At 42.6% G+C, this 243,793-nt stretch overlaps 13 protein-coding genes and 1 long non-coding RNA gene across 23 annotated transcripts; 5 read left to right on the top strand and 9 right to left on the bottom strand.

Moving 5' to 3' along the window:
- Positions 1-262: 262 nt before the first annotated feature.
- On the bottom strand, positions 263-3,442 carry LOC147337645 (SH2 domain-containing protein 1A-like). The gene is made up of 3 exons (XM_086307577.1): positions 3,026-3,442; positions 2,670-2,733; positions 263-975 (listed from the first exon to the last, which is right to left on the bottom strand). Exons 1-3 carry the CDS (start codon positions 3,160-3,162, stop codon positions 712-714), a joined length of 465 nt encoding a protein of 154 aa, XP_086163703.1. The 5' UTR covers positions 3,163-3,442; the 3' UTR covers positions 263-711.
- Positions 3,443-6,240: 2,798 nt separating this feature from the next.
- LOC147337644 (type-2 angiotensin II receptor-like) lies at positions 6,241-9,877 on the bottom strand. Its single transcript, XM_086307549.1, has 2 exons — positions 9,615-9,877; positions 6,241-9,118 (listed from the first exon to the last, which is right to left on the bottom strand). The coding sequence occupies exon 2, from the start codon at positions 9,053-9,055 to the stop codon at positions 7,718-7,720; it is 1,338 nt and encodes a 445-aa protein (XP_086163675.1). The 5' UTR covers positions 9,056-9,118; positions 9,615-9,877; the 3' UTR covers positions 6,241-7,717.
- Positions 9,878-17,079: 7,202 nt separating this feature from the next.
- apool (apolipoprotein O-like) lies at positions 17,080-25,326 on the bottom strand. 3 transcript variants are annotated; one of them, XM_086307528.1, is made up of 10 exons: positions 25,225-25,326; positions 24,488-24,586; positions 24,283-24,408; positions 23,706-23,760; positions 22,266-22,364; positions 20,772-20,863; positions 20,562-20,672; positions 19,967-20,189; positions 19,612-19,827; positions 17,080-17,747 (listed from the first exon to the last, which is right to left on the bottom strand). In XM_086307528.1, exons 1-10 carry the CDS (start codon positions 25,234-25,236, stop codon positions 17,659-17,661), a joined length of 1,122 nt encoding a protein of 373 aa, XP_086163654.1. In that variant the 5' UTR covers positions 25,237-25,326; the 3' UTR covers positions 17,080-17,658. The 3 variants fall into 3 exon arrangements, with proteins under 3 accessions (XP_086163654.1, XP_086163661.1, XP_086163664.1); XM_086307535.1 differs by having other exon boundaries at positions 19,612-19,824; XM_086307538.1 differs by lacking the exon at positions 25,225-25,326 and adding an exon at positions 24,880-25,068.
- Positions 25,327-26,572: 1,246 nt separating this feature from the next.
- Positions 26,573-92,742, bottom strand: LOC147337642 (connector enhancer of kinase suppressor of ras 2). 5 transcript variants are annotated; one of them, XM_086307489.1, is made up of 25 exons: positions 92,283-92,742; positions 78,592-78,755; positions 71,512-71,714; positions 71,199-71,286; positions 69,979-70,020; positions 65,574-65,693; positions 63,501-63,560; positions 63,299-63,367; positions 59,321-59,467; positions 52,627-52,754; positions 52,298-52,509; positions 50,242-50,328; positions 49,225-49,433; positions 44,148-44,185; positions 43,997-44,039; positions 42,252-42,300; positions 41,765-41,937; positions 39,038-39,111; positions 38,830-38,901; positions 34,884-34,954; positions 34,676-34,776; positions 33,390-34,143; positions 30,427-30,689; positions 29,319-29,524; positions 26,573-28,268 (listed from the first exon to the last, which is right to left on the bottom strand). In XM_086307489.1, the coding sequence occupies exons 1-25, from the start codon at positions 92,344-92,346 to the stop codon at positions 28,163-28,165; spliced, it is 3,543 nt and encodes a 1,180-aa protein (XP_086163615.1). In that variant the 5' UTR covers positions 92,347-92,742; the 3' UTR covers positions 26,573-28,162. The 5 variants fall into 5 exon arrangements, with proteins under 5 accessions (XP_086163615.1, XP_086163591.1, XP_086163587.1 ...); XM_086307465.1 differs by lacking the exon at positions 26,573-28,268 and having other exon boundaries at positions 28,441-29,524; positions 33,399-34,143; XM_086307461.1 differs by lacking the exon at positions 26,573-28,268 and having other exon boundaries at positions 28,441-29,524; positions 92,283-92,741.
- Positions 92,743-94,252: 1,510 nt separating this feature from the next.
- On the top strand, positions 94,253-102,187 carry hdx (highly divergent homeobox). 2 transcript variants are annotated; one of them, XM_086307500.1, is made up of 11 exons: positions 94,253-94,532; positions 97,053-97,214; positions 97,335-97,481; positions 97,749-98,906; positions 98,985-99,041; positions 99,149-99,295; positions 99,940-100,138; positions 100,228-100,307; positions 101,255-101,347; positions 101,512-101,634; positions 101,717-102,187. In XM_086307500.1, exons 2-11 carry the CDS (start codon positions 97,149-97,151, stop codon positions 101,975-101,977), a joined length of 2,331 nt encoding a protein of 776 aa, XP_086163626.1. In that variant the 5' UTR covers positions 94,253-94,532; positions 97,053-97,148; the 3' UTR covers positions 101,978-102,187. The 2 variants fall into 2 exon arrangements, with proteins under 2 accessions (XP_086163626.1, XP_086163634.1); XM_086307508.1 differs by lacking the exon at positions 94,253-94,532 and having other exon boundaries at positions 94,544-97,214.
- A 1,120-nt stretch (positions 102,188-103,307) lies between these two features.
- LOC147337640 (ribosomal protein S6 kinase alpha-6) lies at positions 103,308-124,367 on the top strand. The gene is made up of 22 exons (XM_086307519.1): positions 103,308-103,768; positions 106,616-106,675; positions 106,779-106,895; positions 106,982-107,063; positions 107,174-107,254; positions 111,164-111,243; positions 111,991-112,097; positions 113,207-113,244; positions 113,957-114,099; positions 114,219-114,289; positions 114,408-114,496; positions 114,665-114,729; positions 115,169-115,271; positions 115,434-115,558; positions 116,386-116,508; positions 117,249-117,338; positions 117,423-117,581; positions 117,660-117,821; positions 117,909-117,985; positions 118,094-118,211; positions 118,467-118,607; positions 123,121-124,367. Exons 1-22 carry the CDS (start codon positions 103,742-103,744, stop codon positions 123,244-123,246), a joined length of 2,184 nt encoding a protein of 727 aa, XP_086163645.1. The 5' UTR covers positions 103,308-103,741; the 3' UTR covers positions 123,247-124,367.
- A 6,345-nt stretch (positions 124,368-130,712) lies between these two features.
- Positions 130,713-134,079, bottom strand: LOC147337639 (POU domain, class 3, transcription factor 4-like). Its single transcript, XM_086307451.1, has one exon. It carries the CDS (start codon positions 134,068-134,070, stop codon positions 132,985-132,987), a length of 1,086 nt encoding a protein of 361 aa, XP_086163577.1. The 5' UTR covers positions 134,071-134,079; the 3' UTR covers positions 130,713-132,984.
- A 46,148-nt stretch (positions 134,080-180,227) lies between these two features.
- On the top strand, positions 180,228-182,560 carry LOC147337638 (uncharacterized). Its single transcript, XM_086307442.1, has 3 exons — positions 180,228-181,502; positions 181,581-181,656; positions 182,059-182,560. Exon 1 carries the CDS (start codon positions 180,264-180,266, stop codon positions 181,287-181,289), a length of 1,026 nt encoding a protein of 341 aa, XP_086163568.1. The 5' UTR covers positions 180,228-180,263; the 3' UTR covers positions 181,290-181,502; positions 181,581-181,656; positions 182,059-182,560.
- A 13,950-nt stretch (positions 182,561-196,510) lies between these two features.
- Positions 196,511-203,511, bottom strand: LOC147337637 (transmembrane protein 182-like). The gene is made up of 5 exons (XM_086262814.1): positions 203,197-203,511; positions 200,365-200,488; positions 199,743-199,841; positions 197,398-197,535; positions 196,511-197,081 (listed from the first exon to the last, which is right to left on the bottom strand). Exons 1-5 carry the CDS (start codon positions 203,368-203,370, stop codon positions 196,861-196,863), a joined length of 756 nt encoding a protein of 251 aa, XP_086118940.1. The 5' UTR covers positions 203,371-203,511; the 3' UTR covers positions 196,511-196,860.
- Positions 203,512-203,814: 303 nt separating this feature from the next.
- Positions 203,815-215,711, bottom strand: LOC147337636 (sodium/hydrogen exchanger 2-like). Of its 3 annotated transcripts, none has more exons than XM_086307401.1 (14): positions 215,607-215,711; positions 210,450-210,708; positions 209,938-210,160; positions 208,113-208,353; positions 207,787-208,037; positions 207,470-207,687; positions 207,188-207,384; positions 207,013-207,102; positions 206,629-206,699; positions 206,311-206,448; positions 206,112-206,208; positions 205,867-205,992; positions 205,369-205,432; positions 203,815-204,251 (listed from the first exon to the last, which is right to left on the bottom strand). In XM_086307401.1, the coding sequence occupies exons 2-14, from the start codon at positions 210,694-210,696 to the stop codon at positions 204,067-204,069; spliced, it is 2,148 nt and encodes a 715-aa protein (XP_086163527.1). In that variant the 5' UTR covers positions 210,697-210,708; positions 215,607-215,711; the 3' UTR covers positions 203,815-204,066. The 3 variants fall into 3 exon arrangements, with proteins under 3 accessions (XP_086163527.1, XP_086163515.1, XP_086163522.1); XM_086307389.1 differs by having other exon boundaries at positions 215,596-215,682; XM_086307396.1 differs by having other exon boundaries at positions 205,867-205,989; positions 215,596-215,682.
- Positions 214,230-222,392, top strand: LOC147337634 (uncharacterized). The gene is made up of 3 exons (XR_015131146.1): positions 214,230-214,359; positions 216,890-216,964; positions 221,533-222,392. It is a non-coding gene; the product is annotated as an uncharacterized LOC147337634 (long non-coding RNA).
- On the bottom strand, positions 216,471-218,936 carry LOC147337635 (uncharacterized). Its single transcript, XM_086307408.1, has 2 exons — positions 218,370-218,936; positions 216,471-217,419 (listed from the first exon to the last, which is right to left on the bottom strand). Exons 1-2 carry the CDS (start codon positions 218,536-218,538, stop codon positions 216,749-216,751), a joined length of 840 nt encoding a protein of 279 aa, XP_086163534.1. The 5' UTR covers positions 218,539-218,936; the 3' UTR covers positions 216,471-216,748.
- On the bottom strand, positions 219,838-232,676 carry sh3bgrl (SH3 domain binding glutamate-rich protein like). Its single transcript, XM_086307429.1, has 4 exons — positions 232,401-232,676; positions 224,007-224,192; positions 221,116-221,196; positions 219,838-220,735 (listed from the first exon to the last, which is right to left on the bottom strand). The coding sequence occupies exons 1-4, from the start codon at positions 232,443-232,445 to the stop codon at positions 220,697-220,699; spliced, it is 351 nt and encodes a 116-aa protein (XP_086163555.1). The 5' UTR covers positions 232,446-232,676; the 3' UTR covers positions 219,838-220,696.
- A 901-nt stretch (positions 232,677-233,577) lies between these two features.
- On the top strand, positions 233,578-237,116 carry LOC147337632 (uncharacterized). The gene is made up of 6 exons (XM_086307417.1): positions 233,578-233,778; positions 234,735-234,767; positions 234,945-234,974; positions 235,625-235,672; positions 235,765-235,884; positions 236,001-237,116. Exons 1-6 carry the CDS (start codon positions 233,593-233,595, stop codon positions 236,046-236,048), a joined length of 465 nt encoding a protein of 154 aa, XP_086163543.1. The 5' UTR covers positions 233,578-233,592; the 3' UTR covers positions 236,049-237,116.
- The last annotated feature ends 6,677 nt before the right edge of the window (positions 237,117-243,793 follow it).

Genomic DNA, 243,793 nt, shown 5'->3' with positions numbered 1-243,793 from the left:
CGGTGAAAAGATGGAGGGTCCGGTTGCTAGGAGACCGCTGCACTGAAGAATTGTCTGCGCTGAATGGATGCTCTCCTCTTTCAGCTCCGCTTTCTCTCTCATTTTTTTTTTCATCATGTAATGCCAATCAGACGAGTGAATGATGGACCCACACACACGCATGCACACACACCAGTAGTCAGCATTCTCTCTGTGGAAATCAGCACTCCAATATGTCAAATTGAATTTTTTTCTCTCGTCCCCCCCCCCCTTTCCCCTCAGCATTATGTCAAACGCAGGCTCGGGTGTGTACGGCTGTGTGTGCATGACCTTATTTAAAAGAGTTTATTTCAGCCAATATCATTTATTTTCTTTGCCGCTCACACAACTCTATTGCATTAAGAAAACAGAGCACAATATTTGTTGTCAGCTTATGTATGCGGTAATGGATATTAATGGTTCTGCAGCTGAATCTTTTACATCCCAGAAAGTTAAGAGGGGAGGAGAGAGGGGGGGTTGCACTTTCTGTGCTGCATATGCAAAAAAAAAAAAGTAGAAGGAGGCTGAGATCTGAGTCACTGCTGGAGCCTAAATGAGCTCAATGTAGCAAATAGGGGGGGGGAATGACATTTACTTGATGCACATTATGCAAAAAACGCAAACAGCAGGAATGGTGCCCTGGCAGTATTTCTGCTTAGAAATGAGGTCAGTGGTGCAGCTTAGGGTTCGCCCCTAACCAAAAGCTTGTCGCACCTCCTTCTTGTTCCTGTTTTTCTGTCCCTGTGCAGCATGTGGCATCCGCTGCTGGAAGTAAGGGTTCGGGCTGCTCTCCGTCGTCGACGGGCTATTACAGGGCTCCTCTGTGTGTGTCTGCGCCCGTCTCTGAGCGGTGACAGGGTAAAGCAGAGGCATGGCAATTCCTTGTCCAGGCTTCTGGAAAGCTGCTATCAAATTCTTGATTTGCCGGAAATATCGTTTCTGCACACCAGGAGTGGTCTGAAACATGAGAGAGAGAGAGAGAAGAAGTAGAAGTGCAGAGAATTCAGCGCATTTCCCCATCTCCACATCAAAACCCCAGTGGGGAGATGAAGAGGATGGGACAGAGCCGCCTTGAAATGAGCTCTCGCAGATTTTACCTTATAAAAAGACATCAGATACGCTGCCAGTGGAGGCAGTAATACAAGTGCGTCTCGGGGATGGACTGGGGATGGTGTCAATTATACATTTTTTGCATATCTGGATTCAGTAATCCAAAGTAAAAGGACAGATAAATAAATAAGACGAGGCAGAAGAGATAAAATATATATAAGAGCTGTAAAAAAAACAAAAAAAAAACACGTGCTGTGGAAGGGAGGGAAACATACTGATGATATACTCAAGGAGTTTAAAAGCTACACTGGGAATATACGGGATGCAATTACCTATGAAAACATCCTCTCCTGTGGGTATTTTAGATAGTTTTTAAGTCAATAAAAAGCATTATTTTAGGATTAATGCACCACAAGATGCTTTAACAGTCCAGTAATCTCAAGAGCCTTATTTGTAACAGAGAAGCACTGAAATAAAACTTAGAAAACACACACAAATATCTTTTAAAGAAATGATGATAGCTTAGTAAAGTCATTTTTCTCTCTCACAGGGAGCTTTGCATCATTTCTAATTGAAAACGTTCTCATCTTTCTCTTTTTCTATTCTTTCCACCCCCTCCCTGCACTTGTTTGTTTGCCCACAGCTGTCACTCCAGCGTTTAATATTCCTAAACCACTACAGCGCTATAATTTTGTCAAGTAAGGCCTTTAAAAAAAATACATTATGTGTTTTCATTCGGCCCCATCAATCAAACTGCAAATAAATAAATAAGTACAACGGTGAAAACGGTTTTCTTTCGATATGTTTTTTTTTTAAGAAAAAAACATATCATTTAATCAAATGTGGGGAGCTCTCCCGCCCAGCACAGCACTTTGGATGTTTCCTGTCTCCGGCCACAAGTGTTACCTCTGCTCCCGAGAATATTTCATTAGAGTGATTGATATTGCGCATGAATAATGGAAACTGTTATCGAGCTTGTAGGGAAATTCTTGTAATTCAAGCCTCCACACCGAAACCCAAACATGCACACACACGCACACCGCTCTCCTTCAATCCCTCAATCCATCCCCATCTGCTCGCCTGACGGCATCAGTGAGAATGAGCGAGGTTAAAATGTCGCTACGAGAGCGTCGCGCTCAGTCGGAGATAGACGCGGCCTTCAGATGTCTCTATACATTCCCAATCCCGGGGTGTTCGCCACCCCTCGGCGCTCAATTACACATCCCATCAGAAATGCTGTCAAATGCAATATCCCCCCCCCCCCCCCGTCTCTGGAGTATATGCTGATGCTGTGGCATCTTCAAAATTTGAGGTGGGGGTTGGTGGGAGATGGATTTCACTGGGTGTTATTGCTAAAGCAGAAGCGTACCCATTTCTCAGTGCTGTCACTCCTCAAAAAAACGAAACACATGTTTGTGCCTCCGCAGCTTGTTGAATTACAACCAGCACCAAAACTACTTCTAAACCAATAAGCGAGGCAGATGTGTGCAGCTGCTTCTGCGAACTTTTCTGGGGAGGGGATGGAGTGAAAAGAGGCACAGCACAGACTAAAGAGCGAGTCGCAGGATGAAAAAAGAAATCTTAATAGTAAAATGTCTTACCTCTGCTGCCCATGAGCCTGCATCATCTCTGTGGATTCTATATGTGTAGACGTAGCCTTGGCATCTGCATACAAACAGAAACATGGGTTTGTATTTCAGTGTTTCTTCTTACTGTCACTATCACTTCTCCTTTTGGGAATCTTTATTTGATGCTTATTAAGAGACCACAGTTACTTATTACTCAGCCGGTTGCCGTATTGCCTTTGCGCTTGCATTTCTCTCTAAACGTGAGGGGATCGATAATCTCTATAACTGCACAAAATAGGATTTTGTATGTGTTGATGTGATTATGAGGTCTCAGCCTAGAGAAGTAGAACAAAAGCAGATGTTGCACTTTTTTCTTTGATTGTACTCACAGCACACACAGGCAGTAGACACCCTCCACGGTGTCACTGTTGCGGACTAGGTAGCACCCGTCTCGGCCGTCCTGGCCCAGCCGCCTTTCTCCCTCGTCCTTGCCGATGGGTCCGTGATAGACGGGCAGGTTTTCCATCACAGTTATTCCCCCAGATGCTCTTTTTCTTCTGCTCCCAAAGTGTCTCTTTCCCCACTTTACCTTTTTTCCCCTCTTTACTACAGGAAAGCTTTTTCTTGCCTTTGCTGCATATGCTCTGGACTGGGAGCACAGGTAAGGCAAGCTGTCTAGCCTCTCCTTCGATCCCCGCTTCTCACCGGTTCAAATATCTGCTCAGGGAGCCTGAGCTTTGGCGTACGAGCTCTCTGATTTCTCCACACTTGTTTACCTACAGTGATAGCAGCTCTCTCACTAACCTCTAACCTTTCTGGGTTGGCTCTTACAGTCTTCCTCTTTCTTTATACCACGCACACATGTGAGCACGCACACACACGCACAAGTGTGGGTTTGTCTATCTCTCAGGAAATGATTCTATTTTTTCTTTCTTTTTTGACAGGAAATAACATAAAAGATTCTAACAGAACATTTCCACAACAGAAGAAAGCACAACAGAGGGATAAAGTGAAGCAATCTCGCCCTTTTTCACATAGGAAAAACGTATGCTGTGATGATGCACTAACGCGCACTGTTTCCAGTCTCAATTTGGTTTCTTGTCAGCAGAAGTTTGCTCAGACTCTATGGCTCTGAAACAACTTCTATGAATTGTGTGGCACAATATGTAGGCAGTCATGGAAGTTGTGCTCAGATCCTTAATTATACATGCTTGTTAAAAAAAAAACATGTAGAATATATCAGAATGATTTAAAATTCCTAATTAAGTTTTTAAAAACAGTTTGAAAAATAATAAATGAAATCAATAATACGCAACAAAATTGATTTAACAAATGAAAATAGCACAGCTGTTCTTTTAAAAGTTTCAAGCTTGTTTTTACACATTTAGACGATTTATTAAAAATGGCAACAACTATTTTAATTTCTCAAATCTTTGCTGTTTTTAGTGTAATTGTGAAATTTGTTGGAATGTCAGATAAATTTGTCAACATAACTGATGCCTAGTTACATTGTGTATACACTCACCAGCCACTTTATTAAGTACACCTGCTCATTTAGGGATTTTAAGCATGAAGAATATGTCAAGACAACCTCTAAAATTTAAACACTTCAAAATGGGAAAGAAAGTTGATTTAAATGACTTTGCATGTGGGGTGATTGTTGGTGTCAGAGGCTGATCTGAGCGTTTCTGCTGATCTAAGATGGGCTACCACAGCATAAGACCACAGCTTCCATTACCTTATCTGATGAGTCTCTATTTCTGCTGCAGCATTCAGACAGTAGGGTAAGAATTTGGCATAAACTACATGACGCAAAGACTCCATCCTGCCTTGTATCAGTGGTTTAGGCTGCTGGTGGTGTAATGGTGTGGGAAGTATTTTCTTTGGCACACTTTGGCCCCCTCAGTACCACCTGAGCATCATTTCAACACCTCAGCCGACTTCAGTGTTGTTGCTGACCATGTCCATCTGTTTGTGACCACAGTGCACCCAAGCAGGATAACATCTCACAAAAATTAAAGGTTTCTTGATTATGACAGTGAGCTCAGATCTGCATCACAGCGGTCCACCAACAAATCTCCAGTAACTGTGTGATGTCAAGCCAATATGGACCAAAATCTCTGAGAAATGTTTCCAGCACCTCGTTGAATTAAGGCAGTTTTAAAGGAAAAAGTGGTCCAACGTGGTACTAACAAAGGATACCTGATAAAGAGGCCAGTGACTATATTACTGCAAAAAGTGGAACTATAAAGTAGTTCAAAATAATAACTACATACAGCTCACAGCAGTGAACTGCAGCTATTCTCACTTATTTTCACTAGTTTGTTTTATAAATGTTTTTAAATGCATATCCAAGTTTCCTGAGACCAGGAGCTGTAACCTCCTCAGAATATTTCTTTTTAACTGCCACCTCAACTTGCTCAAGATTCAAATGACAATATTTCAAGATTAGATTCGCTGTGACGTTTTTTTCCAAAAAGCCTTCCACCTACAAGTTTATGTGACATGTGTTAAAACCTCAGCTCATTTCGGCGTTGACAGTTTTAATAAAGGGGCAGATTCGTCCTATTTTCCCACCACTGGCCTGCCTCCCTTTGATGCGTGGCAAAAAAAAATCTCAGCAATTCTTATTATTTCTCTACTTTAACTTGTAATGGAACACATAAAGAGGAGACAAGAAAAGAAAGAAAAGTCTAATTTGCACTTGGGTGCTCAGCTGAATTAAACTGATATGTCAGAGGAAGACATTTTAAAGCAGATAAAGGAAGGGAGAAAAAAAACCCGAAGCAATGTGCTTCTCGGTATTTCTCAGCATGCATTTTCTCATCACATGTCCACACATCTCCTCAGCCACATATCTCTTAGTCTGTCTTCTGCTTAAACGTGTGTTCAAAGACACTCCCACCTGCTCTGTAGAAGAGCGAGGAATCAGCTAATGAAGCTGCGCGTACAACAAACTCATCCAGCAATCTGTCCCATCAGTAGGAAAGTTCTGTTGTGTCAAATTAAGAGTCTGGTGATTAAAATATTCAATGTTTACTGCGGTGACATTACCACAGGAAACGTCAATTTGCTGATAGCACGGCGTCTGGTACTCTGAGCTCATCTGTCATGTTCAGATGTAGGCTTTTTTATTTGCAGGACTGAATGCTGTTCTTGACCGCATGGTGTCCTTCACATCACCAAAAAGCTTCTGCAAGAAAAAACCCTTCAGAAAGGTTACCCATGTGACTCTGGCATTCAGCGTATTCTCCAAGTGGGTGGCTCTCTTTAATGCGGCTTTTGTCGCGGGTGTCTGTTTTTATACATTCAGAAGTGTAGCCTACATGAGTCATCAGTCTGTGTCAGAGCCATTTTTCCCTCGGCTCAGAAAGATCATGAGCAGTGGGACTTTGGGCCTTTGACTGGGTTAGCAGCCAATGGCATCTCTTTCAATGATTCTGCAGCATTTTAGCGCCACCCAGTGGCAAAAAGCAGGAAATATTCATGTATTTCAAGTAGACTGAAGAAGTTTTCCTCACTTTATTTATTAGCAGCCCCCCCCCAAAAAAACCCATTCAAGATAGAAAAGAAGAATTTACCATTTATTCATAATAAAGCCTTTCAGTGATTATTAATTTAGCTTTCCTGCTTGTAAAAATTCCTTGCAACCACCAGTCTGGAACAAAATTACTCCATGTTGTATTGGCTCTCAGCTCACAGAGAGACAGCCCAGGGTCAATGCAGAATGCAGCAAATCTATACTGGACACAAATAGCAGGCAGAGATATATCATTGATCAGCTGCAGGCTCCCTCAACCAACACAAGCGGCTGGACTGGAATGCATCATAAGGATATTAGTATAAGATTATGATATCTGGCCTTGATATGTGTGGAATTTGTGTGAGGTTTTCTGGAAGGGGAGACTGGATGTCCATCTGCCAGGCTGACAGTAATCTCAGCTCTCATATTCCCAGGTGGGGAAAGCTCGGAGTCACAGCTGTTAGAGGGTAAGACGGGGGAAAAGGAACATTTGAAATCTCTAGTAAATTGATCGGGTTTCACAAAACGGAAGGCATAGTCATTTTGGAGAACTGTATCAAGCAAAGGAAGTGGCATATGGAAAGTGGTTTTTGCTTTATTTCTTTTCCCAATACATACAGATAAATGTCAAGTACACATGATACTTTGGTCCCCCCAAAAGAGGAAAAGTAGATCCTTTTGTGAAATTAATGTATTTGTTTTTAGCTTGTTTTCCTTTACAAAAAACAAAAAACAATTTAATATAAAATATTATTATACAATGAGATATTTCCTTTTAGAAAAATATAGGATATAACATTTGTATAAGAACAAACCACACTTAAAAAGCATACTATTAAATTAATGCTAGCTAGTGAGATGTCTAGAGCTAGCATAGGCTAACGCTAAATTATCAACTAGACTTTTAAATAATGTGGTCTGATTACCCAACATAGAAACACAGCAACACAATGTAGTTTCTTATATTTCATAGTAATTTGGGCTAGAGGAACATAAAAACTAAAGCAATGCTTAAAAGTCTTAAATTAGCATAGATGTAGCTTGCACTGCTTATAGCTAACAGATTTTTTTTTATTCTGCGAGGCTATAAAACAAGCTGTGAATAAATCATCTTTATATACAGCAACTATGGACAGAGATATGATCATTTGTTTAGATTTGTGTTTATATCCAGATGGTGAATTCACATGCAGTATTTGTTATGTTTTAGCTTTGTTTGTAGTTTCTAGCAACTCCAGGGGGAATATCTTCTTCATTAGCTGCTAATTGTGCCACTCTGTTCAGTTGCTAGGCATAAACTGTGTCTGTCAGCTGTTTGGTTCTTATCAGGCACTGTACATTAAGTTTTGACAATGTTGTTTTTCCAAAATGATTCCCGCTGCAGCCAGAAATGACATCATGTGAGTGACTCACAAGAGATGCTTGATGACTGTCCAAATCAAGTGTGGAAAAAATGTTTTATCTACAGTTATTTTTTTGTAAAGCAGAAATGACCTCTGCTAGAATTTGACTTAGTTTTAGTAACAGCTCTGTCTCACACAGCCACGCTCATTGGTGTTCAGCAGTTATCACTGAGGGGATGAGAAAGTCTCCTTGCTGGAGTCAGGGCTGGGAATTGGGGCAGGTACGCAGAGCCAGAGGGCTCCACAATCGCCAAGTCTTTGAGGTCACTGAGTTTTCGAGAGAAGGAGCTCAGCCTGGTGCTGAAGGAGCCCCTCTTCTGGCTGTGTTCTTCCCCTCGGGCCTTTAAACAAGCACACAGGCCCTTGCATAAGCCTCCTAGACGGCCACGGAAATGGTTCCCAATGAAGCAGTAGAGCACAGGGTTGATGGCCGAGTTGGAGAAACCCAGGCAGAGTGTGAGAGGGGTGAGGTTTTGGATGCTCCAGCTTACCCAGCAGCTGTCCAACCAGCCTTCACTATAGAGCACATCCAAAAAGGTCACGCAGTGGAAGGGGAACCAGCAGAGGAAAAATGCCAGAACCACTGCAGCTACTGTCCACAATACCCTTTCAAGCCCCCTACCCTCCAGGGGTCTGGCCCCACTTAACCTGGGATTCACAGAAGGGGTGGGGGGTCTCTCCGGTTTACTATAGCCCTCGTGGGACTGTAGTGATTTAAAGGATGACATGCTGTGTGGGTGAGACAGATTCTGCATTCTTACCAACCCCGTATCAACCAACAAATGTCTACCAATAGCACAATAGCAACAAGAGATGACAAGGAGTGGTAGAAGAAAGGCCAGAACAATCTTTATCCAGGCCAGGGTCCGATACCAGGTATGATCAGGATATAAAATTGCACAGGCCTCCACACCAAGCACATCCAGGTAGTAGGTCTCCCTCAGAGCTAAGGTAGGGCCTGAGCAAGCACATGCCAGAATCCACACAAGGATGCAGATGAACCGGGCGCGCTTGGCGTCTCGTGCACTTTGGGAACGGAGTGGATGCACAATGGCCAGGTAGCGGTCTATGCTCATGCATGTGATAAAGAAGATAGACGCGTAGAGGTTGAGGTTGTGGAGAGCGCCGCAGATTTTGCAGGCTACTCGACCGAAGGGCCAGTTGTAGCCCTGGGAGTAGTAGACGGCCCACAGCGGGAGCGACAACAGGAACAGCAGGTCGGACACGCAGAGGTTCAGCATGAAGGTGTTAGCTACTGTTCTCCTTGAGGCACTACCATGTGCCAGGACGCACACTGCCAAGGTGTTGGCTATGGTTCCCAGCACACAGATCACACTGTAGACGGTGGGGATGACTGTGGTCATGGGCACAGGAGGCCAGTCCGAGCAGAGGGGAGCAGAGGGAGTCGGGGAGGTGTTCACAAAAAGCTCCGTCGTCGAATAGAGGGAAGAGGTGGAGTTGAAAAGGGAGAGGTCATTTGGGATTGCCATCATGGAACTGGATGTACCGTTGCCTCACACAGTTTAACTTCCCTCCTTTGAGTTTTCCAAGGTCAGCTGGAAATAATGCAAAACAAGAGCGCATTTAAAATTCAGCTGCCTTTTATGGACAAAGTTTCTCTACACAGGCATCTTTATTTGGTGCGAGCCTTTATTAGGTGTCTTACTTGATATCTAATCAAAGCAAAAATACATTACGCCATACTTGATACACTGTAATCCAGTGGCTGTAATCCAGTTTTATTGGAATACTGTAAAAAAACATCTTTCTCCAATTAAAGATTACATTTTTGAAACAATCATGAATTAATTTGAAAAAGTTTTAAAAGTGTTAAAAAGACTAAAAACTAATCTTGCAACAGTGTACAAGTGAAAGCACTACTAACTGCATAAATAAATCAAATTCAAAGCAAGCCATCATTCGTACATGGAAAATGATCTCATCAACTACGCTGATTCCAATAAAAAATGATTCTGACGGTTGAAGTTGTGATAGAAAACAGACAGAAAACTCTCGCTCTTAGACTAGTAAAGCCATTTATGATTTCTTTACCTGATGTAATTGAGCGTCCAGTCCAAACAGTCTAGCTCTTTTTCAAAGCTTCTTTTGGCTAAAATCCATGTCTTGACAATTTCTCCTCGACCCCTTTAAAAGAAATCTGCACAGCTGAAGACCCCGGACTGTATCATGCTCATGAGTTGGACCGCCTGTGTGTGTGTGGAGCAAACAACCTCCAGACTCTGAGAAACCAGATGACGTTGGGGGTCTTATAGGCCCCGGGAGTCTCTTGACGATTGCACAACAGGGAAGTTGCTGTACGTCACACACCTTCATCACTACCAAGGGGCTGGACTGTAACTGGACATAAGCCAGCCTGCACAGAAGGAGAAGAACAGAAAGACATAAACTTGCTCTGTTTCTTTTTTTCCCTGTATCCTTTCTTTATCCCTCCCCGCCCTCCCTCCAGGAACTTCCACCAGAAACTAACAAAATCAAATCAAGATGTATGTTGTAGTAAAACTTTGTCTCCAGTGACTGCAGCCACAAGGCAGCGTGTCATACCTGACCGTAATAAATAGGACGCTGGTGTGTTCTGTATTTCAAACTTACAGCTCTAACTGCCCCCGACGGGGCCTCTGACCCCAGAAAGAGAGGCTCTGTTAATTAGCAGAGCCTCGCACTTTGTGTCATATTGGTCCTGCTGGCGGTCAGATAAGCCATGGGAAATATTTACTCCATTTGAGCGGAAGTCAAACCAGCTCCTGGGCCAGAGAGAAAAAAGGGAGGGGGGAGAGAAGATGGATGTGGAGGAAGATCAGCAGGAACTGCGGGGAGTGAAGAAGAAGATGCGAAGGCAGAAGGGAGAGAAAGACAAGGGAAGGGAAGGAGAGAAAGCGGAGATTCCCTCCAGTGGTTTTTTATTAAGGCCTCTGGTGAAAGTTAATGAGGGATGCGTGCAAAGCTCCGACACTGATTACATCACAGCTCCTTTGATCAGCACGTTTGCACCTATGCTGCACTACGTGTAGATGCGGGTGCACTCAGCCCGGCGTGCGTTCATCGACGCCAGCGCACTTGGATCTGTTTACATGTGCGCGCACTCTGCTCCATTGAGCATCTATCAGGACGTGATGTTTTCTAATGGCTGCGGGAAAGCTGACAGCGAAGATGAAGGATGAAGGCGAGACAGAAAGCAGAAGATTTTGAAGGCCGCAAAATGAGGAGGTTCGCCGTGGCGTGCTTGCAGGATATGAACTGGGAACGTGCTGCAAAGCGCAAAATTATTAAAATGCGATAGCTTTTGCTTCTCCAGAACGGAAACTTTGTCATGTACTGGCATGCTGGGTATGCACAGTTGTTCTCATACTCAGACATGTCATATTTTCATGAGGACCCTCGCAGATAATAACACATTCCTCAGCTCCATTAGATGAACCTTAAAAACCACGTTTTACATGACATACGACCCTTTAAGGCATCCTGTCCTAAAGGTCACTAAAGCTTTAAATCAACAGTCCTCTCAGAGACAGGAATGCAAACACACACACACAGAGATCGACAGAAGCCAAGCCTTAGTCATGACATGCAACAACTAAAAACAGAAATTTATGCTTTCACGCTGGCCAACAGAAATACCAGATGACAGAGAAAGCAGAGCTATGTCTGTGCCTCACCAGTTCCACCATAACAGAGTGATGAACCTCTCCTTACGTCTCATCAGAAGATATTGTTCTTTTTACTCTACTAGACTTAGTTTTAGCTAAAACAACTACACAGAAACTCTTTGCCATATGTATGCAGAGTTTCATTGATAGGTGCTCTTACTAAACAGTGACAGCCAATATCCTTAATGTGGTCGTCTCAAACCATAGCTGTGGCTGTGGGCACAGGAACCCCACCCACCTGCTTTTCAAACCTAATATTTGTGACAGGCAAAGAAGGGTGGTGTTAAAGGGGGAGGATGCAATTGCACTTTAATGTAAGCTTAAATATGGCTATATAATATGGCTCCAGACTCAGGACATAATTCCCCTGTAATTACATGGAATTTCAATTATTTTAGTTATAATTACAAAGTCATTTACATATAAACACACTAGACTAAGGCGACAAGTCTGGCTTATAGAGGAAACAAAGTCACTACTATACAGTTAGTACTGATTAACTTCCTGGTAATTTAGGGGAAAAACAATCTTGCACTGTGTGCTGTGCTTTTGTTGTGCAGGCTGTAGTACGGAGTGACTTAACCATCTTTATTTTTTCACATCATTATTTAACATTTATTACACTGATGGGCATGCTATACTTAAAATTACTTACAGTAAAATGGGTGTCTAGGCCCAGAAGTACAGCATACCTAAGATAAGAAGAACTTTATTTATCCCGAGGGAAATTCTTTTGTCGTACACAGAGACAGAGCAACAGAGGAATAAGATATACAATATATACAATAAAAATATTAGTACACAGTAATATACAGTAGGATAATGCAAAATATGATATCCAATAACTCTAATGAAGTAACAATATAACTATATCCTGAAAAATAAATAGCTTAGCTATCAGTGCAGGTGATTATATAAGATGGAAAAATATTGTTTCTTTCACCACTAAATTACCAGGATTACACAGTATTTACAAGTATTTTCACACTACTTAAATTTACTGCAAGTATAATTAATTTCTCTTAACATCAAAGCAACAGAAAACAGCTGTTTTACAGTAAGCCATGTCATCGCACGTCCATCCATCCATTCACTTCCACGTATCCTTTTCAGGGTCGCCAGCGCCCCGCTATCCCAGCTGTCTTAGGGCGAGAGGCGGGGTTCACCCTGAACAGGTCGCCAGTCTGTCGCAGGGCTAACACATAGACAGAGGCAACCATTCTAATCTAACCAAGCTAATTTAGTCTGGTGCATTTTAACGTTCTGCTATTAGGCCTCCGCGGCCAGTGTGATTATACTGTTGCAGCTTTATAAACACAAATAAGCTTAAAAAGTTATTTGAACCTTCACAGTTATCAAGATAATTGCATTTTGTACAGTTATTATGACGGACCTGGTTTGATCTCTGTTGTGCTTTAGCGCTAAACAGATTGAAAACACTGTGAGGCTGTAAGTAGGTTAAGAGGAATTTCAATTTTAATTCTGGTGGAAGGCCTGTGCGGCGGATTGTGAGCAAGACGACGAGATGGAGGATGATGGAAGTGAAGCGAGAGGAAAAGGAAGGTCGCCCTGAAGGTAACAGGAAGGACAGAGGGTGCTCGACAAGTGCTACAAAACTGACAGTGGAGCTTTTTTATGTCACTGGAATCATAAATATTAAAATAAAAATGAGGAAAATAGTCTTAAGCTTTATACTCCAAGCAGACTGCAGGATGTTGGGAAATGAGTTTAAATATGAGATTTCAAACAATAAACAATGACCTTTGTAGATAGTTGTGTGCGGTTGTCGGCTCAATTAATTGACAAAAAATATTTAAAAACCAGAAGATATGTGAGAAATATGGCTCAAGAAGTGATGGTGGCTCACAGACACTGAGTAGTTCTGTGCTACACCCCTGACCGCTACACCGCTGAAAAATGTTCAAAAATCAAAATAATTGTCTTGCTCAATCACACACACACACACACACACACACACACACACACACACACACACACACACACACAGAATGTTTTCTTTGACCTTTGTCAACAATTGGAAAGGCAATCACACAACATCCTATCTGCAGACAATCAATTAAAGCGGCTCACGGTGAATTCACTCTTCAAGGCGGTGATTGCACGTTAAAACGAGGCAGCGTCTGCTGCACGCTCAAAAATCCCCAAATCATGCATTCACTCGGGCTGAGTGAGACCGAGCATGTATGGGAGAGCGGGAGGCTGTGTGTGTCTGCACAGTCAGGCACCAGATAAGGAGAGCAACGGAGCAGAGGGCATCAAACCTCGGCTCACCTCGCAAACTACTGCTGGACATCACTCTCCCAGCTAATTATTTTCTTTCACAGTTCATTTTAGCCTGGATTAAAAGCACGACATTTAATTCATTATTATTATTATTATCATCATTATTATTCCACTGGCGTAGTTTGCCAGGTTTTTTCTGCTTTCTGTTTCCTTGGCGCTCATTAAATAAAATGCTATTAACAGCTGTAAAGAAAAAGGAAAAAAAAAACTACAGCTGATATCAGCAGCCTGAAAAATGTGCCAAACTCTGCTAAAACCAGTTTGTTGCTCTTCAGCGGGCTAAATTGCTACCATCTGATTTAATCCCACACTTGCAGGAAAAACATGTACTGCGAACACATGCTGGCTTGCATAATCAGAAGAGGAAGTTGTGCTTCAGTAAACATGCACAGCTTCCATTACTCTTGTGTTTATGGTTTTTTGCTGATAAATGTGATATGTGTTTATTTGCTGGTGGTGGAGGCGGTGGGGAGGTGTCCCTTGCTGAACAGACCCTGAGAAGATAACCACCACAAACCATAACCCCCATAAAGTCCTCTGTGGAAAATCCAGCTCATGGGGGTGAAAGGTGAGAGGTCAGGGTTGCAGTCCCCCCCCCATTTCCTCTCTGCTGGTCAAAAAATCAGATCTGAGCGCACTCTGGCCTACATGCCAGAGTCCAGTCTTCTTATTAATTCTCAAAACATGGCTGTAGCCGCTGTTCGTGTGGGATGCTGTGAGGAAAGGGGACCCTATATGTGAAGGGGACCCTTGAGGGAAGCCAGATGAAGCTATACTTAGTCACATCTGTGTGTGTGTGTGTGTGTGTGTGTGTGTGTGTGTGTGTGTGTGCGCGCGTGCGTGCGCTGGGGGGCACAGCTTATTGCAACAAGATGTCCATCCTTCCCTAACAAGCTGTGAGAAGAAAGGATTTCTCTGATTTACACGATTCCCAACTCTTTCTGGTCACTTCTATTTTGAACTGAATCAATATGTTCCATATGGGTTTTTTATTATTATTGATGCTGCTGGTCGCTAGTTGTTCCTGGAGGAACTGTCAGACTTATTTTATTTATATATTTAAAAAAAAAAATACAGACTCCCTCCAGTCAGTAAGTCTCTGGCTCCCGTGACTCAAAGCAGCAGCACAAGCTGTTGCTTTGATGCCACACGAAGCCAGGTTCCCGTATGTGCGCCCTTCTCCATATATTCCAGAAAGAAAAACGTGCAAGTACGGACTCGCACTACATACACACAGGCAGAGAGGATCCCAAGGGTCGTGACTCTGGACAGACTCGTGCAGAGTTTATGAGGTCCGGGGGTCCAGCTCCAGTTCCTCTAAGGGGCCGTAAGAGCCTATAAAGATGTGAACAGATACCTCAGCCCCTCTTTACAAATACAGAAATAAGCAAAAAGATGTGGCACCGGGAATGCTGTTTTTTTTGTGTATGTGTGTGTAAACGTGACACAGGTGATTTAAAGCAGCCTACAACAGCCGGTGTGGCTTATCTGCTGTAACTGCAGTTACTGGATTTCTAACAAAGGGAGGAAAGGAAAAGGGGGCAACAAAAAAGCTGTATCTCAGCCGGACAAGCAAAACCATCCACTAATGGAGAACTGGGAGTATTCTGCCTGGGAGTAAATGTAACATAAGATTAAACATAAAAATGTGCACCAACAATACCAATATCATCTCCAACAATACCAAGACCAGAGGAAACAACTGTTTGCAGGACTGGAAACGAAGAGACAGGGTTGAACCTAAATGTGCTAAATCAGGGCTTAAATGATCGATAATAGCAATAAATGTAAATGACAACTGAAATATCCAAAAGTAGAATAATAACATGAAAAAAAGAGAGATCTTATGACTTTGCAGTGGTAGCCTTAGTTATCCAGCTCTTTGCAGCTTTTTCTAATTACAGTAAAGCCTATGGCAGACCAAATAAATCAATAATTAAAAACATACAGTACCTCAGGGTGCTTCAGTGCCCGAACAATAAAAACACTAAAGTGCATATAAAACAGTTAATGGTGAAAACAAAGGTGTCAGCCACACAGGGAGAGCACACAAAGCATCGTGATCGGAGCGCGGGGGGGTCAGCCTGCAGTCTGCACAGCTGCTAGCCAGGAGCCTATTTATTCATTTGTGATTTCGCACCTGATTGGCTGCTGGCTCCTGCTCGGCTGTTAATATTCTTGAGCTAAACACACACACGCAAGCACACAAACAAAAATCACTTTTCAGAGAACACAAGGCATTAATGCACGCTTGCTGTTCAAACTGCTCGGCATAATCATTCCCATGAATAATAATTGCTCGGGTGCTGTGCTTACATTATGATTTTATTGCAACTTTGAAAACACCATTGAAACTTTTGGTTTCTGTAAAGCATCGATCAGTAGAGATGAGCTTTTAGATTATATGACCCAGTGTCTGACTTGTTACAACTTGATTTGATTCAATGGCTGACATGTGGCTGTTAGGAGCCACACAGGTCTGTTACTGTAAATTATAGGACACGTAAACACCAAAACATTAAAAATGTAAATGTGGTTCTGGAGGAAAAGTCAGGGCTCATTATCTCTTCTTAGTGGGTGTGAAAGAATTGCAGTACATTTCATGCATGTCAACGTGCTGATTGTTATCAGGAACCCAAATAACTTGCGTGATATTTACACATGTGGAAAATGTGAAGGTGTGATGACAGTTTTGTTCTAGTCAAAACATGTTTACTCTGCTGAACGAGCAGAAGTGTTAGTCGAAACCGTCCCCTCTCACATGGCCGTCCCTCCCTGAGCCTGGTGCTGCTGGAGGTCTCTCCTGTTTAATGGGAGTTTTTCCTTCCCACTGTTGCCAAGTGCTTGCTTATGGGAAGTCATCTGATCGTTGGGGTTTTCTATTATTGTAGGGCAGGGGTGGGGGAACTCCAGGCCTCAGGGGCCAGTGTCCTGCAGGTTTTAGATGTGTCCTTGATCCAACACAGCTGATCTAAATGGCTAAATTACCTCAACATGTCTTGAAGTTCTCCAGAGGCCTGCTAATGAACTAATCGTCAGATTCAGGTGTGTTGACCCAGGGTGAGATCTAAAACCTGCAGGACACCGGCCCTTGAGGCCTGGAGTTCCTCACCCCTGACTTTTAAATATAAATCTAAGAGTACTCAATCTTCATAATGTTTTTGATATATGGATTATAATTAATTATTTCTACAAACTGTAACAAAGCTTATTATGAAAATCCGTTGATACAGATTTGCACGTACTAAATGTGCCCTTCAATGTAAGATACTTTGAACAGAGCTGCGAGTGTGCACCATATGGGTTTTTGCACAAGTTGTTGTTTCTCATGGACTAATTGCAGCATGAAGACTCACTATGTGAAGCGTCTTCCTATGGAAAGGGGCCACTTTAATGGTCTCCCTTCAAAGATAACTCTGGTTCACGCGGCTCAGATGATTCCTCATGTTTAGCTGCTCATTATGTGACAACTCGGGGTCTGAGTGAAGATCTGTTGATGCTACATGCTGGAAGTGCTGTAATCAGTAGCAGACATGACCCAACATGAATTCATGAAAAATATAGATTTATTTGAGTTCCATAATTAACAAGTGAGGACAATTTCCTGTGTTAGCGAGTGAAACGGTACTAGTCCATCTTGTAATCACCACGAGTACATGTGCAGATTTTTCAGTTCACCAACACACTGGGCTAAATTACAATAAATAAAAGCACGCTGCATCCATGACTGTGAAAGCTGGAGCACAAAAAGCCAGTATTTGTTAAATGACACAGAAAATTTCACAATCTGCCATTTGGGGTATAAAAGCTTGTAAATAGTAGTGGGTGGGTTTTTTTTGTTTTTTATTCCAGTTTTCTGTCCCACGCAAACTGATTCAGTTATGTGTGCCCAGATTCACTGCCTCGCTGCTGCAATGCAAATGTACTGGGATGTTTTCTGTGGAAACAGCTGATGTGGGCAGACGAAATGAGAATGGAAATGTTGATTAAAGTCTTTCTAACTGCGATTGCTTGCAAAATGGCCTATTTACAACGCATAATGATACAGAGCGTTTGTCAATTAGAGTGAGATATGAGATGGCAGTGTGTGTGGGAATGAGGCTTCTCCTGTGGCTGGCTGCAGTCTCTCAGCTTCGTGTGCTGTACAGGTCTTCATCCTCAGGGCTGGACTGGCCGAAATCCATGAGAGAAGGGTCTGGTTTGAAACTGGAGCCCTCTGCAGGGCAGCAAGAGAAATGCAAAGCACATCAATAGAGTTAGATTTGTAGAATTAACTTTTATTAACAGATGAAAACATTAAGAGTTGCCGGGTGAAAGTCACAGGTTTCTGTCGATCTTTATGTTCAGCGCAACAACCAAACGTGCAGAAAAACGTGATGTTTCCTCCTAAAATTGCCTGAATTCCATGATTGATTTGGATGCGTTGGTTCTTAAAAAGTACAAATAAATCAAAACTCTGTGTTTAGTCATTTGGTTTACATAGTAATCCTTTGAGCACTGCGGTACAAAGATTTGGAAAATCTTATGAACAAACTGAGTGTTTAACAAAATCAAACAGTTAGAGTGACCTTGCACTTTTTCCGCACTTGGTTCATGGAAAGAACCAAGAAGAAAAGGGATGGGAGACACAGTGTCGACATAAACTGCTACTTTTACCAGCTAAATGGAAACACTGAGTTAAAATCTAGCAGAAATACTGAAAAGTATAATGTGGTATAGTTTGGCACAGCCTGTGTTACTATTTGCAACTCATGTTAAAGAATTTATACGCAGAGACAAAGCAGAGATCGCTGCGTACATACATTCTGTCAGTTTTAGGGCAGTTTCACCCACATGTCAGCACCCAGTCAACCTACTGGGACGGCAACCTCCTTTAAACATTTACAAGGAGCTCCAGTTGCTGCTTTGTGGAAGAAGATCTGCAGCAACATGGAACGGGAAATGTATTTTCTTGAAGGAAAAAAAACATCCCAAACACATCCTCTTACTGTGATCTCACTGTAGAAAACTGTATTATGCAATATGATATCACTTCTTGGTAAAACTATCTTTCGGTTCAACTTAAAGCCAGGCTGAGCAGACTGCAACTAAAGCCCTGCGATTCTTTTTAAAATGCATATTCCACACACCGAGTGCTGTGAGATGTTACATCACATTCCTCTCTTTTCTTTCACATCACACAGTTTGTGCAGAGTGAGTCAATCCTCAGTATGTCAAACTGCTAAACAGATGTACCGAAAAGATAAGTAAGCTGTGCTGAAGGATGAGATGTGAAGAGTTAAACTGAAAACTAATACAGATTTATATCACGTTAGGAAGTAAACCTGAACGTACTACAGCGACAACAGAATCCAAGTCCCAGGTAGCAGTGATAATCATACTAATAACAACAACTATGTAGAACACAAGACCCACAACGTTTAGGTCCCCACATTTAGGTAACCACATCATTCTTAGAAGAGGTCGAATGTGCGAGTAACAGGAAGTGAAGGCTCACTATGTTTGTCTGTGGGCTTAAAAAGAAAAAAAAACATTTGTTTGTGCTGGTCTACTGTAAACACCCAAACAAGAGCAAAGGTACATGTGCAGAAAGTGTTAAAGTACAACCAGTAACGGTTTTGTGTTGGATAGGTGTTGGTGTGAGTGTGGCGACTGGTGTCTCATTAAAAGCAGCAACTCCTCCATGCTATCTGACTCGACTAATTGACATTTCAGGGTAGAGGAAATGTAAAAGGTTAGCAGCACACATTAAGTGTAGAGTAAGAGCAGCGGAGTGATGATTAAAGCATAGGTCCTCTGTTTAGGTTATCATTTCTTCTTATTTTACTTGCCTACTGGTGTTGGCCAGAGGGGCCGATGGCGCGATATGGCAGCCTCGCTTCTGTCAGTCTGCCCCAGGGCAGCTGTGGCTACAACTGTAGCTGCCTCCACCAGTGTATGAATGTGAGAGTGAATGAATAGTGGCATTGTAAAGCGCTTTGGGTGCCTTGAAAAGCGCTATATAAATCCAATCCATTATTATTATTATTATTTATTTACTTATCAACCTTTCGCTCTTTGACATGAACTATTTTTGGTACCTGTGGCCTCACTGGAAGCCTCTGGAGTAGATGTTTCTTCAGAGGAAGATGCCGACTCGACTGGAACGGCCTTTATTGTTTCCGGTCCTGAGCTTGCAGGCTCGGATGGGCTTGTGTCCGTGGATACATCCCTGGAGGCTTGTTTTCTATCCGAGGCTTCTTCGCTTTCAACAGGGGCCAGCAGCTCCTCTGGGGAAGGCGCGGACACTTTTTCTACTGGCGGAGAATTTGCCAACAGAGCCGGAAAGAGCGGGAATTAAACCACCACTGTTGATATAAGTCTCTGTGTGATTGTGTGTGAAATGAAGAGACGGAGACAGAGAAACAAGACGACAGGGATCAATACTGATAATACCTGTGCTGGTCTCTGTGGGGGCCTGGTTGGGGGATATTTCTGTGGCTGTTACGGATGACTCTTCTTCTGTTATGACAGCAACAATGGGCTCATCAGAGATAGGATCAGCTGATTTCACCTCTGTGTCTGAGATTGTAGAGCTCTGGGCTGAGGTGTCTGTAGTGGAGCTGGGCTGTGAGGTTTCTTCAGCCGCTGGAGGCTCTAGATTTGCCGCTATAGCTGACTAAAAAAAAAACAATAAAAAATCGACTTTAATGGTGCGTAATTAAAATGTACAATTTTCTTGAATATTTAAGTAATAAAATTTTAGATTTAAACTCTCACAAAATATGCCTGAATCACATGTGAGGCACAAAGAATAAAACTCCACTAACAGTTATGAAAGGCAATGTGTAGGAAAGGAAATGGAATATAACCCATTTACCACACAAAAGGGATTTTTTCTCTGTCAGTAAGCAACACATGTAGAGAAGGGAAAGGCACCGAGTGGAAAGCAAGTTACACGAGCTGAACTGCTGTTTAGGTTTTAGTCACACAGTAAAACAGCTTTATAAGTCTTTCTGCTTAAAAACAGTTCGCTTAAAAGTCTGTTAACCTGTGGCTGTGAAGCAGCAGTCTCTTTGGCAACCGGCTCTGCGGAGGCGAGCAGTGAAGACGCTGCAGCACGGCTCCACTGCCCTGCAGCGTAAACCTTCTTTCCCGTCACCTTGGGAGGACAAAAGACAACGCTCGAATTAAACTAGGAAAATATTAACATTTATACTGCGAATTAACAAGATATCCGTGCTTGAGGAAGCAGCGTTACCTTTAACACTGCCACTGCTTGTGCAGGGTAGCACACTGATGCTCCTGCGCTCATCAGGCCCAGCGGGACCGCTAACCTCTTGAAACGAGAGCCTGAAATAAAACATTTTGCAAAGCAGGGCAGGGCAGCGATCAATACAAGTGGGCAGAGGTTAAGTCCTGGAGGCCAGCTACTGAACTGCTATATCCAGAAAGGTCATGCTCACATAGTGTGTTGCAGCACATTTTGGCCAACACAATGCCCAGGTTAACTTAAAGACATTAACATTTTCATGCACTTTAATGACTCTTTGGTAATAGGAAGTAAGAGTGAGGAAGACAATGTAATGAGAAAAGTGAAACTTCCTCAGAAACTTCTTGTTTCTTGTGGTAAACTTTGGGCAATCGATGATGAGATGATGAGGGGTACTTCAGCTTCACTGGCTGTGGTGTCTAAACCCTGATAATCACAGTGTTATCTCGTACATGAAAAGGTCACGCTAAGATTAAATACACATAAATAAATCTGGAGCGTATGTGCATTTTAAAACACAAAACAAAAAAGGGGGTAAAACAGATGTTCTTGTTAACAAACAATGCATATCTCTGTGCAAGTTCACATGCATTGTGAGAAGTGTAGAAAATATCTAAAATGTTCATCCCATGAATACATTAAGCAGAAGTTGTAATACTTTATTTCCTGTGTGGCTGAAATGAAACTTTCTTCTGAGACAGTCTGAGAGCGTAAAACTAATTCGTATCTTTCTGAAATGACTTTATATGTTTTTTTTCTATGTTCTGCAAAACAAAGAAAAATATTAAATGGTCTAAGAAAGAACGTAAAGTGCTGTGATCCTCACAAGCAGAGCTGGGGTCGCACCTTAACAATCTGGGACTGTTAAAACACACAGCCCAGAGGTCAGAGGTCAGAGCCTGCCAAAGTGTCAAGCCCACTGGACGATAAGTGTAAGAAGTTTCCTTAATAAATGCAGTTTGTAGAAGAAATACACTGTTGTTGTGACGCAGCGACAGAACAGGAGTCGAGTTTTGCTGATGAGTTTCAAAACATTGTATGTGACCATTTAGTGGCACACTGATGTGTCAGCAGCAATGCATGTTTATTGAGACATATTCAACAAATTGCACTTGTTTTTCAGGATTTTCATCTTTAATTTTTCTAGACTGATTCCTAAAAAAGGGAATTGTTTTGATGTCTTGTGAGTTACTTATTCATTAATGTATATTTAAGCTTACTAAACTTGCACTATGTGCAGTTCTTGCGTATGCTACATTTGTTATAGTCGTATGCAATGCTTTTACTGGGTCACATGGGGCTGGAGCCTATCCCACCTGTAATATGGCACAATGGAAAGGTGACCTGTCTATTGCAGGGCTAACACAGAGAGACAACCGTTCACACTTAGACCAACACTCTTTCAAACATTTTCTTTATTTAATATGAGAAACTGATTAAAACGTTTCTTGCAGGCCTAAACTGTTTGTCAGTTCAAGTTACCTTTCCGTGCCAAGAACATGCCAAGCAGGCCAGCCACGGTGATGGTGCCAAATCTGGGTAGAAAACCAGGAGGAGGGTCCTTCAGGTAATAGTATAAATCTGAGGAGCAGATAACAGAAATCAAGATGCTGACAAAAATACATTCAGCTTCCTTTAAAGAAAAGGTGTGAACTGTATCACTAATATTGGGACTACCATTAAACTGTAACAAAAAAAAAATAACTTTAAATAGATCACTCTCATCCTCTAATGTCTTACTGTGGGTAAGACTGAAGTACTGAATACATCACAAATTAAATATGTTTCTAAAGGTGCTATTTACATGAAAATCTGACCAGATGTGTGAAATAACCCTTCCAATCCACAAATGCCACAATATCAAACCAAAGATGCTCATAAATTAAGTTATGTGTAATAATGAGAAATCACACAGGGAGAAAGTATTGTATACACAGTATCAAACTTCACTGTTGGTATGCCGTTTTGGGGGTGATATGCAGCGCCTCTAGTGCTGCTTGACTCTCAGACAACTCTTCTGATAATTCTTTTCACTCCTCTGTCTGAAATCTTGCAGGAGGCATCTGGTCATGGTCGGTTTATGGTAACATGATGTTCTTTGGGGGCGATTGTGGCTCAAGAGTTGGGAGTTCGCCTTGTAATCGGAAGGTTGCCGGTTCGAGCCCCGGCTTGGACAGCCTTGGTCGTTGTGTCCTTGGGCAAGACACTTCACCCGTTGCCTACTGGTGGTGGTCAGAGGGCCCGGTGGCGCCAGTGTCCGGCAGCCTCGCCTCTGTCAGTGCGCCCCAGGGTGGCTGTGGCTACAATGTAGCTTGCCATCACCAGTGTGTGAATGTGTGTGTGAATGGGTGGATGACTGGATATGTAAAGCGCTTTGGGGTCCTTAGGGACTAGTAAAGCGCTATATAAATACAGGCCATTTACCATTTACCATTCTTTCCACTTTGTTCACTGGAATCTTCACTAGTTTAGAAATTCTTCGGTATGTTTTGCAACGGCCTTGAGAGAGCTAATTGGTTTTACACCTTAGTAATGAGACCCCTTCTTATAGGCCATCAGTTGCTGAAGAACCAGCTAATATAAATTTGCACTTTGCACAAGTGGCAGGACTGATTTAAGCTACTGTCATGACTTTCCACGACTTTTTGCACCTCCCTTTTCATGCGTTTGATACTTTTCCCTGTGTCATTTCTCGCTATTACACATAATTTATGGACATCTGTGGTTTGATTTCTTTGCATGTGTGAAATGGATGGGTTGTTACAGACACCTGGTGAGAATTTCACCTCAATAGCACCCCTTGAAATATATTTACTTAGTAAATGTGTGACATGTTGAAAACTTTAAATGTCTTATTATTATTGAAATTTGATATTTAGGTGCAATGTAACTAAGACTGTTGTTTGCCTGTTGTTTACTCACCTTCTCCAGCATGATAAAGATCAATACTTCCCCTTTTCACAGAGATACAGGCACCCTGCAGGGAACAGAAGACTAAACTGAAACCACTAGAAAAGTTCATCAAGAACATGCCTGTTTAAGCAACACTGAAACAGATACATGTGAGTCAGTGCTAACTGCTCACCCCCACCCAACAACCTGTGTTTCACAGAATCAAACTGTCAAATCTTCTTGCAGCAAACTTCATGCAGTTTAACTGAAGTTAAACTGCATGAAGTTTCCTGTCTAACTCCTAAACCTGCAAGAATCCTTCCTGCACCGAGCACTTGCAGCATGTGGGATCGTGCTCTGTAAACCACAATGAGCAGCAAAAAGATAGCGGTGTCAACTAAATTCGCAGGTGCAAGATAAGAGTTCTCTGGTGCATTTTAGCTGTCATATGTTTAAATATAAATGCGTTTCCACCACCTGCTCGTGTTAAAAGTGCAGAAGAGGATGTGAAAGCATGAACTACATCAGTGCTTGACGGTGAATGTGAATGAGATTTTTTCCTACATGCAGCTTTACATGTACACAAAGGGGGAAAAAACTTGAATACCTTTACAGCGTGCACAAATGGTAGTACTGTCTCTCTGGCTGTAGTCACTCCACCCTCGATGACCCCTGGACTCTCTGGGACAAACTTACTCTGAGCAGACTGCAACACCGGGTTGTAGATATTGAGCTGGGGAAAGGGAGGTAGAGAGTTGGTGCGTTATTATGGCTATGAATGGCAATATCCCATACAAATCATGAATACACACCTTTTCTCGAGTAACCAGCCCATCAGCGGGCGCTTCATTCACAGAGTACACACGGAGGGAGGCTATTCCCAGCACAGTCGGGACGGCCACCATTACCACCTGGCAGGAGGGGGAACGTACACTGTAGTTTTAGTCAGTGTGTCAACACCACATCACTATCACAGCTTACTTCGTGGACTTTCAGTGGAAGAATTATTATATATATATTTTATATTATTAATTACAACAATACCACCATATATTTCAAAGCATCGCTTTTCCAGTCTTTCAAATATTTATTTATACTGCATTAATGAACTTCTAAGTATACATCCTGAGCTTATTCCCTTTGTTTTGTGTGTACAAACTGTTTCGAACTAGTTAAGCTAACTGACGTTAAGCGTTACTCTTACCGACAGTGTTTGTGTTGTAGCTTAATGCGGCTCTAGAAAGCTAACAAAGGCAGGGCTGACAGCTATTAAGGTTAAACAGCTGTTACACACTTTTAAAGATGCAACCTCTGCTAAAACCTTCCTCCGTGTATTCTTTTTAGGAGTCATTCAGCGAAGCTAGCACAGCACACATAGCTAGCAAAGATATTTCGTGCAGAGTAACAACGCCTGAGATGTGACAACCAGAACAAGTAAACATTAGCAGCTGCGGGGCACTTGACGCCAACATACAGTCTACACTTTCATTGAAAAGTCATTGTAATAAAAGCTAAAAACTTTGCTGAAGACAAAATGACATGCATTCACCTTGGCCGCCATGACAGCGCTCTCCCCCTTCTTCTGTTGGTTACAGCTTCGTTCTAGCCCAAAAAACCCCGCGGTCGGCTACTGCCACCTAATGGGCTGAAGTGGGAATTGCAGCTCGGCTGTGCTATCCTACTCGTCAAGTAAGTCCACATGTTGCTCACCCACTGAGCGGACAGTTGACCCTTGCCTTTGTACATTTGCATCAAAATAAAAATAAACTCCTACTCGCAGTTTCACATGTAAATGAGTTGTTATTTACGTTGCTGAGACATTGCCAGCATCGACCCTGAGGGGGCCTCATGTTCCAGCACCACAGGATTTCTCCACATTTAGTTTAGTTTTAATGAAGTGAATATGTATAAGGAAATTTACATTACTACTTAACTTTGTGCACAAGAGCTTTAAGATGTGTTCAGTCAGAAATCAACCTACACACACAAAGTTCTGCACCAGAACAGCACAGGTGCACATGTTGCACTGGATTTGATGAAACAGTATCAGTCTAGGAATTAATTTTTGGGTTGCCGGTGAAGCCACTAGATATCTGAGTTAAGGTTTGCAACATTGTTTACAAATGGAAATACATCAGGAATAGCTGCTGATTATGTATTGCATTTCAACAGCATCCTTCTTTTGCTCTCCATCTGGACTATTTACCTGCAGGCAACCAAAGCCTGCTCAAACCTGTTTTGTTAGTACTGAGAGTACAAGCAGACTACTAATGGAAGCTTCCAGTATCAATAAACCTTCTCTATATTTATATGCCAAAACTGTTTAGGCATATAGTAAGGCCCCAACAAATGGTAAATGGCCTGTATTTGTATAGTGCTTTACTAGTCCCTAAGGACCCCAAAGCGCTTTACACATCCAGTCATCCACCCATTCACACACACGTGATTGCAAGCTACATTGTAGCCACAGCCACCCTGGGGCGCACTGACAGAGGTGAGGCTGCCGGAAACTGGTAGGTAACGGGTGAAGTGTCTTGCCCAAGGACACAACAACCGAGACTGTCCAAGCCAGGGCTCGAACCGGCAACCTTCCGATTACAAGGTGAACTCCCAACTCTTGAGCCACAATCGCCCGGCAAGGCTATAGATCCCCAAGAGATGAATCCAGAATAAAGATTGTCTTTAAAAGAGTGCAGAGAGTGAAGCCAAGTGACAGCCTGGAAACAAAGCTTTTGCCCACCACATTGTAAACTGAAAAAGATATGATGGATAGATGGATGGCACGAGTTGCACAGCATGCTGTAGGGCTTCCTGCCCTTAACTTGAAACTGTTATTAACTAGAAGACACAGCAAAACTCTTCCAATAAATCAGAGGAAAGGCACACATTAACCGGCCATAGTGCAGAGGATTCAGTTTATTGAAGTCAAAGTTTAACAACTTAGGTTTACAATCTGTATTTTCTGTAATATATATTCATATATATGAAACCAAAAAAGGCTACTTTAGGAAGAATAAATGTAATTTTCTTTCTTTTTTAATATCGTCTTTAGTCATTTTAATGTACAGAATAACAGTAAGCTAATATTATCCTTGAAAAAGAGCAATATGTTCCTTTTTTTTAATGTCGCAGTGCAACTTACATCTTACACACCTGTGCAATGTACCATGAGGTGTACACCCCTGAAAGAACACACAGTGGAATCTCCCTTTTCGGCCTGTTTCTGCAGGTTTACACACACAAAAAGATTCGGGAGGAATAACACAGTCGGTGCCTACAAATGAAAACTCTCAGAACTCCTTTAATCTACAGTATGTCAGAGCAGCGGTTGGAGAAAGAAGACCAACACTACAGATGACAAACAGAGAGAGGTCTGCAGACTAAAACTGTATTGTAACTCTTCTACAGCTGCGCGTGTGTGTCTGTGTGTGTGTGTGTGTGTGTGCGTGCCTGTGTGTGGAAATAGTCAGTCCTTTCGTTGCCAAAGAGAGGATTGGGAGGCACAGGGAAAGTGCTTGCATCATTGAGTTTCTTTGTGTTACTCTCAAATTAATCATTAAAAAACAAACTAGCAAAAAAAACAAAAATAAAGAAATAACAGGCAAATAACATGAGCTATATCTCTGGGACACGTTTGATATTTCACTACAGTGTGACATGATGAAAACTCATGAAGAAGAACAACAGTAAAATATGAAGACTAAGTACAGACAGTGCTGGATGCAGCAGGTGCTACACGTGTCTCTCGGAGTCCTCGACGCTGGGGGGCACCGTTGAGTCCTTGGCCTGATATTGCAGATGAAATGATTCATCCCGGTTTCACAGACATTACAGACCGTTTAGTGCAGAGGTTATGACTGCCCAGTATCAACCATATGCTTAGAGGGAATGTCAAATTAGCTTTCACTTTGGAAGCAACTGCAGTGATGTCACTTGGAGTGAGGTGTCAGAAGCTTCTTTAGGATGCAGGTCGGTCTTCTATGTGAGCCAAACATCAAATTATAACCTGCTGCTTGGATGCTAAAGGAGAAGGAAAAACCTCCCTTAACTCTCATGGTACAGTACGTGTCTCTAAACACTGCAGAATGAAAAACAAAGACTTGAAAGCTACGAGCACATAAAGAAAAAGTCATCCTTCGATGGTACTTTTGCATCTATCATGCGCTACGAGTCTAATTACCTTGCAATTGTGAGAAGGAACAAAAAAAGGAACACAAATGATCCACAGTATTTTACCCTGTCCATTCAAATCAGTCCCAGGCCTTTGTCTCAAGCAACGCACCACCCAGAGAATGGTCAGCCATGATGTAAACCAGTAAAGACCATCAGCGACAGCTGTCGGTCGCATCCTATTTGTTCGACTGCTAAACACCCTGCATCTACAGAGTGAAGAGGGGGACACTGCAGAACCTTGGCATAGAATACATCATACTTTACATTATTTCTATGACACAAAACGTAAATAGATTTTATATAGTCTTCTATGTTTAAATATATTTGTAGACTGTACACAAATCTTTAGAAAATGAGACGGCAAATGCTTTTACCTGATATTTGAACAGCAATGGTAATGAGGCCGATGACACGTAGACCCTGTGATGCAGCCGATGAGATATAGAGATATAGAAAGTGCATTCGTTGTAGTGAGTGACTGAAAAAGAACTCTCTAAGCTCTTGCATTCACGGTTTAAGGAAAAAAAACTACGAAAGAAACCAAAAAAAAGTAATAATAATAAACTTGTTTTGCACCCGCACAAATACATACTCTCTGTCTTCCCTCCGCTACCTCTAGAAGCCTATCACAGTGGTAGTGGAACGCAAACATTTACATCAGTATACACATATACACAAGTCTTTGAGGACTAGAGAAAGAAGTCGCTAAGAAAAGAGAAGGTGATGGAGAGAAACGAGAGGAAGAGAAGATGCCAACAGAACTGCACTCGTTCAGAGGAGCCTCCTTCAGCACATGAATCCGGCCAGCGCAAAGGGGTTCTCGCTGATAAACCGACATTGCTGGCTACCTCTCACAGTTTCACACTTTACTTTCCCCGCACTGTGCCGTGAGATCAGCCTGAAATAACAGTGAGGTCCCTGTAACTCAAAAAGATACGCAAGAGGAAAAAAAACACAGAGAGAAAGGGGGAGAACTGGTGGCTCTGGGTGCAAAGTTCATCAGTACAAAAGTACAGTGTTGTGGTGAAAAGGGTTTTCCTCTGTATTGCTGCTACATAGCTCCCCCTTACCCCTAAAATAAAGCAGAAAAAAAAGCAAAAGCAAAACCTAGAGAATATAAAAGAAAAAATTTGTGTTAAAAAGTCTGTTTTTTCCCCCCGTTTTGCTTGACAAGCGTGTGGCGTTTATGCTGAGATCCATAGACAAAGGAAGATTAATGCTTTCTGTTCAGGCATGCAATTGGCACCCTGTGGGGTCCTCGGGATTATCAAAAGTTCATACACGCAGGTCTCAGACTGTTCCCTCTATGATATTTACACATCTTACAATGTGTGTGTGTGTGTGTGTGTGCATGCTCAGAGTCGTGACCAGGACAGAGGGTTAGCTAATGTAAAGCTCCGTGTTGCTGCGCGCGTGTGTGTGTTTGCGTGTGCGTGTCAGTTCAGCCTTCGCTTCTCGTCTCTTTCTCACACGTGGGTCTCGATGAAGGAGTGCGTGTGGGTCATGAGAGGTGCGGCCAGCGGGGAGAGGTCATCCTGGCCGTTGGTGCCGGGGCTGAGCTGGCAGATGTCTGAGTAGAGCTCGCTGTGCCACTGCTTCCATTCTCTGAAGGTTTGGGAGCACAGGCCAGGGTCCTCCAGGAGGGAACAGATCACTGCTAGCTCCGACTCTTTGGCCTGTAGGAGAAAAGCGTTACCGCATTAAATCCTCACGTTGTTTTTTTGTGTAAAAAAATCCAACAACAACCTGGTAACACTTATAATACACCCTGTGATAAAGGATGTAGTTCCCCTGTAATTAACTCATTCACTGCCAGCCATTGGCAGTGAATGAGTTAAACCCATTGACTCATTCACTGCAATTGACGGCTATAGACGTCAATGGCAGTGAATGAGTTAAATGGAAATTCAATGTATTTCAGTTGAAACTATAATGTAATTGTTGTATATTTATCTGTAAATATGGACTAGAATAAACGTAATATAAATGATAGAATAAAGGGGTAACATGTCAGCCAAGAAAATTGTACTTACACTGTAATTTTAAGTATAGTGTAAGTATGTAATTCTATGGTAATTTTACAGAAAAACATTATTTCCCGATCTTGCATCGTAAGTATGCTGTACTTTTCGGAGTGTGGGCCGTTGAAGCTTCTCGGATGAGAGGTGAAACGTCTTCAAGCAACTTAAAGAAGTCCAGATGCTTTTCTTTCCAAGCTACTTAGACTACGACGACCTGGATGATTGAGAACCTTCACAGACTTTTAACAGGCGCCATCTTATTTTGGGTCTATCTTTATTTAAAATTCATCAAGTTGTTGTGCATCAATTAATAAATAAAGACGTTAAAAAATAACGATGTGAAAAGGCAAGATTAATCCATTCCATAATACGCCAGGAAAGGTACAGCATACTTGTGATGTAAGGAGGGGAAGTATTGTTTGTTTTTCAGCAACATTTCCATGAAATGACACACTAAGGGGACACGTGACTAAGGGAGTTATGGGTTTACGGGTATTAGAAAGTTTTAAAACATGTTAAATCTTTGTTCCGTTTGTGACAGAAGTTGTTAATGATACCTTCAAGGTGCTACGGAGGGCTCGGACCCGGTGCAGCCTGTCGTTGAGCAGGGGGTCCCTGGCTCTCTGGATGAAACAGCGTCGAAGCTCCTGCCTGCTACATGGTCTAGGGTCTCCTAAAGCTGTCACGTTGGCTTGCTCCAGGGCCCGATAGAGCTGCTCTAGCCCATCCAGCGGCTCGGGCTCGCGGCACTCTGAAACTCGCCGCTCCCGTCCCTCCGACACCCTCCTCTCTCTGCTCTCCACTCTCAGCTCCCGCAGATCTAACGAGACGAGCGGTGAGAGACAGACCGATCACGTACAACTGACAGTTAGAAAAAAACCTAGCAAACAAAGTTGCATGTCATCCCACGCTCCTCAGAGATATTCTTGTTTTCTTTGGGGGGGTTTTCAGAAGTTAACTGAAATGTTTTTGTCCCATGTCTAGATTTGGATGCCTTTATACTAATGTGACACTGTTTTGTCTTTACAAAATAAATAAACGGTGAAGTAAAGAGAATTAGTTAACTCCGATCACTGGCACAAGTAATACTAAGAGCAGTATAAATAGTTTCACATGTGTCACACAGCAGGAAAGAGTCTATTTAGATGCATTCATAAAACCGGGAAGTCTCAGTGGTTTAGGCAAGAGCTGCCTGGACACAATGAGCAGATTGCCGCACATGTGACGCCCACCTGCTAGCACGTACTGGAATATTAGCTGTGTTATTCGCATATTGGTGCAAAAGGTATTCGTATGAGGGAGTTCCTGCAAAATTTCAAGACTGCAGTGCATCTGCAAAAACAGCTTAAGGAAAAACTATTACTTTCAGCTGCTCCCTTATTCATGAGGGGTCACAACAGCTGGTAGCTGCATGTGTCTGATTTAGCAGATTTTTACACCAGATGCCCTCCTGATGCAACCCCAAAGGGATTTGTGTCTCCTTTTGGGATCAAACTGGGAATTTTCACTGTTATGGAAGCTCTTTTGTTAGCTCTACCTCCTTAATACAAATAAAACTTATAGTAGTACCCTTTTTGGAGAGTGAACCTTTTGTTTGGTTACAGTGGATTTATGCATTCATGTTAAACCTTGGCTGAAGGCATCTGTATGTCATTGCTGCAAACCCTTTTAAATAACCTAACATGCACCTTCCTACAAATCTAACTACACATGGCATCGCCACAGGCCGCACTGGTATGAATATTGACAACAGAGTGGAAGGCTTGTGTACAGTTTGGGCCACAAGTTTACAAACACTCGTCATGGGCATGAATACCGTGGTCATTTAGGGCTTTTAATGATTTCTTTGTACTGTTTTATTTTCCAGCATCCATCTTTGATGACTATAAAAAAAACAAGAACTTGTGCACGAGTTTGAATTTATTTAGGATTTTCTCTGATCCACACAGGCTCAAGCTTATACATACACACATTTAAATCTCTCAGTAAATGTGTTTCAACTCCATATCACAGCAAAATGTGAAAGACGCGCCGGTCCACCGTTTCCATTTCACATTTTCGTCTCCAAAGCGTGAAATGTACGTGCATGCAGAAGTAGAAGTAAGTTGCAAAAGTTTTATGTTTAGATGAAACAAATATTTTACTATTTGGCAACAATTCACTTTAAACCAGTTGGTATATGGCTGAAAAGAAACGAAACAATGATCCTGAAAACACTTTAAAACTGGTTTGGAATAGATAAAGCAGACCAACATTTAGCATCTGAAACGGTCTTCCCCGAACTCAACACTATTGGAAATTTGTGGAGAATGCGTCAATGCCAAGTCCGTGCCTGGAAACCAACCAATTTAAATGAACCTAGTGCCAAAGAGAGGGGTCAACTATCCATCCAGGATTATGCCAGAAGCTCGTCGATGGCTCCCAAAACATCTGCAACTCGGTGAGGGACATTTACCCAAATATTAGTGAGAGGTGTACATATTTATTTGACCCTACAGATGTTGCTGTACAATCATTTGATCCTGGAAAAAGAAGAGTTTAAAGAAATCATTTAAAGTCCAAAACCATGAGATTCATGCCCATGATAGGTGTATATACACTTAGAACCACTGCAGACTATGTTCTGGGCTCTACATAGATTCAAAGCAGAAGTTTAAATTAAGTTTTAAAGTTTAAAAGATTTTTTGTTTGTTTAGTAGAAATGGGAATATTAGAGAAATATTATTATCTAATATTTACAGAATTTCTTTACATTTTTGTATCTGACAATGATCACATCATCATCATCGTTTATTTATATAGCACTTTAAAAACACACCTGGTAGACCAAAGTGCTGTACAATACTAATATTCACATAGTAATAAAACCAGACATAGCAATAAAATAAAATAAATAAATAAATAAAAATGACACATGACAGCTTATATTAATTTCATAGTTGACTGTATTGAACACTGTTAGAAAACTGGGCTTTTTTTAAAGCCTGAAAAGTCAGTGATTGCATACTAATCAGTAAATTAATCTGAGCCAGACATATTAATTTCCCTCTGGGATCAATAAAGTTATTCTTATTCTTCTTATTGTTAATGACTGAGCTGATATTTACTACATATTTTGACCTGGGCTCTACATAGATATGGGTGGGAGGATAGTTATATACAAAACAACACTGTAAACTTGATCAATTTTACATCATTTTGTGTCTCAATTCCTGTAAAATACTCAGAAGTTATGCACTACTTAAAGTTCCTTACAATATAGTTATTTCTTTATCATCATTACTTCTTTATTTCCTGTGAATAGTTGCTATAAATAGCTGAATTGTTACCCGATTACTTTAGATAAATATGACTGTATTATTCAGAAAACATAAAGTGAAATTACATTTAATTCTAGTCTTAGTCGTGGGCTGTGTTATAAAGAGCTTTTTTTTTTTTTACTTTAACTTAAATACATGACATTAATATTTTGTCTAATGTATACAACACTAGGAAAATATTAACCCTGTAACTTTCTTACCCTCCTCACCCTCAAGCATATCTGCAGCCTGCTCTTCTGCCTCCTCGTCTTCACTCCTCTCCTCCATGTGAGCAGAGGTGTGCAGCAGCTTTCCTGGCATCGGGTCCCTGTTCCTGGGGAGACTCTGGCTCCGCTGCTTGTGGGAGCGCCTGTGTGTGTGGCTGTGTGTGTACGGCCCCCGCTCCAGAGGGAAGGGCCCGTCCCGTTCTCTGTCCCTCTCTGCGGCGTGGTGTCTCCGTACGGGCAGCGTGGCCTGCCTGCGTCTCTCTGGGGACATGCCCTGTCTGCCCAGCCCTCCGTAGAACCCCATTTCTCCAGCCATGCTCCCCATTAAGCCGCCATACTCACTCTCCCCCGGTGCTGTCTGGAGGAAGTGCAGCCCTGCGCTGGTCAGAGGGGTCTCAATGAGGTCCTGCCAGGAGCGTCGTTCACGATGGGAAGAGCGGCAGCCGGATGAGTGGGTACTGGTGCTGCCTGTGCCAGTTCCCATGCCCATGCTGTCTCCACGCTGGTCCTCAGCAGAGGAGTGGGAGTGTGTGGACTCGCTGGAGAAATGCCGACCATGCTTAGGCTCCGGGAAGGGGCTAGAAGAATTAACCTGCGGAGGGAGAGGGGAGGTGGAAGAGACCATCTGTGGAGGAATGGGGGAGGTGGAGGCACTCATTGGTGGGGGGAGTGGGGATGGAGTGGAGCGCATGAGGCTCATGGAGCTCACTGAGCGGGGCAACTGGTCATAACTGTGGAGGAGGTTAGCCTGAACGGATCAAGAGTAAGAGAAGTGAGCAGGGATAGATGAAAGTGGTGAAGAGTGAAAGGTGAGCACAGATACAAGGAAACAGTGACCCGCAAGACGAGGAGGAGGAGGTGTGCAAGGGTGGAGAGAGGACAGGAGAAGGAAAGAAAGAGAGCAAAAGATGAGAATAAAAAAGCAATGAGATGGCTGAAGAGTAATCTACGAATGACTGACATGAGCATTGTGTGGCTCAGCTGAGATATTAATGACACCAGTGCCACTGGATTTTAATTCTCTGAGTAACATCAGAGCAGTGATGTAATGAGCATGTGCATGTCGCCACCTAGAGGTCAGACTAAGTACAAGTTCTGGCAGCAGAACACAGAGAAGTGATGGTCTTGGCTGCTTACAGAAGCCGTTAGGCTCACACTCTGATGTTTTATTAATGCCGAGCTCTGGTCTACGCAGATCGGAAAACTGTGGGGCTTTTAAGAATCAAATATTCTATCAGAATGAAACATTGCAAAGGAGTGTAGTTGAGTGTGTTACTTACCGATGGTGTGCGATGGTAAGTATCACAGAATGATGAAGGTCCCTCCTGTTTGAGTGTCATCGAGCCGTCAACGTCGTCTTGATCGCTCTCACTCCAATAGTCTGACGTGACGATAAATACACATGCACATACAAAATTGTGCTAGTTATACACACACACACACACAAAGTTTGAGGGAATCCTTTCTTGTCTAGCCCATCCACCTCACCTTCATCAGGGCGAGGCACCTTATCATCTGGTGTGTATCCAATAGCAGCTAGACCCAGCCGGTTCATCCACCTACAGGAAACAAGTGAAGCAAAGCATCAAAGGATAGATGAGAATAAGTCTAGACAAGATGATGAGAAGGAAGGATGGGTTATACTTGGTAAATGGTAGGTGATGAATAAAAAAACTTTCACTCTAAATAATTTAAGTTGTTTCTCTTAACAGCTGATGTCTAACTGACTCTATCCCCCCCAAAGAGAGGAGAAAGGCTTTGAGATAATTAATGAGATGGAGGCAGAAATAGAGAAAGACAAGAGAGAAAAACAGCCATTCTCTCTGAAGAGTGAGTCTCCGATGCTGTCTGCCTCCACGCTCCTGTCTGTCTCCAAACAGATCCCACCTTGTCCCGTGTCTCTCTACAGTCACCTAATAATAAAGTTGTGACTAAGAATAGTCTCCGACTTTGACAGGTTTCCTGTTCTTGCAAACTACAGTAAATAGGGCCTCCAACAGGAAATGACACACGCATTACATTTTTAAATTAAAAACAAAAAAACCCCTCATGAACAAAAAAGCAGCAACCCCTGCAGTTACTGGAGTGGCCACTTGGGGCATACTTCAAATTCAAATTCAAATTTTATTTGTCACACACACACAACCATACACAGTATGACATGGGGGTGAAATGCTTGTAGCTGTACAATGCCCGACCATTAAATGAGAGAAGAAAAGTTTTACAATATTTACAAGTTACAGTTTACTACAAAAATTTACAAATTAACTTAGGAATTTACAGTAAAGAATGTGCAAATAGCAGAAGAGATTATAAAGATAAGGATTATAAATTATAGGATTATAGGAAATGTGTGGTGGTGCGTGTGGTGACGTGTGTGAGAGTCCAGTCTTATAGTGACGTGTTTGGGAGAGTCCAGTCCTACACCTGGTTCAGGGCCCGAATAGCCTGGGGGAAGAAGCTCCTCCTCATTCTCTCTGTTTTGGCCTTAAGGGAGCGGAAGCGCTTCCCAGACCTCAACAGTGAGAAGAGTCCATTGTTGGGATGGGAGAGGTCCATCATAATCTTCCTAGCTTTGGTCTTGCACCGCTTGGTGTAGACGGACAGCAGGTCAGGGAGCTCTGATTGAATGATGCGTTCTGCCGAGCGCACCACCCTTTGCAGATCTCGTCTGTCCTGCTTGGTGCTGTTCCCAAACCAGGTGCCGTCAGGACACTCTCGATGGTGCAGGAGTAAAAGTTCTTGAGCACCTTCAGTGGCAGATGGAAGTCTCTAAGTCTTCTGAGGAAGAAGAGACGCTGACGGGCTTTCTTAACCAGGGTGTTGATGTGACAGGACCATGACAAGTCCCAAGTGATGTGGACACCCAAATATCGGAAACTGTCCACTCTCTCTACTGGCGTGCCACTGATGATGAGGGGTTTGTAATTCCTCGCCTGCTTTGTAGTCAAGTCCACGATCAGCTCCTTAGTCTTGCTGACGTTTAGGAGGAGGTTATTCTCCTGGCACCAGGTCTCCAGGTTCCTAATCTCCTCCAGGTAGGCCGTCTCGATGTTGTCGGAGATCAGGCCCACAACAGCAGTGTCGTCAGCAAACTTGACAATGGAGGTGGTGTCTGATGTGGCTACACAGTCATAAGTGTACAGTGAGTACAGCAGGGGGCTTAAAACACAGCCCTGAGGCACTCCAGTGCTGAGTGAGATGGAGGGGGAGACTTGTTTTCCCACCCTCACTGATTGGGGTCTGTCTGTGAGGAAGTTGAGGATCCACTGACACAGTGATGAGCTGAGTCCTAGATCCGTCAACTTGGTGAAAAGCTTAGAGGGAATTATTGTGTTGAATGCTGAACTGTAGTCCACGAACAGCATCCTAACATAATTCCCTCTGCCAGTGTCCAGGTGACTCAGGGATGTGTGGAGCAGGTGACATATGGCATCGTCTGTGGAACGATTAGTCCGGTAAGCAAACTGAAATGAGTCGATGGTGGCAGGAAGTGAAGAAGTGATGTGATCTCTCATCAGTCTTTCAAAACACTTCATCACAATTGAAGTCAGTGCTACTGGACGGTAGTCATTGTGGCAAGCGGGCTGTTGTTTCTTTGGAACAGGGACAATGATGGACTGTTTGAAGCACGTGGGAACCATTGCTTGGGCCAGGGAGAGGTTGAAGATCTCCGTGAACACCGGCGCTAGTTGATCAGCACAGCCGTTTGTTGTTTTAATTGCTGCGGCGTCGAAGCGAGCATAAAACGTGTTCAGCTCATCAGCCAGTGAAGCATCTGCATTCATCATTGAAGAAGCTGGTCGTTTATAGTCTGTTATAGTCCGCAGTCCTTTCCACAGGCTCCTAGAGTCACACTGTCGTAGCTGTGACTCTAGTTTTTCCCCGTAGCTCCGCTTTGCCTTTCGGACCGCGCTGCGCACGTTGTAGGACGCAGCCTTCAAAGGTACTTACTTACTTCAAAGGTAAATAAATATCCATACACTTTTATTTTCAATATTTACAGAAAAAATGACCTAAAGTTATTGATTTTGCTGCTAGGTGTCACTGTAGCAAGGTCACTGAACTGGACCTGTGCTTTTTAATTTTATGACAAATAATGGCTTTATACATGGTTAACTGCGCTAATAGCATGTTCAATCGCCATTTAAAAAAATGTGTTTTATGTGTTTTTGTGTGTATAAATGAAATCCTAGTTTATTTGTTTTTATAGCACAGTTGTACAGTATGTTAAGACTGATTAGCAAGTATCTGTCGGAGCAAAGCACCCATTCAGTCTGCAGATGCTAACCGACTTGCTAGCGTTAGCCGATAGCTTAATGCTCTCATGTAAATGTGGTGATTTCTATCTAAATTAAAAACAAAAATAGACCAAAACACAAGGTATCACCAGCAAAAATGCTAAACTTTAAAGCATTTTAAACAAGCCTTCTTTAACCAGTTGTTGAAGTCATGTTAATTATGCATTTGTGTTTTGTATTTTTGTTTTTCTGCTAATAGCTCATATAGCTATTACCGCGTATTAATCCTTATATAAAAATAGTTCCTCACAATCCAATATTTTCCTCTTCTTTGATAAAAAAAAATGTAGCGCCAAGCTTTATTCTGTGCTTTTTAATAACACATTTACCACCAACCATTTGTTATGATACGCACTATGTTCAAAGCTTTGGAATAAGTTTCACAAACCATTCAGATATTATTGAGGAACAATGTCTCTATTGATGTGGTTTTATCTTGGCTAGTTTTCAGTGTTTAATCCCGAGTAGGTGTTGATACTGGAATGAATGGTTGTCTGCCACTGGGTTAGCCCTGTGATAGACTGGCCTCTCATCCAGCAACCCTGAATTCGATTTGCGGTTAAGACGGATACATGGATGAATTCCACAGGGAAACAGAAACCTTTTAGGACTTTGTGAACCACCACGAAGAATCAGGATCTAAATTTAGCTTCACTGTAAGTGCTGAAAAATGCTAACACCCACCTTTTCACACATAATGCCCAAGAAAATGCGTGAAACAACACTTTCACACAGGAACACTCCAGATGAAGTATGGAAGTCAAATATAGCTGATTAATTACTCTCTTCCAATTATCTCCCCATGTCATTGAGGAGAGGTGTGGATAATTAGAGCTCATCAGATAGCACTCCTGCAAATATATCTCTACAATCTATCTCTTGTAAGCACACACAACACACACACACACACAAACAAGAGCATTTAACAAAGGAGGGCCAAGTTCATGCCTTATTCATGCTTAGAGTTGTGTTGGTGAGTTGTTCCCTGTGTAAACTTGATTTACTCCATTAAAATATTCATTAAAGGACACGTGACGTCCCCTGTCTCTGACGTTGGTCCATATTTAAAGAAACAAACCCAAAACACCACCCCACACACGCTCAGAAACTTGTATATATTCACAGTAACTCACCTGTTCATTTCCTCAAGACAATCTGTGGCGAAGAAGAAGCTCTTGATTTTCGGATGACAGGCTTTGAAGGCACTGCAGTCAGTCAGGGAGAAGAAGGACTGATTAGTGTTTTTGCGTGTGCACAGTGGGTTTGTGCGTGCTCACGTTGTGTGGGTGAGCGCACATGTGCTTGATTAGTAATTTTTGGCGACATGTGAGAGACACTCACAATTTCCGTCTGCACTCTATGGCTCGGTCTATTCTGAACTCAGGGAGGCTGATGAAGCCCTCAGCCTTCTCATCCTGCAGGCAGAGACAGATGGAGAGTGGTGGTACAGCATCAACACACAGAACAAAATGTCATGCATACCAATTTTATTTGGGATACTAAGACTCTAGTCAAGCATATGAAAATAACATATGTTGTTTACATTGGCTGGGATAAAGTCCTTTTCCCACTTAACATTAAAAAGACAAGCTATGACTATCATAGCCAGAACATGGAGATAAAATCTTCTGCATAAACAAACTCATCCACTGTTAATTTCGTCTCAATGAGATTTTGGTTTCAAAATATTTCACATATACACTAACTGGTCAATTTATTAGGTACACAACCACATTGCAGCAACTCTGTTCATTTAGGCATGTAGGCATGGTCAAGACAGCCTGCTGAAGTTCATTTAAGTGACTCATTTAAACTGATTTAGGTGACTTTGACCATGGCATGGTCGTTGGTGCAAAACTGCTAATCTACTGGGATTTTCCCCTTACAGCTGTCTTTAGGGTTTAAGGAGTCTGAAAAAGCGAAAACATGTCAAAAGTGGAAGACTAGCCAGACTACTTTGAGCTGATAGGAAGGCAACAGTAAGCAGCAGAAGACCAGACCCGGCGCCACTCCTGTCAGCTAACAACAGGTAAATGAGGCTGCAATTCACACAGGCTAATCAAAATTGGGCAACAGACGATTGGAAAGAATTTGCCTGGTCTCCTGAGTCTCGATTTCTGCTGCTACAGATAACAGTGTCATAATTTGGCATAAACAACATGAAAGCATGGATCCATCCTGCCTCGTCTCATCTGTTGGTAGTGGTGTAGAGGAGGATTTCTTGGTACACTTTGGGCCCCTTCGTACCAAGAGAGCATTGTTTAAACACCACAGCCTACCCGCGTATTGTTCATGTCCATCCCTTTATAACCACAATGTCCCCATCTTCTGATGGATAATGAGATCAACCGAATGATCTTAAACTGGTTTCTTAAACGTGACTATTAAATGGCCTCCACATTCACCAGATATCGTTCACAGACAACTGTGTGTTGCTGTCATGTCAATACGGACCAAAATCAGCGAGAAATTGTTTCAGTACTTTGCTGTAAAACATTAAATTAATTTTTTGTTTACATTTTTTTTGTAATGAAAATTTTCAATTGAAAAAAGTATTATTTTATTTTAATTGACTAAATTATGCATTTCCTAGTTGCAGTCCAATTATAAGACACGGCGACAGAGATGTAGAAATGATATTAGCCTTTTTTTCTTGATTTTATGAGAAGATTTCATTACAGGAACAGTATGGGGTTCCATTTGTATTAAAATTATGGTCACATGCACACTTTCTATGTCAAATGAAAAGGTTCATGTCAACTCTGAACTGTACTCCAGCACGGACAGGCAGACCGTCGACATCTGTCACCTCACAAATCACCTGACAAGTCATCTTTGTGTCGGTGTACTTCTGGTTCTGCATGTTGTCTTTATGTGTCACCTGGCTTCTTGTTTTTACTAGTATCCTCATTATTACTTTGGCTGGTTCTATAGCCAAAACTACACAACACAGCTGTCACGGCGGGGTGCGCCGATGTGTGTGGAAACAGGACCCAAAAGCAGATGATGACGAGTAGTTGAAAGTTTGAGCAGAAAAGTGATCCTTTATTAGATGACGGCAGAAGTAAACCAGGAAACCAAAGTAAACTGACAAAACACTAAGAAACAAAACACTAAACGGTACTGAGACCAAAACCTAAACTATGACTGTGATGGAAAATAACCAGCAAATACTATGACTAAGACTAATGATGAATAACAGATGAAAATCATAACTAAGACCGAGGTCAAAATAAACAGAACCAGGCTAGAACTAGGGCAGAATAAACAGACGACCCGACAATGGCATGCAGAAAACAAAGGGCTTAAATACAGACATGAGGTGAATCAGGGGAAGTGGAAACATATGGGGAAACAGCTGACAGCCATAAACCTAATGACACGACCAGGAGAGAAAAGCTAAATACAATTAACAGAGAACACATGACATTGTCAGAATAAAACAGGAAATACTAAAACTAAACATGACAACACAACTTAACAGACCTAATACGTGATGAATAAATACCAAACCCCAAAACATAGAAAACCCAGGAACAATAACCAATAACTGCCTAAACTAAAGGCAAAATAGGAAATAACACAAAAACTAATAACATATCAAAAAATACAAAGAAAAACTCAGAGTGCTGGGTCAGAGTCCCAGCCTGTGACAACAGCCAAATGAAAGCAAGTAAGATGATGTTTTGTCAAATGTTTGTCTGAAACAGACAGAGGAGATGTAAACCTGATTTCAGCAGAACCTCATAAATAAGAAAGAAAAGCCTCAAAACTGAAGAGAAAATCATTAACATTAATATCCTGTAGCACTCATTGCTATATGCTATTAATAATGCCTCATATGGTGTTTTTGTTTTTTATTCAAAAATCTAATTTGGTCTCTAATTTGAAAGAGAGCCATTATAGTCATTTGAAATATAATAATGTATCTGTATCAGACACTGTATTACACTTCATATGTGGACTGGTGAAGTTTTGTGTTGAAACTGTGACAACTAGCTAGTGTTCATTAGTTCTGGCAACAATAAGCACAGCGAAATTGCTGTGTTTTTGAATGTAATGCCTTACGTTTTGGTTGGTGTACCAGTAGAGACAAGACTCTTTGAGGATAAACCAGTACTTCCTCCATTTTTGGGTGAAGTAGCCTTTAGCGTCCTTCTTTTTCCATAGCCAGCCTTCACAGTCACCGTGGCCGAGATCCTTACAGGAGATTCTCCTTCGACTGGCACTAGTGAGGGAACCTAGCGAGGGAGAAGAAAGACCAAGAATCCTGAAGGTCTGACAGTGAAAATAAGTACTCTGTGTGTGCTAACATGTAATCAGTATTTGAAGTTGCTAATGCTAACAAATGAAATTCAAATGTTAGGAGTCTATTCTTTATCTCTGGGAGAATTTTAATCCCTGTCATTATCTCACAGCGATGAGTGATCATGTCTGGAGTTTAGACACATTTTCAGGGTAAATCACGGGGGCCTCAAGTGCTCCCATGCATGCAGCACTGCAGTGTGTTACTGTGAAGATCCTACACTGGAAAATAAAACAGAAAAGTACCTACCTTTACTTCTCTTTTTGGTTTTCGTTCTTAGGGAGGTGTAATGGAAAGACTAGATGGGGGAAAAAAGAAAGATATTAGAGAGAAAGTCTTGGTTGTTTAATGGATGTACCACACAGCTAAGCGGCTAGCTCACACCGCAATGTTTAGCTGATTTTTTTCAAATTTTCATCAGGCACACTCCAAAGAGGATTACAGGCACAGGGCACAAGGCTAAACCTACCAGAGAGCAGGAAGTGACCTACAATCAGTAATAACCTGTGTGCCAAAGAGGTCAGGACTGCTCTTCTTTTAGACTTTTAGTAAATTAATAAAATACAAGTCTAACTCCAAAAAAGTTGGGATCTTGTATAAAATGTCAAAGTGGATTGGAGTGATTTGCAAGTCTCATAAAGGTATGTTTTAATCACCACAGAACATAGGAAACATATCAAATGTTTAAATTGAGCTATTTTGCTATCTAATGAAAAGTCTAAGGAGCTTGGAAAGAAAAGCGTCTGGATTTCTTTAAGTCGCTTGAAGACGTTTCACCTCTCATCCAAGAAGCTTCTTCGGTTCTAGGGTCAAATGGTGGAGAGTCCCAGATTTAAGCCATGTGGGAGTGTCCCCTCCTCAAGAGGGACAATGGATGCCCTAATGATCCTCTACCTAATCACATGAGCCAAGGTGTGAAAACGGGTGTAGGTCACAAGCAGCCAAGGTTTCGGGTGAGCTCATTGTGAAACCTAACCCCACCCTATCATGTGATATCCTGAGGTCAGATGGCCCAGGATGTGAGTGGGCGTTAAGGCGTCTGGGGAAGGATCTCAGAACTGGATTATAGATGGCAGACAGTTGGTGTCGTAAGCCACCGCCTCTGTTCAAAGATGGTCGCTCACAGTGGACATAAATTGATTCTTTCAGTCCCTTTTGGATGTCAGTAGCTGTAAACCATGATTTGCATAGAGTAAAATGCAATTGTTTTATATATCTGTGCATTCCATCACCCGAGTCCAAGTTTGACACCAGTGGCTAGACTACCGCCTTGAGAATAAATTAGTTTTTTTTTGCTCTTTTGGTTTTGATCCTTGGATGTTTGTACAGCTGGCCAGAAGGCTGTGGCCCAAACTCTGAAGCTCAGAAGAGTTGGACTTTATCCATGCAGACCTTTGTCTGCACTCTCAGTCAAGCTCAGTCATGTATAGGTGTTTAAGGTCAGCCTGCTGCACCCAAATGATTTTTCCACAAGAGTTTTCTATATAAAAAACTGTAGATCAAAGAAGCTAATGCGTGTTTAGGTGATAGCATTAGTACTAACACAAATGAACAAGCCTAGCAGCTATTTGTTTGTCTGTTTACAGTCAAACAAGGTTAGTCACTGTACACGACAACTCATGTTGCTTTAGAGAAAAGACTGGGGCTAATGACTAAAGCAGCTCCCTGTGCCACAGTAGCCTAAAAATGGAAACCAATTCAACTTACCCGACTGTTATCTTTTTATTCAATTAAAGAAGTGCTAAATTGATTTAATCTCAGAAATCTCTCCTGCTCCTGTCTGGCTGTATGTTCAGCGATTAAGACATAATTGATCTCCGTGTAACAGCGAGATGCGGTTGCTAGGAGATTGTTGATGTAACTGTCACTTCATTAAAATGGTGCCAGAGTCAGAATCAGTATACTGAAGGCAGTGCTGCTTGAAAAATCCCATCATAATAAAGCATGTTAAGAAAATATAAAGCCAGTCCCCTTAGCACTGTTTTCCCCCTCACCTTCCTCATGGAGGCGGCTCCCGAGCTTCCTGAGCCCGAGTACCTGCAAGAAGGCACAGAGCTGAAAGTCAGCACAAATGACTCTCACAACCTCTTCCACCAATCACAAGCAAGCGGTGAAACCGCCAAGCAACCACGGACACAAACTCACCTGTCTGTTGTGTCTGCCCTCAGTGTGTCTGCACCTCTCTGAAAAATAAATAAAAATCATTAAATAACCTCTGAAACCTTCCATAATTCTGCACGCATATTTACACTGCACTGTATAAATGAATGAATAACAGCTAAAATGAAAACACCACAGTTATAAGACTCTATAACGTGAGGATCACAGCAAAGCTGAGGATCAAGACTCATCAGCGCTGCACTGCCTTTTTTTACTGAATTGTTTTATGTTGCAGTCAAGTCTGCAGGGAAACTATTTGTGGCTAACTGCAGTGTTACGAGAATTGCTCCCAATTATAACACCACAAACATAATGACCTGAAGGGGGAGAGTGTCCCAGTAATATAACAGATATATGCTCCTGAAAAGTGACATTTTGCATTATAAACCACTTTGTTGTAACCACTTTAAATATGTTTTGATCCTAAAAAATGTATACTCCCAGGCCACTAAAGTAGGATTTTGATTTTTTTTACTTAAGCAATGGGTTTGGGTCATAAGTATTTGGACAGTAATGCTAATTTTGTAATTTTGCTTCATGCACCACTGCAGAGGATTTTTAATGAAAATACCAAACAATTATTAAAGTGCAGACTTTGCCAGGCCTTTACTGCAGTTGTTGCCACTTTTCTCTTTGGCTGTCATTGATTGACTTGGTCATTGAAGGATGTCACATTTCTTGACCTTGTGAATCTCTTGGCTTTGCAGCACGCTCGCTATTTGCACCGTGAAGTGCTGCCTGATCAGTTTTGCAGCACTCGACTGAATATGAGGAGAGAGTGTGCAGCCCTGCGCACTTCACAATTCACCCCGTTGTTTCTATGAGACGTCACATCATCAATAAACACTAGTCTGGGTCACTGGTGTCCATACATGGCCATGACATAATATTGACTCCACCATGTTAGATGGAGGATGTGGTCAAACTCTTTTAGATGTTCTCTTAGATGTGTAATCAGTGGTTTTCACCTTGGTGTTAAACCCTCCGTATTTCTATTCATGAATGCATCTCTTGATTGTAGACTTTGGCAATGACACACCTTCCTCCTCAAGAGGTTTCTTGACTTGGTTAGAGGTTGTGAAGCCAACCAAGTAAAGAAACCTCCAGTCTTTAGTTGTCTCCTGTGGTCTTTCTTGCTGAGTTTTCCAATGCATTCCTTATATTAAAGAATAACCAGATTGTACTAGAAGCTTTTTCCCATCTTCCTAAATAGTTTTTTTCAGCCCAATAAGGCCCTCCTTCATGTGCATTAACATCTCTTTGTACCTCATATTAAGAGTTCAGGGAAAAGCTACCAAATACCCCTTGAACACATAAGATCAATACTAATCTATAATTTGGCTAATTGTTTATGGAATAATGAAGGAAGATCATCTGGCAGCAAAACCCCTTGTCAGTGAATTGCCAAAATACTTTTAGGCCTCTGAAAATGCAGGTCTGCGTGGAAAAATGTCTGTAATTTTTGAACAGTTAATACAGTACTTTTGTAAAAAAACCCTTGAAATAAAGTTGAAGGATACACTTCAACCACATTTAGCCTGTTGGATTTAAAATTCACCGAGGTGGTGTAGAGAGGCAAAATTACAAAAATTATGACAATGTCAAACACGTATGGACCTAACTATAAAAATCTAGTTGCAGCTCAGTGAATTCACTTGTGGTGTCCTTTAAAAACATCTATTTTTTAAAAATCCATTATCACAAAATATTCTTCTTAAACAAATGGGACTACTTGTGAAGCTTTCTGTGCTCAAGGGATCCTCAGATCCTGAGCCACAGTGCGACGAGATCATTAGGAGCATTTGTTGCTGGAGAGCAGGGGCTCAGTCGGGGTTTCATTATCTCATAATCCTTGCAGTCTTCCAGGAGATTTTGCAACACAAGTACTGTTGCACGTTCTTTTGCTAGCCTTATACACTGCACATCTTACAGTACATGATATGAAGAATACTTCACCTGTATGGGCAATCTAATGGCATGCAGTGTAAAAAATGTGCAAAAACTAAAAAACAAAACAAAAAATCTTCTAAATGTCTGCCGTTCAGTTTGTGTGACATTTGCCAAACTGTTGCTATGATAGAAACGAATCAGACAGAGGAAATGAGACAGACAAAACCCACGGGTCATTTAGGTTAGCATATGCTTGTTAGTACAGGATGGTATACTTCATGTCCCACCAAACAGGTATGACTCACCACCGTGAGAAACACGCAGCCGAGAGGGTTAGAGAGGGCTGGTGTGAGCTAAGCTGTTAGCTTGCCGTGTGGTGTGTGTGCGTGTTTGTGTTTGCGTGCGTAGTGTTTTAAGCACAGTCTGTCAGTTGAGCTTGTAATTGGTCTAGCTGATGCTGAGTCATACACCTACTCACAGGGATACGTGCTCCTGTGTGTGCGCACGGGAGCGTGTGTGTTTATTCAGAATAAACTCCTATTTAGACCCAGGCGTGTTTGAGGAGATGGGGGATATTAGGATGAGTTAGGATGAGTCGTGAGATGGCTACCCTGCATACAAATGCCCTCCTTGTATGCTCATTTGTTTTGCGCGTAGCCGCGTGCACGTGAGCTTGTTGCGCACGGGAGAAACATATGAGCTATGGAGGGGAGTGCTTCGGTGTCACTGTCTTTCCCGTCATGGGCGATGCTGACGGCCGTGCAATAACACTTATCATTGTCGCTCTCCTCTGTGTCCTCTACCTGACAAATGCACACAAACACAACCGACAGCATGTCAGAAGGTGCGAACACCGCGACCTGTCCTACAGCCACCGGCAGGTCCCTTCTCAGAGGCCCAGATGCCTCTGATGATAAGAACAAGCAATTGTAGTTATGACTTAATGCTTTTGATCAGCTTTGTGCCATGTTATTCACTAATAATAAAGCTTCCGCTACACTCAGTGGTTCCTCTGAAGATTTTTCATTTACATCTTTGATTTTGATAGTTTATTAATCTTATTTATTTTTCTGCTTCGCTTCTGAAACTCTTTTCTGTTTCTCCAAACTCTTGTTGCTTGTTGCTTATTTTCTGATCATTTTAGCACTTGATACTTAATTTCCAGACATATCTGATGTTTGATAATAAGGAGAAAGGTTTGGCTAGAAATACACAAGCATTAAAGTTAACAAAAATGAAGGTAACACGTCGGTGTTTTGTTTCAGTGCGTTTCTTAACCCTGTCTTAGAAAAACCTAGTCCTAAGACCAGTAAATCCTAACAATGGTGTAAACCAGGGGTGGGGGAACTCCAGGCCTCAAGGGCCGGTGTCCTGCAGGTTTTAGATGTGCCCTTGATCCAACACAGCTGATTTAAATGGATAGATTACCTCCTCAACATGTCTTGAAGTTCTCCAGAGGTCTGGTAATGAACTAATCATTTTATTCAGGTATGTTGACCCAGGGTGAGATCTAAAACCTGCAGGACACCGGCCCTGGTGTAAACCTTTAAATTGGTGTCTATCAGTAGTTTAGTGTTTAAAAATGGCTCAATAATCTTAAACAGCTGAGCACTGTAGTCTGAAAAAAGTTAGTAAAACAAAGTAAATAACATATTTATTAGGAAATGTTCAAACTTGAATAATACACTGATCAGGCATAATATTCTGACCACCTGCCTAATAATGTGTTGGTCGAGTCATGGACTCCACTAGACCCCTGAAATGGTGCTGTGGTGTCTGGCACCGTTGTTGTTAGCAACAGACTGTAAAAACCCTGTAGGGGCTTCATGGATCATGAAGGGTGGACCCACAGATGCTCGATTTGATTGAGATCGGTGGAATTTGGAGGCCAAGTCAACTCCTCAAACTCGTTGTGCTCCTGAAACCATTCCTGAACTATTCCTGCTTTGTGGCAGGGCGCCCTATCTTGCTGAAAGAGGCAACAGCCTTTAGGGAATACAGTTTCCATGAAAGGGTGTTTATGGTCTGCAACAATGCTCAGGTAGGTGGTACAGGTCAAAGTAACATCCACATGGATGGGAGGACCCAAGGTTTCCCAGCAGAACATTACTCCAAGCATCATCCTGCCTCCGCTGGCTCGTCTTCTTCCCACAGTGCATCCTGGTGCCAGGTGATCCTCAGGTAAGTGACGCACATGCACTTGGCCATCCACGAAATATAAAAGAAAACACGATTCATCATGTTTTTTCCATTTCTCTGTGGTCCAGTTCTGATGCTCACATGCTCTCACGTGTTGTTGTCTGTTGGACAACAACAAACTGTGATGCTCTGTGTGCACCTTTCTATCAGTACCAGGCCTTTCTCTTCCATGGTTAATGTCAGACATCAAATACATCTGGAAATTAATTATCAGGAAACAGAAAATCAAGAATCAAGTCAGAAATATAATTGCTTGTTACTTTTTGAACAATAATTGCTACTTTTGTCGATGATAGAGCAACTCTGGTTAGCAGTGAAGCAACGGAAGGCCTTGGGTTCGAATCCACTGGCCGGCTCGGGCCTGAGTTTCCTCCCCCAGTCCACAGATAAGTGGTGATTGTAACGTGGCCCTAGGTGTAGATGTGAGGATGAATGGTTTTCCATCTCTGTGTGCCTCTTGCTCCTTGCCAGCTTCGATAGGCTCCAGCACCATTTAATTTAGTTTTGAAAAGTTTATGTTTTCTTGAATGCAGGTTACTTTAACCCTGAAGCTCTTTGTGTTTTGAGCATGCTGATTTAAGATGTGTAAATGTGTTTTGGTTTCCTCTTCTTCAACTGACATTATCTTGATGACAGCACGTGTTGCTCCAAAAATTCTGTATACGTCCAGGATTAATGGTGCCTTCACAAATGTCATGCATTCATTAATGTCTACAAATGCCATCAGATGCTGGCTTTTGAATTTTGTGCTGACAGCAAAGTGGACTTCCCCTCTCTTTGGCTCCTTTATATGTTCTCCATATGACTATAAGGCTCTATCAAGAATGTCAGTCTAAATTGGTTTGACTATGGGACAGTTGTTTCACTTGGACACAGTCTGTTTTAAAATAGCTTGTGTCCTGATGAAGGTGGATAAAACTTACTCGCCCTGTATTTAAAGGCAACAATAAACGTTCAAAACTAATGTACTTACAGGCAAAGCTTCAGGTGGCTGGTCTAGGAGCAGGGTGGAGGACAGCATGGAGGGGCTGATGGGAAAACTAGGGCTGCTGGGATTACGGCTCTTACGCCTCGAGCGTCTGGTGGAATCCCGGCGGCTCTCTCTGCTCGGACCCTCGGGTTCTTCCTCGATCACCAGGATCTTGTCGTCACTAAGGTAGCGCAGGAGGGAGTTGTCTGAATCTGTATGGAAGAGGAGGGGGATTGAAGGGACATGGACATTAGATGATGGACAGGATCGATAGATTGGATGACAGTAAGAGGAAAACCACAGAGGGGGGGAGATAGCATATAAGAGCCAAAGGAGAAGCCCTGAGCAGAGCGGAAACAGACAAGACTGAATAGACCCTTACAGATAAAAACCCAACAGAAAAGGATAAAAGTGCCTCAGAGCTGTTGCATCTGACATGGCGCCACAGCTGGGGACATACATCTAATCTGTCTGCAGTGATTATGTTGATTTGGGAGGCACCACAACAACTAAATCTTGTTGGTCACAGAAAGTTTTATACTGCTTTGGCTCCACATAGACAATGCATCTTACCTAATTTGCTTCTTATCCGAACACTTAAATATTAGAAAACGAAAAAGTTACAGAGAGAACGAGAAGGAGAGGGAGAAGGGCAGAACCCCAACATTTGTATTGTGCTTTAATATTATTCATAGACTCTCTGATGGCAGAGTTGTGGATCCCCAGCTGAATACAAATTGAGTATTGCCGCAAAAAAAGGTGAAGCTGGGTAAAATCGGGAACATTGAAATATCCACATTTCCAGGGCAGCTGTATAAATGCAGTCGCTTTGCATTTATGTTCGTTTTTCACCCTGTCAGATACATACCTGGTAGATATGTATCCTCACACAACCACACCACCATGGATAACCAGAAGATGAGCTGAAATGTGTTGAGCTGAGTATGAAGCAAAGCACCAGTCTGAACAGTGTGTGTGAGGGCTGTGCTTTAGCATGTATAGGTGTTTGTGTGTGTGTACCTCGGCTCCCTCTCTTGCCCATGCTGGGTTCCTTGGCCTCGGCCATCCAGTTATATTCGGGAGGCATGGAAACGGGTCTGAGGTCACCTGGAAGTACCAATCATCAATCAGATAGTCTGCTATGGGGGAGGAACTGGAGGTGGGGTGTTTTGCAGGACGCAGCGACTAAGAGACAGAGTGGGACACAGCTGGTGGGGCAGACAGGTGGGAGCGAAGGTGTGTGCAGGTAGGGGGTTGGGCAGACTCTCGGGGGACTTACACAGCTTGCAAGGCGAGTGTCGAGTAAGGCCCCGTAATTAGGCTGAATTTATATTTTGTTGTCACTTAATTTCATTCGTATTTCAACAAAGCTTGACGGTGTCTTGAGTCACTCATTTCTTTATATTTTGCTTCCAAGGAGTCAGATTTTTGTGCAATTTTTAAAAGTGGCCTTGAGCAATAGTTCTCCAGCCTTTCTTGAGGTCTATCAAAGTTTTTCTTAGGACTTTGGCTGCTTTGTCAATCATTTGCAGTCCAGTACTGATACCTGAAAACGTGCGAGATCCTTCCTGCCGATGCCAAACAATGTTGGCCACAAATATTCTGTAAACAACACAACCCTGCTGGGTGACTCACGATGCCATCTCACAGCAGTGTGGGGCCAAGCTGGTGGCCATCATGAGGAGGAGGTCTCAGGCGTTTGTGCGTGTGTTCGGTTTATCCACAGCTACTGAGGCCCCCCTTTGTTAAACGAATAAACTGTTAAATTGCCACTATCTCAGACTTTAATCATCCAATCCAAGAAACGACACCAAACGAGAATCAGTAGCAGAATAAACTGTTTCCCCGTTTAAGGGTTAATAAACATGTTTCATAATGGTATAAGATTTATTGTCATCCACTGAAAAACCGTAGAAACTCAGCTATATTCAGCGGCAGGTATTCCAGGATGTGGCAGTTGAAAGCTGGGTTTATAGCTTTACATGTCACTTTGCACAACCTGTGCATAACAAGGCAAAAAACCACGAGGATGCTCCTGGTTGTGCTTGAAACCTTGAACTCTAACCGAACACAGCTAACAGTATCACAGGTCACTTTCTTTCACCAGTGATGACAGCTCAGTTTGAAGCAAAAATTTTATGTTTTCTTCCTACAAAAATCGAGGTCCACGGTGAGATCACAAAGTGCACAGTGCAGAAGAGACAAAACAAACATCGATCTAAAAATAGCAGCTGCACTGGAAGTGGCCCAGAGGTGCACGAGAAGATGACTTTGAAAGGGAAACTGATTAAATTCAAATCAGGCATGTTGTCTGTTCATAATGCCATGGTCCTGCAACTTCATTTAGCAATCCCCTCTCTTTGCCTTTGGAGGTATAGAAAATGCTAGCATATTCCACTATAGTATAGATATCCATGCTAGCATGTTAGCTGCTATTGACATTGCTAAAGTATATACTGTTGCACTCATGTCTGACATGACAGGTATTTTTTTAACCCATCATTTCTTTCTCAGCCACCATCCTGGTAAAGATTTGTCATGCTGTTTTGCCTGGCACAAAACGACACATGAAACATACGAGGACATTCTTGCATATGTAATCGCTAATATTAGTTTCATTTTGCCACTGTGCTCTCAGACTGCCTCGCTAAAGAGATGATAAAGTAATGTTGCCTTCTGACTCAGCTTCAATGACCCTCATCCTGCATGCCATATAGCTGTGCCTGAATAAACTCAGAGGAAGGGTGCATTACAGGAAGCTTTGGAAGTGATCTGGAACGAGGGTGGACACAGGTGGTGGGGCAGACAGGGAGCTGGAGACAGTTTATTTGGATTGACTGTTTGGCGTGTGATTTTGCTTTGCTTTTGGCACATGTGTCCGCCGGAAAATGACACAAAGGAGCAGAGCCATGAAGCGGGTGATGAACAAACATATAAGGAGGAGCTCTGAGAGCATGGTGAAAAGAAAAGGTGAGAGAGCTTGTGGGAGAAAGCATGATTTTTTTTTCCATTACAAACACAGACCCAGAGCCATTCCTGCTCCATCCATGCCGCCTGGTCACGCTTGACCTCTTACCGTGGGTAGGGGTCTTATCTCGCCGACGAACCCCCGTATTGCGACCCCTGTCATAGTCAGGTCCCGGCGGTCCATCTCCTTCCAGCAAGGAGAAGTACTGACCGCTGTCCTGGTCCAGGTAGTAACTGACCGCCTCTGAACCTTTAGAGCCCGACTGGGAGCTAACGCTGTAGCGGCTGATGTCGTCACATGACATCAGACCCATCTCCTCCCTGGGGAGAGACAGCACAGCTTGTCATCACCGCTGTCATGAGTGTACTCATCATCGTTGTATCATAATAATCAATGTAATGGTCATCATCAGACATCTGCCTGTGTGTGAGGCTGACCTGGTGCTATAGAGTCCGGAAACAGGAGAGAGGATATAGACGTCCTGCATGCTGGGGGCATCCATTTTGGACATGCCCAAAGTTCCACCGGGTGTAGGTGAGGTGCTGGTGGGGCTGGTCGGGACCGGCTGAAGAGAGAGAACAGAAGAACAGAGAGAAAGGACGAGTCTTTAATGGGAGGATGGTGAGGGATCTCAGAGCACAACCTGCAGTAAGTGAGCATTAGAGCTTTCCCTGCTTCACAGAAAAACAAACAAGCACACAGTTTACGGTCCTACAAGGGAATGGAGCCTTTTATTTGTGATATCCTGCTCGCGCTGCACCTGGCATTTGTTTTAAGAGCGAATCACAAACAAGAGCGTTATCTCCACACCGCTGTCATGTCGCCTATGTTGTTTTTCCCTTTTTAAATACCTGCCTACCCCAAGTTCAGTCACTTCACCACCCTGTCATTTTGTCTCAAGCCTCTTCGTTCACACAGGCCTCTCCACGTCTGTTCCCATGACAACCCCTCCTTCTCCCATGCTCTCTTTGCTCTTCCTCGGTTCTCACCCCTCTGTAAACCCCTCCCTGCATCCCGTGCCACAAGAAAAAGCGGGGACAGAGGGAAAGTAGTGTAGCCTCCTACCTATGCTTGACTCAAGGACACCCATTTGTCACAGAGTCCTCCGTGAGGAGAGGATGCCTCACCTCTGATGTCACTGCGACTCAGTCCAAGTTTATAAACAAATTATATTAATTCTCAGACAAAACAGTCGGGGGTGGCAAATGCTTAGCTCGTGCCGCCACCCCTCCACCCCTGAGGAAGAGGCTTACAGATTTAGAAAAATGAAGTGTTTTACTGTCAGAGGAGTACGCTCCATTTTAGACGGAGACGACACAAGTGAAGACAGATAAACAGATATGAAGCCTGAGCAACGGCAAAGTGGGCAGTGCTCCCATTACGAAAGCCCGTGGTTTCATCATTTCATCAGCAGCGTATTAATCAAATTCATTTCATATTCCAAACTTTCCATCCTCTCCTCTCCCCTCTCTCTCCCTCGCCTCTATCCCCCAGGCTGCCTCTGTCTTCCTCTTCTCTCTCCCGCACAGCCCTCCACTCATAAAGGCAGCTTACAGTAAGACGGCTTCACGATAAATAATGAAGGCGAGCTGGGAAGAGAACGACATGAGAGAGCAAATGAAATAGGACAAAGAGAGAAAGGGAAAGAGTGCTAGAGAGTGAGAGAGAGCACGAGAGACAAAGAGGGAAAGAGGTGGGGGAGCTGTGCAGTTTGGTGACTCGAACTGAGTCTGAAAACAGTAATTTAGTGATTACAGCCCACTGCTCCCTGCATGGGAAAGGGATTGGGGGTAGAAGTAGGGAGAGATGGGAGTAACACAGCAGGAGAAATTCTAGTCTGTTAAAACAACACTTAAAGCATTTGACCCCCGCTGTGTCCACTCTAGACTACCTAAGAATCTACCACTAAAACCTTTCCCAGACCAATTTTCCTAGCACGCACACACACACACACACACACACACACACACACACACACACACACACACACACACACACACACACACACACACACACACACTTGACAAAGTAAAGGCCTTAAACGCTTAAGAATGTTTCAAAAAAGGGGAGTTATTAAATTGAATGTTTTACCATTCCTTGGATTCTTTTACTGAGTTAAGTTCAGTGAGCCTGTAATTTTCAAGTCACAATAGGCCTTATCCACTGCAGACAATTTGGTGTGTTAGAGTATAAAAAGCGTCCATGTTTCACAGGAAGCCATGCCGTTTATCGTTCATCCGGATGTCAAACACTGCTGCACTGCCTGATATGTCAGAGTGTCGTTTCCTGCCTGTTCCTTGGTTGTAGACAAGTTTTTTTTAAAAAGTGCTAATATAGTAAAATGCGACACCAAGCAGTCCTTTACAGTGAGACTGTGGAACTGGCCCAAAACAGGTGATGCCCACACTGGCACAAAAAGACACCTTGTGTGTAATTTCTGATATTACACACTTTAATGAAATGGCAGTATTTGACCCGGCTGAAATATCAGGAAAGTCACCTTTGGTGTATCAAAATAACAACATAATGCCATTGAATAAAGCTATGTAACGCCATATTCAACTCAATTCAGTTTTATTTATATAGATACTTCATATTGTGGGGTAAAGATCCTACAATAAAAAATGGCCTGTATTTGTATAGTGCTTTACTAGTCCCTAAGGACCCCAAAGCGCTTTACACATCCAGTCATTCACACACTGGTGATGGCAAGCTACGTTGTAGCCACAGCCACCCTGGGGCGCACTGACAGAGGCAAGGCTGCCGGACACTGGCGCCACCGGGCCCTCTGATCACCACCAGTAGGCAACAGGTGAAGTGTCTTGCCCAAGGACACAACGACCGAAACTATCCAAGCCGGGGCTTGAACCGGCAACCTTCCGATTACAAGGCAAACTCTTGAGCCACGATCGCCCCAGAGAGAAAACCCTAACAATCATATGACCCTCTATGAGCAAACACTTGGCAAAAGGAAAAAACTCCCTTTTAACAGGAAGAAACCTCCAGCAGAACCAGGCTCCCGGAGAGAGGACAGTTTAGATCTGCACTAACATTTCTGTTCGATCAGCACAATAAACATGTTTTGACTAGAACTAAACTGTCATCACACCTTCACATTTTCCACATGATGTGTAAATATCACACAAGTAATTTGTGTTCTTGATAACAATCAGTATGTTGACATACGTGAAATGTGCAGCAATTCTTTCACACCCGATAAACGTTAACATGAGGGTTCCCGATGGTTAGGGACAAATGCAATCGCATGGCAAGATGCTGTAAACAGACCAAACTTCAGTCACGAGAACAACTGAGCAACAACATGGGAATAGAGCAGCTGCAAGAGAATTGAACATTAATGAATCAATGATAGGGAAGTGGAGGAAGCAAGAAAAATGAGTTGAGTAAAGTTTGACTTATCTGACTGTTTTGTTTTGCTTAACGCGCCTTATAATCCGGTGCTCCTTATGGTCCGAAAAATACAGTACTAATCTAAACTTAAACTCAGCTATAACATTTACAGACAAATCTAGCCCCCCAAAAATGTGCTGAAATAATAAACATTCAATCATAAGCACAGAAGTTATAAGCTACAGTGACTGATAAATAATGATAAATAAGCCATACTGTGACCCAGAGGGACACTCATGTCCACTTCATTATAGAAACCTGTTCAGCTGGTTGTTAATGCAAAAATCTATCTATTAGCCAATCACATGGCAGCAACTCAATGGATTTAGGAATTAGGCATGGTCAAGGTGCCCCGCTGAAGTTCAAATCAAGCATCAGAATGGGAAAGAAAAGTGATTTAAGTGACATTGAACCTGGCATGGCTGTTTATGCTACTCAAATAATCTCTTGTATACAACCAAGTTATACAGCAGAGCATCTCTGAACGCACAACACGTCGAGCATTGAAGCAGATGCCACTCTTTCAGCTAAGAACAAGCTATTGAGACTACAAATTGCACAGGCTCCCCAAACCTGGATAATTGAAGTTTGGAAAAATGCAGCCGGGTCTCATGAGTCTTGATTTCTGCTGCAACACTCGGAGTGGCAGGGACAGAATTTGGTGTGAAACAATGAGAAAACATGGATCCATCCTGCCTTGCATCAATGGTTCAGGCAGCTCATGGTTTAATAATATGAGAGATATTCTCCTGGCCCCTAACTATCAACTGAGCATTGTTTAAATGTCACAGCCCTATTTGAGGATTCTTGCTGACCATGTCTATCCCTTTGTGACAACAGTGTACCCATCTCCTGATGGCTGGATAACCCACCGTGTCAAAAAGCTCAAATGGATCCGTTTTTTGGGGGGATGCGGCGGACAGGATGTGCAAGAATCTGCTGCAAATGTTTTAAGCTATCATGTCAGTATGGCCCAATATCCCCCCCAGTATTAGCAAAGTGTACATAATGAAGTGGCCAGTGACTATATTTAAAGCAAGCCCATGTGGAAAAAATAGAAATGGCATATACCGATGTGTCAAATTAACAGTGTGACATTTGGAGAAATGTAATTATTTGCTTTAATGCCTCTAGTTAGATGAAGAGATTGATACCACTCATATGACTGCACTGAGTATGAAACTAGGAGCTGAAAACACCACACAGCACAATAACAGACCAAAAGAACGACTTGTGATTATTAAAAAAATAATAGAAATCAATAACTTCCCTCGCACTCAGCTAGCCAATCAATTAAGAGCTTCACTGCCAATACATGTTGCTCAAAATAGCAGGTTTTTTATCAAGAGTAATGGTTTATATGTCTGAGCATGTAACAGGTTTGTGAAAGCAGGGTCACAGACAACGTGTGGCGCATGTGTGACCTGTGACGTGGATGCTCTCAGTAACACATACATGTTGCAGCAGCCCAGAAGACATTCATGCAAGAATGCACGCATGCGGTATGCATCATCACGGTAATCCTCGTGTTCTCTTTTAAAACCCTTTCACATGTAATGACAGTGAATCATCAAATTGCTTTTACTCCTTCCTGCTGCTCACAAACCGGCACACACATAGAAAGAACGAGAGAGAGAGCAAAGGAGAGAGATATGTCATTATTTAGTAGAATAAAAGACGTTGCCATGGAAGGATTTCGGGAGCTTGGAATCACATGATAACATGCCGAGATAAATTGTTTCCTTTGTGGATTCAGTTATAATCCAGCTGTACATTTGCCACATTTCAGCTAAATTTCGCAGCCCTTACAATTCATCCTCCAAAAATGAGCTCAGAGGTGCGAGTGCGCATGTCTTCTCTATGTGTGTTTGATTTGGAAGCGTGCATGTACAGTAATGCATCCAAAAACCAGCGCTTACACAGTGAAGTGACCCAGTTCCCTCGCCTCTCAAAGGAGCAACGGGTCCGATGACGGGGAATCATCTCTCCGCATGCATGCACAAACACGTACAGTAACACACTTGCTCCGACACCCAGATGGACAAGCGTGCATGCGGCCAAGCTCAGCAATGTGCGCACACCCACCTCTCTCCACCGCACACACACACACATGCTCACACACAAACAGGCTGTTTAGCAAGATATTTTGGATTCAGTGAATTATCTACAGTATTTGCTGAGTAGCAGCTCTTGTTTCAGAGCCAGTGGAGCTGCCTGTAGTTGCTTATGAATAATTAAGAGATCCAGTCTTTTTGAGAGAGAACAAAACTAAAACACTCCTTTCTTCTCTTCTCCAGCAGATATCTCTGCGCTCTGATCTGGGCCCCTCATGGCGCGTTTATGTCTAAGCAGTCCATCAGAGTAGAATTCCCACAATCCCCTGCTATTGCATAAATATAACAATAGGCTCCTGATGACAACTCGGGGGCCGTGATAACAAGGCAGCAACCTGGAAACGAGAAGAGTCTTTTACCTTGTTATGATCTTTCACCTTGTGGTGATGAAGTTGAGCGCTATTGCACATCGCTACCCAGAAGCTGCAAGTTCTGCATACACTTGCATGCATGCCACCTAATAATGCAGTTATATGCTCACAGAAAGCACAGAATAAAAAAGGAGCATACGAAAAAATAAAAACAAACAAAAAAACCCTCAAAAAGCTAAAGAGCAGCTGAACAGAGATCAAAGCATACATGTAGCATGTAAATGAATTAGCCTGATGCTGAGATAAAAATAGCAGTGCAACACAGGATCTTGACAAAACATTTGGCGCTTCAGAGAGCACTCAGGCAGCATCAGACTAGCCCTCGCCTCACCCCTCCGTCCGTCTCGGCACAGCTCGTTCTTTCTGTGTGCCTAAATTGCTCAGTGATATTTCTGGGCGGCGAGTGACAGATTAACAAAGTATTTGCCCTTAAGTGAAATGTGTACACCCACTACGAGCTGCGAGACTTCAAACAGGCGTTCCACCTTTAAGATCTACAGTACATTAAAAATTTACTCGTCTTTGACAATGAGACGATCTCTGGGGCAAAGGTTGAATGAATCGGGACTAAAGTCTCAATAAATCTGAATGTGAGCAGGAGGGGAGTGGGATGGGGACCCCTCGGATGACCTTTTGTTGCCTAAACTCTTTCTCTCCAGCATAAAACTTTAGGCCACGTTGCGCTATTTACATCCTTTACACAAGATCGAAATAAAGTGCAGATTTAATTAGGTAGTTTACTGTCCACTGCTATGATTTTTTAGCATTATTGCTGTTTAACAAAAAAAAAGCAAGCCTTCTGTATGCCTAAATTCTCTTCAGGTTGAGCATTAGCTGCCTACGCATTTGTGAATGGCTTTGAACGCTGCCAGCAGTGTGGCAAATGGTAAAAAAGATTTCTGATACAAGGTCAATCAGGGAATAAGTTTCTTTTAAAACAATATTCGTTTAAAATGCCAGGAGCAGAATGCAGAGTGTGGGCAGTAAAAGCAAGAGTGAGAGTGAGTCAAAGATGGAAGTACTACACAGGTTACTACATGTGAATTTACACTGTAGCTGTCGAGTGTGCTGATAAGGATGCATGAGACTAAACAGAAGGGGAGTAATACAAGTAATACAAGTTTCTGACATCTCCGTTCACATTTTAGTCACAGTAATTCTTCAAACTGAGTCTGACCGTTTGTCCGGTCAGCATGCGAGACATTAATGCGTCTGTGAGTTGTGCTGGTGTTTACCTGCAGGCCCAGTGGTTTCCAGCGGACGTTCCTGAGCAGAGCTGGTGTGGAGCTCAGGGTGTTCTGGGGCCTTTTCTTCAGCGTGAGGATGACTCCACATGGGTCCTCTCTTAGAGCATTCACCAGGTTCTTCAGTTGCCAGCCCACCTGAGAAACACACATACCAGGCTCCCGAAACGACTGCTGCAAACTGCTACACAATGAATCAGGCTCATCTGAATCTGTTGTGGAAAACCACCATGCACAGCAGCAGATATAGGACTGACTGCTGCTGCAAACCACCACACACATGCTTTTGATACTGCTTGTCCAAAAGAGTGTATGTTTCTAGGACATATTATACATTTGTTTTTCCAGACAGAGAGTAATAATAGTATGAAAGAAATTATTAGAAAAGCCACTGGAGCAGCTCTAGTATACAGCTTAGACAAACCAGCATCCTGTGAGGAACTTCTGTTTTAAATGTCCAATAGATAGATATCATCACTGCCAGCCAGTTCCATTCATGTTATACACAAATATTCCCTACAAAGATAGAATTATCTAACATGCTAACTTCATACCTACCTAAATAGTACCTGCTAGCTTTCAAAATATCACCTGCTTTCACTCTCTGGTATGTCTGTCTTGTAAGATTTGTTAATGTGATTGGTCAAAATTGGTTAGTTGACACGCAGTGATGGACAGCTAAGTTTATTTTTCACTAGTGCCTGGCCTTATCCGAAAACTTTCCAAGCATGATTTCCAGCCAAGTTGACTTTCAGTCCGTTTTCTTCTGCACTCAGTGTCACAGGGTTGCTGTAGCCTATGCCAGCTGTCATAAGGCAAAAGGCAGGGTTGCCAGTTTGTGGCAGGGCTAACAAATTGAGACAGAAAAATTTTACAGTCACATTCACACCTATGGCCAATTTAGAATCCCCAATTAAACCAATATGCATTTTTACTGTGGAAGCAAGTCAGATTACCCGGAAAGAACCCACAGGTGTGCATGTAATACCATCTATAATAAACCTCTAATTTGCAATTTCTGAAACTAGTTACCAAATTAGTTTAGAGTTTGCTATTTAACTCAAAGCTAAAATTCGATGTAGTCTAATACAAGCACGTCTAACCTAAAAGGAAAAAATGTTCCGATTTAATAGTTGCAAACATACAAGCTGCAACACAGAGTGTTTGAATGCTAAACTTTGTAGCCTTAAGTAAAGCAAAAAACTGACCACAGTGGCCCCACTGGTCTAGAAGAAGTGTCATATTTAAATAGAGGGTTGCTTAGTCAGTATAGTTAGGCCTAAGGAATGCAGAAAAGAGAGAGAGAAAGGAGTGCTGACTGCAGCAATTCTGGCCGGCCTGTCTCCAGAGCTCGAAGTAGTCGTCAGGCCATTGATTGGCTACACTGGTCTCAGCCACTGTAAATGTCCGCAGAGGCCACATACACTCGCATGCACACTCAGCCACACACAGAGACAGAGCTGCTCTGACCTTATTCCTGACATAATGATGGCCTGTGTCGGCCTGTAGCGTCCACTTTCCCCCTCTCCAGTTCAGAGCTCTGAGTTCAGTCAGTGTTCAAATGCAGGAAGAGCCTGGGTCAAAGTGAGTTACTGCTGTCTGTTCTCTCCTGCCACTTAAACCAAAAAGGGATTATTCCTGGACACACTAAAACTGGTGCCATTCATCTGTGCTGTAATTTACCAATGTGAACTGTTGAGCTCAAGCTCAAATCCTTGTGCGAGGGGTAAGGACATTTATCAAACAGAAGTGTGGAAACAAATAGTTCCTGTCATCTAAACACCTTCAAGCATCGAAAGCTAGCTTTGAATGTCTGGTCAGATTTTAAATCTTGTTTACGATACATTAATCAGCTCCTGATTTGAAATAAAAGTCGACTCATTTTAGACAAAGCTTTAAAGAGCTGTGTACGCTCACAGAACATTTACCATTTAAGCATTTTGGCCTCTTTTATAGTAGGAAAACTTCAACATGTTGGGACATTCTTGTCGTGCTTGGCTGCTGAGCTGATTGCTAGCAAACTGTTTAGCATGAAGTGATAATCACACAACAATTAGCCAAGCTTAGTGTAATCACTTGGGAAATGGTGGAAACAGGTAGCTCAAATCTGACAAAATGTAGAAAAAAACAAACAAAAAAACCCCCTTTATATCAGTGCTTCTGAAGTTTAACAATTAGTGCAATATCTTGTTTGTTGAAGCAAACGCTGCCCCCACCTGATTTAGCTATGCTAAGCTAATCCTGTCGTATCTGTAGTTTTGAAGCTACATGAGTTGATAAGACTGTGGTTCGATTTCCTTTCCTTGATTTTTATGCAGCTAAACTGCGAGTGAGCTGAACTCGACTTTTATCAAGATAAACTTTTGTTTCTTCCATGACTTTAAGCTCCACAGCAACATAGTGCATTGTAAACTACAAGGGCTCACACAGCTACTGGTAACCAGCCCAGTTTAGGTCTCCTCTCTTATCCAAATACACAGATAGCAAAGGGAAGCAGGGAGAGACCTACCAAAATAACAGAGCATAAACTGCTGCTGGAGAGCTTTTTTCAAATCCCAGGGGTCTTCATTATTTTCCCAGATGCTATTACCTCCACATAATTATGCTGCCTCTTCAAACAATCAGTTTTTTATTTGAGCAAATTCCACATTTTTCCTCAGAAAACGAGCTGAGCTAAAAAAAACAACTCCCTGTTTTGAAGTGAGTCTCCAAAATCCCTCATTCACAGACACGAAGGCAGCGTTGTTGCTTAATAGGCCTACATGATGATTCCATAATGTAACGGAATTTGTACGATCCATATTCACACTAATGTAATTTTAACTTTGAAGGCTGATAAGATGAACTTATCAATTGCTGTTGACAGTTACAGTTTACTGGTGGTGTGTATCCGTCTTTACTCTTTAGCAGCTCAATTTGGGATTGAACGAAGAGCTGTGTTGACTGGAGACTTCCCTCTGCTGTCTCTCCCCCCTCTTCTCTTTTTCTTTTATCCCCTTACTCTTCTCCCCAAGTCCCTCTTTACTTCCTCCTCCCTCCCACCAACTCTCCCAGCTCTGCCTCAGCATCTCAGCCTCCCCCAAATGCTTCAGCCCCCCCCACCGTACACGCACACACACCTCTGTTTCCCCCACTGCTTATCTCCTACCCCAGAGTGAGGTATCAGAGTGGTGAGGGTCTAGCTGAGGGAGTAATGAAGGGTTGGAGCTGAGAGCCTGGCAGGGTGCGATCTGCACCGTCACCCCGAGGAGAGAGAGACAGAGATAACACCTACCTCCCTCACATGTCAATCAGAACCGCTCCCAAGCCCCTGCATGCATGCTTTCGCATGAGCAACACCTATCAAGATGCACAAGGAAATTCATATGGGGAAAAAAGCAGACAAAAGACGTCTGCACACAGACACAACACTCCCCCCTTCAGAAAACTCATATAAACACTGGAACAAATTGTTTGTGCCCGAGCTGACAGCACAGGCAATAGATAGGCACGTTCAATCACATGCCCTCACAAGCCATCGTTCCATTTAAAATGGCTGCCCATTTCTCTGCTTTTCTCTGATGTGATGAGTTATAGGCAGAATACAGCTTTTCACATATGAAAGTGGAACATGGGCTCTCATTTCAAACAGGATGCCTCCTTCAGGGTTTTTTTTTTCTGACAATAGGAAGAAATTCCAGAAAGAGTGAGCAGATAATCACACTGGTCTGAATAAAGGTCTTCTAACAATTGCCCTATAATCTGCTCCTGCCTCTAGCCTAATTAGCCTATATAGCAACACAGGCACAGGACAGGAAGCACCATGGTGGCAGCAGTGGTGGTGCCGGCAGATATTATGTACCTTGGCACCTCCTTAACATAGCACATAATGGGAACAAAAGACTGCAGTCACGGTGGAAACAAATGGAAAGGACCTTTTCTGTAATTTTTTATGCCTTCAGTGTTGTGTTTGGCAGGTCTTTAGCTCACCACTGTCTGGTGGTTGACTTGGATCACCTCATCCCCTGGATGGATCTTCTTACACTGATCTGCTGGAGACTGCAGAGGCAAAAAATGGAGGACAAAAACAGACAATGGAAACAAATTTAGGCGAATACTGAGGCAACAAAATCGGTGTTATATTGGGGTTGGTGGAGCATCAACCTTTCAAATGAGTGAAGCAAAAACTCACATTCTCTGTGGTTCCGGTGATAACATGGAGTCCATCATATGTTGATTTTATATACATCCCCTGAAGCGCAAGCAAACACAGGTAGGCAGGGTGGATTTAGTATAAGAGTACACAGGGAAATACATCATATGTACAGTACTGTGCAAAAGTCTTGAGCTGCCGTTCGTGTTTTTATATTTTGCTAGATAAATGGGAAATAGGTGCACCGGTTTATGAGTGGTTTACACAGTAATATAAGGGAAAAACAGAGTTTGCATAATACTGACAAACTTGATTGTTTAATACAGCATGAACTCTCTTAGCCAAGCTTTATTCTAATTTCTACAAGTAGTCTTCAGGAATAGTTCCCTAGGCTTGCTGAAGGACATTCAAAGCTCTTCTTTGCACGTTGACTGCCCTTTGCTTTGTTCTCTGTAAAGATGATCCCACAATGCTCTAATAACATTGAGGTCCAGGCTCTGTAGAGGCCAATCCATGACTGATAGAGGTCCATTGTGTGATTTTCTACACAGGTATGCTGTTACTGTACTGGAAGTGTGTTTGGGATCATTGCCACGTTGAAAAATGAAGCTGTTGCCAATCAGACACCTTATAGACAAGACACCGGAAGCGAACCAATATTTCCATCCCGAGCAAAATCCACCTTTTCCGGACACTGATCCTGCCGATTCTACTCTATGGATCCGAAACGTGGACGGTGCTCAAAGTGGACCTCAACAAACTCAAAGTTTTCCAGATGCGTTACCTTCGGCAAATATTGCGAGTATCACTTCGAGACCGCCTTCGAAATGAGGACATCCGACGGATGTGCGACAACCAACCACCAATCGAGGAGCAAATTCAAAAACGCAGATCGCGATGGTTTGGCCATGTGTGTCGAATGGACGCGAGCCGACTACCACACCAACTCTTCTGGTGTAAACGACCCACCCAGTGGAGAATCCAACAAATAGCACCAAAGAAAACATGGGTAAAACAGGTTGAAGATGACGTCAGAGATTGCAGAATAAATCTCGACAAGGCCAGGACAATCGCCAACGATCGTCATGCATGGAAACGAGTTGTGAAGGAAATTCGACATCCATTGGCACCCACCATTGGCGTATTGGCTTAGGAGCCGATCCAGGCCTAACGCCAGCTAGGGATCAAAGAAGAAGAACAAGATTGATAGATAAGACACCACCAATGGCTTGAAATGCAGCCTAAACCACGACAGAGCCTCCACCGTGTACATACATGTTGAAAATTACTTGAACAGAAATTTCCAGTTAGGATTCATCACTCCATCAGACCTGTTGCCACATATTTTCAGTCCAGTTCTTGTGTAATTTGCTATCAGTTTCTCTCTGTTTTACATCCTTCCTTGACAGTCACCCTACCACATAGACCATTTCTGATGAGGCTTCAGTGAGCAGTTGGTGGATCAGCTGAAGGACCAGATACATTTCTCAGGTCTTCTGTCAGGTCTTTGCTGGAGGTTTTCCTATTTCTTAAGGACATGACTTCTCGTCTGCTGTAGATAGTTTTTTAGGCTTACCAGTTTGACTTTTGTCCAGGATGCACTGCACACAATGGCAGGATACAAGTTTTTTGTCTAGAACTTCTTTGGCATTTTCAAGACCTCTGCACAGTGCTGCATATTTATCCTTTGACCTGAAAAGTGAGAACTTCAGACCTAGTTAGGAAATATTTGCTGTGAGACTTCAACTGTACAGATGGATCATTTTAAAGGAAAGGCTAACACAAAGTTTCCGGATAGCCAAGAACCACCAAAACACTCAAACCGCCGGTCCAAATTCTGCACTCTTACTTGACTGGGCTTTCTATGAGACTACAGTTTTACGATACTTGCAAAAAATAAACCAAGACCTGGAGCCTGGAAAATGTAAATTAAGAGCTGTATAAGTGCTTCCTGGAAGACTTTTAGGTTAGAAGATGCTATGCAACTACAGGTTGCCTTTCACAGTACAAATATAATTTAATCGATTGTCGAAATAAAGTACTTGTTGATATATGCAGTTTTAAAACAGCCTTAGTTTGTTTGATTGTGTGCATCTTCAAAGAGGTCCTCACCAGGCCTTCGTTTGGCATGATGCTGGTAAGGTGGACCACCTCCAGATGGGCAGACTGAGAGACCAGAGAGTCTGACGACAGAGAGATGATGTGATCGCATATCCCTGCTAAGGTCTTACACTGAAGATGGAGGCAAAGAGAGCAGGGAAAATGACAGGAAGAAAGAAAAAGACAGAAAAAGAGGAAGACAGAAAGTTATTGAGATTGGTTTTGGGCCGCAAGGGATGCTGTGACCTAGCTGGAGGAGGTGAAACAGACATTATTTCATCAGATTGTTCCACGTCGCCACTTCCATCAATCCAGCGCACAAACTGTTTCCTGTCACAGTCCGCCCGCAGGCATGCCCACAAGACACCGTCACAGACAGAACAACACATCAGCCGTACTAGCCAGCCTGAGGTGTTCAGTTGACATTTTCTAACGTCTAAATTACAGAGCACAGTTTCCATTTGTTTTTTTTATCAGTAACATTTGCCTGGATATCAATGAAACAAGCAAAAAAAGAAACATTGTAAAACTGCTGTATTTTTTCCCCACACTGCACTTAAAGCCTATTCCTAATACAAACAACATTACCCAATCCAAGCAGCACTCACAAAAAGCATTGCCTCACCTTGCCTGTTCTAAATAAACCTTGACTATATTTCAGGCTGTTTGTGTGCTCGGTCACGCATGCAAGTTCATTTATCTTTGCCTTCTAATCTTAGTTGATTGAATGCAGGTGGTTTACAGACACTGTTACCCTGCTTATCCTCCTTCATAGCATCTCTTTGTAGTGCATACACACATGCTAGCACACATGCACACACGCTGAAATGTAACAGGCATACATGGAAGACAGACTACAGCTACAGTATGCTTGTGACTAGCATGGCAGTGATGAACCCTGTATGAAATAATCTTCTGATCTACGTCCTAATGAGCATTTACCAGATTACAGTTACGAAACGAACAGAGGAGATCTTCAGTATACACACATGTGATACACACGGTGTGTGTGTACAGCTCACAGCCTATGATTCATTCAGTGTGAAAGAAAAAGGTGGAGAATCTTCGGCGAGCTGGCTATGTGATGCTGTCTCTCACACACACCTGCATCTTTTTTTCTGAGTCACTTATTTAAAGATCGCCTTGTCTGCTTAGTATTATGTTTATACAGTAATATTATGTTCTAGCCAGCATGTTCACGTTATGTAATGGCATACCCAGCTCAGGCACAAAACAGCATTTTGAGTTTTAGTGAGGGTGGGTTTAAAGGTTGGTTAGGGGTAGAAACAATGAGAAAAGGTGCATTTATAATCCCGTGTATAGAGCCATGCCAAGCTAAAGCTCAAGTGACAATATTGGGGCTGTACTTGTGCTCCTCTTTGATCATTAGACTAATAGTCCTAACCCGGGATTAATGCCGAGTAGAGAGACAAAAAGGCCACCAGTGCGGCTACTCTCAGCTCCTCTAGCTCTGACACCCTGGACCTTGATCTGACACGCCTCCCCAGCACCAGAGCACAGATTATAGGGAGGTTAACTTATGTGGCTGGCTGGCGTGAGATTTAAAAGCAGTCAAACAGAAAGCCAGACATAGTACACTGCCAAACGGATTAAGCTCTGGTGGAATCCCCCTCCTTCAACTGCACCACCACCACATTTCTTATTCCCATTCTCTCATGTGCTTTCATCCTCATCGACTCGCGCCTTCTATCTCATGCACATGTACACACCGAGCACGGTTGCATAATGCATCCTCTGCACATGCATGGTCTCTCACATACTCACACACACACTGCAGCAAGTATCAACCAAGACAGAGCGAAAGATGGAGAGGCAGAGAAGGGAAGAGGAAGAGAGAGAAAGAAGGAGAAAGGCAGGGAGGTGGGAGCGGGAGTCCGGGAGGAAAGGGGGAGAAAACAAGAGAAAGGGAAAACACACAACTAGGACAGTCTTATGTAATTCCTCTCATCCTTATGCATGCATGCACAAAAAACACTCACTCATACACACTTCATGCTCCATCAGACACAGACTCACACATATTCATATCTTATAGCTCTTCTTTTCTATCTCCCCCTCTCTCTCACACACACACACACACACACACACACACACACACACACACACACACACACACACACACACACACACACACACACACACTATCCTTGTCCATCTGATTGCTGCAGGCCGTGGTCTAAAAGAGAACAGAGTAGCAGTGAGTTTTGCATTATTGAGCAGAAGCTGAGATAGGTACAACTATCACTACAGTAAACAGTCTGTAATCCCCATGCTGGCTATACACTGGAGACTCTTAGATACTGTATGTCTGTCTGAATCAAACTGCATACAGTAGAATACTTGAGTGAAACTGTAAACCCAGTTATGTGAAATGACTGCATTGTAAGTAAGACTTCAGACCGAAATGAGAGCAGAATTTGAAGAATCACTCCCTTTAAAGCATTTCCTTTTAGAATAATCATATATTTATAGAGATTGTTACGATAGGCTATAGTATTGCTTTGCTTGTTTTTTTGAAGCTTTGTGCAATGTTGTCTGTAACATGTTACAAAGCAGCAGTACTCAGATTACATTTGCATTGAAATGAGCAACATGATGTTTCCAGTCAATCTGTTACTGTCTCCATTGTTGCGTCAAAAGACAAAAAAGAGAAAAAAAGAGTCTTGCTTGGGGTGATGATAAGTCTGTTAGCTGCTGTCAGCCGCTAACATGCTCTACTTCAAAATTTGAAGAAGCACCTGTGAGTTAAGTGCACCTTGCTGAAGAAGGGTGAGGCTGAAGAGGCGAACATCCTTGCTGCATCTGAGAAACAGGTAGCTTTTAGTAGAAGCTGTAACAAACAGACATAAACCAGCTTGTTGCTGGTTATGTGGTGGAGAAGATGCTACTTATATCCACCTGCTATACCTGGAGGTCAAATCTAAACAATCGGAGATAAATAGTAAATAGTCTGTTTTTTATAAAGTGCTTTGAGTGCTCTAGTAGAGTAGAAACGCACTTTAATGTACCAAGTTACCATCTATACTGAATCACATCTGGCTGCTGTTATTTTGAAGTAAATAATTTTTAATTTCAGGGGTCACTAGGATTCAAATGTTAGAAATATGCTGTTTTCTTCCCTCTAATTCAGTTTCCAGCTACAATAAAATTCCATCGAGTCAACATAACACATCGGCTAGAACTAACCTATTTTTTTTTACCTAGCAGTGCAATAGAAAAACTTTTTTGGGGACAAGTGCGCTTGTCCAAGTCCAAATATAAGTGCCATTCTGTTTCAAAAACAGGGGATAAGATTGGATATTTGTGTTTGTTGTGTGTGCCTGCATGGTTTATCTCACCTTCACTTCATCTTTGTGGAAAACTCACAGTAAATAAGAGCCTGCGAGGAAGCTGGATCTAAAAACAAACAGCTCCTCCTCTCTCTCGCTCTTCATGCTGTTTCCCTCTTTCACACATAAACCTCCCGCACATAACAGACTTAATCATGTGCGGCCCTTAGTCGGGCACTGATGGCTGTGAGCATGTAACTGCGTGTGCAATGGAGCCCTTTAAATATTTGAATTTGCCTGATGTCATTGTCCTGTGTCATTATTGGGGCTGTAACAGCAGAGGTAAATGACAGCTCAACCAAAGAGCTTATGGATTACAGAGTATCCAATGTGCATGTGCAAAAATATGCATTCCTTGAGCGTTTTCTTTGCCAAAAGATGCGTCAACAGTTTTTTCTGTGAGCTCCCCCTGCTAACATTTCATTTGGTTTCCTCCACCTGACCTTGAATGGCAGCAGGAAGTGTCCTAAACCAACTGTCAACCCAAATCAGACACTGGCTGCTCAGTCCGTTTCACACGTGGATGCAGACAGTTCTCCGTCATGGATGCACACATTTGCGCGCATGGACACACAACACGCACACATACTGAAGCTTTCAGAAGGCCTCGGGCTCATTTGCACTTTAACATGCACAAATTTGTGCCACACACTCGACCAAAAACAAACAGTACGCTGAAGTGCACGCACATACATGCCCACACACGCCCACACACAAACACAAACGTCCAACTGAAGCGCACTCAAATGCACCAGTTTAGCTAATACTTTTTTTTTCTGTTTCACACACAGATTTTCTCTAAATGCTTTAATTTCTCAAAACCGGTGCAGAAGTCTGCCGGTAGATGTGAAATTCTGTTCTTGCAAATACTAGATGGCAGGTTTGTGCAATGAGCCAGCTGCTTGGAAATATGCGGATTACCACGCGCTGCAGTTTCATGTGTGCTGTAACCACATGTGTGACAGTGCAACAATGAAGTAAAGCTAGTTGAGCATGAAAGTTCATTGTTGACCCCAAAAACTGACTGACAACTTTGAATGGTCGCTGATATTATAAGAAAAACTTACCACGTGAAGAATTTTATTCTCTGTCTCATAGACAGTGCAGTCCTGTAGAAAAGAACAAAGAGGAACACATTAAGAAAACATCGATGTGTACATCCGCACTCCAGCTCAAGTGTCTTTCTCTAGTCCAAATATAACATTGAGGAAAGAAGGAAATGAGATGCCCAACAGGAAGAAATGGAAGGCATGTGGACCTGAGCAGTTGGCTATTTTGTTACAACCCCTCTGCATTATGTTTGACAGTAGAGTGACGAGTTTTAGATCTACTCTGGGGTCTGGAGCATCAAATTCATATCTGGATTTATAAAATGACTTTATTTGAAGCTTGACGGAGTGTTATTCACCGACAGCTGATAGGTAATGCATTTCTGAGAAGGCAGCCCACTGAATCCACCAGATGTGCACGGTAGCAGCTAATTAATCTGTCTGATGCATTAGTACGGACAGCGCTGCCACCTTTGTCTGTCTCGCTGCACCCTGGCAGCCACATGTTCATTTGGCCCATTGTGGACCTGCGGTGGTCTCTTTCTCCTCGCTCTTCTTTGGCCCTTGTAACAGGGGATGGGTGTTATCTGCTCGGTTCCAGGACTCATTCTGGGCACAAGTACAAACACACTCTCACACACACTCTAAGCAGGCTCTTACTGGGAGGATATGAATGGGGTCCAAGAGAGGAGACATAGTTTCTGTCCAAACAATGAGATGGCTAAAGTACCAGAGTGAGTATGCTGGATGTGTGTGTGTGTGTGTGTGTGTGTGTGTGTGTGTGTGTGTGTGTGTGTATGTGTGTGTGTGTGTGTGTGTGTGATTGTGTGTGTGTGTGCAATGTGGTGCATTAACATGAGGAATCGAGCCAGAGGGGAAGCAGAAGGAGGACAGGGAATTATAGGGATGAGAGACCTCTGGTTCACTGTTCAACAGAGCCTAAGTTAGGCAAGGGATGATGTCTAACAGTGAGTCGATGAGAATGTTGCTTAAGGCTTTTATTGAGAGCCACTCGTCCCATCAGCCATGCTGCAAACAGCCTGTGGCAATGCATGTAAGTTGCACACGTGCTCAAATCTATAGAAACCAGCTGCAGGCAACAAAAGCTCTATACATATTGATGTCTCCAATCCAATCCTGCTCTAGTGTTGACCCTTAAATTCAAATCATGACCTTTATTTTAATGGATATGGAAATGGTGTATTGTGTGATGTTTGCAGGAATGTGTGTGAAAGCACCTGTTGTACAATGGTGGTTAATTCTAGGCAGAGCTGCACAATGTTGTTCTTCAGTAATGAATACTCTGTCACACTGGCAAACGGAGACCTAAGAAAGTAAAGAATAATAGGGATCATAACCTGAGAAATGTTTCTGCTGTGTAAAAACAAAACATCCAACAATTTTAGAGAAAAAATGTTTGCCTGAACAATTTTTGAGAAATATTGGCATTTGGTGGTTTTTTTTTTTTTAATATTTGCAATTTCATTTATTCATTAACACTGTAATTTAAAAAAAACAAAAACAATCTAATCTCCATATGTTATCCCCCACCTGTCAAGCCAAGCTAGCAAGTTCTTGGCTGCACCAATTAGATCCACCACTGAAGTGAGAAAATCATTTGGTAGCCTTCGGGAAGCTCGCCCATCATAATGGCCGCCCCTCCGTCTGCCGAGGATGAAATTTTGGAGGTTCTTTGCTGAAGCGTTGAGTTTGTGGGATAGAGTCCGGAGGTTCTCTGTCTCTAGTCCGTAGTTCTGCAGGACAAACAGACAAACTGAGATCAGAAAATATGTTTATCCTGAGAATTTGAAGTTGGATAAAAACGTCACGACCTTCTGTGGAGTCAGGAGCTTTGCCAAAGAGCAAGGAGCTTAACTTAAGTTAGCTAATGTAGGGATTAGAAGACATACATATATACATATATACAAAAACCTAAATATGTATATATATATATATTTCAAAAGGTCTGGAAAGAGGAAATATATACATAGGGTTTTGGGTTGCTGATTTTTTTTAAAAACTCTGGATAAAATCATGCTAGCTTTTTCCCAAGTTAAGCTAACCTGACTAGCTAGAGGCACTGACATGCATATTTTTGTTCTGTTCAAGAATAGTGAGGCTAGCTATCACCTTCTGCTAGTCTGTATTTTAGTCCAATATACTTTATCTGTATAACAGACATGATATACAGTCAGTGAATAACTGTATCATCTGATATCTCTGAATGAATACTTTATCAGTTTCTCACATCATTGTGGACGATTGGCCCTCTCTTTATCACAACCTCGTTTCACTTCGTTCATTTAGTTCTCTTAAGGTCCAGCCAGAGCATTTCACTCAGGTTGAGGTCTGGATTTTGAAATGCTTTTATTTTTTTAATCTATATTTTAATTCTATTGTAGATTTACTGCTGCACTTGATATCAATTTTCTGTTGCATAACCCACGATTAGCTAACATTTTACTGTCAGACAAATGCTGTCACTTTCTAGAGTCACACCTGACTCTAGAATTCTTTGATGAGCTCATGGTCAGATTTCAGTCAGGTGCCCAGATGCTGTCACTGCAGACCAAGCTGAAATCATCACCCTCCACTGCCATGCTCGACAGTTGGTATGAGCTGTTTTGCCAAATGTGGCACTGTGCAACACATCTCATCTTTATTCCCCCACTCCCATGTAGAAAATGTATATGAAAGAAAAGGCTTTGTACTGTCATCAGCTTTTACACTCAGCACGCTAACTGAGGCCTGTAGAGTCTGAGATGTTTCTCAAAGTGTATTTAGTTTTTCACTGGGTTGCAGAGATGTCTGTGAAAAGTCTTTTTACATGTCTTTTTACATGAAATTTAAAAATGTCATCTGGGAATTACTAATAATCATTCATACAGCCACTAACTGCACTAATAGAAAAACACTGAGCTGGCTGAGTAGCCCATTACTGCACTGGGACCCTTTTAAATAAACAAACACACATACACACATCCACTAATCCACACTGTGCTCAGCATCCCAAGGCACCTCAAGTCATGTCCTGTATGACGGAGCCTGATTCCTGCTGACATAAATGCCACACACACACACACACACACACACACACACACACACACACACACACACACACACACACACACACACACACACACACACACACACACACACACACGCGCCTCCTTGTGTAGTCAGATCCACAGGCTGAGCTAGACGTATCTATTCCTCCTCTGCCTCTAGATCTATTCTACACAGTCACGACCACAGTGACTACAAAGGATGGAGGGTTTCACAGTGGCAGCAGAGAGAGAGAAAGAGAGAGATGAGGCAACTAAAGAAGTAAAGAGGCAGAAGACAAGAAGGGGGGAGCGAGACGAACAGAGACCGTACCCAGCTATGCATCTTGCTGAAACTGGGTCATGCATACACTGTGTTCTGGATAATCTCCTGTGCGAATGCAGATGCATGCATGTACATAGAGTGAATGTGTTTGCACAGCTGTAATTAGGCTGTCATATGATTCAGTCTAGAGCTGTGTGCTGCTCTTTGCAGGCTACAGAGCGCTTGAGATGAAGCAGGGGAATAAAAGCGCATGAATGACTTTGACTTTGGAGAAAGAGAGAAGTAATTTTAGCAATGCTTGCGTGTGTGTGTGTGAGTGTGTGTGATGGAGAGAGTGTGCCAGATCAATACAGTAAGAGAGCGATGCCATTAGAGTACCACCCATCCACCCCACCCCCTGCCATTCATGTCAATGTGGTTACCATAGCAGCCATGTTTGGAGTGGCCTCTTTGCTATGCTGGTATTTCTGCTATTGTTCGTACACTGAGTCACAATCACACATCATTTATGACATGTTTGGGTAAAAGAGGGACTTAACTATAAAACCCTGTTGAAAAGTAAAGTATTGCTCAGCTGCAGATTCCTCGGTCAAAGCTTTTGCGCTATGCTTGCACCAAAATGTAGAATGTCTATCAATCATAGAAAGAATATATCCATCGTGCCCATGTTGCTTTCTGCAAAAAGATTTGGCCTCAATGCTCAAATTAGTCAGATGGATTCTGTGCAACCAATGAATTTTATATTTTTACTGCAGGCTTTTTGCATCTCTTCAAAATAAGTCCTGCTGTAATTTTTGTGACTGTTGAGCACTGCATTTAATATAACGGTGATTTTTTTTTAACCTTGATTGTCAGGGACATCTATTTACAGTTCAGTGAGTTAAATAAATGTTTAAAAACAGAGCTACATATAGCTTGATTTGTTTGTAATGGCCCCTTTTGTAAGTCTATTCCAAACTACTTGGTAAACAGTTAAAAGACCAAGTAATACACCAAGCATGAGCTGGTAAGCATGGTAAGAAATAAATGTTGCAACTAACTTTGTTTTGCAGTCACAAGATAGCACTGAGAAGGACCCACAAATGAAAGAGGTGCAGGGAGAGATGAAAGTAGAATAAAGGAAATGACAAAAAGCAGATTTGGAGAGTTAGAAACAAAAAGAAAAAATATGTATTATCAGTGAAGATTATGACAAAACAACTTTAATTGTTAAGTTACGAAAAGCTAATCACAATCAATCTCATAAACTCACCCAAAGTGTCAAAGTGAGAATCTTTCATGGCTGCCGCTGTTTCAATACACAGATACGTGCTCAGTCCAAAACTTATCTCATGTTACAGTGAGAAAGAAATTCCTTAATGAAGAGCAAAAGTGATAGATGATTGTGATAAAAGCTCTCACTGACATGTTTGTTTTCCAGTGGACAGTTTCTCAGCCTTTAGTTCACACAAATCTTTCAAACCACAGACACATTCAGTAAATAGTCACTCTTGCTTCTGTCATTTGCTCTACAATTTCACATTTATAACAAACTGAAAAAAAAGAGTCTCCAACAAGTCGGAGTGACATGACTCACCAGACGGCCTAATGAATTTAGCCGTTCAGACAAAAAAATTTACAGGAGCTAAGGTTTGATTTGTTGCTTAAAGCTGTTTGTGGAAGTCTTTCCTCTGAGTTTATGAAGTACCTGTAGCACCAGACAGCACCAGGATCCTCCCACAGGTGTCTCCAAATGAAGAGAGGTAGTTACACACACTTACTCATGTAATTAAATAGCTTTAATTATTAATTATTCCCCACCCACAAAATTAGAGAGAGTTAGGTCAGAACCTAAAGGCTATGTATACTATGCACTTTTTAACTTTTTAGACAGGTGAGTTGTCACGCAGATAGCCGGAGTGCATCGCTGTCCTTGGGATAAATCCTGAGCTAATATCACACCTATATAAGGCTGATGGTTTAGATCTGATGGATGTTTTTTTACAGGATACAAAGGGCAAACGTTAGGTAGTGCAGGATAAAGCAGGTGCAGGGTGGTACTTAGGTAGCATCTAAGTAGCACCCCTGTATAGTCCTGAGACCAGTTTTCCAGTGCTTTTCTCGTGTACGTTTATTTGAAGAGGAAAAAACTTCCACGGGACACCGATGAGAAAAGATACAAACAAAAATTTATTCCACAGCTTGTAAATCTTCTTACAGGAGTAATCAGGTCTAAGTTATCCTCAACAACAAACATACTACGGTAGAAAAACTGTGTGGCTCCCTCCCGGGATTTTAACTACAAACCAAGCCTTTAAGGCACATGTATTCACAGTTTTACTTAACCAAGCCAACACGAATGCAAGAAAATAATTTTAGTTCAATTATAACCGTGAATTTACTTATTAAATTATTAATTACACAAAACAAGTTTAACAACAAATATAAATACTGAAGTATATGAGCTATATTAACCTGGCTCCCACAACCCTGTTCACATAAATGGCCACCTTAGCTACTTAGGCTACCTAAGTAGCCTGACTGTTAAAGTCGATTTAATTAATCAGTTAAAGCAGAACACATAATGTATACTGCAGTACAACCCTCACTATTAAATAGTGAGGGTTGTACTGCAGTACAACAAACTTGTTTGTATTTTTGTCCTGTAACTTTAATGGCACCAATATCTTTGTCTTTCATGTTAGGAAGGAGCAGTAATTTTGTTTTTTAAGTTATTTCCAAGCACAGCTTGCTGAAAATTCACTACCCACATATTCTACTTAGTATACACGCTGGGGGCAAAATTTGATTGCACAGGCATAAAAGAAGGAACGTTTCTACAATTACAGCAAGACTGAAAGCTCAGTCAGTTCTTGAAACCTGCACTGATCAAGATCAACAGACAGACCAGAGAGGGATCCCAGCTGAACCATGGGAGCCAACTTCATCTCTTCTTTATGACCAGACATTTCATTTCCTTTTATCGTCCAAATATTCAGGATCTACATGAACCACAGAGCTGTGGCACTCAAGTTTTTCCTCACTAAATATGTTTTTTTTTAAAGATTTGGATTTATTGGGTTTAATATGGGTTTATTTATTCTTTTTTATTAGCCAAAATAATTGGAATCATAACGACGTCCCTGCAAGAGAGACTGGGCAAGGAATGAGCAGTGGCATGATCAGACAAGCTGTACACCTGCCAACAGATTACCCAGATTTTCTAAACATACCAAAAAATGTTGGTACTAATCCCTCTGAACATAAAAAAAACTGTGTGTGCACAATGCAGCCTGTTTGTAGTCTTAGCATTACAATTGTCAGTTTGGATAATATTTCTGTGCTGTTTTTAAGTACACTATAAAAACGGGTAAATGTGGGCTATATTTAAACATGCCTGACTGTGTGTGCTTTCCCATCAGACGCTGACCCATTCATCAGTCTCACTAATTATCAGTGCAACTGATCGGAATGACGCCAAACAAATAAAAAGTAAAAGTACTCACAGCGGTAGCTTCAGTGGCTCATTTTGTCTGATACTCAGAATTTATGTCCGTGAGAAATTTCCGGACATATGGTGATCGCTACTGCTGGACTCTCATTCCCATACTGGAACATTTGAATGAGAAGAGGTGCTGATTAGCACACACACACACGACCATGTATGCACACACACACACACACACACACACACACTGACACACACATTCAAACAGCCCCAACTAATCCACCCATGTGTGCATGGGAGATAAGGTGCATCCTGCATACTCTTTCTACATTCTCTCTCTCTCTCCCATTCCCTCTCACCCTCGCTTTCTCTCTCTGGGAGAGTAGCACCTAATTCTCCCTAATTCTCTAATCCCGGGCAGGGCCGCTGCACATACAGTCAGCAATGACCGAGGAAGTACACACAAAGCGAGGCCTGAATGATTTTCTTTTTTTTTCAGTCATTTCTTAAGCCAATATCAATAACTGGTGGAGGAAAATAAACAAAAAACAACATATATACCTTTGAACCTGTTAGTATTTCTGTGAGTTATAAAAGAAGAAAACTCATAGTCACATCTTAAAGTAACTGGGAAAAAGGAGCAAATATCTTCTTGTAAAACCTACTTGCACATAATGTACTTTTTAAAAATCAGCTTCAACACTAGAACCAGCTATGGTTTAAAACCTTTAACAGGATACAATAACTTTATCCTAACAAAAAACAGCAGTTTACTTGATATCTCATATATCTAGATAATGTATTATTTTATATATCTAAACAAAACCAGAAGAAACTATAATACATTGTGGTATCCAAACAGGTGCAGTAGTTCATAGTGCTCCCTGACTTTGTCAAATCCATCTACATGTCGTTACAGGATGGTTGTTGACATGGTGGCTAATCAATGAACCCGAAACCTTTAAATGAGTTGATTTTAACAGATTTTCCATATGTTTTATGCACTAGACAATGATTGTTCTTTGGTGAAATGTTCACCTATCATATATACACATACATACACTCACCAGTCACCTTATTAGGTACACCAGACTGAAACCACTTCTGCCTGCAGAACTGCCTTAACTTCGAGGCACAAATTCAACAAGGTGCTGGAGACATTCCTCAGAGATTTTGGTCAATATTAACACGACAGCATCACACAGTTGGTTCACATTAGTTGGCTTCACATCCATAAAGTCAAACTCCCATTCCACCACATCCCAAAGATGCTCTACCAGATTGAGATCTGCTGACTTTAGAGGCCAATTGAGTGCCGTGAACTCACTGACATGTTCAAGAAACCAGCTTGAGAAGATCTGAGCTTTGTGACATGACAAAGCAGCCATCACTGTGGTCACACTGTGGACGCTGTGGTCACAAAGGGATGCACATGGGATGGCTCAGTTGGTGCTAAGGAAATATTCCCCACACGGTCTGTGTAGGTTCTCCGTCATCCCAGTAATGGTAGTCTAAGGAGCTTGGAAAGAAAGCGCCTGGACTTTTTACAGTTTAAGCAAGAAACTTAGAGAAGTCCAGTGGCTTTCTTTCCCAGCTCCTTGGATATTCCCCACACCATTACACCACCGCCAGCCTGAACCTTTGATACAAGGCAGGATGGAGCCATGCTTTCATCTTTATATGTAGATGTTTTCCTTAAAGAGCAGTTGAACGCGTGTGCCTGAAAAAATGACTAATGAGTGTATTTTTAAGCTTATTTTATCTCAGCAATAACTATAACTAACTAATAGCTATAAAAGAAGATAACAAGCATATCTAGGAGCTTGTTGACCATCACTCCATCCAGTACTGTGCATTTAAAATCATAGGCTGACCAGGGCGCAGAGGAGGTCCACGGCTTCCAGGATGAGCTCCTGGTGTCCTATCCTGGTGACACCCAGCTCCTCCAGCTCCTGATGGGTGATGTGAAGCAGCTGCTCTCCTCCCATCTGCTCCCGCTCGAAACTCTTGATGTACTGCTGGAGACAGTCATCCAGACCTAAGGAGAGTGGAGACAGACACAGATTAGGATGTGTTGATGTATCTGTCGTCTATCACTTTGCGCAGCTGTATATAGAAAAATATTTATATTGGCTTCAATCAGTGATTTAGAAGGCTTTCTGCTCTGAGACAAAGACGGAAAACACGATTAGGAAATATTGTCCCAGACATGACTGACTGACACAAGAATGAGCTCCTTTCCCGAGACCGAATCCTGGCTTACTTTGATGCAACACTGTAGTCAGGCATAAAAACATGCAAATTGTGCCTGCCAAATAGAAAGTAAAGATAAACAGCAGCCTCAAGCCAGGAGCTCTGACTGATCTATGAGCAACTTACTGACAACTAGAAAACACATCTGTTGGTACACCTTTTCTGTACGGGATGATAAGCTTGATGAGGAAAAAAAAGTCTTTTCTCACCACTGCTTTTAACATTCAAGAGGCAATAAAAGAGATTTTAGCGCGAAAAGAATCTATTTCACACATATTTTGCATAATTAAAGAGCCATTCGAAAGAAAACGAGGAAGATGCGAACAATAAATCGACGTATGACTTGCTGCTGTTACGCTGTGGCTTCCTGCTTTGCACAGAGCCAATCAGCTGCACATAGGCGTGGTGGATACAATTGATCGGTAAGAGCCTCTGGCTTTGATTCAAATATAGTCAGCAAAAAAGGCGCATCTCCCCACAGATCTAATGAACGAGCCCGCTCCAAAACGAGCAAACACAGAGCAAAAAAGTTGCACAAGAGTAAGCAAATCCATGCGCACACACATGCACAGAACCACAGTTAAACACATAAGGTACACTCACTCCCCCTATGAGCATGGACTTCAAACACAATGCAATTACAGCTAGTGTTGCTCTTCAGGGTCTTGACACCTCTGTGGATGCCCGTTGTTAAAGCCTAGCAGAGCTGTGAGGAAAACACTGATGCCCGAGGGATGCAAAGCTTAAGAGCAGACAGTGCGGTAGCACCTCAACAAAGTCACCACACATGCGTATATAGAGTACACACACTCGAGCGAGATATCTCTTGGTCTTCGTGTGCCATGGGAGATACCAGAACGGGGGGAAAAAGCCTGCTGTTGCTCTGAGTGACATGCAGACAAAGTGTTGTTACATATAGCACAGCAGAGCCATTTCAAAAGCAACACATCAGTGACACCGGTAGCAACACAAGTGGAAACTGTTTAATAGAATAAGTTCCCCGTGGAAAAGCCCTAATGGCCCACATGTAAGCATGTGTTTCACAGGTAATGATACAGTGTTGCAACGTGGAAGGCTTGTGTGATAACTTAGTCTGCACATGAATTAGGTGCGTATGAGGATTTGTTTTCATATAGGCAATATTAGTACACATCAATACCGTTATTCAAGTACTATATTATAATTATTATGTTGCACACAATACAAAATTGAGGTACTGGTGCTTCTACCAGTTGTGTATTCCTGTTTTAAACAATTCATGCTTTCAAATTCAACCGAACAACTACTACTGTTATAACTTGTTATTTTTCTCATTTTATATATACGAACTTATTGGAAGTTACCCGTTTACTTTTTAATGCACAGGTACAATCCATAATCTGTACTTTTTTCTAAATATTCTATTTAAACGTCTTCCAGTAGCCTGCTCTGTCTGCACACTACAACCTGGTTTTGCCACTTTTATCTGTACTTTAATCTTAATAACTGTACAGTACTCTGTTTTTGTAACTATTGTCCATCATGTAAATATTTTTTTTCTGTAAAAATTGTGTGTGTTTGTTTTCGGTGTCCTGTTCTGTTTGTATATGTGCTTTTCTTTTGCTGCTGTTACAACCAAATTTCCTCTAGTGGGACATTTAAAGGATTATTCTATTCTAAATAAAAAAATATTTATGGCTTTTTAGAAAAAATCTTAAGAAATTATAACATTAAATGCAAAACATTTGATACACCTTTAAGATATAAGACATGGCCAGGTTAGACATATTAGATGGTGTGTAAACTGTTTTGAACTATTTCTCTCCATTTTGCTAGGAATATAGGAAATTAAAATAATTAAAATACAGGATATGTAAGGTAAAAAAACAAACAAAAAAACCCAGTTTGTATGAGTCAATATTTGATTTGACAACCTTTACTCTTCATCACAGCCTGAACTCTCCCAGGCAAACTTTCTTGTCATTTCTAAGTCGTCTTCAGGAATAATTCTCCAGGCTTCTTGAAGAACGTTCAAAGCTTTTCTTTGGCTGTTGGCTGTGTTCTGTTCTGTTCTCTATAAAGATGATCCCACACTGCTTCAATAATGTTGAGGTCAGAGCTCTGGGCTGGTGAGTCCATGATTGATAGTGTCATGGATTGGTGTGTTTTTCTTTCCAGTAATGCTTTTACTGCATCGTTAGTGTGTTTGGGGTCATTGCCGTGCTGAAAAGTGAAGCTGTTGCCAGTGAGATTCATTCATTCATTAATTTCTGCGCTCATAATTTCATCAATTCTGACAAGATCTCCAACACCACTGACTGAAATGCATCCCAAACCATGACAGAGCCTCCATCCTGTTTTTTATAGATGGCTGCAAACACTCACTGTCATGCCTCTACCTTGACCATACATACATGATGATTTGAACCAAAAATGTTACATTTGGATTCATCGATATATCAGACCTGTTGCCACTTATTTTCAGTGGTGTTCTTGTGTAATCTGGCATGCCTCAGCCTGTTTCTCCCTCCTCCTCCACAGAGACCATTTCTGATCAGTACAACAGTAAATGGAACAACTGAAGGGCCAGATGCATCTTTTGGTCCTCCGTCAGGTCTTCACTGGATTTTTTCTTGTTTCTTAAGAATGTGCACGAATTTCAGATACTGTTCAACTGATGCACATTTCTTTTTGGCCTGCAGCTTTTTCGACTTCTCCACTTTCCTGAAATTTTTTTTCACACTGCACAAAAGTATGCCAAACATGACAAGTTTTAGTTCTTTGGGAATCACAGTGTTGGTGCAAAAATACTATTTCCTGCGTTTGGCAGTTTTTAAAGATTCAGCTAAAGAAATTGTATGTCTTTGCATTACAGTTTAACACTTTGCTAAGTTGTCTGCTGTGTTTAGATGCAGTGCTGGTTTGCCCTTTGAGTTGTTTCTGTCATGATCCTGGGTCGTTGACCCAGCGTTTTGTGTTTCTTTTTGGGTTCATCTTGTGTTTGGTGTTTATTCTGATTCTGTATTAATTCTTTGGGTTGGTTGTCGTGTTTATTATCCCTACCTCTGTGCTCCGTTCAGGTCCCTGTGTTTTTGTTGCAAAACAGTCTGGGTGTTTCCGGTTTTACTTTGTAGGTCTGCCTTTCATCATGTCCATTAGTATCAGCTGTGTCCACCCCTGCATGTCATCTCCTCATTACCTAGTGTGTATTTATAGTGTGTGTTGGCTTCTGTTCATCGTCGGATCGTCTGTGTTTCTCGGTGTAACTATGGCTCTCTGCATTGTCTGCTCCCCGTTTCATGCTTAGGTTTGTTATTTAGTTTTCCCAGTCTAGGTTTTTTCAGTTATTCGTCTTGTCTCACTACCTGTTCAGTCGCTCCACTTCTGCAAATAAAACTTCATTCTCATCACCAGTCAACTGCCTGCATTTTGGGTTCTTTTCCTCCTACACCACACGGCTCACGCCGGCAGCCGTGACAGTTTCTTTTTATCCTCGAATGATTCATTGGTCACTGTTATGTGGCTTAACAAACAAACTGAAAAAACATCCCTCTGAAAATGGTCAAATATAAGAACTGGAGTTTAAATGAGTGAAAAAGCAGCCAATGCCTAAAGAAAAACCTTGAAAAGAGCTTCAGAACAGCTGGAGAACTATTACTAAAGGCCACTTTAAAAATTACAAGAAACTCCATTTGTTTTACAAGACTGCTCTTGTTGACAAATGCTTGAGTAAGGCCAAGTGCAGTGCTATATTCTAGTATTATATTCAAATTAGCTTTAGTTTTTCTTTGAATACACCCTGTTCATTGCTGTGGTAAGACAGTCTAGTACAGTCTCATAAATCATCACCAGAGCTGGCAGAGACACGCACAAGTGGACTCGCTCTGCAGTCTCCTTTAGCCGGCCGCCAGCTTTAGAAGTAGAGAACATGGAGATAAAGCAGAAAGACAGCCTGCAGCTAATAAATAGGGTGCCTGAATATTTTACTCCTGACCCTCACTGTGAGAGGCGAGGGAAGAAAAAACTGTGCTGGCTATCTCACAGATGGAAGTCTTTATGTCCACAAGAAAGGTGAGCCTTCCTCTCCAACTAATACCTCTCTTTTTCTGCCACTCCCTCCGTGCCCTTGTCCTTCCCCATTTCTCCTTCCGGCGCAAGGGAAACACATTTTAATAGGGACCACGTGATGCAATCGGGCCCCTTTATAGCTTATTCCATCACGACGCGAATGAGATTTCTGGTGACAGTGTAATATCTTCATTGCACGTTTAAGATCGTTTGAGGGTGGAAGAAAGAGTTTTAGGCACTTAAGATTATCTCTGTCCGGGATTACACGAAGAAGGAGAAGACACCGAGACAGCCTAAATCCACACAAGACGCTTGGACACTCTCCCTGCCAAGTATCCCAAAAAACTCTCAACCTAATGGAATAATTGCGTAAATCAATTTTTGATTAGATTTGTTTTTTTATTCTGGACTAATCGATAAATAAATTTTTTTAAAGCCAACTCATTGTGCTTGAAGTGCATAAGGATTATAATCACAGTACTGTAAATTATATGGAGATGTGATGAATGAAGAATCAGAGGTCCAGGCTGACTAAGAGCGCCTCCTGGGGAAAACCACCTACTATACCATAGCTATAGTATTTCCCACCTCTGCAACACACACACATTTAGATGCAAAGAGATTATGCACACACATTGTAAGGAGATTTTTTTTTTTCAAATATATGCACTTACACACGCTCGCACTCGCATATGCATTAAAACGCACGCATACATCCACAGAGTGACACACAGCTGCTAGCCAATCAGATGAGCCAGAATGCTTTCCCCCCCCTAGAGGACAAACAGCTGATCCGGGTTCATCTGCCGAGTTCATGTGCCAGCTGGAAATAGCACATGGCGCACAAACGCTGCCACGAACAAGCGCTATAAGAGACGAGCTTTCTCAGCACCATAACCTCACCACATCGTTAATGATATTAAAATGTTGTATACTCAGATGACACAACTGCGCCACAGCGAGTGTGTGAGATGCAGTCACTGCATCCTCAGACAGTTTGCAGTGTTCAGAAAATATGAAAACTGACCTCACTCTCCTGTGCAGGACAAACCGAAATACACAAAAAGCAATTTTGAATGTGAAATGTCTTTCATAGTCATAAGCTTGTTCTCGTACCCTCTGGGAAATATTCAAAGGAATAAGATGTTTTATCATAGCTTATTTGTAATTATTCTCCAGTGGGCTCAGGCCACTCAGTGTCTTTCCAGTAACTGTTGTTTATTTGCCCGACACAGTTCAGGAACTGTAGTTGCTGAGTCTCAGCATCGCTCGTAACGTCTCTGATTTCTGCACCTCAGATGACATCTGGTAACAGAAATGTGTCAACTGTCAACAGTGTGACTTCTCAGACAGTTTTGATCGATAGTATTTTTTTTCTTTTCAAATCAAGGCTACTGCCTGCAGCCTGACATAAAATGACATCCCGAGTATTCACAACAGCATAAATTCTCCCGTGAAAGGTTGTGAACTAGAGTCTGAGCAGCGCTTCTCACTTCTGGATGATCAGACTTAGAAGGTTTTTTTTTTAAATGAATTATTACTGAACTACAAGAGGAGACAGGACAGGAAATATTGGTAGTATTACAGTAGTTTTGCATGTATGCTATTCATGTATATTACTAGTACTGGACTCTTTGTAACCATTAAAACCCTGAGGTGTGGCATTCTTCAGAGCAGAAAATCAGCACCTCTATGGCGTCTTTTATTTAATCCACTGCTCTCTGTCATGGTCTTGCTAAAATCTTTATCCACTTTTCAGCACAAATTGCTGATTGCTGTCAGTTCCAGCAGGGTTTTCTTGGATATGTTGCCTGGATTAAATCCCCCGACAACATTTCAGCAGGATTCTATTGTCCTCTTTATCATTTAATAGCGTCCATTTTTTGTTTTTGAGCCATTCTTTGGTGGATTTGTCCATGTTTTTAAAACTGTTATCCTAAAAAATCCTGCCAAACACATCTACTGTTAAAGAGGCCAACCATCTTTGATTTGCCTTTACAAAGCACATACAGATGCCTGCTCTTTGCCTGTTTGTTCACAACAATATGCAAAATATGGGTTTGGTTCCTGACCCAACTGCTAACCTTCACATTGTCACAGGAGTCAGGAGAGCAAGCTGCACATCCTGTGGTGAAATTTGCATTAAAAGGGTCGCTCCTTGGCCGCTCCCAAATTCGCAGTTGCTTCAAACGACTTTCTTTAAAGTGTAATTATTTCAAATACTTCTGAGATTTTTTAAAAATCCTTTCCCAGACTCATAAGCATCCACAGCTTTTTCTCCAAAGACTTTTTAATTCTTGGCATGATGACACGGCACAGACATCAATAGCAAAGAGAAGACCAAACCCAAGATCTCAGGGCTAATTAAGACAGGTTCCAGCGGTCACTCAAAATGCTAATTTTCTGTTATGTTTGAGTATATTACCATTATCAGCAGACACTGCTTCAAAAGGTGTCTGCTTGGCAGCTTCTGTAAATATTTTTCTCTGTACTTGTTTTTTTTTATGCTGTGTTGCCTGCAAGGCCATTTTCTCTTTTCTCTCTTTTAGACGTGCAGTACTCAAAACATTCAGCTGGAAGAGAATATGCAGTCCGACAGGGAGAGATATAGATTTTAGTAATATGACTGTAGGTTCTGAATAGTTTTAATTTTTATTCTTAAAATTACTGTGAGATTAACTGATTGACACATTTGTCTATTGTTTTTAAAATATGAATGTAGCAAGCGCAGTTATGTTTTTATAACCTCAAGTCAAAGGCCCTGTGTTGTTTGTGCGTTAAATAGATCCCTATAGGAAACACTAAGGCAGCGGTGGGCAACTCCAGGCCTCGAGGGCCGGTGTCCCTGCAGGTTTTAGATGTGTTTTTGAACCAACACAGCTGATTTAAATGGCTAAATTAGCTCCTCAACATGTCCTGAAGTTCTCCAGAGGCCTGGTAACACACTAATCATGTGATTCAGGTGTGTTGACCAAAGGTGAGATCTAAAACCTGCAGGACACCGGCCCTCGGGGCCTGGAATTGCCCACCCCTGCACTAAGGGATCCCTTGATCCTGACCATCCCTGAATCCCAGAGTGCTAAGCCTTGAGCAAGCATCTCATGTTGACAGCTTCATCCACATTTCATGCGGTTCCCTCCAATCTTTTCCTCTTTCCTGGGCAAAATAAACCCCTCCCGTTCAGAAACACAAGGGTTGCCAGGCAACCAAAGGGAGAGATAGGCCTCCGAGCAGAAGTGAGCGATCAGCAGTTGCTTCCCCTCAAGACCTTGCACTGATACTAAGCTAAGGATCGCGCACACACATTAAGCACACAAATACTAACACAGTAGCCTGTACATGCCTTCCACTATGGCTGAAAGCTTGTTGAAGAGTTCTTGTTCTTAGAGTTGAGTTTGCCTCAAATTGGAAAAAAACCAACAACTTGCGGAAAACAGGCTCCACTGCCTGGCTGTTAATGTCAGCTGAAATCAGTCAAACCTTCGTCCTTCTTTGAGACAATGTTTGGGTCAGTTTGTGGCCTGGGCTAAGAGTGGTGACAAGCACCAAAGACTCCTGTCCTGTTGCCTTACCCTCCAACTGTGAGATCCGAGCCGGAGTAAGTGCATCGGCGAGCGCAAGGAAAAGACACAGCTCTCACTAAAAATATTCCTACTGTGAAATATTCATCACATCATGCCAGAATATTCTTATGACTGTGGCATTTTAGCTCCCCTGTACACTTCAAGTGCACCACGGCATCTTCTCTGAGATCCAGCTTGCAGGGAGGTGCCAAGAGGCAATCTCACAGAACAGGGTCAACCAGAAAACTGCGAGGAGTTCACGGGCAGCGCTTTACTCTGAGGATCTGACCTACCTGAGAGAATGTGAAGTGACTACAGTAAGGCTGGAATAGAAAGACTGATAATATGTTAACATGAGCTTTAGTTTTACCTCACGAGCCCCAACTGTCTCTGTTCTAACCCATTTACATTTGAGCTGCAACTTTACATAAAATCTGGATTAATTTACTGTCTGCAAAGGACATCGGGGTGCTTGGGGGAGGCAATCACAGCAGGTAATAATTTTGAGCTGATTAAAAAGGTGTATGTTAAAAATCTAACTCTACACGGCCACACAGTTAGCAGCGAGAGCAGGGGAACGAGCCATTTAGCTGCTACCAAGAAGCTGGTGGAGAACAAAACAGAGCTAAAATAAGAGTCGCTGTTTGACATTTATTTTAGTGCCCGGATACTTTCTAACTTTATGATCATAGACTCCAATCCAGTCCACCAGACAGCTTTAGAAGATGTGAATTAGAGATCGAACTTTTAACTGTATTTTAACAGGTTTTACAGCTTTTCCTACAGATAAAGACCTCCACCTCTATTCCCAGTCATACTACACCAAAGTACAAGGATATTTTCTCTCAGTTAATGAAAACTTTATATTCAAAATTTACCATTACGGGACAGTCTGAGCAATAAACTACCAGAGCATTTTCTGTAACTGTACAAGTTTATGTACTTTCATTGGTGTATGGCACATGATGTGAAATGAGTTTGACATATCTGCTCTAGCCTGTTACATTACAACAGCATCCTGGCTGGCTTTCTAAATTATTGGATTCAAGCATTTATATTCCAATGAGTCTGTGATTGCCAAAGAAACCTACAACTTTATACTGTAAAAACTGTAACTGCGGTTAAGTTTTTTTTTTTTTTTACCTCACAGGCATTAACAGCAATCAAATGGTTTTTGCGCAAAGAATGAAGAAAACTGAATGTCGTTTCACAGCAAGCTGTTAGTGTGCACCATAAAGGATTTTATAGTGCACATTTGCTGGCTTAATTAGATATTTCAAGTGATCCCGTTTGTATATTATAAGACCTCATCTGAAGTCTTTGGCCCTGGGTTGAAAAACTTCATTTGATCCTAACATGTTTGGCCGTAAAACGGCAGCCCCGGAACAACAGGTGCAAAAACAATCCAGTAACGGACATGTGAACACACACACACACACACACACACACACACACACACACACACACACACACACACACACACACACACACACACACACAGGCCCCTCTGTCCGAGCAGCCGGATAGACCGGGTGCTTTGATATGATGCCCACTGCATCCCCTATTCTACACCCCGCTCTGAAACCGCTTCTCCCTTTCGCCATCATGCCCAGCATTCCCTTTTCACGCACCCTCATTTCCTCCCCCATCTTAGGCTCCTCAGCCTTTCTTTCATTTCGCTTTGGGCCTCCCGATCTCTGAATTCATGTCCCCGCGGTCTCTTCTCTCTATCTGTCCCTAACTCGAGGCAATGAAGCAGGCGGAGGGGAAACATGTGAATATGCGGCATGGGTCTACACGAGTCTGGATGTGCGCTGGGCATCTGCGTGTGCGTGTTGCTGCTTCCCCATCTTATGACATGTGCCGTGACTCCCAACATGATCAGATCTGGTTTCCATGACTACGGATGCCCCACTTTAAAGCTGCTGCTCCAGAGTTTTTGTATCCATGCCCGTGTCAGCGTGCGCGCATATCTATCTATCCTATCCTATGCTTCGCAGCATCGGTGCCCATACGTGACGCTTTCACCTCAGCATTTCTTTTGTGAATAATAGAGGACACGAGGAGTTTTCGCGTGTCTCTTCAATCTTTAATGCAGCTGAAACTACGACAAGCACACAGTCAGAGCCGGGGGGAAGTGTTCTGCAACACAGACTTCCTTACCATACCAGCGGGAGACGCAATCAGAAGGCACAGTATGGAATGATGCTAAACATGGTCCTTAACACTCCAGGAGACTTAATCTACCACATAACATTGAGAGGAGCTCTTTAATAAGATCACACTACTACACATTAGTGAGCTGGAATCTTCCCTCCATCTGAACACAGACTACAGTCTATAGTCACCCAAAGCAGCCTCGCGCTGAATCAAATGTGACACCCCACCATTTACATCGAGATCGTTCCAATACATTAGCGCACGCGGAGAGGTAAGAGGGATTACTGCAGGAAAAGTGAGCTGCCTTATTCATTCATTTTCCTGTCAATGTATGCATCAGCAAGCTGCCGATACCGTGTGGCTGAAAGAGGACTCAGAAACAAGCCCAGATTGGAGCGCGCCACGCTTAACGCATCCACTGCGTCTGCACACACCCTTGGAGATGCATCATGCGCTCACACGCGCACATACATAGAGGAAAGTCCTCCGGTGTGGGTGTTTAAAATCAAAACAAATGCTGATGAGTCATCTTTCTGTGAGGCTCGCCAGTGTTCTGCCGCTGGAGTAGTCCTTCTACAGCAGCGGGAGATACAGTATGGTCTGCTATAGCTGTGTCAGGTTTTCTGGCTGGGGCTGCAGAATATCGTGTTTCCGTTCATATAAAAGGAAAGGGCTGTGGAGGAAAAGGAAAAGAAGAAGACGCCGTCCCACACAGAAGAGCAGAGCTTGTGTGGTTGTTGTTGTGCTGGTAAGGGATGGATTCCCAAAAATGTAGACGGGTATCCGCTGATTGATGCCCAAATCATCACCCACGCTCACGGATCACTTAAATGGCTCATTTTGTTCCAAGAGCTACAGCTTCTGGCTGCTTTTTGCACACTCACACAGCTGACAAAATATTCGAAGTCATGGATATTATTCTTTTTTTTTTTTACTGACTTTTCTTTCAATAGTTTTCAGACTTTTGCACGATTCTTGCACTGGTTCATAACATGTTTGAATGTGTTTGTTATTTCTCTCTTTCATCAAATGACAGTAAACACATTTTACAGGCACAGCATTTACACCATGAAAAAGGGAGATAATTTTGGCTTCTTCATGCGGGGAAAATATCAGTTTATCTTAATGTTTGTTGTCGGCACCCACGTGTTTGCTAAGTGTTTGCAAAAGCAAAGGGGGGGGGGGGGGGGGGGGGTTGCTGAAGTACTTCTTCTTAAGAGAAGGTCTCAGAGTCACTGCTCTGCTAAAATGGTACAAGAGTACTTAGATCGGCGTGAGAGAGACGGGGTGCTCCCCAGCAAAGAGGCCAAATTGGAACTTACATAAACGGACAGATTAGCACTAGCTTTTCACATTTTACTTTGTTCACGCGAAAATAAGATGCCTTCCACTGGTCTGTTATAAATCCCTGCAGGGGAAAAAAACAAGGGGGAAGGAGCTTCACAAGAACAGGGATGACACTGTGAGATGCTGGCAAACATCTATGAAAACGAGCCTCCGAGCTTCATGTGAAAGAGGCCGGGATGTGGCTTGTTTTATGTGACCAAGATGAAACAGTTCTCCTTCAAAGGGTTGGATGCAAATGTGGACATATTTCTTTGCTTGTCCTTCACTGAACATAAAGTTGTTGTTTTTTTATAAACAGTGCTTTAAGACGTCTAGGATTTGCATGTAACAAAACGTGAAAAATCGTGAAGCATGATCATTTGTACTCATTATCGAGCAGGTGGATTTGAATCGTGGCACTGAGTTTCTTTCCTCGTTTTTTTCTTTTCCACACTGAGAGCTTTTAAACTGCAGTGGGATGCGATGGCTTAATGACGATCACAACATGACAGTGGAAATTAGACCCACCAGCTCAACAGTTATGTTCTGTTTTTCAGGGGTTTTTTCTTGCTGATCAAATGGAACCTGGGCTACATGTGGAGAGAGGGTTTGTTTACACTGGAGAAACTGCAAATAAGGTGGACATCACTTTTTTGTTGGCACTGGCTCTGTAAAAGGGGGTAAAAGCTCTGATCACTTGCTTCTCGACATCTTGTGAGCAAATGTTTCTTTTTATTTTGTGTTCTGTTTCTGTTCTCCAAGTTGCGATATCTATTCACGATTTGGCCTGCCCCCATGTAATCTCACATAAAACAAACAAACAAACAAAAACATTAAAAGAAATCCGCTCAGCCTCTCTTAATATGCAGTGCCGAATGAGCACTCCACGGATCAGAGCATGAAGCTGGAGCTCCACTGGCTGAGGCCGAGGAGAAAGAGAGAGGTAGAGGTAGAGGGGAGCATAAAAACCTGGAACAACGTCGTAATCACTTTAATGTAACGCATCCCAAAATAATCCCTTTCCGCGTACTCAGATGGTGTGTTGGCTATACCTTGACTCTCCAACCCAAGAGATCACCGCTTGGCCGTCACACGAGGAAAGTAGTGGTCCCAAAAAGCCACACAGGGACTTGGGGATCGAGCACATCTCTACATTAAATACCGAACCTGGCCACTGCATATATAATTCAAACACACACTCGCAAAGTATCTGTTACACTCCTGTAACAGTCTGAGTCATCAAACAAGGAGCGATTAAGTCATCCTCTTAAGTAAGGGGTTGCGGACACCCTCCCTTTCCATTTCTATTGTCTGTCAATAGGCCTACCACAGTTTCTCTCACAGCTTCTGTAGATGACCATGTGTGTGAGAACACCACCTACCACCGCCACCAAAAACACACACACACACACACACACACACACACACACACACACACACACACACACACACACACACACACACACACACACACACGCACGATTAGGGATTACTCATTCATACTGTCGCTTTGAAGGGACATAACTCGTGCCAGCAAAGCGAGCAGCAGGGGGAAAAAAGCAAAAAAAAAAAAAAAAAAGCGAGCGTGATCGCTGCGTTTGCCTTATATGGCAGGCGGCATTGCGCTGTCCACGGTGCTGAAACGGGCTGGCGTGAGCCACTGGAGGGGGCGGGGGCGGGGGGGGGGGGGTGCATGCAGCTAACTACATTAATCACACACGCACGGTTGGCACGCGCACACATGCACGGCGAGAGGTGACATGGGTTTGATAAGGGCATGTGCCAGTGAGCGGAGATGACATATCTTCAGCATTCATTGATGAGAGAGATGCCGCCGCCGCTGCCATATATGGCTGGGCTTGCAGGAGATGCGCTCTCAAGCAAGCCAGATGACAGAAGCCTGAAGTCCCCGCTTCTTAATGGGGGGGGGGGGGGATCCATGCTCGAACGCATTTCGGTCCACTTTAGTGACTTTAATCAGTCTCCGAGTGGTCTGGCGCAGGGTACAGGTTTGGACAAGGAGAACACACATGCACAGAGCGTGGCCCTCTGCTACTCATCACCACCACCATCATCATCACCATCCTCATCATCATTATCGTTATCGTCGGTCTAACCACAAGCAGCATGAAAACGTTAGAGCATGGTGCAACAGGGAGAAAAAAAGAAAGAGAAAAGGGGGATGGGGGTGATGGTGGTGGGGTATCCAACATTACCTTTCATCCAGTCCAGCACCTGCTTTGGTGTCCATTTACTTATAGGTTCCATAACCAAAGCCATGGTGTCACAGTCTATCCGAGATGAACGGCGCACAGCTCAATGCGGGCGACATAAAACGACTTGTCAGTCACATCTGGAAACACGGAGCGGAGTGGCTAAATCTGAGGGGAAACCAGACGTGGTCGGGTTTATTCTCTCCATCGGAGCATGGCCGCCTGCAGAAAACGGTGAACTGGATGCGGTGGTGCAATCCACACGCGCACACACGGACACGCACACACACGCTTTTCTCCTCTTCTCTCTTCGCTTCTCCCTCTCCCTCCCTCCTCTCGTTCCCTCGCTCTCTCACTCTCTCGCTCTCTTTCTCGTGCCTTCCCGCCAGCCAGCAGCCCCGCGCTCTGTGAGAAGTGGATTCGGTGGGCGCACAGGGGATGGAGCGACCCCTCCCCTCCCTTCCTTCTCCTCTCCTCTTTTTTCCCCCTCCAGCCCGCCTCGCTGCAGCATCACTAGGGCCACCACTCATAATACAGACCAGGGAATGGTGCAACGCACACCATATAGGGAGGATCTCTCTCGGTCTCCCTCCCTCCTTGCCTTACATACACATGTACATATACACAATGTGGGAGGGGTGTCTGGGGGTTGGGGTAATGCAAACAGTAAATAAACAGCAGACTATGTAGCAGCAACACCCTGATAAATAATATATGAAATGCAGTAGGTTCTACTGAATACAAGAGACGGTATAAGTAGGGCACTTGTGGAAATTTTCAGAAATGATCATTAATTATGTTTTTTTTTCTTCCCAGCAAAGAAAGAATTCGTCAGCGCTGCTTTGCAATACCACGTCTGCGCGTCAGCAGCTCGTGCCGCATCACATGGCAAGCAGGTGTAAGATTTTTCTTCTTCTCCTCCTCCTTTTTTTAAAGTTCAGTCTGTGAGGAAATCAGCATCAACTTTGTCAGGCGTTGCTGCTCGCTGTGTGGACCCTAGCTGGGAGGAACAGCGCCCCCTGCTGCGTACCTGGGAACCAGGTGACGTCATGGATTACAGCAGCGCCCGCTTCCACACACATCCACACCACCAACTTCCACTCACGATAGATACCGTTTCAGGTCATCGTTTAGGAATGAGAGACATCTTTATTGAGAGAATTAATTAATTAATTCGGCAGAATTAAAAAAAATTAGCAACAGTACAAAGTGCTTACGTGACCCTTCTTAGTGGCAGTTTATATTAATAATGACTCTAGAAGTCATCTAAATTAAAACGAGATTCAATTATTGTTTTATAATATTTGCAATTGACAGGCAAGTCTTTGTTTCATTGTCATAGATTCAAAGTAAAACAAACATCAAATATCAGTTTCTCATACAGAAAAATCTCTATTATAGAGGTATCTTACAATAAAAGCACCTTGAGGTGACTGCTGCTGTGATTCGTTTATGTCCAAAAATAGTAATTGAATAGAAATCAGCACCTATTTTTTTATAGCACCGAGTCTCCGTGTTGATTGTTAGTGTTACCTATAAACTCCTTGGCTGTAACAGGTACTGAAAATCAGCTACGTTGTGGACCTTGCTGAGAGTGCATCCAAACTTATGTTAGATGAGGTGCTTAAACTTTATTACTATAAACAGTAATTCAGTTCACATATATATGTTTTGTATCTTCATTATCATAACAAATTCATATAATGAAAACATATGTGCATATTTACACCATCTTAAAGTTTTATAAGTGTAGATTTTACATCTCCAAAAGCAAATTCTAATATTCAGCGAAACGTATAATAACTCATGAAGACCTTAGCCAGAACTCTAAACACATCTGCAATCAAACAAAGTGTGCGTGGGGGGGTTGTTGTGTTATTTTTTTGCAGCCTGTAGTGAAACAGTTCCTCCTTGTGCAGTGCTGTAGAGGGCAGTTTAAGTAAGAGATATCCAGGTGAAGAGAAAACGAGGCATTCCCCACCCAAACTTTCCACTGCTTCCATGTCTGTGACCTCCTCCTTCCAGCAGTCCTGTGAACAAAGTCAATGGTGGGCGGGACTACGGTGCTCAGTTTTCAGCCTGTTCCGAACGTGACAGCGATGATCTCGAGCTCCCATTGGCTCCTGTCTGCAAATACGTCACAATCATGATTAGAATTGATGATCGGACGTTCTGATTTCATTGTCTAGCAAAGGGGACTGGTGAAGAAATCTGCTGAATTTGAGCGTTCGTCTGATTTTAACATCAAAAATGGTATGTAGGGACGTGATTTTTCCTTTTTGCTTCAGGGTACCCCTGAACGCTTTGTAGCCTGGCATCCGCTCGAAGCCAGGGTCAGTGAGAATGATCCTGCCGCGGTCGGGAAATCACAGATTTGAAGGAAAAGTTTAGCTGCAGCTATCCATTGGGAGAGCTATGCTAATGCTAGCTAACGTTGGCTGGCTCAGACATGGCCGCTCGGGCCTGCAAGCTAACGTAGGCTGTCTGTGTTGCCATTGTGACAAAGCGGTTCTTACCCGGTCAGTTTACTGTGCGGGTTTTCGACCGTAAAGTTATGGCACGAGCCTCCCGTGCGGTAAATCCGCGCCGGAATCCGCCGTTTCCTGACGTGCCCACAATTTGTTTGCTAATTCTCTCCTTAATGTTTCCATATTGACTGTAGCCATGCGCAGTCAGCCTTTCAAAATAAACCTGCCGCCTGCTTATTGGTCGCACAACATTCCCGTATGTGACTTTTGTTTCAAACAAAACATTTCCCAGCTCTGCTTTAAAACTTGTTCGCCTTTGTTTTCCCAGCTCTGTGAAAGTCCGCGTGGGTTTTTTTTTACGCTAATTTGGCTACCGCTGTTTTCTTCCTCACGACCCCGTCCTAACGCAGGACAGCACTGCTACGAAACTTGCACACATTTAAAAGTCTCACATTTAACTCAGCCATGTTAATAAATCAGTTTGTAACAAATGGACAAGGTTACCTGTGTGCCACTTCATTACTCATGACGGTGTGTACAATTAAATTGAAGGCTGAATGGCTCTAACAATTACCAGGAGTTTCAACAGGACCATTTGTTTTGTTTTTGCCAAAAGTCAGGCATAACGTTATCATTTATAAGTATGTAATTATGAATTTTGGATTTATTAAAGTACTCTTAGTGGTTTTCATTTGATAAAACAAGTACTTGTTTTGATTAGTATTTTGAGTATTTTAACTGCACTAAAATTACGCAGCTGCTCAAATGACTGAGTACTGTTATGCTATTATAGTACTGGACTATTATAACTTTTATGCCCTGTGCCCTCTTTCCTTTGCATTCTGCTTTCAAGGAGCCAGACTGTCTTTTAATTTTGCAGTTATCCGAGAAATAGTTCTGCAAGATTTTCAATGTTTTTCTTTTGAAATTGTTTATTTTTTTCACTCTTTTCCAATCCAGTTGGTGCACCTGAGCATTTTCAGAGAGATACTGTTTTTGTTTGTTTGTTTGGTTGTTTAAACCACTTGACTATGACTCATTCAAGCATAAAAAAGGCTCTTAACTCAATGGATGAACCGGTTTCATATCTACACATAACAATTTAGCAAAGAACTGTTTTTAAATTGTTAAAATGTTATTTGTTACTAGCAGTCTGTTGCAGAATCACATAATTTGTTGTCATTTCTTTAATTTAATTCACAAAAAAATCCCAAACATAACAGAGTTTGACAGGTGATTGCTAACGAGAGGTTAGTTGACAACTTGGCATATCTTGGTGTGGTGTGCAGTGTATCCAAAAAACAAAAACAAATGTGAGGAAATTGGACAAGTAGAGGTTGAAAAAAATGATGAAAAAGCCTAACACAGGACCTGTGAAATGCATCTGACCTTCAGCTGAATCATCTGTTGTTCAGAGAAGCCTCATTAGAAATGGTCTCAGTCGTAGGTAAGGAAGGAAAACAAGGAGAAAGAGGGAGAGCAAGAACTGGACTGAAAATCAGTGGCAACAGGTCTGATGGAGTGCCAAATCCAAATTTGAAATTTCTGGTTCAGTTATGAGAGAGAGGTATGACAGCGAGGATTTATAGCCATCTGTAAAATACAATGGAGGCTCTGTCATGGTTTGGTGCTGCATTTCAGTTGGTGGTGTTGTCATGCATGGAAGCTGTCTGACTGTCAACAGCTTCATTTTTCAGTATGGCAATGATCCCAAAACAAACTGCCAATGCGATAAAAGCATACCTGGATAGAAAAACACTATCAGTCATGGATTGTCCTCCCCAGAGCCCAGACCTCAACATTATTAGAGCACTGTGGGATGGTCTTGACAGAACAGAACAAAAAGCAGCCAACAAGCAAAGAATAGGTTTGAATGCCCTTCAGGAAGCCTGGAAAACTATTCCTTAAGACTACCTGAAGAAATGACAAGAAAGTTTGGCTCAGGGAGTCCAGGCTGTGCTGAATAATGAAGGTGGTTGCACCAAGTATTGGCTTTAAAGCTGTACCTCTGTCTTTGCCTTATATACTGTATTTATATAGTTATATAAGGTGAACCATATGTGTTTCAGTTAATCACTGCACTTATTTCCTATTTTCCGAGCAAAATATAAAGAAACGAGTGGTGGCTCAAGACTTTTTTGTTACGTATATAGGTGTGTGTGATAAAAGTGATTTCATTTCTGGGGCTTTTTTTGTCAATCCACACTGCTAAATGGAGTAATGTTTTTTTTTCCTTTTCTTTTACTATTTATACTCTTTGTTTACACTTTGCAAGAAGGTGTTGTCTGCTTTGCTTTCTCCTCAGCCACACTACCCAGCGGCACGTCGGGTACACTGAGACAAAATGGGCACAAACAAAATAGTGCAAATGTAGAAATACGGAGGTTTCGCTTTGATCTGCATGGCTGCCCCGTTCCCCTCCAGCAGTAGAATGGATGCGTGGCCACAAAGGCGTGGCCTGCAGACGGTGAGTACATCAAGAGTTTCTGTTGGTTTTAGCCAAAGAAAGAAAATTCCATAATTAAATAATTAAAATTTCCGCGAGCTGGGACTTAGTAGTAGTAATTATCTTTCCTTTTCCCCTAAGATGAACCTGCGGTCAGTATTTACGGCTGAGCAGCAGAGGATCCTGGAACGTTACTATGAGAATGGGATGACCAATCAGAGCAAGTCTTGCTTCCAGCTAATACTGCAGTGTGCTCAGGAGGCCAAATTGGACTTCAGTGTCGTCCGGGTAGGCCCATAAAATGTGCTTGTGCGTGTGAACGAGCAGTAGGGAACCCTTTGCTATGATTTATGCTCTGTTTCGTTTTTATTAAGGAATGTTCATGTAATGCCGCAGCAGGTAATCAAGGCAGTGAGTCAGATCTATACTATGCGAGCTCTTCATCTAGTGTAGAGTCATGAGTTATTGCCCTCACTTAGCAGAATTAGTTCCCCTAATGTTTTGCAGAATGCTTTTTTAAGTGATGTTACTGAGCTGATTGCTCTCTCCCTGCAGACATGGGTTGGCAACAAAAGGCGTAAGCTCGCCTCCAAGGTTCCCCAGAATGGAGGGGTGTCTCATTCCTTATCTAGTCATGGACTAGCTGGGGGAATGCTCTCCAATCACACATTGGCCGGAGGTGCTTTGTCCAATCACAGCCTAGCAGTAGGAGCGCTGCTTCCTGCTGACATGACTGCAGCGCGGAGCATCCAGAACCGCGTGCACCTTCTCCCTCCATCCTCGTCCTTCCCTTCTGTGTCGTCGACACCTTCCCCGCCCTCATCTTCCTCACCCCTAAGCAGTGGAAGCAACAACAACAATGATGTAATACTAACAGGGATCTACTCTCTGAACCCTGGCCCTCAGTCCCGACCGAGAGCCGCGGCCCCACCGCCTCAGTCAGACTCTGACCTCTCTGCGCACACATCCTCATCTCTGATGAACCAGGTGCTGCAGATCAGGAACAGTTCCTCCTCCTCCTCACCCGTCCACTCCAAGTTAGTGTCACTTTCTCAGAATCTCCCATCCCTCACTTCTGCCTCAGGGCCTTTAGTCTACACTGCAGTCAGAAAAGGCGCTTTATCCCTTGGGGAGGGGGGGGTAAGCGCAGGAGCAGGGGTAGTACCTCACAGCTGGACTAGACAATACGGTACAGCGCAAATTCGCCCTTGGTCCTCTTCCTCACAATCCCAGACTCAGCTTCAGCCCAGACCTCACTCCAACCCACAACCTCAGCCGCCTGCTCCGCAGAAAACTCGGGTCTCCTTGCCAGTTCACAACGCCGGCCCCTCCTCTGATCAGACACCTCGTATTCAGCAGGTTTTCACCTTGTCAGAAAAAGGCGACAGGGACCGCCTCAGACCCGGACCAAAATCAGCTCGTAAAAGCCAGGAAACCCACAGGTCAGCACCTCTGGACACCAGTCATAACTTCTCCATTGCCATGGAAACTGGAGATGAAGAAGATGAGTGGCAAAGGGAAGAAGAGTTGGCAAATATGGCCGCTCAAACACACATCCACAGGGAGCAGACGTCAGCCAGCCCAATCGGGGCCGAAGTGTCTGTCGTGCGAGGAAACCACACACCTCCGATGACGAGCTCCAGACCCGCATTGCTTCAGGGCAGCTACTCCCTCACAGCACAGACCTCACTTACAGGGGAATCCAGCTCACAAGTAGGAGCGGTTTTATTGCTGGTACATTCGTCCCTTTAAGTGAGTTGACAGATTTAACCTGCGTGTCTTTGTGTGCAGACTGCAGTTGGTGTATCTGCTGCCCCCTGGGTTATTAGCAACTCCAGAAAGAGAACAGTAAGCGCTCTAAAGCACCACATTTATGCACGCATGTAGCATGCTGGAAATAAGTAATACAATTATAGATGCGAGACATGTAGTCAGACAGGTGTTTGTGTTTTCAGCTGCAGGATCGGACCCAGTTCAGTGATGGGGATCTTATCCAGCTAAAGCGCTACTGGGACCGAGGCATGACCAGCCTGGGCTCAGTGTGCAGGGAGAAGATCAGCGCTGCAGCAAACCAACTCAATGTAGACACTGAAATAGTCAAGGTAGCCAACTCAACAAGAAAGAAATAGCTTAATGTATTCTAGGTTTGGAAGAATCAAAAAAGAGACATGGCATTGCATACGCTACAAAACAAATGGTAAAGCTTTGGGTCTTCAGTTGTTCACTTATTTATGACATTTAGTGGAAACAGGACTATTTAACTTGTCTGAGCTCTTGAGGGCTGTTAGAAAGGAGAAAAGAACAACTTTTCTGGGTCAGGTTTTCTAACTTACTTGCACAATGTTGTGTAAAAGTCATGCTGTTATATATCAGGGCCACAGCAGGAATGCTGGTAGACTAAATATAGTCTCTAAGTCCTGACACACACACATGACCCTGTGCCATCTCACTTACAAGGATATTTATTGCAAGGAATAAAACTTTTGCCTTCAGAGTTACAGTAAATTAGGACTATCTTCAGATCACTGCAAAATAATTTCCTTGCTGCAACTGGTGCAGTTCACCATCTGACCTTGCCTTCTGACTTTGGTGATTGGATGAATCAGTGTTAGAGAATCTTGTTACAGATCAAAGAGGCAGTCCATTTGTTTAATAAGCGCACTCATAGAAAATCCGGGTATGGAAATATACCGGACACCTGCTGATACTTATCCCGGTCTCCCATTTGTTCTCACATGATTTACAGACATGGATCAGTAACAGACGGAGGAAGTACCGTCTGATGGGTATTGAAATCCCTCCACCCAAAGGTGGGCCTGCTGTATTCACAACCTCATCGCCAGGAAACCAATCGCCAGTGTCCCTCAGCCCTAACGAGGAGCGCCTCAGAACCCCTGAAATCGGAGATGACATGAACGATGGCGGCTCTGTGTGCCTGTCTGAGGGTGAGGCCGCTGATGCCGTCCGCACATTAACACATCCTGTGTACAAACCGTGCATCCCGGCATTTACGCAGTATCTATCTCAAACCTAGATGGCACCATCGATTCACAACACAGGGATGGAGAGGATGGAAACGATCTGTCCAATGCTGCTCCAATGGCCAATAATGTGGTACTTTATGAGTTCTTCTTTATATTAGAGCCTCATTAGCTTTTGTGATTTGTAGAATTCATATTAACATGTAATGATATGAGTTTAGCAATTAGGCTGAGAGTTGTCTGCTAAAACTGAAGCTAGTTTGGTTGACAGCAACTATAATTCACTGCAGTATTAAAGGGGATGCTTGGAGTGCAGTCTGTTTACCAGAAAGACTAAACCGCTAACTCCTTATAATGTGTTTCAGTACAAGCTTTAAAAATGTTGGAGATCTTAACATGCAAGTCTGTGGATGTCAACTCACTTTTAGAAACAGCCTCAGGTCTCCATTAAAGGAACTGCACATAGCAGTGGCTACATTTTTCTGAGTCTTCAAGGTTGCCACCCGGTGACTCGCAAACTTACATCACAATGTGCAATGTGCTTAGTCAGCCTTTTTTCAAAGGGGACTTTTCAACATTATAGTAGAGCTAATATTATGTTCATACATTAAGCTTTAGAGGATTTTAATTAGTACCCAGGAGAAATGTAGCAGTGTATAAAATCAAAAGCAACCTAGTGACAAATACAATGCTTACGAATACATTTCTTGACCAATCGCAGGCACATTTTTTTTATCTTAGCTTGTTGTGATTAAAGGGTCACCATGTAGCCAATAATTGTATTTATTTTTCTCTGCCTCAGCTCATTTTTCTAAATAATAGTTCTAGAGCACTGATTAAGATGACTGTTGGGTTATTAGGTTTTAAATGAATTCGTTTTAAATAATTGTAAAAGCCTTTTCATTCTCATTCTCTGGATTATTTATTGACGAGGATGATGGTGATGTATTGTTTACTTAATTGAGGAGAGGCTTCATGTAATGTGTATAAGGGTATAATTATCACCGAAACTGTTGGAAATCATTTTTCTTTGCTCGTTTCCAGAGTTTAAAGTGATTTGATGTCTGTGTTTTTTAACAGAAGATCGAAGTGATCGATGAGGACGAGGAAGCCGATGAGGATGAATTAGTGGCTTCGGACCTTGAGCAAATGCAGAACCTGCTGGAATTCAAGGTGAAAACACCCACACAGACTGTGACACATTCACAAAGCATTGCTCACGGTGCTGTAAAAGCGGCAAAGATAAAATGCACGATGGTAAATGTGCTGTAACCTGAATTAGCATTATTTTAAATTCTGAATGGATTCTTTGCCTTGTTTGGATCCTTCTGTTTCAGCATGAGGAAGTCCAGTTCTTGGAGAATGAGCTAGAGAACCAAAAACAAAAGTACCAGGATCTTGCAAGCTTCACAAAAAGCCTGCTCAGTGCTGTGAGGAACAATGACCTGGAGAGGCAGCAGGTATGTTCACAGTCTTGTTTATATGTTAAATGAGAAAAGCTTATTATCAGTGTCTAAGCTGAGTTGTGCCGTGCATGTTTAGGAACTCATGGCCAGTCTACCTCAGCCTTCAGACCAGGAATGGGACATGACCGTGGACAGAGGAGCCCAGTCTCCTGCTGAGTCAGCAGATGAATCCTTCAACCACAGTAACCCCCAGGCAGCCTGCGCAAGCTTCAGAGACCCTCAGCTGGCCCAGGCAAACGAAGTCCCGCTGGTCACCATGATCAAAGATGATACTGATGTTGCCGAGCCCTCTGCATCAGAGGAGCAAATGCAGGAAGCAGAAGCAGAACCAGAGTGACACAGACACACTTATAGAGATGTTTCCTCACTCCAAAAAGAGGCTTATTTCAAACTATAGAGACTGTAGTGTCTAACAATTACAAAAACACTCTTGGAAAAGTCACACTCCACGCCCAGTGCCTGTGGATTGACGCTTCACTTATGACTGTTGGGCTTTTTTACTGCATATCATTCGCCTTGAGAGAACAATAAATGACCTCTAACTTAACTTTGTCTCGTGTTTTGTTTTTCTCATGTATTACTGAGTATGAGTAGGAAATTATGTAGGAATTTAAGCTGTAAAAATACAACTTCTTAAAAACATTAACAAACTTGTAACTGCAATGATCGCAGCTGCATACACACACACTGCTACTGGAGCGCCATCAGTATGAGTTCAGTTAATCAACTTCAGTGCATCCAGAATGCTGCAGTGAAAGTACTGACGGGGACTCCAAGCATACAGGCTTGAATAATCAGGCCCCATCTATCTTCATCTTATCTCACCCCAGTAGAGCACTTTGCTCTCAGGCTTTTGGCTTACTACTGGTTTCTAGGGTATTTAAAAGTAGAATGGGAGCTTCAGCTTTCAGGCCCATTTTCTGTGGACGTAACTCCCAGTTTGGAATCGGGACACAGACATCCTCTCTAATTTCAAGATTAGGCTTAAAACTTTATTTTTTTGATTAAGCTTATAGTGATGGTTGAATCAGGTGACCTCAAACCCTTCCTTAGTTACACTGCTGTAATAGTTGCAGGCTGCTCAGAGTTGGGTTGAGCCTGGTTCTGCCAGATATTTCTTCCTGTTAAAATGGAGATTTTCCTTACCACTGTCGCCAAGTGCTTCCTCAGGTTTGATTGTTAAAATACAGTTAGTCTTATTGCGAATACTGGTATTTATTAACAGATTGGCACGTAAGTTTTGACCTACTGTATCTTGACTTGTACAAGGAAGTATTAATGGCCAAATATGTACACGAATATATATTTAAATAATTAAGCTGTATTGTTTAGACTGAAGAAATGCGTGTGCCAAATCAAATAGACAAATCCACGCATGTAGTCGTTCACTACAGAAACACGGAGCATTTGTGGGTGGGAGAAAGCTGCAGAGAAAGCGGAGAGCGTTAAGCCTCTTATATGCACTTAAACCAGGGATGGAAAGGCTTATGAAACAGTGGTTTTAAAACGTACAGCTCGCACTGTTAAGATCGCTAACTTACAAATCGTTTGCGCTTTAATTTCATCATGCGTCAACAGCAAGAAAAAAGCAAAAAAAAAAAAAACAACTCCCTGCCTGCCACAGTCACGGTGACTAACTATTTCGGTCGCTAGCAAATAGTCCATCAACCGGATGTGTGCATGTCACACACAGCATCAGGTCCCCGCGCCACCACGTCCACTCTCCCTCCTCTCTATCTCGAGACCTGCTGCTTTGGTTTGGACGGGGGAAATCCTTAACTGAATTGCGTCATAAATACGTCAATAAAGTCCCATTCACTGACGATCAGGTACCACGGTAGCCGCCATATTCGCATCTATGGTAGGGTAGCGGTGCTTTCGGCGAGCGTGTGATCCAGTCATCAACATCGACTGTTCCCTGCGCCGACCCTCCAAACCTTTCCTCGGAGCGGCCCGCGGTTCCACAGCCTGCATCGGAGCATCGAGGCAGAAAAAAGCCGGACTTCCACAGAGGGTGGTTGGGGGGGAAAGACATGCAACGTGGAGCGGGGGTCTAGGTGGACTACGATGCCTTAGACTTGGAGAGGAATCCTGGTACAAGATGGAGGTAAACAGCGTTAGTAGTGAGGTGAGTTGACAAATGCGTGTTTTGCATGTTAATCTCGCCGCGTTGCTTCTGGTTTCGTGGTGTCCCGTTAAGTTATCTCGCCCCGCTCGTCTCGGCAGAGCTTAAATTCGCATCACGACCTGCAGCGCACCGTGATGCATGCTAACGCACTAGCTAATGCTAACAGCTGGTTAGATGTTTGTTTTTATTGCACTGCCCTGATTTTTTTTTCTTATTAGTTTAACACTTACCCGTCCCGTCTTTCGCAACGGCTCATCATTCCGCACCGACACTGGTGTTTTTACCCAATGACAGGTGCCCGTCGCGCATCTTTTTCTTGTTATTTACACTTCTCAGGAGGAGTTTACCTCCTAGCTAGCTTAGCGCTTGTAGCATTAGCAGCAGCTAGCTTGATAGCTGACAGCTTGCAGGCTTGAAAACTTGGGAGCCAAGTTGTTATCCAACCTCTACTGTTTAAGTAATAAAAGGTTGCTAAAGTATTTTAGTCTGTGTGTGTAGTAGTTAGGCAGCGCATGAATCCAGCCACTGCAGTTTTTTGTTTGTTTTTTTTTGTTTAAAGTTTGTCATTAGCTGCGCTAAATCGGTCAGTCGTGTTTACTGCTGAAGGTTGGCTTGTCAGCAGTACTTGTGAATTAGTGATGCTGTTAATAACTTAATAACAAAAACGTCTGTGCGCAGCTTTATAAGTTATAATTTGACCAAAAAAGTGCACAACGCGTTTAACAATGGACTGACAGCGGCAATAAAGTGACGACGCTGTGACTGAAAATTGCGCAATATGGAGCTGTACTATTTATCACTGTTAGTACAAACCAGTGATACCTTTTTGCAATGACATCCAGAAACAGTCTTGTGATAGCTGTGGGAAGGATTCAATTTGCTTTTGCACGGGCTCGGTAATAAGGTTTTCCAGTTGCAGCAAAGCCAACTTGACATCCTAAACCTGATTTCTGGGATTCTTTGCGGTCCTTTCACATTTACACACTGAAAAAGTCCGTCTGGCAGACTTCTGTGACTTTCGTAAAGCCAACAGAAAGTTACTGAAACATCCCGGGGTTGTTTGAACTGAACCTTCCATTTTTATTGAGGTTTCTCTTGGAAACTTTTAAAGCTTTTTGTTAATCTTTCATATAATACCTTTTATAATAACTTAATCAGCTTCATGGCCCAAATATTACAATGCTTTTAATAACAATAATAATGGATTGCATTTTTATATAGCGCTTTTTCGGGACCCCTCAAAGTGCTTTACAATACCACTATTCATTCACTCTCACATTCACACACTGGTGGAGGCAAGCTACAGTTGTAGCCACAGCTGGGGCAGACTGACAGAGGCGAGGCTGCCATGGCGCGCCATCGGCCCCTCTGGCCATCACCAGTAGGCGGTAGGTGAAATGTCTTGCCCAAGGACACAACGACCGAGACTGGGGCTCGAACCGGCAACCTTCCGATTACAAGACGAACACCCAACTCTTGAGCCATGATCGCCACTTTTAAAAAGTTTTACTGCAGACAAACACTTGAATTTGCTGTTTACTGTAAGCTGCAGCTTTGAAGACTGTGAGATTACAGAAGTAAATATCAGCTGAGCTACCTAAACCAGAGCAGTGGTGATGCTGGCTGTTTAATCAACACTGTATCAGTTCTCACATAAAAGACTTCTTTTTTCTCAGGCCAAACCCTTGTATGCCGGTATAAGTGTATGCAAAATGATATTATGTAGGATTGTCAGACATCAGATGGCTGCAAAAGGCTGGCCTGGTTGCGCTGAGTGTAGGCTGCACTCCCATTACAAGCTGTGATGAGCCACAGCAAAGGTGGGAGTGAAAAAAATCTATGTGTGAATTATGACACAAGCTCTGCCCTGGCTTCGGCCAAGCTTGGATGTTACCCTTCACAGATGCACCGAGGCGTTTGCTTTCAGCTTTATTCTGCGTTGTTTCGGCCTTTGCGGTGTCTATCTTGTCAGATTTTTTTTTTTTTCTTTTAAATATGTTTTTCTTGCCAGTGTTGCTCTGCTGCAGCAACAGTAGCAAGATATTGGAAAGTGGTTTTGCTGGCCTCCGTTGTGTGGATGTACACGAGTGTATGTTGGTGGCTCCACCCACTGAGTGGGTTTGCGTAGTGCTATGACTCATACCCCTCTTCAGAGGCTTGATGGAATTCAACACACACAAACACAGTGGACTGAATACATAATGCAGGCTGCGCTTCAGCCCGTAACTGAAATATTCAGACCTGGATAATGTTTTTGTGGTCAGTCGTTTGATTTGCAGATGCCGAGATATCTGACATTCCTCCTCTGACAATGTCATTTCAGCGTGCGTGGCTGTTACAGTAAACAAAGAGGGTGTGTGTGGGGTGGGGGGGGGGGGGGGGGCGCTTCTTAAACGTGGTCTGCGGTCATTTAAAGTATGCATTTACCAGCATCATCAGCTCTAAAAGAAACAGGCCCTATTATGTCTTGAATGCTGACTGTAGCTCCAGCAAATATCTGACTCTTGGAGCTTGTTTTTTGCTCTCACTGGGGATTAAGCTAGAATGCTAATAATGGGGGGGCTTTATAGGGACAGGATAAGGGCTGGACAGCTGGACGGGATTAAAGTATGGACTCCATACTGTTTGACAACACGCAGAGAACTACAGTTGGAAAAGGGACAGTGCCGTATTATTGCATGTGTGACTCATCGAATTCATCTGTTGAATCTTCCATCATACATGTGGGCGTGCAGCTGCTGCTGCAGTCATAGTCCTGCTCAGCTAAAAACAAGGATGAATAAGCTTTGTGAAAGTGCTTACTGCTGTTGACAACAACTCTGATCAGATTTGTTGCTTTGGCTGCAGGTCAATGGGCATCAGATCATGGATGAGCCCATGGAGGAGGGAGAGTCTTTCTCACACTGTGTAAGTAAGGCTGCGCTTTTAAGTCTTCATGTCTGTGTGCGTGAAGCGGTGACCTAACCCCACCGCCTCGTGTTTCTGTCTCATTCTGCTAATGTTTGTGTAGGATGATGGGACATATAAGGAGATTCCTATCACCCACCATGTAAAAGAGGGCTGCGAGAAAGCCGATCCGTCTCAGTTCGAACTGCTAAAAGTCCTCGGCCAGGGCTCTTTCGGCAAGGTGAGGGAACTCTGGAGATGAGTCGAGTGGTTTGTTTGTGCCGGCGCTTATATCTGTCTAAAATCCTCTCATTCGCCTTCTGTCAGGTGTTTCTTGTCAGGAAGATCCTGGGTCCAGATGCTGGTCAGTTATATGCAATGAAAGTTCTAAAAAAGGCATCTTTGAAAGGTAATTCCACTGTTGTTTTTGGCCATCTCTGCATAAAACAGCACCAGTATTGTCTGTCCAAAGTGCTGGATTTCTTTCTGAATGGCTCCATCTGTCTCCTTTGTCTCCAGTCAGGGACAGAGTTCGCACTAAGATGGAAAGAGACATTTTAGTGGAAGTCAATCATCCCTTCATAGTGAAATTGCACTACGGTAAGACAAACACTGTTTGTTTGTTTGTTTGTTTGTTTGTTTGTTTATTTATTTATTTATTTATTTATTTATTTATTTATTTATTTATTTATTTTTAATACACATAGCATGGCTATTACACAGTTTTGAACATTTAGATGCACTCATGGACTAAAACGTCATGGAAACATCAGGATTTCATTTATTTCTTTTTCTGGGATGGAAACTTTTACATCAAGTAAAAATAAAAATTTAAAAATAAGTGAAATGTACTGCACACATTTTTAAATCTTTTTTTTTTTTAAACACAATGGGGTCCAGAATTTTACATAAACAAGCTTTTGGCGTAATTCTGGTAATCATTCATTTGTTTTTGGCCGAATTGGTAGAGTTCAATAAAGTTTGTTGTCCTGGCATGGAACTGGCTTTAAAGCCGAGTCAACAGATTTCAGTAGTGTTGAGGCTTTAGAGAAGCTTAATATTAGGCAATTTATCTGTTCCCCAACCAGCTTTCCTCTCTTTAAGGGCGTCACTGTCCTGTTGGAAATATAGTTGTTTTTAAGTTTCAAGAGTCTAGCTAATAGCTTGAGGTTGTGCTGAAGTTCTGCAGCCTGTCAGTGTGTGGTGATGTGAAACATGATTGGTGGTAGACTGACACTGGTGTTCCAGTAGGGGTGGGGGAAATGATCAGTGTGTCATAGTATCAGAGTGTTTTATGTGGTGATAATGTATCAATAGAGAAACACCAAATATGTGCATTTTATGAAGTGTATAAAATGTTCTGGCTCATCTCATGCACCACCATCCACCACAGCAGTAAAAATGGGGAAAAGAACCTCTTTGCAAAAAATCAGTGTCAGTCTGATGATTTTCTTTCATATTCTCTGACCGACTGCAACTGCACCTTATTGTGACTAATAGGGCTGGGCCATATTATACCGTTCACGGTAATACCGGTATAATGTTAGGCAACGATAGGAAAATGAAATATCGCGATAGAATGGGAGTAAAACGCGCATGCGCAGTGCCTTTGTTTTCATACGCACATGACCGATTGTTGGTTTGTAAAAATGGTGCAACTTCCGTGATGTGGAACTGGTTTGGTGTTTGTCCATCAGATACACAACAAAGCACATTTTTTTGCAGAACATGCAAGCGGCCGTTGTTATTGTCGTATTTGTCGGACTAAGATGCTCTTAAATCTGGGAGTAATCTGGGTCCCAAACTCCGTATATTTGACTTCAGGTCAAACAACACTGCAGCATCACTGAGAGTTGAAAACTGTCTAAATTCTTTGATCTTTAATAAAACGATCAGCATTGCTGCTTTACCAAGTGTAACTATAAAGTTTAACTTCCAGGCATCCATGAAAACAAAAGTTATTACATTTAACGGAGTTAGAAGTTAGCAGGAAGCTAGCGGAAGTTAGCTCGCTAGTTACCTAAGCATGATATTGCATGTTCTGACTGAGAGATTTCTGAAAAAAATCAAACGTACAGCTCTGCTATCACTTCCAACATAAATGAAGACAGGAAACTAAACAGCAGTGACGTTTTTAGGGTTACTGAAGTTGGGCTAGCTGATATATAATGATGTGCTACGTGATCGCTAGCGACACAGCTATGTTAGCATAACATAAACAGTGAAGCTGGAGGACGAACACTAACACTTTTCCACTTATAAAAGTTAACGTGAAGGTTCCTCATGGTTAGAGACAAATGCAATCGCATGGCAGGATGCTGTAAACGGACCAAACTTCAGTCAGGAGAACAACTGAGATAATCCATCCACAATACGAGGTTAGTCATTAATATACTGCAACAACATGGGAATAGCTCAGCTGCCAGAGAATTCAACATTAATGAATCAATGGTACAGAAGTGGAGGAAGCAAGAAGAATGAGTTTAATAAAGTTTGATTTATCTGACTGCTTTGTTTCGCTTTATGTGCGTTATAATCCCGTGCAACTTATGGTCCGAAAAATGCGTACTGCACACTGCAGTTTAATGTTGCAAAGCACCTCTTTTTAACTTCAGTGGATATTATACATGGTTATGCTCAGGATATGTCAGCCCATTTCTACTGGAAATGCCTTTGGGTTAAACTTTCAGCAAGGAATTTGCATTTGCACTGTTACATTTTTATAAAGCTTTAATGTACATAAAAACCAGCTTCTTGTTTACGTGAAAATAAATGGAAGGTTGTCTTTTTGCGCTAGTAATGTTGTGGAGTTGTATTTTGTCTCGCATCCATTATATCGTCAGTTATATCGTTATCGCAAATTTTCAAATATATATCGTGATAAATATTTTTGGCCATATCGCCCTGCTCTAGTGACTAAATGGTTGCTTCGAGCTTGAGGCTGTCGCACATTCACGACCACTTTTGATCGCAACGTGATTGCGCAGGCTGGTCAATCAGCGGCAACCCTGCAGAACGGTGGTATTCCTGAAGAACAGGAAGTTTGCTGAGTGCAGTGGTAATAGTTAAATATGCATTTCGTCCAAATGTGAATTTCTTTCTATGTAGCAAGCAACAGACTTTCAATGATTGATCACAGTTAAAAAGATTGCTTGCAATAGCCAACTTGACCCCATTCAATTGATGGCAGGCTAACTCCCATTTTATGGCAACATTTATGGCAGGTTTTAGTGACAGTGCTGGTGTGTTTGGCTCATTTTACAGCAAGAAAAACTTGACGTGAGATGACTTTGTCTTATTGGATTAAACAGGCACTGTTAAAGTTAATCTTTGAGGACATAATTTGCAGTTGGAAAAGGTGATAAATTACAATATATGTTGCAATACTCTGCACATTGCAAAATGTTAGAAATGGCAGTAATATTGTATTCATGGGGTGTCTGCTCATTCCCACTTCTGCCTTCTAGCCGCTTCTACTTCAATGCAGACCTGTGCTTTGGTGATTTCTGGATAATTTCTCCAACTTTGTGTCAGCCGAGCCGAATGTTGTTGTCGTTTTTAACGTGTAAATGTCGGACAATTTCAGAAAAAACGGTCAGGACACTTTCTACAGTTGCCCTTTCTCCTTAGCACAAAGAATGAAAGGTTCTACTTCAGGTGCTTTTAACACAACTGGAACTACTCAGTGTTGTTTATACGAGGGTGCTGCCTTGATAGAGCACGCTGAAAGCGGTAAACATGACGCCCACTCAGTAGGTGAACGCACCTGACAGATAGCTGCCCTGCTCACACATCTGCATAATTCGACATCGCAGACTTTATAGTAGGGAGCTATCAGGTTAAAGACCGGCTAATGTTCAGTCTGACTGCATTTGTGTTCCCCCGTGCACGTCTGTTGGGTGATGTCTGGAGGAGTTCAGGGCTGTAGTGCACGCATCAAAGCTTTTGAGTCCTTTTCAGACTCTGACAAAGTGGCTGCACTTCATTTAAACTGATAATCTTAGACTATAAAAGTCTTTAGAAATGGCTTCAAGAGATGTCCCCGACTTGTGCAAAATCGTCTTTCTCAGACGTGCTCTGAGCTCCTTGGACTTGCTGGTGAGTCTAGTCATTCACCAGCATTTGGAACTTGCAGCAGCGCTGAATTAATACGCGGATGTAAAGTTTTGAGCCTCTACATGGGATCAGAACCATGTGTTCATTTCAGGGTTTTTTTGCTTTCTGCTCCAGAAAAAAACAGTTTGCAGAACTGATTGAAATCAGATGTTGCTGTAACGTCTCATGTGCGTGTAACTGTATGATCATACAGAATGAATTCAGGGTGGGTTTAACATGGCGTAAGCTGTTTATCCGCATCGTGTTTCAGTCAGAAATGCCTTTAACCTCATTTAACAAAATATTTTTGAATGCTTTAGTTATTTAACAGGATTTGACATTTCATCTCGACATCTCTGTTAAATCACAATACTGTTGGCTTGTGGATAAATTGTCAGTTTCCTGTCTCCGCAGCCTTTCAGACAGAAGGGAAACTGTATTTAATACTGGACTTTCTCAGGGGAGGGGATGTATTCACTCGCTTATCCAAAGAGGTAAGCTGGCATTCTGTTGTCTTACATGTTGTTGTGCCTTCAAGCTTATTTTTGTCTTTATTCTGTTTATTTTGTACTTCGGTTAAAAAAAATAAAAAATCTGAGATGTTCTTAAAAATAAAAATCCTGTTAGTGCCCATGTTTGTGAAACTCAGAGCTACAGATGCCAAAATGTTAATTTATAAACCCTAAGGAAATGTAAATATGACGGCAACTAATGGAGCAGGTGCAATTTTAGTATGCAAGAGTATTTTATTTATTTTAAAAGCGCATAAATGTGCCAAGTCATTTGTCTCTGATATCTTCTGTTTGTTTTTTATTCAAATTCCGACTTGAATTCCTCATGAAAAGGCAAGTGCTTTTCCTCGGAATCTTTATTCCCCCTTTTTCATCATCAGCTGCTTGTCAGTCAGATTCCCGGCTCAGCTTTTCTCAGATGCTTTCAGGGCACTCAGACAATGTGTGATTGTTCTCTGGATAGACCTATTGTTGAAAGCATGTCTCAGAACCAAAGCGATAGCTGCCAGCGGCGTCAGATCAACAGCTTGCCGAATCCTGAAACGTATTTGAAATGTTGATGTTGTTGTGACAATAACGATAATACTCTTTTTCTCTGTTTTGGTAACTGAAGCTTAATATTCAAGTTTGGTTTTCTTTTTTTGTTTGTTTGGTTTTTTTTTTGTTTCCTTTGCTGCTGCTGAATTTCTCTTCAGAGTTCAAAGAGTAAATTTGTCCAGTTCTTATCAGGTTATGTTTACAGAGGAAGATGTGAAATTCTACCTTGCAGAGCTGGCCCTGGCCCTCGACCATCTGCACAACCTGGGCATAGTTTACAGAGATCTCAAGCCAGAGAAGTAAGAATCACAGACCTCATCTTCCCCTTTCAGCCTGTCGTAGCAAAGCCCTGCGCAATGGCACAGAACGGAGTACAGAAGGGAACTGCAAAAGCCGATTGCTTTTGGTTTCATTACAAACATTTTCAAGTACAAAACCACTTTGATCTTTCACCTATATTGCTGCAAACTATAGTGTGTGTGTGTGTGTGTGTGTGTTGTTAGCAGCTAATACAATTAACATATAGTCTGAATTAAAACAATAGCTGTAAAAACAATAGACCTATTGATTACACAGCCACGTAAAATAAAATGTGACTAATCAATATATATGTATGCATAAATTCAAATAGTTAAAGTTTTTTTTTTTTTTAAATCTGACTTTAAAAAAAAGATAAAGATCTCTGCTCAGTTTGAGTCTGCGTTAGTTTCCCCACGGTGTGCGGCCCTCACACACACGGAGTGGAGCAGAGTAAAGCTGACAACATGCCAGGTCACTGTAAATGCAAGGCAGCGTTTGACGCTTGTTGGGAGGCTAACATAGCAGTTGGAATGGAGAAAGAAGCTGTCTGAGGCTCTCTTATTGTCGGCTCACTCAGCCAAAACGAGTCGCAAAAAAAAGTCAGAAACTGCTGAACGACTGCGAAACAAACAACTTATTGGTGAGAGAGGGTGAGATACCTCCAGACAGCACCTGCCTTTGCTGTCTTGCACTTTAAAAAAAGAAAAACCATAATTATCAGTATTGGATCACAGTTCCTTACAAATACAAAATTGCTCCATCTCTAATATGATTTCATTTCTGTAAATGAAAATTTTACATGAATACATACCATAAATCTAGGAAAATTTCTCCATATCACAAGGCGGATTTGATGAAACATTCATTTTTCAAGAAAATCAGTTGAAGGGTTATTTTTGTTTTCTAACTTACCTGCTGTATGAAAATAAATTTTGGTTTAGTTTTTCCGGCTTTTGCTCCGTTTTTCATAAAATGTCTGCAGCGTACGGATTGAACGTTTTATACAAACCTCTCAGAACTCACTCGCTTTAGTCGTGCTTTATGCAGAAATCACAAAACATGAGATGCTTTGATGCTCACCTCTGTGAAATCTCTTCTTGTCTTTCAGCATCTTACTTGATGAAGCTGGACACATAAAGTTAACAGGTATGAGCTACCTTACTTTTTTTGACTATGAAGAATCAGGAAAGAGTCTAATGTAGTTAACCTGTTAAATATGACCATGCTTAAAGTGATAGATGTGCCACTACTATTGAGTATTGAGTCCTACTAGTTTTGTTGTTTGTCAAATATCTTACTCGTGTGCTCCTCACACACGACGGAGTTTCACTGCCAGAGACGCCCGATGTTGCTGTCAGAAATCAAACTAACAGTCGGAAATGTCCTCCTGCTTTCTCTCATTTGATGATGATGGATCAGTGTAGCCGTGTTTCACTTCTGCTTATTATGAGTTTCGTAATAATGATATTGATTAGATGCATCAACAAAACATTAAAAATTTTAAGATCAGTTTTTAATGCAAAGGTAAAATTATGCCTTAAACAAAAGCAAATCTGTGATCACTGAAATGAGTTAACTGTTTCTATTTATTTCCTGTTTGTTGTGGTTGCTGTTGCTGTTTTCTAACTGTTTGATTTATATTTGTGTTGCTATACTGCATCTTAAAAGCCTAACCAGGAAAAGATCTGCAAGTTAGCTTGGTTAGAAGTCGTACGTGTATTGCATTGGTTACGTTTTTATTTAAATGCAGCAACGGTAATATGCATGGTCTGTGTTTTGTATAAATAAGTAAAATCCAAATGCAAACATTTGCAGTAAATCTGTAACTTCTTGCCTAAAACTTTACTATGTTGCACAGACTTTGGTTTGAGTAAAGAGTCTGTAGATGCTGATAAGAAGGCATATTCCTTCTGTGGTACGGTGGAGTATATGGCCCCTGAGGTGGTCAACAGGAGAGGACACACGCAGAGTGCAGACTGGTGGTCTCTGGGAGTACTTATGGTACGCAACCTCACACAAACCTGATTTAAATAGGAAGAAAAGACATGGGACATATGTATTCATAGGAATTTTATACATTAAAGTAAAAGGAAAAAACCTGACCTATGGTGTGTTTGCAGTTTGAAATGCTCACAGGGACGTTACCATTCCAAGGGAAAGACCGCAATGAGACTATGAACATGATTCTCAAGTGAGTCATTATGAATGACATCATTAAGGCATGTCAGACAAGTTTTGATATGTAGATGATAACAGTGACCCCTCCCCCCCCATGTTCATCTGTCACTCTGTTGTCTCTCTCCCTGCAGAGCTAAGTTGGGAATGCCCCAGTTCCTTAGTTTGGAAGCCCAGAGTTTGCTGAGAATGCTGTTTAAACGTAACCCTGCTAACAGGCTAGGTAAGGAAACGTGATCGTCAAGTCACGCTGTTCACTAAGCCTAAGGTTGGTTAACATTTTGGCATCCGCTTCTACCTCGAAATCGGCCAAGAGGTTAATAATGTGCGGATGAGTCGATGAAAAGCAATAACGCTGGGTTAACTGAACCAGAGCCATCTGTGTCTTTAGGGGCCGGGCCCGACGGCGTGGAAGAGATCAAACGCCATGCATTCTTTTCCACCATCGACTGGAATGTGAGTGCACACACCAACACGCACTTCTCACACTCTTTTTCTTTTTTCCTCCTCTCTCCCACACACCCACACGCATAAACACACACACACAACTCCCCAGCTTCTGCTGAGGATTCACACCTAACAAATGCTTGGCGTGGTGACTACTGGCCATCAGTCTTGGCCACGGGATCTGTGTTTGTGTGTGTGTGCACGTATGTGTGTGTGCATGAGTCTGGGCAGAGGTCCAATTCTCACTGTGTGTGCACTAATAGCCCTGCATGAGCGTTTAAGAGCCGGCAGGATGCTATTGGCCGGACCAAGCGGTGGTGGGATTTCAGGGGGTTAATCTGGGAGGGGGTCTTGGCCTCTCCTGCACATATGTTCACACGCTCCAGACGGCCTGTGATAGTTTGATTCCTCACACGTTTACGTGTCTCCTGCATTTTTGTACCTGCAGAAACTGTACAGGAGAGAGCTCCAGCCCCCGTTCAAGCCCGCAGCAGGTAAACCAGATGACACGTTCTGCTTTGACCCAGAGTTCACCGCTAAAACGCCGAAAGGTACACCTACACACGCACACAAGCACGCACGCACGTTCTGCTCACATGTTTTTAAGCTTACAAGCAACAGCTAGTCCTGCAGCCATGGAAACAGCAACTGCAAAATGTTAGTGGGTGTTTATGTTAGTCTGTTTATATTCTGAATTATCTTGGTTTATTTAGACTCCCCAGGTATCCCGCCCAGTGCTAATGCACACCAGCTCTTCAAAGGCTTCAGTTTTGTTGCGCCGACCCCCATGGATGAGAACAAGGGCTCCCCGCTGCTCAGCATCCTCCCCATAGTTCAGGTGAAGATGCATTATCGTAACCTTGTATTCGCTCACTCTTTACACGAGGTACTTAATGGTACTTGAAGTATTGTCTTGCATGCACGAAGCTCACACAGACTTTTTTTTTCTCTTTTCATGAAGCAGCGTTCATGAGAAACTATTGTAATCTCTAGAAATTCAGCAGTTTCTCCTCCTGTTTTGGAGCCATGCATAAATTTCATGATGCAGTTGCAGCTCTGTGCAGAACACAGTAAGACAGATCGGTCACTGAAACATTGTAACTAATACCTGAGTGCTGCTGACACGGTTTCTTTCTGTTGCCTGCTGATTGTAATTACAGTGGAATAGTTTGGATTGGTGGCAGAGGTCTAGGATCCAAATTAAATGATCTTGTAATGACTGTTCTGCTGCTGACCGACACAAACAAACAGGCACATGACAAAGTTGATGGCAGGTTTGCTGCGGAGCACCTGTGTAAATGTGCAGCAATAGTTTCACTCTGGACAGTTTGGTGCAGATGTCCACCTGAACTTTAGGTTGACCTGCTAAACATTTGGTGGTTAAAGGTCAAACTATTAGATAAAATGATGAAGTACTCAGTCTTTTTATTTTTTTTCTTCTCCAAAGGTCAACTTCACTGACATTATGTTCTTTGTTGTGGGACTCAAATTACCAGGATGCTCTAACATTTGATACACGTTGTTGACTTGCATAGACAAGCTGAAGTGTCACTTGCATCCTTCAGCGTCGCTCGTGAAGGACACGAGGTGATGCTGTGCTGGAACTTTTTTTTTTGTAATGTCACAGGACACTGTATAAATGTTAATGATTCCTGCCCTTTCCAGCTGCACGGAGGCTCAGCCAAGTTCTCCGACATGTACGAGCTGCAGGAGGACATCGGGGTCGGCTCCTACTCTATTTGTAAACGCTGTGTACACCGAGTCTCTGCCATGGACTATGCTGTGAAGGTAACCGGCTGTTTCCTTGTGACCTCTGAACATGTTAAAGAATCTATACCAGAGGACAGAAGTGTTTTGTTTTTTTTAGATGGCTTGTTTTCTCATAACTGCATCTCGATCATGTTGGGAAATTTCATTATGTTTATGTAAATTACATTTACATTACAGCACAAATGTGCACTCGGAGTCAGGCGTGAGCTGTTTAGAATTTGGGTTCTTTCAAAATCACTGCATCTTCACTGCCAGTCCTCAAGAACTGACACTGATTATAGCAAAAGTTCATAAAAATGTCTAAAAGTAGAAGTTCTTTAAAAACATATGTGAATGTCAGACGCTTGAATTGGTGACACAAATCTGTGGAGCCTGCTTTATTCCTCCAAAGCCTTTCCTGTGTGCGTTCTCATGCTTGGACAGGCATGGATGTAAACTGCAGCTTCTTTAGTTTGCAGTGTCCTGCAGCTGCAGGTTAATAGATCGCTAAGTGGCACGACTGGTTCGTTTTATTACACATGCTTTGCACCTCTTGGTAGAGCCAATGAAAGTACAGTTGATGTGTGTAGAATAAGAGTTTGTGGACATCAGCGTCTTTAACTATCGATACATTTAAAACAGAGCGACTCAAATGGAATTTGGTTATTCATAAAGCACCAGCAGATGGCAGCACAGCTTCAGTTTGCTTTTAGTGTCTCAAGTCTCTGATAGAAGTTAGAGTTGTTTGATCACTAATACTGTGTTTGTGTTTCACTCAGATTATAGACAAAAGTAAGAGGGACCCCTCTGAAGAGATCGAAATCCTGATGCGATATGGACAGCACCCCAACATCATCACTCTGAAAGACGTCAGTGACATTTATGTGTGAGCTTTCCGACACAGTCGGCTTTTGGCGGGTATATTCTGACGGGTTGTGTTGTCTCTGTGTCAGGTGTATGACGAGGGCAGGTATGTATACCTGGTGACGGAGCTGATGAAGGGAGGGGAGCTGCTGGATCGAATCCTCAGGCAGAAGTTTTTCTCCGAGAGAGAAGCAAGTGCTGTTCTTTACACCATTACAAAGACTGTTGACTACCTCCACTGCCAAGGGGTGAGGAAACGCTTACACGCGCGTGTACAGCAGAGTTAATTTGGACACGTTTTCTGAATATCTTCTCCTTCTCCTCAGGTAGTACACCGAGACCTGAAGCCCAGCAACATCCTGTACATGGACGACTCGGGGAATCCCGACTCCATCAGGATCTGTGATTTTGGATTCGCTAAACAGCTCCGGGGAGGCAACGGCCTCCTTCTAACCCCCTGTTACACCGCCAACTTTGTGGCACCAGAGGTGAGCAGGAAGCAAGGCAAAAAAAGAGAATCCATGATCTGCTTTGTTTCTGAGTCTGATGGCTTGTGTTGTTCTTTGTTTCCGTAGGTACTAATGCGACAAGGTTATGATGCAGCCTGTGATATATGGAGCCTTGGAGTCTTGCTGTATACCATGTTAGCAGGGTAAGACTGCACACAGAACTCTCAGGAGTCGTTTGGATGATTAATAGCAAACTGCATGTGATGCGATTATGCATTTCATAATCTGCGCTTTGTTTTCATCGCTGTCAGGTACACACCGTTCGCTAATGGGCCAAACGACACACCGGAAGAGATTCTTCTCCGGATAGGATCTGGGAAGTTCTCTTTGACGGGTGGCAACTGGGATACTGTGTCAGACAGCTCGAAGGTACACACTGACACATTGTTCTAAATCCTTTTGTTCAGGCTTCCTTTTAAGCAGCTGTGATGTTTCCTTTTGTAAACCTAGCGTTGTAAAGTTTAATGAAGACGACCCGCTTTTCCCATGTACTTAAAAGTTTGATACAAATTATGCCGTTGACTTAAAATTGGCCAGAATTAAACCTTTATACCCGTATGAATTCATAGTGGCTTTTTAAAATGTGCCCTTTAATCTTTAGAAATCTGGATTTGTGTATTCCAGGACTTGCTGTCCCATATGCTCCATGTGGACCCTCACCAGCGATACACAGCAGAGCAGGTTCTAAAGCATTCCTGGATCACGTGCAGAGATACGCTACCGCACTTCCAGCTCACACGCCATGATGCACCGCACCTCGTCAAGGTGAGTAGATCCAACCGTATCCCGCTAACAAAGACCTCAATTTACAGGAACAATTATTATTATCTACTACAGTTAAATGATTAGTAACACCTCAACATGTGTGCTGGACTTAAGACCTGTAAGAGTTTTCTCATTTACGTCAGAAGATTTGTGCCCTGTGTGCACAGATGGACAGTGATAACGTTGTATTTAGAAGGAAGTTGTTGTTTTTTTTAATTTTTATTTATAGAGCGATGTGCGGTGGAAACGAGCAGATTTGTGAGCAGATGAGGAGGCTGAGGAAGAGTAAACGGTTTAGTGGAGGCTTTTTGTGGAGCCACTGCTGGTACTTGTGTACGGAGGCGCGTGTGGGCGCAAAGTTGGAGCTAAAAGTGTTCAGATCGTGATGTCGGTGGCTTCAGTGAAACAGATTTCCTCCAAAACGTCAGGATTTTGAGGACTTTTTTATTTATTTTTTGTCCACTGCTGCCAAATGAAAGGGCCAGTTTGGGGACGTAATTCTTCAGCAGATGCTTTAAAACAAACCACAGACTGAGCAGATCCTGTATACTGCCGAAGGTTGTTTCAAAGTTTAGGCGTCACAAATTGAAAAGCACAGTAATGCCTGTATTTAAGACTGGAGCCAGAAATGGGTCTAAGGCAAATGAGTGGAGAGGTCAATCATTTCTGCCCTCACTCTGCTGGAATACGGACACCCTAATGTGGCTGGACACACGGGGGCCAGGTCAGGTTGTCTGGGTATCATTTGTGCTAAGCACTCGACCCAGCTGAGCTGACCTCTCTTAATCTCAGAGAGCAGCAGCTGTATAAAAGGCCAGAGTCATGCACAGGATTTTGCTTCTGACTTTTTACACTTCCTGATCCGGTGATAATGTCGCCATTAAAGGAAGGACCAGATTAACAGCAGGTTTCAGTCCTAAAAATCCAAGAATTCTTTGTTAATCCTTGTGTCTCCAGACTGCTCAGTTAACATTAGGTAGCCTGGACTAGAGCAGGGCGATATGACCAAAAATATTTATCACCATATACATTTGAAAATTTGCGATAACGATATAACTGACGATATAATTGACACTAGACAAAATACTTTACAACTCCACAACTTTATTAGTGAAAAAAAACATCAATGTATTTTCGCATAAACAAGCAGCTGTTTTTTATGTGCATTAAAGTTATCTAAAAATTTAACAGTGCAAATGCAAATTTCTTGCTGACAGTTTAACCAAAAGGCATTTCCAGTGGGAGTTGGCCGACATATCCTCAGCATAACCACGTATAATATCCACAAAACTTAGCAAGAGGTTATACACACACAATACGGTAACATTATGTTGAAGCACAGTACGTATCACTCTGCGAGGCTCCTCCCTATGATAGCCATAATGCTCCGACAATCCATCAAGCGGTGCGGGTTCGTAGCTTAGCAAAGTCGTACTAAAACATTCGACAGATTTTCGAGCGCCGTGTACATAAAATCGTTTCAAGGTCAGTAAACAACCAGAATTCATACATAAGGCACACGGGATTATAAGGGGCACTGTCGATTTTCAGAAAAATCAAAGGATTGATTTTAAGTGTGCCGTATTTTCCAAAAAACACGGTAATAACGACGGCCCGCTAGCATGCTCTACCAAAAATAGTGCTTTGTTGTGTATCTGACGGATGAAAGCCAAACCAGTTCCACACCACTGAAGTTGCAGCATTTTTACAAACCAGTTCTGGTTCATTCGTTTTATTCAACGATCCGCTTTCGCTCTTCTCATTCTCCGTCGCAGGCACGCTTTTTCCTACATGTGTGTATGAAAACAAAGGCACTGCGCATGCGCGTTTTACCCAAATTCTATTGCGATATTTCATTTTCTTATCGTTGCCCAACATTATACCGGTATTACCGTGAACGGTATGATATGACCCAGCCCTAGCCTGGACTGCACCGTAACCTCTGCTGGTCATGTCAGAATTCTGCCTAATGTCTACTTTCAATAATTAACTGTATCCACACAGAAAAGCTCATTAAACTGTAAACCGCAGAAACATTAGATGCCTAATCAAGGACTCTTAGACTGTGTGGCAGAGTAGCTGCTTGTCATGTTTTTATTTTTCTTACTGGGGGGGGGGGGGGAAGGGAAAACAATTCGATGTGGATCACAGAGGATTACTAAAAGAGGAGGAAGTTACCCAAAGACATTTTCAAATCACCTTTCAGCCTTGGTTGTCAGTATATTGGCCCCTACCTGTCACTCAAATGTATCATATCCATTATAACAGCGGTCTCCGTCCTCTTTTGCGCCTCGGATCGGTTTAATGTCAGACAGTATTTTCACGGACCGGCCTTTAAGGTGTCTCTGATAAATACAACAAAATAAAATGATACGGCCGAGACAAAAACTGTGGTATTTTGTAAATATAATAATAAATGTGAATTCACTGTGTAATTGTAACTTTATTAGCAGCGTCCTCCTGAAATGCGTCAACAACGTTGAGAGTAACATCCTCCTCTCTGCCCCTTAGTGCTCTGGTCGCTATGGTAATGCGTAAATATTTCTTTCAAAATATTACTCACAACTACAACACTGGGAAAGACCCAGGGAAACGGAGTTAACGATAAAAACCTTGAAAACCACAAATTTTACACCCGAGCCTCAACTCTCACGGTCCAGTACCAAACGACTCACGGACCGGTGAGCCATTAAACAAAAAATAGTTTAGATATTTTAATTTTTACTGTAAAGTTAGATTTTCAAACTTTTTGGGAGTCTTAAACAGCCATTTGAGGAACTGTGGTTGGTTGGACAAAACATGTGACCATCTCATTTACCAAATCTGGGAAAATGTGATCGACACAGATGGGAAAATATGACAATTTACAGTGGCTTGCAAAAGTATTCGGCCCCCTTGAAGTTTTCCACATTTTGTCACATTACAGCCACAAACATGAATCAATTTTATTGGAATCCCACGTGAAAGACCAACACAAAGTGGTGTACACGTGAGAAGTGGAAGGAAAATCATACATGATTCCAAACATTTTTCACAAATAAATAACTGCAAAGTGGGGTGTGCGTAATTATTCAGCCCCCTGAGTCAATACTTTGTAGAACCACCTTTTGCTGCAATTACAGCTGCCAGTCTTTTAGGGTATGTCTCTACCAGCTTTGCACATCTACAGACTGAAATGCTTGCCCATTCTTCTTTGCAAAACAGCTCCAGCTCAGATTAGATGGACAGCGTTTGTGAACAGCAGTTTTCAGATCTTGCCACAGATTCTCGATTGGATTTAGACACCAGACAGGTCAGGGATAAAGTTATTGAGAAATTTAAAGCAGGCTTAGGCTACAAAAAGATTTCCCAAGCCTTGAACATCCCACAGAGCACTGTTCAAGCGATCATTCAGAAATGGAAGGAGTATGGCACAACTGTAAACCTACCAAGACAAGGCCGTCCACCTAAACTCACAGGCCGAACAATGAGCGCGCTGATCAGAAATGCAGCCAAGAGGCCCATGGTGACTGTGGATGAGCTGCAGAGATCTACAGCTCAGGTGGGGGCATATGTCCATTTTTGGCCAAAATGCAAAACACTATGTGTGGCGGAAAACTAACACTACACATCACTCTGAACACACCATCCCCACTGTCAAATATGGTGGTGGCAGCATCAGTCTCTGGGGGTGCTTCTCTTCAGCAGGGACAGGGAAGCTGGTCAGAGTTGATGGGAAGATGGATGGAGCCAAATACAGGGCAACCTTGGAAGAAAACCTCTTGGAGTCTGCAAAAGACTTGAGACTGGGGCGGAGGTTTACCTTCCAGCAGGACAACGACCCTAAACATAAAGCCAGGGCAACAATGGAATGGTTTAAAACAAAACATATCCATGTGTTAGAACGGCCCAGTCAAAGTCCAGATCTAAATCCAATCGAGAATCTGTGGCAAGATCTGAAAACTGCTGTTCACAAACGCTGTCCATCTAATCTGACTGAGCTGGAGCTGTTTTGCAAAGAAGAATGGGCAAGGATTTCAGTCTCTAGATGTGCAAAGCTGGTAGAGACAAACCCTAAAAGACTGGCAGCTGGAATTGCAGCAAAAGGTGGTTCTACAAAGTATTGACTCAGGGGGCTGAATAATTATGCACACCCCACTTTGCAATTATTTATTTGTGAAAAATGTTTGGAATCATGTATGATTTTCATTCCACTTCTCACGTGTTCACCACTTTGTGTTGGTCTTTCACGTGGAATTCCAATAAAATTGATTCATGTTTGTGGCTGTAATGTGACAAAATGTGGAAAAGGTCAAGGGGGCCGAATACTTTTGCAAGCCACTGTATATGCAAAACATTCATTGGTTACTAAAACACTGTAACTTTAACAATATTTTGTCAACTTCTGTTACATTATTGAAACTATATTATCTTTTTCCCAGCCAGTAAGAAACAATTTAATTATATATTTATACAGTAGCAGTGGTGGTGAGGCCAGCTGAAACATTAAAGCCACGTGTCTTTGTTTCATCAGGGAGCGATGGCTGCCACCTATTCAGCTCTGAGCCAGAAGACGAGTCAGCCAGTGTTGGAGCCTGTGGCGGCATCCAGTTTAGCCCAGAGACGCAGCATGAAGAAACTCACCTCAACGGACATGTAGACCCATGTTTCTCACCCACCAGTTTTGATCTCACTCTGTCAGACTCATACGCAAACAAGAAAAAGCAAAAAGTACGCGCACACCCACAGCCCCAAGTCTTGGCCAGTCAGAACTACTGTCTCCCAGGTTTTCTTTTTAAAAAAAAAATCTATTTATTTGAAACACCGGAACATCTGCAATCACACACACACACACACACAGGACGAGGTTGCATTGCAGAAGTCAGCCGAAGAGGAACCTCGTATCTGTTACTGCTGGGGAGACAGACTTGTATTTATTTCCACAGCTTCTCATATGCACTTACCCTCCTCGCCTTTCATTCTTTCTTCCTTTTTATGTGAGGAAGAAACGCACCAGCTGATGTTTTCCTTCACTGTGATTGGCTGATTAAAAAGCTGCTTTGGTTAAACTGTGCTCCCTCCCCACACACTGCTCTTCATCTTCGCTCCGCCATCCTCCTCTCCCCTCATTTACTTTTACTCTTTCTTTTTTTTTTTTCAACGTGAAGTAATGATTTATTTGTGAGAGTGCTGGCAAGTTGGTATTGACTGAGGTACTTTGCATAACCGTTTCCTTTCTGAGACAAAAATAAAAAAATAAATGTATTAAAAAAAATCAGATACTGCTTGAAGCGGGTTTGAAGGTTCTTCAGAACCAAAATCACTTCCCAGCACTTTTGGTAACATAAACGCATGTGTGGACAGATCCTGTATTGCTTTTCCCTTGAAACTCAGTCGGATTTGTTTTACTTGTGTATCAAAAGACGTAAACATGCTGCAGACGGACAAAAGATACTGTCTCGCTACTGAAGGTGAACCTATGTGGTAACAAGAAATCGTTTGCAAAAATGATATAACTATATAGAACATAATGAAGATGAAGAGCATGTGGGGGGAGCTGTCGGGATTTCTCTGGGGGGGATGGGACGCACCCTGTCGAACCAGAGAGGCTGAATTTAAAAGAATAAATAAATGAATAACAAAAAAACATTTCCATGGAAATCTCTTCAAAAGACATTGTGGAAATTGTATGATACTGTATTTATTTCATTTGATTTTTAAGATTCTATTTTTCTTTCAAGTTCTGTATATATTGACATTAAAGATCATTATTGACATGCATCCACTGTGGTCTGTGCTGCTTTGTTACATAGCGCTGAGGCAGATTTAACACATGAGTGTGACAGAGCCAGCGTTCATATGAAGAGGTAACTTCAGTTTTAGTGATCCTTCTGATTTACTTGGTTAGAATATGTGAAGAGCAGAAACAACGGGTACTGTTGAACCCACTTTTGTACCATCTAATAATTCTTTGTAGCACAGATTCAACAAAGTTCTGGAAACACTCATGAGATTTTGTTCAATGTTGATATGATGCAATCACACAGTTAGCTGCACATCCATGATGTGAATCTCCTGTTCCGCCACATCCCAAAGGTGCTCTACTATATTGAACTGGTGACTGTGCAGGACATTTGAGTACACTGATCTCATGTTTGAGATGATCTAAACTATATGACATGGTGTAGCAGTCTGCAGGAAAAACAGTCATCAGATGATGAGTACACTCTGGTCATTTAAAAAAAAAAAAAAAAATTCCCCCAGGGATCAATAAAGTATTCTGATTCTGATTAAATGACGATCAGCGGCAATAGTTTAGGGTTTAAATTCTCACCTACCATACAAATGTTGCAGCGGAAATCGACTCATCAGACCAGATGATGTTGTTTTCAATCTTCTATTATCTAGTTTTTCTCACTCACCATCGATAACTCCACAGTTTTCCCTTCTCCTCAGGTTAAGAGCCTTGGTGTCATCCTAGACAGTTCACTTTGCTATAAATCTCACCCGTTCTGCCTACTTCCATCTACGTAACATTAACAGATTGCTTCCTTCTCTTTCCACCCAGTCTACGTCCATTCTTGTACATAGGCTTGTTACCTCCCGTATTGACTACTGCAATTCTCTTCTGCATGGTCTCCCCCAAATATCCCTCCATAAGCTTCAACTGGTTCAGAACTCTGCTGCTCACATTATCACCAGAACCCCCTCCTACCAGCACATCACCCCTGTTCTTCAGGAACTTCACTGGCTCCCTGTGAAATTCCGGATAATTTTCAAACTTCTTCTGCTCACCTTCAAGGCCATTCATAACCTCGCTCCTTCTTACCTTTCTGACCTGTTAACCACCACTTGTTCTGCCCGTTCACTCCGTTCTTCTTCTTCTATCCAGCTTACTGTACCTTCCTTCCGCCTCACCACCATGGGAAGCAGAGCTTTCAGCTGCTCTGCTCCCAGGCTGTGGAACTCTCTGCCCCCTGAAATAAGAAATATTGGTTCTCTCCCCCAGTTTAAATCCCAACTCAAAACTCATCTGTTCAAATCTGCATATTCACTGTGAATCCACTGTTTGTTCATTTTATCTTGTGCTTTTATTTTATTGTTCTTATTCTGCCATTGTTTTACTAAGTGTTTTATCCTATTGTAAAGTGTCCTTGGGTGACTTGAAAGGCACTCATAAATAAAATTTATTATTATTATTATTATTATTATTATTATTAGTTTCGGTGAACCCTAGTAAATTGTTGGCTGTTTTCTATTCTTAGCTGACAGAAATGGCACCAATCATGGTCTTCTGCTACTTTAGCCTAGCTGCTTCTAGGTTAGACGTTCAGAGATGCTCTTCTGCACATCTTGGTTGTATCAACTGGTTGTTTGAATTGCTGTTGCCTTCCTATCAGCTCAACGCAGTCTGTTTTATCTTCTATCACCTGGTTATGTGGGAAAATCTCAGCAGATGAGCAGTTTCTGAAACACTCAGGCCAGCCTGAGTCTGCACCAGCAATCATGCCACAATCAAAGTCACTCAATCACCTTCTCCACTGATGTTCAATTTGAACTTCAGCACGTGGCCTTGACCTCACATGTATTGAGTCGCTGCCATGTGACTGGCTGTGTAGATATAGATGTTAATAAGCAGTTGATCCATTGTGATACTCACCCTGAGTGTAATTCTAGTGAAAAACAAACAGAAAAAGAGTTGAGGAAGGAAAAATGTCAATCACCTCCACCTGTGAAAGCATCCCTGTTTTGGAGGTTGTCTCATTGTTGCCCCTCTACTACACCTGTTGTTCATTTTATTGACACCAAAGTAATTGAAACTGATTAACAACACCCTCTGCTACACTACCAGTCAAAAAGTTTGGACACACCTTCTCATTCTTTATTTTCATGACTACTTACGTTGTAGATTCTCACTGAAGGCATCAAAACTATGAATGAGCACATGTGGAATTATGTAGTAAACAAAAACGTCTGAAATAACTCCAAACACGTTTTAGATTCTTTAAAATAGCCACTACTGCTTTGCACACTCTTCATCGCCTGCAATGGTTTCCAACACTCTTGAAGGTGTTCCCAGAGATGCTGAGCACTTGTTAGCTCTTCTGTCGGTCCATTTCATCCCAAACCATCTCGACTGGGTTTAGGTCAGGTGACCGTGGAGGCACTCCATCACTCTCCCTCTTGGTCAAATAGCCCTTACACAGCCTGGAGGTGTGTTTGGGGTCATTGTCCTGTTGAAAACTAAATGATGTTCCAACTAAAATAGCTTTAACAGTTGTGTCAGAAAAAAAAAAGTTTTTCGTTTGCGAACTTGAGTGAACCGGTTCTTTCCAAAATACCTGCGCATCTCGAGCCGCTTCTCCTTCCCTTTGTTCCCCTGCCTCCCCCAACAAACATCAATGACCTGCAGCGGGTTCTAGCCACCACTAGGTGGTATTACCTTCCAGTACATGCCAACTTCCACAAGCGTTGAACACGCAGCGTCCCAGGTTGGATCCGTGTCCTCCTACCCTGATGTAAATCATCAGTCTCGCCTGCTTCCATTTTGTCTGCCCACCCCACCAGCACCACCTCCCCACCCCGCTCCCCTGAGGATATGAGCTCCTCTAAGCAGTGGCGTGTTAAAGGAGAAGCGCGCGTCTGCGTGTGAGTGTCTGCGTGTCGGAGCTGTCACGAGCAGACAGCAGAGGATGGAGGGTCTAGGCAGGAAAGCAGATGGATTGAGGCACGAGGACTGCTCCCATCACAATGCGCGCGCGCACACACACACACACACACACACACACACACACACACACACACACACACACACACACACACACACACACACACACACACACACACACACACACACACTTTGGCCCAGGGACCAGCTGTTGTCCTTTTCCTGAAACTGTCTGAGCTGACTCCCTCCTTCTCTCTCTGTCCTGGATTAGATGCATTTTGCAGTCATCGTGGGAGCTAAGAGGTAAACAGTGGGGCTAATTGCTTTGACATACTGCTCTTTGTTTTGGCCTCCTGGTGCTAATCAACCACTCGGCTAATAAGTCTGCCTGGCAATGAAAACACCACCGCGCTTAGGCTGGGAGGAAGGAGGAGAGCGGGACAGGTCTCTTCTCCGCTCACTCAAACCGATGCAGTCGTATCTGCAGCCCACACTCGCGTCTCTTCCACGGCTCCCACAGTGCTGCTGTGGCTGGGTAGCGCCCCGCTCAGGTGTGAATCTATTTATCCTCATTAACGAGCGTCTCCCTAAAGTCAGCCAATTAACACGCTGCTCCTAATGAAGCCATTAGCTGTCAGATGAGGTAGAGGCAGTGGCTGTCATCGGCCCACTGTGCGCGTGTTCGCGCGCGCGCGCTCCTGCAGCTAATAAAAGCGGGAGAATTAATGGAGTGAGCGCGTGTGATAATGAGTTAATGTGGAACAAGCAGGACGAGCGGTGATCAGCCCCCTGTCTCAAATGAAGATATCAGACACAGTGATTTACTCACTGCGCCACAAACAGGCCTTTCTTCTGTGTGTGTGTTTCCACGTTCGTGGGTTCCCCTATAAACCTGGCACTTTGTACAGCTTAATCGTGGGCCACGTGTGACCACCCTAACGTCACATCAACAAAAAAGTGCAGCCTGGAAAATGTCAAGCTGTACTGTATCGCTTTGTGTTCACATGTTGCTTAATTGATGGATCACACTGCACAGCGGTAATATAGCTTTAATTGACTGCAAAGGCATGAATGACACAGCCTAGACAGAGAGGAGCAACCGGATGTCAGAGGCAGCTGTTCCACTGACACGATTTTTATTATTAATTACTGACCCGGTGTGGGGGGGGCACACTAGTGATTCTGGGATTTTAAAGGGCTTCATCAGTGACTCCACTCATGTGAGAAACCTGGAAAACTCACACATACAAAAACTAAATTTATGCTTTTGCCAGGAGAGATGGAGCAATCCTTTCTGGAAGAGTCAAACCCACCCAACCTAACAGTTAGCCGACCCTGGTGTCACAATACCAGAGCTGAGGAGGTGAAACTGATTTCAGCTTACACCTGTTTGCAGATGCGCCCCCTTTCTCCCTCCTCATCCTCACCCTGCTTGCTTTTCTTCTGTCTCTCCACCGTCCAGTTGGAAGGTATACAGAGCTGACTGTCCTCCAGTGCATCAGCACCAGCGGCGATAAAGCAGCTGTGAAGTTTGCTCTCTCTCACTGAGACATTGTGCTCCTGCAGGACCAGGAGGTTATAATCCTACAGAGGCTGAAAAATGCTGTGGTGTACATTATAATCGGCCTGCAACAAGTGTGAAACGTGCTGCTAACAAATAGGAACATAAAGACAAGACTCCAAAACAACTAAATCAATTCCCATGAGAGGAAGTTAACTTTTTTTCTTTATGCTCTGAGTCCAGAGCTTATTTATGAAGAATGAATCAAATCTTTCCCTCTTTTCTTCCTCTAGCTTCACCTGAGGCCTCTCAGACTGAACCACTTGGTCCTAACAGATTGTAAGGTGTGTTTTATTGAAGAGTTTGCTTGTCTCCTTGGAAATCTTTGGATCGTTTTCCATAAACATCCACTATAATAATAACTATTTGCTTTACTTCTTTTTATTCCTGTATCAAACGTTGTCATTTTTTAAATTTCTTTAGTCCGCGTAATAGTGGTCATGTTTACTGAACTTTATTTTAAAGTTTTGGTAGGAATATATGTTTGTCATACAAATCCTGCCAGGTCTTAGGCAGTTCGGATTAGGCAAAAGTGAAAAAAAGAGAAATAAAAATGAGGGGCTGAACTGGTCACATGTGGTTGAATACAGCAGGTATCCAGTTCTAAGCAGAAAGGACGCAGTACGATAGGTAACGCAGCAGACACAGCAAACATTAGGAGAGCGGATCATTTTATACACTTTAAGTTAAAGGAAGAGACAGGACTGGTGTCCAAAAGTGAAAGAACCACGTGGCAGACGAGCAGCCGACATTCATTACTCCCATCCTCTCATGTGGTGCTGCTGTTTGGCTCTTCTCTGTGCTCTTGCTATGGCAGATAGACTGCAGCCCTGTCTAATTAAAGAGAAATGTGATGTTGAGTGTCCTTGCTTTAACCTCCAACGTTTTACTGCAAACAGTATATCAGCCCCTTCTGCTCTTTCCTGCCTTCCCCAGAATCTTTGCACCACCTGAAGTTACTTTAATCACAACGTGTTTCAGTCGTTTCACTGAGCTTGACAGATTGTATTAATATTATTATGATTATGGGCAAAGTAACAGTATAAAAAATACAGGAAAACAGTTTATTTAATGGTTTAACTTTCAGACAGATTCTTTGAAAGAGAGAATAGATTAAAAGAGAACAAAAGGTTAGAAGAGATGTAATTATGAAAAAAAAGAAAAGGTGTGAGTCAGCTGCTCCCATTATAATCTGCACGTAAACAACTCTGCTCATCCTCCAAAACTGCTACTGCACAACTTCACCACTCCTGCCTCTCTATTGTCACTCAGTCACTCAGGATCTGATTCAGAAGCTCAATTATTTGCCAGAGCGCCGAGCCGAGCCAACCTGAAGCGTTTTTTTCTCCTTTTTTTTTTTTGAAAAATAATTACCTGAAGTTCATCATTCAATACCTCTGAAGTATGCTTTCATCTTGCACCTGTTATCTTTTTTCCCTTCTTCTTTACTCAATATCCTTTACACAATCTCCCCAAGTCAGTCATTTTTAAAACTGGTAAGTTATTCACGCCGAGGTGCTGGTTACTCTTTAAAAACATATTTGGATGGGTTTGCATGGGGAAGGAGAGGTGGAAGAGGCTCAAGGATACCGCAGCGCCGCCGTGGACCTTGGCTTGCTTTGCTTTATTTGCTCGGCTTCTGGGTTCTTCCTTCCTTCCAGGGTCATTTTCTTCCTCCCAGAAGCTGGGGATTATTTCAGACTAAAATAGATGGATAGAATCAATCAGCCATGGTTTTACTTTTCTCTTCTTCTACATTACCCCCCCCCCCCCCTCCTCCTCTTCACCTCCACCCTCACACCCTTTTCTTTCCCCTTCTCCTCCCTCTCCTCTCTCCTCTCTCTCTCTCTGTCTCCCCCACCCCCCTCTCAGGGCTGCAGACTGAGGAGATGCATAAATTCAGACACATTAGTATTCCAGTCAGGCTCCCCATTTCAAGGCAAGGCCTAGCACCCTTCCGCCTCTCCTCTCCTCCCTCTCCCTCTTTCACTTTCCCTCTCCAGATCTATTTTTGAAACATTTAAGCAGTACTGAATGCATCTACTTATTTCCAAAACCATCCCTAAATTATTTTGGGGCATTATGATGTTTTTCTTTCTTTTTTCTAAAGGGGGAGTACAGCTTTATTTTGCCCTGGCATGGCCAATTATACACAGCCATAGCCTTTGAAATGAGATTCATCTGCTTCTGATTGTGTGTGTGTGTGTGTGTGTCTGAGTATATGTGTGTCATTGTGTTTTGCTGTCAGGCCCAGCGGCCCAGGCGATAAATCACGCATGTCTGATTGAGAAGGGCAGAGGGCCCGGACAATAACATTTCAGTGGAACTGCAGGAGAAAACGTCTCAGTTTGCAGTGCAGGGTCTCTGTGAACCACTGGATATTTTACAGCTGTTAGTTGTAGAGATTTATTTATTTATTTGTTATTTATTTGGCAAAAGATGCCTCTTGACATGACATTGAGGCCAAGTGAAGGTTACGCGGCCTAACAATATAATTCACCTAAATATAAGAGTTTGAAAGCAGCATTAAGGGACTGATCTGGTGACTTTGCAGAATTAATCACAAGCTCAGCTCGAACCATTTCCCACACAGAATGCTCCACATTACATACAAGCTTTTAAAAGCAATATTTTTTTAAAGTGCTGTGATTCATTTAAATTATTGCTTTGTTTCCATAACAATAAGAGGAAGCTGTGATTTAAAAAAACAACTTCTGAATAGTCTTTACTTTTCTAAAAAAAAAAAAAAAAAGAAAATCAGAAGCTGACTTCTGCTTCGGACAGTGAGCAGTTGTAGCAAGAAATGGTTTATTACAACATACATAGTTTATTTCAAAAACATAATACAAGCTTTATACTGAAAATAAATAATTACTTGAGCTGTCATTGAAATTTGGAATAAAACCGCCGAAACAGTTCATTCAGTCTTATTGAAAATAATTTTTTTCTTTGTTTTTTGATTTTTAAATTTTTCGCGTGTTTGTTTGCTTTTTTCTTTCTTTTAAAACACTGCTAATCAAGTGCGTGAATAACTAAGATCATTTATTTAAATTAATGACTTCAAAAGGGTAATATATAAAACTGTACAATATTCGAAAAAATACTTAAGAAATAAACCAAATAACAGGAGTATTTAAGATTATAAAATTTCGATAGTGAACGTACATTAAAATTATAGGCAGGTGTATAGCGTTGCTTTCTAGACTCTCGGCTCTTTCTTGTCCTTTTTCAGAGTCCGCACAGTTTAAATGGTCGAAGATGATCGAAATAAAAAAAGAAGTAAATGAATAAATAGAGCTGCAACTGCGCGTGGCTTCGTACAACCCTCGTAAGCTACAGGCCAAAAGTAAAAGAAAGCAAAACAGTCCTCCAAGAGTCATGTAGAGTGGCTGCACAGCTGGAATGAGGGCCTAAGGTTGCAAATGCACAAAAAGAAAAAAAAATACAGATCTTCTACGTTACAAAGTAAATGACTGTAAATATGAGGAGAACTAAGGCGTTGGAAAAGCCCGAGGGGGAAGCGTGAGGTGGAGTGTAAAAAATGGCCTCTGGTGCTGGTACAAATCAATTAAGAACAGTAACATTATTATTATTATTATTATTATTATTGTTATTATTGGTGTTGTTGTTATTATTACTGGTTCCACGCCGCCGATCGTGGGTACAACGGGAGCACGGCGTGTGTGAGGAAAGCCACGAAAACAACAATAAAAACAAAACCATCAGTCCCATCTTATCGTTATTACCGAGCTGATGTTAAAAACGGTGACACACACACGCACACGCATACACACACACACACAAACCAAAGGCGCTGGCAGGTTATTAGGCACATTTTTTGTATGTATATCCGTGATGGAGAGAAAAAAAAGTGGCGGGCTCTCCCAAAAAAGAAAATAGAAAAAGAAAGGTGATCTGGAATGTGATGTTTGATATGCCGCTATAGGATAATGCCCTCGTGGCAGGAAAAACAATGACGAAGGCTGAACAGGTATCTCTGTTATTGTTTCAGTGCTGGAGGCATCCGGGCGAGTCTGTACCGGGACAGGTGCGGAGGGCTACAAGGTGCCACCGCGCGTCCGAGCGCTCGAGAGTCTGCACCGGGTGGAGGTGGAGGTGTGTGTCGGAGGGGGTGGGGGGCGTGGGGGGGATTCCTCCAGGTGCTTCGGTCAGAGATCATGGCACGAGGAGGCGTCTCCCGCGCTCCCGCTGTGAGAATAGGGTCCCTCGTGGGGCGGCTGCTCTCCGGGCGGTGTCATGCGCTTCTCCTTCTGCCTCCGGTTGCAGAACCACACGCGCACCACCTCCTTCTCCAACTGAAGCGAGTCCGCCAGCGACGTGATCTCCTGCGCGGAAGGCTTGGGACACTTGAGAAAGTGCGTCTCGAGAACTCCCTTCACGCTCACTTCGATGGACGTCCTCTTCTTCCTCTTTCTCCCCTGAGCTGCTATCTTGTCTATACTGCTGGAGCTGCCCGTGGACGAGTCCGCCTCCTCCAGCCACTTGTTCAGCAGCGGCTTTAGTTTGCACATGTTTTTAAAGCTCAGCTGCAAAGCCTCGAACCTGCAGATAGTAGTTTGGGAAAAGACGTTACCGTACAGCGTGCCCAGAGCCAAACCCACGTCCGCCTGCGTAAAGCCCAGTTTGATTCTCCTCTGTTTGAACTGCTTGGCAAAGTGCTCCAGCTCGTCCGAAGTCGGCGTTTCCTCGTCGGAGTGGTCGTGGCAGTGGTGTCCGCCGAGGTCGCTGTGCTCGGGGCTAAGTGTGTCCCTGAGGCCCGGGTGCATGCCTTGGCCCTGCGGGTTGGGTGGAGGTGTGAGTCCCCCGTGGTCCAGCATCCCGTTGACAGTGAAGCCCGTCTGGGAGTAGATGTTGATCTGCTGCCCGCTGGTGATCGAGGAGTTGTGGGACACCGGAGTACCCCAGGCTCCCGGGTGGTTGCCATGGTTGTTGTGATGAGGAGAGTGATGCGCTACGTGCGGAGAGCGGTGATGGATGATGCCGAGCTGGAGGTCTTCTCGGCCCGGTTTCACGTCCTGCTGCTCCATGGAGGCCGACCAGGGGCTCCCCTCCGACAGGTTGCTTGCCCACTGGTGCCCGAGGGAGTGCCCGTTCTGGACACTTTGCAGGTAGTCACTCTGGAGCAGTTTCTGATGTCCTCTGTAGGGGCTAGCAGGCTGCATGGCCTGGCTCTCCGGGTGGATCATGGGACTGGAACTGAGCAGGGTGTAGGGGCTAGAGGCAGCTGTGGCCATGCTGGCTGCTCAACCCCACTAATGCTACTGAAGAGAGGGAGCAGCTCAGCCTCTGACATCTCCCTCTCTCCGGAGGCTCAGCAGCAGCTTGGGAGTGACTGACAGCCTCCACCACCACTCACAGTCCGACCGAGACGCGGTGACGACACGTCTCCGCCAATGACGGCGCACACCCGAAACCTCCGCCTCCGGCAGCAGAGCTGCGGGTAGGAAAAGGTTTACAGGCTGTCGAACCGGAAGTGTGTCGGAGTGCTGGTCCAGTGGGTCTGGCTGTGGAATGATGTGAGCGTGGAGCGCAGTTCCTGTTTATTAATTAAAGTTTCCAACTGATTTACGCACGAGTTTATTGCTGCTCCTGTCACCCTTGAGCGCGCGCAAAGAAGGAGATTAAAGCGCAATGGCATTTCTTAGACGTGCCAGCACTTAATTTAAAAGGATACAATTAAACTAAGAGCAGTTCTCACTGCTAATTATTAACTTGGAGAATATTTCCTCAGGTGTTTGTAGAATGACACGTCTGGAGAGAGTGTTTCAGGCAAAATTGCTTTACGCACGGGCTATCCATAATCCCGAGCTTGTGAAAATATAACACACATGTTTGACTTTACTCTTGCCGTCTTTCTCTCCAAAACTGGAATATTCATAAAACACATAGAGATATGAAATAATATTTCTACAAGAGCCCAAAATCCACATCTGCTCACCTGACACATTTTCCCAGAAGGAAAACGTCTCCATGTTACCCACGTTCAAAGAGATAAACGCGAGCACAGCCAGTAGACACTTATCACTCCCAGTATTTAAGAATCTCATCAGGTCTTCTCAGAGTTGGGGAAAAAAAGATCTGCAAATCAGCGAGCTAACTTAGCGGCGTAATTATATTTGCCATTAGAAGACTGCGTTGCAATCTCCTTATTGGTCTGAAATTCCATTAAATATATTGCTCGAGCTCCCAGGTTAAGCTTGATTTAAATTTGCATACATTTTCATACATTTAGAAGAAATAAAAGAAGGCTGCAGCCACCAGAAAGTCATTAAAGAGCGCCGAGTATAGCCGAGCTACACGCTGCTGGTGGAAGACAGAGGAGGAGGCCGGAGCAAGGTGAGCTGAGCGCGGGCTATAGAACTTCGGACAGGGATGTGCTGGAGGGTGGACGGGGCCTCGATAACCGTGGTGGGGTGGGGGTGACAGACGGGCAGTTAGCTGTGAGGATGGCAGGATGTTTTCTCTCTTAACTCTTACATGGTGCAGTAGATTCGCCTGTGGATGGAAGGATAATTAATCAGATACGTTTTGTCGTGTCTTTATTCTCATTCTGCTGCGGCCTTACGTGTAAATTCCCTATGTGTCTGCGTCTGTGGAAGTTGGGTGAAAGTGGCTGAATATTTGATGTGAATGGCAGTGTTGTTCCAGTGGCCTAGTTTGCTGAATTGGGTTGCTTCGTTTGGAGCTGTTATGGGACTGGAGGTGGGGGGGAGAGAATTAAATGCAAAATATAAAGTTATTGCGCAGCGTTAGTAGCGGCTCCCGCAGTTTCATACGTGTCATATTAAATGACACGCACCGTGAAGTGATTTTGGAGGATGGGGGTCTCCATTTCAAAAGAAATAAAAAGGATCTTCCTGGGAAAAAAACAATTAATTAATTATATGTAAGACGAAAAATTGAACAAAATGTAAGATTTTAAATTCAGATTTACTCGAACTAAATTTGAATATAAAAAACATTTTTTTTCTCTTTCTTTTTCATTTTCGGGTCTTTACAAAGATGAAGTCTGCGGGTTTTTTTGTGGTGCATAAAGCAGACAGGAGAGGGACTTTGAGAGGGGGCTGTATTGCTCTCGATAGTCTAAGTTTCTAAGTGTAACAGATGCTTCTCTAGAAACTGCTCCTTGTGCCGATTCCTTTTATTCGCGTCAACATTTTTCTGCCGTCGAGCGCGTTTCCATAGCGAGGCGAATAAAAGGCAAATCCCCGCTCCGCGCCTCCAATAAAGAGCCCATTCACAGATAACCCGAGCCAGCCCTGCTACACTTACACCACGCACTAACACTGCAGACTCTATCTTAAACCAGTGCGCACTAGTGCTAAATAACTCCAACTAACTGACTTATCATTTCTTCATTTTATTTTTATTTTATGTGTGTGTCTTTGTGTGTTAGTGTTGCTTCGTGGAGCGTTTGTTCAGCGGCTTGTTTGTGTTTGCCTGGCGGCTGTAAGCGAGTCTTAACCAGTGATTATCTTCTGACTCGGGCTGTTTACTGTATAAGCAGAGAAGGAAATAAATAGATTTGTTTCACGACTTCATTTAGGCAGACTAAAATAAAATTATAAGGTAAACAAGAAAACAAAAATGGATTCAGTTTTCAGGAAAAAGGAAAAGAAAAGCAGTGTCCCTCCTTCCTCGCGTGGCACGCGTGGGACTGTAAATAAATGCTTCTATTTACACTAAAAAAAAGAAACAGATTCACTCAAAACCGAATGCGAGTAGAGTGTCATATCCACCGTCATGTTTATTAAGGTCTCTAATAAACCGCGTATTGATTGCAAGTTTGAAACATGCACTCGCGAGCGCAACATTTGTGTTCAGCACTGCTGATTAATATCTCATGTGAGGTCACTTTAATTATATATATGCCGCAGAACAGAGCAGAGAGAGACAACATGACAGGTTTCCTTTGGAGAGTCTGAGTCTTGGCTCTATGATGTTTCTAACTTTAAAGGCATTGTTACATTTTTTCCTCTTATAATAATTGACAAGTGCTTCAGTTTTATTGTTATAGTTTGGAAGCTTTTCCCCAAAAAAATATTATTTAAAAAAAAAATGACAGTGGAGTTGCGTTTCATATGCAAGGTTAGAACTGCAGCTGACAGTCGTGAAGTATTTTATATTGTTTTATTTTGTTTTGTTTTTTTATTTTTTTTGCCTCGATCTTGGCCGTTCAGGTCACAACATTAATGCTGTAGCTTTTCTATAAATCAGACTCAGTCTGCTGTGGAGACAGCTCTGGGCCTCGGGGCGGGACCTGCCACTTGGTGTCGTGACCTTTGCAAACTTTCCCCACGAAGCTTAAATCTCTGCTCCTCGGTGTTAGAAGCGTGCATGACATAAACGTTATTTCCCGGCTTGTTTCCTATCAAAATAAGAAGGGGGATGAAAACACTTTTATTAATTTGTATTTATGAGGTTCTTGTAGTTTATTTTTCATAAGCACATTTTTTATCATCATCATCATTATTATTATTATTATTATTATTATTATTATTATTATTATTATTATTATTATTATTATTATTATTATTATTGTTGTTGTTGTTGTTGTTGTTGTAGTTTCTTTGGTTTGGCTTCTTTTAAAGGAATCTCGATCCATCCATGTCACCTCTGAGTCTAAACTTGTGCTTGTGCTCTCATCCCTGACACCCGCCGCGCACACTTTACAAGCTCCCAGACAGTAAAATCGATATCCCCATTAACCCGTGACGTCGCTAATAAAGGATAGTGACACCGGAGGGGAGTGTGTGTTTGTGAGGGGGGGGGCGTCTTTTACAGAAACACACCCGAAACTAAAATGTCTTTTAAAAATTATTTATCATTTTTTTAAAGCGCTGGTTTTGACACGGAGCTGTCAGTCACAGACTCCATTGTTACCTCTGTGTTTGTGTCCAGCAGAGGTTTTAAACACACACACACACACACACACACACACACACACACACACACACACACACACACACACACACACACACACACACACACATCGGACACGCCAGTGAGTGAGTGTAGCCGACGTGGAGCTAAAACTCATCCCCATGAGAGCACGCCGGTGTAAATGTACATTCATAATGCATGAGGCCCGGTGCGTTTGTTTGGTCTGCACTGTTCAAGAGGCAGTTTGTCTCACTGTGTGTGTGTGAGAGAGAGAGTCAGACATCTGCGCATCATGGCATAGAGAAGGTCTTCAACAGGTTTAGAATGAAGACTTTTGTGGAAACAAATCTATGTGAAGGTTATCCCATTTTCAGATTTTCCACCGGAAAAGTCCATTATGTTATTTATGGGGCGGGGGGGGGGGGGGGGGGGGGGGTAGATAACGGGGGTAGATAACGTCTAACATGGGCACTGGTGATCAGAGCTTTAGCACTGCAGCAACACAAAATGTGTCATTCATTAAGAACAAATTTTTATAAAATGTTACTTTTATTTTGAAAATTTCCCCCCTCAAACAGAGATTAACAAGACCTTTCCTGCTTCCTGTGACCTCTAACATTTATTTAATCTGTGTAGGAAAGGTGCAGTGAACAGATTTGGGGAGGGAGATCTTAGATTAAATTTAAAAAGCAGTGGAAAATTTCATGCAGATAGGTTCAATGAATCTATTTAGCAGTCTCAGGCTATGGGGATCAGGTTAATAGTTATTTTGTCTGTTTTTCTTGTTGTTATTATTATTATTTATATTGTTTTCCCCACATAAACAGATGTCCTAAAAATACAAAATGAAAAAGAACCAATACACAATTAATCAAGCATCATGACTATATCATTTTTAAAGTAATAAGTAAAGTAAAATACAGAAATATGCAATCAAAATAATGTTTAAATTGCAAAGTCCCTCTAAAATGAAGTCATTTAATTTTCCTGGAGGATTCAGAAGGACACAGAGTCCAGCAAAGACTTTGAATAAATGTCTAAGGTGTGGATATTAGTATTCCAACTATGATGCGAATCCCAGCGTAAAATTGTTTTTGGGTTTGTAGTTAATTAGAAAATGAATTCAGTCAAAACAACACACACAGGCCCGGGGTCAGGGAGTCTTTCAGCTCCCCGAAACGTCTTCAGTCTTTACACGCAGAGAACAAACACTCTCTGCAAAAGCAACTGTTGGAATATTATTATTATTGTTATTATTATTTTTTCTCTATCTGCAAGGATTTGAAACGCCCGAAAAAAATAGAAACTGTTTGTCCCTCTTGCCTTCTGTCAAACAAAGGTAATGTTTGTCAAAGAGATTATTCACTGCTCTGTGTGTGTGTCTGTGTGTGTGTGTGTTACAGGTGCTGTTTGCAGAAGAGGCTAGAATATTGTTCCTGGGTCAGTGAAGGCACCACAGCTGGTAAAAAAAAAAAAGAGAAAAAGATCTACATAACATTAGCATATGTTAAACTTCAAACTGTTCACACAGACACACGTGAACATAAACACAGAATATCTTTAAAAGAGACCCATGAAGAAGAGTAAGAGTCTACAGAAATGTGATGTATGCTCTTCAGACCCTCTCCAGCTCCTCGTCCACATGCCCTTCTTCTGCTCCTCTTCTGCATTGAGAGCCGAGAGCTTGGGGAGGAGGAGTTGGGGGTGTTTCTGAGGCCTTTGATGGCACCAACGAGCAGGAGAAAAGGACTCCGGAGCAGAAAAGAAGGGCGAGAACTTATCCACTAAAGATCTACCTTTCCTCTTGCCGAGTTTTCCTTCAAATCACCCTCAAAAGTCAAACGCAGTCTGCGTTTAATGAATGGCCCTGCTGAATTTTATGTAGAATATGAGCAAGTTCTCTGGCACAGCTAAACAACCAGCCAGCACAACATTCCTTCCCTTGTGGCCTACAAAGCCACACACACACACACACACACACACACACACACACACACACACACACACACACACACACACACACACAGGTCCCTCTGAAGGAGCAGGCGGAGCCGGCAGTTGCACATCTGCATTTCAAACACAGACTCTCTGGGATTCATTATTAATTAGCCTGCTGAGCCCTGGAGGACTGGTGATGCTGCCATCACACACACACACACACACACACACACACACACACACACACACACACACACACACACACACACACACACACACACACACACACACACACACCTCATGACCTCTTTGCCCCCTACGTGAGCGTTGCTTTCCTCCCTCAGATCCCGTCACCTCCCCCTGATTTCCCAGCTCAGTGTAACGGTAAGGATGATGAATTACAGCGGTAGATGGTTTTATTAAGCAAAGCACAGTGTATGCTGTGTTTAAACCATCATAATCAATCCAGTTGTTTATCACAGCAGAATGCTAAATGACACACAAGCCCGGAGAGCTGTCCTGGTACTTACATCACCTCAATAAACGACGCAAAACTCCCCTCTGCCTCTGTTCACCTCGTTCTTCGCCGTTCGTCGGAAATGCAAAGTTGTGCTTTTTGGGGATTTTTTTGCTTGTCTCTAATTCGGGACTGTGTTTTCTGCATGTGCAGCTCTGCGCATTAACCTCCACCAGCGGCACACAGAGGCACATCAGAAAGACGCATACGGTGATTATGCATGAGCAACGGTGTCTCCAGGGCCTATGAGAGTGAGACAGAGAGAGAGCAAGAGAGACATCAAACACATCGAAGCAAGAACACTCTGTCGACAACACACGTCCCGAGTTGGGGGCGACGCAGTTTGCGAAAATAAACACGTTGGGGAGAAACAAACACGCTGTCTTTTTGGGTTTATAGATTTCTCTGCTATTGTGTGTCCCTGCTTTGGCCCACAGTTGAATTAGCATGCAGGAGGCCGACGCTGGAGATCGTTCAAGAGCATCAGATTGCGCAGGATGGGCTGCTGACTGCTAATATCCGAACACGGAACACGTCTTTCTTTTATTAATTGAAAGGCTTTCTCGCAGCTACTGAAAATTGAAGAAGTTGGCGCAACATGTGTGTCCATCCAGCAGTCCATCATTACAGCTCAGATACTATTACCATTGCCACAGGGGCCATAAAGTGGGCAGACTGTGATCTCCCACTCCACATCATCACCTCTCCTACTGGCTCGCCCAAGGCTATAACCTGGGCTCTGATAGGGCAAGAGGCTCTGGCAGTAATCTGAACATAATAATTGAACAGGACTCGGTGATCAGCTCCTGCATCTAAAGTCTTACATTTAGGCCTCGCAGTGGCTGAAGCTGCTGCTCGGCTGTCACCTTCTATCGCTGCTCAAACTGCACGAGAGTAAATTATACCCACATACTGCAGCATCCCTGCGAGGGTCAGCGCCTCTTGAACCAATTTGATCTGATTCAGAGCCAGGAGTGGACCTCCATGGAGCACACACACACACACACACACACACACACACACACACACACACACACACACACACACACACACACTTCCTGGATTTGTAGAGATGGCTGTGTAGCAGTGCAGCATGAGTTTGAAAGGGGAAAAGACCACTTGTGGACAACACAGCGGAGCCTTTGTTAGATGTGTAACGAAGAATGTGGGGCAATCGAAAAATCTGCACAAATGTTGTTACAAGTTCTTACTCCGAAAGGGAATTCTCGATCCCGGTTCCGAGCATTCCCCCTCGGCACCAGCGCTTTCCTTCAAAGGAATGTACATATGATTTTTGGTTTCATACCAATTCCACCTGGAGTCTCGAAGGGAAGAATAACAAATATGGGAAACATTTAATCCAGAATAATATGTTTATCCAGAGACCTGTGGACTCGGGGAGGAATGGACCCCCTCTGATGTGGTCTGCTGCCAGTGTGTGTGTGTGTGTTTGAGTTGGATGTGTAAGACCGGTGTAGAGACCCTCCACCCCCTGGGGCCAGGAACTTTGGGTGAGGAGGAAGAGAGGCCTAACACACTCTCAGATTTCGAAAGTGTGTTTGTGTGTGAGGTTTGTTAGTGTGCATGGGATACAGGATGTGACCAAGTCGGGCAGCAAGTAAGGAGCTGGACAGAACCACAGTAAAAACCAGAAGCGGCTCAGTGATGCTGTTGATAATGAAAACATAAATTTAAACTTGCTAACCTCCCTCTGTATTTCTGCAAGTGGGGTTAAGTGTTGAGAAAATACTCAAAACTTGAAGAAAAATCCAGTTTGATTGCAGCTGTTTTGTTTTTTCGTTTGTTTTTTGGCACCATTTTTGGGGAGATTTGTGAATTTTGCAACAAAGTCACACAATGTTGGAGGGTTAGGGTTAACCCAAAGGAGACTAAACTTTTTCCTAATTCATGCTACCCTGCCCTTTAACCTATGACAATGAAGCATTGCATACTAAAATGGTGTATTTGTCATCTTCGTTACACATATGGTTGGAGAGGAATTAGCTGAAATCTTTGGCTTCTAAAAGCTATAAAAACTTGAGGTTTTAAGATATATTCATGCAGTGTGTGAGTTTGTGAAGTTATGGCATCAGTTATGGCACTGAAAAAAAGTGTGTTGTGCAGCACTCTCCGTGCCCTTTCATATTTGGTTTCTTGAAATTTTCTTTCAAGGTTAACTTTGACTTTGGACGCTAACAGTGAAGGTCAAGGTCAAATGTTTTTCCAGCCTAGGTACACATGTTCCACAAGGCCTAGTTTATTGTTGTGAAGTTTGCAGGCCATCTGTAAGAAATTATGGGATTTCTAAGAAAATTAAATCATCTTGAGCTGATTTTGGTATCTACCATCAGACCAAATGATATCTTGAAAACTGTGAATGCTAAACTGCTAACAAATACACAGGCAAACAAACAGAACTGATTACATACTCTGTCCCTTCTGGGAAATAATAATAATAATAATATTTTATTCGATCCATTGAATAGAGTTACTTTGCATAATTCCCAGTTCAAAAGCAGTGACACAGTTCAGCCTCTGTCTTTAGCTATTAGCACGCTTTACTCTCTAAAGCTCCAGTCAGCCATTTTTTGAGGTTATTTAATTGAAAAAAAGAATGTTGTAATCATAAATATACATAGTTTAGTATGTCACTGCGTATTCCAACAAATTATGTTGATGTTCATGAACTTAGAATCAATCCATTAAAAAAACATAGGAGCAGTAACGGTAGCTAGCAGAGGCTAACAACAGCTAGCAGAGGATATTAGCAGCTAACAAAAACAGGAGCGCTTACTGAGAGGAAAGTTCAGGATATCCTCAATGACTCATCTCAGTATCACTGTCACCGGACACAAGTGAACTTCACAGACTTATCAACGTGTTCCTTTCACAAAGAATAAACAGACATGGACACCATCTGAGGTAAACATCGGACTGACAGCCTACCCTCACTACAAATAAATGATAGCCGGACTTGTTAAGATTATACACTTGATGTGGGCGAAGTAAGAAATCAGAATTTAGTTGACTGCAATCTGCAATTTAATCATGTCCAACAGTTTTACATGCTGTATCTTTAAACCAGCTTTCTTCTGATTGGAAACCCCCCAAAACACTTTTGCACTCTTAAGTCGCGCTCAGATAGAAAATGCTAGACGCTGTAAGCTGGCTCCTAGCACATGCAACAACTCCGGGTGTGTTTGCATGGCAGGTGAGCCTCTAAATGATCACACTGTTCCTATCCTCCTTCTCTGTAAGTGTAAAGGCCCTTCGATCAGAATCAAAATGTTTTGCACAACCAGAAACTTGTGATGATTTAGCATCTAGCTGTGACTTACAGCCAAACTCTGCTGCAGATTATTTCATGGTCATGCAGGTCATAGCTTTGACCAACAAATGATTGAATGGCAGCACAGATTTGACCATCAATCACAAGTCACATCACAACTGTGTTTCCGCCCATGATGATCCCACTGTCATAAAAAGCCACAGCAAACTCTTTGTCAACATTTACAATACACTGTGATGGCATTTGGGATATGTAACCCAACAGCCATTTTTTACCAGCTTATGAACACTGTCTTGAGTGACCTTCCATCCTGCAATTTGTACCTGGATATATCTATTGCCACTCTAGCAACTTTTGCAGCTCTTTCACCTCAAACTTGGCAAAGTGTGAGTTTGGGAAGGCTTTCGTGACAGATCTAGGTAAACAGATTGGATGTGGGCAAGTGTGTCCCTAACAGCAGTGGCGGCTGCCATCTTGGCCTACCCTATACCCACCACAAGTCACTTTGGCAGTTTCTAGGTTTAGTTGGGTATTACAAGCTTTTATGCCATCACTTCTCAGCAGTAGTCTGGAAAGACATAAAAATTCTGTATCCTATGTATCATAAAGGCTCTGGAAGTTTGCTAATCTGTCTTTTGTGCTTCCGGCCCAGTTGGATCTCTCTGGTTGATGTGGATGAGTTGGGGAAAGGTAGAAATGGTGGTTTTAAACTCACGTAGTAGGAAGAGACTGCTAGTTAATGTGAATGCTGATGAAACGTGAGAATTTGCCTTTTACAAAAACAAACCCAACATGGCATCACCTCTGCATACTATAAACATATCAGTATGCCAAAAGTACTAAATCCGACTCTTGCTCTTTCCTTGCTGACGCTTGCTGACGGCTCCTTCCCTCTGAATGAAGGTCTTATTGTGGCAATGTCAGCTGTCTCAAGGGCATCCAGAACAAAGAAGCTTTTCAGCCCTCTGCATATCCTCCACTCATCCTTTACTCTCTCACTTCTCTCTCTTTTCGCTCAGTCTCGCCCTGTTCAGTCTGACTCCCGTATCATGCAAACGTCTCATTTGTTTGCACGTTTTCGTTTTTTTCCCCCTCCTCACAGCGTTCTCCCCTCTGCGTTTTCCTGTGAGAGGGATCGTTGCTGGTGAGCACGCGTGCAGGAGCGGGTTAATGTATATAAAATTATAAAATATTAAAGGATTAATCCCTTGGCAGGTTTTGTGATTTTTAGATCCCAGATGCAGACTGGGCTTCCACTGTTGTGTGAGTGCGCGTGCGTGTCTTTCGGTGCTCGCGTAAATGTCCTGCATGTATCTGTGCCTGGCAGAGTGTGGAGGCAGGAGGAGAGGGATGCACGGAGGCAGCAGCAGCTGGTGGAGATGCACAGTGTCAAGAGAGCTCGCAGATACACAGAGAGAGAGGACAACAGAGGATGCCTCCTTGGCCGACTGTGTGGAAGGGGGGGACAGTGGAGCATAACAAACAGGATCCACCTTTCTGCTTGGCTAATTTTCCCCATTAAAACAGCCCAGCAGGGGCCTCAGCAGTCCACCAGCTGGAACAGAGGTTATTTTAGTGCCTGTCTTTCACCAGGGTGTGTGTGTGTGTGTCACTTGCATCTATTCTGGCATATGAATCTGCAGATTGGGGAAGCATAAAGATCTTCCATAGGAACAGTTTCAATACACCAATGTTAATTTCCTTCCCTGCAGTCGTGCATAAACAAATAAAATCTTCACAGTTGTCTGCTGGATGTTTTTCTCTCTCTCCCTGCTGGGTGTAGCTATAATATGTTCACTGCTGATATTGATGCACATGCTCATATTTGCCCAGTCATCTCTTTATGTGGCTAAAGTCATCAGCCCTCCTTTTCCTATGTCTCAGTCAGATCCTAAACTAATCCCCAACCCTGCTACTCTGACAAGAAAATCCTCTGTTTTAATGCATGCACACACACACGGCGTCTTCCTCTTTCACCTCCCTGCCCTCGCACCCCCCATCATTCAAACGCACACACATGCCACACACTTTCAGGTTTATCCCTCTGTGTACCTGTGCACAGCATCTCTCTATACGTTTTCGTGATTTGCACACATATTAGCATTTCTAATACCTGTTATGCTAATATCTTCACAGTGTGGTGGCATTTTTGCAAATTCATACGGTGATGAAATTTCTCCTTTTGTTCACACAAAGTAGAGTTTGGCTGCGTGCTATCATTATGGAAGAGACTGTCGGGAAATGTTATCCAAATTCTGCTACGGTCCATTGAATGTCAGCAAATATAATCACATAAGAGACATTTCAGATTTAGGGAAAATATGTGTTGTTACTGAAACAAAGCATTAGAAATGCTAAATGTGCTTGAAAAGGATCATAATGGTTCTAGATGAGCGGGACTGTGTTTTGAAAATGATCTAATAAAATTAGGAAAAACATGGTTTGTGCACGCATGCTGACAATTTTGCTTTGGATTGCATTCGTGAAATACGAAGGAGAAATACTGACTCAATTACAAAAAAATGTCTGCCAAGTTTTACTCACCAAGGCTTGGATACATTTTTTCTTCACAGTCTAGATTCCCCTCTGTCCTCTCTCTCTTCTTCTTCTTTTTTGGAGTTATTAGCCTTCATTAAATTTGCATCCATGACCCTGACTCCTACTGGCTGGGGCTATACTCCTCCAGCCAATCAAAATTCTGTTGATATGAATAACTTTGCTATGCTGTAGTGACAGTCATGGCTTCAGCTGTAAGTGAAGCTGTACAGGCTAGTAGTCTTTTAACCAGAGTTTCTAGAACTGGAAGGGAAAAACCTGTCCTCGCCGGCTTGATCTCTGAAATGACCACAAACTCTTACGAATGCATTATGTGGTGATGAGGCTCCAGCTATTCCAGAAACCAGAGAGCCTCTATTCAAAAGCGGAGGGAAGATTTGTACTGGCTTTACTGAAAGATGGCTCTCAGTAAGGAGACTTGAGTTTGCCTTCTCTTTTCAGATTTTAGGAAAGCACTTTTTTTTTTACCTTTTTCATGCTTTGGTTTGGTTTAAGCACCAGAGCCACTTGGTTGGGATTACGAAGGCATGGTCATTATGTATAAATAAATAAACACATGTAAGATCTCCAACATGTTAACAAATGTGGTGGACGTTGAATTGAGTAGGACGGATCTCCCTGAGATGAGGAGAATCTTGTTGGACAGTCAAAGTTAGTATGAAGACATCATAGCCATTTCATATTTGGGTGAGATTGGACTTTCTGTTGCACTGCTGAGAACTGATCAGGAGTTAGAGCATTAGCTAACAAATGAAAACGTTTTCTTTTATATTCTAACCATGTAACCTGAGTTGGCTAGCTTTGTTATAGTACCACATAGAATATTCCCTAACCTTAGGCGTTAGCCTGCGTGCGCTAGTTGCTAAACATAATGAGTGTCTGTATCTCAGTGGAGACAGAAATACACCATTAATTTGTGTAACAGCTGAAGAGGTTTGCAAACAAACAAACACTGAAATGACTATTTTTGTGATTTTGTATTTGATTTCTGATATAAATTTACTAAACCATACACAAGAGCCAATGCTTATATGGTAGAACAGTAAGACTTTTTCTCTGCTAAGCTAGCTACCTCTAGCAGGGCTTAAGCTATATTTGTGGTGAATCAGTATTTAGTTTACTGAATTACTGTTGCAGTTACAGTTATGTTGTTACTTGTATTACAAGGTTCTACAAACGGTGAACAAACAAAAGAAAAAAAAAAAGCAAACAGACATGTTTTTTTCTTCCTGGACACTCAAGCTACAATAATTTCAGTTTGTGTACCAGAGAAAGAAAATGATGGCGCGATTTTTGAGGGGTGGTGATATGGACATTATGTTTATTTTATTTTTTTGCAACAACAAGCATAATGGTGAAACACAAATGGCATCCAGGAAAGAAACAACTGCATTTATTGCTAACACAATTTGGCTCTGCAAGTATCTGCACTAAAACCATGCTAACACTAAGCTAGCCAAAAACCCAGAATGACGTTAAAACTGAGTGAATCCTGACCACAGCCTCACGGCCAGAATCTGAACTTTAACAAGTAACAAAGGGACTTGTTAAAGTTAAAGTTTAACAAGTCTGACTACAAGCAGTCAGACTTATAGCCTCTGTTTCTATTTGTACATGGTTCTTATATTACATCACTTTGAAGTAGCTTTGGGCTGGTTTTCAACTTTGCTTTCTGTTGTTAGTTTTGGGTTTATTCATAAAAACTAAAAGAATGTCCTTATCAGGATTTCTGTTGGTGTGTGGAACTGTAGGGGCATTTTAATGGGGTAGTGTGAAAGTAATAGTAATAGTGTAACTTTCTTTGGTGAGCAAGTAGCGTACTGCTTTACCTTTAAGAACAGTAACAACTAATGTGTAATACATCTTTTTTTGCGTATGGACCCCACCACTGATCATTATTAGACTTTACACCTGCTCAATCCAATTGATTTATAAAGCACATTTTAATAAACACAAGTCTGACAAGGCTCCAAAACACCACACAACAACAGTAAAAGGTAATAATAATAAGTAGAAGGTAAGAAGACACGACTCTCTGTCTTAAAAACAAAAAATAAATAAATAAAAATCCACGAGTAGCTTTAGCTTGTACATTACAAGAGCAGCTCTCATGCATTAGCTGCCTACGTGGCTGATTCTCATATAAGAGAAATGATAATTAATTATTATGATTACATTGTTATCATTGTTATATTTACTATAACAATCCATATATTGATATATAGATATAATCCATATGTCTCTCTCTCTCTCTCTCTCTCTATATATATATATATATAGAGAGAGAGAGAGAGAGAGAGAGAAAGAGATAAAGCACATTTAGGTGGCAAAACATTTTGTACATTGTTTACATAAACAAAAATAAAAATAAAATATGACTCCTTGAACATTCACAGAATTTGCAGCAAAGGGTTAATTTATGACCTCGCTGCCCTGTCTGGAGGTTTATGCCGACTCAACTCGGCCCATTTGTATTTCCAACTGTTGTTTCCTAGGCAATAAAACCTTTCACTTCTAATCTTTGTATATTACAGCATATTAACCCTCATAATAAAACAATACTATCAAGCCTTATTTATATTTCTTTGCAATAAATTCAAACTAAATTCCTGTCCAGATGACCTTTTACTGCTTAGCAGCCTGCACCTGTAGATATATGGCTCATAAGCGATGCATAAATATAACTTCGTAGATTTTTGTGAGCAAAAGGAAGGAATACATTTCATCTGTGGAATACCCGCTTTATATATAACAAGTAAAAAGGGTTATCTGCATTTACCAGCCAGCAGCGCTCAGGTGCAGCAGACCCTATCATGTGTGAGAACAACATATGCACACACAAACACACACACACATACATACAATGCAGGGCAAAACTGACAAATGGCAGTGCAGCAGCTCAGTTAGGTGGTAAATGTGTGTTTAAGGAATGCAGTGTCGCTTGCACGCACAACACTTAGTGGCCGGTCAATGACATAAGATTGATTTGGTTCTCTCTCTTTTACACATGCACACACACACACACACACACACGTAAAGGAATATGAGTGATGTGATTCAGCGCACCTCTCGGCAACCACTCTGCTTTCCATCCTAACGCCTGAGCAGAATACTAATCACTGGATCACATTACAGAAAGAGAGAAAGGAAAAGGGATGGAGAGACAGGGCGAGAGAGTGAATAGGACGAAGAAGAGAAAGAGGAAAGAAAGGAAAGAGAAGGAGAAGAAAAGGCAGACGGAGAATGGCAAGGTTTATATCAGATAAGTGAAATATAAAGGTGGGCTCCACAAGACGCGGTGTAGTTCTACATCTACACCTTCCTGTGAGCAGCATGCAAATACTGCAGGGTTAGTGATGAAAAAGTAATGTCATGCGCAGGTGAGAGCAAAGCTAAACAGCAGGGTGGGAAACAGAGATGAGATCAGAGAAAGCCAAAGATTTTCTTTCCTTCTGACCAAAGTCACCCACAGAAGGAGCTGGAAATATAAAGAAATATCACAAGACATCGTAAACCTGAGTACATCACAGTGTGCTGTCACTTTAAAAATGAATCTAGCTCCTGCACAGTTTCTGTACATGCAATTACTTTACAATAACATAATTAAATAATTGTACTGCATTGTATAACATTAAGGATATATTTAAGGAATCATATATTCAGTGGAGTTTATCCAGCCTTTCCTAATATTTGTTTTTTAAATACCCATCAGATCAAATGCTCTCACAAAAAAAGAAAACCAACACAATTATGTGAAGATTCAGTTTCATTCAGAATTCTGAATAACTGCACACTTGATTCCTTTTATATACACTGTGAAATATTTTACTCTCTGTTCTTATTATTATCTGTGATCATAATTGCGACTGCATTTGGGAATTGTAGTTTTGTTTTCAAACAAGAAGCACTCCAAAAGTACAAACCTCCACCACGGTGCTCACCCTCTGGGCAGTAGTTACTTTTAAGCATATATTCATAATTTTTTTCTTTGTTCTTTTTAAAATACTTTAAGAGTGGATTAAAAATCAAATAAGTGTAGCATGACAGATGTTTGACTGAACAAACATTATTAAAGACATTTTATGAAAATTTGACCTTATTTGACCTTGAAGAAGACGTCCAAGGTGAGGTGATATTTGAATCCCCGCATATCATTCGCTGTATATGTTCTCAGTACAAACAAAGGCAGTAAGAAGTATAGTTTCAAATACCTCTGTATAACATTATTAGCACTTAGTGCCTAACATCAATCTGTTGACCTTGAAGGAGAGGTCAGAGTTCTTTTTCACCAATAAATCATTAAGTTGACCTTGAAGACCTTGGTGGATGTCAGCTAAATTTTAATGGATTGACCCCACTCTGCACTCCTACAAAGTTTTATCAGAATGCATGTAAAACTTTCTGAGCTATTACAGACATAATAACCGCACGCACACAACGCTAACAAAGTAAAAAATAAACCTCGAGCAGCACAGTGGTGCGTTGGTTAAATCCATCTTCTCACAGCAAGAAGGAGTAGTTGCTGGGTCTGAGCAGCTGGGGCCTTTCTATGTGAACTTTATGTCTTCAGTGTGCAGAGTTGGGTGTTCTCCAGGTGCTCCTGCTTCCACCCCCAGTCCTGAGACACGCATGCCAGGTTCACTGTTCATTTCAAAATGAACATGAATGTTTGCCTGTTTCTGTGCCCTACCTCTCGTTTCTTAGAATTTCAGATAGGCTCCAAAAAAATACAGATTTAACATCTAACACAGATTAAAATTCCCCCCAAAATACTTGAAATTAGCTGCACTATTATAACTTTGCACACACGTCATCAGTGTGCATCAAGAATGAAGATCCAGTAGTAAAAAACGACATTATGGCCTCATAAAGCTGTTCTAAAGCATGAAGGTTACATCTGCCTTTTAAGGTGAAGACTTGAAAACTTGTTAACAAGAACAATTAAATGTGACAAACCCACACAGAACCATAGCTTTAGATGAATTAGCAGCTAAACAGATGGATTTTTCTCCTCAGGAACTGGTGGAGAAAAAGTTGACCTAAAGCGACTATTGCTGAAACAAATTAGTCGCATCATCTTCTAACTGTATTTTACAACAGTGTCGCCTTCACGGCATGCTGCTTTGCTCCCGAGTGAGTTTAAATGCAGTTTACTGATTATAATTATATGCCAGCCTGCTGTGCGGTTTGCCACTTTAAGTACAGAAATGTATTAAGACATCAAACAGGAGAAGTTGTGTCCACCTGAATGGGACTCGAGGAAAAAACGGTAACAAAGACATTCAATTTTGTTGCGGGAAATAATTGTCGGAGGCAATTTTCAGGAGCGATGACTCAAATTAAAGTTCATTTTAGACTAATCTCGATCATAACATGTCCGTTCAGGCAGTGCGCCGTCCATTATTCTTAGCTTTTGCACTTGTCTCTGTAGCTCATGCAAATACAAACACTCCGACTAAATCTCATACGCCCCCCCCCCCCCCCCCCCCGACACACCCTTCCTTCCCCTCTCCTCCCCTCCCCTCACAGCCCCATGCTGAAGCAATTATGTCCAGTGTGTGAGTCTTCTGCAGGCAGTGTGAGAGTGATTGATGATGCTGTCAGCACAGGGAACATGTTTTAACGTCAGAATAATCTCCCTGCTAATATATTACATCCACTGGATAGGGTTCAATCATTACTAATAGCGCCACTAAGTTGGTGAGAAGGGAGCTGGTGCTGAGAGCACGTGCCTTCGAGTGTGTGTATGACTTTGTGTGCGTGTCTCTCATTAATCAGAGAAGAAATAGAGGCAGGGAAGTGTAGTAAGGCCAACCAATAAACAAGTATGCCAGTGCAAGGTGGGGAGAAGGGAATAAAAAGCAGCCAGTGAGATGTGTTTACTTCTTACATAATTACTCACTCATATCCTATAGTCGATGAATCAACTGAGACGCTGTTATTGTGAGTGTGAGCGTCTTACCACCACTTGATATAATATCGTCTTATGAAATGAAAGGCTCGGGAAGAATGGAGCACAAAGGCATCCGATGCTTCAAAAAGGAGGCAGCCTTGTGGTGTCTAATCCGCGCTGTCTAATCTCTCAAATTGCTGTGACGTTTGATGAAGGGGATCGGGGCCGATGCGAGGAGAGAAACAGACCCAGTGACAGAGCGAGTGGGAGTGCGAGTGTGTGTTTGTGTGTGTTTTCTCTTCTTTTGCTGATGTGTACAGTACAGATCCAGCTGTGCCCTCCGCTCCTGAACAAATCCTCTTTTAAATACAAGCTGTGTTGTTTACAGCACTCCTCTGCTTCCAGACACCAGCCGCTCTTTGCCTACGCTGCCTCTGTTCATTTGACACTGTCTCCTCTCTTATCTGCTCTACGTACTGCTGATCAGATGCACCCCCCGCCCGGTCTTTCCATAGCCTGGCAAAAAACGCACACAGCCGCATGTTGCGTACACTGACATGCAAGCATGTACATGTGGGAAAACCAGGGGAGAAAGAAAAGGAACGAGAAAGCAAAAAAAGGAAAAGAAGGCGTGTACGAGAGAGTCTGAGGGGATTGGTGTTATATTCTGCTGGTGTCAGCTGACTCGTGGCCCTGCAGATTAATGTGTGCGTGTGTGTGTGTGTGTGGGTGCGTGTGTAGTGTGTGTGTGTGTATGTGCATAGCACAAACAAAGGAACTCTCACAAACACCCATACACAGATTAGCTCGTCTGCTGAGAAACAAAGGGTTAAGAGAGAATGCAGATTTCACAGGGAATGGGAGGGAGTTTGAGGCCGTGCATCTAGTTTTTGGGGTGCTCCGCGTGTGTGTATAAACATATACGTGTGTGTGTGTGTGTGTGTGTGTGTGAGTGAGAGAGAGAGAGAGAGGGAGAGAGCGAGGCCAGTGCGGCAGTGGAGTGTCGTGATCCCTCTCCCTAATGCTGTGTGGAGAATCTCCTGGCCGGGCTCAGCTGCCAATTCTCTCCACTGTAACAGTTCCATTCTCCTCCTCAGCCAGTGAGACAATGCTGCCGTGCTTTCTGTGCATCTCCACACAAAGAGCCCGGCGCTGAGACAGACGCTCACAGTGAACTGAGACACAGCACCAGGACAATAGACTAAGAACGGTTTTGTTCGGCATTGTGTTGCGTGTTTGTGAAGACAAACAATAAAGAAAGTTCCGAGGGATGGGCAACTTCTTCCTCATTGTTGAAACTTTAAGAGGATGTTGCAGTTTACAGAAGCGGGAGCTGAGAATTTGTTTCTTCACACAATCTTTTGGTTGAAGCTGTTTGGATCACATGTGCGTGTATGTAACTCTACTTAGGGGGAAAAAACTTTTTATCGCAGCTTGAACTATGAAATATGATCCAGGCCTACGTTTCCATGGAAAAAACTGCACATCATACACATTAAAATATAATTGAAAGTATATATATATATGTGTGTGTGTGTGTGTGTGTGTGTGAGGGTGTGATTTTATGTGTTTGTATAAGCAGGATATACAGCCTATATATAATATATATAGGCTGTATATTATATTGGCATACTGGAAGTTCTCCCTCTACTGGTGGCGGCAGATGCTGAGACGTACTGCCCCAGAGGACCACCTCCCAGGAAACTTGAGCCAATCACAACAGCTGAAACAAGCCCTTTATCTACAGGGGCTTATTAAGCTAATTGAATTAGCATGTTGTGGTTTCTGAACCCAAATACGATTAGCCTGTTATTACCGTGTTATCAGGGTCCCTTGTTACAGTAACAGCAGGTTACTTCTGGCTGCTACATTGCCTCTTTCTCTCTCTCTCTCTCTGTTTCACCGTCTGCCTAACATATTCCATTTTTGAACATATTCATAAATCGTCTCCTAATCTGTTAAAGACCTGGCACGGTTAACAGCGTCCTGATATTCACAGCTATTGTGAGGCTCGTAGCTGTAATGCTTATGTGAAAATAAAGTTTATTCAACTCAGTCTGTGAGTGCAGTGTATTAAAAGATGATCCCTATTTTGTTTTGACAATAGAAAAATGTATATGTTGTGAGATGTGTCGAGTGTTTTAGTGTCTTGGTTTCAGCTCCCTTTCGTGGTATCATGGCACACAGATACTGCTGTGATTCAGTCCCATCAGTGTTTGGGAGAGGGGGCTCTTTTCCACCAAAGCACTCTTATAAACCTAAAGTACACTACCCACACAGAGCCAAAGGGCAGACAGATAACGTTAGCAACTAACTGGTGAACACGGAGCTCCATTTTGGATCTTTTTAGGGGAGGTGGCACTAAATGAAGTTAAAGACGCAGAAGCCTGTTGCTCACAGGGTCATCAGGGATTGGCCAACTAGCTGTGCCATCTACTCTCAGCTTAACACAGCAGGAACACAGAATGTATAAAAGAGCTTGATGTCCCTCTTTTTTTATTTATTTATTGCTTATTTGTATTTGGACATGCATTAAATATGAACCACACACAGCATTTACTGCCTGTCATCATTTGCATTGTCAGTTTCTGTGGGTCTTAAAAATGCCCTAGAACTACTGAATGCACAAGGCTAAGAAAGAAACAGTCAAAAAATGAAGATATTATTTAAGAAGCAACACAGAAAAAGACAAAAAGCACAATACGAGGCACAAGTGCCAAACGTCAAGACTTTTCATGACTGTGGGACTGATCTCTCTGAAAAGTATCAGTTTAAATTCAAAATGATCCCAGTCAGGATCCAGCTTGAGTTTTGCAAGTAAGAAAGTTGACTTCCCTAAAGGAAAAAGCTGTCTACCTCAATGATGATTTATATGACAAAAAAAGGTTCCCACTAGACACAAAATCACAAGTGGATGGAATCTAAAGGTCCACTGGGCAGTTTGTAGAGAGTGAAGTTGATCAGATAAGTTCACACGGTCACTAGACCGGTCACACAGGTCATGAAGAAAATCTCCTAGCAACCATCAGTCTCTGGGGAAACGTGTGAATATTGGAGCTAGTTGCAGGAGATTACTGGCAGTCACTAATCACCGTTCTGCTGCGCCAAAGACCTCTTTGTAAATGCTTTGGTTGTCTGCACTTTGCATGGAAGACTTGTCTGCAAACACTCGCAAATTTCCCGTCAAGCAGTAGTGAAACTGAAATGTGGAATGAAAAACAGAAACAGAGTGTTGTGCTTTTTCAAGTTTCACTACAGCTTGGAGAGTTAATTGCAGGAACCACTCACCAACTATTTGATTTTTGCCCTTCGAATGGTTGCCCACTAGTCTCTGTGAGACAGACTAGCGCAGGATGCTAGTTTTAGCAAAGGAAAAAAACAAATATATATATATATTTTTTTTTTAATGATTACAGTGGAACCACCTTTTGTCACGGACCCGGCTCTGGGGACTCGGGGTCCGTGGGCAGTGGGGACTGTGACTATTATTGTTATTGTTGTTATTATTATTATTATTATTTGGTGTGTTGTCTGCACTGCCCCTATGCACATCTGTATGTAGGCAGGTATGTGTGTGTGTGTGTTTTGCCTTTCTGCTGTGGCCAAGTTACAGGCACCTTCAGCCCTGGGGGCGTGGTCTAACTTGAGGGCTGGCCACACCCGAAGTCCTGGCCGCACACCTGCTCCTCATCTGGGCTCGTCGGGGGAGCTATTTAGATGAGCGATGGAGCTTCCACCGACGCTGGATTATTGCGTTTGACTACACGTCAGTCTTCAAACAAGTCAAGTGTGAGTGTATGCCTGCTGGGATAAGTGTTAACGGCTGCCTCTATTGTTTTCCCCTCAGGAGGAGTGTGGGACGAGAAGGAGCAGTGAGCACGGGGAGTGCAGGGACACTGGGGCAGAGAGCACTACACGGGGACTTTTGGGAAGAAGACACTACACGGGAGTCTGGGAAACTGGGGATTTATTGTTGTTTACTTCACCACCTTGTAAATAAACACTGTTGCACTGAAGAATCCGGCGTTTGGGTCCTATTTCCCCATCTCCCCACGGTCTGCCAGCCAGACCGTGACACCTTTGCCCTGCAAAAACACATCCTCCAACCACACACACCCATATTTCGCTCCATTGTGGTTTATTTCACACCTCAAACATTTAGTAAACAATTAAGCAAATACAAGTAATCTGCAGGTAGTAAGAAAATAAACTACTAACTCTTTTACGCTGCGTCCACACGTAAACGGCGTTTGGAATCACCGAAAACTGAGATTTTTTAAAGCTCCTTTTTTGGGTTTACGTGTGGACGAGGAATACAGAGTTCGTCACGCAACGTCAAAGGTATCTGCCTTTTTTCACGTCAGCTGTGTGCCACGTTATTGTTTACATGAGATGAATTGCAGAATGGCAGATAGAGACAAGATACTGTTAATCTGAGTATCTTCAGGTTTTACAGGCTTACATACACACGCAGTTACTGTCCCTCTATTTACAAAGGCAGAGGCGTCACGGTGTGATTATTTTACATGTAGTTGGTTTTTTTCCTGTGTAATAATGTTCAACATTGCTGTCAATACATTTTTTCAAAAAATGCTTTTCTGTGCAAAATGGGTTTAAAAACATAAACAGCTGTGGGATCCTGTTTGTCCGTGATTTAGACAGGGGGAACAAATCCTGGCAGGATCAGCCTGATATTATTTGTATCCCACTGTAACTTTACTTTATAAAGAGCTAACATCTCCAAAATGTCAGGAGTAGTTATTTATTACAACAAGTGTTTGTGAACTAAAAATCAAGAATGTGGGATCCTGTTTGTCCGTGATTTGAAGAGCCCAGCGCTGCTGTCGACGCAGGGAAAACCACTTCTGCAGGGGAGACCTACCTCGGCACTTGTGCTGGTGAAGCCAAAGGGAAGATTTGCTTCAAGATATTTTCAAATCTTTGACTTAGAATGAAGTTGGTTTGGAAACATATTCAGCGATGCTTCATCTTCTGCTTTGCGTTTGTATAGGGGCCCCGTGCTAGCAGTGTCCAAGCCTTGTTTTGTTTTTTCGCTTTTCATGCCGCACCCGCCCTGCAATGGGGGCGGGCCCCACATTTTGGGAAGGTCTGCTCTAACGGATACGTAAGTTGTTTTTCTAACTAGCCGCACTGCCTGCAAGTCGCCTTAAGCAATAACCTCTTTACTTTTTCTTTGTAAACTCTAGACTTATAAAACAGACATTTCTTTACATATTTCAATAAAATGATTTTTGTAACCCCATTACAAAATTAACATTTTTACTTTTTTAACAGCAACACAACATGTAGCATTGTGATAAATGTTTTCTTATGAGGAATTTCAAGGATTAAAAAACAATCAAAATATTTAAATGGCAGCAACAAAATATCCTAAAATAACAACTAGTGGACTAAGACAAAAATCAAATATATCAAAAATATTAATAATGTTGTAGCATCTTTGGACCCAAAGTAAAGATTTCCAAAAAGAAACCCCATTGTGTATCCTTAGTGAACCTGTGTGAACACAGTGCTTCTTGTGTGTTGAAGCTCCTTTTACCAGCTGGCCAGGGAGTCAAAGAGGCTGACTTTAGTTGAGAGGAGGAGGTGGGCTGAGTGGGTGGAAGGAGGCAGGGGAAGGGGCAAGGGAGCTGCGTGAGGAGACTGAAGCAGGATTTATAGTCTGTCTGAGCTACACGTCAGATGATCTAATAGCATCACAACCCCCCACAGCATCCTGACATTGGAAAGGGGGTCTCTGTGCACCCCACAAGAGACCAGGTTGGGGAGTCAGCTGGTCTCACTGAGCCTGTGATTAATACACTAGGGCTGCTCTGTACCACCTCCACACCACACTGTCCTCACCTCCAATTAGCATGCTAATGAACCTGCACATGTGTGTGTGTGTGTGGCACCTGAGGGCTCTTTCTCACTGTGCAGTGTAAACAGAAACAGGCTGGCATTCAGAGGAATGGCTGCTGCTCTGCTAATTGAGACTGTGTGTGTGTGTGTGTGTGTGTGTGTGTGTGTGTGTGTGTGTGTGTGTGTGTGTGTGTGGACTCTGACCCTGGTTATACTCGCTGCTGTTATAGTAACTGGTTGAATAGGAATGTTTTGTCTGTCTAGACCTGTCCTGCTGACCTTTGTTCTCAGTGATTGTGTAGAGGTGGCCAGTCACAGCTTGTTCTCTATAGATAAGATGATTTATATGTGTGCCATAGACAAGAGACAGATGGACATATCCACATTGCTGTAAACACACAAAACGCATTCAACAAATAATCAATATATGTTTTTATTTAAAAAAAAACGTTTAAAGCTTAACAATATTTTGTTTATTTTTCTGTTGTGCCGTTTTTACTTATTGTGTGCTGTACAAACTATAAAGTAAAATTGATGTAACTGATACCAGTTTGCTGGAAATTTTTGCCATGGCATTGATTTTCCTAACCAATAATCCAACAATAAGCATAGAGGGTCTATCACTGCAGAATTTATACAAAAGAAAATACACCAACGATAAATTGTAACAAGATTAAGCCAGAAACACAATTATTGCTTTGGCTTATTGGAGGAAACCTTCCCATGCAGACGAAACCCATACACGCAAACGCCGAGCAGAAAGTCCCTCGACAAGTTCAAAGCGTGAGCCTTCTCCCTGAGAAAACAGTGCTAACCCCTGTGCAGTCCGTTTTTGCTGCTCTTCCACTCAGTTTTTTTGAGCATGGTTGTATCTTAGTGGTGTATAGTATGCAGGATGTGGGAGTCATTAAATATCTGACTAAAAGCAAGCTTCATTAGCTGAAAACCAAACTAACATGTAAATAAGCCCAAAAGGCACAAGGCAGAGCTCACGGAGGGATTGCACACAGAAAACAAAACAGACAACACAACCTAGGCAAAGAGCAGGGACTAAGTGATGTTACTTAACCTGGAGCCAGAACAGGAATAATACAATGAAACAGGAATCCAGAACCTCACCTGCCATCTAAACCTTCATTAACATTAACTAAGAATTCAAAACCTCATTAAAAAAACTCAGTCATGCATGTACTGAGTTTAGCTTTTTGGTAGAACACCAATCTGGACTTTGAGCCATTCCCGAGTGCAATGTCAGTGCGTACAGCATTATTATGTTAATCATATTGTTATAAGTCATTGGTCTGACATAATATCTGTTTATATGATTTATATGGCTTTAAAATCGAATCAGTGAATTTGAGCTGAAAGCAGCGATACTCAAACTATTGCATCCACATGCTTCAGAGTTGTTATAAGGGTTCTTCTCAAAAGCCATCTATTGTCTTTTCCAAACATGTCTGCTTTAATTCACACATTTAATTCATGTGTCCAGAGCACATTACAAGTCCAGTTCTTTGCTCATATGGTCACTGGCAAAGCTTTGTTTGGCGCGTCTACTTTGCAGGTTGGATTTATACAACCAATTTCTAATTGTAGACTCATCCACATCAAACTTCAACTTAATGTAATATTGTAGTTTCCTATAATATCCTAATTTGTAGAGTTCATTTTGTTAGACTTTGCTAGACTATTTGCATAAATTGTGATGTTGTTTCCATTCTGATAGTATTGCACATTATTGAATGCAGGAAAATATTTAGCATTGATAGAAATTAAATTTTAATGTTTTTAGAATGTTTAATGGATATTTTTGGTCCTTCCTTGGATTTAATTGTTATTGATGAAATAAATGTTGAAAAAATTATTTTTTTGGTTCCAGATATCTGACCGACAGCAAACCTGTGATGTCCCTAATAGTTAGTATTTCCTGATTGGTTGATTGCATTCTGCTTTGGTGGATGGGAGTGATGGAGTAGATACTATTGTATATAAGTGACTGTGTGAACATTGTTTCATTGTACCTGATAAACGTCACTTTTATGAAACCTATTAAAAAAAAAAAATGGTAGACACATTTTAAAAATTCTTTCCTCCTTAGCACCTGTCATTGATTCAAGTGTGCCAACCCAGGATCACAGCAAAATGTGCAATAGACACGCAACAACAAGCAAAAAACATAAGAAGTACATTCCAGGGTCTCTAAGCTAGGCGGCTAAGCTGTACATTAATATACATGTAAATGTGTTAATAATGCCTGTTTAAACATTTTCACGTAATTATTAGTATTATCTCCGTCTGCTGTTACTGCAACTTACTGCAACTTCTACATGCGTGCACATATTAAGTTATAGAGAAGCAAAGCAAGAAATGGATGCACTGGACCGGTGTGGCTGCTGCACACTTTGCCGCGATATGGGGTTGGGTGTGCAGAGCTCTCCAAGTTACTCATGTATGTGGACAGAAACAGGTACAAGAATTATATGCAGATACTCTAATTAATTTGAAACTTGTTTGCATCAAACTTTAGGTGTTTGAATGGTTATTAGCTGGACACTTTTAAGTAAGTAAGTAAAGTTTATTTATATAGCACCCTCCACAGACATGTGACACAAAGTGCTTTACAAGAAGGTAAGAAACCACAATACAGTCATAAATACATAAAAACTGCATCTAATTAAAAGCTTGGTAAATGGCCTGTATTTGTATAGCGCTTTATTAGTCCCTAAGGACCCCAAAGCGCTATAAACAACCACCCATTCACACACTGGTGATGGCAGCTACATTGTAGCCACAACTGCCCTGGGGCGCACTGACAGAGGCGAGGCTGCCGGACACTGGCGCCACCGGGCCCTCTGACCACCACCAGTAGGTAACGGGTGAAGTGTCTTGCCCAAGGACACAACGAGCGAGACTGTCCAAGTTGGGCTCAAACCAGCAACCTTCCGATTACAAGGCGAACTCCCAACTCTTGAGCCACGATCGCCCCCTAATTAAAAGCTTTTTGAAATAAAAATGTCTTTAGCTGCTGAAGGTCATAGATCACAGCAGGATAGCTCCATATATTAAACGTTAGGTCTTTTGACAAGATTCCCATCACGACTGGCTGAAATGCAGCCCCACATGTCTGTAGACAATCCTTGTACTTCTCTCATGACCTCCTTCATATATTTTGATGATGGTTTGAATGAAAAATGAAAAATTTGGATTTATTACTCCATCAGACGTCTTGTCATTGATTTTCAGTCCAGTTCTTGTGTAATTTTGCAAAATTCAGCCTTTTCTCCCTCCCTTCAACTGAGGCCATTTTTGATGAGGCTTCAGTGAAAAGTAGTACCCACTGAAGGGCCAGGTGGATCTCTCAGGTCCTGTGTCAGGTCTTTGCTCGATTTGTTTTCCGATTTCTCAGCAACATAAATGTTTTTTGTCCTTCACTTGCTCAGTTTTCACTTACTACACAACATACTGAGACTCCACATTATATCTCACACTTGATCACCTTGTGGTAGATTGCTTGAGATCCCTTTAAAAATTAACATTAAATCTGTCTCCTTGGAAGCAAAATATATAGAGATGAGAAGTGACTCGAGACTTTTGAGTATTGTAATTGCACAAGACCCAAAATACATAAGTTGTATCTTAGTGACCATTAATGGTCTCTTTTGTCTTTTTAAGCATGAATTTGAAAAAAGGCAGCTGTTACTCTACATGAAAAACATGTGGAAGAAAAACTGTCAAAGTGTTACCAAAGTGGTAAGACAAAATAAAAAGGCTCAATTTTGGAATTTGGAGGCATCCAGCAGTATTTTTTTAAAGTGATTTATGGAATATGTAATTATGTGTGTAGGACAGAGACAACCATGATGAGACTTCCTAGTGCATTTGTTTGTGGTGCTGAACCAAAACCATAATTTTACAGTCCAACATCCCAAATGCCAAAGGTAGCAACCGCACATTTCTTCAGCTCAAAAAATAGATACGTCTTTATTTCCCCAGAATTCTTTGGATGTACTCAGAAAGCAGCTTCTTCAACTAAAAAAGGTTTTAGGTCCTTCAGCGTATTTGTTAGACCTCACAAACACCACTTTGTTAAGATTAGCCATAAAAAATAAAACAATAAAAAAAAATTAAATATCCATTTCAGAGATTATGTAAACTTGCATGTGCATGTAAGTGCACATACACACACTTATGCATGTACAGGCATAGACACAGCACTGCTACTGTAACCTTTGCAATAATCAGTTCTGTCTGATGGGCCTTTTTAATTAACCTTGTAGGAAATTAATCCCAGTGTTAAATGGACAAGAAAAAGATGTTTGATTACCACCACGAGCCAACTGGGACTTCTCCCTCTGTCTAATTGCCCAGGAAGAGAGAATAAGAGAAAAAGTAGTGCAAACGAGAAGCAGAGAAACCGGGAGAGAGAGGAAAGAGGAGAGCAAGCAGAGAGTGAAGCGCCTCGAATCCTGCGGTGTCATTAGCATCCGTGTGAATGTCAGTTAGTCCCTGGAGCTCTGATAAAGCTTCACTGAGAAGAGCGTGTCGGGAAAAAAATTAGGCATGAGGGGGGGAAAAAGAAAGGAACATTTTGATAAACTAAGAGGGACAAAACACGCTACGTGATGTCCAGAAATTCCTGAGACTCCTCCAGAGAATCAGTAAGAATCTGTTTAACACTAAGCACTGAACAGGCGTCGCGTCCCTTCTTTACTTAAACTTCTTATTTTAAGTAGTAAAGTGTGTTGACATTGGCTCCATAATAGAAAGAAGGGACCACTAACGAGTTTTCAATAATGGTACCAATGCTAAATAGCTTGCTAACACCTGCAGATATTTATGGTCTGATATGTGCGGTCCTCAAGCTGCAAAATGCAGTCATGGTCAAATGTTGTGCACGTAATTGGATCCATATCTGAGAAAACTCTAATTCATTAAAGTGTACGCACTACAAAAGTTTTTACATATTATATGTAGTGTACTACACAAACATGGACTAAGGGAAGGTGTCAAAACCTGTTGTGTGTTGTCATATTCGACCATCTGCTGTGATGTTGGCTTTAATTCTGAATCAAGAAATGAATAAATAGTACTGAGAACAAACCTCTAGATACTTTATAACAAAACAACACAGATTTGCTCAAAGACAATCTGGGACTGAACCAACCCAGATGTGCAGAAGCTGCAGATTCTCCAGTGTCCACTTGATGCTGGTCCAAAATCAAATCAGTCCCTATACACACACACACACACACACACACACACACACACACACACACACACACACACACACACACACACACACACACACACACACGTCCAACATTAAAGCTAGCTAAAGCAATGTTAACTACTCAGTTGGCAATTTTTCACTCTGGAAACACCTTTTCTAAGAACTATTTACAGTTAACCACTCATCATGGGCATGAATGTAATTTTAGGCATTTGATGATTTCTTTAAACTGTGCTTGTAGTGCTTGTACAGCAAATGTCTCTAAGGACTTAAAAAACAGAACTGGGTGCATAAGTTTCAATTTATTTTATTTATTTAAACATACATCTCCATTCTTAAGTCAAAAGACCCTCAGCAAGTTGCACCTCAGCCGGATGCTTTCGGTTACCATCAACAAGCTTCTATATCAGAAAGTGTTTGTGATATCAAAGTGATACAAATCAAAGGAATTTCCTGGAAAAATTACAGCTAGCTAGGCGACATTGCCAGGAATTCATTTGTGAAAATGGCTTAAGACAAGAGGAAAGAAAGCAACACTAAGAAGACTGCAGATTTGCAGATATCCAAAAGCAAAACTCATTACTTGCTATCTTTGTTTCATCTAGTTTTATCAGAAATATCAGCGTAGTGTTGTTTAATCCGAGCTTCCTGCTTCCTGTTTTGTGGAGCCACAGCAAAGAGAGCGCTGCTTCCCCTAAGTTAATGTTTATGTTTAGCAGCTTTGGTATTAATGACTAATTAAGCTGCTTTACACACTTGAGCTATGATGTGGCAATAATGTGAGAAACAAGTACTGCATTTATTGTTGAATGGTTGCAACATTAATTGGGGAATCAACAGCAGAAAAGGCGCCTAATTAAAAAGGCCTTTTGATACATGAGGTGTCACAGCCTCAAAAACACTCTCACGGTTTTCTACAGTACGCTCACGTCAATGCCATTTTCACCCCAGTCTTGCCTTCTCTCCCTAAAGTCTGCTCAGGCAGGTGCTTCCCTTCTTTACTCCCTAATGTCTAAAGATCTCTGCACTGACCTCAGCTCTACATGACTCATCCTGTAGCGTGCTGGCTCTGCGTATCGGCGTATGTGTGTGTTGGCCGTGTTCATCGGCCTGTGTTGACTTCCCGGATCCCTGCAGGTGTCTGTGTCAATAATCCAGAGGGCAGTGCGAAGAGAACCAGCGGAGGTTGTATTACCTGTGCACTGACGCACAGTCTGTCTGACTGTTATGTCACTAAGTTTGGCTGTGTGGCCTATTATGGAAGGAAAAAGAGTAGCTATGAGTTTCCTCTGCACCTAATATCATTGCATTTTAATAATTTTATTAGCATATTTGACATTTTTCTCAATTTCTCTAATTGGCTTTGAAGTTACCTTCCAACATCTGTAAAGCCTCAACACCTGCTTGCGTGTCTTTAGTTTTTAACACAAGAAAACAGAAAAAGTCAACAAATCTTTGAGCTCTTCAGCAGCTAAAAAGAGCTCAACTCTGCTTTGCATGTGATTCAATGACTCCATATAAAGAATGATCACAAACTCCAGGTCTGAAACATGAAACCTGCTTTTCTCATTACCAAAATAAAGTTCAGGGTCTCAATTGCTAGTTTATCTTTATGTAATACACCAGGATGTTAATGTTGTAATGTACGGTACCCATTCAGAAGTATGCTTTAGTGTGTGGCTCCCATATGACTGACGACACGTGAAGTTGGCCCCTTAAGGTCGGTCTCTCAGTTACGCACTCACTTATTTAAAATTCAGTTGTATTGAAACAGACCTTAACGAGTGAGCTATTCAGCTTTTTTCTGCATTTACAGTTTCTTCAAAAACATTTCCAAACCCACCACTCCTGGAAGCTCTCTTGCTGGTACTATAATAAAATATAAACCTTTTTATTCAAAGAGTTTACTTATTAAGATAGTAAAAGTTATATAGTCCTCACCAGGTGTTAAAACTGAGTGAATACAACCTCAGCTGAACAATGATACATGAGATATTACACCGTGTCATTATTTATTTAACAAAAACGAAGCAAATATGCAGAAGCAGTGTGTGAAAGACTAAGAGCACCCCACGATTAAATAGCTACTAGAACCACCTTCAGCAGCAATAACCTGAAGTAATTGTTTTCTGTATGACTTTATCAGTCTCTCACATCCTTATGAAGGAATTTTGGCCCCCACGTCTTTAGAACATTGAGGTTTATGGGGATTCGTTTAAACGTGATTTTCTTGAGGTCTTACCCCAGCATTTCATTCATGCTAAGGTCTGGACTTTGGATCATTGTGTTCTTTTCTTTGTTCCAGCCATTCTGTCGAGGATTTGCTGCTGTGTTGGGATCATTGTCCTGTTAAATGACCTAATGTGGGTGAAGCTTTAGCTGTCGGACAGTTGGCTGCACATTTTCCTCTAAAATACTTTGGTTTACTGACGAGTGTGTCACTGTTGGCAAGGTGTCCAGTGCAATGTAGGTCCTATTTTTTTAGCTTCTCTACATGGTCTTTGCTGGGACAGCCACTCCTGTAAAGACTGCTTGAATGATTTTTCCACTTGTGAATCTTTCTCATTGGAATGATGGACTTAAACTTGGACATTTCCATATGACCTTTCCCAGACTGGGCAACAACTTCTCTGAGATCATTGCTCATATCTTTTCTAATTTGAGATAATTCATGTTGTTTTCTGACATGAGAACTCCCTGAGAACTGAAAGAAGGTATACTTATGTTGTTATCATGACTGTTAAATCATTGGTTCACTTGTCCGAATATATGGAAGCCCGTTTCCGCCACTAAAAAAAGTATCTGTAACTTCTTAACTCGAAATTTTGAGAAAGGTAGCGCTAACAATCAGTAATCTAAGTGAATTACGTCATTTTCTTGTTACCTGGAAGGATATGGCGCAGAGGAATGCGGACTCAAAACCGGATTGTGAGCTACCAATGTATAGCAACAAATTGGTGCTTTTGAGAGTACATTTGCTGATAGTAACGCCATGTGATTCCGCTAATAACACAAGAATTTCATCATTTGTGAAGCCACGCTGAAAATACTCAGCAATTTGTGCATTCATGACTAGCTGTAATACTGGTAGCTTAGCTGTAGCATTTGTAGCTGAGGGCTTCAGCTTCCGGGTAACAAGGAAATGACGTAATTCATGTAGATTTCTGATTGGCAGAGCTAACTGTAAATTTCGAGTTAATAAGTCAAAATTTTGTGAAAACAACTCGAAATTTAGTTATGGAAACGTCTTTTTTTGGTTAGGGGTGGAAACGGGCATCCATACGAATGTCTTTATGAGTCTGATTGTGGCTGTTGTCACAGTGACAACAGCCACAATCAGATATTATCCACCCTTAATATACAAGCTATGGATACATATGAACGCTAAGTTACCAAAAGACATAATTTCTGCACCTGATAATATATTTTAAAATTTTAAATATATTCCTTTCAGATTGTTTCCTTTCAATAATTGTTACTGGGAAAAAATATGTTTTCCAATACTAAACATGTTCATTTTTTTCATATTCTGTGGGCTCATGCATTGAAATAAAATGACATCTAACAAGGATCATGTAATCAAACAGTAAGTTCTCAGGTCTTAGTAACTTGTATACATATACTGTGAGATCAGATTTGCTTGTTAGACGTGTTTCTATGTGAACGTCGGTGAATATCGTTCCTGTTAGTCCACTAACTTCATTGTCTTCAGCTCACCTTGCCCTCCCCTTGTTACGAGCTTGTTAGTGTTAAGTCATCAGCAGGGTCAAACTCTCTGAAAACACACATTACAACACAGCCAAAAGATCACATTACACAGTTTGAATAAATACAAGGCAATTTGTCATTGTCATGTCAGAGTTGCCCCTTCCTCTGTCTGCACTGGCTGTCTCTCTCATCCTCCTGCCTACCCCCACCTCTCCTCCATGCCCTGCCTCCTCTGCCCCGGCACAGCAGCAGGAAGCAGTAATGGTGATTGTATTAACCCCTCGCAGAAAGCGTTGACCTTTGCTGAAGATAGTAGTGAGGGGGGGACAAACTCAGAGATTAAAAGTGTACACTTACACACTAAAGCATTAAGCAAAAGCATAAAGAAGAAAGAGAGATGTTATATTTTATATGCAAATTTGGGGTATTTGTTGTATTCCATGCATTAAAACATAAAAACGTATGATAGCAAGGATGGGAATTAAGCTCCAGCTCCAGTTGAGAACCAGTTCCCTTACCTGTCCTTTCGTCCTGCTTGCTGGGGAGTTTCAGCAGTTTTGACTATTTATTTATACTCAGTTTTTATAAACACTTCTGCAATGGCAAGTACATGTTAACGGGACTTTTACGGTCTATCTTAAAACCCTTCATTTAGTCGTGTTGCGATTTTTATTTCAGTTGTGTCGACTTGGATGTGTGATGTGATTTCGGCTATTTAGGTGACGAAGAACAGTTTAAAGGTTTAGCTATTAACAGGCCACCATGACTGAGACTCCGGTAGCAGTTAATGACTACCTTTCTGCACTCTTGCTCCGGATTGTTGCTTAAATGGCAATAAAAGCAGAGTTCCTGTACCTGTGCGGTGTATGGGGCACAGGAAAAAGGCAAAAACGTAAATATCTGCCAACCATTTTCTGAATTTACCATAAAAATTGCTAGGTTTTATTAGACGCATTACTAACAACTTTGAGTTGTCAGTAAGTCTATAACAATGTTGCCATTTCATTCAGTCTGTTCCATTAAACCTAAAACTATAGCTGTTCGACTTTGGTGTCGTTCTAAACGTATTTAACTCGACTTCATTAGAGTTAGCATAACTTGTCCTTCTGAAATTGAGATCCCTTAATTTATTTAATCGGTTAAACTTACAATGTTTTATAGTAGACATGGAACCGTGCAGGCTTAATCGATTCTGTGAGTTTCTGTCACTGGTAGTGGTGTGCAATACTTCATATTTTGGTATCGATCTGATACCAAGTAAATACGGGCCAGTATCGCCGATACCGATACTTTCAATAAATAAGGTGGATGCGTCCTTGAATTGCTAAATCTCAATTTTCATGACGTTAAGTGTTTTTTGTGATGTTTCCTTTTTTATTATTAAATAGTTAAAACTCAGGACATAATTAGGACAAAGTTTATAATTAAATAGAAAATGCTTTATTATTTTGGCGGGGTGTGGCCTGCGATGCCGCATATGCAATCACGCCTCGCCGGCTTAAAACCTGTGCTCTGCTTGTGTTGTTGGTGGTGGTGGTGATGGCAGCGGGAGAGCTGCAGCCGTTGAATGTACTGTTACAGCAACCGCATGATTATTGTGAGAATAAATGATGCTGCGAAGCATGAAAACGCCATCGGGTCTGCTGTGGTGGTTTACAGTTTACAGTTATTTTTTTTCTTAAATAAAAAGCGCTCGCAAACCAGTAAACAAATTAAAACAAGTACTGTTGAGAAACTATAAAACAAAACACAAGGGAGGGGAGGGGGAGCAAAGCATGCCCGCTCTGCACAGCATTGCAAACAGCAACCTGCGTAAAACTTTACAGTTGCACAGAAAAAGCTACAAATGAATTGTTCACTTGTGAGCTATTACCTCTACTGAACATATTTAACTAAACATTAACAGGCAATAGATGGTGTTTAAGCTCTGAAGTCAGCACAATCAGCACAGTAAAAACCACAATGTGGTCATTTACTCATGTAAACACATATGAACAGTGATGCTGTTGTTTTAATTATAAGCTGCCAATCTGTGGCTGCAAATCTTTGGCCAAAACAAAGTCAAATTTGCAAAGCGATTCACACATCCAGCATCATTTTGCAACACCACATGTCTCAGTTCAGGTGGTGTGCTTATGTTTAAAACAGCGCACTTGCTCGAGTTTTAGGGGTCATACAGCGTACTTGTCTCCACTAAAACAGCAGACGGCCCATGTGGTTTAAATGGGCAGGAATCAATACCACTGGTTGCTGTCTGAAAGATTCAGTGCTCATATTTACATTCTCAAAGGGCCTATTTTCATTGCCAGGCTAACAAAGAGATCTATCATCACCCTTAACTCCCTGTTCTTGTCAGACATCACCGACATTAACCCCGACGCATTCACGCTCAGATCTATCGGCCTTCTACGGTCAGAAGACTGAGAGGACAAGAATGATCTGAGAGAAATCACATGTATACCTTTTCACCTACAACAAACCGTCTTGACAGTTTGGGCACAGAGGAAAGCGATGTGTGTGGACTGGAATTCAAAGGGTCACCTTAAAATGTATCAGGGTTAGTACACCAGCGAAGACCTCCTACACTCTTTCATTTGGCTGTTCCCCTCCACCCCTCCCATTCCTCTCTTAAACAAATCCTTTTCTTTCTGACAGCCGACTAACTCTTAAATAAATCCTGGTTGATGTGAGATCCTGGCTGTTCCCTTCTGACCCAGACAATACCCCTCCAAATACACACACAAACACAAAGAACCTCAGGGCAGAGCTGTGACCTATCCAGACTTTGACCTGTGTGGGTGAAGCAGTCAAAGTCCTCGTGGACCCAGATGTCCTCTTGGCTCTTAAAGCAGCACAGTCTCTCCTCTAATTCCCCCCCCCCCCCCCCCCCCCCTCCTCTTCTCTTCTTCATTCGCACTCCTTTCCCTCCAGCCCCTCTGGAGACTCAGTGATAACCAGGGTAGACATGAGGAGGAAGGGAGCAGAGGAAGGAGCGGTGGAAGGAGGGGAAGGAGGGTGGTGAGAGAGAGTTGCGATGTCCCGACTCAGGGATATTTAATCCTCTCTGTGAGGGGCAAGAGTTTCTCTCCCTGTTTGGTTTTGGGAGATCAAAGAGGCCGTTCAGATTCGGAGCGAGATGGTTCGCTCTTTCTCCCATTGAGCCGACAGACGCTGCACACACTTGCACATACACTCACATACTTGGGGTGAGCTGTGAGGACACTGTGGTGGTAATGAGGCAGTGATTGATGAGACTTTATGCTTCTTTGCTTCACAGTCTTAAACCACCAGTGTTTGAGCAGACTCCAAATGAAATCAAATCTGTCTGCAGAAAGAAATCAGTTAGTTAAGACAGGAAAAAGAAAAACACAATTAGCTTCTATTAGCAGTATCATAAAACAGAGGTGGGACCAAGTCATTGTTTTGCAAGTCTCAAGTAAGTCTCAAGTCTTTATCCTCAAGTCTCAAGTCAAGTCTCAAGTAATGTCAGGCAAGTCAGAGTCGAGTCTCAAGTCACTGGTGTAAAAGTCCAAGTAAAGTCACAAGTCTGAAACTTTGAATTTCAAGTCCTTTCGAGTCTTTAAAAAAAAAAACAACGAAAAAATAATGTTGCAGTTATATGCTAAATGTAAATATTAGACCATGTAATTTTAAATCTGTGTTTTTCTCAACACATGACAAAAGTGAACGTAGAAAATATACACAAATTGTGAAATTGCACCTCTTTAAAATGCAGCTCAATTAAACCTAGCTCCAAGAATAATTTTCACCGACAGTTCTGAGATAAGCTGCATGTTATTCTTGGATGCGGTTGTAGGACCAGCTTTAAAATCGCATGACAAAAATATCATACACATTAAAAAAAACTGTATCACCAACGTAGCCTGGAAAACATTTGCTAGTTAGATGAAGTCAGCTATCTCATCGTAGCATATTTATATGCATATTTATAATCATACGGTTCTTGGAGTGAGTGCACACACTCATGAAGTTTAGTAACTTCAGGTCACTGCAACAAGCCCAGGTACAGTTTACCGACAGATGGGTGCAGGACCTTGAAATGCACCGTGTAGAACGAAAGACCATCATACGTATCATAAGTTTACCAGTCTCACAAATCGTCATCATAAATACACATTCCTTAACCGTTTATTAATAGGACCTTTGAGCTCAATGGTAATTAATTAGCAGTGGAAATAATTTCTGGTAGCATCACAGAAATGTAGCAGTGACAACAATATTGTATGCTGTAATCGTACTGGGCAATTAGTGATACAAAAACCTGTTTTATCCTGTGAATAAAAGTATATGTTTTTGTCAATGTACCATAATAACAGAAGCGAAACGCAATATTGTGTCAGGACAATTCACTATTTATGCACAATAAATAAAGGAGCATAGCGCGACAATTTCTGTTCAGCGCCAGACTTGCTTGTAACCTATATCACCAATTATGTTAAGAAAAATGACGTATTAACTACAACAGCAGACTGACCTTTGTGGAAATGCTTGGAGCAGACTAACCTGTGAGCTGGAGTGTTCTGGGACGTTATATTTTGTCTTTGAATGGCTGCAATCCAGGCCATCCGTCGCGTCTTTGTTACTTCGGAAATATGGCTCGAACAATTTCTCTTCAACGACGTAATCCGATAACAACCGATCTCTTTACCCGTCGGCTTCCCGTGGCTGTCATGCGACCGGCTATTGCAGTTAATAATACAACAGCTTCTTGACATTCTTGTGTTTCTTTTTATCGCTGTGTGACTGATTTCAATTGAAAGCCTGCGTGCGCTAGTACCGCTTGCCACGAGTTCCCAGAATCCTTTGCGGTTCTACCCGTGAATGACGTCACATTTTCAATCTCTATATAATATGCATGTTAAATTTTATATTTGGGGTAAAATATCAAGTCTTTTCAAGTAAACCGGTTCAAGTCCAATTCAAGTCCCAAGTCATTGGTGTAAAAGTCCAAGTCAAGTCACAAGTCTTAGAACATTTTTTCAAGTCAAGTCTAAAGTCATAAAATTAATGACTCGAGTCTGACTCGAGTCCAAGTCATGTGACTCGAGTCCACACCTCTGTCATAAAATGTTTCTTTTGCTTGTTTTGTTTCTCAGTTATAATCACAGAATTAATTTCTTGCTTTGGGAATCTTTGTCCTCCCACGTGCTCCCACTGTGTTTCTTCATCTGGCATCGGCCCAGCAAAACAAACACACCTGGAGTCGGGTCAGTGTGGTGGTATTTGCACTCATCTGCAGTAGGAGAACACACCAAATGCAGCTGGCTGTGGGCCGTGGCCCTAATGCTAATCTGAGTGCATTTAAAAAAAACATTTTCCCACTGCTTTGGACATTTACCAGGACAAAGTTGATAATTCAGCTATCAGGAATTGGAACAATGCTCTAAAAAAAAAGAAGATTTCTGAACTCTCTGTCTCAATATCTTAGAGTGATCAATTTTTAACAAATCTTCCATTCCAGTGTAAGACGAGCATGCAAAATGGCATCACCAATTTAATTTCAGCGCTCATCAATTTCTTGTGCTGTCAAATTAAAGCAAAATAGCCACGGAAAATAAATACATTGCATAAAGTTGATTATCTGCAAACTTGATAAAACTCATAAGTACTTTTCCATTGTTTCTCTGGTTTAACGAATGCATGAAAAAGTATGATTAAGCTGGCATCGCTTTAATTGTTATCCTCACAAATGGTCCTTTCAGTCTTCTCTGCAAAGGTAGGTGGAATACTAAACAACAATCAAACTTAGAATCCATCCATCCATCCATTTGCAAACTTGGAATCCTTTTAATAATATTTTTCATCAGGACAAATTTTTTTCAGCTTTCATTTATTTGTTCTAATTAATCAAAAACATTTTAATCTTAGTGGTTTGTAATCAGAATTATTACCATAAGTATAAGGGACACTTTTGCTAGAAATTGGATGAAAAATCCAGAGCGTCCAGAGAGTCCAGAGTTACATTTTGTATAAAGATTTGATTTTGATGGGAGTGTAGATGCAGTAGGTACAGATACTGGGCACTGAACAACAAAAGCAGTGACTCTAAGAGTCCTGTACACTGGGCATATTTTGCATTTGATTGGGATGATCAGGAGCAGTGTGGGTCACATAAGAGTCACAAAGATTTGTGTCGTTTTGTTCAGGCTAAGCAATAACTCATAATGTGCTCATACAGTCTGTAGGCTACACTCATTAATGTTAGATTTCCCAGAAAATACCATCAATGCTGCAGATTGTTTGTGGTTTTGTTTTTGTTTCAATGTATGTTAAAAACATTAACTTAATATTTTTATTTTATTAATACCAGTTGTAATTCTGTGGTGCTGTTCTGGTCTTTAAGTGATGACGTATGAAACCTGCTTCTTTCCAAACTACTCTGCGTTTATTAAGGCTGTTGTGTTTTTAACATGTTTTAATGCTTTTTATCTTGTTCTATTTAAACTGAACAAGCCCGTGAAAAAAGGCAGTGATCACTGTCGGCCTCTCTTTAAATCCTTACGATGTCACTACAGCCCAGCACACACAGCAGTATATTAATGACTAACCTCGTATTGTGGATGGACTGAAGTTTGGTCCGTTTACAGCATCCTGCCATGCGATTGCATTTGTCCCTAACCATCAGGAACCCTCACGTTAACTTTTATCGAGTGGAAAAAAAAAATTGCATTCATCCTCCTGCTTCACTGTGCTAATGTGTTTATATTGTGCTAACCATAGCTGTGTAGCTAGCCACCACGTAGCATATCATTATATACCAGCTAGTCCAACTTCGTAACCCTGTCTTCATTTATGTCGGAAGTGATAGTGTAACCCAGATCATTGGTTGAGTATGGGATTTCTGATTATTTGTGGTCACTGAACGCACCACTGTGCCGTGCGCATAGCCACTCTCTAGTCCAGCTACAGAGTTTTTCCTTCCGTTCATCCGATGAGGCGCATGCTGCTCTCGTGCCCTCTACGAGCTGGAAATTCGGGTACAGTAGACATTTGAGTTGCTGTAAATAGTTTTAAAAACCTTTATATGTGAAGCTAATGATTTAATATGTTGTTAGGAAAAAGTCTTGTAGCGGTTACAAATGTGAAGCGGAGCTGAGTCCGACAGCATTCGCCATTACACGAACTCCTCTGGTGAGTTAGTGTGCAGCTCATGTTCGTATGAAATGTTTTGTGCCTTATTATATTGCAGCGAGGTATCAAATCTACTGCTGTCATGTTGTTAAGAAAGAGGCTAAATATTGTATAACGTGTGTTATTGGCTGACTGTTAGCAAGCTAGCCGTTAAGTGAGCCTAGCTAATGTCCTGAAATGGCGGCCGACACGAGGTCAGTTACAGTGTTATGTTATGCCTAAGAGAACAGCATTGATAAGCATTGTTAACTGCATTTATGTTCTGTTATATTTTTATTTTGACAAACCTGTATTATTATAATGGTAAGTCTGTTAAATAAGCCGTTAGTGACATGGACACTGAGTCAGTGGTACTGAGACTTATGAACATTTCAGTTAATTCTTCTGCACACTTGTGTGTAGGCTGGTTTGTTTGCCCTTTTGGTGCCCTGGATCCTACTGGATGAACTGCCTTGTGGAAGTCCTCATCTGATGACTCTGCCGAACCGTCCTGGCAAATAGATGGTCGTTGCTGGATGCTATTATTGGATGCTACACCGTTCCAACAGAGCGGTAGGAACAATTCAAAGGGCCCCAACGATGCGCTTTATTTTTCCCTGAGCTCAGGTGATTTTCTTTTGGCCAAAGGACCTTAAAGGATACATATTTGATTTTGTTTATTTATTTGTTTTATTTTTCTTATGACACTGAGTGGAAAGACACTACGAAAAAAAGGGGTTTATTATTTAAAATTGTGTCTAATAAATGTGTTTATGTTAAGTAAGTGTGGTGTCCATTGTGTGCTGGAAGCCTTATTGTTCCTGTGGTGGAGCAGCTACTACCAATCTCCTTTACGAAACTAGCTTCTGACAGGATATAGATATTTGGGATACATTTGATTTCTTGTAACCTATTTTTAGAGAAACTGTGATTCTGGGTTAAACATCGGGGTGAAATTGATGACACTGACACCTAGTGAACTGCCCAAGGTCAACAGTCCTGATTTCCACGCATTAAAGGTTTGGCGTAAGTACAGATTGCGTTACAAGTGGCGAGCCAGCCAGGAGATTGGTGAAAAGTAGCACCTTGACTTTCCAGCTCACAACACCTACCTCTTTTCCTTGACCCTATTGTGTTGGACATGGATCTTTGCAGACGTTTTGATGTAGATGGCCAGTGCTCACTTTTTGTGACTGGCGTTGAAGGGATTTACACAGATGATGACATTGCTAGTGTTTTTTCAGTAAATGGTAAAGTTTCTCGGATAGTTCGAATTCCAGATGAATCAAACCAGCCAGAGGGTAGAGTCCTGATACAATATTTGTCCGATCAAGCCATTTCCAAGATCAACCCCCAGATCTTAGGCGACTTGCCGAGCCCCAAGGATCCTGCTATCGGTTGGTCTGTCAAAACCATTCGAGATGTTGCTCAGGAAGAGGTAGGCAAGGAGTTAGCTCGTAGATATTTAGAAGAACTGAAGGCTGTTGGAGATAGTGGTAAAGCAGGTTTCTTGAGTGTTATTCAGAGTGAGGTCAAAGAAGTTCGACATAACTCTGAGATTCCTGACACACAGCCACACACAGCTCAGGATGGTGACACATCCCTCCATGACATTGTAGCTAGTGATCATGATGAACCTAATCACTACACACAGACCCACAATGCACCTGATAGTGCTGTGGTGAACCCTGTTAATATCGACCGCAGTCTCCTTAACCCACCTCAGATTCAAAAAGTTGTCGTTGAGCACGTTATCAGAAATGACTCAACAGCCCCGTGGTCTACACAAACCAGACTGCGCACCTTTTCTGGCCGTGCTCCTAGGCCCAATGGTGAGGTAGACTATGAAACATGGCGCACACAAGTGGACCTTCTTGTCAGTGATTGCTCTCTTAGTGATGTGCAAAAGGTTAGGAAAATACTTGAAAGTTTGCTAAGTCCAGCAGCCGATGTTGTTAAGTTGCTTGGTGTGAGTTCACCACCCAGGGCTTATGTTAAGCAGCTCGATTCCGCTTTCAGTGTTGTAGAGGACGGAGAAGAGTTATTTGCAACCTTTCTCAGCTCCAACCAGAATAGCGGAGAAAAGCCCTCAGCATATTTGAACAGACTCCATAGCCTCCTTACTCGAGCTATTTTTAGAGGGGGAGTCTCTGTCGAAAGTTTGAGCGAACACCTACTCAGACAGTTTATTAGAGGCTGCTGGGACCAGAGTCTCATTATAGCTCTCCAACTAGAAAACAAAAAGAACAGTCCACCAACATTCCCAGATCTACTCCTTATGTTGAGGACCGAGGAAGGTCGTAGATCTGCAAAGCTAGACAGGATGAAAAAACATCTGGGTGCTACAAAAGCAGCTGTACATGCCCACTCCATTTTTGATGTACCCTCCTATGATGATGAGCCCGTTCCAACACAGACTGCAAAGCAGAGCGAAGCATCTAAGCTTGAGAGGAGAATGGATGAGCTTTCAAAGCAGGTAGAGAAACTGAGTCAAAGGTCCAAGAATTCTCCTTTTGACAGTGAGCTTAGTGCAGCGTTAAAACAGAGGCAAGAAGAAACTGTTAAACTTGAAAGCAAAATAGATGAGTTGTCTAAACAACTCAGAGAGCTCACTCAGAACCAAAAATGTCCTAAAGAGAATAATAGTGGCAAAGACTTCCTTACGGCAAGAAATAGCAGTGCCAGGAGACCAGTTAAGGTTCCCTCTATGCCAAAAGCATGGTTCTGCTTTAGATGTGGTGAAGATAACCACATTGCCGCTCGATGCCCAAATGAACCCAACCAGGCACTAGTCCGCCAGAAGAATGCTGAGTTAAAGGAAAAGCAAGGAAGGTTCCAAGCCCAACAGGTTACTGAGCCTTTTGCTTTAAACTTGTAGCGGCTCCTGCTGTGGGACGTCCAGGAGCTGAGACCAGCATTAGTCCCGCCTCAAGTGACCAAAGAATTGGTGTTCAGAGCAAAATAAAGACCCAGACAACGGTTCAAGATTTCAGTTCCCAATCCCGCTTGCCACCCGGTCTGATAGGTCCTCGTTGTTCAGCTTCTGTTTTGGTTGAGGGTGTGCAATGCAACTCTATCATGGATAGTGGTTCACAAGTCACTACAATCTCCGAATCATTTCACAAGGATAAGCTGGCACATCTCCCCATTCAGCCCATTCAAGCATTGCTTGAGATTGAGGGTGCAGGTGGACAGCACGTTCCCTACCTTGGTTATGTTGAGACCCACATCACTTTTCCTCACAACATTACAGGCAAAGAGGAAGAGTTGGTTGTTTTGGCTCTTGTTGTGCCTGAGTGCCATTTTAACAGCAGAATACCAGTTTTGATTGGTACCAATGCACTGTTAAGACTCCATGATAAGTTATCTGAACGTGACGGTCCAGATTTCCTTCACAGACTGTGTTCCAGAGATGTAGCACTGGTTCTCCAGCACTTGGCTAAACAAATGGATGATTGCCATATACACCCAGTGAGGTTGCACGGGAAAGTACCAGTCACCATCCCTGCCAACCACAAGTGCTGTTTAATGGGCGATGTTAGGCTGAGAAAGAACACTCCTAACGTAAGTTTCGTCCTTGAACCAAATGAACACGACAAGTTACCTGGTGGTTTATTTCTTGAAACTGCTTTGATAGACATCCCTTACAAAGCTAAGAGTAAGGTTCCAGTCGTCTTGCAGAACTTGAGTGGGCATAGTATTGTATTGCAACCAGGAAGTACAGTTGCCCAGGTATGTGTAGCCCAGCACATTTCACCCCTGGTGCCTGTTTCAAATGCTTCTTCTCATGACAAGTTTGATGGAGAGAAGCTTAAGTTTAATCTTGATGAGTCACCCATCTCTGAAGAATGGAAAGAGCGCATCACCACCAAGCTCAAGTCTATTTCAGAAGTGTTTGCGGTTGATGATCTGTCTTATGGTCACACCACTGTGGTAAAACACCACATTCGGCTGAACGATGACACGCCGTTTAAGGAACGGTCGAGGCCCATCCATCCAAGTGACAGAGAAGCTGTCAAGCAACACCTCAAAGAACTGCTTAATGCAGGGGTTATTAGGGAGTCAGAGAGCCCCTACGCATCTCCAATAGTAGTTGTGCGTAAAAAGGATGGTTCAATCAGGTTGTGCGTTGATTACCGCAAGTTGAACGCACGGACCATTAGGGATGCTTATGCCCTCCCAAACATTGAGGAGACCTTCACGGCCCTTAGTGGTGCCAAGTGGTTCTCGGTCATGGACCTCAAATCAGGCTATTATCAGGTTGAGATGGCCGAGGAAGATAAAGCTAAAACTGCTTTTGTCTGTCCTCTTGGGTTTTATGAGTTTAATCGCCTGCCTCAGGGCGTTACAAATGCCCCAAGTACGTTTCAACGACTGATGGAGAAGTGTGTTGGGGATTTGAACTTGAGTGAGGTACTTGTGTTTTTGGATGATCTGATTGTGTTTTCAGACACCCTGGAGGAACATGAGGTGAGACTCATGAGGGTGCTGAACCGGTTGAGGGACTTTGGGTTGAAGCTGTCCCCAGAAAAATGTCATTTCTTTAGGCCCTCGGTGAAGTACCTTGGCCATGTGGTTGATGCCCAAGGAGTTCACACAGATCCTGATAAGATCTCAGCTTTGAAAACATGGCCTCGTCCTACAAACAAGAGAGAGTTAAAATGTTTCCTAGGCTTTGCCGGTTATTACCGGAGATTCATTGATGGATACTCAAAGATCGCAAAGCCTTTAAATAGTCTCACGGCTGGTTACCACTCACCCAAAAAGAGGGGTAAAGTGTATCTTGGAGAACATTTCAGACAACCATCAAACATTAACTTACCTTTTGGAGAGGAGTGGACACCTGAATGTGAAAATGCGTTTAAGACTTTGATTGAGAGACTGACATCGGCACCTGTCCTTGCTTTTGCCAACCCACAGCTACCATATGTCCTGCACACTGATGCCAGTCGTGAAGGCTTGGGTGCAGCGCTCTACCAAGAGCAGGACGGGAAGCTGAGAGCTGTGGCTTATGCAAGCAGAGGACTTTCCAAAAGTGAGAGAAACTATCCCACTCACAAGCTTGAATTTCTAGCTTTGAAGTGGGCAGTTTGTGAGAAGTTTAACAGCTACCTTTATGGCGCTAACTTCACCATTGTGACGGATAACAATCCTCTCACGTATGTACTGACATCTGCAAAGTTAGATGCTGCTGGTCATCGCTGGTTAGCTGCGCTGTCTACTTATCAGTTCACCGTTAAGTACAGGGCCGGTCATGCCAATCGCGATGCAGACGGGCTGTCCCGACGACCACAAGCTCCTCCTTTTGAAGATGAGGATTTCATCAAAGAAAGGGAGAGAGTTGATGACATGAAAAACCGTCTTCTAGAGGTGAGCAACGAGATGAGTCACGAGGTGGTATCTGCCTTATGTCAACGCCATCTTGTGGTGTCAAAGATCGAGCACTGTTCAAATCTAGAACAACCTTTGGCTGTAGAGTCTCTTGCTGTTGATCCCTCAACAGTTGCGGATGTATTTGGAGAAGACACATTACCATCTATGACAAGCTCTGACTGGTATAAAGCTCAGAGGGATGACCCGGTTGTCTCACGTGTCATTACCTTCGTTGAAAGAGCTCAAAAGCCCAGCTTCAGAGAAACAAACCTTGAAGTTCCTGATGTTAGGCTCCTTCTCAAGGAGTGGAGAAGACTCGAAATGAGAGATGGAGTATTGTACAGGAAATGGACAAATAGAGACAACACTGTATGGCAGTTAGTCCTACCTGAACAGTTCAGAGGGAAAGCGTTGCGTGGAGTGCATGATGAAGTTGGTCATCTTGGTTTTGAACGAGCACTGCATCTTGCCCGTTCCAGATTCTATTGGCCAATGATGACAAAGTCTGTAGAAGAGAAGTGCAGACAGTGTCCACGCTGTGTCAGGAGGAAAGCAGTGCCTCAGAAGGCAGCGCCTCTTGAAAATATTATAGCAACTTACCCGCTTGAACTCGTCTGTATGGACTATTTGTCAGTTGAGCCAGACAACAGAGACACCCGGAACATATTAGTTATCACTGACCATTTTACGAAGTTTGCTGTGGCAGTGCCAACTAAAGATCAGAAGTCCAGGACCATTGCAAAAGCTCTGTGGGAGAACTTCATAGTTCATTATGGGTTTCCCAGTCGTCTACTCAGTGATCAGGGTAGAGACTTTGAATCTCACACAATCAAAGAGCTATGTGCGTTGATAGGAGCAGACAAAATCCGCACTACACCTTATCATCCTCGCGGAAACCCGGTGGAAAGGTTTAACCGGATGCTTCTTGATATGTTGGGTACGTTGGAAGAGGAAGACAAATCTCACTGGAGGGACTTCGTTAAACCCTTAGTTCATGCGTATAACTGCACGAGGAACGACACAACTGGTTTCTCTCCTTATGAACTGATGTTTGGCAGACAACCCCGACTACCCATTAATTTAGTCTTAGGTATCCAACCTGAAAATGCCAACCATAAGTCTCATTCAGAGTATGTGAACAACCTTCGTCAACGTCTGGAGGAGAGCTACACTCTAGCTGCAAAAAACTCCCAGAAGATCGGAGAAAGGAATAAAGTTAGGTTTGACAAGAGGATTAGAGTGGCCGAGCTCTGTGCAGGTGACAGGGTTTTGGTTAGGAACATGAGTATCAGAGGTAAACACAAAATCTCAGACAGGTGGGAACAGAAAGTACATGTTGTGGTTAAACGAATCAATGATGGCCCTGTCTATGTTGTGGAACCCGAGTTGGGAGACGGACCAAAACGCACCTTACACAGGGATCTCCTTCTACCGTGTGGGTTCTTACCTGTGGAAGAAATGGCAGGGAGCAGATCTCATGGGCCCTCTAAAGGGAAGAAACCAAGGAACAAAGCCGAAAGAGAAGTACAATCTTCTGATAACCCTGATGGTCAGGAAGATGAGGTATACAGTGATGAGGACGAAGTGTATCCAGCTTTTGTGGTTCCAGAAATAATAACCAGAGGTCCTTTTATCCAGACTGAAAGGCAGGTTATCACACCTCAGCTGTCCACTGGGGATGTGCATTCTAGTTTGCCCCGTGCAGAGCCACAAGACGAGTCACACGCACGAGAAACACCCAGTCATGTTTCTGAACCTGAGCCTTTGTTACACTCAGAAAGCAATGAGGTGACCACATCTCCCATTCCATCTGATGAAGGTCCAGGTTGGGTTGTTATTGACATTCCTGAACAAACAGAATCTGTTGAAATGAATCAAGGAAGCAGCGACACTGCTGAGCAGAGTTCAGAGCCAGAGACAGTAGAGTTGCGGCGTTCTGGGAGAGAGAGACGCCAACCTCGTAAACTAACTTATGATGAGTTAGGTGAGCCTTTAATTTTGGCTCTCAGTTCCTTTTTGTCAGAGTTTCGCAATTGTATTCTCTCAGAGCACTTTCCTTCACACACCTGTTAAGTCAAGTGTGCATGCAGAGACTCATGCACTTTAGAGGGGGAGAGTGTAACCCAGATCATTGGTTGAGTATGGGATTTCTGATTATTTGTGGTCACTGAACGCACCACTGTGCCGTGCGCATTGCCACTCTCTAGTCCAGCTACAGAGTTTTTCCTTCCGTTCATCCGATGAGGCGCATGCTGCTCTCGTGCCCTCTACGAGCTGGAAATTCGGGTACAGTAGACATTTGAGTTGCTGTAAATAGTTTTAAAAACCTTTATATGTGAAGCTAATGATTTAATATGTTGTTAGGAAAAAGTCTTGTAGCGGTTACAAATGTGAAGCGGAGCTGAGTCCGACAGCATTCGCCATTACACGAACTCCTCTGGTGAGTTAGTGTGCAGCTCATGTTCGTATGAAATGTTTTGTGCCTTATTATATTGCAGCGAGGTATCAAATCTACTGCTGTCATGTTGTTAAGAAAGAGGCTAAATATTGTATAACGTGTGTTATTGGCTGACTGTTAGCAAGCTAGCCGTTAAGTGAGCCTAGCTAATGTCCTGAAATGGCGGCCGACACGAGGTCAGTTACAGTGTTATGTTATGCCTAAGAGAACAGCATTGATAAGCATTGTTAACTGCATTTATGTTCTGTTATATTTTTATTTTGACAAACCTGTATTATTATAATGGTAAGTCTGTTAAATAAGCCGTTAGTGACATGGACACTGAGTCAGTGGTACTGAGACTTATGAACATTTCAGTTAATTCTTCTGCACACTTGTGTGTAGGCTGGTTTGTTTGCCCTTTTGGTGCCCTGGATCCTACTGGATGAACTGCCTTGTGGAAGTCCTCATCTGATGACTCTGCCGAACCGTCCTGGCAAATAGATGGTCGTTGCTGGATGCTATTATTGGATGCTACACCGTTCCAACAGAGCGGTAGGAACAATTCAAAGGGCCCCAACGATGCGCTTTATTTTTCCCTGAGCTCAGGTGATTTTCTTTTGGCCAAAGGACCTTAAAGGATACATATTTGATTTTGTTTATTTATTTGTTTTATTTTTCTTATGACACTGAGTGGAAAGACACTACGAAAAAAAGGGGTTTATTATTTAAAATTGTGTCTAATAAATGTGTTTATGTTAAGTAAGTGTGGTGTCCATTGTGTGCTGGAAGCCTTATTGTTCCTGTGGTGGAGCAGCTACTACCAATCTCCTTTACGAAACTAGCTTCTGACAGGATATAGATATTTGGGATACATTTGATTTCTTGTAACCTATTTTTAGAGAAACTGTGATTCTGGGTTAAACATCGGGGTGACATTGATGACACTGACACCTAGTGAACTGCCCAAGGTCAACAGTCCTGATTTCCACGCATTAAAGGTTTGGCGTAAGTACAGATTGCGTTACAATAGCAGAGCTGTACGTTTTAATTTTTTCAGAAATCTCTCAGTCAGAACATGCTATACCATCTTTAGATAAAAGCTAGCAAGCTAACTTCCTGCTAACTTCTGACTCCGTTAAATGACATAGATTTTGTTTTCATGGATGCCTGGATGTTAAACTTAATTCTTACACTTGGTAAAGTAGCAACACTGATCATTTTATTGAAGATGAAAGAATTTAGACAGTATTTAACTCTCAGTGATGCTGCAGTGTTCCTTTGACTTTGGGACCTGAAACTGTCACGGCCAGATCAGCAGGCCGCTGACTAGTAGTGTTCTCTCTCTTGCTCTCTCTCTCTCTCTCTCTTGCTCTCTCTCTCGCTCTCCCGCCAGGGCGGAACTCATGGTGGGTTCGCGCCCTCGGCCCACGCCCCTCTGAAGAGGAAACACCTGGGCCTCATCAGTGCAGCCAGCATTTAAGCCAGGGAGTGGCTTCTACTCATCGCTGGATCGTTGTGTGTGACTCGCGTCAGTGCAGCCCGGCTCTGAGCAAGTTCTCTTTTGCTTCCCTGTGCAAAACCTCTAACGTGTGTTTCCTTCTGTACATAGATCCCCTGGACCCGACCCTGCATTCCCCGAGCGGATTCCCTTTTTGTGTGAGTGTTTGGAGAGAGAGTCAGAAGAGGAGCAAGTGTCTTTTCCCTACCTGGATTTCCCCGGAGCCTTTTCCCTGTCACCGCTTTGTATATAGCACTATCCCCTGCACTGTTTGTATATACACCTGGTGGAACTGTAATAAATACTGACTGTGCCTCTGAGTCCTGCATGTGAGTCCTCAAGCGAACCGTGACAGAAACAGATTTTGGACCCGGATACGGCTAATGACATCAGACTTAAAGACCGGATTAGCCATACTTTGATTACTTTGATTTGGATATATACACTCAGTTTAACCATGGACATGGTCAGCAGCAATACTATTCTGTGACATCAAGGGGGGCAAAATGTGCAAAGAAAACATCACCCGAATTACAATTACGTGACCATCACCAACCTGAACAATTGATGCGATGTAGGACAGATCCATGCTTTCATGACATTGGCACAGCAGAAATCAAGACAACGGTGTGGCGCATTCAGAGATGCTCTTCTGGATACCTTAGTTGTAAAGACTGGTCATTTTCTCTGACCTTTGGCATCAACAAGGCTTTCTCACCTCCTGCTCACTGGATATTTTCACTTTTCCACCTATTCTCTGTAAACCCTGGAGACATGAAACCATGTCATATTCAGAGTAACTTAAATCACCATTCTTCTTCATTCTGATGCTCAGATTGAACTTTAACAGGTCATCTTGATACAGTTTCAATAGTTGCCATGTGATTGGCCGATTAAGAAACAAGTGTATCTAATAAAGTGGCCAGTGAGTTTATGTAGCCTCCAGATGTGAACAGTGAAGCCCTGAAGTGTCTTAAACCTGTATTTTTTGCAATGAGCACCAAGGGGAGGCTCCTTTGGTTGCAGAGGCAGTAATATGCTATTTTTTAACTTATTTAATGCTAAACTGTTTCCTAATGAATATATGGTACCAGTTGCTCGCTTCTTTTTAAAAAAAAATATATAATCACAATGTTCATTTGAAATCATAATTCAACTCAGATTGAAATAGGTGATAAAGCTGGAGACATTTTGGACGTGTTCTTTCTTAACCAGAGGTTATTCCTGGCTAATGTCTGGTTGAGTAAAACAAAGGCTGAAGATGTCAAAACAGGACTAATGGGTAACACCAAGATGGCTTTGTCCATTTCATATAGAGTCATGTACAGTGGGGCAAAAAAGTATTTAGTCAGCCACCGATTGTGCAAGTTTCCCCACTTAAAATGATGACAGAGGTCAGTAATTTGCACCAGAGGTACACTTCAACTGTGAGAGACAGAATGTGAAAAAAAAATCCATGAATTCACATGGTAGGATTTGTAAAGAATTTATTCGTAAATTAGGGTGGAAAATAAGTATTTGGTCACCTCAAACAAGGAAAATCTCTGGCTCTCACAGACCTGTAACGTCTTCTGTAAGAAGCTTTTCTGTCCCCCACTCGTTACCTGTATGAATGGCACCTGTTTGAACTCATCATCTGTATGAAAGACACCTGTCCACAGCCTCAAACAGTCAGACTCCAAACTCCGCCATGGCCAAGACCAAAGAGCTTTCGAAGGACACCAGGAAAAGTATTGTAGACCTGCACCAGACTGGGAAGAGTGAATCTACAATAGGCAAGCAGCTTGGTGTGAAAAAATCAACTGTGGGAGCAATCATCAGAAAATGGAAGACATACAAGACCACTGATAATCTCCCTCGATCTGGGGCTCCACGCAAGATCTCATCCCGTGGGGTCAAAATGATCATGAGAACGGTGAGCAAAGATCCCAGAACCACACGGGGGGACCTGGTGAATGACCTGCAGAGAGCTGGGACCAAAGTAACAAAGGTCACCATCAGTAACACACTACAACGGCAGGGAATCAAATCCCGCAGTGCCAGACGTGTTCCGCTGCTGAAGCCAATGCATGTCCAGGCCCGTCTGAAGTTTGCCAGAGAGCACATGGATGATACAGCAGAGGATTGGGAGAATGTCATGTGGTCAGATGAAACCAAAGTAGAACTTTTTGGTATAAACTCAACTCGTCGTGTTTGGAGGAAGAAGAATACTGAGTTGCATCCCAAGAACACCATACCTACTGTGAAGCATGGGGGTGGAAACATCATGCTATGGGGCTGTTTTTCTGCCAAGGGGACAGGACAACTGATCCGTGTTAAGGACAGAATGAATGGGGCCATGTATCGTGAGATTTTGAGCCAAAACCTCCTTCCATCAGTGAGAACTTTGAAGATGAAACGAGGCTGGGTCTTCCAACATGACAATGATCCAAAACACACCGCCCGGGCAACAAAGGAGTGGCTCCGTAAGAAGCATTTGAAAGTCCTGGAGTGGCCTAGCCAGTCTCCAGACCTCAACCCCATAGAAAATCTGTGGCGGGAGTTGGAAGTCCGTGTTGCTCGGCAACAGCCCCAAAACATCACTGCTCTCGAGAAGATCTGCATGGAGGAATGGGCCAAAATACCAGCTACTGTGTGTGCAAACCTGGTAAAGACCTATAGTAAACGTTTGACCTCTGTTATTGCCAACAAAGGCTATGTTACAAAGTATTGAGTTGTATTTTTGTTATTGACCAAATACTTATTTTCCACCCTGATTTACGAATAAATTCGTTACAAATCCTACCATGTGGATTCATGGATTTTTTTTTCACATTCTGTCTCTCACAGTTGAAGTGTACCTCTGGTGCAAATTAATGACCTCTGTCATCATTTTAGGTGGGGGAACTTGCACAATCGGTGGCTGACTAAATACTTTTTTGCCCCACTGTATCATCTACCAAACTTCTGGCATTGTGGCGAGCTGCTTGCACTCTTACTCTTGCCTGAGGAAACAGGAAATGTGGGAAACAGTAGGTTAGGTCAGAAAATGTTTGGACACCAACACATATTCCTCAGTGTCAGCAAAGCGCAAGACACTAGATTTGAAATGACAAGATAAGTTGCAGTTAAAAAGTAGACTTTAAGCTTCAGCGGAGTTGCTCATTTTGGACGTAAGGCCTACACCTGTGGGTGATCTGTCATATCAAAAACCGTCCCGGGATATTTCTCGAGATAAAATACGCTAAGCAGCTCTTACTGCATCCAACAGTAAAGTGCAGGCTCTGCTGTTCGCAGTGATGTAATGCCTAAAATGAGTTTCACTCCCCTTGCAGTACCCCTTGCCAATGGTTTATAATGTTACTTAAAAGATATTCTGTGAGTCATGAAGTGAGTACATTTCAGCGCTTTCTGTTTCATCACCCTGGAGGAGTTTGTTAACAGTGGGAGCCGTAAACCGCGTAGCTGGCGATAAGAAAAGTGATGATTCCAATGTTTCCTTTCCATTTGTATTTTAATTTTATCCCGAAACACACACACACACACGCTCATACGGACTCAAATGTAAACCTGGCAGCTCCCCTGCCACTCGGCTTCTGAGGTTTGGAGGTCTCTGATAGGAAGCCTCTGAAATGGAAAAGAGATAAGAGTAAATAAACAAATAAATACAATAAAACTGAATTTGTGCTGGTTCAGTGCACACAGAGGAAAAGAGGGGGAGAGAGAAAAGGAGGGAGTGCACTCTGCGAGGCCTGACGGCGAATCCCACAAAGGTGCATTCTCAGTAAAGCAAAGCAAGGTAAATAGCTAAGTGAATTCATGCGAGTTGCATTTATTCTCTGAAATCTGATGGAGAGAGACACCATTTTGACTCAGACAATGAAGCTATCGGTTACTGCCTCTGATATGATCTCTGTCCATTTTGCACTACCCAATTGCTCCAGAAAAGGCATTTTTATTTCCATCACAATGAAGTTATTTGGTGCTGTCAGCTAATTCTCAATGGCACGACAAGCTTTCTTTGGGCACACATCGATACCTTCGCAGAGGAAACCACGCTAAACCAAATGTTCTGCACAGCGAGCCCGCCTTTAATGCAGTGCCACGGGCTTTGATGTGCACCCACACCAACACACCACTCCAACAGCCTTTCTTCTCAGATGTTGCTTAATTACACTATCATAGTCTGTTAATTACCTTATCAGTGGTGCATAATCCCATGGTCAGTGTCTGAACGCCACGTATCAAAGCAAAGCAACGTCTCTTTCATGCGGCGGTTTCTTTTTTCGGAGGCCCTGATTAGTGGTTTGTGAGATTGCAGATGAGGTTATTTTTTACTAACAATTAGTGTCTCGAGGCCAAAATAAAAAAGATTTTTAAAAAGGTGTGTTTATTTTGTTTTGTTTATTTAGTAGTAGCGCTCTAACGGTAACTCTAATTGTTGCCCCAGAGAATCCGTCTTAGTCATATGATTAATGAAAACAGTGCAAGGCTGGATTTTGTAGATATAACATTAAAAGAATAAATCAGCTCACTGGAAAAATGTTTAAATATTTGCTTTCTCGTAGAGAGGGAGTTGATTGACTGAAGAGATGATTGGCCTAGATTAGTACAGCCGGTGTGCTCTACAGTTTGTTTGTTTGGTACTTTTTGGTATTAAAGTAGGCAAAAGATGTTAATTTCTATGCATCTAGTGTACTCATGGGGTAAAGGTAGGGTTAGTTCACTATGGCCATAACTCACATCGATCCAATAATAATAATAATACAGGTTCAAAAAAATCAAGCAGCACACAAGACAACAGGACTCTCTCAAAAAACAACAAGTATGGTTTTTAGGACTTCATCCAGCCATTTAAAAGCTCTAAGCACAGCATTAGGACTGTATGAATTTATCCGTTTCTTACATTGCTGTGGAGGAAACATGGCATCAGTGCATTGAGGTTTGCAGGCATTCATTTATGAACAGCTCTCACAGCATTTCAGTCAGGTCAAGTTCTGGACTTGCAACATTTGTTGCTATTTTGGGGTCATTGTCTTCTTGCATAACCCAATTTCAGCCAAGTTTTGGCTTTTTGACAGAAGAGTTCATTGTGGAATCAGTGACTGCAAGCCGCCCACATCCTGCGGCTGTGGTACGCCCAAATCATGACTCTTCCACCACCGTGCTCGACAGTTGCTATGATACGCTGACATGGCGTGTTTGGTTTTCACTAAATGTGGCACTGTGCATTATGCCCTGACATCATCACTTTGGTCTCATCAGTAAAAAAAAGGGACATTACTCCAGAACTGCTGTGCTTTGTTGAGATCCACAGAGCTCAGTATACTGTAAATGTATACTGAAAAACAATCTCCCCATAAAGCCCTTATTATTTGGGCTGGATCAGGTAATTGTGCACCATCCCTTAATTACACTGTAATAGGCCAAGGCTGGCTGGAGGCTTTCCATGATGCATTGACTGTCTCTTCTTCCTGTTAAAAGGTAGTTTTTCCTTCCCACTATTGCCAAGTGCTTGCTCATAGGGGGTCTGATTGTTGGGGTCTTTGCCTGATAATAATATAAAGAAACCATTCTTGTGATGTTTTTATATTTAATATATAAATAAAATTGAATTTAATTAAACTGTAATTCTCTTGAATTGCTGGGATTCATGCCTACCAATACTTACTTCAAGTGCATTTAATGCGGTGCATATGTGCCGATCTCCACGCATCTCCGTTTTGATGTGGAGATGATAATTAAGAAATAATTGAAGCCGCTAGAGAAGTGTGAAAGATGCATTCTTAAATGTCTGTGTAATTCTGCTCAGAATATGTTAACGTATGCACAGATGTTAATGCAGAATCTACGTTGGGCTCCTGTCTTCACGCACCTCAGCGCTTCCACATATGTACTTACCCTCAGCTCTGCTTGCAGCCTTACTGGATCTGTCAACTTGGGGAAAATTTCCATTTTGCAGCTAACTCTGCAGCCTTTTGATGGGTGCGTCTTGCCGACTTTTATCTCTCAGTGCGTCTGAAAACTAATTAATATTTTTTTTACTCTCACTCACTCTCTCTCGCTCCCTCCTTCAGGCAAATATTTGTTTCCTCTGAAGTGAGCGTGGGCAAACCTTCTTCACGGCTCCATATGCTGCCAGCTGCCAATCAAGCGAGCTAGAACCCTGAAACTAATCGCAACCCCCTCCTCCTTTCTTCTGCGTCTCCTCTCCATCTCCTTCAGCAGAAATGAAGGAGCTTGGGAGAGTGATGTTTGTGTGTGAGTGTGTGTGTATGTGTGTAGGGGGTGTTACAGGAAAATAAAGACATACAGTAGAGAAGAAAAATGATGGCTGAGACACGAGCCCAAAGCAGGATCTCCTCTGTTGTGTCTGTCCACAGAGCACTTCATGCTTGTCTCTATGCTAAGCTCTCTGTTTCCATTTTACATCCTGCTATTTATTTATTTACTGTTCACATAGATTGTACTGTCTCTGTGCTGGATTTGTACTTGTTTGCTTGACAGCTCCAAGAGCGAACAGCGTGTGTACACAGTGGCTGGTGTATGTGTGCGCCCTACCAGATAGCTACAGTGGTGCCAAAAAAAACATACAGACTAGGACAGAACAGCTTTGCATGCCCCCACCCCCACGCAACCTGCAGCAGGTGAATGAAGAAGGTAACAGAAATGTATTTTGTCAGTCATACTGGTGTGTTTCCACGTGAGCTCGCTGTCTCTGTAAGATACTCAGTGGTTGAGAGTGTTTCCCATGGGGCTCTTTGTGCATATAGCACCACTGTGGGTAATGAGGGAAGAGAGGGAGATGATGGACAAGTGTCCAGTGCTCTTCTGAGGAACTTTTAGGGCAACATTTTCAGCATTAGCATGAGGCTCGTAAGCCTCTTCTCTTTATTTTCCAACCAGGGATTTATTTTAGACACATACACACAAAAAAATGATTGTATCTCTCATATGAAACATCCAAGACCAGCTTATTCAGGGAAGAGAAATCAAACACACCTGAGTATAAACCATGAGAGTGCATCTCTTTTCTGGGACTATTTTTAAGTTTTTTTATGCTACAGACACAGGGGAAAGGTGGGTGAACATGACCATGACTATGTGCAATCAACTTGTGATCTCTTTGCCTGAAATGGTTGCTTGAAAACGGGGACGAGGTCTGCAGCTGCCTGCAGTCAGCTGCCGTCTTCAAAGTAACTGGTGCGTCGAGATGGTGATAAAATAAGACAGAGTCAGTCTGCTATCAGCTTGCAACTGAATGTGGTCATTTGGCAATCTGTCTGGGATAAAATCACAAATCATGAATCTGTCACTCTCTACATGCTCGAAGGTATTTATTGGAGATAGGTCGCCTCCCACCAGACGACCTGTGCAGCTGCCTTGTGATCAGACGTGGCTGTCCAGAGATTGAGGGTGACAGTGATAGCAATGTAATCACTCTCCAACTGATTTTTCAGTCCTAGGGAAGTTGCTGTGTGACTGCAGAGTGTCCTGACCTTTAGAATAGAATAGAATTCAACTTTATTGTCATTGCATATGTCACAAATACAAGGCAATGAAGTGCAGTTTGCTTCCATCCGGAAAGTGCTTTAGCAATAATATAGATATATTACAGAATATAGATCTATTATAGGTATGTTACAATGTTTTATTATGCAAAACAAAAGCTTATTTACTTGTGTTTTTTTTTAAAATATGTGTATATTACTGATTTAGTGACTTTTATGTGTAGCACATATTATGTGTAACTTGTGCAACACTTTGGTCAACTGATGTTGTTTAAAACGTGCCGTAAAAATACACTTTGCTTTGACATGACTGAGGCTTCAGGGGCGGAAACTTCCCGGTCATGGTTTGGGTCAAAATATAACTTTTTTAGAATATTGAACACGTGTTAGAGAGATCAGTTTTTCAGGTTTCCCGGTTGCCTAGCGCCACTTCATATGCAGGTAATGACTTAAGTGATAATACCACGTGCAGGTCGAGACATGGCAGCTCGATGGTATTTTTAAAACTTCACTTTATCTCGCTAACGCCTGATTGGACAACCTGTCTGGTCTTTTGGTGGGAACAAAGAGAAGGAGCCCAATCATGGCTGTTTTCTCACTTCCACATGTGTGGCCAATCCCTGAGCTAAGTGGGAAGTTATAACAGTTATCCACCTAGAAGGTTGGTACTAGATTATCTGACAAGCTTTTTCCACAAAGCATCTGCAATCTTCCACTTCAGTTATTGAATGAGAAGCACCTATGAGCACAGCGCTCACATATACAGGACAGTAATGTGATGACAGTAACGTATTTTGTGATTATTCTGAACCAGCAACGAGTGCCAGACAAACAAACACAAACCTCGTGTCGCTCTATTCAACTTCTCCACTAAACGTAGACAATCTGTCTTCCTTTGCCTTACATCCAGTTTTGACCACACTCAGCAGTGCATTTCACCTATTTGCTCTTTTTTTCTCTTTCCTGCAGCATATGTTGCAAACGTTTGAGAGAACATCTCGGGCGACACAGAAGAATCTCTCTGAAGACTGAAACCACGACATTAAGTCCTTCACTAAGAGTCAATTCTTGTATCAGGCCTTGCTGTGAAGTACAGTCTGTTGTATACATTACACACACACACACTCACACACACACAGGCTTCACTGTCTCCCTCCTGCTATCATCATCATCATGTGTGTGTAACTGATCCTGTCTTTGTGAGGTTAATTGAAGGCAGGAGCTCTGACTGTCTGAGACATAATCTGTCTGTGTGAAAAGTAAGTGTGCCTGTATTGTGTGTGTGTGTGTGTATGTGTGTGTGTTTAAGGATTGGGTGTTTGAGGGGAGGGATGTCTTTAATATGGCGACACTACTTTTTAAAAAAATACAAAAACAGAAAAAGAAACATGCAGCAACTCTTCTTTATCCCTCCACCTGCTCCCTCTCTACCTCGACTAAAACCCCCAATACAGATTAGCTCTGTGTGTGTGTGTGTGTGTGTGTGTGTGTGTGTGTGTGTGTGTGTGTGTGTGTGTGTGTGTGCTGGGTGAGGGGTTAGTGGGTCTGTTCCTGGGGATTTGGGGTTTACAAAAGAAACAAAAAAAAAAGAAAAAAAAAAGCCAAGAGTGATGCCATAAGGCTTTGCTTTTCTCTCATATCAGCTCTTATCAGGGCAGTCATTTTTGACAGGAGAAAAAGCCTTTATCTGGAAGAAGCTGTGTCCGTCTGGCCCTGCGTGTGAGCACAGACACACACACACACAAAGAGCCACGCTCAGGGCCTATCGGACTGGGGCTCACACACACACAGAGCAGGTAATCGGCTCACTAGTAGAGTTAGGGGGTTAGAGAAAAGAAGGAAAAAGCTCTTGCCAGAGTGTATCCCGCTCTTTGACTGGATTAAAGCCCACCAGTATTCAGTCCAGGTGCTCTGGAGGACAGAGGGCCGAGGGGGTCCACGTGGGGTTAACTCTCCCTACGGTGCGAGATCACTTCCTGCTGTTCGCCACCTGACACATCGTATGCACGTGGCCCTCAGCACAAACTGGGAAGTACATCAACGCATAGACATACATGGAATCATTTCTGCTGATCGATATGCTCCTCTGATGTTTCAGGGTTCATTTTCAGAGCGTTTAAGATCTTATTACCATGTCATGTCTTTATTCTTGTGATATACATTAACTATAACTATATAATAACACCATAATTGCCGACACTTGAAGTGCAAGATTATTTCTGTTTTAAATGAAGTGATACTGTGTTTCCATTGTAGTGGTTGACAGGGGAGGAGACATAAGAGTTAATTAACTCTGATTAGGATGAGCCACAGTCACTGAACAAGCCAGGGTTCTAGCTCGATACTCCACTCAGTAATTGCTTCCTTTCCTTTTTCTCTTCTTTCCTTTTACTTTCCCTTATATGTCTTCCTTGTGTCCATCCACGCATGGGAAGCTCGTCTTTCATAGAGGAGAGCTGGAGAGCCCTCTGCTGGCTCATCATGCACGTCTGTCAAGTGAAGATAGGCCAACTATTCATCTGGGCTGCAAAGCATTGGTTTGTTCAATAAAAATAAATAAAGATGTACAAAGTACTTTTTTCCATACAGAGTTCAGTTTTTCAGTCAGCTTCATGTAAAAGTCTTTAGTTGATTGTTTTTCATGTCTTTTAATCGCACACTGAGATCAGGCTCTGCGAGGGCCGTGCCATCTGTTGCAGGAGCTCTTACTCTTCCTCATGCTGCAGATAGCTGTTTATGACTCTGATCTTATATTTGGGTTTGTTGTCATGCTGCAGCAGGAATTTGGAACCAATAATAGGACTCCCTGATGAGAATGCAAGACAGATAAAAATGCAAACATCTGTGTATGGTCATTTGATCTGCACGAATCAAATTTAGTTTTACAAGAGAGACGTTTTAAGACACTGACATCAGCTTTTTTAAATCCTAAATAGACAAAGAGTAAAATGACTCTAACAGTCAAGAGTCATGGGGTTTTAGTAACCCCGATTCTGAATTCATACAGCTTTTGTGGTCCCAGCAGCAGCAAGCCAAGTTTCAGTGAAATTTCCTGCCATTTGATTAAAGCTACAACAATAGGATCAATACTTTGTTTCTATCCCTAAAGGTCAGTAGGTAGCACTCTGAATCATATTACATATATTATGTTTTTGTGAAAAAGAAAAAACTGTACCAAAGTACATTTAACCAAAGCATCAACTTTAAAAGAAAGCTGATTAGCATGGCAATAGCAATAACATGGCTGATATCCTGAATTCAAATTGGATAAGCAGTAACCCTACTGATATACATCGATCTTTGTATTTCAATGTCATTTTTTTAAAATGACATTGGACGATTGCTAGCATTAGCTAGCTAACACTGATATTTATGAAGGATGTATTAATAAACATCCATTAATTACACATATTAATTAAGTAGTCAAAGAATCAGCTTAATCGAAGGTCAGTTGTTTAATATTTATGAGAATATGTCATTATGTGCTTATTTTTACAGAAAAAATGTCTACGAACTGCAGTGCCTACTTTGTAACACAGTCAACTCATGCTAAGCTGCACTTATACTTTGACATATTCAACAGATATTATGAGCAGAATAAGTCAGCGAGTTGATACAGTATTAAAGTCTTCCTACACAATCATTAGAAGTTTTAGTTTTCTTCTGCTCATGACTTACAGGACGTAAACTGAAATAATTGAGGCTAGCCTAGCTTCAGGGCTAACAGCGTATGCGCTAGCATTATTTGTGATGGGTTCAGTTTCAAGGTGAGGACCAGACAACTCTCATAATCATGTATATTTAAACCTTATTAGTCAGTTTTTTAAGTAGGTACCCTTTCTCTTAATTTAACTCACCGAGCTTGAACAGAAAGAGTTAGAGCTACCACAAGGAATGATGATTAGCTCTTTTATAAAACAGGTATGGAGAGGGGAAGACAGCAGGTGGGGTCTCAGCAGAGGTCTTGGCAGGAGAGAATATTTATGCTCATGGCTCCTCGTGTTGTTAACAGAAAATGCAAATCAAAGTTACTATTACAGTGAGTATGTGTTTAAAGAATCAGGAGATGTACTTCTCTTTTAGTTACACAAACTGCTGTCGTACTGTTCAAGCCCCTCAGTGGTTCATCATAAGCCCCGAGAGTCTGAAAGAGTTTGGTTCTCAATATAGACCACAGGCCTGAGTCATGGCCTTTAGGTTACACACAACAAACTAAAGAAGTTCAGTCAGGAATCTCTTCTTATTTTTATTATTCACGTAATTGTCACATAAAAGCGGTTCATAAAAACGTTTTTAGTACCCGACGAGCAGCTAAAATGGGAGGTTTGCAGATTCGAAAGACTTTTTAAAAACATTTTCAGGCCTGAGTAAACTGCAAGGGTCTTCTAATGGGCAGTCAAAAGACAATACAATGGCTGCAATGTTTATTTCCTCTTCTTCTTCTTTTTTTCTTCTCAAATTTCAGTGAACCAGAAGAATATTTTGACCTGTTCAAAGAGTTCTAAGGACAGGGCCCAAATACTTAAAGGGATTATGCTAGGACAAGCCGCACTACCCACTCTCTGTTCCTAACTTCCTCCCCAGTGCCATTCGGTCCCTTTGCCTGAAAGACTTCCAGTGTTGCCTCATCTCTTTCAGGACCCTCACGTCCTCGAGCCTGACAGCCATCGCCTAATCAAAGACCTTCTTTTCAGAGGGAATGCTAAGTGCTCCTTAAATGGAATGAAAACAGGACACTTATTACTTGCTATTAAATTATTTTCAGTGATAGTACACTTAACAGAAAACAAAGCTAATGTAAAACATGCCATTAAAGCTCAACTGTCACTGGAGACATCCGCTGGTCCAAGTCTGTCTGAGTGGCCAGCAATGGTAGCGACAACCACATCATCGGCCTCGCATGTAGCGCCACTAGCAAATCACTGACTGCATGCCACAGGCTTTGACTTCTTCTGTTTGTTTTTCATCTGTCAGACTGTCATCACGCTTCCTCAGATCAGAAGTGGTGCTTTTTTTCCCCCTGTGGTTGAAATCCTGTCAGAAACCAGCTGTGCTCAGCTGTTCAGACTTCCTGCTCAAAGGACCCAGTGTTCATTTGTTATGTCACAAAGTCGAGTCAGTTTTATTGATATATGTTGTTGTATTTTCTGCGCAGAAATAATTCCACACACAGAATTTCATTGCAAAGATGTTACAGTCGGTCTTGCATAAAGCAGCTCTAGTAACGATATTTAGATATTATGTGCACATGTATTTCAGAAATCAGTGGACAGTTTGATCACAGCGTGTATGTGTGTGTGTTTGCGTGTGCATGAACACACGTGTGTCGAGTCCTTTGAAGCAGACATACACCCCACCACTATCACTGCCGTTCTTGCTCCTCAGATGAAAGCTGATATGTGATTGAGAGTCCAGCCGCTTGTTTCCATTCAGAGCAGTGAAAAGGAAAGACGAGCTAATATTGTAGCACTTGTGATACAATCACACGTCAGCGTTTCTCCTTTTGAATAACACAAGAAAAGATTCCTATAGGGCACGGCTCATTTTGGGAATTATTTTTGGATTTAGCTGCACTCTGGGTTTGAAATCTAAATCTAAAGTTTCTGTAAAAGGTGGAAAAAAGAACAAAAAACCAGAAAGAAACAATAAAGCATGGGGGGATTGAATGAGGAGTAAAATGTGATTGGGGTGAAGGAGGCAGGTGGCTGGCCTGCTGTACACCAACCAAACCCACAAACAGCTGTTCATTTCTCAAAGCACCCTTGTGCCCCCCTCCATGCATCAATTCTCCCTCTCTCTTTCTGTCTCTCCCCCCCAATATCTTCCTCTTTCCCGCTCCACCCCCACCCTCTCCCCAAGCCTCCAGTCCACCCAGCCATTCCTGCCTCCCACCTCACTCTGCTGCAGCTAAACACACTTTGATCACGCGCCAGAATCAGGACACAGCTGGTTCACCCGTGCACTTCTCACCGTCTGCTTATCATTTGTGGCGATAGTAAAACATGGCAGCGATAACATGTTTAAGTAAATAGTGACATTTGAGGAGAAATTAAGCAAAGTGGGAGACAGACAGAAAACTTCCAGGAGACCCAAAGCAGCGGCAGTATTTACATCCCAAAAACACGCTAATCCAGTCAAGTGCAGGACATAAAAAAGTCAGGCCTCTCCACCACCACCCGCTCCCCTCCTCTCCACCCTGTGATCCAGGCGGGCAGGTCACTTGCTGGCATGAATTGCACGGCCTACCAGCAAGAAGACCAAACCAGAGATGAGCTCCAGGGGCACTCCGGCAGCCGCCACCATGAATGACAGGCCGTAGAGGACTGAAACCTCAGCGTTCGGACATGTTTCCCCTCTCTCCTGAAGGATGTAGCTCTTCACATCCACCACCTCCATCCACAGGACGTAGAGCAGAAGCGTGAACAGGAACAGGCAGGCTGCGGAGAGAGACAGTATTAGAGAGACAGACACAGAGGCCGTCAGTGCTGTGAGTGGCTGCAGAGGAACGCAGCTCCTCTTCATCTCTACTGTTACCACGGCAGCAGTGTTTACTGCTGTCGTTATAGTGACAACACTGCAAAGTGACATCTGCTGCTCCGCGTGCCGGGTGTGTGTTTATCATGTGACAGGTATGAACAGCTGACAGCAGCAAAGGCTGCAGAATGAATGTGCGTCTGTGCATTCGTCTCTTATTTCACGCTACAGTTAGGACTTACACACACATAGATGCACAGGCAGCAGTCTATATTTTACCAGCAGCTAAGAGGAAGGCCCCGCCCAACTTGTAGAGTTTGTAGCTGATGAAAGGAACACCACAGACCAAGAGGAAGCCTCCAGCCAGAGCTAAGACGAGTCCGAGGATTATCAGCACGGTCCAGAAGCCCCGAAACACTGCAAGAAACACAAGCACAGCAGTGGAATCCCATAAGTGTTCTGCAAAGAAAGGGTGTTTTTGCTCAGGTTTTCAGTTTAATCCCAGCCCCTTGGATTCATTTGCTGACCGGTCCACAAACAAGATGCTGAAGCCCAGGTTGCTCCTGTCGGCTGGCGAGTCTTGCATTCCTACCCAGGAATTTTGTGTATGTGTGTGAATGGAAGAATAGGAAACACATTGCAAAGTGCTTTGTAGAGCTGCCAAGGTTAAAAGGATGTCATATAAGAACGGATCATTTACATGTAAGAAGTTAAAGTCAGCATCCAGTTACTCTGGCTCTGAGAAAAAGAAAGCAAGAAAACTGCTCTTCCACATCAGTCATTACATGTTCATTTTGTTTGGTTTCAGTCACAGGAAGGCAACGCTGGTTCTGATCTTTTGCAAGAAGATTGGAAACAACCAGCCATCTGTAGATGTGGTTAAATGCTGTCCTATTTAACACACAAATAGAAGAGTGTTTCCCATCTTCCCATAAAACGCTTAGCAAGAAAGCACAAAAAAGTATTTCCCAAAATAGACTGTTCCTTCAGGCTGGTCCTTTAATAACTTCGATATGGTCCTGATACGTTTAGGCTGTAATATGAGCACTTTTTGACTGAATAATAAATACCAGATTAAGTATTTCTCTGCTAAATCTTTACTGCTGTAGCAAAGATGGGATTTACTACTGATATATATGTGGGGACCTACAGATGAGGCCAAAATTATTAAGCGTTGCTTCTTTTAACGGATCGAAGGAATTTGTTATACAAGTGTCAAGAACAGGAGTGAGGAGTATCCTCAATAAATTCCAAGAAACCCACAGAGTACAGAACACGCCTGGCAGTGGTAGGAAGTGAAAGATTTCAAAGATTCTGGAAAGAAAACTAGTGAGAGATGTTTCTAGAGAGCCCAGAATAACTGCGAAGACACCCATGAATGATTTAGCCAAGTTGGGAATTGTAGTCTCAAATGAGACAATCACTAGAGCCCTGCACAGGAATGATGCGAGATTGGAGACCAGGAAAAACTTCACTTCTGCAGAAGACACGCCTTCAAGCCAGACTGCGGTGTGCTAAGGACACCCTAGAGACAGATAATGCACACTAGAAGAGCGAGAAGAGGAGATAAAACTAGAGCTCTTTGTCCACAGACACTTTGCTGATGTTTGGAGAAAGTAGTGAGAGTTCTACATCTCAAAGGACAGCGTCCCCACAGTGAAACACGGTGGTGGGAGGATCATGATGGGTGGATGCTTCAGTGGGTCTGGAACTGGGAATCTCATCAAGGTGGAAGGAATCATGAAGTTTATGTGAAGATTTTAAAAGCATTCAAAAACAAACCTGAGTCTGGGTCGTCTCTTTATCTTTAAACACAACAACAACCCAAAATATGTCGCTCCTGGGGAACAACTACCTCCAGAACACCAAAGTAAATGTTACTGACTGGCCAGTTCAAAAAAATGCAAAGCCCTGACTTGAAAATCACTGTGGGATGAACTGAAAACCAGGGTCCCTGCTGGAAGACCATCAAATCTGGAGAGCATGTGAGACATGTTGAAAACTACAACAAACGACTGCAGGCTGTTATCCAGCAAAAAGAGTAAACGACTGACTGTTAGCATCGAGGAGGTAATTATTTGGAACCTGGTAGTTTTTGTGAAATAATTTTGTTTCTATGTGCAAAGCAAAAATAATGTAAGCATCCAAAATAAAACAAGGATGTTCAGACAAGCTGTGCTAAAAACAAGTTATCGCTCTGTTAAACAGCATTTGGGAAATACCCATATTTTTATTCAAGAGTAAAAAATATTTCTCAATCATGTATCAAAGATTTGTATCAAAGATAATTTTACCTGAAGTTTAGGAGTGAGACTACACCTTAAGCACTCCTCTTCTAAAAACCTGTACCTGCTCCAAACACCTGTCTGTTCTCAATTTTAGGTCCCACCCTCCCCGTCTTTCTCTCCGTTTCCCAGATAGGCAGTTGGTGTATCCGGCATCCTCATATCAGTCTTCTCCAAACCTCTGCCTCTCACCCAGCTGGCGTCAAATAATCTATCCACGATTATTTGTACATATTTTGTTGTTCATAAAATGTCTTGCATAGATTTGACCTCACTACTGAACAACAGGAAACAGAAAGACGTGTGTCCATGCAGCATATATTTGAGACTGTGAATTACCTGCTGTGGGGTCATAATTTGGATGAGGGACTTGTCCAACTGCAACCGGTAGCGGGAAGAGGTAACCATGGATGCAAACCTTAGACTCTGGCTGGTTTGCTATAGTTAAAAAAATGAGAAAGGTTTACAAAAATAATCACTCAAAATAATGGGCAAAGGTCTATAACCACAATAAACAGCAGACATATTAAGGCTTACACATAATTCAGTACTGACTTTATTGTTGCCTTTTATTTCCCATCATTGACTAGATTTTCTAAAAGCAGTGTCTGAATGAGTGGCAGAAGCACACTCAGCTATCGGGCCACTTGAATAACAATATGCTCAATGGTTGTTCTGGATTTCTTTTTCAATTCAGTGATGAAACATTAAGTGCAGCAGAAAATAAAAAAGACACAAATGCAAAATGCAGTCGGGGGAAAACAAAAAGCCCCAAAACACCCCATAAACAACATATTTTAGCAATCCTTTACATTTACTGTCATATATGGGCATTTTTCTTTTCTGCACTTGTAGCATGTCAAGGAGACCGCAGTGTTGAGCAAGGGACACGCAACCACATTGGACAACTCCCAAGAAAACCTTTGCTCAGCTTAACTAGAGGAAAGTTTCGCCTACGTACTGAAGAGAGTGGCCAGCACTGCGTGCGTCGTGGGCTCCACCTGAAACGCACAGCGCCAGAAAAAGCCCTCGTGGTGCAGCGTGAGGGAAGGAGGGGAGGTACTCGCTTCTTCCACCAACAGCGTCTAAGAAAAAGAAATGGAAGACAGACTGACATCACACAGATAGATGCTCGAATACCTAAAGATGGATGAATCCCATTTTCTGTCAGCGCTGTCAACACGTCTGCGCTCGCGGCTCTGTGTGATTCCCTACTTCACTGGAGCCACGGCATCAAACGTGGTTCTGATTATGGCCTGCTGGTCTGTGAGGTTTTCGAGGGGGAACTTATATTCTCTGCTCGCTTGTCAGAAATATGATTGATGGCGCCGAATAACACAACAACTTTAATCATCCTGTTTTATTGAAAATGAAAGACTTTGTTTCTGTGATGTTACGGAGGAATTCACTGGGGGATTAGCTTTTATAAATATATCCCTTACGTTGCACTCTTTGAACTTTCACACAAGTGCTTCATGGGAGAATAAACTGGAAAATTAAAGGGCCACTCCACTGATTTTACACATGAAGCTCAGCCGGCTCGTCAGTGAGAGTCCTACTCGGCGTGTAAAAACAGTCATATCAAGGTGCCACAGTTTTGTCAAACCTTACCCCGAACCGCTTTTATTTTACAGCTGGCAGTCGAAGTGATGGACCAAAAATATAAAATTTATGAAATACACTCAAATTTTCAGCAGCATGCTGATAGCAGCAAAAGGTTATCAAGGATGTCAGTGTGTGATGACTGGGTGGTCCACAGCTGTGGTCCAGACTGAAAGATCTCAACATCTGGGTGGATTACTCTGACATACTCTATATAATCCCTGTTTTTGTCTCCTATTCATGAAATAATACCTCGGCTGCTTATTTGCTTAATATCAGCATGTTCATATTTTAACCAGAGCCATGCTCGTCTTCACAAAGATGCTACTGTAGTGTGTATGATGGGGTGCTGTGTCACAAACTCTGGATGTGAAGTCAGAATGTAGGTGTGTAATGAGCAGGGAGGGTTTGATGAAAGGTGCATTTGGAGGTATTGTGGTAAGATCATAAAGGCCACTAAATACAAACTACAAGTCCACATGTCTCTTCTAACTCCTCTCCTGCACACTTTACAGAAGTGCAGTCACCTACAACAGGAAGGCCAAACATAAGGTCCGGGGGCCAGAATCAACCCGGCAACAGCTCCAATCAGGCCCACTGATTTTGAACCTTTAACTGTATTTTCATACGTTTTACAGCTTTTCTGATGAAGACCTCCAACAACTCGTAAAGTACCAGTGAGGACAGTGCAGGGAATGAGCAAGCTGAACTTTTTCTGTACTTTTGCGAATTTATCATGTGGAAAGACTGAGGCGTGCTGTTTAAACTGCACTTCTTGTTCTTATATTGAGACATCTCATGGATTTAATGTTTGGATCAAAGTCTTTACACTGACAGAAAGGGGAGTTTTACTGGTCCAGTCTATTTAAGATCAAACTGGGCTGTACTAACCACTATGTAAAATGAGTTTAGACATCCCTGGCCTCCCACACGTTTGGTCAGAGTGTAATCGGTCAAAAAAAAAAAAAAAATGCAGTGGTTTCCAAATCAGGAAGACTTCTGATAATGATTGTCAGTCAGCAACTTTTACTGGATTCACAAATGCAAGACCTTTGCTATGCCATTAAAGAGACAAAAACATATTTTTTAAAAACACTCCAGTTGAACTTATCTAAGAGGCAAAGTGGAGAACTGTAGCCTGACTGCTTTCTCTTGCAGGCCAAAGAGGTTAAGAGTCCTCTGCCCTGACACGGTTAAAAGTCAGTACCTGTGTTGGTATGGAAGTAGATTAATAATGGATTGTATTTATATAGCACTTTTCAAGGCACCCAAAGCGCTTTACAATTCCACTATTCATTCACACACTGGTGGAGGCAGCTATAGTTGTAGCCACAGCTGCCCTGGGGCAGACTGACAGAAGCGAGGCTGCCATATCGCGCCATCGGCCCCTCTGGCCAACACCAGTACGGTAAAGTGTCTTGCCCAAGGACATAACGAGCAGGACAGAGAGCCCGGAGATCGAACCGGCAACCTTTCAGTTACAGATGCGCTTCCCAACCCCCTGAGCCATTAGTGAGCATTACTCAGGTAACCAGTAATGCTGACCAGTGGATTCAGGTTCTGGAGCAAAATATGCTGCATTGCAGTGTCTTGTTTCAGGGAAGGTCTTGCTTATTTCAACAAGATATCAGCAAACAACATTCTGCATGTATTCCAGTATGGGTGGAGCTGTTGCCCAGTCAAAACATTTGGAGCAAGATAGGTTCAAACTGCTGGGCAGCTGGAATCCTTACAAGAAAGAATAACGCTACTGCCACGTTTCAAGAATTTGATATTGCAGCAAAGCATCTGACCCAGCTTTTATGAAACATGCCGGTAGCATCAAAATCTAAACTTATATTTTTTTCTTTTAAAAACAAAATCCCTCTGCTTCAACATTTGCTGTTTTCCTTGTTCTAGTTTTAATTAAAACTCATATGTTCTGTGATTATAAATGTGTTTTGCACAGCCTCCCAGCTTCTTTGGAAACAAGGTTGTAAATTGCTTCAGGACATCTTTAAATATCTTATAGTGGCACAGCAGCGAGTCCACAGCACCTGATCGGGTTTCCCCGTTTATTCTTTTTGTGGTTTTCACGTGTGACCAGTTAAAAATAATATTTTCAGTTGCTGTTATTGAATTGATGTGTTTTGATGGAAGTGATCAGTGATTGCTTACAGTATGTTAGGAATCGCACTTCTATCTGTCCTACCTCAGTCCTGTTGGCATCTTTGTCCCCCATCGGTGTCGTTTGTGTTTGCCATCTATATGGTCCGCAGTTGTCGCTTGCGACCAGCCAGTAGTCAGTACCAAATGCCAGGAAGAAACACAGAGTCCCTATTACCCCAAAAATCCCCCCAGACAGGGCTGCAGCTCCCACCCTCATAACTCCGGCCTTTACCCTGCTTTAAAGTATGATTCCTCTTAGCTTTTAGTCTTCAGGTCAGTGACTCCTTACTTGTGTCCACTCTGAAGGCTGTCTGCCCAGTCCCAATCCTAAAGAACATGACCAGCCTCTCTCAGCCACTCCCTGGCATGCTGGGAGCTGTGAGGAAAAAAATGCTACAGTAACCGAGCAGGTCAAACAGAGGGAGGTGGGGGGACAGGAGTTATTTTAGGACGCAGTAAGCCTGTCCTCATCAGATTACCAGTGTATGTATTTTGCTGTGCATTTGTAAAGGAAACAAGGAGAGGAAAGATTGGCATGAGGACGGTGTGGGCAGCAGGTATCAGCATTTATGACTGCGAGGTATTTGTAATGTTGGTGTTACTCTGGGAATGGTGCTTTGAAAATGAATTAGGCTGGAGATGCAAGAGTTGTTCAAGAGGTGAAACATAGAGCTGAGAAAAGCTTTATTGTAGCCGGCAAATAAATAAATAAAACCATTAAATTCATTTTATGAGGAATTTACTTGGGATGCATCCATGAAATTGCTGAAGACTTCTACTAGTTCTGCTTTGCACCTCACAACTCTGTGCTTAAAGGAATACGAGGTACTTATCACTTCAAATGATGGAACACGCTGAGTTCTTTGCTTTCATATGTTTTTCTCCCTCCCTCCCCGTGTCTCACAGTCTGCATTCATTGCTGCTTCTCATTCTCCAAAACAAAGCTGAGGTGTTTCCTGGCGGCTCTCTCCACGGTTTCTTGATGTTTTGGAGAGACTAGGTCTTCTCTAGCAGCTTTTGGATCCATTGATCTAGTCTGAGCCGGGCCAGCTGAGTCTGAGGAGTCCAGGAGAGTGGATCGTGGGCTTATGGAGCACACTGCCAAGAGGGAAGAGGGTGAAGTGAGCTCAAGAGTCAAAGTCAAAAAAGCTTCTGGTCAAAGATCAGGAGGGAGAGAAATACTAATAAGCTGTTTTGTTTTTTCCTTTCTTTTCTTTAAGTTAGAGCAGAAAGTTTGAGAGACAGCAAACACACAGTTAAAAAACTGCATGAATTAAAACACAATTTTGCAGAAGTAGACAGGATGACTGAGTTTTAATCTTACGTACTAACTAGCAAGAAAAGCAAAAAGCCTTTAAAAGTAAAGCTTTCCATTTTTTCAACATAAGTTTGATAAACAGACATTTGAAAAAGAAAGTGGTTGTCGGACTCTATGCGATCACATAAAAAAAACAAAGTGCACCCTTATTGGTTCCATATGAGGGGAAAGTAGCAGCCTTAATTCATAATTTTGGTCATGTAGCCTGGAAAGTAGCAGCCTGGAGAAACTGCAAAAAACCAAAGAGCTGCATGTCCGACTCCACAGGCCTCAGTTAGCATGTTAAATGTTAAACTTCATGACAGAATGGTTGGCGAGATAAGTTATGGCTTGTTTTAAAGTGCCAGGAGAAAAAACGACCATGGCAGCATGGTTTAGTTTTGAAAAGCTGCATCTGAACAAACAACTTCTGAAACAATGTCATTTGGACAGACCAACAAGACCGAATTTGAGCTGTCTCACCATCTTGCAGTTATTGAGTTTAACTCAGTGCACCAAAGTCATCTAGAGTCAAATATAATGCTATCTGAGAGCTAAAGTTTGGCTGAGAGTAGGTTATTTGGCATGGTAATGATCCCAAACATCGAGGTGTTACCATGGCTGAGCCAAAGTCCAGACATCAGCTTCATTAAAAACTGTGGTGGGACATTCAGAGAACCTGCAAAACCGCAATGAACTGAAGCAATGATGTAAAGAAGAGCAGGAAAAATGTATTGACAATGATGTGAGAGACTGATAAGGTCATACAGAGAATTAATGATTCAAGTTATTGTTACGTAAGTTGGTCCTACAAGCTGCTGAATCATGCAGAGGACTTGGCTGTTTTTTTATAGGACTGCATAGAGTCCTGTCAAGACTTTCTGTTTCACATGGCTGTGCATCTGGCTGCGTCTTTACCTGTGTGAGATCTGCTAAGTCCAGTTCTCACTCTCTGTGGCTCACTTAGCCCACCATCCTCCCCCTGCAAAAGTAGAAATACACAGTACAGCACCATGGAGGATGTTCTCTACTCTGATACCGACACTCCATCATTCACCTAGAGTTTAAACAGATTCCTAAACTTGGAGGCAGTATTTCAACATGAATCCACCAAGCCACAGGTGTCGAACTCCAGGCCTCGAGGGCGATGTGTCCTTGATCCAACACAGCTCATTCAAATGGCTAAAGTACCTCCTCAATAAGTCTTGAAGTTTTCCAGAAACCTGGTAAGGAGCTAATCATTTAATTCAGGTGTGTTGATCCAGGGTGAGATCTAAAACCTGCAGGACACCGGCCCTTGAGGCCTGGAGTTCGACACCCCTGCAACCCTGTGAACTTACTCTCCTAACCATTCAGTCTTTTTAATTCTGTTCAATAAAACTCGAACATGAGGAAATGCAGGTAGTTTGCATGCACCTGAAAGTGTGTGATTGTGTTGTATGAGTATCTTTCTCCCAGACTTTGGTGTCTGTAAAGGGGCTTCCTTGTTCTGTCCACCGATGTGTCCTGGTGCAGGGTGTGTCTGCTGTAGGCTGGTGTCTGCTGGAGTGAGGACACATGCATGAGCCCAGAAGTGTGGAGCTGAATTATACACATTGTGCAATTTCTAAGTTATAGTAGCTGGAACTAGGAAATAGCTAACAGTGGCATAGAAACTTTACCTTGTTGTTGAAGTTTTGGAGGTTTCTTGAGAGGATGCGCCTGATGCTTTCCATCTCCTCCGGTAGCAGAGGTCGCCCTTGGGAGCGAGGATCCACTCTAGGTTTTTAGAAAACCCTGATTATGGTCATGAACCTTTCTTCCGTTATTCTGGGAACTTTAAGGACAAACACTGACACAGTCCAAAAACCATTTTCTTACATCGGCGGGGCCTCCTCCTCGACTCCCCTCTGCTCCCGTCTCTCCAGCTCCTGGTAAACTCTGAGGATGCTGGAGCTAGCCTGGCGGTCGTTACGGATGAGGAAACGGCGAAGGTACTTCTTGTTGAACTGCTCAAACCTCACACACACACACACACACAAGCACACAGATGGCAATACTGTGACTTGTAGAAAATGTGCATAGTGTTTGCTGCCACCTGCTGGTCATTTCATATTTTATCTTTTTATATGCACAACAAACGCTTTATGATAAAACACAAGCAGAAGGCAAAGTAACAGTTAAACACGGAAAACTAACTTGTCTTTCCAGTAGTGCTGCCCCCAGTAGCCAACCACATCCTCTATACCTGCCACCAGGTGATCTATGAGCTAACAACAAACAGGATTATTTGCAGATAACTTCCAAAAAATTATATCCTTTGGAAGTATTGAAAGAAATTCATGAAACAGGCTGCTCTCTGTGCACCATCCACTTCAGTGCATCCTTCAAACATTGTATGCTTTGCATAGGAAAAAACCGAACTCACCTTGTTTCCTTTTGGTTAGTAAGCCTTGCTCTTCTGAGATCATAATCCTTGACAGTCTTTGCTAATTTACTGATATCTAAAAATCAGTAGTGTCCAGAGTTATCTACAGCCCTATCACAAATCCACACTTAGCTGTGATTCCTGTGATCTCTCACCCTGCTGTGGATCTCCTCGCTGAGAGTAGGCAGAGCTCTCTTCTTCCTCTTCACATACAGTAGCTCCACCAGAGGCTTGATGGTCATCCCCTGCAAACCAGACTCAGAAAATAAAATCCACCTTCAAACTATGACAAACTTTTTTCCTTACAATTCACGAACATGTTTGCCCCACCTGTACAAAGACAGTAAAGAGAATGACCACGATGGTAGTGGTGATGAAGAGTCGTTTCTTTGGGAAGTCATCAATCAGGAAGACCAGGGAAAAACAGATTGCCCCTCTCAGGCCACCGTAGGCGATGATGAACTGGTCTCGGAAGGTCACGGCGTTCCTCCGGAGCTTGTTCACAAACGCGGTCAGCAAAAGCACGCCTTTTAAGAAGTGAGAAAGAGTTTAGATATCCACTTTGCTGATCTTGTGATATAACTTGTTTTAAAGTGCGGGGAAGACTTATACCCGTGGCCCTCCAGATGAGACAGAGCAGCAGTGTAGAGCACACAAACGGCCAGCTCCACATGTGGATGTCCTGTATGGTGGACACTCCCAGGAAGGTGAAGATTAAGGTCTCGCTCACGCTACTCCACATCTTCAGAAAGTACTGGATGCTGGTGTTGCTGCGCTCCGACACATTTGCTTCCACGTACTGTTTCATTGTAGCAGCACAGGTCACTATGCTGCAGGGCAGGGAAAGGGGAAGCAAAGTTAACTAATGTTTATACTAATGTGTACAATTTGTGGTCTTTGGGATTCAGATGATTCTGAGCAGCACTCACGCCATGATCCCAGAGAGGTGAAGCATCTCTGAGGTAAGGTAAGACAAATAGGAATAGAGGAAGACAAAGAGCGGGGCGATGACTTGGGCCCTGGAGGTAAAACGTGAGGTGAGGGCTGCCAGCAGGCCGAAGAAGAGACCTACACACAAGCCCCCGATTCCGACCACCACCACCCTGCAGCCCCCCAGCAAAACATCCAGCCCTGACACTGATGGCAGACGGAGGAAGGACTCAAAAAGCTTGTAGAGCACCTGAGAGGAAGAAACGTCTATGAGTATCAAGTGTTTCATTTAGGTACCTGAAACACGCACCGCTTCTCTCCTCACCACAGTGACGGCGTCATTGAGCAGTGACTCTCCGAACACCAGGATATGCAGCTGTTCGTTAACTTGCATCTCTTGGAAAACAGAAAGCACCGCCACTGGGTCTACAGCAGCGATCAGGGAGCCAAACAGCAGGCAGTGGAGCAGAGAGACATCTCCTAGTGAGCTCTGAGCCAGCAGGCAAACACCGTACAGAGACAGGCCGATGCCCAGGACGTTCCACAAGGTCCCCAGCACTGCATACCTGCACATGCACAAGAAACCAGCTTTAAGACACCTGCTCCAGGTACCTTTAACAAATGCTCGATGAATATCTGAGTTTAGCCACTCAGGTCCACAAAAATAAGCTCAAAATATGACAAATGTGGTAACATATGCAGTGCGTCATGTTTATTTTGAATATTCAATGTGATTCCTAAGTTCATGGTCAGTTCTTAGTAATCTTAGAGTTCTTCCTCCCTCAGTGTCTCGTCTTCTTCTGTGTTCATTCAGCCTTGTCTTCACGTTGTCTTCATGTCTTGTCTCTGTGTTTTGTGTTCCCCTGTCGGTCATGTCTCCAGTGTGTGTTAGTCTTCTTCTCTGTTTTTATTGTACTTCCTGTTTTATTTTGACAGTCTCTCATCCTTGTACAGTATGTTCAGTTTTACTTCCCCTGTCCTATTAGTCTGTATAGGTTCCAGCTGTGTTTACAATTGTTGCCCATCCTCTCGTTAGTTTCTAGTTTATCTTTTATTAGTTTCTATTTGTTATTGTTTTTGTATTTTATTTCAAGTACCGTGTTACAGCACATGAAACTGCCTCCTTTAGTTCACTCCTTTTGTTTCATCTGTCTGCCACACAGCCATACATGACACAGAGGGGTAAAATGATTATTAGGTCTCCTGCTGAATTTGTAAGTTCACTCACTTACAAAGAATTGAAGAGTCTCTATTTTTGTTGCAGATAAATACAACCAAATAAAACCAGTACCGGTACCCAAAAAAAAAGAAGATCTATCCATAACCACGGGAAAAGAACCAGGGAAACCAAGTTAACAATAAAAACGATTTTAAAAAAATAACAATAAAAACCAATAAAAACCCTGAAAACCATAAATTTCACACCCAAGCTTCAACTCTTGCAGCCCGGTACCAAACGGCTCATGGACCGATACCGGTCCATGCCCCGGGGGTTGGGGACCGCGGCTTTAACCCATTCCAGTCAAACAATCCTGTGACTCTGTGGGAGGCAGAAATCTGGCTGGGCTGTAGGAAACCAAATACTCATTTCACTCAGTGACATGCAGGGATGTTTATATCTTGGTTCTCTCCATTAAAATAAAACCGTCATAAAAATTAGAGACTGTCCAATTCTTGGTACACGATCAAAATGATGAATTAAGCAGGAGATCAAATAATTATCATTTGGATGTTTCAAATTTCAACCCTGAGCCTGAACCATGAAATAATTGCCACAAAATTCAATTGTTTTTGAAAGTAGAGCATTCATTAAATCATTTGAAGAAATTTAAACAATAAATAAATAAAATATAGATTTCTGTTTGTATCATATTTGGTGCATCATGACTTCTTTTTTTTTTGCAATTTATTCTTTTGAATTTTTATTTTATATTGTGTAATTTACACTGATGATTCAGACGTAGAGGTAGAAGAAGGCTTTAAAGGGTAAAACCAAAATAAAGAGTCTAATTCTGACTTTTAAATCAAACTCTTTCTACTCATATTTTATGTGGAAATGGCGTACTTTCATTCTGTTCAACGCAATCTGCATACGAATGCCTCCACACACACGCACACACACAAAAATCAAACATTTTAAAGCTACCAACCAGAGGATTGTACCAAGGTTTTCAAAGAACAGCCTGCCTGGCAGGAAGTATCCCGCATCTAACACGATGGGTGGCAGCAGAAAGAGGAAGAAAGCATCGGCGCTGAGAGTCGGTGGAGCAGAGTGGCGCACCCCATAGATCACACCTCCAACCAGGAGGCCCACCATGATGAGGACGCAGCTTTCGGGGACAACTGCAGGGACTCGACCTGACCAGTGAAAACCTGAGGGAATGAGAAACGGAGAGGGAGTAAAAGGAAATCAGCAGGATCCGAACTTTGTGGAGTTCTGACTAAATCGCTCTGTAGCTATACCGAGGGAGGACTACTACCATTGTACTCAGATAAACTCTTTCATTGATAGAACAGATTGTTAACTTGAGGTTTGGTGTGAGTTTTAAAAAATCCTGGAAATAACTAGAAATGTAGAAAAATAATAGATATTATATACATTATATTATATATGAAAGAATCTGGCTTCTCGTGGATGAGTGTGAGCACAACTGAGGCTTACCCAGCTTGGCCAGTGAGGCCAGCATGATCCACAGCACGATCTCAAAGGGAGCCTGTACGTGGTGATAGTCCATGCTGAACACCCTCAGAGCCATGGGTAGATCCACAGACAGGCTGCCATCGCTACTGTTGGTGCCCAGCGAGGGAGGCAGATTGTGGGGCAGAGGGCTCCCATCGGGAGAGGTCACAGCCAGACAGCCCAGCAGACTGGCAGAGAGCAGCAGAGAGAGAGTCCACAGAGCAGTCATCCTGCAGCCATGCTGGGACAACAGCAGAGAGAGGCAGAGAATAGGAGTGGGACTATGGAGATGGGGGGTGGGGGCGAGACACACAAAACAACCTGACTGGGACTCATGCAGCCACTAATGTGCACAGGAATCCCTGAGCTAGCAATGATACCAGCAGCACAGAGCTCAAGGGGTGTGTCACACACACAGACGGTCTCATCAGCAACTCAAAGAACATTACATCCATTTCCTGAAAATGAACCCTAACTGGAAGCCAAAACAAAACCCAAAATATGATTATTTCCATTACAGGGAATTGCTTTAAGTCCACAATATGTGCCTGTGTACACACATTTGTGTCCCCACGGCATAAGTAATGCAAGTACACATGCACAAGATTCAGCCAGGGTATTAGCACTGATGGTTTGTTGTGCACAAAGCTTAGATAGATTGCAATAATTGTTAATATATTTTGTTTACCTAGCAGAGAAAGGGCTTCTCCGATAATGGACTCATTTTCAGTGTTTGTTCTCATGCTGTGGTAGCAGTGCTTCATTTGGTGGAATTTGTGTTCTGCTGTGGCTTATTTGATTTGCAATCTTTCATTTCAAACAAGCAACTTATTGTTGATGCGGCATGTTGTGATTATTGAAATAGTTTGAATTACAGTTACAAATATGTTGCCTAGTGGTGAGAAAAAGGCTTTAATTATCAGCCAAGACAGTATCTCTTCCTCCCACTGGCTTCTTATTAAATTCGGTTTATCGTCTTTACATATTTTATGCCAATATGCGTGCAGTCCATCAGTTCCACTGCAAACACAAGGATCTGTGTCAGAATAAGCCTTCCACTGTATAAGTGCACAAAAATAATTGGTTTAGTGAGTTTAGTTGTACGGGTCATTTACACAGAAAACAAACAAAAAGTTAAAAATATGTTGCTTGTGTGACTTGTTCCCTTTTCCAAAATGTTAGGCAGATGGCATGTGATTTTTTTTTTTTTCTGTTGCTTTAAAATCTGTTTGTGCTTCTGGAAAGTTGTTAGTTGTTCTTCTCCAGTCCAAGAGAACATTTAAAAGCTAAGAGTTGTTTTGGTTTTTTTACACACCCTCACTACCTCAGTGATTTTGCCCTTCGTCCCTTCTTCCCTACAAGTGAACTCACTGAGGATCAGACCTCTCCACCTCTGATTAACACACAATGCCTGACTGCAACTTCTGGCCATGTTAGAAAACAGCTGGAGAAACTAAGAAGCAGCAAGTCCGTTTGTGACTCTAAGTCATATTTACAACCCGAGTCTGAAGCAGGAGAAGATACCATTGAAATGGAAAAAACATCCTGTTTGATTCCTCTACTGGAGAAGTTGACAAAGTCCAAACTTACTGACTATCAACCTGGCAGACTTCAAATCGCGTGTGAGGAAGGTGATGGGAAGACATGTCAGTCCACGTCAGACCAGAGATGAAACATCTTGACCCTCTGCAGTTTACACACAGTCCATCATCTACATGCTGCACAGCGTTTAATCATTTTACACGATTCAGCCACTGATACAGACAGAGGAGGTAATATCAGTAAACACACCCTCCATCGCATGGATTGCTGACAGACAGGCGTTGCTCCGCCCAATCTCACATCCGTGGACTGTGCAGTTATTCCTGTTCCCCTTGTTCACCTTAGACTTTCAGTACAACTCCAACTCACGCCACCCTCAGAAATATTCTTTGATCCTGGAGTGGTTGGATGTAAGTAATATATAATCAACTAACTTGCCATTAATGTATAAAAATGAATGTACACTGAACAAAAATATAAACGCAACACTTTTGTTTTTGCTCCCATTCCCCATGGGATGGACGTAGAGACCTAAAATTCATTCCAGATACACAATATAACCATCCCTCCCAAACAGTGGTCACAAATCAGTCCAAATGTGTGGTAGTGGGCACATCTGCTATATTGAGATAATCCATCCCACCTCACAGGTGTGCCACATCAGGATGCTGATCTGACATCATGAGTAGTGCACAGGTGTACCTCAGACTGCCCACAACAAAAGGCCACCCTGGAATGTGCAGTTTTGTCTCACAGCAAAATGCCACAGATGCCACAAGCAATGAGGGAGCGTGCAATTGGCATGCTGACAGCAGGAATGTCAACCAGATCTGTCGCCCGTGCATTGAATGTTCATTTCTCAACCATAAGCCGTCTCCACAGGCATTTCAGAGAATATGGCAGCACATCCAACCGGCCTCACAACCGCAGACCTCGTGTAACCACACCAGCCCAGGACCTCCACATCCAGCAGGTTCACCTCCAAGATCGTCTGAGACCAGCCACCCAGACAGCTGCTGGAACAATTGGTTTGCACAACCAAACAATTTCTGCACAAACTGTCAGAAACCGTCTCAGGGACGCTCAACTGCATGCCCGTCGTCCTCATCGGGGTCTTGACCTGACTCCAGCTCGTTGCCGTAACAGACTTGTGTGGGCAAATGCTCACATTCGATGGCATCTGGCACGTTGGAGAGGTGTGCGCTTCACGGATGAATCATGGTTCACATTGTTCAGGGCAGATGGCAGCTGAGAATGTCCCAGTTCTTGCATGGCCAGCATACTCACCGGACATGTCACCCATTGAGCATGTTCGGGATGTGCTTGACCGGCGTATACGACAGCGTGTACCAGTTCCCACGAATATCCAACAACCTCGCACAGCCATTGAAGTGGAGTGGACCAACATTCCACAGGCCACAATTGACAATCTGATAGACTCCATGCGACGATGTGTTGCACTGCATGAGGCAAATGGTGGTCACACCAGATAATGACCGGTTCTGGGTCCCCAGACCCCCAATAGCGCAAAAAACTGCACATTCCAGGGTGGCCTTTTGTTGTGGGCAGTCTGAGGTACACCTGTGCACTACTCATGATGTCAGATCAGCATCCTGATGTGGCACACCTGTGAGGTGGGATGGATTATCTCAATATAGCAGATGTGCCCACTACCACACATTTGGACTGATTTGTGACCACTGTTTGGGAGGGATGGTTATATTGTGTATCTGGAATGAATTTTAGGTCTCTACGTCCATCCCATGGGGAATGGGAGCAAAAACAAAAGTGTTGCGTTTATATTTTTGTTCAGTGTAAATTCTATAATACATGATTGGGAATATCAGCACAAACAAACATTATAAATTCGGATCTTTCTAACAAGGTTTACTTTTTTTTTCCTAAATCCCTTTTCATTCATCTTTTACTTTAACAGTAGTAACTTAAATACCAAGTTACTTGTTCACAAGAACATTTAATGACACAGAGTCACTGTTCATCACACCTTACACATACACCTGTGCTATAAGTAGAGATGCCCTCTCATCTGAGTGTTTTCACTATGTAGTTTTGTATTGCAAATTCATAAGAATAAAGCTACTAATTCTTAATTAATTTAATCACTTCATTAATTTTATTTGCTTAGAACTCAATTTAATTATAGGACATGTAAAGCCATGAATGTTGTGTAATGTAGGTGTACACACCTATAAACGGTGGAAACTGTCTTGTGTATCAGACTTGACTGAGAGCCTCCTGCCTGCCGTCCGTCCTGTTTCAGGTCAGACAACTGCTCTGAACTGACTTGAATCTAAATTTCTAATGTTTCCTGTGTGCGAGCCTAAATCAGGTACACCATTTTAATTCAGTTATTAAGTTGCAGATAATTTAGTTTTATGTTTTAAAAAAAATCTATTTTCAGTCATGGGTTTTCATATCACTTGATTTTGCTAAAGCATGAATTAATGTCCTGTAATCCCTGTAAACAGCATGCATCATGGATACCAGTACACCACATCCTTTTGATGATGCCGGAACCTGTTAAAGTTGAATAGCTTCCACTTTCTACCACAGGACCTTATATAACTCCTGCTTGCTTCTGCCTTTACTGAGGTCTAATCAACCAGCTGAAAACACTTGTGTAATTACACTGGATAGGGCCCCTAATAAGGTATAATGTTATCAATGTGAAGTGGGGAAGTGATTCAAAACATGAGGTAGCCTACACTGCTCAGGGATACCTCTGTAGTAGTTGGTATGTGGCAATATTAGCTTTGCTAATCAGAAAAATTAAAAAATATTTTAGTAAATAAATTGTGTGATCCTGAACAGGCGTGAGTTATGAATAAGGACTTCAAATAGACAAAGAGAGGGCAAAAATGATTAGAATAGCATGAATACTGGGCCAGAGTGAATAATAAATACTTGAAATAGCTAGCTAAACGTATAGCTAAAAACAGCTGAAACTGTTAGCTAACGGGCTGGATTAACATATTGTGAAACACTAAACTGACGTTAAATAGCATAGCAGAAAAAAGTAGTGGTAGAATTGTTTCATAGTTAGCTAAAAAATAATGATGATAATAACAAGTTAGCTACAAGAATATCCAAAACATTTAACCATCATTGACATAGCATTACCTTTAGCTACGCTTAGCTAAATGTAATGCTAAGCATAATCTGAAAGTCATTGAGAAGTGGTTTAAATAAAAATGAATTCATGATGAAGTAAAACTCTTAAAAATGAATTGATGAAAATGATTATAAATTTGCTGGTAATGGACAGATAGTAAAATACAAAGACTGTAGCTCAGAGCAAACTGACCAAAAAAACCCACGGACTGATAGTTTGACTTGGTTGAAACAAGTGTTAAGTTAGACTGGGTTCAGATGAACACATTTAACAACAAACATGAGGTATTTGAATCCATCTCAATAGACTTCAAGCTTATATCAGATGAAACATAATAACTTAATTTCCTCTGTTCACTCGGTTTGGGACTAATACATCTCCCACAAGTTAAATCTAATTTACCCCTGTTCTTTGTCTTTGTATTCAATTTTTAGATTAGCTCCTCTAAATTACCTTGGATTTACCTGCCATAATCTCCACACAGAGGCTACATATAACAAAGCCTGATCACACTGCCAATTCTAATCTATTAATTACAGGATAACCTCAGTTAAATCTCTGTTTTCCATCTCTTTTCACAGATGAATAGCATGCCTTAGGCTTCCAAAGATTATGTTGGTGCATGTTAATGAATTACCATTAACCTCACTGCAGGATGCCTACTTGTGAGGACGATTTGTGTTTTCTCTTAGCAGCCAGATCAATCATATTTCTTGAGACTGCTGCTCTGACAGTTGATGCCAAAGCTAGAGTGATCTTCGGGTCCCTTTAAACAAAAACCTAACCACTGCTAATAATAATCATGGTGGAAACAGCTGTACTAAAGCCTATTCTCTAAACTTAACAAGGTAACATCTTTCTCAGGACTACAGGAAGAACCTGCTTTCTCCTATTCCTTTATCTGCCAGCGGAGATCAAACTAGGTGATGTGTATACACCCGTGGAAATCATCATGGAAACCTAATCAGACACGTTTGCATAGAACTGGTCGATAACATGTAAAGTTTGTGCTTGTGTTAAAGGGGGGCCTTGTCGGTGGGGTTGTGTTTAATCTCTGTTGCTAACATGCCAGCATTATCACCTTTTTCTCCTGACCTCTATTAGATATCAGGCAGTCCGAAGGCTTTTTGTAATCACACTTGAATCAGTTATTTGGTAGCAAAAACCTTTGCACACCATATTTTTTCATAGCGCACATAAATGTCAATATCCAGCCTTCTGCTGTCTAAGTAAGTAGATGGGTACAAGATGGCTTTACAGGTGTTGGTAAAAAGCAACAGATTAATAAAACGCAGTTGTAAACAACCACAAGCTGATACTTTGTTATATCTTGCTTTATTATAAATCAAACACTTAACACATTCCCAACTATAAGTCAGTAAAATACATTTGAATGTATAACAAGTAGCTCCCCGGTGGTGTAATACTCAAATCTAACAGAAGATGGCATATGAAAGCAACTAAGTTTCAGGCATCTTAAGCAAGAGAGCAAGGCTTTGTATAAAAATAGCACTGATATAGTGGATACAATTGTGTGTGTGTAAACTTGGGTGTGAAGCACTGAAGCAAAGTCGTCTAGGTCACAATATTTAAAGCTTTTGCAGGATCATTGCGGATGAGGATTTTCCGCCTCTGAAATCCTCAACACTGGGGAGCTGAAGTTGGAGGAGCAGGGCACTAAGTTATGGGTGTTCAGATAACTAATTTTACTGCTGCTGTCTTCTGTGCTTTCTTCCATGCATCCCAGTAATGAGTCTGGCCCCTCTGACTGGCTGCTAGGCTGCGGCGGGGGCACCAGGCCGTGCAGGAGGCTGTTCCCCAGGTGGGAGTTGCACCGAGCTAAGTTCTCAGTTAGATGCTGCATGTACACCTCCTCCAGCTGTTTCTCCAGCAGCCCGTTCAGCACCGAGTTAGACATGGGCTCTAGCCCCGATCCAGGCAGATCCAGGCTGATGTTCACACTGTCCCCCATTGCTAGATAACCCTGGTCTGGTATGGATGGTACTGAATTCTGTGGCTCTTGCTGGGCTGTGCTTGGACAAACTTGAGAGATGGGAGACTGGATGCAGAAATCATGCTGGCTGACAGCAGTTCTCAGTAGATTGTGTGTGATGCGGCCTGAGTCAGCCACCTGCAGGTCTGGATACTGTTCCAGCAAGCTACAGTCTTCTATGTAAAGGGGGTACAGGTCAGTAGGGATTGAGAGGGCTACACGTCTCTGAGGCACCACTTTGAGAATCTGGGGTTGGCTGGAGTTTAGATCTTCCTCTATGATCCCTGATTACAGAAGAGAAACTGGTTACATGCTTGCTTACAATTTTTTCCCCAATATGAAACCAGATAAAGGACAAATGATTATTTACAAATGGATTGCTTCTTATTAGCTATATTTAATTATTTAATACAGCTGTTAAATTATTTAACCAAACTACAATATGGGTATTATTAGTTTTAGATTCAACAAGTTTTTACCTTTAAAATATCATAAATCCACTGTCACCTGTACCACACTTTATTCTATTACGTTCAAAAAAAGGTTATAATAGTTAAATAAAAAGAGAATAAAAATCACACCTTTGAACAAAAAAAAACTCGAAATGAAGTGATTTTGTGAAGAAAAATAACTAAAATAAAATAAAACAAAAAGTATAGAGAATATATTCATAGTTTGTTAGTTTGCTAAAATTTGATCAAAACTTGCCTGACGATTCTTTGACGGAAACATTTTGGGTTTTTACAAGACTGTGAGTTCACTGCTTTCAGAAGGTTCTGTGTTTTTCGTGTAGTTTCTGTACTGCTTTTCCTAAATCTAACCTCTGACATCTGCCCTCCATACAATAAGAATTCACGAAGACTAAAACTAACACAAACTAACCTAAAACTAAACATGTTCAAACTATAAATAAATAACCAGAATGAGCAAACTCTGCCTGGAAATGAACCAAAACTTAACTGAATTAAGAGAAAAAGCTTTTTGTTGTGAGGCGTTAGTTCTATCAACTGCACCACCAACCATTTTAAACCAGTGACTGTTGATGTGTGTGTGTTGGTAAGTTTGCATTTAACAAAAAGAGGAAGCTTGTTAGTTAGAGGGAACTAGACTGCAGCAGGATACAAAGTTACTGCATAAACCCCACTGCAGAATAACTGTCTGTCACACTAATATGGGACAGTTGTTCCAACATGTTTTGTTGTTTGTAATCGCAAAAAAGGCTTCTTTTTTTTACCTGCTTCTGCTGAATGCACCCCTGGGACTGCAGAGCTCGAGTCAGAGCGAGCACAGTTGGATGGATCAGCACAATGACCACTTGTCTGCAATCTCCTTTGCTTGGAATTGGAGGCAAACTTTCTCTCCTCCCTGTACACCAGCAGTCTGAGAAAACCTTCAGCCAACATGCCCGCCTAGTAACTGGCCTTCTTTTTCCTCTGCCTCTTTTGCTTCTTCGGTCACTTGCATGCACTAATGGCACTGCGTGACTGTAAGTGCGGTTATAAAGATCTCCAGTCTGGTTTCACTTCTGCATATAAGAACTGCCCCCTCCACCTTCCCGCCCCGGCACTTCCTTTATTTAATCTATAACCGAAAATCTGAGTTAAAAAAATGAGAACAGCTCATTTTTACATAACAGGATAAGTTAACATCGTCAGGTTGAGGAGCAGGTGGTATCCTGCTCCGTTACTTAAGCAAAGGAAAAGTTCAGTTCAAGTAACAGTCATTCATTCAAAGTCAGAGAATAATTATATTTAAAGTCTGTGGAAAAGTTTATATAACGTGGCGTTTAGTGGCTAATAACCTCAGAATCAGACCCAATTCAAAGAGTAACAATCAAAATAACTCTGCTGTGATAAACGAGGTAGGCTGTTTTAGTTTGAAAAACAGCAGTCTGATACAATTTCGTTTCGTTTTCCTTGAAACAGTTATGTAACTGACATCATATGAGATGTTTATATGGGAAATCTTTTCTTTTGGTTCTATTGATCATATAACCATCCACAAACCTTAAGAAACCTCGAAAGGAAGGTTTACGCATCTCACCTTAGGACTCCTGTCCTTACCACTAAGTTGGTGAGAGAATACACGGTGCCTTACAGAACTTAAAGCACTTTTGAAATGCAGTTTTTGTCTTTATGTGTTATTCAAATGATAATCAGCTCCAGAGGTTTCACATTCTGAATTTCATTAGTACTTTTAGTGGCTTCAAGTCTTCTGGGTAGGTTCTGTTAAAGTGAACACCTATCTGAGATAGGACCTATTTGTGCTATTACAGTCAAATTTAATCAATGTCTATTCTTACATTTCACAGCTGTTGAGGCTGGTGGTAACGCGCAGAGCTTTAGAATAGGTTACATGCGCTTTTCCTGATTGGGAGAGTTTTATTTTGAAGGTCCACTGACAACTCCTGGGACTCTTTGGTCCTGACATGTGGTGTAAAGTGTTTGACCAGCGTGAGTTTGCCAGTCTGACACAGTTTGGAGGGCCACAGTAAAGTGTCTGAATACTTGTTATTATTTAGTTACTTCAGATTGAGATTTTGAATAGAATTTTAGAGAAGCGACACATATCAGTCTCCTGGATGTAGATGGATTAAAACAGTGCATTTGTTTAAAACTACATTTACGAAACAGTTACGTGTTCTGAATACTTTCTGAGATGACTGACACACGCTAAAGTAAAACAAAAACAGACACGTCAAGTCAACTTACAATTATTTATTGTACATAAAAAATGAACAGCACGGGGCGAGGAGGCAGAGCTCGTTTCAAAATCGGCTGACTGTTTTAAGAGTCATTCTTTTTGTCTGTGTGTCATTGCCGTTTTATTCCGAGGAGCGATTGTACCAGTTTACGTAAGTCAGGGATTTACCAACACCATGTTAAAAAAATTTATTCTAATAGGAACAAGAACTTCCCCCAAAACAAAACAAAAAAAGCACCAAAATTGCATGTATTGTCATTTCTGTTAAGCAAATATCATCTTGTAGAAAAAGGGTTTGCTAATAAAACAGTTTTAAGACGACAGAAAGTAACTATAAACTCAGCGGGTGGGACTGTAAGAGAAAACCGTTACTGGATCACACAATTTGGCTGAAAAATTTAAGACTTCTACTGATTAAACCTCTAAAAAACAATAATATTCATGTTTACAGTCAAAGGTTGGATGATGTTGTTTGTGGCCAACAGTGGATCTGTCTTTGTATATTTCACTGGGTCTGATGATGTCGTCCCAATCGGGTAGTCACACATTCACGGTAATGCTCTGATTGACATGTCATTGGGCCAATAGGACTATCAGGCTGAGATTAACGGGAGGAAGCTGAGCTGTTTTAGATACCCTTAATAGTCTGCTTTAGCACCTCCTTTCAACTACAGCTAGCAAGGCACGGCTGAACGCAGATTTATGAAACAGAAACGTCATGAGAAAAAGTACATCGAAACCTTCATTATATTTATAAGCTGAGCAAGGTGTTGCTTCTATTCCCCCCCGGGTCTAGGCAAGGCTGGGTCCAGATGTAGGTTAGGCCTGAGGTGTCAGGACGGGAACGATGGGAAGCTGCTACTGCTGTGCTCCTTTCTTTGCTTGAGCCTCGGCCTCCTGGAGAGAAAAAAAACAGAGAGGGAAGGGACAGAGTGTGTTATATTAAAATGGAGGATACTGGTTAATATATCCCTTGCCACAGCTCAGAGGAAAACCCCCTCTGTCTCCATGGTAACTGGCACACCTCCCTGCAGTCCCCTTTGTGGCCGAGAGGAGGCGGCAGCGAGCGAGAGAGCCTGCAAAACCGATAGGAGGCCTGCTGTGGTGGATATCATGAACAGATGTATTATGTAATGTGTGTTTTCTTTATGGAAATTAAAGTGCGAAGACGAGTGTATATTTAGGATTGTTTTACAGGAAATGTGGCTGAGGGTGTAGGAATGCACTTCTCAGGAGGGACAGTCACCCAGCATGTGTTACTGTGTCCGTGAGCTTACCTTAGAGCCCGGAGGAGCGGTCAGACCCAGAAATGCGTACACGGCGTTTTCCTCCCTGGCGTCAAAGAAGGCCTCGTAGTTCTGCGAAGCAGGAAGAAACACAAACAGAGAGGTTTAAGGCCGATCAATCAGAAGATCCGGCTCTCCTGAAGCTGAACGCTGATAATTTGAAACAGCCTCTGAGCGTGTGCGGCCTGAGGCAACAATCTGGGCGGCTGTGAGAAACAGTTGAGGTTGTGTTATCTGTCCAAGGACAGATCTCGGCAGTCAGTGTGATAGGAGGGCATTGTCTTTTGAGAATGCAGCGCAGGGTAAACAAGCTAACACGTTCAGCCCGTCTAGGGTTTAGCCGTCTCGCACATTCCTGATCCCTCGCTCCTTCTCTGACCCTTTTTCTTCTTCCTCTTTCTCCACCAGGGCACAAAACTGATTTTTCAAAAGAGCTCTACAGCTGCGAGCATCCCTGTCGTCTTTGTCTGTGACATTCAATACAGCCCATGGTGCAAGTGCACCTTCACTTTGAGCCACCCATTAGCAGCACAGGATGATGCCACAGTGCACGCATGCTAAAGGCCCCAAGTGTTTACAAAGGGAGTAAACGAACATCTGCTAACACAGTGCATCAGGTTTGTGTAGTGTTTGGTAGAGTATGTCTGATCAGCACAGCTGCCAAACTGATTCCTGAATAGAAAAAAATGAATGGGGAAGTAAACAGAGGAAAGCAGAATTCATGTGTCACATTTTAAGACTTAATGCCTACAATTGTTTTGTTTTTTTTAATTGTGCGATTAGTGTATTTATACAGCCATTGCAAGAAAACTTCTTAAAGTCTTAAAGTCAGTCTGGATATAGCTCCTCCTATAGACTGGTTGATGTCATGCATTGGTTTGTGGACTTCTCAAATAAGAGGTGGATGACTAAGAAATCACTATATATGCTTTTTCACTAGAAGTGAGGCAAATCGCAGGCCTGTGACCTGGTGACTCAATTACATTTTTGTAGAGGATACAAATTTTGGTGACTGTTAAGTTACGTATGGACTCTGTATTATGACTGAACATAAAAATAAACGCAAACAGAACATAGCCTTACATCTGCAGGGTCATGAGGAATATGAAAAGAATTTGGATCTATAATAAATGTTTGTTTTTTTTAACACATACAGATGCTAATAATCAGTGTCTGAGTGATGATGTTCAACAAAGTTTTGTTCAGATTGGCCTGTTTGTTAAGGAGGATATACGTACATATATATACCCTGATCAAGCATAACATTCTGACCGCCTGTCTATTATTGGGTTGGTCCCCCTTTCGCTCCCAATACAGCTCTGACCCGCGGAGGCATGGACTCCACTAGACCCCTGAAGGTGTGCTGTGGTATCTGGCACCAAATTAGCAACAGATACTTTCACTCCTGTAGTTGAGAGGTGGGATCTCCATGTATCAGACTTGTTTGTCCAGCACGTTCCACAGATGCTCGACTTTGGAGGCCAAGTCAACACCTCAAACTCATTGTTGTGCTTCTCAAACCATTCCTGAACTATTTCTGCTTTGTGGCAGAACACGTTAATGGTCTGCAACAGTGGTAGGTGGTACGGGTCAAAGTAGCATCTAAATTAATGGCAGGACTGAACCCTGCAGAACAATATCTAAAGCATTGCACTGCTTCCTCTAGCTTGCCTTCTTCCCATAGGGCATCCTAGTGTCAGGTATTTCCCTGGTAAGCGATGCACACAGACAACTGGCCTTCAATGTGACCAGGCCACCTTCTTCCATTGCTCCATGGTCCAGTTCTGATGCTCACGTCCCCATTGTTGGTGGACAGCAGTCAGCATGGGCAGCCAGATTGGATTGGACTACACAAGCCAGTCTTCACTTCCCACATGCATCAGTGATCCTTGGCCGCTCATGACTCTGTCAGTGGTTCATCACTGGCCTGGAACATCCCACAAGAGCTGCAGTTTAAGAGATGCTCTGTCCCAGTCGTCTAACCATCAACATTTGGTTCTTGTCAAACTCTCTCAAATCCTTTCACTTGTCCATTTTTCCTACTTCTAACATGAACTTTGAGGACAAAATGTTCTCTTGTTCCCTCATACATCCCAACCACTAACAGGTGTCATGATGAAGAGATAATCAGTGTGATTCACTTAACATGTTAGCAGCCTTGAGTTTTGCCTGATACATGCATACACACATTTACTACGTTAAAAATGAAACCATACCTTAAAAGACACCCTGATTTGTCACCAGTTTTACTATAAATCATTTACAAAAATGGCCACGATGTTGCAAGCAGTCAGGTTTAAAACTGAACATAAACTCAGCAGGAGAGCATTTATTAGGCTATAGATCAAATGACAAGTACGGTAAACAAGCTCCCCCTATTGCCCATTAGAAAGTAAATTAAAGGTAGTTTGCATTAGTTTATTCTTTCAGACCCAGGGGTTATGTCCATTGTTTATTTACCGTCCGTAGGGGCAGCAGAACAGTGACATATTGAGACCTTACGTGTTTTGTATCAGCTTTAGTCTCCAAAAACTCTGTTTCCACTTTTAAAAAAACTAGCTGTCTTGTAAGTTGCTAGATTCCCCACTGTGTTCACCAGCTATTTGCTAACTATGTTTGGCAGCTCTGCGGTGCTGGGAAGGGAGTGTACGGAGTGTATTTTTATTAAAGCCTTTTCACTGAGCACAGCAGCTACTGAAAGAACAGTGAAGCTGCAGTCTATAAACCCAAAACAAAGGGATAAATGACGCCTGTACACTCTGTATACTTGAGGTCAACTTTTAATCAGGTGGTCTTGAAGACATGAGCTTTATTATCACAACAGTAGCTGCTTAGATGATCGCATGCAAATAATTTCATGTGTGTGCACGTGCGTGTCTTACCCCGCAATATTTGGTTTCATTAAATATCTGTGGGGGGAGCGGGTTCCCCGTGGCAGGCCTGGATTCCTCTGGGACATTCTCCCTCATCCACTTCCTGTTAGCCTCGTTGGCTGCGATGTCACACTCCTCGAACTCGATCTTATTGGCCGCCAGGAAGCCCATCACATCCTGCTGCTGCTTTTTAATCTGTGTGCGGGTGGATGAGAAAAGATGGTAGAGGGGGAAGTTGTCGGTTAAACATGACTCAGCCGTATGAGGAAACACAAGAGCCTCAGTTCATCATGCTGTCATGAGTCTGTTTTAGAAATAAGGAGACTTTTTCTCTCCTGTGAGAACTACAGAGATCACTGACTCTCTGTTACTAAGTTACCACTCTGCTAGTAAGTAAAGGAAGTGGGAACATGGGAAAGGCTAAGCAGGCACAGATTATACTTCATCTGTATCAAAAAACACACCATACAGTGAAGAAGCCTGCAGACACCAGTAATTCCCCACATTATCAGAGGAAATGTTTAAAATAAAAGCATCTCAAAATTAGTCAAAGGCTGCACTGTTTTTCTCACTGTCTGGGATTTTATGCAGATGCGATTGATTTCGACAGGAGGATATCCTGCTGCACTGGAAAAAGCACTAAATTAAACATTAACACATTTGTCATTTGTCACACTTCTAAAATAGTCTATCCGGCTTGTTGCAAAGCAACATTTTTATCTAAGGGGATGCAGCTCTACAACTAACAAGGAAATAAAGGTCTATCAAGGTTGCCACGGTGATATCTTGCAAGGTTTCATCTCTTTACAAAGAAGCCTAAATGCATCCTGCTGACAGATGAAGTAGAAGCTACAGTCTGCATAAAAGTGAGTGTTTAACTTTGTTTTCTTCCTCCTTCTGTGTCTTTCTGTGTGTGTGTGTGCGTGTGTGAGAAGTTGTGGTCCAATGAGCTCTCAGTGGGTGTGTTTAAGAGGGAGGATGGCCCTACAAGGCCAGACGGAAACATTAGCTCCTCTGGGACTTGAGAGGAGGTAACTGGTCAAACACGAGCCAAATAAGGCCTGCTGAATGGAGACACACACACACACAGAGACACACATTCAGTCTTAGCGGCACACACACACCAAAAGTAAACCAACTTCACCACGAAAACACATAATAAGGATCGATGTATCATCTTTGTGCCAGACCTGACGCCCCTGTGCGAGGGTTCCTCCCAGCTTTATGGCATGCAGATGAGACAGGTGGATTATTTAATAGCTGTTGAAACTTCACTAAGGCATGGAGGACAGTGCTCTGTGATCAGCCAGGCTGCAATCTGAATCATGGCAGTTTCACTCCAAAGGGCAAAGTCCTAAAACCAGCTCTCACTGTCTATCCACCTGCCCCGAAAAGCAATGCAACATAAAGCAACCGAGCAGAAACCTCAAAGGCTTTTTAATAGACTCTGTGTCTCCTAACGTGCATGTTTTGCACAATCACAGGAGATTATTTGAATCTCAAAATGCTACAACGACAAGTTAAGCATAAGGTTTCTCATACTTTGGTCTGTTTTCTGCTTCACTTTGGTGCACTCAGGCCATTGGTCCAACAGGGCTACATTGTACCGCTGCCAAGCAAAATTAATTTGTAGGACAAACTGGCCACATGCCATCTGCACCGTAACTCTAATTGAGCAGTGGGAGCTCCCAGCTCCGGGCCTCTGAAATGCTCCCTCATGTCTTGAGTCCCGAATTGAGCGCCTGGTGAAAGAAAACTGGCTGTCCTTGGATTTGGGTGTGGTAATAAACAAACACTTACTTCTTATCCATTTCTTCAGAATGCTTTTATATCATTCCTTCTTCTCAAGAAGAAGATAATCATCTAATCATCTTCTTCTTCTTAAGAAGAAGAACACAAAAAGAAGTGTGAGGCAGGCCAGTATGTGCCTTACAGCAGAGACCTGCAAGTGTGAGGTTTCATTTCCATAAACTATGCTTCTCTTGCATCGAGTCCAAGCATGCAAATTAATACTGGTATTTAGCTGAACATAATGCAAAAACCAAAAAGGGTGCGCTAATGTCAGGGTTGCTTCTTTTGCATAGATGCTGATCAGCATTAGCTGTGTTACTCTATCTAATCCAGGCGTTCGTGGTACTAACCCAATGATTCCTAATCAATCAAGCGGTCCTTTTAACATTTCCAGCAGTTGGATGTTCAGTCATAGAATAACATTCAGTTATTGAATGTCTTGCACAATTGGTAAGCAGTTTTCCTTCAGGCCAGACTGTTTAAATATCTTCACCATCAAAGTAAGCTTAATTTACTTAAGTAGTCTGGCTTACAATCAAATTAAGCCAGCTGAACATCAACATGTTAGCGGTGTCACTGTGAGAAAGATAGCACCCTGATGTCAGTGTTTAGCTCAAGGTGCTGTGCAGCACTCACTTAGCGCCGTGTCTCCTGTGTCGAGTCACTCGCACACAATTACTTACTGCTGACTACCTACACTGATTTCATCTGGGTTAGGAGAGAGGAGCCTGAAACAAACACTTCAAATCACTGATAACTACCATCATAGCACTTACTTGGCACAGTAATTAAATTTGATCACACCCACGCTGACGGACACACCCATGGAATGACTCAGGCAATTCCACATTAGCTTACTATACTAGGATGTCCGAAACCTTGATAAACAACTCCAGTAGGACAACTCCAGGGATTTATTAGAATATGAAAATATATCAAACTATGCTTTTGAAGTCATAGCAGACATTGCCGGATAGCTTGCCTGAGCTTTAAAGTCAGGAACACTTGTTTAATATAGTTTAAATTTCTTAATTATTACTTGGTTAAAATTAAACGAGACCATTGTTACCCACCGACTATCTGCTCTTAAAAGTTGCCATGCTAAGCACAAACCAGTATGTCTAAAAAGATACATACAGTCATGTAAAAAAGAAAGTTTTCACAATAGTCTATGCAGTCCTGTGAGCTCAAGGTGAACTCAGTGACCGCAAGGTACCCGGTCCAAATCATCAACCTTCTACCACCGTTGTTGACGGTTGCTACAAGGTGTTTGTGCTGATATGCTGTGTTTGTTTTACGCCAACATCTAAACTTTGATTTCTCTGTCCAAAGGACATTGTTCCAGAAGTCTTGCAGTTTGTTCAGATGCATCTTTGCAAACCCGAGGCATGCTCCCATGTTCTTTTCTGCTGCCAACACCTTCCAAACAGGCCATACTTGTTGAGTCTTTTTCTAATTGTACTCAATGAACTTTAACGTTTAACATGCTATCTGAGGCCTGCAGACTGAGAGCTCTTGGGTTTTTGCAGTTTCTTTGAGCATCGCAAACTCTGACCTTAGGGTGAATTTACTGGGACGTCCATTCCTGGGAAGATTGTGGCACTCTTCCAAACCACAAAAACTGCCACAACATCTGCTTTCCTATAGGTGCTCACACTTTAATCAAGTGCATTTGGTTATCATCGCCTGGCTGCTACTTGCCATCTTATTTTCTTTGGAACCAGTAAGGGTGTACTGACTTTTTCCAAGTACTTCATAGTCTTTTGAAACTTTCTTTTGCCTGTACTAAAGTTACAGATTGAAGTACAGATTAAGTTTATTATTAATTAAAAGAACAACTAGTTTTTGTTAGTAAGTTCAGCGGAACTTACTGTATATCGTTACATGAATGATTATTGTTGACTGACTAGAATCTGAGTTGAATACAGTTGAAGGAGGTGGAATCTGCACCACGTGAACTTTGGTTTACATGCCTTATCATCATGTGAGAGAGTTATGGCAGGACAATCCACATCCAGACATGATCAATCCCAGAAAAGGTCAGAACTCTGGCATTAACAGCTGCCAGACAATGACAAGAATTGATTGGATGGACCGTATCCACAACACTGGCTTAGATCAATATGGTGGACACTAATTGAATACCCCATCTGATTATGGGCTGGGTTCAGCTCATGTTAATTTCAATAAGACAGGAAAGAAAACATGTTTAAAACGTCAGTTGCTCTTCACAGATAAGGCAAATAGCCTTTCATATTCCCCGGAAGCCCAACATTTGAATATGGGAAAGAAACCACTCTTTGCGCCAAGAGGAAACATGAATCAACCCCTGCCCTGTATGCTCATAAGGGATAAACATTTGTCTTGATTAGATCACGTCTGATTTCAGCTGAAAACAGTTGCTTACTGGAAAAGTACCAAAAGCAGTAGCCTCCACCCAGTCCTGTACTCAGTCAGCATTACAATATAGTTACAAAAGAGCCTTACACTGTTGCTCTGGCTGAATTCCCATACTGCTGCCTGGAGGTGAAACAGCAACAAAATTAGCTGATATAGAAACGAACTGTAGCACCAGCCCAAATCACGTCTGACCTATAAACCTTAACATCAAATCCACAATAGGGAAAAGCATGATAAGGCTGACATTCTGAGGGCGAAAGTCCTGGGCATAGAGAGTTACACTGCATGTCCACAGCATCTCAGGTTATTACAGATTCACAGAGCATTTATTGTGACAATAAGGAAATTGTAAAACAGTGTGGCTGCAGTTCAGGCATGGAAATGAGGGAGGAAATGTGCCGTGGTGCTGGCCAGTGCCTTTGGCTCGTTAGACATTTGCAGTTTAAGTCGACCTTGTGGTCTATGGTCTAGATATACTGTTGTAGGTGCATATGTGCATTGGCATATGTGTATTTAAGGAAAAAAAGATTCTAGTTTGTTAGGCAAACTTGGCCTCGCTCAAAACCAGGCGCAGTTGAGATACCCGGTGGCATTCTATAAAAGATATTTTACATACAAATACAACATCAGAAATTTGGGTTATGTTTTAAAGAGCCATTAGCAACAGGATTGAAAACATCCCTAGAGAACTTACACGAAAGCACAATATTATATATCTAAGTGATTGAAATGCTCTGCTTCACATTACTGGGTGGAAATACAATAATGTCAGCTCACATTGTGATACCCTCCTTCATACTGTATAACTAGCTCAGACCAAAGTCAAGCAGCAACCTCCAGGGATAAAAACTGAAACCGATGTGGGAAAGTGCCAAAAACACCAGTTCATCAAACGGCCACTTGGCAATATATTGCACACAGCTTCTTGCACTGGCACAAAATATGGCTGTTTTTATAAAAGCGTGCAGGCACTGTTAACAGATTCCACTGTTAATGTTACTCACTAGTCGCTCCTGGAGGTAGTGCTGATAATACTGAGTCCTCGTAGTATTGTACCTTGAGTTAGTCTACGATTGTAGCCACTAAACATGGGTGTCTCTCCCTGTGAGACACATCCATACTGTCTATAGCTGTGTCTTTCTCTTTTAGCACTCAAAACCAAAACATGGCCACTTGTGGCTTCAAAAAACCAAGATGCTTTTTGGCTATAATGCCATCTTAAAGCTTCAAAATGGGACTTCACGAACTCAACATCACAATGCAAATGTCTCCTGGGGAAAGGTTTTATGTTCAGATGGGATAAATATTGAGCTGTTTGGCTACAATGACAAGAGGTGTGTTGCAGGAGTAAAGGTGTACCAACTGTCAAGCATGGTGGTGGTAGCATTATGCTCGACAGTTGGTACACTATTGTTAGGTTTGAAAGGCTAGCATTATGCTCTTGTTAATGAAGAAGGAGGACTACCTCCAAATTCTTTAACTTCATTTTAAATCAACTGATAAAGTGTTGAAAGTTACTCAGAGAGTTGCGTTCCAACAGGACAATGATCCAAACACTGGTTTTGGAATGGATAACACATGCTAGCAATTAGCTTCTGTAATGGCCTTCCCAAAGCCCCGACCTCAACCCTATTTAATATTTTGGGACTATGATTAAAAGCCAGGCCTGTGCAAACAAACCAACTAGATTAAATGAACTCTACCAATTCTGCCAAGAAGAATGGTCAGATATCGATCCAGAATTATGCCCGACGCTTGTTGATACCAAAAGTGCCTGATCAAGGTGAGTGTATATGTATATACTTGCGCCTGTATGTAAACTTGGCAAGTTGTGTATATCAGAGAAAACCTGAAACGATTTCAAACTTTTGTACCAAGTTTATGTTTTTGGATATAGGAAATCTGAAAAAAATAACATGTCATGCATGACCATGGTGGATGTATCTGAACTTCTAATTACAACTGTATACATTTACCATCTCCTACCAGAATACTCACATTGTGTATTTATTTCTTATATGTATTTCTTTAGTGTAAAGTGATCTATTTTTTAGATCTATTTCTTTTCTGATAGTTTTATTTTTATAGAGCTATGTTTTTTAATGTTTTGGGGACATGGTAATTTCCCAATTTTGGGGATAAAGTATTTCCTCATCATATTCTTCTGGAATTTTATTGTTGTTCCCTTTTTTCCATTTTTTTCTGTCAGAAAAAAACCTGTTTTTTCCAAGTGGCAGCAACGTATGCAACTGGAGTTTGTGGCATTTTGCTAAATCATATTTTGAGGAACAGTACTGTTGACATAACTCACCTCAGTTCTTTTTTTCATTACCATACTGTAGCCTTTTCTAACTGGAATCTGTCTATTGACACATACTGTAAATCTGATGTTGTGCTCTTCTATGACAAACTAATACTGAAGCTCAATCAAATAACAGTACTTTGTTTTTGACCTTTGACTCTTGTACGGATCAGCTTTCACATGAAATCAATCAGCCCCAAAAGCTAACACAATGCTCGAACACAAAGAAGAACTTAATGTCTTGGAAAACAAAACCATCTATCTGGATGATGCTGACTGTTGTAGTTTGTCAAGTGCTGAACCTCATATAGCCCTCTGGCTAACTTCACACAGTCTGCTGCTCTGACCTGCATTCAGTTTCCTCTGTGGAACAAAAAACACTTGAAATATTATTTTTTTTAAATACTCCTACTTATCTCCCTGTTTTTGGATGTTCCTCTCTGCACATTCTTATTTATACTCGAGTGCTTAATGTAGTATCAGATGGGGCTGGGTAGAGGAATGTGATGACACTGTTTTGTAGACACGGACGCAAAAAAGCAAGCTTAGTTGCGACAGAGGCTTTTCGCCATGATTTCCCGCTCAGCAGCCTGCTCATGCTAATGTGCGAAGAGAGATTTTAAATATTGTGTAATTCAGACATTCAGTAAATGCTTTAATAATCTACAATAGTGCATCTGCTAAAATAAAAATCAAAGGGAATGAGTTAAACATGGTAAGAACAAACAAAATGAACTCTAACGCTGCTGCTCTGCTGACTATGAAAACAGTGCAAAAGCTCGTACGCCTCTTCTAGAGGACTTAACCAAAAACAAATCAATGAGAGGTAATGCACTTTCCCAGACAGACTCCAGGACGCTGATGGCATCGCTGGCTCTAAACTCACTCCACTCTGACTCTACAGGAAGCTCCTGTGCTCTAAAGCCTGCTGCTGAGCCTGTGCAAATGTCATTTACTGTCAGGGCAATAAAGTCACTCAGAGCAGTCCAACTGAAAGGAGGCTCTGTTTGATTATTTCCTGTATGTGAGCTGTGAAAACAAACGGCTGGCGGAAGGAAAATCGCCCTACAGGTGATCTAAAGCACAAGGGTACAACAAGTGACTATAAAGTTGGACACTTTTATCAAAGGAATCTTTAAAGGTTCTTTTTTTGGGAGCATTTCTCCTGATAAAATTTGCACGTTTACAGTTTTGAGACTTTGCAGACACCAGGCGCGATGTTTTGATGCAATGTTTTCATCGCATCTGATGTTGACTAGTTGTAGGATACAGTGTGCAAGAACTCAATGTTTAATGCGCTTCTGCATGCTCGTGTTTATGTTGATCCAGAAGTCTTAAACCCTACTTCAGGGCTGCAGCTGCTTGTCTAAAAGGGGGGCCCTGGAGAATTGCATCACCATCATTCCTCTGCACTCTGGAAGAAACTGGCAAGTCTGGAGCTAAAAGAATGTCCTCTCTACTGAAGGAAAACAAGAGTCCTGCTCTGGCATCAGGTGACACTGCACATCGTTTTAAGTTCATCTATTGATTTTTTTATTTTCTGCATGTCTTTCCTGTTCACAGTCTAGTTTCAGCTGAAAAACCCAATAAACTGCCACTCCAGGAAGCACTGTGACAAACCGCAGCTGAGAGAGACAGACGCCCGCTCGCTCCTCAAACTTCCTCCCTGCCCCTTTCTCTGTGCACGAAGTTAAAAGAAAATCAAGGAGAGACTCGAGCTGCGTTCAAAGTGTGGTGGACGGCAGAGCTGCATGCTTACTGATGAGTCAGGCCACCCCGCGCAGTGAGAGGATGACAGCCCGGTGGACATCAGTTAAGTAGAATAAAAAAAGTTCGGCCTGGCTGCTGCATATACACCCCCCAATCACCTCGTACGCACACAAGCCACACGCAATCACCCCGAATCTTACCGAAGTGGATCCAGAGGACGATGCTATGTACACTTTGATCACCATCTTATCTCCCTGATGCTGTTGTCACAAAAGTCCGGCGGGCTGAGCTGGTCGGCTGCTTGCTCTGCTGCTCGCAGACACTGTGCAGGTGGGCGGCTGAGCAGCGAGACACAAAGGAGAAAAAACTACAGCAACAAACTTCCGAGGCTGAAATAACGTACCAGTCTCTGGTAGACAGCGCAGACGATCTGCGCAAATGCTCCGGTCCTCAGCACTGGATGGAGCTTTGCATTCCTCCCCCGCCTCCACTCTGCCTCCCCGCCCCTTCTAGCCTCTCTCTCTCTCTCCGTTTGTGTGTGTGTGTGGAGCTGAAAAGCACACACTCTCAGACTGGTACACGCACAGAGAGGTGGCCTGTCAAGATGGCAACGGGGTTATACTGCCTGAATATTTCAGCATCGACCTCCCCCTCCACAGCATCACCACCACCCCTCCTCACCCCTTTGTCTGTAAGCCAGACACTGGCTATTGTTCGGCGCACAATGCACGTGTGCACGGTTACAGGTGTCCCGGCACTACGTGTGAACGAGGAGGCAGGTTAATGTGATAGAAAATAAAAATCTGATTTTTTTTTTTTTTTTTGGAGAGTGTGTGTGTGACAGCACAGCCTGTGGAAGCGCCGTCTTCAGAGCAGGCGCTTTATTATTAGCCGGGCTTCGTGGGCCCCCTGCAGGCGTCTGGAGAAGTCGACGCGAGGCCTTTTTCCCCCCTGAAACGAATTTAAGGAAAGCCGACTGACAAAAAAAGTGTCGGAGAGGAGGAGGGGGAGGAGTGGGCGCCATATTGGACTGAAACTCGAAGTGAATCTATGGTTAAATCTCCCCCGCTGACTTCTGCAGAGGCGAGCCTGTGCTTTAATAAGAGCCAGCGAGGATGCCTGGCTCGCACTGGGGGCATGTTGCCTACCGCCGGGGCCTGTATGAACCATGCATGCGGCTCCCTCTCTCACACACACTAACACGGCTCACTCGTGTGAAGGCAAACATGTCCTCGAACGCGAGCCTTTTCCCCCTTCTCTGCAGGCTTCCTCCCATCTCCCTCTGCAAGAACAAGCCATTCGCGGCAGACCCCTCAACATCACCGGCTCCAAAATTCCAAGTGTTCTGCAGCCCCCAATGGCGTCACCCGATTGGCCGAGGGCCTATCAATCATGCCTTTAGCCGCACCCCTCCCCCCATTCAACCACTCGCCTCTCTGTTCCAGTGTGTTTACTACACTGCCGAGCATAAGGGAGACACTCGTCTTCACATGCACTGATCCCACAGAGAAAAAAAAAACAGTTTTTAGTTGTATTTGTAAGGAAACCCTCCAAGAGATCAACATGCCCAAGAGAAAGGTACGTATTACGAAAATAGCAAAAATACTTTGAGGCGGATAGCAGCCATTAATGCAATGAAAACGATTGTGAAGACATCCCTCTGAGACATTACTTAATTATAACGCAACGGATAGCGGTTATTTTTCGCTGGTAATTTTTTGCCTGTTTTCTAGATATAATCTGCATTTTTTTTGTGTTAGAGCGAATATTTTCCTGCTCGGACACGGCCTTTAAAACGCCTTTTTCGTGTGCGAGCCGCTGTCCTTTGGGGAGTCAGAAGTCTCTCTCGGTCTCCATGCAGTTAAAGCACAAGCAGCAGCCATGCTTTGCAGCTCTTGTCCACCTTCGTCGCCCGACCTACCGAGAACAAACGCTTCGCTTATCGCCGTTCGGGCTCCAAACCGGCCCGAAGTGGCGCCAGAAAATGCCTTAGTGGCTTTACTTTGCATTTTGACCGCGAAAACAAACATTCGCCGTCGCGTTTCGATAAAATTATATATTTTCTCTCTTTGTTCGCGGTCCCAAATGGCTGCGATGGCGTTTCCCTGCCGCCCGGTGGCGCCTGTGAGCCCGCTAAACATGGTCCCTCCCCCTTCTCAGAGACTCCCGCGCCAGCTTTCAAATCTCAGCTCCATGCACTGAATGAGAGAAAGAGATGGGGGGGCGTGGAAGGGGAAAGCAAGGCCTGGACCCTCGAAATATGGCCTCAGAGACCCGCATGACTCTGCTCTCACAGCCTCCGTCGGAATCCAGGCGTGGAGCCGGCATTTCTGGCCTGTAAATCGCTTAAACCCACCTGTATTTGAAATGAACTTTGCTTTTCACCTGAAACTGAAAAGTTTTTTCAGCACCTCTATGACCAATCCTAATATGTGTCCAGGTCGCACAGCATCTGTTCGCTGTTGATATAAACAGCAGCTAAGCTCTTATTTTTTCCAGTCACTCATTTAAAGCTGTTGTGTTGTGTTTTTCAGGCACACGGAGCAGAGGCAGGAGAAAAGGAGGAGGTAAGCAAGGAAACGGCGAGCTGCACCTCTCGCACGCCATTTAAATTCAGATTTTAATCAGCACGTGAAAGATTAAAAGGGAAAATAAAAATTTTAGATTAAATACCTGTGTGTCTGTGCTTCCTGCTTGTCAAAATAAAAGCCTCGCATTAACAACAACCTCTTGTCATGTTTCAGCCCCAGAGGAGATCAGCTCGGTTATCGGCGGTAAGATGGCACACACTTTTCCACGCTCACCGACATCACCTGATGAGAATGGACACGTAAAAAACCCAAACAAAGCAGAGCGGCTAAAAGTGTAGCACATGCAGATATTTAAATTGAGTGTGCATAGGGGCGCATAGGAGCAAGAACTGCGTTTTCCAGCAAAGCAAAACTTTTCAACAAGTTGTTTTTGCATAACAAAGCATAGCAGTGACTTGAGAACAGTTATATAGTGCATTAAAATTACTACAAATGTCTCAGATATACTTTAATTTGCCTAAATTCACAATTAAAGCAAGATTAATGAACATTACAGTGAGTTAAAACAGCCAAAATCAACCTCAAAGATGTGTTCACATGTATCTACATGTAATACTAACTAAAAGCCAATAGCTGGCATAATCGACCCCCAGTATTGACTGTGGGGGTTTTTTTCTTAATGAAGCAAATTATTGGCACGCTGTGTCTTTATTGAAAGAAGTTTCTTTTCAGGAACATTTTAGGGGTTTAAAGATGTCTTTCATGCACCAAAGTCCTCATGAACATTCAGAAGTACTGGGAAAAAACAGGCTCTAAACTATCATAGATACTCCTGTAGTGCTGCTGTATTCAAGCGTAGCAGTTTCCACATCGCTTTCCTCTTCTTTCCCCAGAAACCGGCCCCGCCCAAGCCGGAACCAAAGGTGAAGAAGGCGGCGAAGGTGAGAGGCTAAATGAAGTAGTATTCGAGGGTGGAGGGGAGGGCGTTTGTAGATGCTCAGCATGCTCACTGCTTGTGTCTAAACCTGAACAGAAAGAAAAGGCTGTGAACGACAAGAAGGAGGACAAGAAGACCAAGAAGGCGAAGGAGAACGCCGAGGCAGAGGCGAACGAGGAAAACCACTCTGAGAACGGCGAGGCCAAGACCAACGAGGTGTGTGCGCAGGGGGACGCCCCTCCCCTTGGCCTTTTTGGACAACCCTGGTAATTTCACGATTTCACCAAAAACGAACAAAGTTTTAACTTCAGCCTTTCTGCTTCATCCCTTAGGTGGAGGCAGCTCCCGAGGAGGCCAAGGAGGAGGCCAAGTCCGAGTAGCACCACTGCCCAAACTCTCTCCTCCTCCATCTTCTACAGCCCCTTCCCCCCCACTCCACCCAAAAAACTACCCCAGCCAGTCCCACCCCACCCCCCCTCTAAGTCTCTCTCACATGGTTTCCCTCCAAGGCGTATTGTTAACAGAGGAATATTTTTATCAATGATTTTATAAGTATCCGTACAGATTTTTAGCACAAAAAAGCAAAGCTGATTATGGAGCGCCTTGCAGATTTGCAGTGGTCATATCAAAGTGTCTGCAAGCGAAATGAACACACTAAAATCTTTTTTAAATGGCATTTCATGATTGTTGAAGGCTTGTTTTTGGTGTAGAAAGCGTGTCCCTGCCGGATTGGCCATGTTGTGAGTTGTGTATTACTGTGGGGTTTTTTTTTGTTTGTTTGTTTCACTTCTAACTCCACAAAAATCAGACCTTTTCTTCCTCACCTCCTCCCCTTTCTCCCCCCTTTTATCCACGTTTTTACTACAACGGTTCAGACATGTCGGTGTGGGCGATTCCTTTTAGACCTCTATAAACGTGCAGTGAGTCCCCTCCTCATTTTTTTTTTTTTTTTTCCATTTTTGTTTCTCTGCTTCTGTCTCATGGTGTTTTTTTTTTTTTTTTTTCTTTCATTGAAATTGTGTTTTGACGAAGAAGAAGAAAAAAAAGATACAAAACGAAAAACTACTAGCGTGTTGTCCATAAGAAAGAGGAAGACGAACATGTGAAACATTCCGGAGAACGGCGACTGCCTCCGATCCGTCTCCTTAGACGACCCTGCGTGTATAAAAGAAAAGAGGAAAAAAATTCTAAAAAAAACAACAAAACAAAACAGCTCCCGCTCCATCCACGCTGTCACGCCAGCTTTTCTAAACACTGTTTTTTGTTTTAGTTTTTTCTGGTTTGGTTCGGTTTTTTTGGTTTTTTAACAGCGATTGAATTTGGAATCCTTCTGTGACAAAAAAAAAGGAAAAAAAAAAAAGAAAAAAAACATATATGCAGGTGTCCGGTCCCTCTCTTATGTTCTGAAATTCTCTTAATAAAAAGAAGTCCTGGGAATTTTCCTCGAATCGGAGTGTCCAGTTTGCTTTCTTTGACGACAGAGTGGGATAAATAAAGGGAAATGAATGGGGGGAAATGGGTTGTGAGTCAAAACTCAAGCGTTTCGTAGGTAAAAGTAACCATGTGTTGTCTTTGAATTGAAATATAAAGCCTGCTTGCGTCTTTAAAGCATGCGATTTCCACTACTAACTGTGCTTAAGAGCCTCCCGGGATCTATCTGTACGCATAATCAAAAATGACTGCATTCATTTTTCTTTTTTAAACAAGAACATCCTTGCCACTTAGCAAAATCCAGTATTTCCTTCAAGAGAAGCTGCTGCAGGTTATAGATTCCACATTTCATCCGTCCTCCTTTCTCTGATTACACACTCAAGTCCACTTCATCCTCCAAACTTACTCGAGGCATGTTTGTTACAGCCCAGACTGCAAATATCTGTTGCAAAAGACTCTTTAAGGGAGGTCAGGTCAGCGAAAGGTCAGCCAGACCTTCATTGTTCATCCCACTGATCGATCCTTCTAAAATGCACCAGTGAGAAGACATCATACCCAGTAACTGAGCAAAGTCTTTAATAAAGTCATGCTTCTACATCCTCTCTGGCTCGCAGCCTTTACAAACCCAGAGAAAAAGGGCCTAGATGCAGACAGTTCCTAACTGCCCGCTTCTTCCTTCCCCTTTAGGGCTTAACACGCTCACGTTAAACCCTGGCGCGAGTGCTGTGACCCACATTCACCTCGACCCTGAAAGAAAGAAGAAGTTGCTGCTTTATTTCGTAACCTGCTTTAAAGAGAGCCCCGCATTTAGGTTGCACGTACAAAGCTTTCATGCATCGGTTCATGGCAAAGGCCTGGCAGGAGAATGGTGAAGAAGATGCTTGTAGTCTGCTGAGCAAACACGGTGTGAGTGGGCGACTCTGATGTGCACTTGCCTGCAGCACTGGGTGTGTGAGCGTGCACGCTTGCTGCGTTCTGTTGAGCCTCAAAGTCAACCGCTGCTGTGAGTTCAAGTATATGAAGACACATGCATGTGTGTGTGTGTTTGTAACAGCATTGTTTTCCAGGCTTGGACTGGGTGCAACAGCCTGCAGCAGCTCCTCTGGTTTAAGCTTCAGCTTTGTGTCTTCATGTGCTTCACTTATCTGTGAATCACTGCACAATATGACGCTCGATTTTAATTTGTATTTATTTATTTTGTTTAGTTTTGGGTTATTTCCCCCCTTCTCTTCCGCTATGCTGTGCAGCAGTCTCAGTCCCTCTGACCTGCATTGTCATGGCCGAGCACTGGGCTCCATTTTGTCGATGTCTTGCTGTGCGTTAAGCGTCGTTGCGCCTCGCCGCCACTAGATGTCAGTCTTGTCTCATATTTCATACCTTAAAAGAAACCAAAACAAAAAACGCTCTTTGCCCACGGCCTCATGTGGAGCTTTGATTAACCTTACATTTGATTAACTCATGCATTAAAAGGCGTTATTCTGTTTTTTATTATTAATTTACTATGAGAGATGACTCACACATTTCTTAATAGAGCAAAAAAAAAAAAAAAAAGCATTTCAAAGGCCTCCTTACCTCCCTTCCCATTCTTATTCACATCTCGCTTCGTTATGGCTTTTAATCCTCTTGTCATCAGCTGTTGTTTAATGCATTTACTTTTCAATCTAGTGTGACTTGAGCCGGGCCGGATAAAAGCACACGGTCGGGCCCAGGCGATTAATTCGCAGCCTCTGTGTGTGAGATCCGTCGATAAGTGAGGGAAACTAAAGGAAATACATTATTGATCAGACAGAAAGTTTCAGATCTCAGCCAGGGTGGTCTCTTTTTTATTGCTCACCACCTTCTTTCATCTGTGCACTCCTTGTGATATTCCTCAGCTCTTACACTCTCATTGATCCGTCCATTCAGCCCTCTGACTCGTTAACGGCTTTGATACCGAGACACACACAAACACGCGCAAACAAACCAAACATGCAGCCCTCTCTTAAGGCAATCGGGCATCAAAGTTCTAATGAGCCCCTACCGATATTGTTTTATCTTCTGCCTGTGTGTGCGTGCTGAGTGCTCTGGCTGAAATTGAATGTTTGTCTGCCTGCTTTATCTGTCTCTCGGCCCATCTGCCGGTCTGCCTGCTCATCCTCTTCTGTCTTTTCACTGTCTGGTCTGAGTAATCACAAGGCTGCTTTGCCCCCGCCGTGCATGAACCCCCCTCCACCGCCAGTGTTTACTCTCACTTTGTCCTTACTCCTGGCAGGCTTGTTGACTAAAATAGCCCCACCCCCATTTCCCCCCTTTTATTTATTTATTTTTAAACATTTGCACAGCCTATTCTGTCATCCCACGCGTTTTCAGCTCCCGTCGTTTACCTCCCCCCTGTCCGCATCCCTCTGGTCAGGGACGGTGCATGTTTGCACACATCTTCCCCGCGTAGTTCGGTGTGTGTTACATGGAAGGAGATGGAGGGTGGGGTGCTCTCTGAGTAAAAAAAGAATGAGGATGACCTTTTGCGAGGAAGTGATTTAAATGATGCCCTGTCGTCAGCAGGAAGAGCACTGTGTGAATGTGGATGAGCAATTGTTGTGGAAAGGACGTCACACTTTTTGCACACGCGTAAAGCTGGGGGACAGTGTGCGCACACACACACACACACACACACACACACACACACACACACACACACACACACACACACACACACACACAGGTTCAGGTTCACATTTTCAATGGAAAATGTCTGGCTGTCTTAAACAACTGTTTGTGTTCGACTGTCTTGTTTATCTGTACTCGATGGGGGTGGGATGTTCAGGAGTGAATGGGAAGACGCAGGAGGAGAAAGAGAGGAAGAGGAAACTAACGGGAGGTGAGGAAGAAGAGGGGAAGGGGAGAAGAGAGGAGAGGAAGTGTGCAGGGGAGAAGAGCTGGATGCAGATGGGGATCTATTCTCTCCGTGCACACAGACAAGATGGAAATGAGTGGGCGTCTGTGACGTCAATCAGTGAACACACACACACTCCCCTCCTCTTCCAGTCCCATGCTAATACATGCTTCACTGCAAACAGCAGCAGTCCTACGGATCACAGGCATAAACATCAGCACACACAAACACCATCTCCACACACACACACACACACACACACACACACACACACACACACACACACACACACACACACACACACACACACACACACACACACACACACACAGGCACATTCAGATATGCAGAACTGAGTTTCATCTCTGAGCGGCTCGCGGAGCGCAGGATCTCTGCTCTGTTGTTTACACAGAGAGAAAATCTTGTTTGGCGCCACAGATGGCATTTAAAGACACTCAGATCTTTACCAAAGTATAAAACATAAAAAAATTCTAATTTTAAAATTTCAATAAGAAACAAAAAACTGGCATATAAGCCGACTCCAGCGCACGCTTACAGCCACTCTTGTTTTTGTGCAGACCTAATGGAAAGTTGCTGTGCGTATGTAATGTGGAATTATCTTCCTTTTAATGGATGAAGGTTCCGCTGAATTCAGTCCCGGCCTCCGTAGACTTCTCGTGCCATCTTATCGCTGACTGAGGGAATCGAAACAAGAAAATATAAATTCTTCATGTATAACCAAGAATGTACACAATATCACACAAGACAGCATTAGGGGGTTGTTGGAAGAATGAAAAGAAGATGACTACAATTAAGGCATGCTATTGACGCACATAGATGGGTTATCTTGTTGAATGCTGGGTAACTGTACCCCACTGTTCATTTAAATGAGAGGGTGTGAAGAGTCTAAAAGGAATCCACCGCATCTTGTCTTGAACATGAAAAGAACTACTTTCTAAAAGCTGACATTTTTTGAAGGATTTGAGCACAGAAACTGAAATTCGTCAGTGAATGTCACAATACATCATCAGCTACATAGCAGCACTTGTGCTGCTGTATGAAGCAAAACACTTAGTAAACTCACAGCAGCCACCTGCATGTTTTTCTCAGTAAAATGGGCCCCTCCCACTGTCGTAAACCTCCCTTTCCGTCCGCCTGATTGATCACCTCTTATGTAAGCCAGTGTCTTTGCCACACAGCCACCATTAAGATCCATTATGCTGAATTTAGTTTGCATAATTAAAAAAAGAAGTAAGGTCTCGTTGACCCGCGGGTTCCTGAATAAATCTGATAACTAAGAGTGAAGTAGGCAGGCGGGAGGCACAGACAGCCGCTCAGTAAACATAATTGTCTGCCACTATATTCCACATCGGTGCACAATTTTCCACTACTTTAAGAGGAAGTTAAAGCCATCGTGGTGCGAGCTGAGCGTGAAAAACATCACAGATGGGTTGGCGCCGCTCGGAGAGAAAGAAAGTGATATGATCGACAGCTTTGATTCCTCAAGGTTTTCTGATTCAGGGCCCATGTAAGGCGTGCATTTGGCAAGTTCGCCTTTAAGAAATCATCCATCCATGTCACAGAGTCGTGACGACACAGACTTCTATCTAGAGAAATGAAAAAACTATTTTTGAAACACTCCACGCTGCCTGCCCAATTTTTGCTTTTAAGGATGAATTACCGGATAAAGTAAGAGCGCATCCACTTAACGGCTACCCTGAGGTACCCCTGAGCAAGGTACCGTCCCTACACACTGCTCCCCGGGCGCCTGCTTAGTGGGCTGCCCACTGCTTCACTGAGTGAATGGGTCAAATGCAGAGAAAAACAAGTAATTTCCCCATGGGGATCAATAAAGTATCCGTTATTAAAAAAAAAAAAAAAAAGTAAGAGCGCATCCGTTTCAGAGCGGGGGCGGCGCGTGTCTGTGTGTGGGGGGGGATTTGGGTGTGTGGGTGTGGTGGGTAGCATTAATGATGCAGCAGACACTTGTCTTTCTGGCTGCTTTACTTCTTTGAGTATTTATCTCTCCCCCCCCCCCCCTTCCCCCCCCATAATGTTCTCATGTATCCTCAGCTGGAAGAGGACTGAGTCACTGCAGCCATGGAAGCAGGTGGGTGGGTAGGAACACAGTGGATGGGAGGGCGAGGACATGGGTGTGGGATGTGGGGTAGTGGGGATGATGAAGAGGGAGGTTGTAGTGAATGAAAGAGAGAATATATGAATGGTGAATACTGTGTGTCCATTTTATTGCTCTGCACTGCTCAATCACTAAAAGACAAATTCTGTCTGCAAAGGCAAATAAAGCCGTCCCAACTGGTTTTGGACTCTTACAGTCGCTCGCAGGAGACTTTAAAGGGTAATCGAGAGAAAGGAGCAGAAAAATTAATTCATGGGAATATGATCGGGGGAGTGGGAGCAGGGGGAATACATTTGTCGGCAGCCTTAATTATCTTAATACACACTTCAGGCAGAGCTACATGTTTCATCCCTTAAGCCGCCGCTAACCCCAACTTGATGCTTTTCTTTTCTTTTCTTTTTTTACATTTTTTCCCCTGCAGAGGCTAAATGTGCCCACAAGCGATTCCAGATTTAACTCTGAGGTATAAAAAGATTAGGCAATGTGAGCATATCAAACTAGAACCCATATTGTGTTCATAAAATGGTGCTGAGAACATCATCTAACCAAATGTATTGGCCTGAGTGTGTGAGGGACAGAAAGAGACAAAGGCAGATGTGTGGGTGATGTTCTCTTTTTGTTTCACTGAGTTTGAAAATGTTTATTGAGGGTGGACGGGTGGGCAGACCATTAGGAAAATTGATGTGCATGCAGATGTGTGTGGACATGTGTGTGTGTGTTCCTGCTCTGACATCACTGCTGCCGTCACTGCAGCCACCTCACGGTGACTCCCTTGTGACTGAAGGCCTGACAACCTCCCACGCTCTCCCCATCAAACTCCCATGCTCCTGCTCCTCTCTTGCCTGGCTTCATCTATAAACCCACCCCCCTCCCACCCCACTCACTCCTCATCCCCTGCTTTCCGTCTCCTCCTCAGCTCCGTTTCTATATCCATACATCATCGCCGTCCACTAGCTTTTCACCTCACCCACCTTCTTTTCATTCTTCCTGTTTTTTTCCCATCTCTTTCTCCCCCTCATTTGGTGTGTGGGTCTTCCCTGTCTTCCGTCATGCTCTCTGCACCCACAGTGCTCCCTGTCTGTGTCTCTATGGAAACCCTGAGTGGACATGAGTAGCTCAGAGGTCTGTGAAACACTGATACAGACACTATTAGATCACATGCTCCCGTTTCCTCTCAGAAAGCCGCGTGCGTGTGCAAGCCCTACTGTGTGGGAATAGATGCTGCGTGACCATGGCAATACAGCCTCCTCGCAAGATACACCTCGTCTCCCCCTGTGCCAATGACCTATCAGTGGTGTGAAGTGGGAGGAAAGGATGGAATGAGGGAGTAAGGAGGGAGTCCTATTGTTTCATTATACTGTAAGTCTCTTCAATTACTAGCTGGGGAAAGGGACCACCTGATGCCGCCTCTGCACAAATATTTCCATCAGAAGAACACACACAAGGCTGTGTTACCATGGCTTCAGAGGACTCTTGACTTACAGTCATTTCTTAGAGACATACCTTAACCTTATCGCCTTACCTTAAAATATGTCCCCATCTTATTCTGTAGTGATTTAAATTGCTTTATGTCCTCATAAAGATGACAAGTCCCCATAAATATGACTATGTAAACAGATTTAGGACCCCGTAGTATCATAAATTCCAACCCATACAAACATACACACACACCGTCCCCCTCCTCT

The sequence above is a fragment of the Aulonocara sp. 'chitande type north' Nkhata Bay genome, linkage group LG2, assembly GCF_057382095.1.
Source record: "Aulonocara sp. 'chitande type north' Nkhata Bay isolate Kocher_YH1m ecotype deep benthic linkage group LG2, A_spYH_male_GT1.1, whole genome shotgun sequence".
In the NCBI taxonomy this organism is placed as follows: domain Eukaryota; kingdom Metazoa; phylum Chordata; class Actinopteri; order Cichliformes; family Cichlidae; genus Aulonocara; species Aulonocara sp. 'chitande type north' Nkhata Bay.
Note: the sequence above shows the minus strand (reverse complement) of the source record. Positions and strands in the feature narration are given on the sequence as shown.

Excerpts from the sequence above, each read along its gene's own strand:
- LOC147337645 (XM_086307577.1), bottom strand. The coding sequence starts at position 3,162 with ATGGAAAACCTGCCCGTCTATCACGGACCCATCGGCAAGGACGAGGGA. Across the intron at positions 2,734-3,025 it reads GTCTACTGCCTGTGTGTGCT|ATGCCAAGGCTACGTCTACA; the intron begins GTGAGTACAATC and ends GTTTGTATGCAG. Across the intron at positions 976-2,669 it reads CAGGCTCATGGGCAGCAGAG|ACCACTCCTGGTGTGCAGAA; the intron begins GTAAGACATTTT and ends CTCATGTTTCAG.
- LOC147337644 (XM_086307549.1), bottom strand. The coding sequence starts at position 9,055 with ATGATGGCAATCCCAAATGACCTCTCCCTTTTCAACTCCACCTCTTCC.
- apool (XM_086307528.1), bottom strand. Across the intron at positions 20,673-20,771 it reads AAGCAGTGGCAGTGTTAAAG|GTGACGGGAAAGAAGGTTTA; the intron begins GTAACGCTGCTT and ends TGTCCTCCCAAG. Across the intron at positions 19,828-19,966 it reads CCCCACAGAGACCAGCACAG|TAGAAAAAGTGTCCGCGCCT; the intron begins GTATTATCAGTA and ends ATTCTCCGCCAG.
- LOC147337642 (XM_086307489.1), bottom strand. The coding sequence starts at position 92,346 with ATGGCTTTGGTTATGGAACCTATAAGTAAATGGACACCAAAGCAGGTG. Across the intron at positions 71,715-78,591 it reads TGGACCTCCTCTGCGCCCTG|AACTACGGACTAGAGACAGA; the intron begins GTCAGCCTATGA and ends TTTGTCCTGCAG. Across the intron at positions 34,955-38,829 it reads TGTCTTGAGGAAATGAACAG|GTGGATGAACCGGCTGGGTC; the intron begins GTGAGTTACTGT and ends TGTTTCCTGTAG.
- hdx (XM_086307500.1), top strand. The coding sequence starts at position 97,149 with ATGGCTGCCCCGTTCCCCTCCAGCAGTAGAATGGATGCGTGGCCACAA. Across the intron at positions 97,482-97,748 it reads TGGACTTCAGTGTCGTCCGG|ACATGGGTTGGCAACAAAAG; the intron begins GTAGGCCCATAA and ends CTCTCCCTGCAG. Across the intron at positions 101,635-101,716 it reads ATGACCTGGAGAGGCAGCAG|GAACTCATGGCCAGTCTACC; the intron begins GTATGTTCACAG and ends GTGCATGTTTAG.
- LOC147337640 (XM_086307519.1), top strand. The coding sequence starts at position 103,742 with ATGGAGGTAAACAGCGTTAGTAGTGAG. Across the intron at positions 114,730-115,168 it reads TTTCCACCATCGACTGGAAT|AAACTGTACAGGAGAGAGCT; the intron begins GTGAGTGCACAC and ends TTGTACCTGCAG. Across the intron at positions 117,822-117,908 it reads CCAACTTTGTGGCACCAGAG|GTACTAATGCGACAAGGTTA; the intron begins GTGAGCAGGAAG and ends TTGTTTCCGTAG.
- LOC147337639 (XM_086307451.1), bottom strand. The coding sequence starts at position 134,070 with ATGGCCACAGCTGCCTCTAGCCCCTACACCCTGCTCAGTTCCAGTCCC.
- LOC147337638 (XM_086307442.1), top strand. The coding sequence starts at position 180,264 with ATGTTTGGCAGACAACCCCGACTACCCATTAATTTAGTCTTAGGTATC.
- LOC147337637 (XM_086262814.1), bottom strand. The coding sequence starts at position 203,370 with ATGAGGGTGGGAGCTGCAGCCCTGTCTGGGGGGATTTTTGGGGTAATA. Across the intron at positions 200,489-203,196 it reads AAGATGCCAACAGGACTGAG|ACGCTGTTGGTGGAAGAAGC; the intron begins GTAGGACAGATA and ends TCTTTTTCTTAG. Across the intron at positions 197,536-199,742 it reads AAATTATGACCCCACAGCAG|TGTTTCGGGGCTTCTGGACC; the intron begins GTAATTCACAGT and ends TGTTTCTTGCAG.
- LOC147337636 (XM_086307389.1), bottom strand. Across the intron at positions 208,354-209,937 it reads AACCTTGGTACAATCCTCTG|GTATGCAGTGCTGGGGACCT; the intron begins GTTGGTAGCTTT and ends GTGCATGTGCAG. Across the intron at positions 205,433-205,866 it reads ACACAATCACACACTTTCAG|GGGGAGGATGGTGGGCTAAG; the intron begins GTGCATGCAAAC and ends CTACTTTTGCAG.
- LOC147337635 (XM_086307408.1), bottom strand. The coding sequence starts at position 218,538 with ATGTTGGCTGAAGGTTTTCTCAGACTGCTGGTGTACAGGGAGGAGAGA. Across the intron at positions 217,420-218,369 it reads GGTGCATTCAGCAGAAGCAG|GGATCATAGAGGAAGATCTA; the intron begins GTAAAAAAAAGA and ends TTCTGTAATCAG.
- sh3bgrl (XM_086307429.1), bottom strand. The coding sequence starts at position 232,445 with ATGGTGATCAAAGTGTACATAGCATCGTCCTCTGGATCCACTTCG. Across the intron at positions 224,193-232,400 it reads CGTCCTCTGGATCCACTTCG|ATTAAAAAGCAGCAGCAGGA; the intron begins GTAAGATTCGGG and ends ACCCGCACACAG. Across the intron at positions 220,736-221,115 it reads CCGCTCCTCCGGGCTCTAAG|GAGGCCGAGGCTCAAGCAAA; the intron begins GTAAGCTCACGG and ends TTTTCTCTCCAG.
- LOC147337632 (XM_086307417.1), top strand. The coding sequence starts at position 233,593 with ATGCCTTTAGCCGCACCCCTCCCCCCATTCAACCACTCGCCTCTCTGT. Across the intron at positions 234,975-235,624 it reads GATCAGCTCGGTTATCGGCG|AAACCGGCCCCGCCCAAGCC; the intron begins GTAAGATGGCAC and ends TTCTTTCCCCAG. Across the intron at positions 235,885-236,000 it reads GCGAGGCCAAGACCAACGAG|GTGGAGGCAGCTCCCGAGGA; the intron begins GTGTGTGCGCAG and ends TTCATCCCTTAG.